The 227,942-nt window shown below is 40.5% G+C and overlaps 5 protein-coding genes across 7 annotated transcripts; all 5 read left to right on the top strand.

The window, feature by feature from the left end:
- Positions 1 to 1,719: 1,719 nt before the first annotated feature.
- LOC148833203 (NFX1-type zinc finger-containing protein 1-like) lies at positions 1,720 to 22,221 on the top strand. Its single transcript, XM_088919467.1, has 21 exons — positions 1,720 to 1,785; positions 3,528 to 3,592; positions 4,061 to 4,141; positions 5,005 to 5,133; positions 5,908 to 6,162; positions 6,361 to 6,504; positions 6,800 to 8,509; positions 8,631 to 8,759; positions 9,192 to 9,346; positions 10,393 to 10,536; positions 10,690 to 10,774; positions 11,881 to 12,018; positions 12,239 to 12,313; positions 12,807 to 12,935; positions 13,141 to 13,391; positions 14,028 to 14,167; positions 14,923 to 15,077; positions 15,705 to 15,850; positions 16,812 to 16,922; positions 17,689 to 17,784; positions 18,793 to 22,221. The coding sequence occupies exons 2-21, from the start codon at positions 3,568 to 3,570 to the stop codon at positions 21,085 to 21,087; spliced, it is 6,393 nt and encodes a 2,130-aa protein (XP_088775593.1). The 5' UTR covers positions 1,720 to 1,785; positions 3,528 to 3,567; the 3' UTR covers positions 21,088 to 22,221.
- Positions 22,222 to 23,049: 828 nt separating this feature from the next.
- LOC148833202 (uncharacterized) lies at positions 23,050 to 48,174 on the top strand. Of its 2 annotated transcripts, none has more exons than XM_088918411.1 (5): positions 23,050 to 23,297; positions 39,273 to 39,329; positions 39,877 to 40,036; positions 41,625 to 41,754; positions 46,536 to 48,174. In XM_088918411.1, the coding sequence occupies exons 2-5, from the start codon at positions 39,310 to 39,312 to the stop codon at positions 46,757 to 46,759; spliced, it is 534 nt and encodes a 177-aa protein (XP_088774537.1). In that variant the 5' UTR covers positions 23,050 to 23,297; positions 39,273 to 39,309; the 3' UTR covers positions 46,760 to 48,174. The 2 variants fall into 2 exon arrangements, with proteins under 2 accessions (XP_088774537.1, XP_088774536.1); XM_088918410.1 differs by having other exon boundaries at positions 23,109 to 23,297; positions 39,270 to 39,329.
- A 130-nt stretch (positions 48,175 to 48,304) lies between these two features.
- Positions 48,305 to 50,220, top strand: LOC148833201 (uncharacterized). Its single transcript, XM_088918409.1, has 2 exons — positions 48,305 to 49,044; positions 49,193 to 50,220. The coding sequence occupies exons 1-2, from the start codon at positions 48,675 to 48,677 to the stop codon at positions 49,375 to 49,377; spliced, it is 555 nt and encodes a 184-aa protein (XP_088774535.1). The 5' UTR covers positions 48,305 to 48,674; the 3' UTR covers positions 49,378 to 50,220.
- A 549-nt stretch (positions 50,221 to 50,769) lies between these two features.
- Positions 50,770 to 59,176, top strand: atpsckmt (fATP synthase c subunit lysine N-methyltransferase). Of its 2 annotated transcripts, XM_088919611.1 has the most exons (4): positions 50,770 to 51,298; positions 52,277 to 52,414; positions 55,632 to 55,682; positions 57,251 to 59,176. In XM_088919611.1, exons 1-4 carry the CDS (start codon positions 51,017 to 51,019, stop codon positions 57,464 to 57,466), a joined length of 687 nt encoding a protein of 228 aa, XP_088775737.1. In that variant the 5' UTR covers positions 50,770 to 51,016; the 3' UTR covers positions 57,467 to 59,176. The 2 variants fall into 2 exon arrangements, with proteins under 2 accessions (XP_088775737.1, XP_088775738.1); XM_088919612.1 differs by lacking the exon at positions 55,632 to 55,682 and having other exon boundaries at positions 50,771 to 51,298.
- An 18,227-nt stretch (positions 59,177 to 77,403) lies between these two features.
- sema5a (sema domain, seven thrombospondin repeats (type 1 and type 1-like), transmembrane domain (TM) and short cytoplasmic domain, (semaphorin) 5A) lies at positions 77,404 to 206,992 on the top strand. The gene is made up of 22 exons (XM_088918723.1): positions 77,404 to 77,666; positions 113,706 to 113,915; positions 125,090 to 125,189; positions 126,968 to 127,013; positions 144,960 to 145,022; positions 146,631 to 146,729; positions 148,771 to 148,984; positions 152,950 to 153,235; positions 154,012 to 154,147; positions 161,028 to 161,232; positions 164,969 to 165,176; positions 167,655 to 167,772; positions 175,557 to 175,738; positions 176,590 to 176,733; positions 182,440 to 182,587; positions 190,195 to 190,420; positions 194,360 to 194,569; positions 198,311 to 198,481; positions 199,401 to 199,556; positions 200,630 to 200,674; positions 201,363 to 201,574; positions 206,154 to 206,992. The coding sequence occupies exons 2-22, from the start codon at positions 113,774 to 113,776 to the stop codon at positions 206,271 to 206,273; spliced, it is 3,231 nt and encodes a 1,076-aa protein (XP_088774849.1). The 5' UTR covers positions 77,404 to 77,666; positions 113,706 to 113,773; the 3' UTR covers positions 206,274 to 206,992.
- The last annotated feature ends 20,950 nt before the right edge of the window (positions 206,993 to 227,942 follow it).

Here is a 227,942-nt window from a genome sequence, read left to right as displayed (position 1 = left end):
GTTTTCACCTGTCCCTGTGGTCTCTGTGCAGCTTGCTCGTCTAGAGTGATTTTAAGAGTTCTTCCTCCAGCAAGCAGAGTATCCAGCATCAGCACCATTTCCACAGTAATGACTTCTTCTGGAGCATTCTGGGTTCTAGTGTGTCTGGCACATGAAAATCACTCTCTGCAACTTTGCTGCAGTTTCTGAAGGGAGTCCAGTAGTCATACACTAAGCTGTGTATGTAACCTGTGCCAGATCAAGACAATTCCTCTGAGAAGGGTTATGAACACACATGTGAAAGAGATGTTCAGTTGATACCTGCCAGTAGTAATGGATACATCACTCTTATGCAAAAGGTAGTTTATTGAGAAAAACATTACATGGTACCTCTTCCTCTGGCAAAAGGATCACAGTCAACAGCAACACACACATGCAAATCACTGTCTGTAAAATGGGTAGAAATTAAAACGGCCATCGACAAATCCCAGATTAAAATATAAGAACAGTTACTCGAGGAGGCCGATCGGCCCACCAGCCTGTTCAATAGTTACTAGATAATTGATCCGTGGATTTTATCCAGCAATGTCTTGAGAGAAGCCAGGGTATCAGCTTCGGCCACTTGACTGGATGGGTTGTTCTACACCCCCACACCCCTTATAACTCCAGATTTAATGCTGTACATAACATCTGCCCAAAATTGAGAAGTTATTGGGAAAATAACATCTTCCCAGATTCTGTGTCCACCTGCTGCCTAGCTTTGCTCTGTTGTTAAGGATGTGACCATACTAAGCCTGCAGACTTCAGGATGTCTTGGGACTGCTGATGGACAATCACTGACAACGCCTGGTGTCCTGACACGGTTTAGGTAGCCCAGATATTGATGGGTGGACATTAAGGCACACAACTAACTGATGCGACAGCTCAACATTCCCTCTGACATGCGCCTGGTTCCGATATACAGTACGTCTGAATGTGACTTGAGCTCCCTGTGTCCAAACCAAGTGGGATTGTACATTCAGGAGAGCATCGTTTGAATTTGAGCGTAACAGTATACTTCTTATCGTATTCGCACAGTTTTAAGGTGTGTTTGTCATTCTGGGGCCGATAGCGTACAGAATCCAGGCTTGAGACAAGACCATCGATGGGCGCAACGTCTCCATGAACATTAAATAAAGTGTAATATATTTGTGTTCCACTAGATGTCAGTGTCTGCCATGAATACTGGAAATTCGAAAGCAACTCAAAACATTTTAATTAAACTATTAAAAATAGATAATAATAATGGAGATATCACTTTTAACTCCCAATTTAAAAACGAAATATGCACTTATCTTAAACGTATCTAAATTTGGTGAAAACTTTTGAACATGGTACCAAGATGACAATGATGGAGTTATGATGTAATCTACCTTGTGTACATCGTGCGCACACGGTAATGGAAATCATCACTCCTGTTTTCCTTTATAGAAATGGTATCGTCGAGGGGAAATGAAAAGAGAAAATAACCTTAGAGTGTAAGCCTGTTCTGGGGACTGCTTGCGGCGTTTTCTGCAATTGTAAAATATAAATTCACGGGAGTCTGTCAAACGTTACCGACAGGAGAGCCTTACCTAGCCCCTGATTATTTATCTGAGTCTCGATTTCCTCCTCAGCCTCAAATACAATAAGTTCAGAGTTTAGTTTCACTTCGCCTGAATCGAAACTCTAGCCTAACTTGTCAGGCGAGCTTGTGGGTGCAGTCATTCAGCCCGCACTGCGCTGGAGAGCAGCAGCTCAAGCGACAGCTGCGCTTCTGCAGAACAGGTAAACAGGCTTTTTAACGTGTGTGTGTAACAGGCACTGGTACGAATCTACAGCCGCTAAATAACTTTATAGGTTGTTTTTTATGTCGACAGTTTCCTTGGGGGATGTCTTGTTTATTTATGCGCTTCTTTATTGTAAATGGTCGTTTAACGTCGGAGTACAATGTACGGAGTACATCCACAACGTTTATTATTGGTTCACTACGAAATATAACACCCAGGAATTTAGCGAATTTTCAGTCAGTATTTTAGTGTTTTAGTCATAGTAAATGTGGGTCAATCAAATGTGGAGGGATGCAAAAAGAGGTATGCGAGGGAGAGAAGGGGATTATGCACAGTATTCTTTTTTTGATTATGCACAGTATTTTATCATGCTTTAGATCAGGAAGTGACGTCAGGAGTGATTATGAGTTACTGACAGCTGAGGCTGATTGAACTTGGCTGTTGTCATCCCTCTGTACTTTAGTTATAAACTCCATTTAATATTAGACAACATAGAGGACTGGGAGCTCTGACTGCAGACACTGGTCAGCTGCCTTCTGTGATAGTGGACACCGGTCACATGGGTGATCTGTGGAGTGTTTCTATACTAACTATGCCTGAATCAAGATAATCAAAATAACACTATACATTAGAAAGAGATGTGAGCTAAAAACAGATTCCTACAGTACCCATTACAACGTCACCCTAGTTTGGGCTGATGCAGGTTATCAGAGCTGTTTTCTTCCTTTTATCTAGGTTTTAATCCACATGCCACATTACTTTAGATGTCTACAGCTTTCAAACTATGAATTAGTCATTTAATTTTATTTTGAATTAATTCTGACCATGTATTAGTACTGCTTTAATAGCTCGCAGTAAACACCATGTGAAAAAATAAACAGCAGATTTTGAAGCATAGGACCATAGTGCTCTAATTTTTTTTGAAGTTGTTAGGAATTTCAGTGGTATAATCATAGCGTTGTATGTATAAGCCTCATGAGATTGTGAAGACTGTAGATTTCACAGGGGATGATTGACTTCTGATATCACCGTGGCAACAGGAGCCTTACAGCCACCTTGGATGGGTACCTCAGACTTTGGCAGGAAAGGAGTCAAGAAAAGAGCTAACCTGCTTCTCTTGCTTCTGTATTTGGAGCTTAACTGAAGAGTAACAGGAAGATACAAAAGCAGCCTGCGAGGCTGCAGGAGTCAGACAGATGTCAGCCTCTGATACTGCACATGTATTAAATAAAGACCATCGCTGAGACGTACAGTATATTCTGAGCCTTGAGAGTTAGTCTGCAAAAACTACAATCTGAAATGAAAAGCAACTTTGATATGAATAACCAAGTGTTTGGCTGTTTCATTTAAATTGGATGTGAGTACAATTATGCCCATAATAACTTATTATAATACGTTATAATTAGCTATGGTAACAACTGACAGTAGTGACACTAGTTAAATCTCAGCAGAAAACTGCAGTCTTTCCTTTCTATCTGAAGATGGGCATCTGAGTGATTTCTTTTCTTGCTTCAAATTCAGGTTGATATGAAATATTTTTTAGTTTTCTCAAAATGTTTTGTAGGAAACTACAGTAAGAACAGTTGACCACTGCTTCCTCCTCTAAAGAGATGCTCATAATATGCATTATTATGATCTGTAACTATTATATTAATTGAATCATTCAAGGTGTAAGTTAAGGTTAGGACTTCATACTTCTGATGGGAGGTTTACACTGTAATTTGTTGTGTTTTGATGCAGTGGAAGTTGCCTGTGATGTAAAGGGGTCCCATCCAAGAACATGTCCAGTAAGGGAGGTCAGCACAGTAAGTCTCCGTCTCTCTAGAAATTTCTGTGTGACACATGACACGCACTAGCGTGTCACTGACTGATGCCGACACAGGACGCCATGCTGCAGCAGTGTGGGAATGCTTGGCGAGAAGGGCTGGCATCCCCTGGAGGGGGGGCTCAGCTGGGTCTGTGTGTTTCTGCTACTGACCGGGTCACATCAAGCCACCTCATTCAAACCAATGAACCAAACTAGCGCTTGAACTGGATGACGTCTCTCCAGCCACAGCCTTTTGGTAATAGAGCTCCCTCGCACCTTGAGAGCAGGGCCTCAGCAGAAAAACACTTCTCATTAACGAGCGGCGCAGCGGCAGTTACGGGATCCGTCGGAGCAGGTGGATGCTGGGATTGGTGGAAATGAATGCGTGGCTCCTCCAGAGGTCAGCCTGGGTTCTTGCGGCTTGGCTGTAGAATTTGTGAGTGAGAAGCACTTTCCTCTCGTCTAGGGCCGCCCCCTCGATCTGACGGGGCCATCCCGAAACAGCGGCACAGCAGCAGAACCCGGGGGAGGCCCCTCCACTCCACAGGTAACAGCGATCCCGTGATCCCAGACTAGACAGCTGTGTCAGTAGTTATTCCAGTAGTCTTCTCAGTATGTATGCTGGAAGCTTTGAACAGCTCCAGGTACAAGGATCAATTTTAAAGCTAGTTCTCAAATTCAAAACGGCTATGCTTAGGGGACCTCTGATTTTAAATTTAAAATTTAAAAATATGATTACAAATTTGAGTTTTTAAATATATTATTGCAAAAGCAGTGGGGTTGGGAATATGATGCTATCTATCATGATACTGTGTTTTTCTTTTATGTTGTCTCAAAATAATTACCAGTAATGACTAAATCTGAGCAGTACAATCAATAACCACCCTTACTGTATAATCTTACTGTGTGGAATTATTCTTAATGTTGTGACGGGTGCTTTCATCCAAAGCGATTTGCATATGAATAGCTGTGCATTGTGCTGCAGCAGGTGCCACATCTGCACCCATCCAGTAACACCCCCAGAGCCCTGACCAATCCCCACACCAGGACCTCAGAGCCTGGCAATGGATCGGCACCAAAGACAGAAAGAAGACTGTCTAGTATCTTTAAAAGAATCTGACTGTGGAAATCTTGGAGGGCAGATATATTATATACAAATTGCAAATGGTACAAAGTGCAAAGGGCACAGTTCTAATCATATACCTATGTTTTTATGATGTGTGATAAAATAACCAACAGTTTGTTTAGGACACATAGTTTGCAATAGTCATGAGGGCGGTTATAAAGGCGCTACCATCATACTGAATGTGTATAAGAGTACGGTTTCAGAGCTTCAGCTGTCTAAGACTCTTTCTTTCTGGCAGCAGAGGAAGATCCTTCCTTTTCTAAAGACCCTGTTCTTCTTTCCAGAGACCCCTCCCTTGTCCAGCGGAGCCCAGCCTGGGCCGCAGCAGCGAAGTGGGTCCTCCAGGAGGGACAGTCACCCTCGCTCACAAGGGGCAGGGGGAGATCGCGAGCCGCACAGCGCAACTCCCAAGGGTGTGTGTCCGGACAGCTGCTTGCCATTGCACACGAGAAGTCTCTTCGCCCCCATTGGAAGGAACAAATTCAAAAATGAAGGAAGAGAAAGCAGTGTTCTGCTTTCTATTTAAGCATATAGTAAAAGGTTACAGTTAAAGGTTTCTACTGAAGCATAGTTCGGTACTGTAATCAACTGTAACTGTCAACCCCCTCTGGATGTCATCATGTAAATTTTTGCAATATTTTTCTTTGCCCCCAATAGAACAGTTTAATTCAATTAAATTGCAATCAAGGCCTTTGCTGTTTCTTTAAAGTGCTTCTCTGAAAAGTGTCCAGAACACACTGGAAGATAACAGCCGTCTGTCGTGAAGCTTGGTGAATACACATGTATTGAGTGCTTGGCCAGCCAGGAGTACATGACTGTGTGAACGTAGTGAGCATAGAAGCACATGGCTAACAGCCCTTTCAAGTATAACATCCTGATTCTCTCTAGATGCCTGTAGTTTACCACAGGGGAATTTTTGTAAAGAAGGACATTTGTGTAGAGATGTTGTGTTGTCTCCATGCTCACACACTGAATGCTCAGCTGAGCTTGTAAATAATGCCAACAAGTGGTTTCAAATTAAACAATGAAAAAGTCTGAATAGGACCAGTCATATGTACTTTTCCATTTCTAAGAAGCAGTTGAATTTAATGAGCTTATTTCTGAATATTGGATGTTGTACGTTTAACTATAGGATTAGCCTCATCTTGTCTTTTGTGTCAAATGTCCAACAATACCATGGTTTGCAGAGAAGCACGATGGAGACAGCAGCCGAGGCAGCCAGTCGGAAGACAGAAGGGGTGGCCGGTCTGCGTCTCGAGGGAGAGCCAGTGAGGGCACTGCTGGGCCTCACTGGAGGCGTGACCACAGTGCCGGCAGGGGTCGTTTTCCACAGATGCAACCGCCCCTCAGCGTGGTGAAGAATCCAATGGCCATAACGTCTTATTGGGCCTCGGGTGGCTCGTGCAAGGCTGCTCAAGACAGGGGAAGGCCACTCAGACCAGGTGAGAGCTCCTTATGTAAAGGAAAAACACTGCAAGGGTGTGAAGAACATTCCTCCTTCCAAATGTCACATTAGCTCAAATACAACACTTTGTTTTTTTCTTCATTTGATGTCGTTCGGTGCATCTGTTGCTTTTTAAACCACCTTGTTTCTTCAATGTATCCTGTGCAGATGTCCCATTAATCTGTTTTGATTCTAGTTAATCAGCACAGCTCACAGAGAGGTCGCCAACATCTCTCCCAAGGAAGAAGAGTCTCCACTGAACCCAGGGAATCTGGACTCAAGCTGTTCACGGACCGCAGGCCTCAGAGTCTTTCCAGAAGTCAGAAAGCAATGTGTAAAGGTGAGGGGGGTTAGAAAAGTTCAGCTCCCCATAATTTGTATTCATTTTATTTTATTTGTAATTCTTTTTGGGGTTCCTCTGCTTGTAAAAACATGTTCTTTACAATAAAGTCTGATAAATCTAAAAATTAATCTAAAATACAAGTTAAATTAAATTTACAAACAATAAAAATTAGAAAGGTTAAACATTATATTTTAAACCTTCTCTTAAAGGGAGCCCAGGACAGTCTGCAGAATGCTCAAACTTGTAGACCTTGAGCTAAATACTCAGATAAGTTTTTTCTAAACCTTTCTAGATTCTGTGCCTGCAAGTGAGAGACATGGAAAACAAATGCAGTCTGAAAAGAGAGTCAAAAGTCAGCCCAACCTGCTGGACATCAGCTGTCATCCACAGGACCACAAGCAAAGATGGAGAAGTGAGGAGAAGTCCAACAGAGCAAAACAGAGTCCCCATGTTATTTGTTTAGACTACGAGTCTCTACAAAAGATTTTAGAGAAGGATTCTTCCGAAATAGTCATGGTGCTGGCAGCTCCAAGAAGTGGTTTGAAGGAACTTTTAGACAAGGAAGACATCACTGATGATCTCATTTCCATTGCTCTTGAGGTCCTCAGTAAGGCATGCACCAATAAGACCAACAGGCAAAATCTGCAGCATCTTCTTATGGATGTCAAAGAATCTCAGTTTCTGAAGAAGATCCTACCTATGTTTGTACTGAGGGTGAGCAGACATACTGACCCAGTTAAAAGAACACAGAGTCTTGTTAAGCTCGACCAAATCCTGGCCCTCCTACTCACATTAATTAGCATATTCCCTGCTAGTGTAGTCATCGATGTGTCATTTATCACCACTCTCGTGGAGAGTGAAATCCATCACCTGCAGTCCACGGGAATCACTGTTCCAGAGCAAACAGAGAACAGTTTAAGGTCCCTTCAGGAAATCATAGACCATCTGCAAGAGAGAAAACGAGAAGGGACACTCAGATCAGACAACTATACCTTCTTAGTGGGAAATGAGGCTGAACCAGATGTTAAGAACTACAGACAGATGTCTATCTTTCCCATGTATGAAGACATACATACAACTGACAAACCATTCATGAGGCCTAACATTATTGGTAAGAAATTTGAAGACGGCAACACCTACCTTGATACTCATTTCCGTCTCCTGAGGGAGGACTTTGTGAGGCCTCTCAGAGATGGGATCACCCAGCTTCTGAAGTTTGATGGGACAGACTTGCGTCGGGGGAGGTTTGATGACATTCGCATCTATTTCAATACCTGTATTCTTTCCCCAGTTTGTACGCCTAAGGGGATTCTCTACAGGGTGCAGTTTGATACTCACAATTTAAAAGGTGTCAACTGGGACAACTCGAAACGGCTCTTGTTCGGAGCACTGCTGTGCCTCTCCAAGGATGACTTTGAAACAATGATTTTTGCCACTGTGGCCAATCGAGATGTGAAAGATCTAGTGAAGGGCATTACGACTCTAAATTTCACAGAAGAAGGAAGATTGAAGCTATCTGACGTTTCTCAGAGTGATACTTTCTTAATGATTGAGACAACTGCATTTTTCGAAGCCTATCGTCACGTGCTTAAAGGCCTACAAGAGATGGCTACTGAGGAACTACCAATGCAAAAGTACATAGTAGACTGTGATGCTGAAATCTCGGCTCCAAAGTATTTGATGGGACAACAGCATAGTTACAGCCTCCAGGCCCTGAAGACTGATCAGCCTCTTGAACTGCAGCATTGTGCTAAGACTCCAAATATTCAGAAGCCTGATAACTCTTTGGGGACATGTAGCAGTGAGAATAAATCAGATGCTGCCATTTTGGGCAAACACAGTTTATGGGGCCTACAGTTTAATGATAAAGAAGAGGCAGACATACTGAATTTCAGTCATTGGCCCAGTAAGGAGGAGCTGCGTCTGGATGACTCTCAGATGAAGGCATTGCAGATGGCCCTGACGAAAGAGCTTGCCATCATCCAAGGCCCCCCAGGAACAGGTAATTATCATAAATCATTAGCAGTACCGCTCCTTTTCTCCTCCATTCTTTCCTTCTCCCTCTCTGTCACCCTGAGTTTCTCCCAGTATTATTTAATTTATATATTGTTTCTGTCCCTCAGGCAAGACGTTTGTGGGTCTCAAGATCGTCAAGGCCCTTCTGGCGAACTCCCACCTCTGGCGCTCTGGAGACAGCTGTCCTATTCTGGTCGTCTGCTACACGAACCACGCGCTCGATCAGTTTCTGGAAGGTGCGTGCCCACTGTTGACACTGTGTGTTTGCATTATATGGAGTGACACACAGATATTTTATAAAGTTTTATTGTATGCAATTGTCAACTACAAAATGTTTTATTCGTAGGTTCATGCAAAAAAAATTTGGACTACAATTTTTGATGGAATTCAATGTGCACATTTTCATTTCGAGATTGATTTTAATTAAACCAAAGCCTACATTTCAGTTTTAACCAACCATTTCAGTTGATTAACTGGAAAGATTGAAAAGCAGGACTCCTATCTTGCTTAGCATTTGCGTGTCTTACAAGCCTTGGAGAATTAATTTACGTACCATAGGCATGTATTTTATTTTTGTTTTAATCCTCAAAATAATTTTCAACATTCTTCACGGTATTTTGACTGCAAATTAACAATTGTAATGTTATTTTGTTTTTGCTTTTTTGAAGGAATTTACAAGATTTTTAGACATCGCAGCGGACTAGTCAGAGTTGGAGGAAGATGCACCAGTGAGATCCTCAATGATTTTTCTTTGAATAATCTGCGGAAAGCTAATAATTTTAAACAGAACCTTCCTGGACATTTGCGAGCAATGTTTGCACAGGTGAGGTACAGACAGACTTCTGACATCCTTAGTTTTTTAATTAGCCAATGTGTATTTAATTGTTTCACAAATAGATTCAGAAGGGCAGACATACAGGGATTTTAATCTTGTGTGTAAAAGGTGAGAGCCATTACTGAATCTCTACTAATTTATAGCTAGAGTTAAAGTTGTTAGAATTATTCAGAGAGAGAGATTAAGAGAGTCAGAATACATTCTGTTGTCGTCCAAAACATGGCTTTTTAATAATTGTTACAACTTTGGGTATATTCTTAGGTGAACAAATTTCCTACATTTTCCTACTGTATGTCTACAGAAATGAAAAGGCCTTTCATTGAAAATGTGGAGAAAAAGATTGCTTACCTTCTTTTCTAACATTTTGGAATGAAAATTGGAGCTATAGTATAGACCCAGACATAATTTTTGAAGTTGATCCAGAGATTGTTGTTCATGATGAGGAATATTGAACCATAAAGGAATCGGGTGAGGATAGAGGATAGTATCACATAATGTGTTTTGATATTTCCAATTTAAAAGAAAGTTGTAAGATTTGAAATCTAGAGTGTTTATGTACACATAGCTTTTAGACATTGCAGTGGGCTTTTACTGTAGGAGTACCTAGTGACTTAACATCACCAGTTAATAGCAGGATAAACTGAGAAAACAAGATCTGACATAAGATATGGTGGAAAGTATTACAAGAAGAGAAACCCAGACAGAATGATAACTGACAGATCGTATGGTTGGCACGGTTGTGGTTGCTGTTCCGAGGTTGGTTCAGTGGTGATAAAATGCTGTTTGTCTTGGTTGGATCAATTTGTTGGGTCAATTGCATAAAACATCATTAGGCAAGTGCATCTTTTCCTGCGGGATATCATACTGTCTGGTGGATAAAGCTGCCTACAGGTTTCCAAAAGGGTCCAGCTGTGGTATTTTTTCTGGGTTTCAAGGATGATAGCCTTTACAGCTACACAATCCAGGAAAGAAAGACAGATGTAGTGTTGGTGTGTCAGCATGCAATGTTTGAATGACAGTGTTATTGTTTGCAGCTCACAGATGAGAGGAAAGACAAGGAGCAGCTCATTGGGATGATGGCAGCTCTGCTTGAAAGCTCCTCCAAGGGAGTGGTGCATGAAAGTGTCCTGGAAGATTATATTGTCACTCTTCATGGGACCACCCTGGGGAAAGCAAAGGTTGGCCAGACACGCACGGCTTGTTGACCTGTTTTATTTGTTATTTTCTGAGCCTTTCTTAGTTATCTAACTCTACAGTGTAGTATTCCTGGCTTGCCAGAAATGAAGAGGTAATGTATTGTAGTTAATTATTTGTCGCTTTTTGGGCAACAGGGTGTCTCAGGCAAGAAACAACATCGGTCACAGATGCTGGAATGGCTTGGAATCTCCATGCTGAGTAATTCTTTGAGGCAAATGGGTGAGATAGATTCTTCTCCTCTTTCATCGTTCTGAGCAGTTCCCAAATACCAGTTCAGAAACACTAGATGTTAAAATAACAGCCAACCTCAACAGCCAAAAAGTTCAAATAATTATATCCTCTTATTTCAAAATAAGTTACAGAATAATGTAATAATGTATATAAAAAATTTTGATGTATGAAAATTAGATAAAAGCATATTTTACATATTTTGCATCTGCACTTTGTTTTGATTTGTAATGTACAGCCCATAAAATATAGCATTGCTCTATGGTCAGTAAATTTCAGTAAGGTACATTGACAACTGTACAGTATGTGTACTTGTACTTTTTTCTTAATTTTCAGTTTCTAAAAATTCATAGTTTTTAACATATTTAATTTGACAATTTTGTTTTCTATTTCATGTGCAGATACTGTTCAAATGTGAGAAAAGAAGGCAGAGCAGGAAGTTAATGTTTTTTAACTCCTGCATCTCTCACATTGTCTGTTTTGCACCTCATTTCTGTGCTCAAAGATGTGAAATCAGATAAAAGATCAGTTCATCAGCCTCAGGAGAGGCTTTGACATCTATAAGAAAAATTATTTCTTTGACAAATGTAGAAATCCAGCAGAAATATCACTATATGATTAACATAGTATTCCAACATTATTTTTACTGGAAGATGGTGAGTGACAAGTGTTAATTTTCAGAGTCGATGATGTCACTGGCTTGTGGGTCTGTGTGACTGTGTTTTTCATATTTGTCAATTATTGGAAAGCAAACTTCAGAATCCAACAGAGCACATCAAAATACAATTTCAGATCATGTGATTTAATGTGATGAGGAAAGTGGAAATCTATAAGAATTTAAAGAACCAGAGGAGACTTAAAAATAAAAAAGAAAAGTTTGTACTGGAGCATATTAGAAGAGGGATTTTCAGATGGAAATTGTTCAAGTAAAATGTTCTGGTTGCAAGTGATACACAAACATATCCCCCCTCCGCCTACATGTAAACATTAAATCATGGGTTTAGCTGGCCTTCCACAGCACAGCCTACAGTCTTCTTCCATGACAGCATGTCTTCATGCAGCTAGTTCAGTTCTCACGTCTCGCTCACTTGTTACAGAAATCCCAGAGGATCCAGAGCTTGCAGACCTTCCCGATCGTGCATCTGTGGAGGAGGACGACAATGAGAGGATGAGTGAAACGCAGAGTGAGCCCGGAGGGTCCGAGGAGGTGGAAGTTTCCTCTCAGGCAGCCACAGGTACCGGCTGTCCAAGATTAGCTGTGGTGGCGCTACTCTTTGACAGAGTTTCAGACCATCTTAAAATAAGACGGACACATCGATGGATCTCACTCAAGGACACGCACTGAACCAGCATGTTTCAGTCTTTCGTCTCATTAAGGAGTTACTTCAGTGAATGTTATTTAAGCTGTAGTTGCATACTTAATGATTTGCATTGTGGTTACTCTTTCCTTTATAGGTTTTGATGATTTGGAAAACACTGATCCAGAAAATCTCTATCAGTCTGAAGGCGAAGAAGGTGAACCTGAAGATGGTAAATTAATCTTAAAGATATGGAATTTCATTAATTAATTGTAATTAATTACACTATTACTGTAGCTCCTTGATTTATACACATCACAAGAACAGTTATACATTTTGAAAAAACCTAATTAATTTATCTGCTGCAGATTTAGTTCTGAGCTCTCCACTGTCAATCTACTCTGCATTACAACAGCATGTAGAAACTGAAAGGGATTAACAGAGCAGCTGTTTATCTAGGAAGAAATATAGTATACAGTATAGCTGGAGCCAATGACAAATTAACTTTCAATACATTTTTTAATTGTTAAACTCTTATATGAGTTGGAAACAATGTAAATCACTTTTAGGTTTCTAAAAAACTTTAAAGATTTATAAAAAAGATGATGGAACCACCAAACCCACATCTATTTACAGTATTGTATAAAGTTGAGTGATACCACACAGTATATCAGCCCCAAACAAAACAAACACCAAACAGAATGACAACTCTGCTTCAATTTAAGAGAATAATACTGAAGACGAGATAGACAAAGATGAAGTTGGTTCATCGCCCGAAGAGATGAGCTCTTCTGACAAAGACGTGGAAAGCGCAGCAGAAGTCATGGAGCTGGCAGATGTCATCAAACAAGAAGGTGTGTTATAGCAAAGCTGTCACATGGCAAAACTGACTTCTTAACGCAGCTGGATGGGGAAGAGCCTCTTTCTGAAGCAGAGTGGAAGTAGCGTCTCATCTGGGCCCCTAATATTCCCGCATGCAGTTCTTCATCGGGAGGAAATGGAGACGCAGATGGTGGGAAAGGGCGGGGAATTAAGGCAGGTCTTTCTGTCTTTGTTCAGACAGCATGAGTGATGTTGTCAGCGTGACTACAGAAGGGGATGAGGCTGCATCTGACCTAATCCAAATCACCGAAGAGGCCGACCTGGTTCAGGCTGAGAGAATGATGGAGGGGGATGACGTGCAGAAGCACATCCAGCACGCCCAGAGGAGAGTGGCCAGGACGCAGCAGGAGCTTCTTGCTTACATCCCTGCAGAGCAGGAGGGTCCTGAGGAAGAGAACAATGAAGAAGCCCACGATGAAGAATGGCAGGTATGTTTATACACCAGACTGTTGTATTCCGAGTCCCAGAACGCCTGCATCGCGGTAATGGGCCAGTCAGTGATAGAATGTCATGTCTCCTCCCCGGCCTGTTTGCAGAGTCTTTTCAGATTACAACACTGGTGACCCCTAGTGGCCCACCCTTGTCATTACACATCCACCTCAATGCAACAGGGACAGTATGCTGTAAGTGAAATAATTGCACGAGGACAATGACATCTGTCCATTCTTCCATCATCAGATTTCAGATATCACTATCATTCCTACTAGGTACTGTGGCACCACACAGCCTACCCCAGAAACACAGGGCTCAAGGTGGAAACACCCCCTGGAATAAAACACCAGTCTGTCTCAGGTTAAACACACGGGGCTGATTCAGATGCTCATTTGAACCTACCCAGTGTTTCATTGGAAGACTGAAGGAACCCAGAGCATCAGGGGAAAAGCTATGTGAACAGTGGGAGAGCATGCAAACTCCACACAGAATGTACTCCATCCTGGAACCAAGCCCTGGACACAACACACTATCACTGACCACCACGACCCATCTTTTTTTAAATTAAAACTAAAACAAAAACCTGCTATTTAATGGGAAAAAAAATTACAAATTTTCTATTCTGTTCTCAGATAACAAAAGAGATGAAGAAAAACCTGAAACAGGTGGTAAAGCAGGAGATTCAGAAAACTGAATATATGCTGGAGGAAGAAGCTGCACAGATCACTGACCTTTGGGCACTGTCATACAGACAGCGCTGGAGCCTATACCGGTAAACAGCGCCCTCTGTGGGCCGCAAGAAAAAATGCAGGCCGCTCAGGACTTATTTAAACATTGGGACAGGGGCATCCATTCTTGGGCCTGAGGATCCACAGATCTGCTGGGTTTCAGTGCAAATGAGCTTAGTTATTTATTATGAAAAAAGATGATGAAATCTTAACTGGCTTGTTTAGAGTCCTATCAAGTTTTTTCTTCTCAAAGGTTGGAGATTTCAAGTTACTTGTGAAACACAGTAATTAAAAGGCAATTTCCTACACGAAAACAATTAGATGGTTGGAATGAAACCTATTATTGGATCTATTAAATGTTCAATTGTTTAATTGAGTGCTGAGATGGGGAAAAAAAGCAGAAGGTGTATGGGTCCCCAGGAAAAAGGAGTTCATCCTGCTTGTGTCAATTTCAATAGCAAGATGTCTCTGAATGCAGAGCAGACTGATGCCCACTGTTGTTGCAGCCATAAGGCTTGAGATATACAGCGACAGTATTTAGACTTTAGATTGCACTTCTGGAGGGGAAAGACAAAACATTAACGCAGTCTGCTGTTTTATTTAAAAATAAAGGTAATATCCAAGGTGTTATTGAATGTTTTGACCTTAGTTAAATAACAGTCCAGATCTTCCGTATTTAGGTGACATGTACTCGGCCACAAGCCATTTCTCCACCGCAGTGACAGCCTGAAAGATTGACCAGCCCATTCTTCTCTGCCTTTGTTGTGTGGCTGTTAAATGGTATGAATGTTTCTCCCAGGCTCTGGCTTCACAAATACCGATGTGACTTACGGCTCAGAGTTCTGGAGGACGAAAATCAATATCAAAGGATAGTGAACCGCATTGATGAGCTGCGAAACCAGGAGGACGAGTCCATCCTGAAGATGGCCAGCGTCATCGGAATGACCACCACCTGTGAGTCTGGACAAGTCATTTCCAAGAATGGCTGTGATCTTGGGCAGGAAGAGAGCAGCAGCTTCACGAAAGCCAAGGGCTATCCCAAACCTATCTCCTACCATTAATGGAAAAGCCCTCTTCAGATTACAGTCAGATAAGGTCACTTTATTGGCCATATACAATTTCTTGCATTAGGAATTTCTTTTTGCATAACCCAGCTTTCTATCCATGAGACACACAGACAGGGAGAGAAGCTTGGGGTCAAATGGGGTCAGCCATTTTTACGGCTCTGGAGTATAAATGGAGTAGCTGTGGTTAAAGGCCTTGATCAGTAGGATTCTTCTGCTCGCTGTAGGATTTGAACCAGCAACCTTCCAGCCACAGGCACAGATCCTTAGCCACACCCACTCTGCCCAATCACAGGTAGTCAGGAATAAAGTCTTTTGACCTGGGAAAGCTGAGAGGAAGTGAGTTACGGTTTGTGAAATTTTCATGCTTGTAACTCCAAGTGCAGTTTTGGTTTACACTGTTTATAATTCTGCCACAGAAAACACATTATGAGGATTGATCCTGTATTCTGAATGGAGTTTTGCGTTAGTGGAGTTAGTGAAGCTGAAATAACGTGCAGCACAATTTCGTCCCCAGGTGCAGCCCGATACAGGAAGGTCTTACAGGACATCAAGCCCAAGATTGTCATTGTCGAGGAGGCAGCAGAGGTGCTGGAAGCTCACATAGTGACAACACTGACCCCCGCATGTGAGCACCTCATTTTAATTGGGGACCACCAACAGGTGAGAGAGATACCCGCAGTCACGGGAGGTGTTGTTTTTTTAATAAAAGCAATGCCTCCCTAAAGCACAACAGAACATGTGCTTTTCACTTGATTGTACATAATGAGGCCTGGATTAAATCCAAAATGCCAGCACGGCAGACAGCTGTAAATTGTGATGATGGCTGTTTGTTTTTCTGTGCTTCTAAGCAAATTAGTCTGCATCTAGTTGGTAATGTGACTGCCATGCACTGTATATTTAAACTTTAATTGTGGCCTAAGACACAATGAGACATGATTCTTCAGTGTGACTTGCTCCAGACCTTGTGAGCACCCCTACTGAAGCACTGACATTGATTCTGCAGTGTTTTCTAGGGGTGTATTACATGTAGAACAAATGCTGAATTCTACAGGTAAGGTACTAGATGGCTAGATAGAGTCAAGCACCTGGAGAGACAATATAAGTGACTGAAAAGTAGACCACGGGACTTATTTTGTGCTGGAGATGTCAAGGCCCCCTCTCATTTGTAACTGTTCTTATGTTGTTAAACTGACACTCTGACCCCACGTCAACATTTGATGCTAAACACTGCTGTATCCTGTCTTCTGAAATCAGGACGTGTCCTGGCCCAAGGCTACTGTCCGTGCAAATTGCAAAACATATCCTGTCTCATTAATAATCCCAAAGATCACTCCAATACTTTACAGCGATGAACTAGGTTCTTGTTTTTCTTGACTACCTTAATGCTCATATTATTGCAATAATATGAAAAACTTAATTTTCCATATTATTGCAAGGAGAATTTATGAGAATCATAATCGTTTTTATTTGAAGGTTAAGTTGGAAAGTCTATCTTTTTTCCCTTAGACCTAGGTTACTGAGAAAAACCTGATTGCAGCTCTGCAGTTTATGATTTATTGCTCTTCAATGGATCAGATTTCAGTGTTTGCAGAAACCAAAATGTGTGTTGGTTTTATTTTAGCTTCGTCCAAGTGCTACAGTGTACGAATTGGCCACAAATTTCAACCTGGAAGTGTCCCTGTTTGAGAGGCTCATCAGAATGGATGTACCGTTTGTTAGGCTTGACTATCAGGTAAATATGATGCCTTTTGTGTACTTTGTACTGTACACACATTTGTTCCTACAAGTGTTGGGATGTAAAGTACCTTTGCCAATGAACATCTGAGCACTTGTGTGTGATGTTCATGGTTTAGCTGCTCATGTGAGTATGCACTCTTGTCTCTGCTCTTATGGAATTTGCATCTTTGTTTTTCTTGAATGTTTTATGAAACATTTCATTTCAGCTCACAGGGAGGTTGGTTTATTAATTATGAGTTATTGGATATTTTAATATTGGCAGCAAGATTATGTTCTTTAGTTAAGCTATTTTCTAAAAAAAACCTCAATAGATGTCTAGGAAAGATCATAACAATCTGTTTTCCTGCAGGTAAGAGCACCTGTGTCCTGTAATGGTGCTTAACTTTGTTATTACCAGTGTACATTATGATATGGAACAAGTAATAGGTTTATTCCATGCTGAAAAAAAGAAGAAGCCATAAGGTGTGAGGAGTGAGGTGTGAGGCTCACAGCTGAAGAAGGCTCCACGGCTGAAACGTTGTGTTTTCTCTCTTCTTTTTTTCAGCATGGAATAAACCTATTACTTGTTCCTTTGCAGCCCACGCATGCTGACGCAGCTACCCACCTGAACTACTACATTATGATATATTTGGTCTGATAAAGCTCCTCATATTGACTCTTATCAAATAAGTTTTAAGTTTGCACTGATGTTAGTTTGGTTATCAGTATTAAAATTATACATTGTACTATTAGAGTTTTTGTTTTAATATCCCCTTCTGTAGCATCGTATGCGTCCCGAAATCGCCCAGCTGTTAACTCCACACATCTATGACAAGCTTGAAAACCACATGTCAGTCAACCTGTACGACAATATCAAGGTAATCTTATAAAAGTCTTGTTTCTGCTACCCAATGCAACAAATGTTGTGCTACCTCAATTTACCATGTGTGACAGTCCTCACCCTTCAATAAGGATACTACAGGGATCTGAGCACATTAAAAACAGACAACTGCAGTGCTATGTAGTGCAGGAGGCTTTGCTTCAAAGAACATGCAGGTCTTTACAGCACAGTCTTTACACCAAAGCAGCCGTCCCCAAGTCTCATCCACCATGCATGTCGTTCATGCCCTTCTTATCCTGAGCAAATCCACTAATTACACCCATGTGAGAAAGTGCATTATAATACCAAATTATCGATCATCATCTAATAATTAAATAACGAACACCCAGTGTGGCTATTTACAACAGATAGACAGCCATAATTGAGGCCAGCCCCATCTTAAGATGCCCAGCCACATCGGGTTATTAGATTTGTGTTTATTAAGTAACAAAGTGAGTACAGTGGCAACAGATTTCTCACTTAACAAGGGTTAAAAGTCTAAAATTGTTATTAATCTATCTTTGCAATTTAACAATATTTTAATGACAAAGATGATGCTTTAAAGGGTCACTTGAGAATTGAAAATAAATCCAATAGTGTTCATCTTTAGCAGTAAATGACAGTGTGATAAGGATCACTTATAACAAGGTAACTTTGCACAGGTCCGATTCTCTGAAACTTCCTCGATTTCTGCTTAAAGTGTTTCCTTCTCTCAAGTGTATTTAAGTATGGAACATATTTTAAATACATCTATAGAAATGTGGTTAATATAAGACATCTAACATGATTATGAAATCTTACAAAACTTCCAACATACTGTATGAAAACACCTTGAGGGGCACAAATGAACTTTGACACATGACAAAAAATTCAAAACTTTGCAATATAAGTCTTGTGCTCTGATTCCTAAGTATTTTTGTGTTGTTTGTATGTCATAACAAACTTTCAGCTTAATAATAAAACTAGCCTTGTGTTTGAAATCATAGTATTTTTTATTTTACTTCAGGGTGTCACCACAAATGTCTTCTTTCTGGAGCACAAACACCTGGAAGAAAACATCCACGAAGGTCGAAGCCATCAGAACCTTCATGAAGCAAAATTTGTGAAGTCACTTTGTTATTACTTTATCTGTCAGGGGTATAAGCCTTCTCAGATAACAGTTCTGACAACATACACAGGGCAGCTGCACTGTTTGAAGAAGCAGATGCCCAAGACAAAATTTGATGGAGTCAAGCTGTGTGTGGTTGACCGTTACCAGGGAGAGGAAAATGATATTATTATACTTTCGTTGGTCAGGAGTAACCTGGAAGGGAAAGTCGGTTTTCTGAAAATACCCAACAGAGTTTGTGTTGCCCTCTCGAGGGCAAAGAAAGGCTTGTTCTGTATTGGCAACATGTCAATGCTTTCCAGGGTTCCTCTGTGGAGCAAAATCATGAATGTTTTGAGCAACAATGGTCAAATCGGTGAAGCCTTAATGCTGCGCTGTGAGAATCACCCTAAAACAATTACTTTTGTGTCTAACGAAGAGGATTTTAGCAGGGTGCCCCTGGGTGGATGCTCGCTGCCCTGTGAGTACCGTCTGAACTGTGGCCATGTCTGTACCAGGCTTTGCCATCCGCGCGATTTGGAGCACAAGGAATTTAGATGCGTGAAGCCTTGTGAAAAAACTCTGTGTGAGGTTGGGCACAGATGCCCCAAAAGATGCTTTGAAACATGCGGTGTGTGTCAGGTGATAGTCACCAAGACGATCCCAAGGTGCGGGCACAAGCAGGAGGTGCCCTGCTCAGTGCCCCCGGACCAGTTTACCTGTCGCATGCCCTGTGATAAGAGTCTGCCATGTGGCCACCCTTGTGTCCGTGAGTGTGGCTCCCCCTGCACTCACAACTGCCCGCAGCTGGTGACAGCTGACCTGGACTGTGGCCACCAGAAGAAAACTCAGTGCTGGAAGAAGAAGGAGGCCGAAGAAAAGAACAAAAGTATCACATGCTGGGTGAAATGCGATGCACAGCTGGACTGCGGCCATGCGTGCTCCGGAAACTGCACGGAGTGCTCCCGTGGAACGTTGCACATTCCCTGCCGCTCGCGTTGTGGAGAACGATTGATCTGCTCCCACAGGTGTCCGGGGAAGTGTCTGACAGAATGCGTGCCTTGTGCCGAGTCCTGTGAAACCAGGTGTTACCATGGGAGTTGTAATAAGATATGCTCGGCGCCATGCTGGCCTTGCAGAAAGAAATGCGGCTGGGGCTGCAAACACTCCCGCTGCACGAGGCTGTGTTTCGAACCCTGCGACAGGCAGCCGTGTCGCAAACACTGCTCCAAGAACCTGAGATGTGGCCACAGATGCATTGGCATGTGCGGAGAGCCATGCCCGGAGAAGTGCCGCGTGTGCAACCCCGAGGAAGTGCAAGAGGTGTTCTTCGGGAACGAGGCCGAGCCCAGTGCCCGCTTTGTACAGCTGATGGACTGTCGCCACATGTTCGAGGTGATGGGCTTTGATGCCTGGATGATGCAGGCTGAAGAGGACGAGGTCATTCAGCTGAAGGCTTGCCCCAAATGCCAAACTCCCATCCGCAGGAGTGTACGGTATGGCCCCATTGTCAAAAGAACGCTGATGGATATAGAGACGGTGAAAAGAAAGATATCAGAGATGTGTACAGAGCAAACCCTGAGTTCACTTAGACAAAGAGAGGGTCTCGGTGTACGTGTACCGCAGATCCAGGACCTGTTGTCCAATTTAAAGAATCCTGAAACAGACCTTCACAGCAAAGTCTTTTACAGCAAACAGATCATTCTTCATACAAAGCTGGCCGAATTAAAACACAATGTTCAGGTGACCTTGCCAAGTAGCATCCTTCAGTTAAAAGTCATAATGCAGATAGACCATTGTAATGAGATTATCTCCAAAGGGGAACGTGACATGACTGAATATGAAAGAGAAATCAAAAGGATTTCTCTCCTGGCGGAGGCCTACACCATATCTCACATGCGTAACAAATTTAAGACTTCATTATGGTTGTTTCCACAACACGGGGAACTGGAGGGAATAATCAACAGACTCAAAGAAAGTGTGATGATGCTTAAAGAAGAAGAAATTAAAAATATGAGAATAAAGCTTGACAGCATTGCAAAGATGAGGCATCTGCATGTGAAAGACAAGATGTTGGATGAGACAGGGTATACTGTGATTGACTGTACTATTTTTAAACAGCATCACTGGCGCAAGTGTGGTAGCGGGCACATTTACTTCACCAAGGAGACTGAAATGCAAATGAGAAGGTGCCCTGAGTGTGAAGCACGATAGGCTGTAACTCACCAGTGTTGCATCTTGTGAAGATCTGGTTGTAAAATGAAATTCAGACACTTGTAGCATTAATATCACAGTGCAAAAGGTACAGCAAAGGTCTTCATTGTTGTTTCGATAAGGTGTTTGATGACACAATACTTAAAATAATTGTCATGTTCGTAGACCCCTCCTCTTAAGGACACTCCAGCCCTTCCTTGTTTTCCACTCATCACCCGCACCTGCTCCCTGTTCCTACCCCCTTTCAGTTCTCCTTAAAAGCCAGGCACTCACTTTATTTGGGGCTCTGGTCTGGTTTCTCCACCAGGCGAGTCCGGGACCTGGAAGTGCCTGGTCCCGTTAAGGTTTTATTTTCTGTTCCTGTTCCTGTTCCTGTTCCCGTTCCCCACTGGTTCCGATCCGGTTCCTGTTTTTAAATCTTGTTTGTCTTGGATGGACCCCCCGGTTTTGGACTTTTGTCTTCATTTGGATTCCCCCTTGGATTTTCTCCTGGATTGTTTGCTTCGGGCACACCTCCCAGAACACCAGCGCACCAAGGACACGCCCCTGTTTTCATCCCCGTTTCCTGCATGACTTTTCCCCATGTTTCTTCACTTTTCCCTGGATCTTGTCATCCACATAGGGTCCGGAAAGAACTGTTACAATAATTAAGTCAACTTTGCCCAACACGTTCTCCCATTTATTTTCACAATGAGAACCAAGGAAAAGCTGTACTACCCCATATAAGAGTGGTTATAATAATGTGCTTCATTTGTGCTTAGCTTCTTTTGTCTGTAGGGAGCACAGGGGAAACTGATTCCTAGTATTATGGTTTGGTACATGACATTTGTCAGGACACTGGCTTGATGAATGTTGTTGTGTAAGTACTAACTGCTCAATTTCTAATGCAAGTGTTAGCCAACAATACATATTATCATGCACAAGGCTTTGGATTAACGATAAAAATGATGTTCAAAGAGAATTTTGAATGCATCTTTTATTTGACTGTTAGTGGTAATTTTCCATTATCCATTAATTCTTTAACAACTTTTGAGTTCTGTTATTTACTATGTGATTTGTATTATGAACATATATCATGATATATTGCTTTGTATTGATAAAATTTAAAGTAAATTAAAATTAATAAAATAAAAAGTTAATTTTTTTATGTATTATAATTGTGTAGACAGAAATCATTATAGCAATGTAATTTGCATTTCCCTTGACTGAGAGTGATTATTTTTGTTTTTTAGACACCCTAAATCTGAAAAGTGTTTGTCTTTTAACTTCTTTCTTCAATCCCAATTGTTTTCAACAACTTCAGCACACAGACCTGTGCACAGTCTCCTCTCTCCTCCTGGCCAGTAGCTAGCTCTTGCTGGTTAACCAACTGATGACGAGCAGACACAGGCAGGCATGTTCCCCAAGTGGGCGCTCAAGGGGTAGCTTGAAGTGTGTGAAGCCCCAGCCTCAGTGGAGACCTTTAATATTGACTCTTTGTCCTGGAGGGCTGCTGTCCTGTCTCTTCAGGTCTTCATTCCACTCTGGACTTTTAACAACTTGTCAATCAGATTGTTCTTTTACGACCACTGATAACGTCTGGCTTACTGAGGTTTACCGACAGATCTATAAAACCTGTCTACTGAAATGGGTTCCAGTGTGTGACAGTTCTCAGAGACGCCAGCAGAAAATTAGGGCTCTGCCGTTGCTGCATGATAACAGGATGATTGTGCAGTTCAAGAGACAAAAACAAAAACAGCAGTCATTCTGTGACACCTGCAGCCAGCACAACACGCTCTGTGTGGTTTGTGCTAAATGAGGGATCACTCTGGACTCAGGTGATGAAGCTGTAAAAAATAGCAAGGGGTATTCAGGTCTCTACCAGTACCAGAGACTGACAGACAAAGCAACTACGTATGGCCAAACTAAGCCGCATTTCGTCCTCTCTCTCCGGAGCCCTTGCACAGTCGCCTCCCGGCCAGCAGGGGGCGGCAGCCCGCAGTCCTGGCCAGCGGCGCCCGCGGTGCGCTCTTGCCGGGCGTGGGGGCGTGGGGGCGGGGCGGAGCGTGGGGAGGGCGGAAGGGCTGGCAGGAGAGCGCCTGGCCGTGTTTATGTTTCTTGGGGTCTGAAACCCGAAGCGGATGGGCGAGCAGGGAGGTGGCATGGCTTGGAGATGACACGGTGATGAAAGGGGGTAAAAAAAAACACACATCTAGGAGACTGGTGACACGGTAAGTTTCATTCGGGAAATAGTCAGGTTGTTTAACTTCGTGGGATCGAGACCTGTGTGTGAGCACATCAGATCTCACCATGGTGATCCGTGAACTGTTTAAAAGTTTTGCCAGTAAGTTGCGTGTGGGTGTTGTAAATTAGCTCAGCGTTTCCGCTCCCCTTTCCTTAAGCATAGCTAGGGAAAATCCGTATTTCTTCGCCTTAGAGATGGTTTCGTGATTACACGGCCGCGGAGGTGCCGACTCTGACTCCGAGCTCAGCTGGGAGGCTGCGCTGGCAGAACATCTCGGAGGTGCGGACGGGTCTTCTCTTACACCCCGAGGACCGGGCAGTGCGTGTGTGCTCACCCCAAACCCAGCTCTCTATCTCGGTGTGTGCTGGCTGGCGGAGTCTGTCTGCAGGTGCGGGTCGCCGAGTCCGGGCGGCTCTGTTCGTGAGAGGCCAGTCAAACGGACTTCAGCTTCGTGTGTGTTTCTCTCCATCTGCGAGGACGAGAACGATCCCCGAGCCCAGTATGTGGGCTTTTCTCCCTGGGCTCCAGCGCCGCCACACCCACTGTCTCTGCTCCGTGAGACGGGCTGCCGTATCTGTGTCGTCCGTTAGCTGTTCAGGATAGTGGGTGGCGTTAGGGAAAAGCGTATGAGACATTGGGGTACGTTGAGGAGAGGAAGAAATAGCCGCTTTAGTCTTTTAATCTAAATTTTAACGTTAGTGATCGCAGTTTGTTAACGCGTTACCCGCTGTCTCGGTTCAAACAGACGGCGTGTAATAACAAGCCCAAGTCATTGGATGCAGCCGGAAAAAATTCTAGGGTTTGGTTCTACTAATGTGTACTGTCTCTCTGAAGGTAAAGACGTGTAATTAATAAGACAACTTCCAGCCAGTATTCGCTTATGTTTGCGGTCCTAACCGGGCTCTCGAGAAACGGTGTGGATCGCCTCCAGACAGAGTTCTGTCTGTTGACTGTTTTATTGTTTTTTATTTTTAAATGAACAGGAGAAAACCCATCGTATGTCGTCATCGACAACCAGACGACACCCCCTTCATGAAATCAGGTTCCACGAGTGAGATTTCTCTGCTGTGCAGCGAAATCCTTCTGCCTAAACTGATTTAATCAAGTGTGAAGTGAGGACCACAAAACCAGAACTGATAATGAGTCTTAATTAACAGGAGGACACGTCCCTTCCAGTCAGACACCTTCTCCCTCTGTGCCAGTTGTGAGCTGTCAGTTGTGAATTCTGATTTTCTCTGCATGAAATGGAAAGTGTCTAAGCAGCGCCTTAGTCAAGCTCGCTGTTTTTTGAGCAGTGCTTGGGAAAGCTCAGATAACAGTACAAGTGTTTCCTGATTTAAATACCTTGATAGGCAGTTGCTGAACATGTCTGTATAAGGGATGTTCTTGGTGAACACCTGTATTTTATTTGAACACATGGGCCTTCAACAGGGCTGAAAAGGTTTGTAATCTGCTGTGGAACAGGTGTGCTAAACAAAAATCTGCTGTTATTTCAACTGGAGATATCTCATTTTCTTAATTGATTGGTTGGCAGATGCAGCTTTTAAGTCAAAGACCTTGAAAGTGCTTCTATGGAAAATTGTGCTTGTCCTTTTTAAATGTTTCATATAGAAGATGGGTGTGATGACTCTTCTGAGGTTTGCCTGCTCTGCAGAAGTCTCTGAAGACATTAAGACACTTTTGGCCTAGCACGTTCAAGGGGATATTTAATACTTCTCAAAAATGGGTGCAGTGAGAGTGTCATGATTTAATCTGTGAAGAATGTAGAGGCTGAAAGCCTGTGCCAGGTTTTCTTCTCTGGGTGTCCTTGCGCTGTTCTAGGCAGGACTGTATCTCTCATTGGCTGTGGGGTTACTGTGACTCACTCCACAGGCCCTCACTCTCGTGAAGAAGGCTTCCGTTTTTAATGCCCACGGTGGCTGCGTTGTCTCAGCTGCAACCCTAGTTCAGAGACAAGGGCAGAATCCTACACTCCTGGGTCTTTGTGATCCGCGCTGCAATGTGTTGCACCCTTGCCAGCCTGCAGGGCTGAGCGGTGGTGAGTCCTGTATGGACTTGCAGCTGTAGAGACGCTACTTGCTTAGAAACTGACAATAAAACACTTTGACAAGTGCTTTGCAAAAGGCCTTCACATCTCACCTGAAGGACCACACCTGCAGTCTCCTGTAATCAGTCCTGTAGACTCTAGAGACTGGGGTGGGGGAGACTTTGCCTTAAACTCAGGCCTCAGGTGCTCTGATGGATGTTGCTCGTCTGGAGTTGGTCAGCAGGTCTGGACGGAGGGAGTGTGTGTGTCTGTTTCTGTTGAAGAGAAGGTCGTTGTTGTGTCCCTGGCGAGGAAGGTGAGGCCTGCAGTGGGAGTGTGATGGCAGGGAGCACTTTCTGTTCGTGCTGGTAATGAAATTTAAGGGTCAGTTTCCATGGAGATAGTTGTTTTGCAGTCAGTTTGTTTTGAAAGCAATAAAAAAAACTACGTAAGCTTCTGGTAAAAGTTCTTTTTCATTTAACGTTCATCAGCTGCTTTGCTTTGAGCAGTTATTCTGATTATTACTACTGCTTTTATGGGGCTGACGCTGTGAACCCAAGAGACTCGGGTGCTCATTTACGCAGCTGGCGCATCTGCGTGAGGCGCCCTTGTCCTCCTCAGCGGTGCAGCGGTAGCATCTCGCCTGAAATCTAAACCCACGGTCCTTCACGCTGCGGCCCCGAGCTATTGTTAACTGTTCAGCGCTCGTACTGGTCATCCGCTGTAAAGCGGTTTAGTTCTGCTTTAAGAACCCTGCTGGCCTACTAAGCTTTTTCAAGGCAGCCAGGTTTCATTGTCTTGAATACAGGTCTGCCTGGTGCTAAGAAGATGGGATAGCTTACAAATGAGAGGAGACCGTACAGCCCATCTGAGCCGAACAGGCCAGGATAATGAGGCGGACAGCCTGGTCACTGTAGAAAGTGCAGTCTAGGCTTGTAACTGGAAAGTCATGGGCTCCAATCTCAGTCACAGATTACTCCAGTAAAACATTCAGCTGTATAAATGGGTGCAAATGTAAGCATCAGCTGAATATACTGGTAAGTAATGAGCAGCATCTGGAATGTCTCGGCTGTTGTCAGGCTCCCCTCCACACATGCTCTGATCAGCAGGTGATGTTCCCACTGTGCTGCAGCATGTCCCACTGTTAGGCCGGGCTTCAAGGTTTCTCGTCTGGGAGCTTTTTTTAAAGTTCACATCGACTTTTCTCAGTCGTTCCATTGCAAAACAAGCGATTTGTTTTCCTCATTTTCCTCAGCGATGGAACATGCTGTTGGCATGCAGCTCTCCTTCCTAAGAAGGGCTATTAAATGCTATCAATCGTTCTGTTATTGTGCATATAAACTGAATCGTAAAGCCTGTTAAAATCCACAGTTCAGTAGTGAATTATGTAATTCAGTCTAGGATTGATGCAGTAAGATTTTATAAAAGCTTGTGCAAATATTTTTCCATTTAAGAAAATTTGGAAAATACTGAACAAAGCAGCTGAGGAGTCTGTTTGTGTTGTATTTATTTAATATTTTTAAATGCATCAGGAGAAACATGAAGAGAGGTGCATTTAAAAAGAAGTGCCTCAGGACCCTTCTTATAGCATTTATTTTGGAAACTGAGGATCATTTTTCAGGAGTCCACTTACATTTGCCCAGTCTTGATAAACTTATCATCGGTTTCGCTTTAGCAATTGTGAAGGGAGGAACTGAAAGACGTCTGTGCCCAATGTCCACCTTTTCCTTCATATCTGAGTTTTTGTGAGTTAAGGGAACATTTTATCTTTGCACCTTAGTGATTAATATTTATCTTGTACAGTTAATGTACAAAAATCGCATTGTAGACTGTTTAATCTTGCAAACTGCAGGGGTTAACTCCTGTTAAATAGTTTATATCCCTAAACAGACAAATGAACGCATTGATTATTCTTTCCAACAAGTAAAGAAATAGTAAGTTGTAGGTAATATACACTTCTGTATTAAAGTGCGACTGATATAATTTGCACTAATCTTGTAAAAAAAATTTTTATAGTTTATAGTGTACATGTAAGCTTCTCAGAGGCTGTTAGCGGCCACTTGTTTTTTTTTCCTTCAGGAGAAGGTGTTTAGTACCCTGATGTGAATATTTGAATACACCTGCTTTGACTGTAGCTGTTTGATGTCCATAGTGTCTGGAGCTCTGCAGGAGGAGATGTACAGTAGCTGCACTCGGGCTCCTGCTTCTCCAGCTTCTCCAGAGCACAGCGATGCTGGCTGGCCAAGCGCTTCTTTCTTTCCCACCCTGAACGCCAGAGCTGGGTCAGCAGGCTAGTGGGCGACCCTTCTCCTTAACATCAGAATGAAGAAAATGAGGTTCTGATGCTGATGTATTAGTATACTGCCCTAGTTTTATTCTAGCATTTATTTATAGCATTTTTTTTTTTTAGACTAAAAAATCAGTACTTGAATGTTGTAAAAAGTGACGTTTGCCACCTCCTTTCCAAAGTGTTGTGCTGGTGGTGTCTCCTGTGTGAGAAAGGACGTGTAATTTTTTTAGCTCTAATCGTATACATCACTGTGGCTGTATGTATAATGCCACGAAGTAGTACATAAGAAGGAAAGAATAAATTAATCTAACAATTAATTGACAACATACGCGTTTTTTATTCACCGGTTATCTGTTTTGGTAGAGAATTAGATCTCAGGGGTGCGGAGCTCAGCTCCCTCAAGACCCCCCCGAAGCCAGTGCCGTTCTGAGAATATAGACTCAGGCCCAGTCCCAGTGTAAGGACTTGTCCTTTCAGCGGCGTGGGGTGGCTTGTCAGAGAATAAGAGCTCTGCCAGAGTCCTGGTGTTTTAGTATCATTGTATGTTAGCCCGACATTGCTACTAACTCATAAGCATGCTGAGGTACTCTTAAATCATTTTCTAGTATCTCCGTTTTGTGAAACTAATTACTCAGTTTTATTCAAAGGCATATCTTTTTTTTCTTTAGGAGTTGCGCATTAACGCTTTGTGTGTGGACTGTAGATCTCTGAAAGGCAGGATGAATTGTTTGACATCTGTGTCAAACGGAAGAAACCTCCTGTTTTCAATAGGTTTTACTTCTAACCTAACACTCAGTAAAAATACCTTGGACTCAGTTCAGATCAATACATTTCACTGATCTTGGATATCAGCAAATGTAAATCATTTAAATCTACCTTCCTGTAAAGAATTCTTGCCGACACATGAGGTAGACATTTTCTGTTTATTAATAGATTAGAGGAAGCCCCATTTATTCCCATATTCCTTTTCTGCTAAAAATACAAATACATTTTAAACCAGGGAATTGAGTAATACAATGAAAGTGCTTTCTGAATAACTGGATTATATGTGCAGTGTGACTCTAGAGGGATTCCTATCCATCACTCAGCGATTTGCTTTGGTTTGCTTTCAGGCTTTGAAGAAATTTCTGCAATATCCTGTCAGCATACAACACAGCAAGAAAATATTACTTGAAACCTAGTTCTCTCTTGATAATGCAGCATCTAAACATTAAGTGCACTATTGAAAGGTAAATTCTTTGAAAACTTCAAGATAAATGGTGGTTTCTGGTGAATGTGGGGAGCCATGTACTGCCGTATATCCGACAGGCAGCAGCTTTTCTGTGTGCCGGGTGGTAAATTCATCAGCCGACTTCGGTTCAGGTTTGTTTAGTTTTGCACTGATGTCACAGCTGATGCTTGTTGTCCAAGTAAACAGTTTTCTGAACACAATGTAGAGTAAGTGCCTTTCCAGATGGTTAAACTTTGCTAATATGAAACCAAAATCACAATAATCCCTGTGTGCCAATTAGGATTAGTGCTGCTGATTATAGTGTTGCTGCAGCAGGACCATTTGTATGTATTATTAATGTGCAGACAGATGTTATCAGGGAAATTGAAAATGTCAAATTGTTCAGCTGCAACCTGTCTGTAAAAATGTTAAATGTTCAACATTCCTCATAAATCTGGTAACTGAGTACCAGCAAAACTGTGTATAAACCCTTTTCTTAAATAACCCTCATCCTGCACTAAAGGAAGAAAGAAGATCTGCTTGCTTGCCCACTCGCAGGATGAGCAGGTCCACCCTCCAGTGTGGAATGTGGTCACTTGAGCTATCAAGGACTTGATAAAGGCTTTGGGAATGTGGGGCTTTGGCCAGCTGTAGAGGACCTCTAAGGGTGCTAATCAGGATGCAACTGCTTAGTGTGCTAGTCATGTTACAAGCTGTTGAAACCAGGAGGCGTTTCAGACAAATCCACCCTGATTCCTTTATCTGTGGAGGACTTGCCCTGCAGCCTTGCCAACAGAAAGTCCCTATTCAAGGAGAGCTCTCCTCTTGTGGACGGCTCATGCTGACATGACCACATACCTGCCTGACCGCACCCGTCCCCATGAGGGCCAGAAGAGAAGGTGACACTTGTGCCATGAATGCCTAATGTGCCAGACTAGGGCCCCATCGAACATTTGTGGGGTGAGCTGGGATGATCTGTGGCATCTAGGGCTGAGAGACCAGTGAACTGGCAAGCTTGTCTGGGAATGGAAAGGAAAGGCTTCCACAACCTGGTGCACTGAATGCATTGCATGTGTACAGTTAGTCTAAAACTGTGCATTGCTATTATCCTGGAACTGTCACAGTAGACCACCTGTTGATTACAGATGACATGCCATGTCTGTTCAATCAAATCTTAGTTCACTTTTTACTGAAACAATTGTCACTCTTGTCCCCATTACTGAGAGTGCATTGCAGTTAAGTGTTAAATGTCATTTGTTGCTGTGTATTTATAGAATTTTCACTGAGCCAAGTTCGGCGGTGCATCGAACCACTTACCTCAAACTCTGACAGATTTTCTAAACTTGCTTCAAAACTTTCTTGACAAAGCATTCATCAATATTCTTGTTGCTGTTGGTAGGTTAACATCAAATCGTGTAGAAAGCATATGTAAATAGTGTTTTTGCAGTGAAGGGTAAAAATGATCCTGTGATTTTTGCTTCATTTGTAACTGAGGAGGTAAAAGTGGAAATGCATGAAAGTTGTTGAATTTTGGAATTTCTCACTGTATGTAATGAGTAAGGACAGAATTTTAGATGTTCTTTTTCCCCTATGAAAAACGGATGGACTTGTGTAGGTATAAATTGACTTTTCAAATGTAAATTTAAAGCCTAATATTTTGTTCACCTAGTAAAAGCTCCAGGTGGTTGGGACCCTCTGTAGGTTGCATCTCACTATGGATGCTTTTGACATGAGGACTTTTTTGCCATCAAGTGGCTTTAGATTTCTAATGTTTCTTGCTTGACTATGAGCTTGGATGATGTGGATGATATGGATGATAACTGACCGATTGGGCTCAGTGTGCAAAGGCTCCTACCATTCGGAGCCATAAGGTGTCTGACTCACCGTCGGTCCCAACGTTGGCTCCCGCATCCGCTGGGAACTCAAACCCAAATGCGATGGAGGTACAGGGAGCAGGTTTGTTAGGTGTGCTCTTATGAGGAGATTTACAAGCTTTACAGTAAAAGTTCAGCATCCAGCAAATCCTGTCCAAAAGAAATGAGAAGAGCTGCTGCTAGCCACATCTGTAATTTGGTGCAGTCTATTCTCTTATTTTCGGTTGTAGGAGAGTTTTCTGACGTTAACGGTGGTTTTCAGTCTTTCGAGTGAATCGAGTGAAGATGAGGATAAAGTGGTTCTGTGCGCGCGGCGGCTGGGCTGTGTGTCCGGGGCCTGGGCAAACGCACTGCTTGGCAGTGGGCAGGCGTAGCGCTGCCCGGCCTTGTGTCTCTGTGTGCTGGGCTGGTCGCTGCCTCGTGGCTGCTGGGGTTGGGCAGGTGCAGAGCAGGCAATCTGTCAGGTGTCAGTGTACTGATGTTGCAAACAAAAATCGAAACATTTACACTGTGGGACACCTTTTCAATTTTTCCCATTACACATAGAATAGTTTTTCACATTCCTGACCACATGCCACCCCAGTATCTTTACTGGAATTTTTCGTAGGCCTCTTGCAGAAGCTTTGGACTTGACCTGACTTGGCAAGTTTGTTTGTGTAAAAGGGAGCTTTAGGGCATTCATAGCTAGAAGCAGGAAGTCGCATGTTCTGTATGCTTACAGTAGCTTCTGGTCAAGGCTATTTCAGTCTTAGTACAATACTGAAGTAATCTCAGGATCCACCTGTATTCACCTCTCAAGATATGTGTTGTTTATTTTTTACATAAAGCGTGTGCATTTTAGTGTTTAGAATTCTTTTAGCCTCCCAGCAGTGATAAAGATTTCTTCCAACTTCCACTGTTTGGCTGTATCTGCAGCAGCTGCCGTTGCTGGCTTGAAAAGCAGCCTTCTGAGATTGAAACAAAATACTCTTACAGTGCCATTGACTTGTGTTTTTTTATATTTCAGTAAATTACAGAAATGCTGTGAAGGTTATGTTTCAGTCTTTATGAGAAAGAATGACAAGCTTGTCTTAGGTTTTGCTATTAAAAGAGATTTTGAAGTTTCAAAAGAAATCCTTTGCTGTTCAACGTCTCATCATTAAAGATATTCCTTGCTAAAACCTTGTGTTCTTGTGGTACTACAGAGCTGGGTGAGTGAAGGTACAGCTGAAGGCATGCAGATGGCATTCTAATTAGCATGAAGACGAACCACATGGTACAGAAACAGATTGGGGCTGATTCACCAGCGTCTGTAACTGTGATGCAGGACGAGTTGGTTACAGAGTGCTTTTTCTTTTAACTAATTTTGTTATTCCTCAAAATAAGTTCTGGTCATCTGGTGAATGACACAGCTTGTTGGTTAGGTTGTCAGCATCCACTTGGAAGATTTCTGGATAGTTAAATGCTGTATATTGTGTTGTGCCTTAAAGGTGTCGGTTGTCCTTGTTGCTTTTTCAAAGCATTCATAAGAAGACCATTCTTTTCTCAGTCCACATTGGCTGTTTTATTGTTTGCTTTAGCTATTTAATTTCCAAAACTATGCCAGGAATAAAATCCCAAAGGGGGCTTGTATGGAGTAGTGTAGTGTAAAACCAGGTAGAATTAACTTTTATTACGATGTGCATTCTGTATGTTTACCTCCTGGGAGTCCTATCAAGGATTTTAATATGTTGGAGTACCATTGCTGTGACTTTTCCACAATGTTCCGTTGATCCTAGAGACGGACACTTCTGAAATATGTGAGGAACGTTAATTAAATCAGGAAACTACAGTTCAAGAGACAGGAAGCATTTCAGAATCAGAATAGCCTTTAATTGTGTGTGCTTTATTTTAAGTACACGAACAAGACAATAGGCATCATTAAGACAGTGCACATATAACTAGAAGTTCTGATTCATCAAACAGACAGCCCTAGCAGTGAAGCTGTTCATATGCTGGTGGTTCTGGCTTTAATAGACCGGTAGTGTCTTCCTGAGGGAAGTTGATGTAACAGCTGGTACCCCGGGTGGGAGGGGTCATCAGCAGTCTTTCCTACCTGCTTCTTTGATCTGAAGTTGTACAAATCGTCAACGAAGAGCAGATGACAGCCAATGATCCTCTCCACAGAGTGAAAACGCACTGCAGTTTGCCCTTCAGAGCGTGCAGACCAAAGTTATAATATAAACGGTTATATTAGAGTTGGTTGAGAGACACCAAAGTGTTTCAGTTGCTGCAAAAGTACATTCTCTGCTGTGATACTGGTAATAGTCATGTCCCATTTAAGGATGGTAGAGATCATTATTCCCAAAAACGTAAAGGACTCCACCACTCTCACAGCCACATCGCTGATTATCAGAGAGAGAGGTTTTGGAAATCAACTACGTTTCCAATGTTTTAACCTGTTGCCTTTCCTCTGTGGTGGAACATTCAACTGCAGCAATTTATTGTAAAGGAGCTCTGGAATTACAGAATTAAACACAGAGCTAAAATCCACACAAAGAATTCTTGCACGCGCGACTGTCTGGCTGTCCTCAGAGCTTACCGCCTGTGCGCCCTCCAGCATTGCGCTGTCTCTCGGCTTACCTTTACTTCCTGGCTAGTTCAGTAGCCGTGTCTGAAGGACGACAGGAGTGTCTGTGGTGAAATACAGCCTTGTCCGTCTTAAATAACTAAATGTATTAGGTTGTAGACTGTTGTTTGAATTTTTAGGACAGTTCTGGCTGTATTTCAGATTGTAGTTTAGATTTGTATGGGGTTTGTGCAGAAACCATTTAGACCATTAGACCATTCAGACCATTTAGACCACCAAGAGGAAGTCCTGTAATGCAAAGCATGACTTTATATAATTTTTAAGTTCCTTTTTCACTGTGTTTTCAGATGTTGTTATTTAAGATAAAGAACAGAACACTGTATAAAGCCACATATGCACTACTTACATTTGCACATCTATGGGGCTAGTTCGCTTGAACTAGATTTCTTTTATTCTTTGATCACAGTCTGTGATAAAATTGTATGTACCGTGTGCAGTCTGACAGATTTGTGTAAGAGGTTGCAAACGGGTGTTAATTAGGTATTTTAATTAGATATGCCACATTTTTACTACATATAAGAAAATTAACTAATCTTACCTTTGGTAGTGTTGGTGTTCTGTAAATTTTTCATTTTATTACACACATCTGAATAATAGAGAGTAAAATGATTAATTACAAGGTGGAGACACCATGAGTGATACGATTCTAAATCCCACACCTGATTCTACTATACTCTATACTCGTGTGACACCTGCTCAATAGCCAATTTGTTGTTTATCTTTTTATTATTTACTGTGGAATTAACCTTTACTTGTTCCTTATTGTACTACTAATTTAACAGCTGTGCCAGACTATGACTTATCTGGGCTGATACAGGTCTGAACCAGTTCATACACATTTTGTTTTCAAAGGTGAAACAAGGCCAACGCCACTTGTTAAACCCGCTCTCTCTGTAAAATGCCAGCATTTTCATTTGCATTTTCATCATTCACACCATCCTTTGTTTGAAATAATACTGTAAAAAGCTCTTAGACTCTTTTTCAAAGCGTCTTCCTCAAGTCAGTTTGGCCAGGTGAGCATACTGTACCTTAGAGAGGTTTGCTGTGTTTCAATTCATTGTGAAAGTGTAACATCTCTGTCATGTCAGTGGGATACATAAAGGCCTGGAGCAAGATGATAATATCGGTGCTGTATATTTATATATAAATATTTACACACGTATGGGAGTTGCTGTTGACCCATACTTCTGAATGACTGTACTTTGTCAGTGAAAGCTCACGGTTTTAGTTTCTGGCTTTTGTTTTCCTTTTCTACTATGTTAAAGAAGACTCCGCAAAATATTGATGTTACGCTTTTTTCAGTTATTATATTTGTAAGTTCTTAAATATGTGAACCGTTATTTTTAAAATTGATCATTTCACTTTGTTAGTGCTCTTTTTTTCCCCTCATTGTGTCTTTTCTGTCACAGCTACGATAGATTAAGCGGTTTGAGGAATCATGCAGAACAGATTGGCTCTGCTCTATCAGTGAGCAGATGTGACGAGATGCTGTGTCTCTGTAATTTCTAGGGCAGTTGGGTTTAATTATATTTTCTGAATACAGCCCCTTAGAGCAAGTGCTGTAGCTGATGGGAAGAAACCTATGAAAAATGAATTCCTGCCATTTGTTTTGTTTTCAGTTAACACTTGTTTTCAATTCCTGCCAATACCAAGGGGAAGGTTCTGTGATGACCATCGGTTCTCTGTTACTTTATGCAGATGATTTTTTGAGGTGGGTGAAGTCTGAATTCAGGATGATTTATGATTTCAAGGATACAGAGGGGCAGGAAAGTGGAACAGTTTTGTCTTCCTTCTCATCTCGTCTTCCTTACCTCTGCCAGTGCTGGAGAAAAAGGCTCTGGCCAAGATCAGTGCCAAGAAGTTCACTTGAGATTTGCCAGTAGTGGTAGTGATTGATAATAAGGGGGAAATGTGGGAGCTTTTTCGCAAATAGAGGTTCTCATTCAGGAATACGGGTAAGAGCTCGCCCTGGGCAACAGCAGCATGCTCACATACCAGCCCAGCAGCAGGGGTAGTCTGCCACTGGAGCAGAGTGGGTGTAGCAGAAACCCACAGCTGTGTCAGCCCCAGTGTGGACATGTAATAATTTGTTGAGCTGTTATTATAGCTCTGCGCTGATCAAGACACGAACTCCAGTCAGGGGAGTAGAGTAGCGTTCAGTGTTTCCACATTTCCTCCCAACAGCTCTGCATAGAGGGCTGTTGAAGGGCTGATGAAGCACAGAGGTATTTTAAATGCTACTTCAAATCTTGCTTTTAGACGTTTTTGTGTGATATTTGATACGTTTTTTTAAAAAGAGGATATTGGTGGAAGGTCCACTTAGAATTTATAAGAGAAAACAAATATTTACCTATATTGGTATTGTTTTGACTAATGTAGCTGAATCTTGTTTTTGTTAATTTAACATGTGTGAATGTTTTTACCAATAACAGTCTTTCATAATTCTGAGCATATGTCTATTGTCATCAATGAAACTCCCTTCAAGGCTCTACTGAAGAGTAAATACCATTCACCAATGTAGGGTAAAAAGTAACAGTTCATTGATCTGTGACCATTTATTCAGTCTGTAAAACTGACATCTCTTATGTCTCCAGTGTGTTTTTTAAGTTCTTTCTTGGAGAAGAAGCTCCATTTTGAAGAACCAGGATTCTGTATGATATACTGCAGTTCAGTGTTTGTTTTTTCTTACTTCCAGAAAATGAAAAATATCTATGTGTATTTCTTTTGGGTTTGTGGTTATAATGATTCAGACCTAACGTCTGAACCTGTGGTTACAGAAATAATTCTCAAAAAAAGCGAAGCTTATCACGCAGTTTAAGAAAGTAAGATGCACATCTGTCATGAGGAAATGACCTGCTCTGTATGACCTGTGCCTAGTTTTGGTTTTCCGCTGCATTTGGAGTTTCTGATGACCGTCGAGGAGAAACACTCTTGGACCTCTGTGGAAGGAGATAGATTTCGACATTCTGTAGCTTGTCCAGTGATGAGAGGCGCACTGCCATCGACAAACGGCAGCGCAGCAGAGGGCCCGGGAAGAGATTGCTCTCGTGTGACGTCACCCCGCTCAATTGCGTTTCGTCCTGGCGAGCGCTGGTCAAAGTCGACGCCCCGTCTGAGAGGGCGGAGGCACCGGTGTGAGATTAGCGAAAACCGAAATAAAACAAAAGGGGGGGGGGAGAAAAACACGCAGCCTGCCCCAGTGGAGATACACGGCGGGACAGGTGAGAAAATAAACCCAAAATGAAAGAAAAACGATGGCCTTATGCTTGGTCCCAATCCCCCTGCGGGACAGTCGCTGGAAGGTTCTCCCCTTGTGGGGGGGATCTGCTCTTCCCTCTGGGGAGTAGCTCAGTGAGTCTTAAAGGGCCCCACAGCTGCAGCTCGTCCTTAAGTGCTTCGAAAAGCCACCTTTAAAGGTGCTATATAAAATAAAGTTTTTTATTATTATTATTTATTATTATTATTAATCAGCCAGGGTAGCTGTGGTTGCTAATCCAGGGCTTCGCCTCCACACTGAACACGCACACCCCCCCCCCCCCCCCCCATGTGATGCCACACTCTGTTTTCTCATCTTCCACCTTTTTGGACAGCATATTGACCTCTGTGATGCTTGGTAGGGTTCCCTAGTTAGAGAGAGATCACTTTATTAGCCACATACAGTTTCTTGCATTAGGAATTCGTCTTTTCGCATACCCCGGCTTGCTCTCCATGAGACACACAGACAGGAAGAGAAGCAACCTTCCAGGCACAGGCACAGATCCTTAGCCACAGAGCCACCACTCAGTCCCTAGTTGATATTTTGTTGGAGCCCCTGGCACAGGCCATTTGACAACATAAAAGCATCTTTCTTTTTGAAATGCTGGGAGACAAACATCATATTTTACTCCAGGCTGGTGATGGTTCTACTTCAGTTTTCCTTGTCTTAAACCTGGATGCTACCCTGGGGTTTTGAGTTCTTTGGATTCCTCAGTCTTGCTTTTCAGACTATTGTGTTCTATGTTCCATATATATTCCTGTATTCCAGCATCCCTTTTCCAGCTTTTTGTGAGCGACAGCATATTTTTGTCTGTATTTTGGTGTCCCATTTTAATAACTTCTAAGCTATCCTGTATATACTCTAATTATTCCATGACCTCGTGTACGTCTTCACTTCAAAATGGAAGTATGATGTCCTGGCAGTAGGAGTTTTAGTGTGCACAGCAATAGTTGTCTGTCTTGGACTTGACTACCTTGGATTGCTCGTTAGCCACATCCAGGCTTGGTGCAATGAGCTGTAACAGGAGAGAGGTGAGGACAGGGTATAAAATGGGAAGGTGCACTTATCAATGATATAGTTTTTTCAAAATATTATCTTGTTTACTTCATCGCAGTTTTTTTTAGTATAACCCCATTATGACCCATATTGCATAATTGTCTAATTATTATTAATATTCTAAGAGAATGAGTACTTTTGACTAAAAATGTTAAAGTTAGTGAAATCTCATGCTTATCTGTGGTTTCCATTCTTAAAAGTATTATCTGATTGTAGATGAAATGGGGGTAGTATGATACTTTGGTCAAACTGAACCTGACAATTTAAATGCCTGAATGAATTCGTTTTATGCAGGGGCTTCTGTTGGCTGTAAGGCTTGTCTACTTTCAGTGTTAGTCTTCCCAAATCATTCCTCAGGTTGTTTATTCCAAAACAGTGTGATACAGCCAACATCATATGACTTCGAAGACATGGATAGGCTGGGTTCTGTTTGCCTGGCTGTTCTATTACAGATTTGTTTTGTCAAGACTGTTGTTTGTGGTGTCTTATCAAGTTCCCTGAAAACCTCACTGAGACGTGTTAAGCAGGGAATAGACAGGCTTGTGTAGAGTCCCTAGCTGCCTAAGGATCCCTCTAAAATAAGGGACACAGACCCTAACACAGTGTGGGAAACAAGGCTGTGCTAGCTCAGGTTTGCTGTTCAGAAAATTACAACACAATTAAGACCACACTCTCTGACCTGACAGGGAAGTTGTGGTCTTTATCGTTTAAGAGGATTTATAAAGAAAGGAATGAGTGACTAACAACGGGCTAGTAGTTGCATTTGTGTTTGAGTGGGTGTTTTGCCTGAAACAGAAAAAATGCAGTGTCGTCTATATACTGTATAGACACCAGAGTGGCTCACGTGTCAGATGATCTGTACTCTTTAAAAAAGAACCTTTCTCATTCATCTAAATGTAAAGCAAAATCCAGTACAATTCTTTTCTTAGAGTAATATGGTCCAGTGTTTTGAGGTTTTCTTACAATTAATAGCCTAAAATGTGCAAGAATGTTATGATGTTCGGTACAGTTGATAAATCATAATTCAATTTTTGCACTGATGGTCTGATGAAGAGCTTAACTACATTTGCAAGTTAATTTGATATTTAAGACTTAAATCTTTAAGAGCACAGTATTTCGGTGTTTAATGATAAACAATGTTGATCTTGCAAACCCTTGTATAATTTGTTTTAATATGTGCTGCTAAAGGAAAGTGACTTTTGTACTACATTAGTTGAGCTTAATGGAAACTGTGAGTTAATGTTGTCAAACAACCTAACCAGCAAACAATAACACTATTTTTTGTCACTTTTTCAATGATGAAAGTGATGAGGAACAGTGAAACCTTCTCATGGATTAACATGACTCATTTTTCATTGACTTTTTATAGAACTGGCTAATTACAAATATTGCTTTTCATAGCATTCTCAGGACAACTTCTTTCCTTCCACAATTCATGACCATTTCAAAGTGCAAAATTGTTTGGATGAAAAACAAATGGGTAATGGCAAGCTATAAATGCAGAGAGGCCGAAGGAGTCTGGGTATGGCTTCTCCGTGTGGTTTTTGGCAGGTCCTAGTAGTGGTTTTTTTTCTGCCTTTAATCTGTCAGTTGTGATGAACAAATCATCGCATATTTTTTCTTTTTTTTATCTTCTAGCAGAAGTACGTAATGAGAACACATCACAACTAAGCCTAGAATGGAGCTGTACTGGTACATGTAAGTATAACAATCCCTTTTGTTTATCTAGCACTGTAGATCCCAAGGGATGGCCAGCTGTTTTGCATACAGGAGTGGACCCACTTGCGTGAGACACAGCAGCCACAGAGCCAGTTTCCCCCACTACCCAGCAGCTCGGGCTTTCTCTTCCTGTGTCCAGTGACCCCAGGCCTCCACAGATACTCTCTCTTCTTGTTGTACAAATCTTGTTTCTCCTTTCGATTGCTGTGTTGAGTTGAGTTTTTTCACGAAATGGGCTCACACTGGAATGTGGATTCAATCGAACAGTCATATGTCATATTGGGAAGCGAGATGTGAAGGTTCCAGTTTTGTTCAATGTGCAGATCTGTAATGGTACGCAGTGCACCCATCAACACAGCGAGTCGCTCTGATGCCGCTGATTCTGCAGCTAGCAGAAGTCGGCGCTCACGGTATGTTGAACAGGGTTATTCCATTGTATCACACTGCAGGACTTTCTTTTTTATAGTTTCGGTAATACGGGAGAGCTTTCATGGCGTTCCCTGAATAACTCTTTTTCTGCACCTAGAATCGTGATCATTTTCATCATCATCAAGATCTTCTTCTACGTGTGCTGGTACCGCTCCCGGCAGCGCCAGCTGCACGCTTACCTCAGCAACCCCCGCAACGCTCAGATCGTCATCGTCGGGGGCCGGGCCTACCTGCACCAGATGTGCGAGCGGCAGAGTGTGAGTGTCTGTCCCCATCTGGCCAGCAGCAGCAAGCGCCCTGTCCCAGCGCTCCCCAGGGGCTGCCCTGGCTCACAGTGGGCAGTGCATGCACTCGCACCCTGGCGGTGATCTCAAACCCATTAAACCCCAGCTCCCCTGGTAGTGTGTTGATCAGCTATACTGGGTCATTTCTGAGTTGTTAATACTGTAGCGTTGGGTCTGTTTATCCAGCATCCTGTCTCCCTCATAGCACTGAGAGGGAATGAGTGATGATCTTAATCTTAATATTTATCTCATGAAGGTTTAGCACAATTTCTGTGAGGTAACAAGATGCTAGAAGATAGAGTTTACTCAGAATAAGTCGGTAAAAGTAAGCTTTCAACTCCTTCATTAATTATAGTTTTTTTTTATTTTAACTTACAGGAATACCCATGTAAAAATAGATTTACATTTTCTTTTGTGGAAGTTTGAGAAATGTGAAGCAAACATCCTGCAGGTGACAAAGTTCAGAATGGTGCTTCTTGATGAAAGTGGCTCTGCTCGCTTACTGCTGTGCAGTGAGATTTACACTCGCCAGTTCCAGGCTCTGACAGTTAGATGTTCAGGAGCAATGAAAGATTAGCAGGGCTCCAAGTCGGCTGTAAAACAATGGCTTGTTAAAACAACTTTAAGTTTAAGGAAGAAACATTGTAAGGTACTGTAATTGTGGTTTCTAGTATTCAGAAGTTTGAAGTTTGATGCTTTTGTTAAAGAAAAAATAGTTTATTTATAGTTTTATAGTATTTAAAAATAAGTTCTAAAGCATTAAGAAAAAATATAGAAGTTAAAACTGTCCAAGTCAAATTAAACTATTGTTCATTGGAGACAGCGTGTGATGTCATACCAAAAATCATGAACAACAAAGTAATCTAGCAAAAGTCCATTCTGCGAAACAAATGTATAAATTACATTTAAAATTACAAAAAAAACAATACCTGGTAAACTCCATTTCTGTTCATTTCCTATTGTGATGATGAGCAGTACAGGCCTGGAATTTCCTGTGGATTGCCAATAATTGTTTATGAACCATCCAGCTGTTTATACACGTTAATGAGCTCGCGACCCAGCTGGTTAGGATGTCAGGCTGACAGTTACCAGGGAATGAGCTGCTGAGACTCCTAAGGATGCTGCCCAGCGTCTTACTGAACAAAGGTGCTACTGGTGACTCTAGTCACGCTAAACAAGACTGACTGAGGGCCTGGCTGTGGCCTCCTCTGACTAAAAATACCTCATGATGTTTCACCAGCCTCGATTCGCATACTTTTTTGAGTTGAGTTTTTAGGATTGGACTGCTGTGTTAACATGAACATAAAGTCAGTGTTCAAGGGTAGGCAGTATTTTTATTGCACTCTTTCTCTACAGGTTTCTTCAGGTCAGGTTGATGCAAAAGGCAAATAAAACGAGAACAATAATCGGTCTTAGACTTGGCCCCAAACATGGGAAAGTTGGAAGTGTCCGAACCAGTCCGGCTCTGGCGCAGCATGCCGGTTCGAGCATGTGTGATGCGACTGTGGGTGTTAAACTCTGACTGATTCTTTCCTCCTTTATTCTTCCTATTGCTGCACAGACGTCCGTCTGGCCCAGCTGGTACGGCGTCCAGGATGACAGCTCTGTTGGCGAGCCTTCTGGATCCCTGCCTCCAGCTCCCTCGTACAGTCATCTGGACGTGCCTCCTCCGTACGAGGCCGTTTCTGGAAGTAAGAGACCTCCTTGTTTTCTGCCTTCCTCGCTCTTGACAGCCTGCCATCTCTTTCTGACTGGTTGATAGGGCGCAGGGCTGCGCTTCCTATTGGAACATGTAGTGCCTTGACCTTTTATGAATGCTGGACTTAAACCAATAAGCGCAGCGTTCATGTTTTCCGAAATGCAGAGAGCACATTGACAGCAGTGCTTCCACCTTTTGGCTTGATGTTATCAGGTCTTAGCTGTTAATCATGTCTGAGCTTGGTCAGTACAGGGATGGGAAACTCTGGTCCAGGGGGAAGAGCGCCACCTACTGGTTCACCAGTATCACTTACAGCGGTGATCTAGTTTTCCATGGAGGCCTCCCATCCCAGTCCTGCCGAGCTTATGAGATCCAGTTTCTCCCATAATGTCTGACAGATGTAAAGAATGAAGTAATCTCTGTATCAGCCTGCCCATGCAGCATTGTTAAATAAATAATTTCTGCTAAAGCAGACGGCCACAATGTGCTGCAGAACCGGCTGATGGCCTGTGAGGCACAAACCGCTTCTCGGCCAGTGTGGGCGAGAGCCACGGTGTAGAGGAAGCTGCTCGGGCTTCGCTGTTTCTCTTATCAGGGGACAGACCTGAAGGCAACAGGAAGCACAGAGAACAGAAGTTCACAAAGTGCAAGACCATTTAACAGAGCAGTTAATGGTCCCTAGTTATTAAAACCAAGTATAGAGCTTACATCACAAAACGGTGGTTTAATGGGACTAGTCATAGGAAGATGTTTCACTGCCGGTAGACGGGCAAAACTCCACAGTTTTTAGAAGTAGCAGTTACGCAATTCCTTCCCAAGGGAATTTAAGAAATTAGCATCTACCATGAGTCCCACGTGCCTGGTTGTTAAAATACCTGCAGTGAACTCGTAACTGGTAAGCTCCACACTGGTGCATTTCACAAAGCGAAGACACAAGAGTGCAAAACGTATGCAGCACAAAAGCAAAGTCCAAGTCTGAGACGCCAGCGACAACAAGGGTAAGAACTGAAGTCAGACTTTCACGTTTGTAGCAGGAAAAATCAAGGCATAAATAAAAAATATCTTTGGTTTTGGTTTGAACATGGAGAGGTTAAATTTCTCTCTACACATCTTCGGATGGATTATAAATAATGCTGTGTGGAACGTATTTAGAAATCTGTCACCTACGATGACTAACACTATCTCCATGTGTTTAATGAGCAAAACTCTATTATCTGTAGTCCTTCATTGCACAAGGACACAGACTTGAGTCTCTGGATTGCTGTTGGGACATGTGCTAGATTAAGTTGTCCTGTGTGTCATACAATGAAACGTTATCACAAAGGGCTTTTGGTTTTTTTTCCCCTCTTTAAACTCCATGTCTAAGCCAGTGGAATTATTCAGTTTGCAGTTGTACTTGTTTGTCTGTGACTTGTAAATGCACAATCATGGTGCTGTCTCTGGAGAAGCCAGCCTCCCCTGGTATTACTGGTGTGGTGTCCTTGGGTGTCTTTATCAGGAAGTGGCTATTTTCAGCCCTGCAGTAGGATCTGTTTGGTGTGTATCTGGTACTGATGGAGGTTTGAGTCATTATTTTAAATGCTTGGGGCATTTTAATTTTTTCATTCCAAATACTTTTGCAATCACACTACCACCCATCATCTCTGCCTGTTCTGTACAGTTGTACAGTATATGTTGTATTATGAGCAGGATTGTAATAAGAATGTTGCAATACTAAAGGACTGTATTGTGTTACAGTAAGATTTAAACAAAAGCCAGCATGTGCTTTATAATCATTGTGTCTTCTCACATGCTATTTTTAACTAAAAATGATAATGTTGCGATTTGATTGCCAGTGTAGTGTGAAGCTCTTAAATTCTCACCATCCGTGTCAGCAACACAGAGAAACTGAGAAATCACATTTTATGGATGTGTGCAAAACCTCAGTCATCACATGACTGGAGAGAAGAAAGGCAGAAAGCAGAATACTGTATTTAATAGGATTATAAGTTATTGTTGAATGTTCAGATAAAAAAAAGTTATTATTTTACAAAATATGATGTATACATTATAGATGATGAGATCTAAAGCATGTCCTACATTTGTTGTTTTATAAAATAAGGCATTTTCCTTTACATAGAGTAACAGCTAAATAGTAATTAAGTCAAAGACAACACCAAGTCAGAAACTTTGACATAGGTTTTTCATCTATGGATACAGATAAGATTGAATACACAAACTGGGATGATGTAATTAATGAACTACCGCAGGGATCTGTACTAAGACCACTGCTCTTCATAATAAATACACGATTTAGATTCCAGAATAGTTACTAAACTAGTTAAGTTTGCAGACACTGAATTAGAAGTACTAGCAAATACTGTAGTAGCTGCAAATCAAATTTAAACAGACTTAAATAAAACTCACGACTTAGCCAACATCTAACAGATGCAGGTCAGTGTAGGTAAGTGTAGGGTATTGCACGTAAGTAGCAAAAGCAAAATTTAAAAGTAAAGAATGAGAAACTGAGCTAGAAGAAACAACATATGAAGAAGAGTTGGGTATTAATGTTTGTCATTTGCATATTGTTCACGTGTGTGTGTGTACATATACAGTGGTGTGAAAAAGTGTTTGCCCCCTTCCTAATTTCTTATTTTTTTGCATGTTTGTCACACTGAAATGTTTCAGATCATCAAACAAATTGAAATATTAGACAAAGATAACACAAGTAAACACAAAATGCAGTTTTTAAATGAAGGTTTTTATTATTAAGGGAAAAAAAAAATCCAAACCTACATGGCCCTGTGTGAAAAAGTGATTTCCCCCCCTGTTAAAATATAAATCAACTGTGGTTTATCACATCTTTGGAAACCTGAGTTCAATTTCTCTAGCCACATCCAGGCCTGATTACTGCCATACCTGTTCTCAATCAAGAAATCACTTAAATAGGACCTGCCTGACAAAGTGAAGTAGACCAAAAGATCCTCAAAAGCTAGACATCATGCTGCGATCCAAAGAAATTCAGGAACGAATGAGAAACAGAGTAATTGAGATTTATCAGTCTGGAAAAGGTTATAAAGCCATTTCTAAAGCTTTGGGACTCCAGCGAACCACAGTGAGAGCCATTATCCACAAATGGCGAAAACATGGAACAGTGGTGAACCTTCCCAGGAGTGGCCGGCCGACCAAAATTACCCCAAGAGCGCAGCGACGACTCATCCAAGAGGTCAGAAAAAACCCCACAACAACATCCAAAGAACTGCAGGCTTCACTTGCCTCAGTTAAGGTCAGTGTTCATGACTCCACCATAAGAAAGAGACTGGGCAAAAATTGCCTGCATGGCAGAGTTCCAAGACGAAAACCACTGCTGAGCGAAAAGAACATAAAGGCTCGTCTCAGTTTTGCCAGAAAACATCTTGATGATCCCCAAGACTTTTGGGAAAATACTCTGTGGACTGACGAGACAAAAGTTGAACTTTTTGGAAGGTGTGTGTCCCATTACTTCTGGCGTAAAAGTAACACAGCATTTCAGAAAAGGAACATCATACCAGCAGTAAAATATGGTGGTGGTAGTGTGATGTTCTGGGGCTGTTTTGCTGCTTCAGGACCTGGAAGACTTGCTGTGGTAAATGGAACCATGAATTCTGCTGTCTACCAAAAAATCCTGAAGGAGAATGTCCGGCCATCTGTTCGTGACCTCAAGCTGAAGCGCACTTGGGTTCTGCAGCAGGACAATGATCCAAAACACACCAGCAAGTCCACCTCTGAATGGCTTAAGAAAAACAAAATGAAGACTTTGGAGTGGCCTAGTCAAAGTCCTGACCTGAATCCGATTGAGATGTTGTGGCATGAACTTAAAAAAGCGGTTAAGGCTCAAAAACCCTCCAATGTGGCTGAATTACAACAATTCTGCAAAGATGAGTGGGCCAAAATTCCTCCACAGTGCTGTAAAAGACTCATTGCCAGTTATTGCAAACACTTGATTGCAGTTGTTGCTGCTAAGGGTGGCCCAACCAGTTATTAGGTTTAGGGGGCAATCACTTTTTCACACAGGGACATGTAGGTTTGGATTTTTTTTTCCCTTAATAATAAAAACCTTCATTTAAAAACTGCATTTTGTGTTTACTTGTGTTATCTTTGTCTAATATTTCAATTTGTTTGATGATCTGAAACATTTCAGTGTGACAAACATGCAAAAAAATAAGAAATCAGGAAGGGGGCAAACACTTTTTCACACCACTGTAGTTAAAAGCGTACAGTTTAAATCAGTGGATGATAAAACTTTAAGGCCTTTGAATATTTTGTGTAATTGTGGTCACCACATTATAGAAAAACTATCGCTGCGCTGGAGTCATTCCAGGCCGTGCATAACATGTAGGGAATGTCCTTTTTTGGCAAGCTGAAGGAATTGAACCTTTTTAGACTTGAATAGAGAAGATATGATAGTGATAAAAGCATTCAAAATCCTGAGACAGTGTAAACCCTGAAGATTTCTTTGGAATAAACAATGAAGCACAACCCAGAGAGCACGAGAGGTGGGAGTGAGCTTTAAACTGAGAATGGGAGGCACTAAGTGACAACTGTGTGGATAAGGTGGAAGTATTAACCTTTTTTGTTTCCAGTTGCATAATGCGGTTACTGCACACTTGTGTAACTCCAGTTTCATCCAGGACTTGAACGTTTCCTGCAGGCCCGGTTTTTGAAAGCTGCCCTCCGTGGTCCGTGGCTCTTGCAGGTGAGCGAACTGAGGGGTTTTGCTGCATCCTCTGACACCGCCTGTGCTTTCTCTCGCAGCAGACGACCTGAAACCTCCACCGTACAGCGAATATGCCCAAGGGGAGGCCATCACGGATGCCCAGGTCATTGCCCTGCCGGAGGGCTGGGACACCGGCAGCCTCAGCGACGCACCTCCCCCGTACACCCCCAGCCTGGCCAGCGGCACCCCGCAGCAGGACGGCCCAGCGCTGGTGGGGCCCCGGGCAGAGGGCAGTGCTCCCGTCCCGGATTCCCAGAACTAGGCCGGGACGCTCACCCTGGGGCCTGAGGTGGCATCGTCTCTACTGCGCAGGCTCAAAACAGCGACGTTGTCCTCTTGCCGAAGATCATGCTGAGGCAGGCTCCGAACGGTGCCATCTTCTTCCTCTCTGCGATGAAGGGAGTGTGCCCAGGTTTGCGGACTTCAGCAAAAGAGCCCCAGTCACTTCTGTGGACTGTGAAGAAGCAGGAGTCCGTGACATTGCATCTCGGTGTTCAATGCAATAGCAGCAGGAAATAAGGACAGAACTATTGACTGTCTTTGCAGCTTTCTGGGCTGTGAGCTGTTTTTCCTTCTTTCCTTCAAAAGAAATATTAACAGCTTGTGACTCACAGTTTCCAAGCCTTTGTCAATGTTTATTTTTGTAAAATATTTTGCTGCATATAACTGACTGTAGACTGATCTGTTGTTGAAGCGACCCATTTTCTTGCTGCTGTTGTTGCTTTTCAACCACTTTATTTTTTGCTTGATTTTTTTTCCCAATGTCTGTGGATGCATTCTATGAAATTAGTGGCCAGGTTTCAGCCTGTCTCCTCCTGACCAGTAGTTTTCAAGCACAAATTTAAGGAACAACCCACAGTCCGCTGTTTCATATGAATAACAGAAGTGGTTGCTGGAAGTAACTAGTGACCTAGTTACCTACCGGTATACACACTTTCGCCGGTGCCATTATTAACCTGTATTAGAAAAACATTGTGCTTTGCTGGTGGTGCTTTCAATATGTGATGAGTTCTGTGGTGGGGAGGCTACTTGACATTCAACTTTAATGTGACTCTACATATGAAATGTTCATATGTTAACATGTTCAAAGGGAAATGACTCCTGCTTTTGCTGTAAAATCACTTTAGCTCGTGGAAAGGTATAAGTTTTTGTAAAGTTATTGGAATTGATTTTGGAATCGGTGGACACAGTTGGTTTGTGACTTTTCTAGCAGTTTTCATGACAAGGTTTCTTTTTTTTCCTGTGCACTGAAATTGTGCCGGGTTGCCCGGACGTCCCGGAGTGACTGTCTGAATAGAGTGCACTGACGTGCTTAGTTGATTAGCTTTCCTTAGTGATGGTTACAGAAGTGTCAAATATCCATTTTACTTTTTAAAGAGAACAGAATGACATTATTTTCAGTTTTATTCTTTGTTTTTAAATGTCTTGATGCTGTTTCACATTTCATGGGTTTAACTGGGGGTTTTAGGAGAATGTCAGAAGACGGGTGCTTTGAAAGGCTTAAAACTATAGAGCAACCAAAAATGTTATATTTCTCTAAATATTGTATCTTGCTAAAGGATGTGTACAGACAATCCCAAACTCACTTGTATGAACTTTAATTTGTAAATTGCATTTATTATTGTCCTATTATGTAAAATAATAGAAAAATAAAGTTTTATAGCTTTTAAAATTTGACCAGTATATCGTCTGTATTACTGTTCACAGTTGCTATAAATAATTGCAAAACTTTATTTTGTCAGCATACATCAGGGAGACAACCTTTCTGGTCGTTATAAATTACAAAAAATCATTCAGTAAATGTATCTGTGACACTCAAGTAAAACAGCAAAAAAAATAATCTGGAAGTAACGCTATTTCACATCAAGCTAATGCCAGCAGTACTGGTCTGTTTATGAGGACAACCGTGGGGTTTGCGAAAATGTCTGATACATGTAAATTTAGGAGGAAATATCCAGGCAGACATAAAAACATCCTGCGTCATTGGCCATTTTTGGCTTGTGAATATTGACTGCCACCTGGTGAGCATTGTGTGACTGCGCACATACACCAACAGCAAACAAGTCATGTCTGTTCGCCAAAACCACAGCGTATTCGCACCTGGGCTATGTACTGTAGTTAGCTGGTAACTACTTGTTTTCTGATTATACTTTGATGTAAATTGAGTGTGTTGGAAAATGGCTTATGAATTTCATTTATCTAAAAAAAAAAACATTTGTCCTGTAAACTACAGTCTTGTGAAACACTTTCTTAGGCGTATTTCATTCCATTCCTGTTTCGTGCGACTGCGGTTGCTTACCGTGGCCGTGAACATGTCACAGGTGCAGCAATGTGATCGGAGACGTTGCAATGACGTCCGATCACAAGGCGCCTGGGAATTCACAACCCGGCCGCAACCGAGGCGTGGAAACCGAAACAGAAAGTGGTTCCCAGCACATCGAGGTTTAAAACAACCGAATGTCACAGGCTGTCCACGGAAGGAACAGGATTTACAAGTCGGAGCCCTGCGTCTGAATCTAGAGGATTTTCTTCAAGGAATGGCAAAAAGTAAGTCTTCTGTTCTTCAGGTGGGATTTGCAGCTGCTGTACGGGGCCCTTGACCGCATAGACCCGCTCTTGTCGTTACCGATGCCGCTGCTTTGAGACCCAGGGCGGTTGTGCGGAGGTGTTGATGTGTTTCCCTTGGCTGCTCCAGGCGAGGGGCCCGTCCAGGAGTGCGCGCAGGAGCTGCGCAGGATGGGCGACCTTCTCCACCGGCAGCACCGACTGGCCAGCGGCCTCGTCCACGGGCCCCGGCCGCTGAGAGGCGGAGACAACGCGGGCGCGGCCTCGCCGGACCGGCCCAGGTCCCGAAGAAGAGCAAAGGCGCCCGAGAAGTGACCCGGACCGGCCTCCCGGTCTGCCCCGGCCCCCACGGCGACAGTGCGCCACAGTGTGACCTCTCCGGCCTCCGCAAGGGTCTCAGGCTCGGGGCGCGGGGCTCCAGGAAACGGACGGGTACAGAGAGATTGTTTGAGCTGGGTACCGCTGCGGTGTGTCCCGGCTCTCTATAGGCTGAGGGAGCGGTGTCTCTAATACTCTTGTTAAGGATGATGCTCGGACTGAGATGTTCAAACATGCGATACTTTGAGTACGTGTAGTCAAACATTTCTGTATGTGGAGGACTCGCGTCCGGAATTCATAAGCCCCCCGCAGTTTAACTATAGACCCATCGTCAACTGAAGACGTGTTATATCACGATAAATATATAAGGGTGTTCATTCTAAATCATGAATCATCCTGTTCTAAGCGGTGTGTAAGAATGGGGTCTTCCCACGCGTGTTGAGACCGTGGGCAGTCTGGGCACCTGAGCTCAGGTGGAGTCCCGGCAAGTTACCTCACCTGAAGAAGCACCACGGCCGACACCTTTTGCCTCTTTTCTTTGCCTCTCAGCAGGGAATAAACCTTTACCGGTACCTGTGGTGGAGTATATTACTGGAGTATTGTTTTTTTTTACTTTGAGATCCTTGGTAAATGAATGTACAGTAGCATGTAGCATACTGTATATTTATAGCTTGTTGTGTATTTAATCAATTGCACATTTTCGAACATCTATTTGTATGATTTGAATTAAAGGAGAATTAACGTCAACAAATACAAAACGCAAAATGTGTATTATGTTTGTTTTGTGTTTCTATTATAAAAATAAAAAAATGTTGTGTTACTTAAATGTTTTGCATAATATATTGATTTGTCCATGTAGTGTCTTATTTTCTTGAATACCGATCTTCCTCATGTTTGCCTTTATCAGTATACTACACGAAAGTCTACTAGGCTAAAGCTGAGATATTAAAATGAACGTAATTTATATAAAAAAGCAGATTTCCAAATTAGGCAATATGGAAAAAAAAATAACGATTCAAAATTAATTTAATTCATTGATTAATTAATCGTTTATTTTTACCATAAAAACAGCAACTTATATTGCATGTTGTTAACTTTTTTTTACATTAGGACACTCTTGTTTAGCATGATTCCAGTATGTCACAAGTTAAAAATGAAATTTGTACATTTTTGGAGTTCTTGCCAAATGTTGAAGTATCTGTCGCACTTGCTGTTTTTAACTCGACTGAGGTACATTTTTAAATAGTACTAGTACTATTTAAATTAGTTTTTTTTAAATAAAGTAATAATAATAGTACTTAGGGCCCGTCTGATGAAATTAACTTCTACCTGATCACTTTTTAAATTCGGAAACATTAAAGACGGGTCTGCGGAAAGTCGGACAGGTTTCGGTGCTGCACAAGGGGGCGGGGGCCGAGGGAGGACAGGACATGCTGTTCTCTGCAGTGACCTATAAAAGTACCGACTTTAATTTTCAAAATCATTGAAATCCGAACGCTGTGCTTTTAATGCTTATCTTTTTGTGCGTGGAGAATTTATTACGGCATATATTAACTGTTGTTTAACGAGTTCAGGGAGTTATTGGTGACACTCGCTAGTTGTGTTGTCTTTGACTGTTGCTGTGCACTATGCCCGCATGTCGGAGCTGAAGCCAGACGCGGGTCCCGGGTCCGAAACCTCTCGGCCCGGTGGTGCCGCTAACTCTAACAGGCCATCCTGGGGGTTGTGGGCGACCGGGCTTCTTGGGGGGTCTCTGGTCGCTCTTTACGCAGTGGCCACCCCGTTTGTCGCCCCGGCCCTCAGAAAGGTTTGTCTGCCCTTCGTACCCGCGACCCCAGCCCAGGTGGAAAACGTGCTAAAGGCGCTGCAGACGCGGACCGGGTCGCTGGTCGACATCGGAAGCGGGGATGGACGGATCGTAAGTAGCGATAACTCCGGTCACCCCCCCCCCCCTCTTGCGACGGCGGTGTCACAGGTGGGAAGTCAACACACGACCTTCCCCCTCACAGATGCTCTTGGTGTGATGTAGTATACTGTAGCTCCACTTTAGGCTTTTCCAGGAGTTCATAAGAACTAGAGACACACTAGGAAAACGCAAAACGAATGACAGTTTCGCCAGCAGCCATATCACCCTGCAACTCACAACTGGCAACCCACTGAAGCTAAGCAGGTGTGAGCCTGGTCAGTACCTGGATGGGAGCCCTCCTGGGAAAAACTAAGGTTGCTGCTGGAAGAGGTTTTAGTGGGGCCAGCAGGGGACACTCACCCTGTGGTCCATGTGGGTCCATATAGTGATGGGGACACTATACCGTAAAACAGGCGCCGTCCTTCGGATGAGATGTAAAACTGAGGTCCTGACTCTCTGTGGTCATTAAAAATCCCAGGGTGTTTCTCGAAAAGAGTAGGGGTGTAACCCCGGCATCCTGGCCAAATTTCCCATCGGCCCTTACCAACTATGGCCTCCTAATAATCCCCCTCTATTAACTGGCTTCATTACTCTGCTCTCCTCCCCACTGATAGCTGATGTGTGGTGAGCGTTCTGGTGCACTATGGCTGGTGGGGCTGCACACTGGTGGTGGTGGAGGGGATCCCCATTACCTGTAAAGCGCTTTGAGTGGAGTGTCCAGAAAAGCGCTATATAAGTGTAAGCAATTATTATTATTATTATTATTATTAGTTTCATGAACTTTGTAGAAAAAGACACCCGCCCCAGACGCCTGCTGTCGGAAACGATGGGGCTCTGTTGCGCGGAGCTACAAAACACAAAAAGTGACATTGCGCAGAAACGCACGACCGGGACCCTGGCGCCTGAGCGCTAGCCGGTGTTTAATAAGCGGCGGCTTAAGCCTGCGGCTGTGTTGTGGAGAATGAGCTGGCGACCGTGTCCTCTCCGCAGGTCATCGCGGCGGCGAAGAGGGGGTTCCGGGCGGTGGGCTTGGAGCTGAACCCCTGGCTGGTGTGGTACTCCAGGTACCGGGCATGGAGGGAGGGCGTCCATCGCCACACCGACTTCTACATCTCCGACCTGTGGAAGGTATCGCCTCGCTGCACAGAAACTGAGGTTTCTCTCCAGATCGGAAACCCCTTCCTCACTAGCTGATCGGATTACTTGTTTTTGTAGTTGCTTTTGGCTGTGCCTGTAGTTGATGTTTGACTGCTGGCCTCTGCTGGTCTGTTATTATTTCGTTGTGGTTTTTGATACTTTCCTGACCCCTCTGGGTACTGGGTTTGCGTTTTTGTGTTGTAAAGCGAGTCGAAATGCTACTTTCCCGTTGTGACCCGCTTTACTGATTTAAAACAACAACAAAAAAAACAACAGCCTCTCCTCCCATGTTTAGCTTATTTCATGAATGCTGCAGATATGATTCTTTTTCTGTATTCTTGTTCATCTGGTCCATCTGGCATTGAGATGTAAGTGTTGGTACCCTACCCTTCGTCTTAAATGCTTTACCAGAACTTCCCCAATACCCCTTGCTTACACGCAGAAGAAGTATCATTAACAAGTGCATATAGTCAGAGAAGGAAGTTTTTTGTAACTTATAAGTGGATATCATTAAGATCTGGGGGTAGTATTTAATATTGTAACAACATCCATGAAACATACGGTATGACCTGCACACTGCTTCGACTGCTTTTATTCAGTCTTCTCATTCTTTATCCAGAAACTATTCTGTGCTGAGCTTTTACTGAGATTCAAGCCATTTGGTTTTAAGCTAATTGTTACTCCTGATCTGTACTTTTCCATGCACATTACAGTCTTTTGGATGAGGAACATTGGACAGGCAGTCAACACATTTCTTATCTTGAGATGAGGTAATGAGGCTTTTAGTGTTTCTGAACGATATGAATTAAAAATGATAAGTGACGACTGGTTTAATGTTGCCCAATTGAGGTATGTTAATATCAACAGTTTTATACTAGTAGAGATTTGGAGTACATTTTTGACCACCATAATTCACATTCACATTGTGTTACATTGTATCTGGTGGTATCTGACATGTCTAAGAGTTTTGTACAGAAATGTAAATATTATTATAGTCTTTACGAAGCTACTTGTCATTTTTTTACATTCTGAATCCGATTAAACAGTCGAACAACGGGTGGCTGCGAGTGTTACTGTAGGCGGATAATATTTCAAGTTGGTTTGGGAGAACGCAATGCGATAACGTACCACCAGGGGGAGCCATTGCACCAGCTTGTGCTTGTTCACTCAGATCTGAGCAGCATTAATCGTTTTGATGTTTCATTACAGTACTGTCATCTGCACCCCATCTAATCTTGTGATATCTTTACATTCAGTATTTTAGTAAAGGGAGGCATATTTCAGATGGTGCAGATTCAATTACATTTTTACAGGTGTGGATACTATTTCATAATCATGCGAGAGAAAGATTCAGTTTAGTTTTGTTTCCCCAATGGTGCACTGTACATGGCAGTCTTGTGACATCAGCTTTTATATCTGTGTCCATTGAAGCACAAAGTGTTTTCTTGCATTAATATAGGTTTTATATTTTACCGTCCATAAAAACCTAATTATCAAGGCACCTTTATAAGTGAGACTCATTATGTGCATTGTGATAAAGTGATGGGAAGATTTGAGAAGAGAATATAGCAGCACAACTCCAAGCTGTCTCAGTTTCTCAAATTGAAGAAGTCAGGTTCTTCAAGAAGCAGCTGAAGAAAAGATAAGCAGCTGAGTCTTTGTCGTTCAACATAAAGGTTGCCGTTTTTAGTAAATGTGTATTTGCCATTCACTAGATCGAAAAGAGGTGTTAACGTACTGTGCAACACTAATTTTCAGGGCATTGCATTTGCGTCTGGAGTTTCATTGATTAAGATGGATCTTCGTCGCCCGGCAGCAGTGTATGGGTAGCCATGGAGACGTGTTTTGGGCCGGCCGATTAGTCGGTAAAGGATGAGTGTTATTTGCAGGCCAATAACGTGACGTTGCCCTGTGCATGAAAAGGCAAACTCTGTGCCAGTGCTTCTGTGATGCTAGAAGAAGAAACGGAGAATAGTGCCTTGTACTCCGTCAGGAGAAGTCTTGCTTTCTTCTTCTCTTATTTTCCATAGAGGTCTTGGGGAAAATATATCAGATATCCATTACGTTTAAAACTGATGGAATACACACTGATAATGGTGCTGTTTCATAGTTCAGAACTTTTTTCAGTTTGGAGTTTAAAAATACACATTTGAACCGACACATTCTTTGTGTTCCAAGAAACATCATTAAAATCAAACCTCTCGGTAAGACTCTTAAAGTGTCTGCTGAATAGATTGCATCATTTTCATGATGTGTTTTCAGGTTTTTTTCCACAGTGTGTTTTCATTTAGGGTAATATATTGTTTGATTAAGAACATTTCTGTTTGTACCTGGGTTTTACTTTCATGCTGTGATTTTCTCCTGAGTCATACAGTGAAGTGGAGATAAGTATCTGTGCTGTACCAGTGCTTCGTCTTCACATCAACAATTACGAGTGTTTTGACTGGGTCTAGATAAGAAATTTAAGACAAGACAGATGTTAGGAGACCATTTCTAAGAAAAAGCTCAACAGAGAATGTTTTGTAACCTCTCTACAGCTTTCTATTAATCTTCAATTAAAAGTGTGTTCATGTACAGTTTAATCTTTTGGTTTGGAAAGATCCATAGTGCACATTGTAAAAGGTTGGGGACAGTGGTGAACATAAGCAGTGAAATCATTGGGGTAAATCAGATTATTCCACCTGACCTCCCCAAACAGAGGCCTGTAAAAAAGGCCAACAGCAATGTGTGTGGCACAGCACCCCTCTTGGATTTTACAGTACGCTCACCTGGGAGACGCCTCTGCACCCCAGGGTGTAACTGTTAAAGGTCTAGGAATTTGCCTATCCTGTCTGCAATTTCACTTTTGAATGGTGTAAGATAATTCTGTGTGTTTTGTTGGAGTTCTAGTGGGATATGTTCCTGAGCTGTTGTTTGTCCCGACCTCTTTCCTTTGTGACGTTGTATTATTGTCTTGCACTCCATGGGGATAATAAGAAGAAGGTCTGAGTGTTCGTCAGGACCGTGCTGTTGAGCCAGTCTGGTTGGAGGACAGTTTAATCTAATAGCCAGCCAGACAGATGGCAATCAGGGCACAGACAGCAAAGGAAATGTGCAGCAGGATAATGAATAAAAAAGAAAATCCTGGTGTTAAGGAAAGGAAGTGGTAGTCTTTAGAGATACTCAGTGGAATCCAGTTATTTCTTGAATTGTTTTTATTTTTCTTTAGGTCAGCTTCTCTCAATACAGCAATGTCGTCATCTTTGGAGTCCCTCAGATGGTAGGTTTTTATTCTTCACCAACTCCTTTCAATTCAGAAGTTTGTCCAAGACTGTTTTCTTTTTTTTAAACAAATTCCAAAGTTCTGTATTTTTTTCATGTTATATTGCTATCATATTTTCTTAAGAAAACTCTGTATGGATTTGTGCGTAGTTTAAATTAGGTTGCTGACATTGTCATTTTCACACTAGTTGTAAAATGTACTTAATCATAAAAAAATGTCTTGACTGGGCAAATACTGTAATCCCTTAAAAATTAAACGAGGAGCAGTTTTCATTTGTATGCTTGTGTCGAGGCGTTCTTTTGTGTGTAAACACATCCACCACAGGGCCTTGAAATGAGAGAGATTAAATTGAATGTCTTGGATACAGGATTATTAGCAGATTTGTGTGCAGGCTCATTCTTAGAAGAAAATGAAAAGATCAAATATATGGTTGATCATTTGAAATCATAAAGTGGAGCAAAACATTGAAGTCTTCGCCTAAATTTAAAAAACAAATCACATTAAAAACTGCCCCTCTGTGCCTCTGTGCTATATCATTTATAATCTTTCTCATTCTGATTCAGACGAAGTAGTGATTTGACACAAAAAAATTAGGTTTATTTTTATTCAGTAATGTACTTGGCCTGCTTTCTTAGCAACAGTACTACAGGAAGAATTCCAGCTATCAGGCCCTCGATGATGGAGAGAGATAAGGGCAGTTTTGGAGTAATCTTTGCTTTCCTTATCTAAATGGAGCTGGCTCTCAATTAATTAATCAATTAACCACAGGCTCTGGCAGCAGTCCCAGATGCGAGAGAGAATTCTGAGGAAATCAAGTTCCACAATATACTTGTGGGCTTCATCTTCATATAGTAATCTGCACAATCTGAAGGAGCTCATGAAGTTGGCTGAACCTTGTGAATCTGTAGTTAATCAGAAAATTGGTCATATTTGTCATGTGACATTTGTAATCAGTGTCAAAAATCCAATGAAATTACCTGGGTCTGTTCTCCTGCCTGTGGAAGTGATTTCATTTCCAAGCAGTCCTTACATGCTGGGTGGCTAGGTGTACTGCCAAAACAACCATCACGACCAGCACATTAACCCATTTTAAATTTCAGTGTGGCTACACCACATGAAGTGACCAGAGCCTACCTTCTTATTGTTTTTAGTAAAGACTAAAATCTCCTCTTGACCCTGACTCCCTGCCTTCTGCTAACATGCATGCTCTGGTGGAGTACATTGGGCAGAGAGTGTTGGGAAACGTTTTTATTTCTTCCACTGACACATCAGGGTGGATTGGGCTACTCCTTCACACCCGTGAACGTTTGTCCTGTGTCACTTCCGGGTTTTATTCGCAGGATTCCTGTTTCCAGCACTTTCTTATGTCTCTGTTAGCTTCCATTATTGAAAAGCTGATAGGTAACCAAGCGTGCAGAGAAACTGGTGTTCAGTTAGGCTATGACCTTTATTACGGTGCGAAAGCATTTTATCCTAAACATCCTCGTTCGGATGGTGTGGCCTTGTGCAAGGGCGGTCATGTTCCCTTTAACAGTAAAGCAAAGACAGTGTGTCTTGTCCCTCAGATGGCACAGCTGGAAGACAAACTGCAACGCGAACTACAGCCCCCCGCCAAAGTCATCGCCTGCCGATTCCCGTTTCCCACATGGGTACCAGCGCGGGTGACGGGGGAGGGAATGGACACTGTGTGGGTGTATGATGCCAGATCCCCTCGACAGCCGGAGATCCGAGACCCTCAAGAGGAGCTGTGCTGCACAGGGAGGCAGCACCGAGAGGAGTGAAATTGCAAATCAGATCTTTATATTTCTAAAATGGACTTTGGGCGAAGGATGCTTTAGACTTTTTTAAGAAAACTAAAAGAGAAACAGCACAATAAGGTGGCTTACTGAGCTGTTGTCACCAGTTTCAAAGACTGAAGCCAGAGAGTGGTGGTTTGCATTCCAAGACTGGGTTGAACGTACAGTACTATATATAGCTGCCATGTAAGGACAGGAAAGGGGCAGTCTGTCTTACTTCACTGTTCCTCTGAATCAGCGTATGTACAGAGCAGTTTCAGGAGAACCCTTCTCCCTTTCAAGGCTGCTTGGTTTTACTTGGCTTTTCAGTGTCAGTTAATAAGTGTTTGTTTTAAAGCATAACGGGCTCTTAAATCATGCTGAAAGAGATCATGAAATACTACATTCTTATACGTAGATATGGCTTTGGAGATAACTGTGAAAACAGAGAAACATGAAACAGAAATGAATGGTATCCTCTCTCCTGTGTAAAAGCAAACCAAGCTGCAGTATGGTCAGGTAATGAAGTAGTACAGTGAGGGTCCCTGCCTTGTGAGTGATCTGAGTGTGCCAGATTGTAGTAACACTCTTGTGTGGTAAATGCTATCAGTTATCCTGGGAATTAAAAATAACGAGGCAAAAATCTACTGTTACTAATATTTCTTCTTTGACAGTATAGTGTATATTAGCACAAGGTGCTGCTGTGGATATGTTACTGCCTGAAAACATGATGGTGAATGGGCAGGAGCAGCACAAGAGAAAATCTTTCCCTGAGACCATTTTGTGCGGGTGTGCTGTCTATTATTAGCATGATCTCTACCCCAGTACACATTTTGCATGTGTTATACTTAAAATATAACCTATTGTGCTGTAATATATGTTTAAGATTTTCAAGGAGAATCTACATTGATGCTTATTTTATTACTCGATTCCGTTTAAATTGCAGTGACCTGGAAAAAAGCACTGTCCTTCTGAACACACTGCAGCCCAGCACTGTAACACTGACCTACTGAACACACTACAGCCCAGCGCTGTAACACTGACCTACTGAACACACTGCAGCCCAGCGCTGTAACACTGACCTACTGAACACTGCAGCCCAGTTCTCACTGTAACACACAGCATAATTGATACAGTGACAAATCAGAAATTGTTACAAAATTCTGTTTTTATCTATGGACCCACTTGAGTCTGTCTTAGTTGTTCCCCAGATCCTTTGAAGTTTCAGCTGCTGCCCGTTCTTCCTATATTGGTTTATCTCGCCAACAGCTGTGGAGTTCTCAAGTGGTAATTGGCATCGGAATAAGATACTTGGCTTAAAAAAGTTATATCTGAGTTTCTCATTAAACACAGAGTCATCCATGATCCATGACAGAAATCCATAGCATATAGTTATTGCTATCCAAAGTTAAAGGAGTTAAACATTTTGTTTCAAATATTAGTTTCAGCTAATTATAAGCATTTGTGGTTTGAGTCTCAGTGTAGAAGTTGCGGTTTGTAGTTTTTGTTATTGTTTCACTTTTTGATCCCTTTGTCAACTTCACATTTAATACTTGCTCATTCACTTGCACCATCAATACATTATTTGTTTGGCTTTTTCTAAAAAATCTTTATATTAAAAAAACATTTTTTATGTGGTGTACTAAAGAAGTTGTCAATGCAACAGCCCTGTCATCCATGCAATTCACAGTCGATGATTAAACATTTCTTAAATGTTTTCTGTGTATAGTACCTGTCCCCTTTTACATTCAGGTGGCTCACCTCTGATCTCTCCAGTTCACAACATCACTTTAAGTGTATTGTAATTCACTCATTTGGCAATAGTCAGCATTCAAAACAATGTAATTTGGTAAAGGAATGTTATCTCATAGATTGCAATGAGCTGCCCAGACCATCAAATCAAGAAATAACCATCTGCTTAAATGAATTGTTAAGCTTTTAAGAAGTGGAGGTCACGTAAAAATATGTGCACCATATGTGTAACAGGATTTACAAGGTTTCATCAAATCACAGAAGGAGAAAATGGTCTACATGATTACAGAATAAACTGCTACTACACAGGCTGCATGTCCCGATTCTCTACAGCAGGGGGAAGTCTGCCTGATTACTTCAATTCCCTTGCAAGTCTTCACTCCAGCAAATATTTTATTATTGAAGGCGTCTTCAGCTTCTGGGGTCTTGAACAAATTAAGGATCAATTCAGTGATTTATTTGAAGATACGCAGTCCTGTAATGGAAGGGAATGACTAAGATTGACTGCCCCGCCTCTAACGCAAAGTGAGAATGACTTGTTCACTACTTGAGGGTGACAGATCAGGACCATTGCATGCATCTAGAGTTAAACTTGGTGGAAAAAGGGTCTTGATTCATAATGAAAGAACAGATCTAAAGTGTACCGAAGCATTTTCAACCAATTATAGAACAGATGCAACCAGTTCCTCAACACCGTCTCGAAGTCTGCAGCAGAAAAGAGCTTGAATCAGCTAATGAGTCTGAGCACAGGCTAAAAATACACTTTCCTCTCAGCTTTTCTAATGCACTGTCTGTCTGAGAAGCCAATTGATTCATTGGCTAGCCGGTCAGCAACTGTTGTTTTAATTCCGTGCTGGTCAGTCGATCCGTTAGTCTGCCGCCGGAGAGAGGCCCATTAGCTCCTGGAGTTTCTCTTCAATGTGCAGCAGGGGCTACTCTGAGGCAAATCAGGTTGGTTTGGCACCTTAATACATCAGGACTGCAATGATGGAATGAGAAAAGCTGGTATCTCTGCAAACCCAGATTTATCAGGGCTAGAAAATGTCCCTGCTGTACGTGAAAATCACCGCCTCTGATCCTGGAGGGCTCCTCCATCTGCAGGTTTTCATTTTAACTCGGATCTTAATTAACAAATTGAACAAATTAATTGATTAATTGGCACATCTTAGGTGTAAGGGAGCTGAGGATTTAAAGAGACTGTCCTTCTGCCCCATGGCTTCCTGAACTTGAGCGTAGCAGACCCAATGGGCAGGGTCCCCTTCTCAGGGAAGAGGTACCTTCTTGTACCTGTCTCAGGTGCAGACTTTTTCATCTGTGCAAATTTTTTAACATTCACTTTGATTAAGGTGGGAGCAATGGAGTACAATGTGTCACATTCTGGCAAATCTGTTCGAACGCATTCACATTTCTGCAGCAATTTCTGCAGAACCAAGGGAGTAATTTAAGGGAGTCAATAGAAAATGTCACTGCTTCTTGAAGTCTGTGCAGGGTGCCCTGTTGTCTAACCCCTTCCTTGATGGCTGAGAGAAGCAGAAATGAGTTGTGTTAAGCGTGGCCTTTGAAGCAAAACAGCTGAGTCAGAATCTCGATAGCCAGACATAATAGAACTAATCACAGATGAAAAGGGCAAGACTCCCTTCCGGTTCTCTTTTAACAGGACAAGATAAGTGATAAGATGTCTATCAAGCTGTGTTCTTTTCAGAATGAGACATGAGCAAAATAAATCCATGAACAATGAAATGCTGTCTGGGGGTAACATTTTCTAGGTTGGAGTACTGATTCTCTTAATGAGGAGTTTCAATTAGCCTAATTTCTATGAGCTGTGTGCCAATCTGCAGGGAAGAACACTTGCCAAGAAATGCAGAGCTGCAAATAAATGGGGTTAAGAAAAATAAAAATAAATGCAACATTTGTGAATGTTCCACACTATGGACTGAATTTACTGAATATGGACTGAAAGGACAATATGTATACAGACCTGAGAGGCTCTTAAAAAACAGAAGCATTTTAAGGCTTGGCTATCTAGTGTTTAAAGAAAATAAGGCTTTAAAAATACATTTTAATATCTAATAACATCTAATATTTTAATTTAAATATAAATGAAATTTAATTTAAATTTTACAAAATTATATTTTTGCAAAATATGCACTTGTCTTTAGTTTCCACTTAAGTCATCAGTTTCCCAATTATGGATTTGTTTACTAATTGCCTCTTCCAAACCACATTATAAACCCATTTATCTTCACTTAAGGGGCCAAATTTATTAAAGTCTAATGACCACATTCACAGTCAGTACCACAGAAACCACATCATCTCTACCTGTTAGGTTGACACTATTGGAAGGTGGTTTCTAACACAACATATTTAGAAAATAAGATAAGTGTTATGAAATGTGTGAGAACTGGATAGATGCTGATTTCACAATAAAAAACAAAGGAGAAAAGGTTACAGAAGGGATCAGTATGGGTCAAAAAATGCTTTTAGAGATAACTTGGAATTCACAAAGCATTTTCAGCATCAGCATGGTCTTCTCTGAGGGCTATAAACATTCACCACTGAAGGCTTGAAATGAATGAAGAATAGCTCAACACCATGTCTGTAAAATAATGTGCTGTAACCTACTGCACTAAACTTTGATTTGTGTTGTATTCTTTTAAGAGAACGTGCCAGCAATGGTAATTTGTAACACGTCCTTTGTGAATATTGCCTAAAACATTTTCATGTTGAAATCTCTGAACTAAAGTCAGGTCTGCTAACCTTGTACGTCTGTTTTCACTGACATCCTGACCTCAAGGTTGACTTGATTTTGCAGGTGACTTCACTGTCTTACTGACGCCTTCTGAAGGGTGGAGGGTCGTCCCTGGGTTAAAACTTCAGGTTTGCTTAAGATGATTCCTGTCACGTCACACCTCCTGACTGCTAAATGACAGAAAAATGACTCGATCAAATTTACGACTCAGCAGACTTCATGAATTGAAATTCAGTCCAGGAGGCCCAGATAGTTTTGCTGTGGTGTTACTTCCAGTATTTATTTGTGATTCCGCGATATCATATACTGTACATCTGTCTAATATATTTTTTACACAGATTTTACACAGAGAGGTTTTGCAACAGAACTGAATTGCCTCAGTGCTGACGGGAGCTACAGGATCTACTAGTACAGGAAGAAGCAGAGATTGCACTACAGAGTATTGGGAGCTGGTAGAGGTATTCATTCCTAGGTAAACGTCTCTGTGAGGAGATTTTGAGACTGCTTTATGGAGCTGGAGCTCCGTGTGGAGGAGCCTCTTGTGAGACATTGTTGGAACTCACTTTCAGCTGAAGAGCTTTCTTCCTTCTTGAGGGCTCACAATGCAGGAGCCAGCACAAACTTCACTGAAAGACCACAGAGAAAAAAACTCTTCCAAATAAAAGTTTCTCTTCATACATAACCACTCTTCAAAGCTGTAACAGAATAGTATAACAAAGTGTACCGTAGGTGGGAAATGCATAAAGGGCTAGTTTTTGTGAACATTTGACTGTCAGAATTGTAGCACGCCATGCTGGGACAAATGCAGATGATGCATTGCCTGCAGGATACTGAGGAAATGGCTTGGCTGCTTTCTGGGATGATGCACTGCATTAGGACAGATGTTCACAGCAAAAAAAAAGGATGTGATTGCTGAACTGATGTTATTGAGCAAAAGCCTCATGTTCTCTTAAATCTGACATTATTTTTCTACACGTGTTGAAAAAATGTCATTGTGTAGTAAAAAATGTTTCTGAAGAAAGAATTTGCAACAGCGCTGAATTGCATTATGCTGATGTGAGATACAGGAAGAACCACACTCCAGACTATGGGGAGCTGTTGGAGGTTTTCATTCCTAGGTAAACCTCTGAGAAGAGACTGTAAATACATGTGTACTGAGACAGTGAGTGAAAGGTAAATTTGTTTTGGCAGATGAACATAGTTAGCCATTCTGCTTCCACATGCAATATCTGATATTAGTTTGACCCAGCATGTATAAATCCTATTTAAATTCCTGGGAAACTGGAGAAAGAAATAATAATCTATTACAAATGTGGCCAGTCTTAAATTTTTATTGCTTGCAATACAAGGACATTAGTGGATCAGCACACACTGGATTGATTTTAGTAAAGCCAAATGCCTGTTGTCTATTCTAGTAATAGGATGAGAATTTACATTTTAATTGAATCATCATGTAGATCTGCATGCATTTTAGGCTGATAGGAAAAAAGCAAAATTCATATTAACTGTCTCCAAGAGATGACTAGCAGTCAACTTCATTTACATTAGCAATGCAGAAACGACCTTGTTACTAAAGTACCAGAGTTTACTCCTAGGAATTCAAACGCCTTATATTTGTGAACAGAACAAAAAACACAAATCAGTAAGCTGCAAGGATTCAATTGTTTTCCTAATCATGCTGCTGCTCCTTAGATACTGGACTAAGGCTTATTGGTTCTTTCCTTTTTGCCTGCAGATCCATTCTTTGTTACACAGTCCCAGGTTTCCATGAATCTGAACAGTCATCTTCACATCAGTCTCAAATAATTTCTTGGTTCTCTTTGTATTAGAAGAAGACAGGGAGAGATAGGTTTGTTGAATTATCCATTTTATGTACACGCTGGACACCTGAAACCTTCATATGCTTTAATTTGAGCTGAGATCACTGTACCCAACAGAAGTCGCAGGAAGAGATCACTGAATTGTTTAAGCAAAGTGTGCACTTAGGTACGAAGAGATGGACATTTAATGCCTCTGTGTTTGACAGGGTCATCCTCTTGTTTAACAGATACATCTTGTAGTCATTCCTCAGTGAGGCTTGCAACTGAAGTTACAAATGAAAGTTAGGTGATTGATGATCTAAGAGGCCAAGAACAAACAGGAGCAATGAACTGAGCCACAGAAATGTGCTCAGCTTTTTTCTTTTTTAAATTGGTCTGGATGGAGGCATCAGATTTCATGACAAATGAACCAGCAGCTGAGAGACAAAAGGGAGTAATCTCTGCAAAGCAGTGCAGGGCGATGTGTTGACCAACTTGTACAAAGACAGAGGATCAGAAAAGTAGAATTAAAAGAGAGATTGTGCTGACCGCATGCCGCATACTTGTTAATTGAAAGGAAAAGACCATTGCAATCACAGGGGGAGTTCTGGACCATGCCACTCCGCTTTTTCTGAGATTAACTTTGCTGTTCTCCCCAGTGATCCTTAAAATCCATCCCTGATTGATGAGCTAGCTCTATGGCAATCAAATTTATCCCTTAATCCTTAAAAATTACAATTCTTTCAAAAGCATATCTGATAAGCCATCACCTCCAAATAAGTAGAATCATGAAGTGAAAAGTAATGTGTCCAGTAAAACCCTGGTTACTTTTCTACTAGATTAGCTGCTCACTCACCATAAGGCTATGGTTAGGGACTGTACCCAGGATGCTTTCAGTTTCACAGAAGAGGACCACAGCTAAAAGTAATATCAATATTATCCTATTTCGAATATACATATGGTTTCCATTTCCTGAATATCCAACTTTCTTGCACTTCTTTGCAGCTTCTAACATCTACAGTAGAAGACAAGTTTACAGAGGTTTGCAGTTTCATGTCAGTTTGAAAGATGTTGCTGTAACTGTGACACCAAATGAGAAATAAGTTAAGAAGAATATAATGTTATTCACGGAAGGCAAAGAGCGAGCAAAAATGAAAGTATGAAAGCGAAATGTGAGGTGAGTAAGCAGCAAAGGTTTATAACTAAAACACTTATAGAGTGTAACAAAGAAAATGGCACGGCCAGAGACCAGCAACAGCAAGCGACTGCTGCAGACGCGAAGGAAGGCTCAGTGTCCTCTAAATATACACACACTCAGTTGTTTGAACAGTTTAGTGTAAGAGTAGCTTAAGAGCAGCATTGGTTAGAAGTACAGCTCCATTTTATTTAAACATGTTCCTACCACAGGGTAATTATTCGACACTGATTCTCTGAACAATTTGTTTCAACCTGTTTTCAAACGTCACAACAGGCTGGCGAGGAAGTCTTTGCTGTTTCTGTCGTTAAAGCCCTGTGAGACAAGGATGAGTCACATGGAGTCCAGCCTCATGCTTGCCGCATCACTCCAGTCCAACCTCAGCACCTCTTTCCAGGGGCTGAGCTTCATTTAAGTCCTTTCATTCGAAGGATTTTCCCTCTTCTTTTGGATGTAAAACCCTCTTTTTTAAAAATCTGGGCGATGAAACTGCATTTAACAGAGATCCTTCCTCTGAACCCTCCTCTATATTCTTTCTGAGTTGGTTACTCTCACTGTAAGAATACAGAAATACATGGATGAGTTGAGGTGGGTTACTGTTGTTTATAATAATGACAAACTTTTAAAATCCATTGGTTCTTCATTTCACATCTTTTCCGTGATAGAGATCTGCTTGTTGCTAAAATGTGATTTATTTCAAGCTTAACTGCTCTCTTGGAAATATGATGGAGAGCAACTGGCTTTAAAAAGGTACAGTAGATTCAGATAACATCGGAATTTGGTAACAAAGGGGAAAATTAGGGTAAAACACAAAACACTTTCATATATGTCTTTGGAACAGCATCCCATCGACGGAAAATCTGCATTCTTCAGACGAGAGTAAATGTGCAGTTTGTTTCATTGCTGACCTCTTGAGTGTCAGATATCAGAGCCTGAAGGAACAGGCCTAGTGGTGTGGCCACAGGCTGGAGGACATTGATTCTTTGTTAAGTCAGAGCTTGGCTTTATTTATAATAAAGTTTCCAACCACTCTCAGGTTAGTAGAATACTGTGGGAATTCAGCTGAATTGGTCATGTATAATACATTTGATAGATTTCCTAAATGTATTTGTAAACTAAACTAATTTAATGTTATATGTTTTCTCTTACTTACACAAATACTGTACATGCACATATCTTTTGTGGTTTAAATCTTACTGTCTGCTGTTCTCCGGTATTCTTGAATTAAATCTTTTGCTGCAAACAGATGAATCCTCTCGACTTCTGTCGTGATCATGTGTATAACTGTGATTAATGTGCTCTCCAGCAGCTGTCCCAGACATCTGCAGGAAAATAGGATCAGGTGGCACAGTGGTGTCAGTGAAAAAGTCTGGGTACATGGCTTCTTGTAGAAGGAATTATCACTTTGAGTTCTGTTGCACATCTGGTGAGAACAGATATGCCACATGGTGACAAAAATAATAATAATAATGCTTAAACATATGGAGTGCAAAGTTCAAAATAAACAATATTAGCTTTTATCATGTGTGCTATGTAATTCATCTCTGGTTTAATTCATAATAATGCATTGCAATTTCATGTTTATGCTACTTTTCACTTGATCTGATTAGAGTGCGCTGCAGGGCGCTTTTGTAAGTCTCTGTGAGTGTGTTGATACAGATGACAGTTTTGATGGAATGAAATTAAGATTGACTTTGCTTGCTCTGCTTTTAAAATGTAATATTCAAGTCCATTGCGGCTGACTGACACTACATCTATATTGCATGTTTTCAATAACTCTACCTAGAGAGAATTCAAATTTCATCAGCTTTCGGCCCTAGATCTGCCTGGAAAGTAGACTGTGCTTATGTTAAAGGTGATTATCCTGTGATAAACCAGGATATTATTGCACTGATCTCAAGAAGACCATTGAATTCCTTCTCCTGAGGCGTTTAACCTTGCAACGTGCTATCTGAAAAATACACCATGGTGCCAATAGGATTGTGAGCACAGGAGAGTGGAGCAGGAAAAGAAACACAGGAAAAGAAAAACACTGCTTTAAAAAAACCTTTGGAACCCAGTGGCTGTGTGGTTTGGATCCAGCTGTCAGCACGTCGTGTTTTAGTCATGTGCATGACATGATGTAGATGGTTTGTGGCCGACTCTGATGTGGTCCAGCTGTCCGTGATGACACTGCTGTCTGCTGAATGTCATGCTGTGTCATTTAGGATTCCTGCTGGGTTTTCCAGCACAGACGCCCATGGAGCTGAACTGAGTAGAGCTGGTAACCAGAGCTGGACGGGAAACAAGTCCGGTGCTACTGCTGGTCCTCACCAGCTGGACGAGCCTTAAACAGCCCAGCTTTTCCTGCAAAACACAGCTCCTCACTGACAACTTGAGCCGGACTTAGCACAGCTTAGTGCCCCCACATAACAATTATTGTGTACTGGCGTTCACAGGTTGCTGAGTTAAGCACTAGGATTTCTGGAAGTAGAGCAGAACTGATGATGCCGGTCAGTGAACAAGCAGTTTAGAGAGCTGATCTTCAGGGATTCTGGACTTACAATGCATACTTATAGGTGGAACAGGCTTGTGACATTTTAACAGTTTCTTGTTAGTTTAAAAACTCCTTAAACTCTGACTTTTATATATATGCGTATTCCATGCAAACAGAAAACAAGTATTGCATGTCAAATGACCTGATTGTGTTTGGCCGGGGTATTGTTGAGTCTAAGTTTATTTTGATGCCTATGTATATTTAGTAAAGCATCATGTCCATGTTGTCACACTTTGAATCTTGAGATTCAGAGGCTTCAAAAACCTCTCTTCTCCACAGAACTTCTTCACCTTTTTATGCCAAGACTCACCAGTGTTGTCTCGGGTAGTTTCAGCATATTCTGTAGCTCTTAGCATTGTATACTCCCCTTTTTATTATTATTATTTCACTAGGCTTAGAAGGATTGCTAATATAGATTAAAAAATAGCAAGCAAGAGAAGATAATTCAATATTTACTGTTTGTAGAATAGGAAGGGATGCATTTTATTAGCTGCATAAAATTCTGTATAAACTAAGTTAGGGAATTAAAATCAAAACATAATTCTATCATTATGTTAGCATCATTTTACTGAAAATTATTAGCTGAGAGAACATTCAGTAGCTGAACTCATAAATATGGTTTAATGATTCACTGTGGTGGTACTACAGTTTATTGCTTTTGAAATATTTTGTAAATAACTGCCATTTCATCAGAATTCTTGAATTAATTAATATATCAAGAAGGTTACTGGAGTCTGAGATCAAATAATGTATATTCTGAAACAATTCAAAGGATTTTTTCCTCTTCCTCTTTCCTCTTCCGCTATATTTAAATGCTTTATTTTCACACAATACAATTCCCTTTTCAAATTTTACTGAAAACAAGCCATGACTGAATACTCATAGTACACATTTTATTGTTATTATATATCTTTCTCATTTACTGTAAATTTCCAATTTTTTTGTTAGACAGTTTTGGCTTTTTACATTTTTTCTTCTTCTTATCTTCACATAATTGAAATGTTCACAACAGCCCAAAAAACTAATTTACGTCAGCGTTTCTTACAGTCCATTGAAGGCACCAAGACCATTGTGTAAATATACTTTATAATTAGACTTCAGAGATAGACAGGTTGACCTATTTTTGTTTTCCCCTTTATAAACAATTTAAAATAGGAGGACAGAGATATGATCAGCCTGAACAGGGATCCTGTGCTGTGAGTTGGATTCATACCAGTTATTTGATTTTACACTGCAAGTGAAAAGAGGCATTACATACGATATCTGCCACGATAGTCAACTACATGTTTAAGTGGAAGGCAAGGAAGTGTGTGGGGTGAGATGGAGCCACATCATGTTCATTGGTCTGTTCTGGCTCTTTTTAGAGATAAAGTGTATCATATATAAGATGAGTATTTGACAAAAACTCCCAGGGCTCTCAGTTATTTGTGTTTTTTTTGTTTTTTTTTCAGAAAAATTAAAAATTTAATTATTACTCTAATAATTCCTTACACTCTCCAAGCCTCCAGAGATAATATACAACACAATGAGCTTCTCTGTGTTGATTTTGCTTTATTATAGCTATCATAATCATAGCTAGAGCTTAGTACTGTGCTATTCTAACCACAGATTAACATTCTTATGTACGTTCTTGCAAGACAAACTAGCATCCGAAAGAAGCACAAGCACACAACACATTGACAGCAGAAAGTATGAAAGGAGATTTTGGGGGGGGAAATTGAGGGTGAATTTTTATGACAGATTTTAATTCTCTTTAAGAATATGAAGATGTCAGTACTACTCTACATGCAAGACATGTTCAGTCTGCAGAGAAGGGCATCGCTTACAGTTCTCATCAGTATAAATCATGTCTTGACCGCGCCTCACTGTCCTCTCTTTATACTCAGAGTGTTCCCAGATTCCAGCTTCAACATCGCCGTGCTGATCTAGAAGAACTTTTCAGTCACTGTGGAGCACGGCTGGTGCTGTTTGGGAAGCTTGAGGAGCTGTGAAGGAGCTCCTCGACACACCCAGCCATCCTCTGACCGGAGGAGTGAATGCAGGCCTGCAGGAGCTCGTCACAGCAGTCCGGCCAGTAATCCCAGCCCTGTTCCAGGAGCATGGCAGCCGGGGGTCTGGGTTTGACCACCAGGATCAAAGATGTTGCTTGTGCCACCTGTGAAGTAACGTAACAGGCACACTTGTTTGTTTCCTCCTCAAGCTGCTGCCAAGCCAAAGACAGGCAGCACTGCATTTCCACCTTTCAAAATAAAGCGTTCTCACCCTTTGAATATAAATTAAACGTAGCCTAAAACGAAATAAATATTCACCGCCAGGAGTCTGATAATCTCCGAGACATTTAATTCTCCCTGGCTGTCCTGTGGCAGGTTCTTCTCCACATCTCTCTTGCCTGACAGATATTCTGGCCTTGTCTTGCATCCTGTGAGTAATTAAAATTAATTAACTCGTCTGCTGTGCAAGTACAGACACTTATCTGAGTACATATTTGCTAGGCAACATAATACCTTTCGTTTGGAGAAATATGGCAGACTTATTACAATTGGACAGGGCTGACCCTCATGTCAGGGTTTGAATGATGGATTATTGCCGCAAAGCAATGGCTGTCACTTCTTACAAACGTTTTACCTTTGCAGGACTCGAGCTCTGTTCTGAAAGACAGGTAGAGAGACCTGCTGGATTTCCCGGAGCTGGTCTTTGCTCTGCCTCCAGTTCGGATGGGAGCTGGAGGGACCCAAAATGAAAAATGTAGGTGCGTTTTCTTCAGGTAGCGGTGCTAATTTTTTAACGCTTGTGGCAAATTAAATTATGTTAAAAGCACACTCCTTGAGCAAAACATTTGAAGCAATTTTTCTCTCATGAATATGCAAATGTTTAGCACTTTGTGAATTTATGAGGTGTTTTGATAACTCTCTTTATTAGAGTTGATTGGCTCATTGGCTTTGAGGTAAGCACAACGGGGACTAATTAAAATTAGACTTGTTTGTTCACACACACAAGAAAATGCTTTTTCCCTGTATAATTACTCTCCATTTAAGTATCCATGAAACCTGTTAAAGTTTCAGATGAGCAGATATGAGTTGGGTTGTCTGTTATAGAATATCAGGACTTTCGCTCTTGTACAAATGTGATTATATAAAACAACACTTCATGCCTTGACTTCATTTTCAGTTCTTGCTTTTTGTATGAGCAGTCCCTCAGCGTCAGTTATATTTACCTTGGCAAGACTACCTGCCGACAGATTTAATAAAGGCTTTAACAGAATTTACACAGAATTTCTCATCACTCTCTCTGCCTGTATGTCTTATTTTTCAAACACGCACTGTTTCCTTCCATGTGTTCACACCCTCCCTGCTTTCCCACATGTACTGTAGGTTTGTTTCCTGTTTTCTCCTACAACATCAAGTAATAAAAATTAATAAAATCCCCTATGATGAATTTGACTTTAATGAACAAAACTTATTACATTTCAATTAAAGGTTGTTATTGTATATTCAGATTAAATTATGTTTTCTGTGGATTAAAAAGAGTCTATATCAGTAATGCCCTATTTGGCAGATGAATAATCATTTCACATTTCTGTGCTGGAAGTCGAAATTAGCTGGTACTGATGTGCAAATGTGGGAAATTTCAGGTCACTACCCCCAGCTCGTTTTCTCAAAATAAAAACATCAATTTAAAAACAATGTAATATTCAGAACTACAAAGCTAATGTGGTTCCTTGTTTGTTACTGTACCAATTAGAATTTCCATTAAATTCTGACTTTGAGTCTGTAGGTTATGTTGGTGAATTGGTGCATTATAACAGACTGCAAAACTCTTCTTGTATTCTAAAGCTAATTTCAGAATCTTGTGATCGTTTGAGAAATTATATTTCTGATCAAGCTGTTAAACAAGGTGGACTGTCAGGTATGTGGTGAAGGTGGTAATGTTTTGACAGAGTAAGTAATAAATACTATTTCACTGTTTTACATCAAATTGACACTTTCCACTAGTATTGCAGTTTTTCCAGATGAATGGAAAAATAAATCTCGGAATACATTTGCAATCTCATTAACCACAAAAACAATCTATCTACGTGTTCCATCTGCTCACTGCAGGTCCATTGCTTCCAACATATGTTTGACAACTAATAATCTATAAAGATGACAGCTAAAATATGTCAAGATCTTCAGGACTGACAGGTCTCCGAGGTACTAAATATTTTGTGTGCCTGTGCTGTACAGCGCTGGAATTAATTATGGGATCGGGAGACCAGTGGGTATAAAACACAAAAAGCAGGTGACAGGATCTGCAGCACAGGTGGGGCTGGCTGGCACGCAGGCTGAGACGTGGGTTTGGTGCGACGCTCACTGTGTGCAGAGTGATAGCAGTCCCGCCCTGCACGGGTGCAGTCGAGGGGGAGCAATTGGGCCTGCTGCTAGGGGCCAGGGGTGGGGGGTGAAGGGGTGTAGGCTGCAGTCAGTGGGGGTCCTGCTGGTCTTGAGTGTGCTGGCAGCGAGGCAGGAGTCCAGCTTGGCCAGGCAATCCCAGGATGCCTTGGTGGAGACCAGGTTTTCAACATTGCCTTTGACGTGAAGGAAAATGAGCTGCATATTGAGCACGCAACGTCTGCTGAATTAATACTGATTCTGCATGACCAAGGCTTATCATAACTGCAGGGGTACTTTTATGATGCACAAAAAATCATTGAAAAAGTGTCATTGATAAAAATGGCGACTTGCTTGAGGGAAATGCATTCGAATCAATTTTGAAAATTGAGTTTCCTTTCAGTTTAGGGGCGGCCTGAAAAAAACGTCAGGTGTTTCTGTCAGATCTCATCTTCGCAGCGGCATCAACCTCTTTTGTACTTCGGATGAACCGACTTGAACCATGCACGGGAATTCCTTCGTTCATATGCATGGTTTGTCTTCTGGCTGGGGTAAAACAAAGGGGTGCTGGGATTATGGCGACTGAAATCAGCGAGAGACAGTGCTCCTCCAGTTGGCATTGGCTCTCCTGTTAGGTGCAGGGGAGCTCGGGGCACGTCAGAAGACAAGAGGATGTGTGCAGTGTGGAGTGTCAGAGTGTGTACACAGGACCCTTTCCTGAGAGGCAATAAACAATTGCTATTTCCTGATAAAGAGGATATGCAACAGAAACCATTCGGTGATTATTATTTAAGAAGTTTGTATACCCATATTACACTGGCCCGCAAACTATAAATTAGATTGAGAGTATTCATCTTATTTTGTTCCAGTATTTCATCAAGCAGAAATTCACTTTTAACAAGGTGCATTAACACAATTTAAACAAATGCCTTCCCACTGTGTTCTCAAGTGCTGTGTGTAAAGCAGCTTGCTGGAACAGGTAGCAATACATCTTAAACCATCTGCTTCTCTCCTTTGTGTAGTTCTTATTCATTCAAGCTGTACCTTCATTATCTTTCTGTGACAACTGTGGAATTGTGCCGTCATTGTCTCTGGAGTGAAAAGGCAAAATCCCTGGAATATGTCCAAGGACAACAGCAAAGATTAAAACAATGCATTTTGACATAAACTCCTATAAAAATATTTCCATGGTATGAATGCTGTAAACTAGTAACAATCATAAAAACTGTTAAAAATACGGTTTTGTTTCTTCACTAAAGACTCTACAGCATTTTAAATACAAACATGCAAAATCATTATTCTTCTCTTTCTTCTCTTCTGAACTGCCGCCGAAAATAAATGCTTGGCCCTCTGGCAAACAATTTCTTACCCCCAGAAAGGCCTGGATTGCTGATCTGCCCTGTAAACATAACATGCCCATGAAGAAGACAAGCACCATGGCTTCATCCCATGACCTCGACCTGTGATCTCTCGTGAGTCCACGTGGGCAAACTGTGATAAAATGTACTGGGAATTGATATCTTCCATCAACAGTAATAATAAATGAGTTTCTCCTTCATACTTGCATATTTTATATGTTGAAGAAACATGTTCAGCCTAGAGGAAAGAGGTTCAGGGTGATTTGACAAAAGTAACAAGATCAACTCAAAAGTGTTCCGAAATTGAAATGAGATCAATGTGCAGATACAAGATTAAGATCTCAGGGGTCACACAAAGAGTTACAGGACTATGTAACACACTTCATCTTTTATAGAAATGATACTTCACATGACTCTCCTTTCACTGAGTGGCTATCAGTCCAATGAAAAGAAGGACTCACCAGCTTTTTCTTGTTTAGGTGTCTTTCCATGTTTTTACACATTACTAAAACTTTCCAGAAACTGCTTTCAAATCAAGAAAAGACATTTTCACAGGCTTGGCTGCAACCCATATACCTTGGCATTGAGCAGAGGCGTTAAATAGAATTAAGCGCACTCTACACATCAAAACAGGGCTGCCATCATAAATCAAACACGCTTTGATTGATTAGCACAAGCTTAAGAACATTGAAAAAGTCATGTTCGCGCAGAGCATTTAATAAATCACAATGAATGTCAATTCTGATGCGTCAGTGTTAACTTTAACGTAAACTTTCCGGGTTGCCGTAAAGTTTGTTGGGATGATAACCTTCTCCTTAATCACTGCAGCAAGCCCTCGTGTCTCACCAACAGTGGTGGAATGTTGTGTGCCTTTGGCTCCATGATTGACACTGATTAATAAAGTAGCATTCAAATAAGATTGTTTCACTCCTTAACATGCAGAATGTGGGAAACGCAGCACACTGCAAACAGGCATTATGCTGGAGCTCTTATAACTTCACAGTCCATGTCCTCTATATACATCTGCCAGTCAACATGAGAGCTTGAGATGACAATACTTCCCTGAATATATTTTCAAGATCTTCAAATTGAAGAAAAAGTGCAACATATGTCAAATGGAAAAGCAGATCTTTGGGGAAGGCTTGCTGGTCTGGGAATAACAGTTGATTTTTTAATTTAAAAAGTCTGCTCATTAAATTGTCACACTACATCTTTTCCTGAAGTGCTACTTGAATCTGACAAGCAGATAAAAACTCTTTGTATAAGCAGAAGTAAAACAGATTATACTCATGGGAGTAGTTTTGCGTTTAAAACAACTTACGGGAGGAATCTAAATAAATATATATTATATCATTTACTATATGTAAATTTTAGCATATTTTTATAATTTATATTACAATAATTGATATACTGTACTATATAAAATTCAGTACCATTTAGTATATATATTTTAATAAAGACAGTAACAGACAGACCAGCTTCTTAGGAAGAGGTAACGGGCTTATTCCATATCGAAAAGAAAAGAAAGGAAACACAGTGTTTCACACCTGAAGAAGGCTCCACAGCCGAAACGCTGTTTTCTTTCTTCTCTTTTCAGCATGGAATAAACCTATTACTTGTTCCTTTGCAGACTACGCACCTCCTTACTTGAACTACTAGACCGGCTTCTATACTTGTTTGAGTGTAGCTCATGGTTTTCAGGTCCACAACCTGGACCACATCTTCATCTTCCTTCTTGTTTCCTTGTGTCTTCCACGGTTCAGCCTGGCCTCTCTACACAGAGGACGACCACAAGTGCCTCCTGCCCCGCCTGCGGGTTGGTTTCACTCAGGTACCTTGAGTTAGTTTCTTTCCAGATTGGTTCATTCCAGAGATGACAGCAATAGGAGGCATAATTACAGGATGACAATTTGAAGAGCCCCTCAGATCCATTCTGATTGTGGATTTCTTCTTTATAAATGTAACAGGATTGAATCATAGCTAGAACCAACAATGCATTAAATGGCTTTGAATGTCTACTCATCTTCTAAATGAAGACAGTGCAGTGTTCAAAAATAAGGTTATTTTTTTCCATCTTTAGTTTTACTGTTGAGCAGCACAGTTTTCAAAAACGGCTTTTGCGTCAGTTCCACCACATCTTTCCACATGCTGATCAGAGCTATTTATGGGAGGTAATATAACTGATGCAGCACAAAATCATTCATGTCAAACCAAATTTGGGGCGATCTCCCTCTTCGGTGGCCGAGTTACAGCTTGGGTGACTTTACAGGTTGCTTTAGAAAAGCAGCAGCTATAAACTCCTGTGTGAATTTCTGTGAAATTCAGCACACAAGAATGAACCTTCTTTCAACCCTAGGCTTCAATTTATAGTTATTTAATGTGTTTTCCTAGAGGCAATAAAGAGAAGGTACAAGGAATTGGCTATTATGCCATTAGAGCATTGCACTACTTACAGTTATTGGTTTATAAAGCCAGTAATGTGCTTGGTGGGGACACTGGTCACTTTATCCCTGCTTTCTCTCCACTCTCTGATTTGTGTGCTGTGGCACAGGGAATACTTTTCTTGCTGTAACGCAATAATGTTCCCCATTTTTTCTCCTTTAGAATATGACAACCGCTCTGCTGTATTTTATTAAATACATGAAATGCAGGCACTCCTAAAAAAAAAAAGTCTGGTAGAAGTGAAGTATTTCAGTTCAGGTCTATCCTTGACTTTCTATTGTACTTTTCCGAATTGAGACCCTACTGTGGGATAAGACTGCTCAAGTGGATTTTGACATTTAAACTGGATGAACTTTCGGATAAGGCCCCAACAGACCTGATCTTTATCTGAAAAAACGGGGTTCCCAATGTCTGTGAATCTTAGATCTTGAGAGACGTGTGGGAAATAATCCACTGGCTGAGATTAGAGATTTTTTATACTAAATGTGCAAACAGGTCAATGCTCTGTGGGTCAGATTTTCAAAGAGTTTTGTTCTACTTTTTCCTAAGCGAAATAAACACACTGCAACTGTTCCAGGGCTTGGAAAAAACAACTCAGGTGCCTGCAGCACGTACAGAAGTGACATTCAGATTTATGTATTTCCAGTTCAGTTTCAAATCAGTTTGAAGTACTAAAAGAAGAAAAATCTAATATGTTCACAATGAATAAAATTTTATTGTGTGGATTTATTTTTCTCTGTTCCATACCTTTGTTTTTTTTTTGTTTGTTCTGTATTAGGAGTGCAACACGTCTTCATTTAAGACAGCTCACACTTTCACTCTCAGCGAGATGGACGGTTGTCCTTGCTGGTAGAGTCTGGTACGAGGAGTTCAGCACAGGGATCGCAATAGCAGCACCACTAATAGTAAGGACAAGTTCAAATTCTAATACAGTACCTAGCTTTTTTTTATAATCACCCTTTTGTCGGAAATCCCTTCGATATGACATTTGTAAATGCCACGTTGATCCAAAGGAAGATGTTGAAGCTTAATATTTTGTGACGACTCAAGTCTGAAAAACTTGACACATGGATTGTATTTGATTTTTAAACGCATACTATAGTCCAAGACAACCTCAGCAAATTAAACACTTTTCCATTTAATTTGTTTTCTGAGATCCGTTTTACCCAAACAATCTTCAAAATCGTTAGGGTGGATTATTTTTTACAAATTGTGTTTTTATTTAATTTCTTTTAGAACGGTTAATTAGTAATAATGTTACTACTTCTCGTCATAAAGGGTATCTGTGGTGTTGAAGCAAATATTTGAAGCAACACAGGGCGATTCGTTGACAAGATCGAGGCGTTACCTGCGGCGTAGGTGCAATGTGTATTTGAGTTGCTTTCCGACAATCAAAGCTTTTCACTTTATTTTGCTTTGTTTGATTACATCGCCTAACCTCTGTGCCACGTCTTTTGCAGAAAAGATGCTGGACTGGTCCATTTATGGAGCGGGCTTTAACTACGCAACCACAGAGGGGTATAGCCGTTTTCTATTTTGTATTTTAAAACTTCTTTGATTGATAAAAAATAAATAAAAAATCGCGATATTTAAGTTTATAATGTGCTACAGTAGTGTTAAGCTACAGAATCATATTAACAGTTTATAACGCCACGTTTGTTGACTTTCACAGACGTCACCCTCCCCCTTAGACTGGCCGCATCCATTGTTGGTAGTAAAGCGGGTGTCTGGTCTCCTATTTCAAAGAGTAAGTGAAGGAGATTCAGAAATAGAGATATTTGAGTGCAGGGGGAGGCACCGAGAGCGATAGAAGAGATCACGGAGGGGGGAAAGAAAAGCGGAGACTGACTCCCTGGACTGCGTTTCTGAGGAAAGCGCAGATACATAAACTGGGATTACTGCAACTTTTCATTGAGCGCGTCTGCGACGACTGAACCGAGCGGTTTAACTTGATGACTCGCTGCATCGTCCCAGCTAGATGAACTGGAGTAGTTGGACACCTCACTTGGTAAGTCAGCTAACAGAGTGATCTGGCTTTCTGACCTTTAAGTGATTTGTGACATATCTTGATCTCATCAGAAGTAACCCCTCTCAACCTCTGTATTGCAAATCAGCACTGATGCAGTGATAAACGCGTTGTCATAAAGAATTCGAGTCTGGGTATGATTCTTGCATATTGCAGGTCTTGAATTTCATGTAGCTGCCGATTCCAATTCTCACATCACATAGATATATGAGCTCCTTTCCTTATTCTCCTCAAAAATTATAATGTGTTTTTGTAATGGCGAAGATGATTTTTTCTGTCATTTTATAAACTTTACTTTTGAAATCCGACTGTAGTATAGAGCGAACGTGTTTAAAGGGAACGAGAATTGTAACGCGTACTGAAACGTAGGGCGCTCGTAGTGCGTATTTACCAAGACAGCAGCATTCGCAGCTAAAGCACACTAGGCATAAAGTTTTTTGATTAATTTTTATTTAGGATTGAATAGCGAAGTCTTTGTACCACTTGGTGGTGCTGCTACCGAGAGTAACTCCTGACTGTCGTCGCTACATTGTAACAGAAACCCTAGGCTTACTGTAGCTTGGATAAGTATTGCCCGTAAGTTACTGTACTTAGCTTCTGTTTAGTTAAACTTCCTAGAATGTGGTTTGATTTTCTACCGAGTTTTAATATCATGTATGAGCAGCTCTTTAGGATATTTTTTTTGATATGGCGTTTTTGTTGTGGTGTTTTCTGGAGTTATTGGTATTTGAAAATATGTTCTATCTTTATAAGAAAAAAAGTGAATCTCTCGATTTGATTTATATATAAACTCTCATTATAAAATTAAATTTCTGTAATTATAATTGCAGAGGTGAGCAAACCAAGTGATGTGCAACAGAGCAGTTAAAATGTAATTTTCCCGTTATCTGCGGCAATAACTGTAAAAGCACAGTCCTGAAATGTTGCGGCTCTTACAACAAATCTTGATGTATTTCTTACGGACTGCCTCTACATTTTAGTTGTGCGTGCTATTTTTCCCTGTCTGAAGCTCAGTCCAGACCACAAGGTGAAGTACAGTAGCTCATATTTCTCTCTGAAGAGCTGCGCTGGGTGACTTAGCCGGAGGTTCCAGATTTTCTGAAGAGAGAGAAGACAAAAGCCGGCGATTAGAAAAGCATTTATAATGTCACTTCAAGGAAGAGTAATGACTGATCTCCGCGGGCGATCGATTGCTTTGTGCTCGAGTCATTTCATAATTGCCGGTTGAAGTATGTTTATTTAAATAAATGCGTAAGATTCACATGGAAGCGTCTCATTGGAGTCTTCGTTGGACTTTAACACATTTAATTTAATTTCCACTGTTAAATCGATCGATCTCATTGGTTTGTTCCAGTATTGTGACAATGCCCACTCTTGAGTCGTGTTCCAAGGTTCAGTACTGAAGGAAGGATGGCAATATTCATGAAAACCTATTGGACTCGCAAAGAGCAAACCTCATGTGCATACTGTAGTGCGACGGGCTGAAATTAGCCTCCAGTGATCTTGTTTGCATTCTAACAAAAAAATAAATAAAAGGACCCTTAAAAAAAACCCAAAACAATTTATAAACAATTTAATATCTCAAGATGCCGCATTTTTTTACAACCCCTGGGGTTTCTTTCACTGCATTTGATTTAATTAATTAAATGTATAATATCAAAGTATCTTGAGCATTTCTTCAGCAGGTTCAAACTGAAGCACAGCAGGTCTGCACATGTCGCAGGGTTGTGCTGTGGATTTTCTTGGAAGCCCTGAGAGCTGTGTGGCTGAGTGGCCAGGGCACTGGGAGTGGAAGGTCAGTCCCAGAGGGACTCTTGAGCAGGAACTTGTCTTGGGCTGCATTACTGAAATACCCTGCTTAACAAAATAGTGCCAATGTCATTCACTTTGGTTAAAAGCACCACCCAGCCAAGTTATTACTTATATTAACAGTGGGAAAGCAAGACACTGGCTCTCAAAGCTCAAAGCTTCAAATGTGTGCATTTTTCCTCCAGTCACCATTTCCTGCAGCACTTTTTTAGTCCTAAAGTGATCGATTTGTGTGTTTGACCATTAAAATGTGAGTGAGATTTTTTGCAGCATTGCCATTAGAGTGCTAATATGGTGCCTGAATGTATTGACTGTTCATTCTTCAGCATGTCTGGTTTGTTCGAATGAGCAGGTTTCTCGGATGGGCAGGCTTTTTCCTCGGTGCCAAGTGGCCTGACCGTGCCTCTCGTGGGCCACTCTGAGGCTACAGAGGAAGAACGGCCCAGGCCCAGACATGGAAATTACTTTCCTGTCTTTTGAGAGTGTTTTCTACTGTTCATCCTGGCAGAGGCAGATAATTATGTGGCTCCCTCAAGATATTGTGATAGGGAGAAAAAAAAAGGTTTTGAAAAATGCTGAATTGGAAATAATATTCTGTGATACCTTGAGGCAAAGCACGGTCTGTTATTATAGCACAGAATAAACAATGAAAGGTTTGAAGGCAGACAGAACTAAGCCAAATTGTCAGGGTTTGTTTATTACTTTGCTGGGAAAAATAAAATAAGGAAGTATTTTGATGGAATATAGGTTATATTTTCATATGACAGAAACAGCTCTGAGACAAAGAATACTCCAAGGATGAATTTAGCTTTGTATAAAAGTTAATAGAAAGTGTGTGAAAAAAGGATGTTAGATATAGAATGTAAATATGTTTCTGGTATTTTATTGATGAACAAATTTGAATACTTTAAATTAAACCCACAATTCAGCCATGTTCAACAAGCGCCAACAGGGTTTAATCAGTACGGAGGTTTAAACCAAGACTTGGAGTACGGAATCCACTGTACTGTGCTCACGACACTGCGCTTGTAGAATTTCTTTCTGTGGAAATTAATTTAGTTCGGTAAAATTCATAAAGGTCACTGCCGCACCAATAGTGATTAATCTGTCCCTGTGATTTTCATTATAGTGTTGGGGGAATATGTAATGGAATTAACAGTGAGAGCTAGCATGGGCAATTCTTATTGTTAAGTATAGGATTGTCAGCATCTTCAATATAATGCTTTTGGGTATGTACATTTGAGTATCAACCTGCTTCCAACTCTAACCCTAACATATCCTTATAATCAGTGTACCCAGGGACACAGTAACGGTTTGTGTGCTGGACACTACACCTCGAGCCTCGTCATAGTACACCAATAACATTTCTACCTACTGTGTGTCATCTGTCAAATGGATTTTTAATTTTGATTTGAATTTTACTTTTAAGTGTTAGCTTTAAGGATGTTATCGCTGACGTTATTCTTGCGATTCTTCATTATATATCACTTTGTTTAAAGACTAAATAAGACCTTAAAATGTACACATGGAACTGGACCTTCAAGACTGAGTGACTCTGAAGAACTTTGTTGCCTATGTAAAGAAGGGTTGTGATGAAATTAGAACACCATTAGAAGGACAAACTCATGAAACATTTGTAAAGGGAGAGAATGCTTACGAATGCTTCATTCCTGACATTTTAATGGCCCATGAATCCATTCCAAGCACTTATTCTAGTTTAGGCTTTGTTAAGATTAATGCATGAAGCCTAAATTTTGCTCCCATGACACCTATAACCTTTCCTGTTATTAATAAAGTGTAGCAAAGGATGTAATTAAGAAATATAGCCTAATCTACTCGTATTACTATAAGGAATCTGGCTCCAATCCACTAGTCTGTTCGACTTGTGTGTTGAACAATACTGTATACATTTTAAATTGGCAGTAAAATGTCTTCAGAACAATACAGTTATAAATAAGAAATTTATTCCTAAACTCCACCCAGATTAAATATCCAGGAAAGCTATTGGGCTTTTTGTCATAAAGCATCTCAATGATCAAATGATCAAAAATCCTGAAATGTATTTTTTAAAGCAGCAACAAAATAAGAAATATAAAAATAGCAAACATTCTGTGAAATTAGAATCCAGTGTGTTGCCTGGCGATCTCTGTTCCACAGTATATGCTGATTCTTTAGATCTCAGAGGCCAAGCAAGGCTTTGATTAAGAGCCATCAAAGGGAAACTGGGCGTAGGCAGCTGTCTGCATTACTTTTGCCCTTAAAACTTCATTGTTCAGGCACTGTGTGAAGGTGTTAGCAGTACACCAAGTGTTGCATGAATAAACACTTACAGTATCTGCATAGTTATGCATCTTACAGAAGTCATGTTTTTGTTTTTTTAAATTACATACTGGGGCATTATAAATCTTTTGTAAGCATACAGATTGGAACCACTTTGATTGCACTATTTTTGTTTGAAGCTATAAAACAATTTTGGTGTTTGTCCCGTTTGCTGATGTTCATGGTTTCTCGGCTTAAATATCTTTGGATATTTAGATGGCTGGGTGGCTCCTGGGTGCTCTTTAAGCAGAGTGGGACTAGGAAGTAGCAGTTGTAATTCTGTGGCAGCTGGTTGAGAGCACTATACAGCTCTAACAAGCAGCTGTCATGAATGAGTACTGGCAAGGAAAATGCAGAAAATACTGCATACTGTGCAATAATAATGCAATACAATCTAACACACAGTTACGGAAGTTGTCAAGCAGGTTTTAAGACATTTTTTTAATGATTTAGTTCATTCACAACAGATGTTGTTGGTTATGGTGGCAGTATTGCCTTTTCTTGCAGTAGTATGTTTATTTTGCGAGGATGGTGGTATATCTCTCTATATAAATGTTAGCTGCTCATGTGTTATAGAGCTTGCTCTCCCTACCGATTTGAAGGGAGTTACTTGATAACCACATTGCATCTTTCACACAGGAACAGTCCCTCGCGCCTTATTATTTTAGCAGATACAGGCAGTCCAGAGGCAGTCCAGAGGCGATGCTAGTGCTATGATACTACTTTTTAAACCCAGTTATGGAAGTGTCTCCTTCTTAAAATTTTGTTGAATTTGAAATTAAGGGTTATTTTTGGAGGTTACGGTTTGAGTACTGTATAAAGTTCTCTCTTGAAAGATCTGCCTTGTTTTTTCTTTCCTGCTCATGTCTTGAGATATGACGGAGTTGCCATGGTTACCTCTTGGCCACTGGGACCGTGCAGAAGTGTCCATGATGCTCCATGGAGATTGCGAGAGAAAGTGTTCACAACACGAAACTTTGTCTTCTGCCTTCTGTATGGGTTCAGGTGATTGCCATGGCAACCACAATGGCTTGTGAAATGTTTCCTTTGTGTATAAAGCCACATCATTTTAACAAAATAATAGGGGCAGTGAATTTAATGGAGCTAATCCAATACATCAGGAATCTAGCTATACAGCGGTTTAATTACAGTGATATGTAGGAAGATCCCTAGCCCAGAGCTTTTACACAAACTTCTCTGGTTTAGCTATAAGAACTCACCAACCAATATTTTATTTTGTGATTAGAAAGTGATTTTGAAGGTTCAGCTTTGAAGTTGGACGGTGCCCACAAAAACATTTTTGGCAGTACAATGTGTTCATTTGAGAAAATGCCATTTTTTAAATGGAATCGCTGTTATTCTTGTTTTTTAAGTTCACCCAGTTTATAATCCATTTAGTTCACTACAACCTTCCCCATGCTGGCATTCATGGAGGAGGACAGTTCAGGCCTTCAACAACTGCTGGAGCCATCCTCCATTTTTCACACCGCCACCCCCACAGCGCCCCCTGCAGGGCCAGACAGGAGGAGAGTCAACATCGCAAGCTCACAGGCACCTGGGGAGTCACAGAAGTGGAGGACATCCCAGCTCAAGTCACCCCCAGCCTTGGCCAGGTGTGCGTCGCTGCCGGGCAAAGTCTGCTCCGTTTGGGCTAATTTAACAGTCCAGACTGAGCCTGGCGATGTCTCATCTTATACTCCAAACAGCCTTACTGGATGGGACCCAGTGGAGATGATGGGAGTGCTGGAATAGCACAGAATGTAGATCATAAACCAGGTTCACAGGGAATGGGAAAAGAAATGTCTGACGATCCCTTCTATCTGTTGGTAGTCTGCTTGTGCTTGTGCAGGGGTTTGCCCTGTACAGGCTGAGCAGGGAAGATCAAGATTTCTGCTGCAACAGCACCCAGCTCCCCCAGGGGGATTCTCCAGTGTTCCCTGGCCAGCTGAGAGGGGCAGTCTTCTCGTCTCCACCTATCGGGGTTTGTCCAGGGCAGCTCAGCAGAAACCTCCTGGGGTGCAACCTTAGGCCCGGGCCTCATCCTCAAGCTCTCCGTTGCTGGGTCTGTCATGGAGAGTAACAGCCACCAGCTGTGTTTCCACCACGTGCACCTGCGATTTTTTCCCATCCAGTCACCTTGAGGTCCTTGCACTTGTCCACTGGGACACCTTCCCCTCACATGGAGAGTTTAAGGGTTTAGAGCTGTAAGGGAGCAGTATTGGTCTTTCTGTGGTCTGTTTTGGAGATAGCTGATGTTGCAGTGCATCAGTTGCCTTATGTTTGTAGAGCAGCCAAGTGACTTGAGAACCAGCCTCTAGAGCTAAGGGCTCTCTCCCTGTGCCCTGTATTGTTTATAAATTTAACATTGTGGGTATGCGCTGATTACAGCAAATGTTTGCCTGAGAACATTTTTTAGAAGAGAAACCTGCTGATATATTGATGTAGATGATTTTGTAGTTAACAAATCTCTCACTTTTCTGGTTGAAGTTAAGATATAAATGTGATGAATTTGATTCCACATCATAAATGTGTTCTTTTACCTGGTGCTCAGCAAAGCCATGATTTAGCCATCACTAGCACATGTGTAAGAATTAATTTGCTCACATAGTGCAAAGCCTTACTCAGGCAGATGATAGTTGTCAGTTCAAGCCCCTTGCACTAATGAGGGTCAAACATGGTGAACTTTCTAATCTACCAGTGACCTCAGTCCTTCACTGATGCAGTGGTGTTCAGAGGGGTGATTAATTTGCAGACAATGCACGGAGTATCAACAATAAACATTCTCTTAATGGATTTAATCCAAGCAGGCAAAGCTCCAAATCTCTGTGTTGACATTTTAACTGTGAACAAAAACCTCAGACCTCATCTGCATAGAATCAGAACTTCTCCAACCACAACGGTTTTTCAAGAATGTATTCATAACCACTGATCTGAAAACATAGTATATTTAGTACTATAATTCCATATCTATAATTCTAAGTTGTATAGTGATTTCATTTTAAAGCATTGATAAGACATGTATTGTTCTTCAACATTGTTTCCAGTTTTTGATATGGTCTGCAAATAGTTGTGAATCCCAAAGCAAAAGTTTATTTACAGAAAGGTCTGTATTCCTCCAGGCAATGAAAGGGTCAGATTAGGATAAGGACTTGAGTGCTACACTATATTGTAGGAAGCCAGAAAACAATCTCATCTTTGGCAGAGCAAGCCGGAGGATGTTGATGGTATACCACAGGCTCAGGGCTCCTGTTTGGAAGTGAGTCATGCCTTGTCATCTGTCTGACAGCACCTTCTTTCCCTTCTTGGTAAGTTTTACTATTACTTTGAAAACCCTTGACTGGGTTGAAGACCTCACTAAATACACAATACTTCTGATATTTATATATTCATTCTAAAAATCATGATGCATTAAAGGCTTAATTTTCTCAAGTGAAATTACAAATATTAATCTTCATTTGCTATCTAATCCAAATGTGCTTGTTTATTTTCTGCATTCACCATCTGAATTATTTTAGACCGCTCTTTTTCCTGGAAATCTGCACTTCTTTGTCCCCCTTTTCAGTCACTTGGTCAGGTTGTGTGTCTGTACTGCAGTGCATTTTTATCATGGAGGACATATTTTTTGCTACTTGCAAAAACCCAAGGCAGTCTCCTAGCCACAGAGACCATGGACTCTGGATGGGCTACAGCATTAAAGCAAATTATGAAAAAAAAATGGCCAAAGTCTGGAGATAGGGCCATCAGAAACAACTGTCAAAAAGTTCAGAGAAATTGAATGATACACGTTCAGATTTAAAGTTTTCTCAGTAATCATTTATATTTAATTAATCAATGTGAAATAAGTGAATATAAACAGTTTGTTGTATCATGCTGGGTCTACATGGATTAATATCAGCAGCAATAAAAAGATGTTAAGAGTGTTTGTAACTGTTCCTTTAATGAGGAATGGTGGTTGGTATTTTGCTTCTGGGTTTTGAAATTACAGTATGTAAGCCTCTCATTTTCAACACCTCAATGTATAAAACATTTCATATTAAACATTTGTATAGCTTCAGCTATAAATGCATTGGAGGGAAAAATAACTGTGGTATTTTTAATTACGTTTAATAAAATTCCCATAAATGACCAAACATCCAGTCAAGACAATGTTGATTTAATCACTTTTCCTGTCTTTCCTCCAACTGCATCTTTGCTTTAGGCTCTTGAGAAGGAGGTGGTTTGGTGTCAAAGATTTTGATACACCTTTTTATTTTTCTTAATAGCTGTGCGCTTGAGGTTGTTATTTTCGCTGTCTGTGAAGAACTGCATTAGAACTTTTTGACATAGCTGCAAGCTCTTGTTTCTATGTGTGCTTATTGACAAGGATACACAGGGAATAATACTGTACTCCTGCTGTCAGGCCTGGCTTCCCCTAACCTCACTGCAGCAGCACAACACAGACAGATATCTTAGGTGAGTGTGGAAAGACAACATCCTGGCACTTTGTATGCCTTTTAGCTCTCACTTACAAACCCTTGAGGACTCAAGAGCTTGGGATCTGAAAAAAATCTCTTCTGGAGGTGCTCCGAAAGACTGCTTACTTTATAGTAGGAGTTCTGAAGATAAACGTGTGTGGCAGCGACAGAGTGCTGCTGTCCTGCAGGTTTCTTTTAAATAGTAGAAGGTTTTATCATTTTTGTCAATAGAAATTAAATCTGCTGATTGGGTAATCGATACGCTAGCATTTATGTTATTATGCTTCTTGTTGCTTTTCTGTAAATTTATGTTGTGGTTGTATGCAGCTGATTGGCCTATTTTGCAAAAAGAATAGGCATGTGTACAAAGGAAATATGGCTGTTAAAGGGATCGATAAAAACATTGTGGTCTGCAATGGTGAAGTTTAATTGGCAGAGTCCTGTTCAATGAAAGGTAACTTGTGGTTTCTATTAGAAATCTTAGCATATTCCAATAACTGTGATGTCCTTTGGAAGTACAAGTGTTATTGTAAACTCAAACTCTGTTTTTGCAATATTGCAATCGTGTTAACAAATGGTTTGTAAAGTGTTGCTTAATAGTTCTTCTAACTTGTCGATGTGACTGGTAATATGTTTGAAAATGTATAAATGGATTTCTTCCTACTGTAATATCTGGGCCATTCCATAATGCGACCCCACTGTCATTTGTAATGTATGAACACTTTAAGTTGTCATTTTTACTTAAACTTTTAATAACAGTTAACCCCTTCCAGCCATAGCATAATCTACTGGCACTGAACCATATGGAGAAAATATGGTCAGCATGAAAGTAACTTTGTTTCTTTATTTTTTAAATTAATTTATAACACTATATATTTAGTGCACAGGAAACTAACCTGATAAACCAAGACTAAGAGAACCTATATACTGCAGATCAGACCAGTTAAAAATAGTCATTAGCCATATATTCCATTTCAAATACAGCTACTGACAACCTTGATGACCAGGTTTTCCTTCAACATTATTATTCATATTGGAAGTATGTGGTCTGTAAAATACAATGCTTAACAGTATGTCTTTTGAATGGTTTTCTTACTCAGCTTGTCAGATCACCTTTTCAAGGGAATGTCAGTATTGATCTGCTGTTTTCAGACAATCAAAATAAAGTGAAGAAAACCAAAGTGAGAGCACCATTAGGGAATTGTGATTTTGTATCATGCTTTGAGCTATATTTTAAAACTGAACAGGTTAAGTTCACAGCAAAGGTGTATAATTTTGGGAAAACAGACTATGAAGGAATAAGGGTTGTCAAGATGTAGAATAGAACAGGATAAACAGGACAGCAACGGTTTGCAGAAATAGATAACATTGATCCAAGTCTAGGAAACAGTGGAAGCTATAAGGAGAAAGACAGTCTTTTATAAAATGTAACAGTATGCAGATAAAGATGACTGTGAATTGCAAACCCAGGGTATTATGAAAGCAATGAGGGAGATGTTTTTTCTCACTGTTAAGAACAGTAAAGGATGAAGGATGAAGTAAGTTCTCATTGATCAAAATGGGAAGGTTTTAGTTCCAGACATGGAACTGATTGGTTAACTTTATACATGATTAAATACATTAAATGTCCCGATGTAGAATATTGTGTGCCGTTCTGGTTACTGTAGTACAAAATATGCTTTACATATTCAGTGTAGAGAGTGGCCAGATCCATTTCTGGACTTCATGCAATGTCCTACACTGACAGGCTGAAAGAACCTTTATCGTCTTGAATGGAGAGAACAGTGAGGGGACCTAATTCAAGTATTCGAAATCCTCACAGACTGAAATGCTCAGAAAAGCAAATTAAAGAGTTTCTTCATAAAAAAAGGCTGAGAGAGATTCTCAAAACAATTGAGCTGTATGGCTGCCTCCTGTTTGTAACTTTCCTATGTTCTTAGTATAATAAGTCAAGACCAGGAGTAACATCTAAAATTTGTAAGAAAAATGTCACAGATTATAATGTTTTGTTCCATTTGTAAGTTGTTTATCTAACAATCAGTAAATGCATATAAGAAGGAATATACAGTGTGCTGTATTAGCAAGACGTTGAAGGAAGGCATGTACATTGCAGATTTTGGGGATATCTGTCATTCCAGACTCTGTACTGTTTCCTACTATTTTTGTCCCTGGGAGCTGACGTTGCCCGTAGGATGGTCTTCTATCTCAGTGGCAGGTTTAACCTACAACGGAAGAAGGAGATCTGGTTACAAGGAAGAGTAGCACTAGGATAGTGTGTCCTGCACTGAAAATGGAAAGAACACACTTTCCCCAGAGAGGGGAGATGATTTTTGGGTCACTGAAAAAGTAACCTAAAGCAGAAAGGCAATCCAGTTTCTTCAGTGTTTGGAGTTCACCTCAGGGAAATTGCAAATGAAGGCTTGGATTAGTTGTGGGATAGTTTAGTTAACTAATTTCCCCTGAAGCATTCTTCGGCAGACTGGAGCGTGTCATGAGTCACCAATCAAGACTTCAAGCTTCCATAGTAAAAATGGTGGTCAACAAAGGACCTGCTTTGCTGTTTCTGAAGGTTAATGAGCCTCGGCAGTCAGTCATGTGTGTGCGGAGTCATGCTGTGTCGAACCAGGAGACAGTAAAAAGTCTGTTGCTAATGTTAAGGAAAAGATGGTAATTGTGCAAGATGACCACGACCAATCACTTTAGGCTTCCAGCCAAGACTTTGGGCTGATCTTCTGTAACCAGTCATAACATTTTGCGTGAAATTCAGTTCTGTGAAATTAAATTAAATGCTTTTGTCATGTTTAACCAAGCTTACATTGTTTTGAAAATGATTCCAGTGCCAGCTGTAATGTTCACCATCTTTTTCTTAAAAAGGTTTGAGCTTCCAAAGGACAGATTTTTGATAGTTTCGTCTGGGTGTGGAAAGCATGGAGTAATAATTTGAGAAAGAAAAGACAGTCAAACATTTCATATTAAGCCATGGCTCTCTAAGGTTTTTAGAGGTATTTTTTCAGTCTGATGTGGTTCTGGGGTTCTGCTGTAGTGATGTTGTTTTGCCACATGGTTACCGTATGATGTATGTGCCATCGGGTGTTAAGTCTTACAGGCAGGTGTCAACTGGGGTCACTTACCCATCATAAGCAGTCCTTGTCACATGGGTCATGATGACATGGGCTTAGACCCGGTCCCCTCCTTCCCCGTGGCAGAGCAGAACACCACAGCCAGCGTCCCTTGCTTGTTACTGCTAGCTCTGCCCTCTCCTCTGGGGACTGCTGCACGCAGTGCGGCTGGGAGCTGGGGCTCCCAGTTTCTCACTCTACAGTCTGCTCAGCCCTCTGGTGAGGTGTGGAAGATGTGCCTTTAACAGAGGCTTGCATAAGGGCAGAACTGTAAAAAGAAAAAAATCTACACAATATATACAACAGTATCTAATGTCCTATAGGGAAGATGTGGTACATTTAGTAATGAAAGTGCTTCGAAGGTATAAAGTATTTCGTTAATGGCAAACGTTTATAAACTCAGTATGTATATTTGTTAGCACAATTAATGTATCAGAAATAATTTTCACACTGTTTGCTTTTATTCCTTTTAATAATGCTATACATTTCTACGGGTTATATGACTTCTCATTTAATATCTTCGCTGCAGCAATCTGTGTTTTAAAAATTACAAGTAAGGCAAGTGAAAGTGCTGAAGCACGTCAGTAATTTGTTTAATTTTAGTTTTCACTAGATGATTGCTCACTGGTTTTTAATCATGGATTTGGATCAGGGACGCAGTCTGGAAAGCCCCATTGTGATGCTGCAGAAAGTTCAGGTTTCACTCATTGTTTCTGAAGAATCTGTTTAGTTTAATATATTTCATTATATTATGTACTTTATGTCTTATTTTTATTTCTACTTTTACCATGGACCTAACCTCTATTTGCTCCTTTGCAGCTCTTGTACTACTGATGCAGGCAAACCTCATGTGATAAAAAAGACATTTTATGATGTGACAGAAAAAATCTGTTATTCTTTATAATCTGATTGCAGTGATGTATTGTACTTTCTTAGTAGGATGTTGTTGAAAACTGCATGATCTTGTTCTGTTTAGAGTGGTTAGGAATCCACACAGCATCACGAAACAAGGTTTTTGCTCATTATTTAATTACCTTATTATTTCCCCATTTTTACTCAAAGGTCACACAGTCTGCTTCCCTGTAGAAGTATACTGTACATACAAGTGTGTAATAATACATAGGTCTTACTCATTTTGCTTTGTTCTTTTTTTCATTCTAAAGTTTTTCCTTTTTATGTAGAAAACACTGATTCTATGGTGATTTTTTCACTGACACTTTAAGCTAACAGCTAATTCTGATATTTATTTTGTAACGCAAACAAAATCTTTGTATACTTGTACAGGGTACAGATGATATTATTGATAAGAAACATCTGACATTGTATCTGAGCTGTGTATATCTGAGTGTTAGTCTGTACAAGTGTTTATCTGAGTGTAAGTTTGTTGCACTGCATATCTGCTGCTAGTCTGTACCACTGTACTGTATATATGCATCTTTTATGACACCAGCAGGCCCACTGAACATGAAACTGCACTCTTAATGTGAGAAAAAGCATGCATTATAATTGGTAAAATTAGTTTATTTATATAAATATCTGTTCTCAACTTTTTTTAAAACCCACACTTTCTTTCCATTTCATTTTCTTATTTACAGTATAATGTAAAATGAAAAAGGGAGGATTTTTTTAAAAATCCTTTAAAAAGTATAGTGTGATATACTGTATCCAGAAAATATTTAACTTGCAAGTTAAGATTTGGATTATGATTAATAATAGAATAAATTGCATACATTTATATAATTGACAGTATTTGTATAATTGCAGCATACAGTAACTGTGTTTTAAGAGATCTTTTATGTTTATAGTAAAATATTTTGATGCAAGTATAACTGGATTGAATTTTACAGGTGTAAAATAATACCATGTGTTGAGACTTTTCAGACGTGCTAATTATATGTCTGTTTTGTGCAAAACCTTTCATTTACAATTCATGAAGAAGGGTATTGCAGAATACAAACATTTAGAATCTTTGGTGTGTATTTACTGGTAAGCTTTACTGCATTTGCTCTTTCAAATCAGCAGGTAGCAGATTGCTTGAATATCAGCATGCAGGGTGTTAATGCAGTGTGTACTTTACTGTACTCTGTTTCTTCTGGCCTCTCGGTGTTTCTGGCCTCTGGTCGTGTTGAGGCACATTATCTGAGTGGCACGTGGTTTATGTGCACAGACGCTCTGGGTGGAAGTGGGCTTGGAAGCCAGTGGCCTGCTAGAGTACCTGCTGGGATTTCACTGCTTCAAGCCTGCACAGGAGCTGCAGAGAGACCTTTAAAGCTCTGGGGACTAGCATGTTCCTTGTTTAGTCATTACAGTTCTTAGTTGTGAGAGTGTTAGTTATTACAGGCATTTTCATTTAAGCTCTTGTCTTACTCTGCGTATTTCAATTCAAGATTGCTTTTTTACATTGCACAGTTGTCTGGCACTGGTCTGTCAATTCTTGGTCTAGTCTGGCAGATTTTAATTCAAAGCTAATGTTATTCTTGAAACTGCACAAAAATAACCATTTTGGCAAACAAGCTCCTCACCAGTCATACCTAGAACTGAATGCTCCTGTGAGAAGTGTGGCAGAAGTCTTTTGTAAAGGACGACATTGTCTCTTTGTTTCAAGGCTGTTATACTTAACATTATTTGGCTGATGCTTATACCCAAAGTGACTTACATTTGCACCCACGTGAACAGCTGGGAGTTTTACTGGAGCAATCCTAGTGAAGTGCCTTGCTCAAGGGTGCAACAGCACTGTCATAATAGCACAGTATTTTTCATAAGAGCCGAGTCTATTGCTCCATAGTCCTCCTAAGCAGCATTTCAAAGTGCTTGCTTGTGTATCATTTTTCATTTCAGTTCAGTTTGTAAAGTACATTCTTAGTCAGGTTAAATACTGATATTTCTCTTTGTGTTCAAAAACACATTGTAATAACATGTCGTTTTTGGGAAAACAAGCTCACGTAATCCTCAAGGATTCTGAGCAGTCCAGGACACAAGAGCTGTGAAGGAGGTGAGTGCTGAAAGTGCAGAAGTCACGTGGCTGAGTCTAAAAGCACACTTTCGCCACGGGTGTAATCCATAGACAGGACTCTGGGGGAATAAGAGCCAGTGTCTACATTTTTACATTTATTTCAGAACTGTGAGAGTTACAGTATGTAAGCAGCCAGTTGTGTATATGCAACGATTTTCATTTGTCCTTGAAATTTTAGAGAAGTGAGAGGAAACTTCTTTAATAAAAAGGACGCAGTATGGGGACTACAGGACCTTGAACAACTCCAGGTCCAAATAGTTTCTGCTCAGGGTTAGACAAGCAGATGATGAATTGTATTTACTATCACCCACTTGAACAGATTCCTTGTAAATCTCCAGGGAACTGTTTTTGCTCTGGTGAGTGGAGATTGGTAAAATATTCCACGGGAAGAGAGTGAAGCCACATTACCAAGGAACATAAGCAGATCTTAGCGACAGAAAGGTGGATGCGTAGTGTGAGACAGGTTGACATGCCATGTTGTGTATGCTGATTCTTCAGGACATTTGGAAAAAAAGAGGTTTCGGAAGATCCTGGGATCAATTAACTAGTTATATCTGGATGAGCCCAATACTGCCTACCTCTCATCAAAGTGATTAAGCACCAAATAAACTGAAAAGCACATTAATAACTGCATGAAAAGTCCCTTATCTTTAAATCAGTACGATAACATAGGAAATTCTCAAAAACAAATACCTATTAACTATTGACCTATTAACTACCTATTGACCTGTTAACGAGTCTCATTGTCAAAGGTTATCTATCACATTATAGGTAAATGTCACTGTCAGAGTTTTAAGATTTTGTCTTGACATGGGAGCTGAAGAAGCTGTTTTACTCTTATTTTCAGCATGTGGCAGTAACTTCTGCTTGGACCTCTGCATGTAAAAACAAAAGAAAATCTGTTTCCACTGCAATCTGTAGGACGGTGGTCTTTGCTAGCGCAGCTATAGTCATCAGAACACCAGCACCCCCTTCCCTTCTGCACCAATGAGTTCTTGTTCTAACCTGACTCAATTACAGCTTTGAAAGATGTTTGGGCATCTGGTTTATGTTATTCCTAGATGTCACAGGTGCTCTTTACAGCTTGATGAACTCCATGCACACCCTCTGTTCCATCCTCTCCTCCTAGGAGTGGACAGGAACTCTGCAAGACAGTGGAAGTTTATGTAGTGCTGTACTATCTGAAGCAGGGCGCTGCTAGTCTAGACTCTTTACCAAGCCTTAACTTGATTCAGTCAGACTAGATTTTGCTTAATGATAATACAATTCTTCTAAACACATAATAACATTTTTGTTTGCTTTTTTCAAAACCATTTGTGCTTCAGTTTTCTGAAAGCAATTTTAAAAGATTGAAGTGTGAAGGTCTATTTTCGTCTATTTTCTGCTCACTCGAGCTGGTGAGATTAGTTGCAAGCTGAAGGTCTGGGGAGAAAAAAATTAAGATAACCAAAAGAGAGGCAACTTAAACACAGTTTTGGGATTTAACAATCCAAAACTATGGGAATTGTGGGGGTCTGGAATAAGATACCCAGCCATGTGGTTGAAGCCAATATCCTGGCTTCTTTCAAGAAACAGCTGTGTGAGATCCCTGGGTCAATTAACTACTAACTACTAAATTAGTTGTCCACTTCAGTGAAGAATTTTGGTTCAGAAAATAAATGGAATACATTATGTACTGGAATCAAATTCATCCTATAATCACTTTATTTATAGTATTGCAGTTTAAAATGCAGTAAAGATCTGAAAGATCTGACATGGCTGTCATGCATACTCAAAGCAACTGTTTTTCCAGTATTTATTTTTACTGTTCATAGCACGACAGTGATCCAAATCCAGCAACCAAAGGAGAAAGCAGGCAGTTTTTGTAAGCGAAATGAGTGATGAGTATGTTTCTATTCATTCTGCAATCAAGGAACAGTAATGTGATTACCCTGCACTGTCCAGTGTGGGTTTGGGTACTGTCTTTGTTGTCTAACAGTTTTATCCTTTTGATAAAGCATTGCAGTGCAAATGAGTTTTCAGGTATACAACAGATGGAAAAGCAGGAGCGTAATCAAATTTTAAGAATAGTTTTGTCAACATTAATGAGAACATCCTTGAGTTTAAGATTCATAAATACTGAAATGAAATAAATTAACTAAATACATACTTAATGATACTAAATACATAAATACTAAGTTGTTGGAAGGTTAGATCTTGTGGAGATCTTTTCTGTGTTTGTTTGAAGTTTTTGTACCATGTGTGCAACCACATTTACACATGTAATTATAGTCAAATGTGATTGAAATACTTTGTTTCCAATATAAGAGGTTATAAAAAATCTATAAACATGTGATTCTAACAGCTTTTTAATTACAAATGAAGAGCTATACATGGAACATGCTGTCATGAGGCTGATCTGACCGATTCCATACCTTTTATTAATAGCATCTGCAAACCCTACTTTAAAGTGTTATCATGGACATCATTACACTCTTCATCTTTCAAATACAAGTATTTAATAAATGTGGCCTTTTCATATTAAAGGTTATGCCCTGTCATTACATGATTAATGGATAGCACTTCTTTCTCAGTTATCATGTCTTTGATTTTTTTTCCCTGAGATTAAAAGAAACACTGCTTCAGTTTATTGCTAATGTTGTTGTTTTATAATGTTTTAGTTTTTCAAACTGTCACTGCACAAAAAAGGAAAACAATCTGCCATGCAACAGATTTGCTGTTCCTCACAGCATGAAACCCCAGATACCGGGATAAAACATCTTGTCAGCGTGCCAAGAGGTTTATCATTACAGAACACAACGCGTCGGTACTGCAGGCACCAGAGCTGAGCCCAGCTGCAGCCAGAGCTCCGAGATTCACTGCAGCTTGTTCTGTGATCGACTGGCGGGGGAAAGTGGCAAAAGGTCAAGATTAACCTTAAACAAATTACCAGCAGGCTGAATGGAACAGGCTGGCATGAAGCCATTCTTAAGTGTTGTGTAAGTGTTAACCGCCCATTGTGGAAGACTGGCTGTTTCTTCAAGATCATCAGGATCTTCCTGCACTTTGGTTTTACTATGGAGTGTGGACTCTAGGATAGAGGCCCTCTTCGCATACACTTACTGAAAACTTTTGTAAGAATCTGCGATCACCTGTGACACAGCTCTTCCTCAGGCCTCATAAGTCAACCATGCCTTAAACAGCATGTCCTGTTATCAGGATGAAATGCACTGCAGCTGGGATTATACTGTATTTGTGGACCACATTATGGTGCTGACTTTCATAGGGCTTCTGTAGTCCACTTTAACTCAGATTTTACAGGAAAAATTAAAGTCTTTGAAAATCTGAGTATCCGATGATTGTTTTTCGCTTCTTTGTCTGAAATCTTCCCGAAGTGGGAGATACTGACCCTATCCCATGTGTTGGAAGTGGTATACCAAACCTTTCAAACAGCTGTGTGCCCCTGCACCCCTGCTGGTACAAATGCACAGTGAAGAAACTGGAGTCTTTTCTTACTTGGACGTTTTTACAGATGGACTGTCCTGTTTGGCCAGTGGAGTAAGTCTCCATCAGAAACTGTCAGTAGCTCTACTGAGAGACTGCTGTTACCACCTTCTCTCTGGAGCAAATTCATTAATTCTGCAGAGGAATGGAGAGCAACAGTTTCTGTACAGGTTTTGTGTTTTTCAGACAGGGTATCTGGCGTAGCGGTGGCTCTGTGGCTAAGGATCTGCGCCTGTGACTGGAAGGTTGCCGGTTCAAATCCTGTGGCCGGCAGAAGAATCCTACTCCGTTGGGCCACTGAGCAAGGCCCTTAACCCTAACTGCTCCAGGGGCGCCGTACAATGGCAGACCCTGCGCTCTGACCCCAAGCTTCTCTCCCTGTCTGTGTCTCCATGGAGAAAAACTGGGGTATGCGAAAAGACGAATTCCTAATGCAAGAAATTGTATAGGGCTAATAAAGAAACATTATTATTATTATTATTGAAAGGATTAATACCCCTGTAGTGCTCTGTGCCCCTGCGGATGACTGTAAAAGACTGGGATTTGTCCTCTGTTTTAATAAAAACGTGCTGTTCCAATGTGACATGAGCTTTCTCTTCCTGATGGCAAACACATTCCCGACTGATTTTCCAAAACTGCAGGGAAGTTGAAGTACAGTACTCACTCGTTCGAGTGTTGTTTCTAGCTAGGTTTGCAACTTTGAGCCTTTTACAGTTGCTCTGAAAAGAATCGAAGAAAAAAAGGTTTGGAAACTGTGTATTGCTGACTTTTCCTTCAACACCACTGCTGTCCTGCAGCCCTCCTGCTGATTAAATGGTCCTATATAAAATGAACAAAGATTAGTAGGTGTCCGCTTAGAATATTACTTGTATTAGGAGCAGCAGTAAAGGAACCTGATAAAACATTTAACCAGAGGCTGTAGCCTATACAGGGGCACATGGAATTTCCCTGTGTCCTAATAACATAGTCTTACCTTCTGTTGTGTGCACCTGGTCTTTATTCAATTCTAATTAAGAGGAGCAAAGCCAGTAGACACAGTTAAAATGGTTATAGATCCAGGAAAGGCCCTCTGGCAAATGAGGGGTATAGAGCGGTTTTCTCCGGCCTGTCTACAGTTAATGAGAACCACCAAGAGAACGAAATCTCCAGTAAACAGTATCTACAACATACAGTAAATGCCAAGGTTAGGTTTTGCAGCAACACATGTTGGTATGAAAAGGTTTGTAAGTTACAATATGAACTCAGAATGTTAAACAATAAAACACCCACCACAGGTCACTTAAATATTATTTTGAGATTTGTAGTTGTGCAGCAGTTTGCTTTACAACAGTTTTTTTAGGCAAAAAAAAATCCAATGAATAAATAGTTCAAATTTCTAATACTCTGTAATTCATCCTCATATTTTGACCCAAGCTGTCACTCAGCATCTTCACGGCCTGCAGTGAGCACATCAGCAGCATTGATACTACAAGTCCCTCAGGCTGCATACCGACTCTTCTGTCCACCTGTCCAACCTCTTCCAAACTCCAGACCGGCAGAATTCAGAAATTGACATCTTTGACTTTTTTACCTTAAATTGCAATGAGAAACCACCTGTTTCCATCTCTGGGGCTTCACACTGGATATCGACAGCACAAAATACAAAGCCCAATTGTAATGGACAGTGGAACAAAGTAAAAAGAAATTCTAAAACTTTTTAAGTATCTAGGACTTATGTATAAGTTGATTCAAGACTGTATGTTTTGTTTTGTATATAATTAGGGATTTGGAAGAAACAACAGTAGGTGTTACTTGTTTAGCTTGCATGCACAGTTTCTGCAGTTTCCAGAGTGTGAAGGTGCAGGTGCAATTTCATTAAACATTTCATGTTGCCTAAAGACTATAAGCAATAAGCAGGACTATAAGCAATATTACCTTTTTAAACTGAAATTGCTTCCTGACCTCAATACAGAGGTCTGGTGAGCAGAAGATTAGGTTTAATCTCAGAAAAGTGTTATATTATGCTCAAAATACAGATGTCATTTTTAATATTTTGTTTTCCCCCATCCTTTCTGATTTGCATGGAACACTTGATGAAATATATACTGATGGAAAAAAGAAACGCAACATTTTCTGGAATGAGAATACTATAGTTATAGCTTGTGTACTTTCGCAAGAAGTTTCAATTTGTTTTAAGCCATCTGACGAGCAATACAGCTTTTGCAGTGAGGCGTTGCAACTTGCCAGTCACACGAAAGCTCGTTACGTGCACTTCTACCCAACGAGATCCAGGTGGAACAATGCCTGATCATGTCACCATTAAAAAGGCCTCAATTCAAAGCTTAGGTCACTGCAGTCAGTCAGTCAGTTTTCTGTGCATTCCATAATGCCTTGAATGTCCTGCGGACTGGCAGGACAGATGACTGTCCAAGATCCGGTTGTCCACGAGTGACTACACCAGTGCAGGACTGACACATCAGACTGGTCCAGCTGAGACATCGTTTCTGATCTGCCACCCATACTGCTGCTGAAACTGCCCACAGACACAATGCCTGCATCAGTGACAGGACAGTGAGGCTCCATGCTGCTGGCCTTAGAGCAAGGCGACCTGTCAGAGGCCCTCTGATCCACACCTCTTAGACATTATACCCAGGTGGCTTGGGCCAAAAAGAGGCTGTGATGGACTCGTCAGCAGTGGCATCAGGTCCTCTTCACGGATGAGTCACTCTTCAGCCTGGTCCATGCAGACGGGAGGGCCAGAGTGTGGAGGAGGAGGTGTTGTGGGGTTTTTTTCCCATCAGTATATAAGCCAGCATATGCGTCTTGGTTTGTAATCCCCTTTGTTTCTTACAAGGGATCACTCTCTACATTACGAGAGTCAATGTGCCTTCTCTCCTAAGAAATGCCCTACAATTGTCTTGGGACTGGACTTCCGTGTCAAGGGTCACTGAGAAGTAGGATAGCCAGCAGATGCTTAATTTTCATTTTTCATTTTGTATAGATGGTATTAGGTAAAGTTCTGGATTCTCTGTACAGAAAATGGAAAATCACTACATTCTCCGCTTTCCAAGCACCATCACTGCTGCTCGTACACTTTCTCTAGGACCAAATACTCGACTGATAAAACATTTCTAACTTGATGTTTTGTTATTGGCTTCATGGAGCTGTGCTCGCAGCCGTAGATGAATAGCAAAGATATGCACCGGCCTAATGGTTTGTGTTCCACATTCCCCTCAGCCCACTGTGCTTTGCCGAGACCAGAGTAATTGCAATAAGGACAGAGGTGAGGTTTCTATTTTCTGCAGGTTATTTACATGGACTGTTAACATTGCTAACCTTTAGATCAGAGATGTCAAACACAGGCCCGTGTATCAGGTCTGGCCCACCAAGCTCATGAGTTTAGCCCCTGTAGAAGGCGTGACAGCTGGGTTCAGTGATTCTGTTCACTCCTTGTCTGAGCCTGTACAGTCCACAGGCTCAGTGCCCTTGGTTATCTTAAAAAAAAAATTGTGGACACACTTCCTCTAAATAGCTCCTGTATGTTTTAGAGCAGTTATTGAACTCACTGAAACTGACCTCAAAATGATAATTTTGAACATTGTAATAAGGGTCTTCTAATTATTTTATTGAAGAAATGAAAATCTCTATGTGGCTTTAGAGAAGTAGATAAATCTGTATTTCTTCATGGTAGTGAATGTTTGATTTGTACAAAAGTTGGCTGTTGCCAAAGAACAACAGCTGTGGAAGTGAACTTATTGCAGTTTTTTAGTCAATATCTAACAAATAGAATACAAAATAGGCAATCTTTTGTCATGTGACCACTCTTTAATATTGCATTCTGACTATTCAGTTTCCCAATCATGGCAAGCTTTTTCCCCCCCCGCTTATCATCATAACAGCCGAGTCTTGATCTTGTCCATCTGTCAAGTAGAGGTTGTCTGATCACTAATCCTGGATCCTGTACACTTTAGGTCTTCCATCTGACGGTCATGTCCTGTATATAATATATGTAGACCCATTCCTCAGTAATAAACCGATTCCCTTAAAAACCATTTGTAATGTTAACACTGCAAATGTTACATTATGTATAAAGAAATTAACTTGCTATTATTACTCTCAAACATAAGAGTTTACAACTCCTTCCTAAGGTTAAAAAACAATCACCCATTATTCTTCAGTTACCTTAAAATTACTGAAATACTGTATATTGTAATAGAATAAAAACCAATATTGCTTCTTTACAGTAGTATTTTAACTTATGTAAGTTATGGCTATGAAAATGTTTTTTCAACTTTTACAACACTTAAAGAACTTGCAACATGCTTTACAAAATGATGTGTGGTGCCATGGGGGTAGTTGACACCACATTGGGCATGGTCAGGCTCTCATTATCCCATCGCACCCCTTTAAAAGCTTTTAGGTTCCTTTTATCTTACATACACACTCTCCTCCAAGAGTGGTGATCACACTGACCCCCTCATCAGGGTAACAGGATACATGACTCCACATTCCATTACTCTTGGGCCCTTTAACTTCAGAGTCTCAAGTTCATCCCGTTGTCCTCACTGCTAGGAACCTCCTGCTCCCAGACCCCAACACGGAGCCTCCTGCTCCTACTCCATTAGGTCACTCTTTCACACTCAACCAGTGCCTCAGACTCCCAGGTCCGCCTCCAGCCCTGCCGTCCTCTCCTGACACCACCAGGTTGGGTTACACAAACACACGCTACCTACATCACCGAGTCTCTTCCGCACTACGCACTGTGCCGAGACCCAACACACTGTCCCTCTCTAACACACACTCACACCCTTAGGTTGTGATCTCACAGCTGCCAGGAGACCTCACTGTGCCCAGCCACCACTGCACTATCTCCCAGTGGGTGCAGCTAGATAGACCCCACTTCACTTCCCCGATACCAATGTATTGCCAGGGGGAAGGTCTCTCTTCAACACACACATCCTGCTCTCACACCAGCAGGATGCTGTCCCTTTAAATCTTTCAATGATCTCATAAAGCTTTCTTTGGTCAGTCTCCTCGCTGACTGATATTTTCACTCTTTTCCTCGCAGGCTACTCCTCTCACAATCCCCTCCAGGACTGTCGTTCTTCTCCAGCCCCTCATGGGGTTACTACAGCGGCTAATCAAGTCTTTGCTCACTCATACTGTTCATGGTGGCACGCCCTTCTAACATCGCCCCCGACTTGTAGCGCTTCAACCCGGTTCTTACAACAGAGCCTCCGCATTTCTCCTCTCACCACTGCAGCGACAGCAAGACCAAGGCCCTGCTGGATCTTTCCCCCTTTAAACCACTTCACACCTGCCGTTTATTCATGTGATCACGTCAGGTGTGGTTTCCATGGCAACGCGTGTCCCTTAACCCAGGGCTCCGCCCCCCACAGCAGACACTCCCAGCATTGTACCACAGATGTTAAAAATAAGTTGGATCTTCAACAGGAAAAAATCATTGAGTGAGATCTCAAACAAACTGCCTTTTTGTAGCAAAGACAGGTCCATACAGCAAAAAATGGGTATTAAAATGCATTCTTTGTTGTAGTGAAAATTCACAAGTGTTTGAATAGTGAGGGGTGGATGTCAACGCATTTACCGCCAGCTGTTGGTCATTTCAAGTGAACAGAGATTTACGTTGCGTACAATAATGACAATTATATTTTAAATAATTCTATACTGTAAATCTTCTCTTACTCAGGGTGTAATCAGTAAGTTTTGCATCTTGTGAAAATGCTGTGACTGTTAATTGCATTGTAAATGGAGGTAAGTCATTGTAAAATAAACTCCAGAAATGCAAAACACCACAAATACACGATAGTCCTTGTGTCTTGTCTTTAAAAAATACGGTACATACAGTACAGACTATTTGAAGTACATTTAAATTAAATCTGGATGCCATGGCAAATGAGTTTGACACCCCTGGGATAAAATTTATTTGAGAATTGCTGTCCCGAATGTTGCTTTCTACATTCCAGCAGCAGCTTGGTACTAAAAGTGTCAAAAATGCTACACTAATAAATTATGCAGGCAAAAACTTCAGAACAGGTGACAAATTACAAATGGCCCCTTCACACAGCATGACAGATTGATCTGAACTTATTAAAACAATGTGTTTTCAAATTCCAGCTTTTGCAGAGCACTGTGCCCTAAAGGGTAAAACATAATTAGGTTTCATGCTAAATACGTCTTTTGTAAAATATGTAAAAGTGTGTTATCACTCTCAGAGACTGAATTAGGCACTTGGACAGCACAATCTATAATTATTTTATACTCACTTATTAAAAACATCCAGCACTAATTTACTCACACTTTGCAGATCTGCAATAAAAACATCCTCTGCATATCAAGTGTTCAGGCTGCAATGGGATTGCAGAACATTCTCTGACATAGTTGTAGCACTAAATGGCTTATGCTCCTTACATTGTAAATGCTGTACAGACATGCATTTATTAGTGCCTTATTGCCTTATTTTCAAAAACAGCAAACAAAATAACAGCAAACTGTTCAATAGAGTGATGTTCCTCCTCCCAACCCACGATTGTACTCCTGCATCCATGTTTTCAACTAAAGAATATGTGGAGCAGCACTCCAATCTTCTGCCTCAATCCCCCCAATGCTCCAGCACCATGGATCCAAACAGTAGAGTGTCAATGTGGAAATTCCCAAGACGGCTCCAGCTCTTCCAGAACCAATAGGACAACACAACCAGATCTGTTTGTATTTCTTCATTGAACGAGTGGTGGGTGAGAGCAAAGAACAGCCTTATTCAGAATATTGGACAAAGAAGAAGAACCCCATTTCCAAAACTTTACTAATTCACTAGGGGTACGTTTCACATAATAGCAACTTTGAAGAGTCAAGTACACACTGTAAAAAACATTTAAATACCTCATTTGATAATTAGGATTTTTGGAATCTGAATTTTGATTTACTCAAACATTGCCTCAGAATATTTTCTTTATCAAGTCACTGTTCTAAATAATAACAGCTGCTATGAAATTCTGGTATGAAGGTCTGTAGACGAGTCTATCGGAATGGGACTCCTTAAGTTTTGCCCCCAAAGTCCAGCAGATTTTGATTTGAGTGTGTAGATAACCTGGACCTCCAGGAGGTCCCATAGGCACACATTGCAGAATAGAGCTGTAAGCAAAAAAAGGAAGAGCCTGGTAGCTCATGTTTTGATAATATATCCTGTAGCAAACGAAAACCATCCCCATTAAAAATATTTGCTAGCGTCAAAATCCCCTTACCACTCCAATTTGAAGAGGAGAAAGGAGAATAACTTATAAGTACTTAATGATTGTGGAAAATAAGAGAGTGGGAGCGCAGTGTGTTCGGGGGACATTGAGTCTTTCTGCCAAATGTCAAGATGTAAATACGTGTACTTATTTATATAATTATGAGACCAAAACATAATCTACAGTGCTGAAGGGGAGCATCAGTATAAATTAGATCTTGATACATTATTGAGAGACCAGGCTTTCTTCAAGTGATCTTCAAGATGCAGGACTGCCAAGATTTAATCACACTGACAGTGACCTTTGAAAACAAAGATGTATAAATAAAGTTTAAAGTTTCACACAGCAAGGTCCCTGCAGATCAGAACACTGGAGAAAGGAGAATTTAATTCGTGGCCATTACCCTTTCCACATGGATTTAAATGTTTGTGGAGGATCTTTTTGTATTTTTTCATTTAAAGACATAATACATCCCTCCAAAATGAATTTATGTTGACAGTCCATCTAAGTGTGGTTGCTATGTATCAGTTAAAAGCAGATTGTTGTGGACATTGTGGACAATAACAGGATTTTTATAACTATTTTATAACTATTTGCTCTTAATTCTCTCAAAGGTCTTGTTCAATGATTTTTTATATTTAAAATGTGTTCTATTTTGAGAGACACAACTTATATACTGTAGGAAAATGTTCTAAAACTGTCCTATAAGGGTGGCTGCATGTCTTTGGTGGATCTTGTGATACTTACAGTAATTAACGGCTGGGGAGAGATTGCAGTATGCTTATGTTACAGCTGCCGAATCTTTTGCTTTCAAATATATGAGCTGAATGTTGTTTTTGTTTCACTTTTAAAAATGCCTACTGAGCTACAGTATGTCTGCAGGACGTTTTTTCATGTACTTTTTAAATCCTTGTTGGATCATGTAAGGAGCAGAAAACAATCCTCAAAAAACTAGACAGCGGGAGGGGTGTGTTAATCTGTCTCCCAGTCTAGTTGGGACGTGATCCCTCCCTTTCCAAGTCTCTGGAACATCTTCCTTGCCTGCCCCCCAGGGCAGATGAGCTCTGTTTAAATCTGTTCACTCCTGTTGGGATGTCTAGCCAGTCACAGCTGTTATAAAGTCCCTCAGTTATTACCTAGCCGTCAGCTCTGCTTTCCTATTGTATCTGGCAGATACCACACTGTTTCTCGGTGCAGGTTGAGGTCTGTACCTGCGTGATTAATTGGTCCCGCAGATGCCAAGATATTATTTATTGTGGCACTATCCGTAATCTTCATGCTACATGCATGTTTAACACATTTCTCTGTGTGTTGGCAGAGGCTTTGGGTGTTGGATTCACACTGCTTGTCATTGCTGTCCTTCTTCCTGGAGGACAGTTGCACCAGATGAAATATTGCTAATTCAATAAGTCTGTTAACAATGTTGAGTTTGTGCTTTGTAATTAAAAAACACATTGTAATAATACAAAAATACACCCCATTAAAACAGTAAAGAAACTGCCATTGAACCAAATCATAGAATGGAAAAGTGGTATGATAGGAGCAATTTCTGTTTATTCGTCAAATTATTTTTTATGGTTATGAACACAATAAAATATTCAGCATTTCCTGCTAAATCAGTCAGTTGAGTCAACAGATATCCAGATCACAGCGTGCTGAGGTTCAGGCACTCTATGGGGAAGTCTTGCTCCTCCGTCTCTGTCTCACTGCCATAGATTTCTAGGTTCCAGCGAGGCTGAAGATGTTTTCCTTGACAGCATCACCAAATGTGCGAATGTTATAAGACATCTTTTTGGGGGGAAATACCAAGGATTTTAATTATTTAGTTCTAATGCTAATTTAGTTCAGAGAAAGCCTAATTTCAAATTAGATTTAGAGTAGTATCATAGATAAATACAATTTCTGATATCCAAGGACATGTTTTAGATTTCACAGTCATTATAAATTCTTCTTTACTAGAGGAATCAGCCTAAAGATCTTATCTTGATCTTATCTTCTCTCTTAATAAAAATAAGAAGAACTTTCCACAAAATTATAGAACTAATTTAATATTTGTTTTGTGCAAAAGTTTATGCACTTCAGTAATAAAAAAACACTAGTAGAAGGAGCAGAACAATTTTTACAGCAAGCTCATATGAGTCATATCACAGCTTATAATATTAAAGAAACTTCTAAACCAAACTCTGTTCTTTGATTTGTTTTATTTCTCGAGAGTAATATGCTTCCTACTGTATTCCAAGGGTTCTCTCTATATCCAGTTTGTCATAAGTGTGCATGCAATCCTTTTGTTCAATGTTTTTATCCTTTCATGTGTTACACAGGAACCTGAATATTAAGAAGAGGCTGATTTACCTGTTATTAACCCATTGAAAGAATGAGCAATACAAGCATGAGTGCTTCAAAGTTAGCTTTAGATGGGACCCTTGTAACATCACATGTATTACTGAAAAATGTTTCTTATCTTGACAGTCATGTCCTCTTTAAAGAAGGTTACCTGGTGCATCTGTGTCTTTTGTCTTTAGAATTTTAGAAAGTGAAAAGTTAGGTAAAATAAAAATAATGGAAATTATCATAGAAATTATGCCAAGCAACATGCTACTGACAACATCACGAAAAAGTGTGAAACAAGTTATTAGCATGAAAAAATATGCTTAACATGAACATAAAATATGTTTTAAACTGAGTATTAAAACCAGTTTACAGCCTTATATGGCAAAAAATACTGAATACATAAAAAATACATAAGACAATGTTGTTCATTTGTAAAGTGTCAAATATTTAACTACCAGACAGGCGAGACTGGCTGAATGGCTTCCTTTCATTTGCAATCTCATTTTTAATACTTTTGCTATGCATTTCTAATTTCAACATTACCTGCTGCAATAGGGAGGGCACTCCTATTTCCTACACGTTTTGATTGCTAAAATAGCTACAGATATTTTTTCAAAACATGAACTAAAAGTAAGATGCTAAAAAAACATCTACCATGCACATTTTTAAATGCTGTCTTTGCTATTGGTGAGATCAGCTTTTTATTTAAAGTTTCTGGAAGTTCAGAAACAGTCTTGTATAATCAGCAGCTGCTAAATGTCATGTGGCAGGTAGGAGCATGGAAACAAACTTGTTTTATGCTGTGTAGCACTGAGCATGTCATGCAAGAACATATTCCTCTACAGTGACACTTACAAGAAAAAGCTCTTTCATCTGTTAAAGTCGTGATTGAATGAACATGCGTGATCAGGACAAATACTGTACATGGGCTCTGCAATTCCAGGCCAGTGCTGTCACAGTGCTGCTCAGAGTCCTGGACGAGATGGGAACCACAGCGATGGAAGTGGAATACATTGTAATACATTGTAAAATAAATACATTCAAATTCAGACATCTTGGCTATTTGTGTGTTTTAGCTGGTGCAGTTGGAAGCACTTAATTGGTAATGAGAAAGAGCCCTAGAGGACTGAGGGAAGTGAAGAGTTCGGCGCTCGGGAGCAGAACGGAGACTTAGCTTCTCCTTGCCAAGTGCTGCTTACTGGCATCCATCATACATTATAAATCAGCTTCCCATGTCTCCAATTGAGGACTTTTTCCTGTGATCGTATTTGTGAGCAAGGGCTCTTCAAATAATAACCACACACAAAAAACTAATAAAAGCGGTAAAAGCTTTATTTCTACCACAAAGACAAACACCGGACCATTTAACAAGAAATCCCTCGTTAATGTTCGGTACCTTTATATCTGCAGATCTATATCCTGATAAGAATCTGGTCTTATCAGGATAGCAAAAGCAAAACAGATCTGTCCCATTGTCGCTTTTACATTGCCTGAGGTCTTCTGAGACACATTGTAACTGTGCCAGCTCTTTAGAAACTGGAAGAGGTTCCTTTAAAGGTTCGGCATTGTAAGCAAGCTGCTATTTTGTTCTAGTTTTATGAGTTTGAGCTCAGTTTGTCCTGGAGCAGGTCCAGCGGCCTCAGGCTGGTGAGCCACTGCTAAGATTTTTAACCTGCATCCAGTAAAAAGCCACTTATCTCCAGTCTGGTCCCTGAACTCGGAGCCTAGAGGGGTGTCTGGGTCCCACAGCTGTATTTATATACCTTTGTGTCACTCGTCAGCCCTGAAGATAATTGTCAGTATACATCTCCTTGCTGTGGGAGGAGAGTAAGAATGTTAAAAATAAAAGGAAGAGAATTTGAAGCCTCAAGGGAGTTAGGGTGGGACCGAAGTAAATTGCTGGGTGCGCTGTCCCAGATTTAAGAAGTTGACGGAGCCTGTGGCTAGGAAGCCTGTATTTATTTTAAAAACAATTAACCCTGAACAATCTGGCAACTGATCCTTTGTTTTCCTTTTCTTAAATATTGTACAAAAGTTTGATCTTTTTGCACATATTATTTTGGACCCAGTTTGAGCTTCTGAGCTCTTCTGTTGGCCTCACAAAAGCAGGTGTTAAAGTGTATACTGTACATTCAGTTTCAGAATAGTGGTCCCAGAAATGTCTTTTTTTTATTTTCTCTTTCTCAAGTTCAAGGGTTTTGTAATAATAATAGTGTGAGGCTGAAGCAGGAATGAACCTCGGCCTTCAGCCACTCTGTCTGTCTATAGTTCTGCTGTGTGGGGAGCGGTCTGGGCTGCTGGGGCAGCTTTCTGAAGTGCTTTCTTCTGAGCACTTTGATCCTCAGCAGGGAGTGATCTGACTGAGTGATGGGATTTGGTTTCGCCAAGGCCAGAGAAAAAAACTTCTACTGGGAACAATCAGCCAGGCTCCTTGGAATTGCTCCATTGCTGAAAAATCATAAATGTTTGTCCCGTTGGATGTCAGATAATGTGTTGGAGGTGCTATTGTAGCAGCTTTGTTTCTGTTTGTGATGAGCTCTTTTAGGTCTGATAATCATCAAACCATACTGAGATTTCATGTTTATTCTTTCGATGGAATGGGAACTGTTGAAATATTTATGAGGGCTAACAAGAAGGAAATTATTTCTACATGCGAGTACCCATATAGGTGCACACAGCTATATGTTAACACATACACTGTGTCCATACTGTAGTTCTCCAGTACAATACAATATTCTCATATTTGATGCTAGCAGTGCAGGAGCCCAGACAGCGCAATAAACAGCCTACTTTAGATAAGCTTTGCTTTGATGCTTTCAAAGGGTTTCAGACAAAGGGTGTATAATTAAATGTTATTTCAAAGACCTCAAATAGCTCTCTTTGTAATTGAAATGTGGCATCTACTACTCAGCGGACAGGAAGTAAAGAAGCATGAAAATAAACCAAAGTTTTGGAGTTGAGAAAAGCAAGAACATGGAGCATGACAACAAAGTGGAAAATTTGGCCATATTACAGTGCATATCTTTTACCGCAGATACATCTTTCAGCTTCCAGAACCACAGTATTTTTTTTCTTCTTTTCTTCTTTGGGTTTTTGAGTGTCATGAATGTTTTGAAATTATTTAGGATACACTGGCAGATGCAAATCTGTTAAAGAATAATTTTTCATTCTGTATCTTGTGTGTGTGATTGAAATGCTTTGCAAGATGTTTCTTGCTTTGCGCGTTTCTAATAATAAATCCTTAATTTTTACCCTGAACAAACATGAAAAAAGACTTTTTCTGTGGCAAGGTCCAGTAGCTACTTTTCCACATTGAGATGTCTTGGCTGAAAGGTTGAGCAAGAAAAGACTGGATTATCTGTCCATCACACATTCACATGTGTGTTTGAACAGATGGGAATTTCTTCTTTATACAGCTGAGAAATATCTCATGAATGTGTAGGGTCTGGGAAGAATGGGATCTGTAAGAAGCATAATATTTACCTTGTAAAATCCATATGCTTTGTAGTGGTGACATTCTTAACAATGCAGGTATTTACTTCAGATTTCACATAATAAATAAAGTAAAACAAAACAACAATCTGTCCACCTTTCAATGTTCCAGAATACTAGCAGTATATTTGACAATGTTTTAAGTGCTAATTGACAACATCTTATTTCCAAACAGTGAATTTGTGCTGTTAAATCACATTGTGCAGTAACCAGTACTGATTTTGCCAAGAGATTGTATGATGTTTTTTGCTCTCCTGAAATTATACAAATCTGTCTCAGATTGATTTATCATGTCTGAGCCAAGACTTTCAAATCAGAGTTGCCTGAAGCTAAAATTGATAGGTGGGAATAAAAAGATTACACTAGAAATTGCAGCTCTTCATTGGGGATACTATTAATCAATCTTACCTCCCTTGTCAGCCTTCTATTATTATACATCATGCACATCCAGCTGTGAATACTACCCAGGGTGAGGTCAGTCCTCAGGCTGGGATCTTCTTTCAAAGACATGCTCTTTTTTTTGCAAGCATTTGTTTTGGTATTACTTGTTAATTTTTTTCATATAAAGGTTTCATGCACATCAGGAAAAAACTGCTTAAAATCAGAGATATGAACATCTGTACATAATTTATTCGTAATCCCTTCAGCTGTCGGATATGTGCAGAATGCTCTTGTAGTAACTGCACCACGTGGGCCAATTCTGTCCCTTTTTTGAAACTTCAATGAAAAGCAGCAAATTATGCTGGATTGCTAGTATGAATTATGCTCTATTGTATATTCTGTTTATTACTGTTTTATGGCTATTACAGGGGCTGTGAAAAATCCCAAGTCTGACCCCTGGTAAGGACATTCTTTGTGCATAGTGAGTTGAAGAAGTCTTAATCATTCAGCAAAGCTTGGACTAAATTGCCCAACACCTGCACAAAGGATGTTTTAGTATATCCAGAAGAAAACCTTCATGACCATAATGGTAGCCTGATGATCAAATGCTACAGAATTTCTCCTTCCTTAGTTTTGAACATTAATATATTTATCTAATCTTGATAAGCACAACACATAAAATTGACCTTAGAATTAAAAGTAATAAATAGCAATGATACATTTGTTGATTCTTAACTTCTAAAAGTGTTATAATTAATACAGATGAAATGGTGAGTCACTTTTCTAATCTTTTAAGTAGAATATTATTTTGCCTCTTGAGTGCTGAAATGCAAGGTCAATATAGCTCTTCTATAAGACAAGGTTTTAATTGTTATCGTACGTAATTTGCACCGTGGTCTGGAATAAAATCAGAACTTAATGTTTAGCAATAAAGAGTGGAAGAAAGTTTGAAAAAAAATTATCCCACTAGGTTTAGAAAGGACACAAGAATATGCAGTCTTGTGCATTATTTTTTGCAAATGATGACTCAATTTTTTTAAACCCTAGCTAAGGTGCTCTGTCATTTCTATTGCTTAGATATACCAATGAATACCAAGTACACAAAATCATTTGAATTGTCATGGTAGACTCCATTCAGGAAATGTCAAAATGCCCTCATTTATTCATTGACCACTTTGATTAAAACCATTCAAGCTGAGCTTCAGACATCAACCTTTATATGCTAGTAATCAGATTTGCAGGAATAAAAGAACTACAGTGGTCTCCAGGAAGGTAATGGCAAAACAAGCGCAGTTGGAAAGCAGTCCCATTTTTCAGTGCAAGGATACAAAGACTCAGTTAAACCTTTTAGGTTTTGCTTGGACATTTGTGTGCTGTGTGAGGAATTTGGCACCATTACAAGTGTTCAGTGTAGTTTGTTATCAGATATTGTCGATGTGCCTACAGGCCACATATGCACTTTAATTTTCCTTAGTCTATTGAGTGACAGTCAGGTAAATTGAATTTTGTGCCATCTAGCAGAGGTATAATAAGAGCTGCAAGATTAGAAAAAAACTGAGTATTTGTAATTTAGTCTTTTTTTCCTTTTGTTCTCAGTATGAATTACCCTGTTCTAAAAACAAAAAAAAATGTTAATGCTTCAAAATCCTTTTAATTAAAAATATATGATTTTATGTCTGGAAACCTTTTAAATAATGAAGTACAGGGGGGGGGGGTTATAATTGTAACATTATGTATAAGGCTTGTTATCACCCTGAAAAGAGGTGCATTTTTTAAATCTGTTTTTTCCCCATTTGTGCAGAGTGCATGAAATAAGATTTAGAGAGACATTTGTAGAGTAGCTGTCAAGCTGACATCTATACTGAAGCAGAGGACACATTCTCTGCACTTCCTTTGTGAAAGGTTTATAAAAAGAAACATAAAAATTATTTGTCAGTAGTCAGTGTTTTATATAGAACTGTGCAAAAGACTTCAACTTCAAGGTTCAACTTCATTAATGTTTTCTACAGTAAGAGTTTTGACTGTTATTAATACAGGTTAATTTGTTTGTCATTTAGCATCTTTAATGCAATTTGATCAGAACCTTCAATACCTTGATCACAACAAACTCAAGGTCAACTACTTATGAGCAGCTAATATGAAGTGTTGTAACAAATTCATAAATGATAATTCATTCATCATTTGCCAAACAAATATCATTAATGTTGGGCATTTCTTGTCTTTAACATCATTTGTTCACACTTCATATACAGAAGTGAAAAAGCTACTTTTTGCACTATAAAATACAGATCACCACAGATCTTTGTTTCTGCACAAAGGATGAACAAGGATGAATAAAAAGACCAGAACAGTGAAAATATGTCAGACTCTTGCTCAGCAGTTTATTACCTCAAGAAATATGTGAGGATAAAAATGCTGATTACAAGATCATAGCCTGGACACCTATACAAACAGGCTAATACTTTTTTATAATTATTTTATAGAAGCGATTTTAAATATTGTGAGAAATGAACGTGTTTGACACATGCAAAGCAGTTACTGGGATGCAGAGGTAGCCTGAGCACAACTGGTCTCGAAAGTTAAAAAAGAACGCTGGAGCTGTGATGAGCCTGATTGAAAGATTCGTTCTGCTTTTGGGTTGTTCTGGCCAGTTACCCTTTACATGTGGGCCTCTGTAGCTCTACTTTAGTCCCGTTTCTTCAAGCAGACCTCACGCTAGCAGACCTCACGCTAGAGGACTGTGCATCCCAGCTGCAGCTGTATGCAGTGACTGCTGATCATGTGAGCAGAATGCCGTCCCGGCTCAGGGGGCAGTATTACTGTCAGGAGTGTCACAGTCACTTGAGTATTGGTCCTCATTGCTTCATTTTCAAAAATTAATGAAATGCTTCCAGCCTGGCATTTTCAATAATAGTTACTGCTCCTGGGTTTTTAAATAAGTGTATCTTTTTCTTTTTCTTATCTGATGGCAGAAAGCAGCTGAAGAACCCAAATGAAAAACAAAATCTCTTCAAGTTCAGGTTCACGTTTATTTGTCATTCCAGCCATATACAAGTATACAGTGGAACGAAATATCGTTCCTCCTGGTCCACAGTGCAAATACATACAGGACAGACAGGACACTGACATAGACATTGTAGACAGGATATACATAGTGCAAATAAAAGGCAATACTGTACATAATACAATATATACAACACACTGGGGGGATTTAAACCCTGGTTCTGGAATTGGAGTGGGCACAAGTAGATTCCAGGGTGTTGAGGAAACTGACAGCCTGGGGGAAGAAGCTGTTCCAGAGTCTGGTGGAGCTAGCCCGTACACTGTGATATCTTTTCCCAGATGGTAGGAGGGTAAAGAGTTTATGGGAGTGGTGGGAGGGGTTATCTACTTTACTGGAGGCCCTGTGTAAGCAGCGTTTGTGATAGGTGACAGAAATGGAAGGGAGGGATGCTCCAATGATCTTTTCAGCTGTTTCCACAAGTTGTTGCAGGGTCTTGCAGTCTGAAGCGTTGCAATTCCCAAACCAGACAGTGACACAGCTGGTCAAGGTGCTCTCAATGATACCTCTGTAGAAAGTGGTAAGAATGGGCAGGGGGAGGTTTGCCTTCCTCAATCGCTGCAGGAAATAGAGACGCTGCTGTACTTCCTTGGCTAGGGAGGTGGTGTTGAGGGACCAAGTGAGGTCATCTGTAATGTGTACACCAAGAAACTTAGTGCTTCTAACTGTCTCCACAGGGGAGCCGTGGATGTGCAGAGCATCTTTCAAGTGAACAGGAAGCTCCACTGCAAATATACAAGGAATATACATTACAAAAAGTGTTTAATTTGTGTAAAAAACACAAAAGGCATGGACAGCACCTTGAGAAAAAAGGAAACTTCTGAGCATATTTTATTCTGCTGTACCATACTGTGTTAAAAGATTAACTTTTGACTCATATTGGTCAAAATTTAAAGAAGTGCAACACTTTGGCAGGCTCATGGAAAATTGTGACTAATATACAGTATCATGTTGACAGGCGGTCACCCTCCATGTGCAGAAACTGACTACACATGAGTTTGGAGAACTAAGGGCCCTGCTCGACACGACATGGAAAACATAATTGTGGGTTCTGAAGGACTAATGCTTGAAACGTTTGGACACGGCAGCCACAATGGAAGACTGAATTAAAGACTGGGGATTGTCGGGTTGAATTAAATAGCACATAACTGGAACAGTCTGCCTGGTCACCTTGTCAGTCCTCTTGGTGTCCCACAGGAATATTTTCTGTCCTATTTCAGGAGTACTCGTGGTCCTAATGAGGGAACAGCGACTCTGGTATTTCCTTGTTTAAACGTGTTCTCTTACACGGGGGACGCGCTCACGTGATGTGTGTCTGTCGTTGCGCCCGCAGGTCTCCTCTGCAGATGCCCAGCGCCCTGTCCGGCCGCCTGAGGAGAAGTGAGCTGCGCCAGCACACCCATGGCTCTGGCCACAGGAGGCGGCCCGGCCAGGCATCTGCTGTCCCTCCAGGGGCTGCTGCTCCTCCTGTGCAGCAGGGCAGCCGGCTGGACCCAGGATCCCCAGTGCCTCAGGGCCGAGCACCCGGTCATCGCATTCGCAGGTGAGCGCAGCAGGGAGCGAGAGCAGCGCTCCTCTTTGGACACTGTGGTGTGTGGTGCTGTTGCCTTGTGGAACTGATTACTAGGACTCCTGTGGGAACACACTGGCTTAAATAGCTGCCCCCCCACCTTCCTTATAATGATTTGTCATTTGTTCTGAACCTAAATAACATGATTAGTTCCTGATCTGAATACAGCACTGCCTTTTGAACAATATATATCTCTCATAGAAAAAGTCATGCAGCTGTTAAAGTAGAAATTGGAAATATTCTGCTAAGCTGTATTTTTTTATTTTTGAGTTTTTGAGATGCAGCTATTGGGTTTATTTTTGTGGTTATGAACTGTATACAGATGTGTCTCTTATACTTTGGATAAAATATAAAACCAAAATTATATTGATCTTGACTCTGCCAGCTACTCTACTGTTGTTCACCTTTAATTACTCATAGGTCTGGACTCGATTGTATTGGATTGTCTTAATTGTATAGCAAGTAGTTATAGCTTTATAACAGTTGATGTCTATAGAAACAGAATTATATGCAGTTTACTTTATTGTATTAAAGGGTTTATTCTATTTGTCCTGAATACCTTCAGGACGCATATAGTATGTATAACATTTGTCAGAGATTACATTTCCTAAGAATATACATTTGTTGATATATAAATAATGAAAACCATTTACTGCATTTACTGTTTTAGATGTTTTACCAACTCTGTAAACACCTTACATTAGTTTGAATTATTTTAATGAAAAGAGAGACATAACTAACACCAGCTTAAAGAAAAACAGCCCTGGTCTCTACTGCATGATGGTCTGTATAAGGTCCGTATTGCTAGTGCTCATGGAGAGAGCAAACCGTTTCATTGGCTGACAGTAACTGAACTGAAGAACGCGGTTAACATTTCCTGCCAGCATCAGGCTTCCAGGCAGAGACATACTTTCCCATCTCTGACCTTGGTGGATGGGTCAGCTCAATGTGCAGAATATTGAGGTTAATGATCCCATTGTGGTGAGTGACAGATCATCTAACACAATTGCCTTTCTTGTTGGATTCTGGGACAGAAATCCGATGGTTCCTTTTCTTTCGATCGTTTGTTTCCACAATGTACATTTCCAGCCTCAATTCCACTCCATTACGCTGGTCTGCTCCACTGGCTCTACAACATGCCTCTGATTAATTAAGTGCATCTTCATAAGAGGTTTTCTCTGAGAACAGTGAAAGGAAGGTAGTGGCTCTGATCTATTTCTTTGGCAAATGCAAACAATATAGATGTGGCTGTGAACCGCAGGGGGTGAAACTCTTACCTGAGCAGCTGTCTTTGTTGTTCTCTGTATTGGCTTTGAGAGTCTGAGGAAGTTCACTGTGCACTTTTAAACTGAAATATGAAATAGTCCTCTGACAGTAGAAGCACTATTCAAGTCTTTTTGTCTGTGGGTATTAAATGGATCCATTTTTTAAAGTATAAACTAAATTTTAATAAAACAGCACATCATTTTGGATTTAAGTACTTTTTCTATTACTTCAAAGAATGAGTTCCTGGATCACAGCATGTTGAAAAATGTACTGTAATATTGCAAATTATTCTTAACATAAAAATATACTCAATGCAAGACAGACTATTGTAGGAACTTTGTACAGAATAAATAGCTTATAAATAGCTTTGAATGTTTTACCTTTGAAAGAAATTGCTTTCTTAGCAGAAACTCTTCTTTACTGTTACTTCTATCTTTTGAGTAAGCAACGTTTTTTTATCTCCACTTTGGAACAGTTTTTTAAAATTGATTGAATGGTACCTGTGAGTGCACTGTGCCAGTAACTTGTGTTACTTTGAAAGACTACAAAGACTTCGTCTAGTTGATTACACTGTCCTAACATATTGCAGCTTTGCATTAAGAGACTCTTCCTGTTCTGTCTTCTGCTCTCCTGACTCCTTTGACCTATAACCCTGAACTTACCCCTCATGTGAAGACCAGCACAACAGACTCCCAAATGGGGAAATATTGTCACCAAGGTTTCTTAAGATTGCTGTGACTTTATCAATGATAGAATAAATAAAGCAGTGTGTGACATCCAGGATCATACATTTCCTTCAATGAAAAGGATGCTTCTTGGTTTTAAAGCTTTAATCACAGGTATGGCTGATTATGCCATAATAATACTTCCATGCTTGTTATATTCCTTTCTGCATGAGGTCATTAATTACATGGAGAAGAACTGACTGCAGCTTCAGTATTGTAATGCCTGGCTGGTTTCCAAAGTTTATTTATATTTTCCTGAAATAGCATCACGGTGATGAAATGAAAGTGCCGTTTCCAGTCTGCTTAGGTATTCACATTTGGGTATCGGAATACATGCATATATTTGTCTCTTGTCTAAGGCGATGGGAGATTTTATTATTTGAACTGAAGCCTAGAGGAATTTTAGAGCAAGTCCCTGAAGCATCATGCTAGTTGCCTCCAAAGTCAACAGCTGGCCAAAAAGAATTTGGAATTAATTTGCTGTAATGAATTAGCCCACTGGCTACTCTAGCGGTAGTCTGCTCATGAGGAGGCAGAAGCAGTGCACAAATTGTCAATGATCTCCCCCATAGGCTATTAAAAGAAAAGCAAGTGCAGAAATTAACAACACTGTGCACAAGACACAGAGCAAAAAGAAAAACTCATAAATTCTACAATAAATCAGAGGTTCAAAAAAGCCATCTATACAAACCTGATATAGAACACTGGAACCACAAGCAGACAGGTTTTATGACCGTCATTCCCAGAAAGAAGAAATAAAGCACTGCTCCATGCAGCATTGATATTGACAGGTCTTTGAAAACCGTGACAAATGCAATATTAGTGGTGCGATTTACATTTACAGTATTCTGTCTCTCAGTTATTTATTTGATTTCTGGTGTGTGTTGAGAATGGGTTGTGAAGATGTTTGGGGTGGATTCTGTTTATTATTGGCTTATGTTGTATATTTGTATTGTATGTCCTTTTAATTGTATGAGCTCAACAAAGCAAATTCCAAGCAACTAATTATTATAGCAATAAAGAATTGCACCCTTGAACCCTTGAACAAAATACCAATGAGGAGGATGTAATGAAAGAAAAAAACGTAATTAGTTTTACTTGTAGGTTGTACATACTAATCTAAAGACATGATATCACCTGCATCTCCCTTTATTAAAGAAATCATTCTTTACTCATTTGTTTCTAAAAGCAGTGCCGTCTTTTTTGATTGCTGCAGGAATTCAAGTCATCTTGCACTTCACTGCGTTGTGTCTGGAGTCTGGGGTCAGTGTACTGAAGAAGTGCCTCTTTTTCTCAGTTTTACGTTAACTTCCATGTTGCTTCCACTTGTCTCCACTGCTTAATATTTTGCGGTTGCTTCTGAATCTTGTTTGTCCACTGGATGGACTTGAAGGATTCTGATTGCTGGGATCAGGCTGAGCTGTGAAGATGACCACAGTGAGACTCGAACCCACACCTCCAGGAGAGACTAAGATGGCATGGCCATCCTGATATACATTTCCTCCTTTTTCCTTTGCTGACAGTACAAAACAGTACATTGCATCTGTGATCTGCTGTGTTTTCAGGAATCATGATACTATTATCCTAATACTTTAGCTTTCAGTTTAGCTTTACCAGTTGACTTTTTCAATCAGTCTCCACATTCCCTCCTATCTAGTGCTTCTCTGTGTGTGACAGATCGTTGTTTGCATTTTCTATCATCCTGAACAGTACAACTTTCTAAGGTGCATAAATAGGTTTATTTATATTTATGAATTTAAGGGAAAGAAGACCACTGAATGCACTGACCACTGAATGCGTAACAGATTTGTAAGTATAAAGGGCCAGAGGATCTACTTCAAACACTGTAAAACTGAGTCAATATCCACATATAGCTTGAAGAGTATATATTATGGGTGTGAATTTCCATTAAAGGAATGACAAGTAAAACTGCTATGTACCATCTGTGAAGCTAAGGCTATACTGTTTCATAAACAAATACTGTAGACCCTACATTTTAATTGAGTAGTGTGTCTCCCATATGCACCACATAAAACACATCTGAATCAGTGTAAAATGCATAGAAAACAGTGCTACAGGACAGTGGAGATACAGACACTAAATATAAACTGCTTGGGATGAAAACTGTTGTTTTTACCACATCATGCTGCCTTGGCACATTTTTCCAGTTTGGATCTTTTGAGGTGACCAGTTGCTCCAGTTGCATGCTGTGGTCCTTTATTGTGGGGTTTAAACTTAGAAAATGCTTACTTCCCAGAAGGGGTGTGACTTGTTTGGACTGACCAGGGTTTGGTCTGAGAGTGCCTCCTGCCCGCTGGGCCCGCTGTCCTGCAGAGCCTTGTCTGTGTGGGAAGCTGCAGCAGAACCACAGCCAGTGCAGGCCTGGCTTCCAGCTCTCCCAGCTGGTAAAACCTTGGAGGTATGCCTTCACCTAGCCTGTTTTTATTAAGAGATTAAACCTCACTCTGCTTTGTTAAGGGGGTAATAAATTAAGGCTTCTAGGCACTAGATTCAGACTGGAGCAGAGCAGTGAGGTTCATTCATTGATCATTTGGAACTGGTTGTTTGCCAATGTTGTGATCCGTTGAGCTGTATAATTAACTTGCATGATTCATATTGGGTTGATTACTCTGTTGACATTTGGTCAGGTTTTTCTTCAAGACACATTACTTAAAAAGAGAAAAGGCTCTTCCGGAGACTGTTGGCAGTTATGTTCAACCTTCGAAATATATTAAGATTAATTTAGTCTAGGGAAATACAAAAGGCATTTTGAACCCTGGGATACATTTCATGCAGCTTGTGTAGGACATGATCTGAGCCAAGTTTCGTTCTTAAATTAGGAAAGGTGACTTTGTAGGCATTACAGTAGCCTGTGTGTTGCTATTTTGTGTGAATCAGAATAATGTTTTTGCCTGATGTTTTTAAATTGATCAAAATTTGGAAGGTGTGTATAAACATTTGTCACTATATTTACATTTGTTTGCTTGCAGACCCACCCTCTTGAGGTATAATTACAGCACTCAGGAACAGCATCAACATTGACTAGGGACGGACCAACACTGTGCTGTCCGTAATGGTGATAATTGGATATTGGAGAGCACCCCACTTTGCACAGCTCTTTAAAAATACACATCTTAAGTTTTATTTAGTTTTTGAGAAAATAATTTACTTTTTCTCCCACATGCTTATATTGTAGGAGAAAATATTATCTTTGGCCCCAAACTGTAATCTTGTAAATGTCAAAAGTGACCTTGCAGTTCAACTGGGACCTGGATGTTTCCCAACACGTGTCTGGTTTTTAGAATATTAAGTTGCATGCTTAATAATTGATGTAACTGTTCTGTGAGAGAAAATAAAAATATCAAGTTGTTTTCATCATCAGAAATTCACTTTCTCATAATCTTCTCTTGTTATAAATTCAGTTCTTAATTAAAGGACTCTTGACTTCAGGAAAGTATTTGACACTTTTTCTTTTTTAACTTTATTATTTAGTGGGTGTCATCATGGTATTGCTGTCGCAGTGCTCATTCATGTTCCATGTAGTTAATGGTGAGATAGTGTGAATGCATCTGGACGGATGATCTCACATCACAGAAGCTGTTACATTACAAGTGTTTTGTCTCAGAGTGAAATATTATGAAATGTATTGTATTAGGGTGTAAAGTTAAATGGTGTGGATTTTTCCCATGGTTTGGGGTAGTATATAGTTTCAATAAACTCCAGCAGGAGAAAAATTCCCAGTGACCGGTACTCCCCTCTCTCCCCATGTGGTGTACAGCATTTACTACCCTGTGAGGCCCCAAACATATAGTCATATCCTACATAAAAGATGGCTGTTCTCTGTTTGCAATTATTTTTTCTTTCTTAACAAAATAATAACTAGGATTTGAACAACTGAAGAGTTGTAGAGAGGCCATGTGCAGCCAAGTGTGGGTTCTTGGGTGTCTGTTTTGGGAGGTCAGTGCATGTAAGCAGGCATCGATCAGAGTTCCCACTGCCCTGTAATGATTATACAAAGGTGGAATACTTTGATTAGACAGCCACATAGAACCCAACTCTTTTCAAAAGGTTTTCTCTAAATATTTCCACCACAAATTATGTTTTAAGCAGCCAGTGGTGTACATCAGACATTAAGCTCTGACTCTGAAATTTTCCTGCCCTGTAATATAATATTTAGTGAGTTGTTACTTTAAAGGTTTTCCTCTCCTTAATATGAGTGTGACTGGGATGAATTTAATTTTGAAAAATGGAGTAAAAACATGAGCTTTCTCGAGATTTGTACACACAAGCTGCGTAGTTTAAATCTTTTTGTAGTTTAATGTTAATTACATACTAATGAAAATTCAATGTTATTTTAAACAGGTCAGTCTTGTGTAACACTGAAAAAACTTCCTTGAGATTAAAGTGAACATGGCATGCAGTTGTCAAAAGGCCAGCTTTTCTCAAAGTGATTGTTTAATCTTTTCACTTAATGTGTGCAACTTTCTGCTGTTCAGATATGTCTTCTCTGGCATGTTTTCAAACAACGAATATTGAAACATTGTATTTTGCTGTGGGGTTGAGAAAGAATTCTGTACTCATCCTGGCCAGGGGCAGACTAAGGAGACGTTTCACCCTAATGAGAAAACACCTAGTATTAGAAGAGACAGTAAGTGAAATGTGGGATTATTAAAGTCTAGACTGAATGGAATTAGTGTCCTGCTTCACAAATAATGTAAAATGATTAATAAACCTTCTCAAGTACTATTAACAACCAGATGTGCAGTCTTTCTAAATATCATTAGTTGTCTGTTACACAATAACAGCATACAGTGATTTATGCTTATTTATGTTTTAATTTCAAAATATTTTGTTTTGCTTAATGAAAGGTAGGTGAATATGTGGGATGTTTGTGAAGATTCATAACACTATCAATCACCTCATTTTCACATTTAAATGGAAGTTTATACCAGATCTGTTTAATGCAAACCCAGATAAGTAAAGAGGTTTAGACATTCATAACATCAGTGGATTCTCTTCATGTTTGTAATAATTTGTGACTGGGATTGGATATGACAGATTGATGATATGTACATGCAATTTTAAATAGCAAAATAATCACTCAAGCACACAGTTAATGATCTGTCTAAAAACAGAAAGAAAACCTTTAGAATTATAAATGTATTCCTTTCCTGGATGATATGCTAAATATTGTTTAACAATTCACAAATTATCCTTTTAAGGAACAGATTTCTTAATTTATTTCTTTTGAAGTGAAAATTAAGCCTCTTTTAGAGAGTCCCTCAAGCAGGGTTTTCAGTCCCAGAGACGTTTATATTAATGCAAAATATGTGGAGAAGTGTGTTTGCAGTCCTACCAACTGATCTTGCCTTATGTACATGAATGACAAGGGCACCTTCTGTTCTGGCTAGTGAAGGAATGACACCATTCTTTGGCTTCCTCCCATGTTTTATACATGAGAGTCACTTGTGAGAAAGGCTGGAAAAGTATTTTGGTTTCCTGAGACACGAAACTCAGAAAAAAAAAGATGGGAAGACTTGACAATTACTTTGGTGTGTTTGAAACGTGAGTGGTTGGTGACGGCCTGGAAACTTGAAGACCGTCAAGTGCCAGTGAGAGAGAGAGGATTCAGAAGCCAGTCCTCGTACTCCTTTAGTTAGACAGGGCAACGGCCGTCACATCAGTACTGCGACACTGGGCTCTGAACTGCACTTAGAAACACACCGTTCAAGTGCCTGTTCAGTTTTTTTATTGGCTGTTTTCAAGAAGCATATTAATCATTTTAATCACATTTCCGTTGAATGGCCTTCAGCACAAATCACCAATGATTGGTTAGTTGGAGTCAGTGAATCACAACCCTCAGTAAAATCCCCCAACGATGGCTCTCTGCTCATTGCAGAAAAAAGTAATTATGACTAGACTGACAATTTTTCATTTTCAAATACAGAAGTGCCATCCAGACACCCACTAATTTATATTTTAAGTAAATGTACCAATAAATGTAAAGCAGCTTTTAAAGTTTTTCTCTCTCTCTCTCTCCGGTGACTGAGAGAGACAATTAGATCACCTAATTTAAGGTCTGTAAAGTCTTTCATACTTGAAACTACACGTTGTATTTAAATCTCCCATAACACTCTTTATTTGTGGGTCTTCAGTGGCTTTTCCAACCAGACTTACCAGCAGCCTCAGGCCATTCTTTTACTGTAATTTGGGTTAGATGTCTTCAAACTGAATACATACTTTACTGCTAAAAGCAGCACTCAGAAAACCCCAAGGACAACAAGCATAGCGTTTAACTTTTGAACTTGGTTTGCTGGGTGGACAACACTTGTTCCCATTGCCAGTAGTGCTGGCCCTGTCGAGGTCAAAGGCTTGTTCATGCAGATGTGTGTCTGGCACTGGTCTGCTGGTCAGAGCGCAAACTGAACCTCCTGACAACTCCAGTACTTCAAACCTGACTGCCCTGTCAGTGTTTATTCTTGTCCCTTCACACCGTAGCTGAGCAGAGGAACCCTGGAAGGACTCAAAGGTGATGTAGTCCCTGAGAAACAAAATATTAGAGACTATTATCTCTATATATGTCTACCTTTTTATTCTCATATCCTTTGGCACTTTTAAGAACATTGTGTAGCGCTGAAGGGAATGTTTAATGATTTATAAACCTAAGAAAGCATTTGTCCTAACTGCCAAAGACAGTGTGCAGTGTAGCACTAATCTGTTAACATTATAACTTGTGAGCTTTAATATAACACATATATATATCTAACACATAAAGTAATAATAATGTCTTTGTTAACCTGTGGAATTCTCTATGTTTTCAGATATGTGCTGCTTCCCTTGTTGAGATGAAATGTGGAAGAAAATTATTTTTTTTCATCGTTGTTAGTGCTAGCTATTTATCTCTCATGTATGCTGAAATGAGAAAGTTGATTGCTTGTGAGACCGTGCTGGAAACCCCCGGTCTGTGATGTCAACTGGTCAGGGCTCCCATGTAGAAGTTTAACGGGTTGAGACGGGTGAGCATTCATGTCTCTGCTGGCAGGAGGCTCCTGTCACCCCTGCAGGGCAAACACTACAGCTGAGAAATTGCCAGATGAGCTGCTGCTGGGATCTTGCCATGTGGAGGAGCGGATGACAGATACAAAGACACACGCACCTCTTCCATACTGTTACAAGTGTTATAGCAGCTGAGCCAAACAGCCTGACAAGTAACAATTAACACAGGGTAGTGCATACGGTATAGCATTGTTCCCATAGTATAAGTAGTATTGTTTCCATAGTATAGTATTGTAATAAAACCTTACAAATATGTCATTATTGAGTACTTTTAGCATATGATTGTATGCTAAATTGGCAACCAACCTGATTAAAAATTTTAGTGTTCTTGCTGACATGTGCGATAGTCCTGTTTCCATTACTTTGTATCAGTTTTCTAGTAAATGGATGAAGCTTCCATTACACAGGAACTGCTTGTTCAACAAATAAATACCTAAAAGTAGCAGGTCACTCTACTATATAGATTGTCTTTGCTTCAGATAATATTTAAGGCAAGGGCTTTAATTCTAAATTCTATCCTTTCTCTTAATGTTTGGTCACACAGTCAACAGTAAAGAAATACAGTGAGAACAAAACGATGGCCTCCTGAGTCAGACTGCAATTAAATCATAAGATGTTAAAAAGTGGAAAAATACGACTGCTTTATGAAAATCAGCTTTGCTCTTATGAACCATTTTGTAGATAAAGCAAAGCCCTAGGATGGCTTTTTCTCTGCTTAAAACTTGCAGTCTCATCTAAAGTGAAGAACTTCCCAGTGGGATGTTGAAGATTTATGGAGGGGAGGATTTGTAACCGAAGCTGTATGTCCTTTGGGGGATTGCTCCTACATTTGTATGCTCTGAACATTTTACATGGAATGAAAAACGACCCTATTGCTTGCATTGGGAAACAAACCCAAAGTAAGTTACTCAGAAGGACAGGGGATAGAAACAGTCATGATTGTGATGCCTTGTAGTAAAGTTTCATGTGGCTCTGTAAGCACAAGTTTCTGTGTGATTTCTGAAACCTTATTAGCTATGTACATTATTTTGTTGAACTGAATTAATGAGACTCCAGGCATCTTGACCTCTAAGAAACGAGGAATAATGCGTTACGGTGAGAGTGTGCTCATTTAATGGGCATTAAGACTTTAAAATCAGGGGTGATTTCCAAAACATTACAGTGAAGTAATAAGAAAGCTTTCTTGATCTCCAAAGAGATCTTGGGGTTTACAACAAGACTATTTAAATACAATTTAAAGAAGACATCAGGGTGACATACTGTAGTGCATATAGTGTGTATAGTGAACAGCGAAGGAGAGAGGCTTGCACCTGAGAGGCTGTGCTGTCACCAATAGTGGAGCCTCAAACCAAGGGCCAGGCATGTGATCCAGGTGTGTAAGCACAGTCTGAAGATGGCTTCCTGCCATCTGCTTGGCTGTCTTGAAAGGTTAAGGACTTAGTTCCTTTTGAACTTGAAGAAACTTCATGCATCATTTTGCTCTTCTCAGACAAAAATATTAACATATGCACAGGAATCATAATATGGTGTGCTTTCTAGAAACTCTTAAACGCCTACTTACTGATCTGTTTTTTACTTGTACAGTGCTGTTTGAAATACAGTATGCACGTGTACAGAACTGTTGCCATATCTTTCCTTTCTGTAAATAATTAGATGTTGCTCATGTTTGAAGCAGAGCTCTGACTGAACTGCTGGATCTTGTGATTTACCCAGTGGGAGAGCAGATGTGATTGTGAAAACAAGTTTGGTGCTGATCAATTAACAGATGAGGTGGAAGACAGTTGGACATCTCCTTTCACTGATCCCAGAAGTCTTTGATGGGATCCCCAGAGGTTAATGAGTGTGGCACCAAGGTGACAGTGTGAGGGTAGCTGTCAGTGCAGCTCAGCTTTGACAAATTGCGAGGCAGGCAGCCTCTCTAGTGTGGACCACAAGGACACGATGCTGACAGCTAAGCCCTGATCCTTGTGCATGCTGTCAGATACAGTTTAATCACTTCCTGTGATCACTATAGTTTCAGACCTGTTCTGCTTGACTAGCATTTTCACATATCTTCCCGCTTGGCCATTGACATGTCTCCTTTCCTTGTTTTTATTCCAGACATACAGCCCTGGATTCACACGTTCAGGGCAGAAGATACAATGGATTACTCACAGTTAACCTTTGACCCTGGCCAGAATGAGCTCATTGTTGGAGCAAGGTAATGGATCATTGTGTATTGAAATGTAGTGTGAACTAGTATTTAAATTACTTGAATCCCCAATTACAGGGCTTGAGTTTTTAAGTTTGTGAGGACAGATCAGGTTCTTCATTGGTGGCCAGAATACTACTTCCAAAAATGCAGAGCTTGCTTTAATTTAAGCTTGATCTGTGGTATCTGGAGATGTTACTAGAAACATAGAGAAGTAGTCTATATCGGTTATAATTTTTTTCCATATAAAAAGATTTTGGTTTGCTTGGTGATTAGAATTGACATGAACAGGGATATTGGGAAGTGCCTGTTTATTGAATGCAAAAGAATGTAGACTGAATATTGAACTCTGAGATTTACAGCTGTAATAACACAAAAGTTAAGTCTGACACAGATTAAAATAAATTAGCAGATATATTTAGAAATTATGTTATTTTTGTTAATTCTAGCACTAATTTAGCATGAGAACATTAGAAAGATCATAAATGACAGGCTTTTTGGTTTAACAATATGAACCCTTTTACTCAAACATTTAATCAACTAAACTGGCCTTGTAAGTGTTCTCTTATGGACTGAAAAAAAGCAAGAGTGGTCACGTCTTTCTGATAATTTTCTGCCCTCTTTTATTACTTTGTAGCAGATGCCAGATTGTTGGCTCAGCTGTGTCGTGTATTTTTGGCCATGGCAAACTGAAAACTCAGTGTGACTGAAGTCCAGTGAGCGCTCAGTCATCCTTTCAGGGGCCCAGCTGATTGTGGGAGCCGTTGACACCTGGCCTTTCGCATTGAGCTGCGTTGCTGGAGACTTGTTCGGGTTGGGAGCAGGGTGTCCAGGCAGCCCAGTTTTTGGATTGCCAAGTACTGTATCTGCTTGAATATCTGGGCAGTTCCAGCTGCTGATTGTAACGCTGAGCAACTAAGTTCACAGGAGACAGCCGAGAGCCAAGAAATTGGTTGATTATCTGCTAGAAACACAGCAAAACAAATGCTGTGGGGAGAGAGCTAATGCATTATAGCCTGTAGTCTGAAACACATGAATACAAACTATTGAGCGAGTCGGGATAAGGAAATACTGTAGAAGATGCTGGATGTGACAAAGATGGTCTGATACTTTTGTCATCTCCTGGCTTGAGTTCACATAGTGGTGGCAGTGGTGGCAGCCCCTGTTTCAATATTATTGTTTTAATTGAAATTATAGTAATGAGACTATTGAAAATATCTGAGAATAATGAGACTATTGAAAATAAATCTAAACATGTCTACGTACCACTGATTTATCAAGAATGATGATGAATATAAGCAAAATCTATTAACATTATAATTAAGTGAGAAAACAAGTCATCGTTTTTCCTGTTGCTTTACACATCATAGGCTTGCTGAGGACATCCTCTACACAAATATATTGCAAAGTATTTTCAATATCACATTTTTATGCCTATTTCTGCTGGGGCTTATTTGTGAGCCTAGGGAAGAAAATTAAATTATTATCTTATGATAAGTGTAATGATCATAGGTATCAGGGAAATTTTGTTTAGTACTGCTTTGTTACTAGGAATAGGGAAGAGTACCAAGATGCTTCCACAGACTTTTCCTGATTTTGTACAACAGGAGATTTGACAGGTCATAAACAGAAAGGCAAATACAATTATCCTCAGGTGTCCACAACCACTACACGGGTTACCAGGAATTTAACACTGAGGGAGAACGTTTGGACTTCAGGCTATACACTGGAGTGTTGTGGTTTGGCACTTATTTACAAAGAAAATAACTTTTATGTCCTTTTTTCAGGAATCACCTCTTCAGGCTGCGGCTGGAGGACCTGTCGTTGATCCAGGTGTGTTTAAATTATGGCTCTCTTTCCTGTTGTCTCTTTCACATCAAGGAGAAACACCATGTGCTGTCTGTGGTTAGCAGTTAGGGTGGTCAGAGTGCACAATAAGTTGTATTCCAACTTCCTGAATTTTCATCAGGAGATGGAATAGACACAGTGTCGTGGCACTGGTGCTTCCCATTCAGATGTTACATAAACTCTTAAGCAATTGTTTGCTTGTCTGTCTCTGAAACTTCTGTGGTTTGCAAGGTGTACTGTACACTCTTACTCTTCTGTTATTGTTTAATCGCTCTTTAGTTTATTTCTAATTTGTGACAGTAACCAGTTGTCAGTGTGGCCAAAGGAATTTAAGTTAGTATCCCCGTCTTTTAACACAAATATGCATTGTTCAGCCAAATGAATCAGTATACCCAGACTCTAATCATGTCTGGAATGGATTCATGCCGAGATATAATTCTGTTGAGTCTGCAGCTGTTGATCACGCAGTTTCATGGAAACGTTTTCAATGGATTGCATCCTCCCAGGAACCTGAAAAGATGTTCAGTGATCTTTACTTTAGTATAGAAATGCTGGTATCATGGTGTATGTGGAAGGAATCAAGGAGAATCACGAAACTGCAGTAGTTTGGAATTTGGAGATAAAGATTTAAAACAAGCGCCACTTTATATTATCATTGTTTGCACTATATAGAGTAGCTCCAAAAATAGAGCTGTAATTTGAAAGATGTACTGTTGAAAGCAAAACATTTTATCATCATTAGCTATTTGTGCGTAGGTAAGTATTTATCTTTATGTACTTTTAAAGAAACCTTGAGAAGCCTGAAGCAACTTGTTGAATATGAAATCTTGTAAAAAATATTATAGACAAAATCAGAGGTTTAAGCTTTTGAAATGTCTCGAACTGTAATTGAGTAGCGTAATTTACCTTGTTAACTTCTCCAAAAAAAGACAAATGCTAGAAAATCTATCTATATATTATTTAATGTTTCTTCTCTTAAAAAAGAACCAGATCAGCCATTAAATCATTATGTTCATTCCTGAAGGAATTTGTTTTTAAGAGTTTTTAAGAGTGTAGGATATTCATTAAAATCTGACAAAGACATTTTGTACGTTGTTTTATCTCCTCTTAAAAATCTGGTCCCTGCATACAGTTTTTTTTTACTGCTTTTAATTTACTTTTTATTCAGTTTTTAACAATTACTATATATGGGAAAATGATATATTTCCTATATGTGCAAGATATTGTCCCATATTAAGACAAATACACAAAATAAGAGAACTTATTGGATTAGCTTTTATGTAGTTGTTTCCCCTCCGTTTCCAGATCATTATGGTTAAAGAACTAGAAAAAGCCAGGTCAGTATTGTAAATGTTGAAAAAGGTAATTTTGTGCTGTTCCTTCTGCAGGCATAATAATATTAATGCTGCTGCAAAATGTGCTTATTTCAGAGTTCTCATCAGGGGACAGAAATCATTGAGACAAACCTATTCATTTCTAGGGGCATCCTAAGGGACTTAACATAAACAAAGCTAAGTCCTGTTCTGTGCTTTAGGATCACGATCTGTTAACACCATTAACTCAGCTCAAGCCATAGTGAGAGTAGCGGTGGAGTTTTAAAGGACGCAAATTAAGTGAATAGCTTCATTTTATCTTTTCATCAGTTCTTAACTAAAATTATTGATAACAGAGAGCGAGCTTGACCCATCATATATTTTTGGTCAGTTTGTCGTAATATTAACGTTTGCCCTTCTGTTCCTGCGTGTCTCCAGTGTGCCATTCTGGGGTCCGTGCTTTTGTCGTGCCATGCAGACACACTGCAGTGAGCCTCTTTCTTGAAATTCACATTATTCATTTCATTTACGGTTGATTGCTGTGAGGAATTTGTTTTCTTTCCTGTGACCTCTGGGGTTAACAAAGAGTTGGAGTGATCAATCTCACTAAAATATTTACCGCCCTGTATTTATGTACAATATTTTTTTAATTGCTTTGGAAGGGCACATGATGTGGCGTTTCTTTGTATAAACAAAGAGGTCCTTGTTTTATTCGTGACTATGCCAAAGGGTGAAAATCAATCATTTAATTTAAGTTCATTAGGAGGCGAAGATTTGCTTTGTTGATTTTGTTTATGAGTTTGTCCAATGAAGTGCAATTTCTGAAATACACCTATATTAACCATTTTAGATCCAGATTTGTGATTTGCAACAGGTGCTTCAAAGTTTTTGAGTTAACCCAGGCCATCATCAGGTTTCAAAGGAACAAGTAATAGGTTTATTCCATGCTGAAAAAAAGAAGAAAGAGAACACAACGTTTCGGCCGTGGACCTGAAGAAGGCTCCACGGCCGAAACGTTGTGTTCTCTTTCTTCTATTTTTCAGCATGGAATAAACCTATTACTTGTTCCTTTGCAGCCTACGCATGCTGACGCAGCTACCCACCTGAACTACCATCATCAGGTTTGTTTGGTTTTGCCAAAAATAAAAATTTATTGGAATCTTTTGACTCCCCAAGAGAAGGGAATAATAACTTTATAATGTAATGGTTTATATATATTTCATGGACCCAAGCAGAACGTTTTAAACTGTCGTTCTGTGTGTGTAACTAAGCTGCTGTGCCAAACAGCAAGGCCAGGAGTCCTGCAGTTTTCAACAATTTCTCATGCTCAATTGTCAGACACTTGTAAACAACTCTTGTCCGATCATTGTGGATGCAGAACTCATGATGTTAGTTTTCACCATATAGAACAAATACTTTGCAATGACACTGTGATGAAAAGGTGCATCAGATTTTGTAGTCTGAGAAATTTTTCTGGTCTTTATTGTAAGATGTAACATTTATGTGCCCACGAAGAGAAAGAGTGTATAAACAAACAAACAAACATGATCTAAATGATGCCTTCTTTTTTTAACAAAATGCATTTGCACACAAAAAATGCAATTTGGACAGAATAAATGTTAAAGATTTATGTTATAGGTCACACATGTCAGAATGGCTGTCAAGATATTGACTTCTGTGACCTATAACACGGACAGCATTACACATTAAACAGTAAATATATTAAACCCATTAATGCATAAAACCACAAAGTAAAAATGAAAGTACGTGTATTCATGAAATCCATCTTCATTGTGGCAGTTTCTATAAGATCTATTGACAGGTTTGGGTAACTTAATGTCAAAAGGTTGCTTTGATCCAGTCAGTTTGATCTTATGTTTTCCATCTTCTACCCACATCCCAAAACGTGGGATTAGTTATTTACTGTAATAAATTGGATAAAGGAAACCAAATCCGGATAAAAGCTTTTCCACATCTACCATGAACCAGTTCTTAATCCCTGGCTGTAAAAGTGTTCCTCAAACCCTCTGACTTGTTGAATACTGTTTGTGTGCGTTTTGTTCATTAGACAGGTCCTTTATGTCCAGCACTGAGTCTTTTTCCAGGCAGGAGCAACATCATGAATTGCAAAAACCACCTTGTCTGTTCTCCAGACTAACATGGCAGAGTCCTGTCAAGGTAAATGGAGTGTGTACAATAGCCTTTCCTGTCTCCTCAGGAAGCCAACTTTGTGTCTTTGAGGATATTTAACTATGGATGCTGTACATATATTTACAGAGCAAAGTCAGGTGCTTGCCCTTGTCTTTATCATGTGAACCAGACTCAGCTGAAAGCCTTTTGATCCCAGCAACATGTTGCAAAAGCAAGTTGCTCAACCTGCTGCTGCTCCTAGCCTGATTCAACATTTGGAGTTGTCAAACCCAGTTAAAAAAACGCTGGTTTGATTCAGTAAGAGTCTGATCCAAATACATGCCACACAGTGAGTCATATTTATGTCAGCTCCCCCTCTTGTTTATTTTTCTTAATGCAAGAGAATGTAAATATTGACGTTTTAGTTGTTGCACCTGACAGTTCTTAATCTAAAATCTATCTCCATTAGAGCTTCGTCAACATGTATTGATATAAAGTAGCCGAGGAGAAGAGCACATGAGCCAAAGCTCTGGTCAGAAAGAGAAGACAGGCTGCTCCTTTTGGGTTAATTCACATGCTTGTTTATTTCACATTCATCAGTGCAGTCAAAAACATGGTAACAGTTACAGTAGAAATTTTGGAAACAAAATCAGATACAGTGTTACTGGCATGGTTGAAAAAATTATTTCTTATTTTAATACATTTGTGCATTTTTACTATAGCTGTTTGCTATTTTTAGCCCTGGATACTTGGTTTTCCATCTTAAACTGAACTCTTGCTCCATTGCACTTTTTGTGTGAAAGTGGTTTAAAGGCTTCTTGTCTTTTTTTTCTTCTACAGCATGTCTTGCTGATTAGTAGTGTCTAGACCTTTGCTTACAAACATTGCACTGACCAGCATCAGCCTGCTGCCTGGGGCCCGATGTGGGGCTGGATCTCGACCCATTTCTCCACAGGGTTTGGGGTCGGGTCAGACGAATGGACAAATCTGGGAGTTGTTGGATATACAGGCCCTGAGTGAACATTTTTTTAAACAGCAAAGAGGTGTATAAACCAAAATGGCAAACAACTTTGCAAAATAAACTTGTTTTTATAATATGTAACTCTTATAAAACATGGGACATATTAAAAGGCTCAAGGCAGGCACAATAATCTCCTCCATTTATAACGACATTCTTGCCCAAGGTGAATAGTAACCAGCTTTTGGGTCTTGATCTTCCCATAATCGAAGAAGTAAACACACCGAGCATCCCTTTTACAGTTATAACTGACCATGAGACAGATCCTTGGTTTGGTCAGTGTTAAAGCATGAAACAGCAAAAGGTAATTGAGTGTGTGAAAGCACTTCACTTTATTGCAAGACAGAGGATTTGAGCAAGCTGTATTATGAAGACATACTGTATAGAGGGTATTTGGAGTCTGCTAAAGAAAATCCCTGTTTTATGACTACGCTGATTGAGATATGGGCATGAGATATGTGTCTTACTTGGTGAGTGACAGGAAAATGCAATTCATCTCCAGATAAAGTTTAATTTAAAGTATGGCATTCGCTGTCTGGGAAAAAAATGGGCAAATAAATGGGTGATATTTTTATAATTCATTCATTTTTGCTCCCTTTTAAATATACAGCGCCATGATTAGAATTGAAATCAGCAAAAGCAACATTTTTCAATTTTCATTGTCTTTTTCTCAACAACAACTCCTCTCCATTGAAATCCAGCCTCTTTTTGGTGCTTGTCTCCCTGCTGGTCCTGCCAATGTGCATTCGCTGTCTGGGAAAAAAATGGGCAAATAAATGGGTGATATTTTTATAATTCATTCATTTTTGCTCCCTTTTAAATATACAGCGCCATGATTAGAATTGAAATCAGCAAAAGCAACATTTTTCAATTTTCATTGTCTTTTTCTCAACAACAACTCCTCTCCATTGAAATCCAGCCTCTTTTTGGTGCTTGTCTCCCTGCTGGTCCTGCCAATGTACAGGAGTAGGAGAACTGGGTTACGCTGTCTTCTCCGAGCCTTAGCCTGGTGCACAGCCTGTTCTATAAGGGATGCAGAGGGGTGGAAGTGTGTGCACAGGCAGCTCCTGGGAATCCAGGCTGCGTTCTGCCTGTCTTTCTCCGCCATGTATATACAGCTCAGCTCTTAGCCAAGCTGAAAGTGCTCTTGCCTTGGAAACAGCCAGTCCCAGCTCTCCCCCCAGTTGCTGCTACATAATGTACATAAGGGCTTCGGAACTGTGCAGGATGTGTTTCAGTACACAATGGCCATTGCTATTTTTTTTCCAAATGTACAGAATTAATTAAATAATAAATTAGTATTTGTATTGTACATGTCTGTATCGGCAAAAATCCTAAAGTGATTGTCGTCATTGCCTTGGGGTCATTGGTGCCAAGAAGCCACAGCCTCTGGAGGGGAATCAATGAAAAACTGTGCACCACAATTTGTAAAGCACTAATGGCTATTTTAATAAAAGTAGAGTAGAAGAGTTTATTGCCATGCACATTGTATATGCACATTGGAAAGCAGTTTAATCAACTCCTAACACTTTATTTTAAATACAACACTTTTCTTAACATCCTTAATTTACCCTTAATATCCTTACCCTTGAATGATGGGGCACTGCACTGCAGCAGCCGACAGTAGTCACTTCTCTGTTGCGTTGTTGTTGGCTTGTGTGTTTGTGTTATTGTTCAGTTTATAGTTGGTGAGTGAATTTAAAATTTTAAAATGGCATCACCAAGGGGATGTTATTTTGAGTAGGGAAGCTCAGAAGAATGTTAAAAGAGATCTTAAGATGGCTAAATTAAAGTACAAAGACAAGGTTGAGGGTGAAATCAGGAAAGGTAATTCACACACTTCATGGGAGGGTATCAAATCAATGGTGAAAATGCACAAGAATGCAGGCAAGAGTATTGGACAGGTGGAATTGGTGACATTGCTGATGAATTGAATCAGTTTTATCTTCGGTTTGATGTACACAATTGTACTAGTGAACGCAATATTTTTAGAGGCAGGACCAGTGGTTATGCTATTGACATTTGACAGTTTATGTTATTATGTTTATATTATCATGTACATTGTTCAGTCAGGAGAGGAAGAGTCCAGGTTTCTCTTGGGGGTAGAGTATTGAAAAGGTGTGCCAGACAGCCCTGTGGCATTTTTCCCTTTATTTTCCAAATGTCATTAAATCAGCAAAAGTTTCCTAGGATCTGGAAAGAATCAGTTGTGATCCCAGTGGCAGAAGTCACATCTCCAACCCAGAGAACCTGCATGAGGGGAGAATCAGTGGAGATGGTGAATAAATATAAGTATTTAGAAACTGCAAGTTAAATTGGAGGCAAACATCAATTCTATGTTCAAAAAGTGCAACAGCGGCTATTCTTCTTAAGGAAGCTTAAACATTTGATATTTTATTGTTGATCATATTTTATTAGTCTTTTGCTGAATCTGGTTTAACTGCTACCCTGGCCTGCTGTTTCAGGGATCTGAATCTTAGTAATGTCAAACTGCCTCAGAAAGTCACTGGTGCTGGTCTTTCATCCCTATCCACGTCTATCAGTTATGAGTCTTGCATAAAGTATATTCCATCCATATTCCATCCTTAAGTTTTCATTTACTGTATACTTGTGGACATAACCTTGCTTAACAGATGATTATTTTTTAGATGTGCATTGTGCATTGGGTGTTTTCGTTATATAGTCTGCTGCAGTAAAACAAATTTCCCCTCTCTCTCTTATAATAATAAAGACTCTCTCTTAATAACTCCTTGCCATTTCAGTCTCAGTATATATAAATGAACAGCATAATGGCGTGTTGCGGAAAATGCAGATATCCTGAGGGTCCCATGTAAACAGGTCCTATTCTGCTGTAGAGCCAGGTCTGTTGTGTCGCTGATCTGAGCATCCAGACTGAGGCCAGTGGCCTGAGGCGATGGAGACAAATTGAGATGACAGCTCGCCAGTGACAATAACAGGAGTCCTCTTCCAGACTCCGACTGTTATAGGGAGCTCTTCAGCAGCCCGCTGTCGGGCTGTCATGGGGCTCTGTGCTTCAGGGCAGGAGTCCTAAGCCCACTCACAGCCTCCTTGAACTCCTCTACGCGCATGTCTCTCAAGTTTGCTGCCTGTGGATCTGTCTCTGACATTGAAACCAGGTATTACTGTTATAAATGTGGTAAAGAACTTGCTTGGAGACTCTAAAACAATACCTCAAACATATTGACAACTACATTTGTCTTTATTTGTAGTACATTAAGGAAACCGTTTATCCAGATAACAATTGTAAGCCTGAGAGGTGATGTCTTTGACCATCTTGGTTGCCCACTTTCCTCTGACTGAGCTCTTCCGTGAGGGGTGCCTGAATCATTGTGGTGTGGTCTGATGAGTGTGAAACATGTGCCACATTACTCTGAGCACCTGGAAATCAGAAACACTTGTGGTAGAGAAAGTGAAGTGTTACAGTTTGCCAGCATGAATTCCATTGCAACACAGAAGTTACAGTATGTGAGCAAACTAATGCACAGATAAATAAATATCGGGAATAAGAATGGACATTTGCTTTTGTAGTTAGCATTACATGCTGGGCACAGTTCTTTACTCAATCAGGAATACTTGAATAATTGTGAGGGGATTCAGTTATGAGACAAGGAGCAATATTAATCGTAGAGAAACAAACCCAGGGAGCTTTTAAAATATCCTCAGGGCACTGTTGATCATAGCATACTGAAAGTATTTTAGCTTTCAATATGTCTTAGGAAAATGCTTCAGAATTCCTTATTGTGTAATTTTATATACTGTACATGTAAGACAAGACAAACTGCAAAATGCCTGTATCTCAACCTGTATCTCATTAGTTCCTTTCTTGCAATTACGCAGCAGCAGTGAAACAATTAACTTCAGCTAATCAGCTGCCAGCACAACATTTCCTATAATTTCAGAAGCTTACTAATTGAAACGTGTTGAGTAACTCGGCCATTTAAATGCATGGAATAATGAATATTAGTCAACAAAGCTTTCAGAATGACATACTTAATAATATTTTAGACAACGCAATTAAGATGACTAGTTTGGTCGCAGCAAAGCTTCCATTTTTTGCGGTAATTTGTTAATCCCAAATTACAAACTGCTCAAATCCTGAACGCATGTGAACAACACAAAGATGTGTTGATTAGATCTGCACGTTTTTAATGATACAGTGCAGAACACTTAGACCGATGAAGATTTCAGTCAAGACTTTGCATTTGGCTGATGATTAATGGATTAATTTGCTTTTTTCCAACTTTAGCAGCTGGATGTACTTTAATAAAGATGGTTAAGGCAGATGTGTTTATCTTAAAAACACACATGGTGTGAAAAGGATGGGAACATTCTCTTACACAAGGCATAGTATTTGCATTTCAATAGACAGTTCTTACTGATTTCTCCGAGAGGAGCATGCACAGTGCCAAAAGACAGAGTGATGACATGACTCACTTACCACTATGTCTTGCAAAATGATAGCCCATGCTTTGCACTGGGCTTCTAACCACAATACTGCTGCTATCAGAGTCAGCAAAGGTAAAGAGTGTTGGCTTTTGTTTCTTTACAAAAGTGCAGTACAGTCTGCCCACTTGCCAGTTCAGCAAGCTTTAGTTTACTCTGTAGGTGTCAAATTAATACAGTAAGAAATGTGCACTGCATTATTTTATCAGTGTTATGAAAACAATATATAGTTTCCTCTAAGTAAAATAACCATTGCCTTGTAGGCATGTCCTCTCCTGATGAAGTTCACAGCCATAGCTTTAGTCACTAGTGGTTGTGATTGGACTGGAAATTAAAGCCAACATTTAAAGAACTTGATTTTAAACCTTGGCTGCTGAATGTCGACCCAGCCCTCTCCGTGGACAGAGAGGTTAATGGGTTTATCTCCAAATAATTTAGTCCTGTGCTTTCCTCCTCTATGGAAGCTAGTAGTGTACAATCATTGACTGCCACCTCATCTGAAGAGGCTGGATGGGTATATGTAGCTTGAGATTCATCCAAACCACATGGCTGGGGTGAGAAACACTCATGCCTCTCTGTGGGCTTCAACAGCGCCTGCCTGTTTACAACAAAGGCTGTATTCTCAGCCACTAAGGAATGTCCTTTCAGTGAACAGTGGAGTCAGCTGGCATTTTTTTCCTTCCATCAGCAGGATTCCAGGCATTTTCAGAAATCTTGGACACAATCTCCGATATTTAATGCATTCCGGGCCCCGGGGTGTGGACGGGAGCTGAAAGTCCTCGGACTGAACGTTTGGGAACAGTGGTAAATCAGATCAGTTAAGTCACTTGGTTCAATACTGGTCAAGGGCTGGAATGAATAGGCCAAAGATCGTGTTGGCTGCCCCGGGCAGGGACTCGGGTTCTAGTTAACTTGGTTCGTATCACTTAGGGGCGGAGCAGTGGCTCTGTGGCTCAGGATCTGCGCCTGTGGCTGGATGGTTGCCGGTTTGTATCCTGCAGCTGGCAGAGGAATCCTAATCCGTTGGGCCCCTGATCAAGGCCCTTCACCCCAACTGCTCCAGGGGCGCTGTACAATGGCTGACCCTGCGCTCTGACCCCCAGCATCTCTCCCCGTCAGTATCTCATGGAGAGCAAGCTGGGGTATGAGAAAAGACAAATTCCTCATAGATAGATAGATAGATGCAAGATATGCAAGGAGGAGGTCCTTAACGTGCTCTTCATTTCTACAAGCCTGTCATAGAGGGGATGGGAGATGTTGTCCATGATGGCCTCTAGTTTGGACACCATTCTCCTCTCAGCCACTACCTCCAAGGGGTCCAGGTCAGACCCAATGACAGAGCTTGCTCTCCTGATGAGCTTGTTCAGCCTTTTTGAATCCAGTGCTCTAATCCCAGGGCCCCAGCATACCACTGCGTAGAAAATGGCGCTCGCTACCACCGACTGATAGAACATATGTAGCTTGCTATGCAAGAAATTGTATGTGGCCAATAAAGTGATCTGATCTGATCTTATCTTATCTTACTTTAGGTGAACTTAATCACGTTTCCGAGGATTCTGAGGTGCTAACATAAAAAATAAGAGCATCCCACTGTATGCGGGCCACGTGAGTTCATTCGCTATGTAGTTTCCACGTGTAGATCTAAACTGAGGTGTGCTAAATAAAAAATACATTTACTAGGAAATTAATTTCAATAGCTTATAAAACATCCACCAAAATGTAATTTCTAACACAGGTTTGTTATCTCCTTTGTTGAGAACTGAAGGAAAGATTCTGCCTGACAGTGTAGATGGACCTTCTTGTTTTCAGCATGTAAATATGGTGAACGGACTCGTCTGCCCCTTACTTTTTAAAAAAACCTGCTGACAGACTCTTTGAGAGGGTAAAGACTATATCTCTTTAAAGTCATAACTTTCTGTCATCTAGCAATTTGCGTCTCTGCAATGAATAGTTATAATTCTGAAAAAAGTACTTTGAATTGCTTTATCTAAATGCATCTTTACAGTGCTGTTACTGTACATTGGTTAACTATAAAAAGGTGAGGACTGTTAACTCACAAAACACTGTGGCTGAACTAGTAGTTTTAAAAGGTGAATGGTGTATTTATAAAAGGTTTTGAACATTCAACTGATTTATCTAATAAATATAACATTTGGTAAAAAGACAGGTGTTTTCCAAAAGAACATTTAATGGAAATGGAAGGAAATATGACATTCAAAAGATTAACCTTGATAAATCTTACCATTTAAAATGACAGAAAATATTAACTAGAACAATGAACGTGATTTGCCTGTAAGTTTCATCAGTATTTGTTCACGGGTGATGAGAATAGTAAATATTCAAACATTCTGCAAGCATCTGTTAGTTATTAACAGTCAATTGACAGAGAGCTGTCCAATTAACATCACTTACCTTTTGAAAACATCACACTGCTTAAATAATGCATCTTTGTTCATAATTTACAACATTCATTACGTTTACATAAACATTGCAGTAACTAGAAATCACTTCTGTAATGTTATAATACCTTCCAACTCAAACACATCCATCCATTTTCTAACTGCTTCTTCCTATTTAGGGACAGAGGGGAGCCAGAGCCTATCCCAGCAAGCAAGGGGCTCCAGGCAGGGTCCACCCTGGACAGCACATGACCCATCACAGAAGACATGCACACACTCGCAGCAGGGCCAGTTTACAGCACCTGCCAGCAAACTGCAGCACGTAGAGGAATCCCACAAAAACACAGGAAGAACATGCAAACTCCACACAGATAACACCTCAGGGCTGGAATTGAACCCAGGACCCCAGCACTGTGATGCAGTAATGCTAACCACTATGTCACTCAAAACCACATCCGCACCGCTAATTATAAAGTGAGTAGGTACATTCCAGGTCCTATAGGACTCTAACACAGTAACAGGCTCAAAGACGTTAAACTATTTACCGCTGAACAGAGGCTACATCACAGGGGTCATGATTCAAAATCCACAAAGACATTGACAAAGTAAAAAAAACAAACTTTCAACAATGAGACACAAACCGGAGGACACAAGTGAAAACTATGGGATAGTGCATTTAAAACTGAGAACAAGAAGCACTTTTTCATGTAAGGGGTTGTGGGAGTATAGAACAAGTTGCCCGTGCATGTTGTTGAAGCCATTATAAGCCTGGCTTGTTTCAAGACCAGGGTGATTGAGAGACTGGCATCCAATGGCTGCTCTCTGTCCAACAGCTTAGAGTGGCCTGCTCTCACATGTGACATCCTGACTGCTCTTGAACTCTAGTTACAGGACAGCACTTTAGGACAGTCGTCCATTTCAGGAATGCAAGAAAGTGACAAATGTTGTACTTGGAAACTGTGGTTGTTAGGAGGTGGTGAAATTTGTGACTTAGTACCGTAATAATTAATAGTCACAATTTAACTGTTTGCATTCAAAACCTGGAGAGGATTTGCTTGTTTTTATAAAAAGCCATCATGATGAGAGTTTAGTGTAAGCAAGCCGAAGCATCTCCCTGATCCGTAATTTAAGAAGTTTATTGAGTACCCCAGGAAGCAGAGCTGTATATACTGTATGTGCAGTACCTGCTAAAGATGCCACTTTGACCACTTTAGTAAAGAGTGGTAAGAAAAAGAAACAATGTTCTTTAATTCCTATTATGTTTTTTCCCTTTTTAGTACATGACAATTTCATTTATTTCCATCCAGGAACATAAAAAAAGACCAGGCTCCCTCTTTGCTTGTAAATCGCAGTGAGTTTGGCACTTCTGTGCTCAGAGTTACACTCATTCTTCTGAGCCAGATGCCTTTTGGTGAGAAGGTATTTCTTTTCAGCAGCTAACACAATATGATGCAGCGTTATCACTTAAAACTCATCATCTTTCCACTGAGAATTTAATTTATTCTCAGTGACAATCAATAAGACACATAAATAAGATATATACCTCTCCCTTTCTTCCTGTTCAGGGTTGATGACAGCTGTGCACAGAAAAACTTATCAGCCAGCCTGGTATGGAAAATCAGAACTGCAAATATGTTTTTTTTCCAATTAATTTCACCTCATTTGACTCGGTTAAAGTTATTAAGCTGCTAAACAACTCACACTGAAACTTTCACATTCTAAGATAAGCACAGAATTACATTACATCCTACATTCTGATTTTATAATATTCACAGTGCATAGTGAATATTCACTATTTTTAATGAACTGGTATTTTTTTGTGGTTATGAAATATCTTTGTTCTGCAGTTAAAGTGATGTTAAAGTGATAAATCTATAATTTAACATCATGACACCAACAGTAAAATATATGCACGCAATAAATGCAGGGGGATAATATTTATTATATAATAATTAATAATAGCAATTCTTCATATTTATTTAGTATTTTTCATCCACAAGAATCCAAAAGCACATTAGGCTCAAGAAGGAATCCAGTCCTGAGGTGCAGTCCCACCTGGGTGATGTACAGCAGCAGGTTCAGAAGATTACTTCACCAGCCCCCATGTGGAATTTAACAGGAAATCAGGGTTAACACTCTTCCTCTCACAGAGACATCCACGGGACTTTCTCGTGACCCAGAAGTGAGGACCTCAGTTTCATATCTTTTCTGAAGGTCTGAAGGGCAGAACCTCCTACAGCACAGAGTCTCCAGCTACCATACTGAGGCAATGGTCTGGAAAATGGCCCCCAGGAAAGAGCGCCACCTACCGGTTCACCAACACCACTTGCAGCAGCACCCGGGTTTCCTTATTAAAGCATTGTTCAGCTTGTGAGATCTGATGAGATCAGGCTTTAAGGGAGTAAGACAGTGGTCTGAATTCTTGGGCATGTTCTTGTGAAAGAATGAACAGCAATATTTTTCTTGGAAAACTACTAAAAAATTACACCACTCTTCTTGATCCGACAATTAGGCATATTAAATTTTTCAGTTTTCTTGAAAAGTCGATAAGTCAAAAGATCTTTCTGACTGTAGGATGTATTTCAGTTTCATTTACTGTATATGAATATGTGCATTTAGACCTGAAACCACAATGCTCGTTTTTAAAAACAATGGGTTGTGGACCTATGGAACAACCTGCCAAACCGTGATGTCAAAACTGACACCTGGCTTCTGTAAAGTTCTGGAATCAATTAATTTCTAGAGACGAAATACGCTGCATGGGCTGAACTGGTCTCATCTGTTTTGTACTCTTTTTAGATTCTTTTGTGATGTTGAAGGGTTTCTGTTGAACTGCGTCTGTAAGGGTCTCCAATGTTATGAGTATGTAAGGCTCACATCAGTAATTACATTTCCTTTTCTACTCTTCATTGTTCTCAGGCAGTAAAAGTGCTTTTCTCTGGGAGAAAACATTTACTGTAAATGCCTTGTACTGAGGCTGTAGTCCAGTGGTAGCCTGTGGGCAATGCCTGGCTCTGCACTCCTTTTCTCATTTCTCACTTTAGCAGTCCAATCTTCAGTTTCTTGGTGCTAAAAGTACTCTGACACATTAAAAAACTCTGTCATGGTCGTCTGACCTCATTTCTCTGTAATACTCATATTTCATTATCCCGAACATCTGTATGATTTAAAAATACTACTATATCCACTGGTTACAATGCCATTGAAGCATTTTTTCTTTAACTTGCTGCTCATTTAATATCTGCACCACTGACCCACTTATTCAATCTGTCTTTTAAACAGCTGAATTCCCAGCAGACTGGAAGTCCGCTCTTGTTCTCCCTCTTTTCAGAGGGGTGATAAGTCAGACTCCGACTGCAAAAATAACAAGCAGTTCAGCTTTTTTAGACAGCAATTCTATTTCATCTGATACGCAGTCTGGTTTTCATTTTGAGTGCAGATGTATTACAGCATCCTTAAAAGCTCTCAGTTATATTACAATGGCTAACAACAAAAAGCACACTTAAGGAGCTATCTTTTCAGATTATCTAACAACTTTAAAGCTTTGGATTACTCGGGTCTTCTAAAAAAGTAGTTTTGGTCTTGTTATAAATTCCCTTGAATCGTTCCAGAATTACTTAGTTAATCTATATGTAAGATCTCAAAGATTTGTGTTAGAATTTCTTCCAGTTACAAAGGGAGTGACACAAGGTTCTGTCCTGGGTCCTGATGTTTTCTCAGGCAACAGGGATGTGCTGATGACACCATCTTGTAGTCAGTTGGACACACGTTATCATGAGCAATGACTGATTTCTATTTTATTTTCAACAAAGTTCAGCAAAACTGCTCCCTTACTGATGATTACTAAAGATTTTATTCAACCTGAAGCATGTCACTCTTTATAAATGTCCAACCGTGGTACTTTAAAATTCAAAATCTATGTTAATAGATTACAACCTGAAGTGACATATAGACCTGGATTCCTTTACCAGAACAAGCCATGTTTTACATGTTCCTATAGATGTAGACTAGTGTCCTGCTCTCCATCGTGGGCTATAGTGATGTATAGTGATGTTGTGTACAGAATGACCTCTATAAAACTTGATGTCTTCTACCATTCTGTCATAAGATTCATTACTGGTCCCCTTTAATATACTCATACAGTAATCTCCACTCTCTTATTGATTGGTCCTCTTTGTATTCTAGAATACAATACAATCTCAATGGTTTCCATTGATATGCAGATCTTTAATTATGAAAACACTCCCCTTTCATCATAACCCCTTCCAGTTCTCTCTGCCATTTAAGGTGTATCACTTTGAACAAATTGAACATTCCAAGAGGAACTAGGATAGACTAAAAGACTGTAAACCTTCAGCACAAATCTTTTCTATTTGTTGCTGTTAATGACTTGAACATTCTGCAGAGAGATCTGAAACTATCCACCCTTGTATCTGAGCATTTTCAGTTACATGATTAGACCTTAACTGCCTGACACTTGCAGTTGTTTACACTGCCCTGTCCTGTAATGTTCTGTTATTATATTTACATTTTATTGATCGTCCTTTTCTTTCTTTCACTGTTTTGTCAACTGTGTGTGAGGCTCTTGTCTAGGTCATTATTGCAAATAAGAATTTGTTCTGAACTGACTTACCCTGTTATAAATGAAAGATTACTGTGCTCCAGATGTGAAAGCATGAATGAGGCTCATATTTTTGCTGTAATTTGGTTGAATTTTCCATTAGGTATTTCAACCCTTGTAATTGTACTGTGCTGTAATTTTAATTTTGAATACATATTTAGACCCATGCAGCAGCAGAGTTTATGTAAATAAGGCTGGGTATGGATTGCAGATTGCAAGTGCTTACAGATTAATTCAATCACCAAGGTACAGAACAAGGGCAGCGGAGAAATTACTGTAGGTCTTCTGTCTATTCTAATATGAGGAACAAGTAAAGGTTCATTAGATGCTGAAAAGAGAAGAAAAGAAACACAAAGTATCGGTTGTGTGGCCTTCTTCAGGTGTCAAATGATGGTTTCGTGATTAAGGAACCTGCAAACAAAACCACTTTTATTAACACAGTATTCTTTACCTGATCTTGTATAAAATGCTTTGTGTGAACGTTGTATTTCTTTTCTTCTCTTTTTAGCAGAAATAAACCTGTACTTGTTCCTTTGCAGCCTAGGCATGCTGATGCAGCTACCTACTTGAACTACTCTAATATGAGTACCTCCATAAAGCTAGATGCAGTAATTGCTGCTTCCCAAACACACTTTTTTATCTTGGTCTCATCATATACTTTCTTTAAAGTAGAGTTTAGTTCTTCCTGTATTGGTTTCCAGTTTAGACGTTTCTAATGTCTGGAGGTCAGTGACTCCAGACCCAGCACACTGCTGCATGCAGTACAGTTCTGCATGTCCCTGTTTCCCTGCTGGTGAGCTCAGACAGTGTGGATGCTGCTTCGCTGACACTGCTCAGTCAAGTTCCTGTGCCAGCAGTCTTCTTGAAACCAGACTGTCCTTCATCAGTGATTTCTTTTATATCATCTTATATCTTGACTTCTTTAACATTCAGACAAGACACATAAAAGGATATTAGTAAGCTAACCAATTAAAATATGAAAAGCATCCTTTTAAGGGTAAAAAGGTGGAAGGCACATACACTGTAATGTTTCAGTTTACCTGTACTAAAAGTTGTGTACCTTTTATATACTGTAGCACAATTTCTGTTTTAAAACCCAAAGTTGTCAATTGCTGAACAATTGAATTAGTCCAATGACATTTTTTGCTTCCTTTATGGAATTGAATTAAATAATAATTAGACAATAAGGAGATGGCTGAGCCAAAAAAAAACTGAAAAAACTGAAAGTGAAATGGAGTGAATAAATCACAGGAACTGATATTATGTCTATATCAGATGAAGAAAATCTAGTAAAACAATCGTGTACATTATCTAACAGGGAAAAGCAGGATAAAAGTGAAATGTAACCAGCCATCATTTAAACTTGGTAGCGCACTACCATAAGACAGTACAATGGGAAGAGAAAAAGGAACTAACAGGACAGAAACAAGTATTCTGAACTACAATGAAATGAGTTGTGTTTTAGCAGAAAGAGCTGTTGACCTCTGGAAGGCACTATCCAGTCAATAACAGTCCTTCATTAGTTTCCTCAAATTTCCCAACAGATAAAAGGCAATTTGATCCTTTGCTTTAAAATTGAATACATATCATGACTCAGTGGCAGGGAAATGACTTCTGCAATTCACTTCCTTATCTTTCAGCTCCAGACATTCATCTCAGTAATTAAGCAAGTTGATTTTGATGTTGTTGATCCTGTTAGCCGCTTTGAAAAATTAATATTTTAGTCACAGTATATTATACAGTATATAAGTGTAAAATTTAATTGTCTTTCTATATTTCACCATAAAAGTATAACACTATTAATATTCTTAATTTAATATCGTCTCAAGAAATTATTTTTGTTTTAGACTTTTTATTTATCGATCTCATGTTAATATTGATGGCAATGCATACAATACATGAGTCTTGCAGTAATGTTACAAATGCTATGTTCTCAACTGGATCACAGATATGTGATTTTTAAATTCTTTGACCTTTCTCCATCAGGGGGCTGAGTGGCAGTGCGATGAGTTTACAAAGAGGGCGTGCTTCAGTAAAGGGAAGTCTGAGGTACGTGTTCAGTTCTCTTTCTTCTCAACAGGCTCCAGGGGTGCCTGGTACTCTTCATGACTAGTGAAACACACTTTTACCCAGTCCTCAAGAGAAACTCTGACACGTGTCCAGTCCTGGTCCTTGAGGGCCAGCATGTTGGAACGCATTCATTCCAACTCAACTCTTAATGACCTAAGCCTAATTAATGGCTTATTATGGTCCACTTTAACAGTTTTCAATATAATACAATCTTGATTCTAACTCACCATTTACTGTATCTTCCCATATTTTATGAGATGATGAGGAATATGCCCCTTACAGAAAAATGGTTATGGAGTCTTCACTTCCAATAAGTCATTTTGAATGTGAAAATATAAGACATCCAGTAGCTTGTATTTCATGACTGTAGACAATACAGAAGAACCTGTGCACTGCACCGAGGATCTGTAGAGTCTATTTTTGGCTTTTCCTGAGCATGTCAAGCTCCTGTTCAAAGCACACTGTAAGGCAGCGTACTGTATGTACAGTATACTGGGGGCTGATGTTTTTTTAGAGCCTTTCAGACTTTTTCAGCTGCTTAGTATGTGGCAGACAATTGTTGTATCTCTTATCAGTATGAATCAGAATCAAATTTAATGACAATATAAAGCACAAACTCTGTGCTGCAGCCCCGTAACTGTACTAAATCCACACTACATAGGCTGCAGGGAGGCAGAATCAGTTCTCAAAGCTGTTCTCTTGTGCTTATGCACTTGGTAGGGCAGCCAGGTTTACTGCTGCTGACAGACCTGAAAAGCAAACTCGGGAGGTAATAATAGTGAGTCTGAGAACAGCACCATATGATTAAGTCTCTGTAGAGTGTCTGACTGAATAGCTCAGAAGGGCGAAGGTAAAGTATTGCTATAATTCAACAATGTAACTAATTGAGGAATGTCTTAGAAGAATCTAGGAAAAGGTATAGTATGTGCAAAGGAAATTGGTTTAAAAAAATGGACGTGACCACACTGTGTGTATTTACCTGTATGTGTTGGAATTACAGAACCCATTCAATTCTTGGGTCACGGTATAAAACCTTAAAGAATACAGTGCTTTGAAGAATTATTCAAGCAGCAGACATTGAGGTGAGTATCGGAGCCCTGTGAGGCACATCGAGGAGAACAGTTTGGGAAGAGTCCTGAATGTCCACATGGTGTCCAGGTCTGCTACCACTGCTGTCCTTTCCCTCCCCATGAATGTGAACATCTGTGCCTGGTGGTCAGCCTGACAGGCTGCAGCGTTTCTCTTCTCTACATGTTACAGACTCAAGCTGTCTGTCTGTATACATTGTCGGTCTACTCACACCCTCTCACTCACGCGACAAAGTAGGCAACTCACAAACCCTTTGTAAAAATAAATGTTATGCATCTCTTCAAAGTAATGATTTTTTTGTTATTATCTATAGGTCAAAATGTTGCAGGTCTTTATGAAGCCACACATAAAAAATAATTGCACTTTACTTTTAAAGCTAGTGATAAAATAGCCTTTGGCTCAGCTTGCTCGCAGACGCTCGTCTCTCTGTGATTGGTATCGACTGTGAAGTCTCTGCTCCCTGCTGTGCCTGACGTGGAGGCTGCTGCTGTGTTGCAGGACGAGTGCCAGAATTACGTCCGTGTGCTTCTGGTTAATGGAGGCTGGCTCTTCACCTGTGGAACGAACGCATTCACTCCCATTTGCACCAATCGCACGGTAATGAAAACCAGTTTGCTTCCCTCTCGCCTCTCCCTGGCAAGGAGGGATAAGGCCCATTAGCAGCACAATGTGTTTGTGCTTTCCTCCACAAAACAAAGTGCAGAGGCCTTTTGTTGAGATCTGTGGGGCAGCTGGGGAGTGCAGGTGTAATAACACAGTGTCTTTCTTTCAGAACAGATGTGACACACATGAGTGATTGATAGTTTCAAGAGTTACTACCCAGCGCTTTGATATTTACATCTGAATGGTTTTGGCAGCAGCTTAAGATAAACGACAGCATCCAGCACTTGTTAGAGTGATTTAAGTAAACTTTTTTGCACATAAATATGAACATCACTCAGTTGTGCTTCTTCCATTGAAAAATGCATACAAAACAATGAAAAGAAAGTGTGATTTATCTTCATGTAGCATGATATGCATGTTTTTTTTCCACGCAAATAAATTGTTATATAGTCGACAGGTTTCCATGTCATAATCCTTGAGTTATTTTCAGTTTTTGTTAGAAAGTTATGGAAGACAAAGGTTTACTTTTGAGATGTAAATCAGCAATGATGTAAGGAAGGCCTACTATGTTCTATAGTAATAAATAATTAGGAGGTCAGGCACAGACAGCAAAACTTTTTCTTACTTGAAATTCTCCCTGTGTGGCTTCTCTGAAGAACATAACCTGTCAAAGACTGACGTGAATTATTGATTTCAATAAAAACTCCCAAAGAGCTGACAGTCATGTTTTCAGGGGTTCCATGTAGTCACACAGCATTAATAACAGTGAGGAAGAATACAGATAGCCTTAATAAACGTGCAGTAAATAATGTAGCCTTGTGTATCTTGATGTAGTGAGTAATAAAGCAAGGTCCTTAAATAAAAGGGCATGAATGCAGGAATGTCATTCAAAGTGCCACACAGGTACAGCTGTTTGATGCCTGAAGGGATGTCTTTTAAGTTTTATCTATGTTTAATATTCATGGAAGGTGTTGGGCTGCAACCCCAGGAGAAATTAAGCATTTATCTAAAGAGACAGTTCAATGAATCTAGGCTTTGTTCACAGTTCCCTCGAATGGAAGTGCACATTATACTCAGCTTGATCTAGACGGTGAGGGTCGTTACCTTTAAAAGTTACTTGATTCAGTGTAAAATGCTAATTAGCTGTATGCTTAGTTGGTGTTTAATGGGGATGGATCGAAGCACCCCAGAAGTACTGTAGGAATGAAAATATCGTAATTAATTTACAATACCTTCACAAACATAACACTGACATTTTTCCATCAATACTAGTCTGCTTTAGGACTTAACCGGCTGCCGACGTCATGTGTTTGTTTTTAACCCACATTTTCTGCAGAATAAGCAATAAGTGAAACAGTGCTGGAGAAGGCTGACTGCTCTCTGTAACACTTGCTGGAATATAAATCGATTGTTGGGTAGATTGTAAACTTTTGATGGAGTAAAGAAATAATATAAATCCTAGTGTACAATACATATTGTAGACATTTTTATTAAATACATTTTAAATCAACGGGTATTTTCACTACTCTAAACTCCAACTCTCCATCCCACTCACATGTGAAAGACGTCAGATGCATGCTGGGCATTTTGCTCTGCATCAGCACTGGGCAGCTGTTGTGCTGCTGAGCAGTGAGACAAACAAGCTCTCAGTCAAGGTGTGCAGACTGTTTGTCACATCTTGCTCAGCCAGGCAGCTTGTTTATATGGAACTGTGAAGTCAGTATAACATAATACATACAGTATTTGTCTTTATATCCATTCCTTATTTGTACATACAGTACAATACATTAGCTTTTTAACATGTAAAACTACAGTATATACTTAGAAAAGGTTTTCTATATTAATATATCTTTCACTTAAAACGTAATTAGATCTTCATGAAAAAACTTAATAAGTAATGGTGATAACCTGATTAGATCTGTTAATAAAGACTTTGGAAACACATTTCATCAAATACTGTTTATTGCTAGTAAGTGATAAAAACTTGAATGCTTCCAAAAAGGAACAGTTGGATGTTTTTGTACGTGTGCTGCAGCTGACCAACCTGACGGAAGTCCACGATCAGATCAGTGGCATGGCGCGCTGCCCCCACAACCCCCTGCACAACTCCACTGCTCTGATCACCTCCAGCGGCGAGCTGTACGCCGCCACAGCCATGGACTTCCCTGGGAGAGACCCTGCCATCTACCGCAGTCTGGGAACGCTGCCTCCTCTCCGCACCGCGCAGTACAACTCCAAGTGGCTCAATGGTGAGGACAGGGTGAATTAATGGGTGGGGCACAGGGCGAGCTGAGGGAATGGGTGGGACGAGGGGCAGGGGTGAGGGAATGGGTGGGGCATGGGGCGAGCTGAGGGAATGGGTGGGGCACAGGGAGGGGTAATGGGTGGGGTGAGGACAAGACAAAGAGCCGGGCTGGAGGTGGGACAAGGGGCAGGATGAGGGTGGGGAGAAGGCAGTCTAGGCAAAGTCTGGGGCAGGGCTATGAGCACATGCTCTCTCCTGGGACCTGTGGCTCGGAGAAATAGAGATGTTGCTCACTGTGAGAATTGTCAACGCTGAATTACATTGAATTAGTCAGTAGCATGATGGAAAGAGAAAGTGGGAAAAGTATAGTGTGCCAGCTGTGGAGCCTCTTTGAGTATGACATGGGGAGAGGGAGGGGAAAGAGTTTTCCAAGCCGTTAGGTGCGTGTGGTTTAGTGTCCGATGGTCTCCCACACTCCTCTTTCTCTTCTTGAAGCTGTTTCAGTGGCTGTTGGATAAGATTCTGAACGTGAAAAAATAAACAATGCAATTAATGTGCACCCAAGCTCAAGTAAAACTAATTTGCATCCTCTTTAACAAATCCTTTGTAAGACCTGCGATATTACTTACTGCAATGTTTTTCTTGAGAATTTATATTTGTTTTCTTGTGGTTGATTAAAGAGGGCCTCCAGTGCTGGCTGAATAAATTAACTCATTTGTAACCTTTTTTATGTTCTAACAATGTAAAGAAAACCTAATTGGTTTACAGGCACAGCAGAGCAAGTGCAAAGTCAATACATACAGTAGCAGCATACAGCCTCTTATATACAGTACAGTGTATGTAATATCTTGAGCCTGTTAATTTTTTCTGTCATGTTTTGTATTGATCCAGGGAGAAAGTTTGCCACTTTAAATGCTTTTATGAATGCAGTGTACTGGATTGATCATCTAAAATGTTTCTGTAATAGGTCTTGCGAGGCGGCAGTGTTTTCAGGCACTGAGGTTCCTTGTTGATCTTAATTGGAAAGACCTGAGGGGAACTTCGATGTCCCCTATCTAGCCCACAAGACTTCAGCTCGCAGTTTTGCCAGTAGACCTTGAGTGAAACATCACATTAGGTCAGATGGGTTGGTACAGGGCTTGTGTGAAATGTAAGGAAAATGCTCAGCATTTTGATGTACTTTAAAATCTGAATTGATTTTTGGTGGATTTGCATTAAAATCCTCACCTTTCTTTATCTGCATGGAGAAAGGGGCAGTTAGGAACAGACAATTTTAAAGTTTTACTGACAGACTGAGCTTGGGAGAGCAAGGGCAGCTGTCAGGTCCAATGAGTGTAAACACCATGGGTGCACAGTGGTATAAGGAGCACACCTTCACTGAGAGGAAATGATTTCAGCACTAAACGTCGAGGAGCAATGTAATAAATATGGTAATGCCAGCACTGCTAGGATGGCTGCCTGCTCTTCCTTTTGTTTCAGCATCATTTGAGTCCAGGCTATAACCTCAGACTTTCATTATCACGTGAATGCTTCCCGTTTTACTTGAGGAAAGAAAAGGAGCCCCAGAGAGAACATTGCAGAACATAGTTATAATTCCACCAGTGTCCACAGAATAAAAGGGCTGTGCCATAGCTTACCTGAATTGAGTCCTTAGGAGGTTTCTTCGTTATAACAGTAACGTGTTCAAGAGATGAATTTCATTTCTCTGATGAGGCAGATCAGCCTGAAGCTGGAATTGTACTTGTACTGGAATTCAAGATGAATACGGTGCACTTTTCAGCAGTTTGCCACATCGCCTTGTAGGTGAAATTCAGAGACCAAACATTTAATAAATTTTAAATTATAGTGCCTACTGCAACCATAAAAACAACTCATGGTATGTAAAAAAACCCTCACAAAATCAATTTCAGTAAAGCCATGCACATGTTTTACAACCAGGAAATAACATGCAATCCTACTTTTTCAATATCCTTTTCAGTCTGAATTGCATTTGTCTCTGATTATTGAGAAGTAATTGGTGTTTGCACCTCTATAATTCTGCTTGGCTTCCATTTGCAGTTAGTTGACTTGTGTAGGGTTGTGTTTCAGTGTGTGTGGTATCACAGCTGGTACTGATGAACACCCCTGCCCGCTTGTGAAGGCTGTGTACAAATGGCAAAACCCTCTGTGGTCTCCTCTTATCGCCAACTTTGTGTTTAGCAGGGTTAGTGTCTAAATTCAAACACCTGTTTGTACCCGTAAAAGAGATGTTCAGAGGATGGAAATGTTGTTGGAATGTCCCTTCTAAACAGGTGATTAATGATCCTCATACCTCTCAGGCTGTCAGGCTGGCTGGCCCAGAAAGGGCCAATCGTGTGACTGAGGACTGGCATGTGGCTGTGATTTGTCAATAAGTCAGTGTGTATATTTGGAAGTCAGGGTGAATATTTGTACCATATGCTGCCACTGTCAAGAAAAACACCAGCGGGGCTCTGGCACTGCCCTGCAAGGAACGTGTTCTTTCACCCTTTACAGCTCTCTGTAGACATATCCCACTCTAGAGCGACTGCAATGAAATGGTCTTTGTAGCATAATGCCAGAGGATTAGTGGTTAACTACAAAGAAGACCTTTTAAAACATCTGAGAAGTAAAATGAGTATTTGTGTGTATGTGGAGAGGTGTTTTTTTTCTCAGTGCTAATGCTCTTCAGAGGGGCTAAGTCTGACTTCACTGAATAATCTCTGTAGATCTCATATCGTTGCTATCACACTGGTCTGCTGGAGTTTGTTCCGACCTAGGTACTCAATTTAGTCAATTAAACCATATCTAACATATTTAAATATGATAATTTATAGTTAATTAAGTACAAGATCATACAAGGGACAGTTACATATAAAACACAGAAGAACATCATAATGTCACGTACCTGTTCTTTCCAGACGCTATGCGGACGACACAATCCGAAATAGTGAGGAAACACAGGGGGAAAAGTCATGCAGGAATACGGGGATGAACACAGGGGGGGCGTGTCCATGCAGTGCTGGTGATCAGGGGAGGTGTGGCCGAGGCTGACAATCCAGAGAATAAGTCCAAGGGAGAATCCAAAAACAAGCAGAAGTTCATGGCCGGGTAATCCATCAAAAACAAGGGACTAAAAACAGGTGCCGGGTTGGGACCAGCGGGGGGGAGGGAGCAGGAGCAGGAAGCTAAAAACATGACAGAGCCAGGCGCAACCAGGTCCCGGACTTGCACGATGTGGAAATCAGATGCAGAGCCTCGAGTGAAGTGAGCGCCTGGCTTTTAAAGGTGAACTGAAACGGGGTAGGAACAAGGAACAAGTGCAGGGAATGAGACAAACAAGGAAGGGCTGGAGCGCCCTTAAGAGGAGGGGTTTGCGATCGTGATACATAAGAAGTATTAGAGTAATGCAATTAATTAAAAATAGACCATCTACAGTATGTAACTGGGAGCTCAGGTGGAACCAACAGCAGTAGACACTAAGACCCAGAAACATCTAGGTCTGAGACCTTTGTCTTACTGTATATCCACAGTGTAGCTGGATTATCTCACATCCTGCTCAGCATCTATAGTTTAAAATTCCTTTATTTGTGCTGTAAAAAGGGAAAGTCAGATAATTTTTAGTGAAAAATTGAATCTGCCAAACATTAAAAGAAAATTGAATTAAATTTAAACTGAAAAAGCATGTGCTACTGTCTTTTGGAAAAGGTTCAGTATTCTTTCTGTACTTATTGATTTTTCTTCATGTTGTTCAAAGGACTGTGTGAAAATAACACTTAAAACTTTAACTTAGAATGATCTTAGAAAGTTCTAGAATGACTAAAACAATAAACTATTGAGTTTAAATAGTTGAAATATACAATTAAATTCCAGTCAGAACAGTATTTATTTATAGGCTTTTACTTTTTTGTGTTGAGGATAGCAGACAGGTCTTGTGTAACCGTTTGTTTTGATACATTGTCTTCCTTGCAGAACCCAACTTCGTGTCCTCTTACGATATTGGGAATTTCACCTACTTCTTCTTCCGGGAGAACGCGGTGGAGCACGACTGTGGGAAGACCATTTTCTCGCGGGCAGCTCGGGTGTGCAAGAACGACGTGGGGGGCCGCTTCCTGCTGGAGGACACCTGGACCACCTTCATGAAGGCGCGGCTGAACTGCTCACGGCCGGGAGAGATCCCCTTCTACTACAACGAGCTGCAGGGCACCTTCCTCCTGCCCGAACTGGACCTCATCTACGGCATCTTCACCACTAATGTGTATGTGGGCTTACCTGCTTCTAGAAATTTATTTATGGAACAAGTAATAGGTTAATTCCATGCTGAAAAGAGAAGAATGAAAACACAATGTTGTGTTTTCTTTCTTCTCTTTTCAGCATGGAATAAACCTACTGTATTGCTTGTTCCTTTGCAACCTATGCATGCCGATGCAGCTCCCCACCTGAAATGTATTTATGTATACTAAGCATTGCTGCACAATAAATTTATTTTCTTTGTGTTTATTTTTTGGGTGACTAAATCAACAGTGACGTGTCCATTGTCACCCTGCTATTTCGCTGTTCTTAATGGTATATAATATGACGTGTTGTTTATTGATGATTGTCATTTTCTCATTAATCATCTCCCTGGACATTCCCCTAGACGAAGTGGCAGACAAGTTATGAGTTGAAGAATGGCTTTCCTAATCAAACCTCCTTGGAATCCTCTTTTTAAATTTTAAAAGAAAGATTACAGACAAAGTTGATCTCTAAAGAAAAGAAGGACTTCCAATGAAATTACATTCAATTGTAGATTTTTAAGATTCTTCACGTAGTGATGTGTGCTCCTATACAGTAAATGTAACTTTCTATGCACCTATCTAAAATGAACCTTATGAAACATGTGTTGAGGACATACAGGCAGGGCAAGAAAACTCCACTGGGGCTTGTGGGCGCATTCATGCAGCTGGTGGGGCCAGCAGGCTGTGCTGTACAGACTCTGCTGGGGAGAGGGCGTCTGTCTCTGCCGCCTGGGCCTGACCACGTTCTGTCTTCCAGGAACAGCATCGCCGCCTCAGCGGTCTGCGTCTTCAACCTCAGCGCCGTGACCCAGGCGTTCAGTGGCCCGTTCAAATACCAGGAGAACTCCAGGTCCGCTTGGCTGCCCTACCCCAACCCCAACCCCGACTTCCAGGTACGTCTCCCCAGCTGCACGTTTTCAATGATGAGGTGCTGCCTATTGAAGGAGCTGCTGAGAATGTTTTGCGAATTCCTGACTGGGTGGAAAATTAGCTTTGCTTTCTTGTAGGGGATGATATTTTGGAAACTGCATGCAAAAGTAACAAGAAAGTGGTGGTTGTCTGATGGATGATATTTCTTTTCTAAACTTAAGTGATTCTATTTAGGAATGTGTGTTTTTTTACCTGATTGTGACCCTTACAGAAAGTCTGCAATATTTTCAATATTTTATCAGACTTCTTAAACCATTTTCTGGTGACCTTTGGATCTGGAAAACAAAATTGTTCATCTGACTCTTAGTGCTAAATCAGTTGACCATATTTAATAATATAGTAAGACAGCTGAAATATCTCACTCCCCCTGTCGTTCTGGGATGCATGCATTTTTTTCAGTTAGTTCGATAGTTTTGCTTCTTATTATTCATTAGTTTATTCGTTCTGTTTTTTACACTCTTGCAAAGAAAGGTGTAAGAATGATGTACAGTATAGTGAATAGAGCAGGTCTCCTAATAAAAAACCGAAAGGTCAAGACCAAACATCTGAAGAGTATTGAGCAATTTAAATGACATAAAGAAGGAGAAGCTTCAATAATTACATCCATGCAGTACAATCAATGAATTTTCTGATTACCGTTTTCCTGTTATTTGTACTGTGATAACTTGAAATTAAACAGCTGGACTACTAACCTATCACCTGCAGCATTTGTCAAATTTAATTTTACTGTCAGCTGACTATAGATTTTTCTACATATTTGTGTTATAGAAATTGACTGTATCTGAAATCCTCTACTGTATGTACAGTAGTTATAAAATCTTAGTGGGTGCCCTTTGTGTATAGGTTGTCATGTAACTTTAACATTAGTAGCAGCAGTAGTAGTACTTGCAGTCTTTGAACTCTTTGAACTTGCTAATTTAAGAGTACAGTAAAGGTTAAAAAAAACATTACATTGTATTTTAAATCTCTGTAGGACTGAGTGTTACTTGCAAAAACTGATAATCACAGTTTGTGATCTGTGTGATTAATCTAATTATTGTGCTATTATTTCACTAAAACATCAGTTGCTGGGAGTTTTCTATTGCTGTTTTTTTAGTGAAACATCTTAATTATGGAATTATACACTTTATTGATCTGAGATAAGAAAGCCACGGTTGAGGAAGTCTGATTTGTCTGTGCCACTGCTTTGTGTATCAATGAGAGGAACGACCCACTATAAACTGCTGCCAGTGTCAGGAGTGACCCTGTGCAGGTTAGTCCCCTCTGGATTCAGGAGATTTAATCCTCACCATGACCCATTGGAAACAGAAGAAGCTGGTTCTGCTTCCCTTCAGTTCCTATCTGTACTCCTCTGCCTGTATCAGCAGCGATGGGGAGACAGTTTTGACAGCAGTCATGAAAATCTTAAATTAATCAACCAAGGAGTGAAACTGGGCACTCCAAAGTGTTTCCGAGCATGAAAAGAAAATAAAATTAAAACAAAAATTAAAATTAAACTGAACCATACTTCATCTAGGCGGTGCCAACATTTGTCAGTGTTCGGTCTGTCTGTGTTTCTGATTTATCCTATAACCACCATTCCAGCATTTGACAACGTCTAAACAAAATCGACTACCCTGCTATTCTCAAGGAGTTAAGTACCCCTCTGATTTTATCAAATTCTGTTTTAATTCATCTGATGCATCCTTGATTACAGATGAAAAAAAAACACTTCTACAACCTGATATAAGCTCTTGTTGGGAAAAATATCAAATTAATTTCCCCTTTTCTTCACTCAAACTCAAATTAATATTTTTACTTTAATTTTAAAATGTGACATTACATTTACCACGTGCACAGGGAAAAATAGAAACATTGTTTTAAGAAAATATATGCTGCTAGTTATTATTGATCTGAAGTGAAGACCATTTTTTTATTGCTAATTTCCAGAACAGCTAGTGAACATAAAGCTTTTGACAGTTGGTTAAGACTGTTATAAGAGAACAAACGGCCTTGTCATGTTAATGGAAAGTATCCAATAACACATCCCAGCTACACAACTATTAAATAATTAAGATTGCAAATCATCACACGATGAAACAATAAGTGAGGAGCAAGATCTTACACTCTGCAGTTATTCAAATATTGATGAGAGAATGAATAGCATACAGTTAGTAAATTGGAAACAGACTGAAAATAATAAAAAAACAGAATGATTTCATCCACTGAAAATTGTTGATATGCGGAGGATGTAGCTTCAATATAATATGGATTTTGGAGTTAACTTTAACACTCACTTCAAAAGCTACCCAAGGAAATTACAGTTGACCTGAAAGACAAAAACTGTTGTACGTGCTGCGCCCCCCTTACATTTTAATGATAAACTGATATACGGATAACCATTATTGTAATCTACTTGAGATTTGTGTGTCTTTTCTGAAATAATAATCAATGGAATTCGTCTTTAACACTACCGTATATTGGGTTTTTTTCTGGCATTCCTTATTCAATGAAAAAAAATGACTTTGATTTAATGCTTTTAACTCTTTCGATCATAATAATAATAAACTTTATTTTATATAGCACCTTTAAAGGTGGCTTCTCAAAGCGCTTTACAGAATGATAACACCATTAAAAAAATACACAAGATATGCACAATGCGAATACACAGTTAGAGTAGACAGTTGATGGGGGTACTGAATACAGCAGGAGCAGAGGGGTAAAGAATGGAACTAGTTAAGTAAAGGCTCTTCTGAGGAAGAAGGTTTTGAGTCTGGATTTGAAGGAATTTAGAGAAGGAGACTCTCTGATATCCTTGGGGAGAGAGTTCCAGAGCTTTGGGGCGCAACAGGAGAAGCCCCCATCACCATAAAGTGCAGACTTTATTGACACATCAATTTCCCTACGGGATCAATAAAGTCTTATCTATCTATCAGATGGCTTGGGGGACAGATAGGAGACCAGCATTAGAAGAGTGAGGGCTGCGACGTTGGAGAGTAGGGCGATGGTACTACTCATCAATTTTGGTTCTTCTGATCTGACAATCAGCTCTGAGTATAAGGAGAATCTGGGAGGTGATCCCATGCTTGAAGCTTCCCTTTCCAAGTAAGCGTGTTTTCTGCTCCTCGCGGAGCCACCGGCGGGCCAGGTGATGCAAGGACTAGCGTGGTACAAAGGCACCTCCTCCGAGCGCTCTTGCTGGGTTAACACATCAGGGTGAACACTGCAGACTGCTTCTGAGGACAGGGTCACCATTCAAAACATGCAAGACGGAGCTAGAGAACCCCACAACACTTTGAATTCACTTATAGCGGCCTACAGTGACTTAGAACACATCAGTTCTGAGGACACGATACCTGTGGTGTTGAAACTGCCATTCTCCTCACCCAGGTCATGCCAAGAAGGAAAACGCAAAACAATTTTGTGTGTGTGTTGAACATTTATAGTACATAAAGTGACACCAATCATATCCAAAGTGATTTCGGTTACCAAAAAATACTCATTTTAAAATGTTAAGGCTGTTTACCTCACCCAGTTGTCTGAAGGATGGCGTTAGAGTCAGTCTTAGATATTCAAGGGAAAATGCAGGAATACCACTTTGCAGTTCAAACAGTGCTCTTACACTGGCTAGGTGCCATTGTGGTTTAATTCTGCAAGCCCTCAAGCTTTCCCATCCTTTCTACTTCAGGGATAATGTAAAAAGGTTTCTGTTGTCTCCACTCCAGTGGAGGGAGGTCATCAAATCTATGCACAATTCAAGGCAGCTTTCCTTCGTTTACAAGACTGGCTTCAGAAAGCCTGGGAGTGAGGGAGTGAATGTAAGGAGGTGCCATTGTCCAGTCCTGTTTCAACAGCAGAGATCAAAGAAGGAGTTTGTATGGCCACTAAGTCAGGAGAAAATCCACTCTGGACTAACGGCTGTCACTCTCCACTCAACAGCCGATGATGGAACTTGACGGAGAGTTAAAAGGGCTTTAGAGCAGTGTATGGTATGGGAAAGGACTGTGTCAAAGTGCCTGAGAGAGAGGCTGTGGAGCGCCCAGTAAAATGTAAAATGAAGGTGCACTCCCATTCTGTGACACCCCCACCCCCAAAATATACACCCACTAGCACATACTTTACAAGAAATATGAAAATATAATACTGTTGATACTCTATATGTACAAATTACTGACATAAAGAAGGAAATAATTCTGCCCGCATCTACTGTATTTGTTAAAGGAGCCAGAGACTTCCAGGCAACATAATTTGACCAATATAGTGTTGAGCTTAGTTTTCCCTCTGTTTTGTTTTTTTCAGGCGGTGTAAGGCATAGCATACAGTAGAAATATTAAAGGTCTATGCTTACTAAAAAGAATTGAATAGAGAATTCAACCTAGAGTTCCATGAAAAAGTATTCACCCCCTTTCACTTTTTGTGAATTTTAGCATATTTTCCCCACTGAATGTTGTCAGAGCTTCATGCGGGTCCTTATAATAATAATAATAATAATAATAATAATAATAATAATAATAATAATAAACTATACAGTAAATATATGAGCCTGGGTGAAGAAATAACACCAAATAACACCAAAAACAGTCTTCCAACACCCATTGTCCCTGTGGGAAAACATTAACAACCCCTTAGATTCAGTAACAGGTTGCACCATCTTTGGCTGCAATAACTACAACCAAACACTTCCTGTAATTGGTGATCAGTCACTCTCATCGCTGTGTAGGAATTTTGTTTTGTTGATGAACTGTTCTCAGTAACATTTGAGGTCCTTCCTTACCCAGCACTCTTCCATTACACACCATTTACTAAAGATCAATACTTCCTGAGTGTCATAGACTAAGAACTTCACCCATTGTACAGAAAGGCATGCCGTGGAATGGCCAGGAGAGCAATTAAGACCCTATGCATAGCGGCAAAAGGGGGCAACACGGAGGTTAGCCCTGGCTCAGGAGGTCAGACGATGTCAGTAAAGAAACTGATGCCCTCAGGCCGCAGAAGAGACGACCTGGTGCTAGGCGGGTCTCAAGACACCTGAACCCTCAATGCTGAACCAGGAGCAAAGGGTGACCCGGAAATATATAGCCCCACACAAAGACACACCGGAAGGACAAGCAAAGCACAGTGAGACTAGGAACAGGACAGCATAGGAGCGCCCTCTAGACATAGAAGGCATGACACTGATATGACGAAGTGCGGTTGTTCTGAATCAGACACTACGACACAGCTATTCAGCTGGTTCAATCAGTTGTTCAATTAGGCATCCCCTGCACTTCCCATCACAAAAATTAAAAAGATTCATTGAATAAAATCAATAAAACATAAAATGAGAAATAAAACAATTTTAGTTACAGTTTAGGAACTCATGACAGAGGTGTATGTGTATGAGGGTTTAGTGCTGAACAAAAATCTGTTTTCCTCTGCTCTGGAAATACAAAACTGTCACTCTTCTCTGTGCACAGCTTGTATGGCAAAACTCTTCAAATAAATTCTTTGCTCTCATTCGGCTTTGCACCCTTAGGCTGTAATAGATAATAAAAAGTGGTTTTCACTGTTGTCTATTGGCACAACACAGAATTACTCTAACATCTTAAATATAATATGTAGACCTTTAATAATGATTTATTTAAAACAAAAACATATTGGAAAAATCTCTTATTCACACATACTTGTCACAGTTAATTCAGATGACATTTTCCTGTAGGCCCAGATAAATGCCACAGTATTGTGGCCCCTGACTCCTGTGCATATTCTTTTTCGGTAATAATCATGTAATATCTGTAAATTCAAGAGTAATGAAATATTATGTGGCATTACATCAGAGTTTATTTTTCTCTAGAATATCAGACAGTTACATGATGCAATTAAAATCAATAGATGCCTGACACTGTTACCTAGGAAATAAACTCCTGGCTGTCTGCAGTTTGAGGTTAGAATGAGAGACCGTGCTGTGATAAGAAACCTGCCATCAGACTTGCCTCTGAAAGATGAGACTTCCAGGAAGGAAGGGCACGATTTGCAATGGTCACTCCTGAGCTGCTGCCTCTGATGTTAATTGAGATTTATCTGTAATTGCAGGATTAAATGTTTTCAAAGATCTGTGCTTGGCTATCTTTAGTGAAAAGCCTGACAGTGAGAAGCGAGCACTGATTTACAGCATCAAGATGCAGCTCGTTACAGTTTGGGTAAAAAAAAAACAAATCTGAGTAAAGCAGAGTAAGGCATCAAGATTAAAGGAGCAAAGCACTGAAAACATGGAAGGTATAATGCTGCAAGGGTACTGCACTTTATAATGGCTTAACAGGTTAATGCAAACTGCTTATAAGATGGAAAAGAGTAGAAGCTGATCCAGACTGGAGACTCCAGGGAATTCCAGAAGGGCAAAGACTGGGGTTTCTGTCGGTCACGGCTACAGCTCAGTGACACAAATTAGATGCTGTATATTATTGAAATATTCTGCTTTTGAACACGTGTGTTAGGAAATAATGACTGGTTAATTAAAATAATGAGATGAGAGGACTTCTCTTAATCATGTACTTTTCATGGCAATAGACAGCCTTCCGCAGAGTAGGAGTCCCCTGTGTGTCAAGATGCAGAGATTCTCTCTGGGAGCTGCAGAAGACTGGTGCCTCATCATTCTTCCTAAGATCTCCTGGTTCATTTTTCTGTAGAATATTGTTTTATTTTTTTTAAACAAACCAACCGTAACATCAGCTTGATTAAGAACCTGACAACTGCAGCTACAGAGCCGGGCTCGGGATGGGCAGGGAGTCCGTGTCTGAGCCCTGCTTCACAAGTGCATGAAATACCCTCGAAGACCCCACCCAAACCTCTTCATCTCATGACAGGGAGGTTTATTTTTCGCTCCAGTGTGGCACTATAGACTTTGGGTCGAACGGGAACCTGACAGAGAGGAACCTGCAGGATGCGCAGAAGTTCATTCTGATGCACGAGGTGGTGCAGCCAGCGGCTCCCGTCCCCTACTTCATGGAGGACAACGTCCGCTTCTCGCACATCGTGGTGGACGTGGTGCAGGGCAAGGACATGCTGTTCCACATCGTCTACCTCGCTACAGGTGACCGGTCCTTTCTTAATCAGTTAACCTTGATGTGGGTGTCCTTCTCAGTGAATTTACTTTGATGCAAGTGCCTGTTTTTTGTCATTCAGAAACAACTTAACAATAAATACAGGCTTAGTAAAAATGAAATTATATGTGGCTGCAGACATTTCATTAATAAATTGTAAATATGACTTCCTGATTAATTTTGATTCCACTGAAACACAAAATATTTTAAGCCAAATATTTCATCATAGGTTTTATAGGGTTTGTTTCTGGATGCAGTTTTCCAAAGACTGATCTGCTTTGTGATACTGCATTAGCGGTAATGGAGACAGGACTTGAATTTCAAGCTGATTGAACATTTGATCGCTATCGGTAATGACAGTTTTTCTGCTTGTTCCAAAATAATGTTCATGTTTGTTCCAAAAGAAATGGGATTCTTTGTAAAACAGACTGTGATGAAAGAGTGTTTCTAAATTTAAGAACTACAGTAGCAAATTAACAGATCTGAAGTGGAACCTGACCAATGAAGATCTCTCCAAAGGTAACCATTCAGTATATTTGTAATTTTTACAATACATCTAGCTGCTGAACATCTGTGTGTATATAAATGGGTGAGTCAGTAACATTAGTTCAAACCCCTGTTTACATCATTTGTTTATTAAAGCAAACTGAGTTCATTGTGGTCCCTTAAATCTAACCTGTGTTGGCAGGCCTTTTGTGTTTACCATTTGATTAAATTACATACATATGCAAAGGACAAATTTTTAAAGAGCAGAGAAGGAACATCCCACACAAGCCTTTGACAGATTTGTTTTCTTACCTATCACAACATTTCTGCAGACATAACAGAATAATTTAATGTGTATCAACTCCAAAGCTTGAGAGCTTTCTTCTCTGACAGAAACGTAATCTATACAAAAGGCCATGTGCCTTCCATATGTATGGCAATCCATTTTCAAACTCTTCTTGCTCCCTGTTGCTGTAACCTGCCCGGTTTGTAAACAGCATGGGATTGCAGTCAGTCACCTGTCAGTAGCAGACAGGAAAGTAATGAAAAGCAGACTCTGTTTTCCACACCAGAACGGCAGGAAGCAAGTAGGGTCTTGGGTAGCTAATGCCAGCGGCGAACACGAACTTGCTATATCTGTCCGTGGTTGTTATTCTGGGTTTCAGCGCCTGTTTTAGATTTCTTCTTTACATTATCATCATCATGGAAGTTGTGTTTCATTGTTTAGACTATAAAATCAATGCACCATAAACTACAACCATTTGTGTCAATTTCAGAAAGCTAACCAGACTCTAATAAAAAAGTGCAGTTGTGAAAATTAAAAATCACTTGCTGACCAAGCTCAGTGGAAGCAATTAATGTTTATACTGGCTTATTGCATTAAAAGGAAAATTTGACCCAAACCTTTAACATTCCAGCATTTTCAAAGGCCTGAAGCATGATAATTAGCACATTTATTTATGCATCAAGCTATATGGAACTGTTGGAGGCCAGTAAATTCTGTTTAAAAAATCATTATACCTGAAAATGTAATTATGAAAAATAATTACTTTCCTTTTTGCTGCATTTTAGATTAATACTCTTCATTATGTATGTGTATGTGCAATGTACGTATTACGTTATACTACATACATAGTGTTATAGCTGCATGCTATACTGCTGCTGTAGGCTTGTTGCTGCTAACAAAATCACCTGTGCCATTACAGAATCACAAGTTCCTGCAGACTTGAGACAATGTTTGTACAGGAATGCTAGTAGTAAGAGAGAAGCCGTTATTAAAAATCTTTACAGCTAAAAATGTGCTTAAAGTTTGCTAGTAAGCAATCAGACAAATCTGAAGCATTCTAGAAGTTTTTGGTACCATTTTATTTGAGGCAAAACCAACCCAGCATTTTAAGATCAAGATCCCATGTCCACAGTGGCACAGAGGGCAGGGGCATCATGATCAGGAAGGTTTCTCTGTGCTTGTCCGCTGAGTGTTGGAGCAGAACATCTCATTCTCTGGGCAACGTCCCAGTCAAGGTGCCTTCAAACATACAGTACCAACAGCAACCAGGTGATCTTCATTACTCAAGCGGGACTTTGTATCTTCTGCTATTCGTGCATTAATTGAAATCATGTCTTTCAGTATGGGTGTTTAAACAGGCTCAGTTTGGAAATTTTAACTCAATTCAAATTTCAGATGTGAAACACCAGATATTATTGCTAAATCGCATGGCCTAAGCTCAATATTTGGAACAATACTATTCAGTTTATCAAGTTTAGTATTTAAATGACATCATGTACTGTTTGTTTTAAATGAGATACTGATGCAAAACTCAGTCTGTTGTGTGTTTGTAGTGTGTCAGTGTGTATTCTTATGCTGTAAGCATATTTTATATACACACAAACACAATGGCTTCCTGCTTGTCTGACCAATGACAGCATGAAGGCAGACAGAAAAAAAGTGGATAATCGTCTGCTGATGTAAATTCCCTAGTAGTAGGCTTCCTTTAATGTTTTATCTGCAAATGAAAGCATAAATTACCTCCACACACACAATTTTCAAAGCAGTTTTGTGCAAACTGAATTTGACACTGGATAAGCTGCAGAAATAGGTCTTTGCACGCAGCGTCTTGAATGAAATTTTGTAAAAGTACTAATTCTATAAGTGGCTGTTTACCAGCCAGAAACACCTCCAAGTGTTCTGCAGGTAACTCGGCTGCCAGCATGACTGCAGGTTTCTGTGCACAGGGCTCTTGATTGATGGTGACTGTGTGGTGACTAAGTGTCCCACTCGGCCTCCCTATTCCTTTATATTAGCAATAAGCGTCCTTGTGAAGCCTGGAGCCTGCCTATCACTGTTTATCTTATTGAGGCCTACCAACGTGAAATTAGATGTCCTTTGATACTAATGGGATCTGGGGAAGGAGGTCTGGAATTATGTAGCAGATATTGGCCCCAAAGGGCATTACTAAGAGTTTCTACCGGTGTGAAGGTACATTTATTCTTTCATTGATATGTTACCGAGTTTCAGCATTTTTTATGTACATGTACTGATAATGACTCACTTTTTCAATGGCAGTGGCACTCTAATAATAGGAAATTGTATTTGAATTGGCCTCAGGTACGCTTTCACTCTAGCCATGGTAAGACTACTTGGGGCCTGGAACTTAGTACATTAAAACCTAATGATTATGACGGTTATAGATATTGAGGTACTTTACCTATTTTAAGTAGATTATCTCCCAAAAAGTGAACAGACACAGAATACAAGGACTCTTTATTTTCAGAACTCTTTCAATTCTGAATTACAATCACCAGGGTTCAATTTAAAAAAGATATAATAGAATGCTTAATTTAAGTAAAGACGCAAAAATAGACCGTTTACATCAACATACCCTTATGGGTTCATAAAAGCTATAGAAGAATGTAAACACACTCTAAATAATTTTTCCTGTGGGTAATACTTTTAAGTTCAATATTTTATCGTTGTTGTTTTTCTCTGACCTTTCAGTTAAGCATGGACTGCAGTGTTTCTAGGAATGGTTAATTGTACAGCCTCTGTTTATTTTTGAAAGCTCAGTAGCAAATCGATGTTTCAGTCTGCCTACTAGTAAATGGCAAAGTGTGTCATGGTCCGTCAGGGGAGGCTGTGCTTCTCAGATGAGCCTTTTTATCAGAGCCTCACATCAGAGCTCGTTTTTCTCTGTCTGCCTGAGAAACGTTTTCAATGCCCTTGCTTTTTGTTTATCTTGCCAGACTACGGAACAATCAAGAAAGTGCTCTCTCCCCTGAACCAGTCAAGCAGCAGCTGTTTGCTGGACGAAATCGAACTTTTCCCTCCCAGCAAGAGGCAGCCGATCCGAAGCCTCCTGATTCTGCACAGTCAGAGTGTTCTGTTTGTGGGCCTCAGGGACCGGGTGGTGAAGATCCCACTGATGCGCTGCAGCTTCCACAGGACACGGGAGTAAGTGGACCTGACCTGCTCGCGCATGCCTTCCGACAACTGATTCACGACCAGGAGCCTCACATTCGCATCACAGAGCCTCCGATACCGAACCAGCACCTCAAATCAGTGAAAGGAGATTCCTGCTGTTTAGGAGAAGATACTCGCTGATACAATTCAGATTTAGATATAGATCTAATTAATATGTATTTTTAAAATATTAATGATCAAATCCATAATAGCAATGGTAATCAAAATACTTTCCAAGTCTGTATTTTGTATCTGTGATATGCAGGCAGCCACTGGCACTTTCCAGAAACGTGCTCATCAGGTGAGGAGATTAAAAGATGAGCTCCACAGTCTGTAGTTTTCCATCTAACTTGTGATCCCCTGATCAAGGCGATGAAAGATAATGAAATCTGTGTCTTTCAAAGCTTTTCAGTTGTCACAGCGATCGGGCACAAGGATCCACTGTATTCAACCCTGAAACATAAAAGTTTATGAACCCACTGTGGCAAATGTAAATATGGCAGAAAAAAAATTAAATAGCGTATTCAGAAGACAGCAGTTCCTCCAACACAGTGGAGAGGCTGGTAAAGACCCTTGCATGTGAGATCAGAGATTGTATTTTCTGTGACAGTACGATAGATGAAAATACGAGATATGACTGAATAAAACGATGCTTTTGTGCATTTTGTTGTGCAGGAGAGTCAAGCAATTTCACATTGTAGCCTGTAGCAAATGCAATATATTTGCATTGCAGAAACAGTGACATTTGTCATATTTACTGCAGGGCCCTGAAGCTTCATCATAAAGAGCACCAGTGTCGCCTCTTTCCTCTACTGAGTGGGCACAGGATATGTGTCTCAGCTTGCAGTCAGATATAAAGTGTGTAAAAGCTCGTAAAAGGTTAGCCAAATTGAGCTTTATGAGACGATTCTTGTTTCCTAGGTGTTTAAATAATGAAATGACCTTTCCATTAGTGAACTTGAGGGGGTGGCCTGGGTACCAGTCTGATTCAGTACGTGAAGAGGAATGTGTTGCTCAGGACACTCTCGTCCTCTTTAACCTTCTCTCACCATGGAAGATAAAGGGCAAAAGTGTTCATTGGAGCAGGATCAAGAGCACTGGAGCCCACGTAATTTGCTTATTGTCAGAATAGTGCTGCATTTCTGCCAGTTTATATTAACACAGACAGGCCCTAATCCTCTGTCACAGAACATCAGATGTCTGAGGCGGGAGGGTCAGGGGCGTTTGCAACAAAAACAGAACGTGAAACAAAATGCGTGCCTTGTGCATTTCTGAAGTAGGGTGTTGGTTTTAACATGCTCGAGTTCACACTTAAAAATTATCACCGTTTTAACTTCTGCGTAAATATAACAGCTGTAAATTTGTCATTTTAAACTGTCGACTGAATTACTAGTATTATTACAAGCCAACAGTGCTCACTTCATTGGCATGGTGATTTTGTATTGTCTGTGATGAGAAAAAGTAGTGAGATTTCAAAAAACAGGTAGAGTGGTGCATGTGGACTCTCTATTAGTTCAAACCTTATTGAACTGTTGTTGTGAAGAGACAGCTCAGTCATGATCTGCCTTGTCCCCAGACCTAACCAACCTCTTCCTGTCGTATGGCAGCTTGATTGACCTTAGGTATAATTGAGAAAGGTTCAGCACCTTTAACCTCAGAAATATAGCATGTAGTTAATGTTATACTCCTTAAAGAGTATAACTCCTTATAGACAAAGCAGTGTACCTCATAGACAGGTTCTGCAGCAGTGCTCTGAATTTTGCAGACTGCAGAGGTATTCACTCATCTTTGTCAGAAAATGTCCAGCTCTCTTGATTAATAACCTTTATTAAGGATGGATGGTGGGGCCGCCGCACATGGCTAAAGTTGAAATGTAAGTGGCTAAGCAACACCTTCAGGGTGAATTTTTATGTTTGAAAGAGGCTGCTGAGCAGAGGCCTGTAAGGTGAAAGTGTAGAATTGTCTTTTTTTTTGGCCCTTGTCTGTTTTGAATCAGAATAAAAGTCAAGCCACAATGATTGGTTATACTAGTTCTCAGAGACTCTGCATTATTAAAAATGAGAAATAATGGCAGGTAATTAAATAACACAGCTCAGAATTCTGGATTTTAGCAGCAGTAGAAGGGCAATTTGTGAATTATTTAAGAGGAGGTCTAGCCAACTAGACATTTGATGGCTTTATGAAAATGTATTTGTAAGGCAGGTACGTTTTAAGCCTATCAATGAACTTTTGAGGGTCGTCTACCTTTGCCAATCTTTTAACTCAGTTAACATGTGGCCTGCCCATCACATACAGTAAGCTACTGTAAATTCAATGCATCTCTTGTGCAGAAAGCCAGTTCATGCTGCTGGGTGTCATACATGCCATTCAGCTGAGCAGTTATCATCTACTGTAAGAGCTTGATCGGAAATGCCACTGCAAATCTGGGCTGTGGTGCTTTTCCATGAGGGCCTCTCTGTGTGCCTGCAGGGCCTGTGTGGGGGCCAGAGACCCGTACTGCGGCTGGGACCTGGTGCTGAAGAGGTGCACAGCCCTGGAGGAGAGCCTCAGCATGAGCCAGTGGGAGCAGAGCATCACCGAGTGTCCTGTAAGTGCCTGTGGAAGAACATGGAAAGATAGGAAAAAGATTCTTCTCCGTCCTTCCTGCTGAGCAGAAATTATTCAAGGCGTAGAAATAAGAAACTTTTTCCATTTAAGTATAATTTTTTCCTAAACATTTCCAGGTGCCCTCAGACACTAAAGTCACTTTATTTTGTAAAAAAAGCATCTTTTTTATTTACATACAAAACTAAAGGAACGAAAGGAAAAGGAATCTAATTAAAGAGCTGAAAGTGCGCCTGAGTGTTCTGTGGATCTAATCTAATCTTTCTGTACCTCTTTCCGCAAGAGCAGTTTCTGTAACAGAAACAGCCGAATGAAATCTAAGGATGCCTTGGTTTCCAGTTCAGCATGACGGCTGTTTGTGTCCATAAGGTTCTGCCTGAGAGGACAAAGTAAACAGCTGCATGGAGCTCTTCCAGATCTTTATGAAGTTAGATGACTGACAGGTCTCTGTAAAGACTAGGGACATCATTTATAGGTTATTTCATAAGGGGATTCCTTTTATCTCTTTGATTTTAAACTTCAAGTTACTAGATAAGCACGTGAGAATTTCCTATCAGTATGATAGTTCACTGTCCACCTCTTCCTTGCTGTAATTCCATCATATTCCATAATGAAACAGCTCTATTCATGTCATTCTGTCAATAAGTAGATAATGGTCTTTGGGCAGATTAAAAAACCTCATTCATTGCTTATTATTGATAGCTATCTTGGCTAAAAACCGTCACTTAACAATAGTTATAGATGAAAAAGATACTTCAAATGGGGAGTGTGTGTTGGTTGCAAAGGAACAAGTAAAGGTTGATTCCGCTCTGAAAAGTAGGGTTAGACATGTTACATGATTAGACAATTAAGTTCTTTAGGTGAGAGGGAGAGAGAGGACAATAGCAGGGATATAAAGCACAGGAGAACACAGGAGTGTAGTAGCGAGATTGGAGTTCATCCTGGGTGAGGTGAGGTCAAACTTGTGATTGGTGAAGGTAGAAAACAGTTTGGAAGTAAAGATTGGTGAGGCAGCTGGAGTCCAACAGCTCAGTTTCATGTGAATTTTGTTATTAGTGTCAATTACTGGGTTGTTGACAGCTGTTCATGAGAGGGTCTCATTAGAGAAATGTGCTCTAAAGGCGAATTATGCAGTAAAAACTCACTCTGGGTCTGTGAGGTATCTGTGAGGTATCCAGTGTCTTGGGAACTGGTACAAAACGCGGTCCTTTGCTGAGCAGGGTTATAGTGAAAGAGAGGTTAGAGGGTCTGACAGAATGGGAGTGAGTGCTTTCTGGGCTTTACTTTGTGGTAGAAAGTTAAGTTTCTGGCACACTGGAACTTGTACGTCACCAATAGAGCTTGGAATTTAGAGTCCTGATGGTAATAAAATAAAGATTACCGCAGATAATTTTTTGTTTCTCTGACTGTACAGTCAGAAAGTGTAAGCTGTTGTAGAAAGAATTGGTTTTCTGGACAACTGTTGAAAAAGAGTGAATATGTAATTATCAAGTGCTGAAAATATAGTAGAAATCTGTGCCGATGAAGCAGTGAAAATGGCAAAGGAGAAACCCAGACAAAACAGCAGCATAGTTCAGTTTACCGGAAAGTCTTGTGTGGGCTTTTATTGACAAACAAGGAACTGCTGCAGCTGCTTCCAGGGGTGGAAACTAAGCACGTTTCAAGCAATCATTCCTTGGAGTAAGTACTGCAGAAAGTACTGCAAGAGATGTGACAAAAGAATCGAGAGAAGACAGATGGTCAATGATTTTGGGAGTGAACACTTTGATGATAGTATAACATAACATAACATCACTTTATTAGCCCTATACAATTTCTTGCATTAGGAATTCATCTTTTCGCATACCCCAGCTTTTCTCCATGAAACACAGACACACAGACAGGGAGAGAAGCTTAGGGTCAGAGAGCAGGGTCAGCCATTGTACAGCACCCCTGGAGCAGTTGGGGTTAAGGGCCTTGCTCAGGGGCCCAACGGAGTAGGATTCCTCTGCCTGCTGCAGGATTTGAACCGGCAACCTTCCGCCCACAGGCCCAGATCCTTAGCCACAGATCCACTGCAAAAAGACCGGAAGTCTGACCAGCACAATGATCCCGGCAGTATGTTAATAGGCTGAATGGTAATATGAATCTGTGTTAGTAGGTGGATGGTAATAGGACTTTTCTTCATCATTCTTCTATTAAGAATCAACAATCTTAATAGAACAGGAATAGAGGAGTTTACAGAAACCTTACTCATGCCCAGGATTAAACACAGCGAGGGGCAAAGGATTGCAAGCAAAGTCAATGAAAACAGCAAAATTTCAAATCACTTTGCTTTGTGTGTTAATTGGCACCGGGAGACTTGAAGGTTCTATCCCAACAGGATAAGACGGTAAGCATTTTATAAAGACTACAAAGGAGTTTCTGCAAAGGGGAAGATCCCAGTCATAAACTGGCCATCTCAGTCCTTAGACCTGTATCCCATTGAGATACTATAAATCTGGGCATGCAGACACTACTATACGAGTACCCACTTTTATTAAAGCATTTTTTTAATCTTCCTTAATGTGTGTAATATACAGTATTATTATCGTCTGTAATCTACAGCATGTACTGAAGAACAGTGAAAATGAAAAGTGGTTACATGCATACTCTATATTTTAAAAAAGAGTAGTGATTTTCACTGATGAAATTCTAGAAAAACGTTATTTTGCTTTTGTGTTAATTACATCCAACTGTAAGATTTGTATAACAATGGCTTCAAGGTGTAAAAAACAGATCTTGGCAGACCTTTTATATTCCTTGATTTTTCTGTGGCTAAACTTTCTATAGGCCACTTGGCATCATCAAGCCCTGCACATCTGTAGCTTCAACACTGACAGCAGTCTGGCCAGTTCTAATACACATGTGATTGATTTCTGTTCTCCTCAGTGCTTATTGGAAAGTCAGACAGTAGCTGTTTCAGGTCTGCTGATCAGAGTACAGAGCTGTTAGGCAACATTATAATTTGTTGATGATAATGTGGGAATCAACCTAAGACCCATACCTCCTTCTCAAACAAGACAAGCCCCCCCTTTGTGAGTTGAGAATGTTAACGACTTCAGAGAATAAGTAAGAGCAAATAAAATCTGACTTCTTGCGCTTTCTGCAGAGGCCTTTGCTGTGTGTTGCTCACCAGGGGATGCTGTAGTTTTACAAGCATGTTTTCAAAGTGTGACCTGTCTCCCCCCGAGACGGCATTCATGCTGTAGCTTGTCTGCCAGGGAGAGTGAGGCAGCTATGAATCAGAGTGATGCAGTGATTCAGAATTCAAGAGCCCGACTATGTTCTGAAAAACAAACATAAAATGAGCCTGGATGCTCAGGTGAAGAGCAAACAACCAGAAGAAAAGTGAAAATTATAATCTTGAGTGTCTTGTGCTATTCTCCTTTTGTCAGCAAAGTATCATGGAATTTCTTTTCTAGGTCAGTTAGCACATACAGTACAGTGTACCAGTCCTGCTAATGATGTGCTGTGGAGTCTGGATTCTAGGTGGATTAGCTATGCAGCAGCTCACACACAGCTGATAAAGACATTACAACACACACCACACAGTCAGAGGTCTGAAGGAGTAATTCTGAAACTTTTCTTCTGTTTCTACCCTGTGTAGGTTTTCAAAGTTAAAAGACACTAACGAATTAAGTTGCCCGACAAGAACTTCCCTTGAGGAGAAAACCTTTTGTAAAGACTTTGAATTAAACCTCTTACTCTATCACTGCATTTCTGCAACCAATTTAAAAAAAAGGTTTGAAATGCAATTTCTTTGCTTGTCTTTGAACTCCAAAGGTATATTTTAAGTCCAAAAACGTTCTCCATCTTTAAAGTGTAATGTGTAATTCTACAGTGGTTAGCATGCATGGTGGTAGAAAATAAGCAGGACTTTTCCTTCTGTAGTGAAAATCATTTGACATGAAAGGAGGCACTGCGGCTCCACGAAGCATGAAGCCTGATGGGAATGAGCACTGCATTTAAATGGCCAAGTTCAACTGCCCAGGAAGTTTTGCCAATACCTGGCACTGCTCCGTGGCACAGGACAGGGGAGCCGAGTAACAGGACAGGGGAGCCGAGTAACAGGACAGGGGAATCGAGTAACAGGACAGGGGAGCTGAGTAACAGGACAGGGGAATCGAGTAAGAGGACAGTGGAGCCGAGTAACAGGACAGGGGAATTGAGTAACAGGACAGGGAAGCTGAGTGCTGGCCTGTGACACAGGACAGGGGAGCTACTGTGGGCTAAAAGGACCATCAAGACCTGCTGGGTGATTTGGGAGATCAGGATGGCCAAAAGTGCAATTTATTTTACCGAACATGCTGAGAAAGCATTGCATAGCCTAACACTGGGGGTCTGAAGAATATCATGGTGCCAGGAGTCGAGGTCGGGTCTGGAAAGATGCACTGACTAGCACTGAAGTGGCAAATATGAGGTAGTGCTGATCAGGCACTACTTCAGGTGAAATAATTGGAATATTTCTTAGATTGGTCACATCAAGATCAATATATGTATCATGATCAATACATCAATTGATAAATTGACTCACTTGCCTACTCATAAAAGCCAAAATCCATGCATTGCACCAGGCAAGATGGGACTTTCTTTTAATACGCTACAAGTCATTTCCTGACTTATCAATAGATTTGATATTGTCTTCTAATTCTGTTAAATTTTCTGTTTTTACCCTAAAATATATCAAATAAAAGAAATTTCAGCTCAGAACTGCAAACCTGTAAGTACTACTGTAAATCTCGAATAGTAGCAATAAGGATAAAAAAGGGTTTTGCGTGTTTTAAATATGCTTTTTTAACAATGTACTGTGAGTGCCAATGTTCTCTATCTTCTTAGGGATTTCAATTTTCCTTTTTTCATCATGCCTAAGTAACTCTGTATTTGCCGTGCATACTGTACCTGCCATCCCATTATCTAAGCACAAAGCCAATTATAGCATATCAAAATGATCACTGATGACAGGAAAAAAAGTGTGGAAAAGCTGCCTATTTTATTAATAGTTACAATTTGTTGCACGTTCCCTCTTTCCAGATAACACTTTTCCTTAATGAAGTGTCCCTGCTTCTGCGTCTTAATTGAGGGTGATGACAGGGTTCAATTACTGATGTGAAGGGACATCATATGAGTGCAGTTTCATCTCATTGCAGACCAGAGAGGAATTATCAGGGGTTGTTTTCACAGACTCTCATTGTTTCTAATTATGCCTGTTGATGGACAAACACGTTGGAGGGAAGCTGGTTCATTGGTTTCTTGTAGAGATGTTATACAGGGCCAGTATGCTGTTGTATTTCTGATGCATGTTATTGTATAGAAAGACAGAAATAACTTTGAGTTGCTTTTGAAAATGTGGATCACCACATTATTAGTGCGCAGTAGTTTCAATTCATAGTCAATAGTGTTCTCTTGGCTTATTTACATTTAAAATAAAATCTACTTCACTTTTTTAAAAGCATTGTAGCAGTAATTATCATTTATCACATGATAAATTAACTGAACATAAAACATTTTTTTGTCAAACCCACTTTCCTTTACACAACATTAATGAGATACATAAATTCAAACTACACCTGCAACACACTGTATTCAGCATATAAAAAATAAAACACAAATTACAAGTAAAGGTTCATTCCACACTGAAAAGTCGGAATAATAAACAATATTTCTGCTGTTGAGGCTGCTTCGGGTGTGAGGGAGAGAGAGGAAGGTAGCAGAAATATAAAACACAGGAGACAAAAACAAAGCAGGTGAGATAGAGTGTCCAAAAGAGAGATTTGGGGGAGAGGTGTGAAAAGTTGAAATCTGTAAATAAATGGAGAGGATTTAAACAGAAATTAGTCTGCTGTCAAGGGAAGGAGGAGGTGTGATTTATATTTAAAGATAATCTTAAACTGTTTTTTGGGGAGTAGCAGTCCTGAAAATCCTGTAAAACAATGCAAGGTCAGTGAAGGGCTGTCCAGGAGAGGTGAAATGGAGAACTATCATCTTTGACCCTCATGGCTCTGACATATTCCATGAAGCAGACATACAGTCTTCTTCCTTTCTCACTGATGTACAGTAAATGTGATAACCTCATGCACAAGATGTTTTCTGGGTAATTGTGAAATGGCCTAAGAGGCTTGATTTGGGTTGTCCTGCAGTATAACACATGTTTACATGTCATGCAGTGGCTTCGGTTACTAGAAAAGGTGATAAGTGTAGTTGGAAGCTGTGGGCAGTTAGGGGAACGATGGAACAACTGGGAAAAACATTCCTGTAGCAGTGTCATCCTGTGGAATGTTACGTTTTCTTTGATGATCCAAGGGAGTTGAGACAGAAGGGAAGCAGCAGTGGAATATGGTTCTCGGTGTGGGAATTCCTCACCGGGTCAATGCTATGAGAGCTGTGTCTGATTCAGGTGAGGGCTTTGTCAACGCAGCATGGAGGGTGTCCTGTCAATGAAGAAAGAGCACATTTTAAGGTCTTGATTTTGGAAATCTGTGCCCTCACCTCACAGTGTTTGAAGGCTGAAGAACTGTAAGAAAGGAGTTTTAATGTTGAGTGTTTGGGGTGTTAAGATCTGTAAAGGAGATAGCTGTGTGAATCACTGGGTTTGTCAACACAGATGTTGAAAGTCCCTGATACACCAACAGTGAATTTTACAAACAGGTGAAAGTTGGTAAACATGATGCAGGAATTGCTGTTGGTCATTGCTAGTGGCCACGTCAATGTCATTTTTCATAGGAGCATCACTTCTCATAGGAGGTCAGGGATAAAGCCAGCATAGGAGATGGAGAAGGATTCTTCTGATGAGCTGACCAAGATTTTGGCATAAGTAAGTCCCAGCATGGTACTGTACCTGTGGCACCTCCACTGAGCCGCTGGTTATCGAAATAAAATACAGTCAATGTGAGGGCCAGTTCAGCTAATTATACAAGGGGACGGGTAGGGGCATCAAGCACTGCGTGTGTTCGGACTTTGTGCCTGAGGTGTCAGACCATCATCATGGGAAATGATGGTGTAAAGAGATGTGATGTCCCTTTGAAAATGAAATATTCGGGACCCTGAAATAGGACTCTGAAAAAGCTGGAGAGGATGGCTGGTGTCCTTCATATATGAAGGAAGCACTTCAACTAGTGGTCTATAAAAGCACAGATTTCATGCATGCTAGAATAGAATTAACTATATTGCTACCAGTTGTGGTTTTTTTTTTGTATACTAATAGTTACTCATGCAGTTTATACCATCACATTCAGTATATTTTTTAAAGAACTACAGTACATGAGGGGGCACTGTCCTTCAAATGAAATATTATGTTCCTGACCACCTGGTCATTAAAGATGCCATGCCGTTGTTTGCAAGAGTAGGTGTGTAACTCCTGGTGACCTGGCTGAAATCAACTCTGGTCTGTGCAGCCTGGCCTTTCTCAAGATCCCCAATCACTGACCTGGTGAAGCAGCTTCCCTCTCCTCTCCCTGGTCTGCTGTGTGTCTCCCAGGTGACGCTGTGCTCCAGTGGGAGATGTGGGTCTCCTGCTACAGTATGTGTGAAGAATGTAGGGATCATCACGAGGAGACTTGTGTTGTTTTGCTGTATATGCAATTATTATTATTATGATGCACTAACTTATTACCATCAATGTAATGTATTCCCCTGCACACTCCTACCATACGTTTCACCATAGACATATTGTGCATCTGTAAGTAAACCCCAAACCGTCACTTTTTCTGCAGATGTAATTCCTGTACTTTTGCCTTTCAAACACTGCAGACGAAGAATGTGACCGTGGATGGAGGCTTTGGGCCCTGGTCGCCGTGGAAGCCGTGCAGCCACAGCGATGGGGGCAGCGTGGGCCCCTGTCTGTGCAGAGCCAGGTCCTGCGACAGCCCCAGCCCGCAGTGCGGGGGCCGGGCCTGCGAGGGCTTGAGTGTGGAAGTCACCAACTGCTCCAGGTGAGCTCATGGGCCACGACAAGGGGGCACATCTGTGCTCATCTCCAGTTTGAGACAGCAGATACATACACCCGGGGTTTGCCCCCCAAGAAACAAGAGAGGGCTTCATCAGGTCCGCTGGATGGGCAGCACCGGAAATTAGTCTGTATTTCAATCACACAGTTGTGGCACCAAAGGGCCATTGGCACCGTGTTTTCTGTATCATCACGTGAGGCAAGTGAAGACTTGCTTAAGTGACTGGGCTTGGTCCCTGCACCTGATCGGATTAAGTCTTTTTTGAGGATTCCAAACCAAATGAACTTTCGGGTGCAGTTTTAATTGTGGGGGGGTGGGGGGGAGCCGGTCTGTAACCTGGAATACGAGAGAATGGTTTGATCCATGGTGGGTGCTCACTGTGTGCCAGGTAACTGCAATTGCAAAGCACGTGGAGTGTCCATGAGGGCTGTGAAATAGGAAGAGATCAGAGTGCTGCACTGGGAAAGAAGGTTGATGTAAGTTTTCCTGATTGCCAGTACATTCAAAGTAAATCAGAACTGGCTAATGTGTCAATAATGACAGACTCCAGGGTTTATAGACAGTGGCTTGTGAACACAAAAGCACCAGCTGAGGACACAAGAAGCTAGTGGACAGCTACCCTGATCTCAGCATTTCACCAGCTGGTGATGGCTGAGTGGTCCTCTATCTCCCAGGAGATTGGTCAGCACCACTGTCATGGAGTTGGACCGAATCGCTATTAAGGGATATTCTGTTAGGGGCATTCCCTTATGCTCTGATAGTGAAGCAGATGTGTGTGAGATGGCACTGATGCAGGGGGCACTGCGTGTCCCAGCTAACCTCTCTTCCGACACCAGGAATGGGGGCTGGACTCCGTGGTCGGCGTGGTCCCACTGCAGCACCAGCTGTGGGATTGGCTTCCAGGTCCGGCAGCGCTCCTGCAGTAACCCGGCCCCCCGCCATGGAGGGAGAGTGTGCGTGGGACAGAACCGAGAGGAGAGGTACCGTCCCAAACAGCCCGTCTCTCACACTGAACTGCGGCTACAGACCGGCTCAACAAGGAGAGCCTCTGTACCAATACTGTATTCCAGTATTCCCAGTTAGTGGTTAACATGTTTATTTAATCTTTATGCGGAAAACCACACGCACACAGAAACATACACTGACCTTGCAGTTTGCAAGAGTAATTATAGAATAATTGTCTCAGAATTTAAGGGAGCTCTGAAGACGTTTGAGGTATCTTAGCAACCTGCGATGTCGTTGAGAATTTAAAAGGAAAACATTTTTCAGAAACAAAAAGCATCCCCAGATTCGCCTTGAGAGCTGCTGGTTCGCCAGTACAGGAGCCGTCTGCAGGTCCCACAGGAAGATCTCTGTCTGCGCCTCTTTAATTCTTATTAATGGATTCCATTATGATAATAGTCATTATTTCCAGGTTGTATACATGCAATTGCAGGATTAAAGGTATCACTTTCTCACTGCAAAATACAACATTCTAAATCAGAGTGTGAGTTTAACAGCCTAAATTTAATGGAGTTTATAACAAAAGTTCGTAGGGGATGACTACAGCCAAGTTCAATCACCGTCAGCTGTCTAATTTGTAATCAATCATGACATCATTTCCTCAGTTAAATATCATAAATACTGTACATAATCCCCTTCTCTCCCTCGCATCCCTCCTCCAGCCCATCTCCACCTCTGCAGCTGCCCGTTGGTCACTCCTCTTTCCGCAGGGGGGTCTCAGTCCTCTCGTCCTGTGGCCTAGAGGGTTAATACAAATTATTGTAACTTTAAATGCTCAATAAACCTTTTAATACACTTAATGCTTAGCTGTTGTCATTCCTAGTGAGATAGTTTTAATAAGCCGTCCATTTTCATTTTCCGCTTAGTGCACTACAAGATCTCGGTGAGCAGAGACTACCCTGGGAGTCCATGGGTGTCAGACAGGAAACACCCTGAACAGGACGCCAGTGCATCCCAGGGCACACACACTCACACACTCATGCATGCCAACGCGGACCATTAAGGGGTACTAGTTCATCTCTGCAGCCTGCCTCGTACTATGGGAGGAGACCGGAGCACTCAGGGAAACCCCACAAGGACAACGTGCACCCCGGTAGGGTGCTGAAGCCAGCAGCACTTTCCTGTTCCTGCTTGACATGGGAGGCTGAAGAAACTCACGGTCTCTCTCTGCAGCAAGAAGGCAGAGTGGGAAGCACATGCACAAAACCATTCAAGCAATCAAATTAATGCACTTTTGAGGCCTAAAATAGAGCCCAGATTTTATATGAGTTTAGGTATAAATATATATATAGTTTGCTATTTTTGGCTCTGAAACATTTTTTTTTGTTTTTGTGGATATTGTGCACATACAGTATCTGCCCTAAATTGTACACTACAACCAAGAAGTATTGCACTGAGAAATGAAAGAAGAGAATCTTTTTCCAAGTTCTAATTGACAATGCAGGGAGGTCAGGGAGAGTGTTCTGGGTATGGTATATAAATGTATAATGTAATGCTGAAAGCAGACCAAAACCTCAGTTAAAATAATTGATTATTATTGCAGTGAGCTTAGATACCTGACTCTTCAATCTGTTTGAAGACAAAAATAAAATCAATTAATATTTCACTCATACAAGCCTTCATTTTGGAGTCAAAAGCATTCATTATGTGTCTATGACAAGTTCATTTAGTTTTTATTTTAGTCAATAAGTAATTTCTCCATTAATGCAAATTGCATAATCTAAAATTGAATAACTATTTATGTTCCAAATTGATTGCTGAGTACTCTGTATTAAATATATCTGAGCTTTGAAAAACATGTGAATCTGCTCAGACCACTGACGGCTCCAGCACCCAGCGGAACTGTCCCAATCCCCAAGAGCAGATTTCCTCCCAGTGCCCCCCAGTCTTCTGAGGATGTGTTTGCATGGGGGAGAAACTGGACTGGCCCTCCTTGTGACCCCGTAATATAGTGGGTTTCCAGCAAGACCTGTTCCCAGCACTGGTGTGTTCCTGGCTCTCCAGCCCGCGCCTGAGGCGGCGCTGTCCCAGGCAGCAGGGTGGCAGAAGGCAGTGGAGTGTCTGGCAGCGGTGGCTCTGTGGCTAAGGATGTGTGCCTATCAATGGAAGGTTGTCGGTTCAAATCCCACAGCTGGCAGAGGAATCCTACTCTGTTGGGCCCCTGAGCAAGACCCTTAACCCCAACTGCTCCAAGGTGCTGTACAATGGCTGACCCTGTGCTCTGACCCCAAGCTTCTTTCCCTGTCTGTGTCTCATGGAGAGCAAGCTGGGGTATGCGAAAAGACGAATTCCTAATGCAAGAAATTGTATAGGGCTAATAAAGCAAGATTATTATTAGCAGCACAGAGCAGCAAAGCTCGGACACCTGGCAGGACGCTCTTGGCCGGGTATTTCTGTTAACCAGGCAGTTTTACTGTAGCTGTGAAAACATCCCTGACTTTTTCAAGGCTTTCTGGGTTCAGGGAATATGAAGGCAGGGATTGTTCGAGTGCTGATATAGGTTTAGTGTGTTTTTGGAAGGGGGACGAGGGTTGTAAAGTGAAGAGGGTTCATGTTTTCGTTTTGATTTAGTGGGAAGCGTTGGTCTTCCTGAGCTCAGATGTCTCCAGTCTCGCAGCTGGGGTCTGTGTTAGTTTGTTATAGGTGGAGAGCTCCTTTCCAAAGAATTCAGCTTGTATGCACAAAGTCACACTTTTGTGCTTTCTTTTGAATAAAGGCATTCAGTGCCCCTTTCTCTCATGCCAGATGGCTGTGATTAGAGTAGGAGAGGCTGTGCCTGCAGCTCACTGGCAGTTTGACAAAGGTGGATTCTTGGCAAGAGCAGCACGTGTGCAAGACCTTGAAGCTGAAACCCTGGCCTCAGCAGGGGTCTTCCAGAGTGCAGCACCAACTGTGTCCCACACCTTGTACCGAACTGGGTACCAGACGTCCCCGAAACCCCAGAATTCCCAAACACTTGCCTGTCACACCACTTATTGTCAAACAGGTATTAGAGAAAGTCCTCCCAAGACACTCTAGGGTAAACTGTCTTCAAACAAAGAGATAGATTGTAAATGTAAATAGGTACACAAGTTTTATACAACATATTTTCGGGCTATTTGATCTATTGAATTTGCTTTTTAAGGAAAATTCACAGCAATTTAAAAAAACTTTCACTAATTGTGAAATAATCCTTTCATACCATAACTCTTTATACTACGGTAGTGTCTTTTACGTGTTCTGGGGCAGGTGTGTCAAACCTGTGGCCTACAGGCCAGACCCAGCTCAGGCATCTTCATTAATTAGCATCTAATGAAGTCGCAATTAACGCTTATTCCATTTTAAAGGTATTTTTGTGTAAAATAAACACCAAAAACGCAAAATGCTGCACATACATAATAATATTTAATGGTTTTATCAGTTATTTTGACGATTTGTGGTATGTGTGGCCCGCTTGAAGTACAGTTAAACCAAATCTGGCCACCAAAGCAAATGAGATGACACCCATTATACAGGGCTTGAAATGTGGGGCAAAACTTGACCAATTGTTTCTCTACAGAGATGTTCACTGTTGAGATGTCTCAAAATGTCTTTCTTTCTTTTCCATTGTGCATTTAAGTAAAGGAAAGATATAAGCTCACAGTATCAGTGTCTGAGGTTTTCCTGCAAGATATTGCTAAGTTATCCAAACCTAATAGGAACAAAGTAAAAGCAATGCACCCAGCTTAGAATTGGTTGCCTTACAGAGCAGCGCTGCAGGTCATTTTGTCACAGCGACAGTACGTTAATGCAGTTATGGTTGCCATTAAAACAGGGCAATATTCCATAAAGGGAAAAGGTTATTTCTCTTCATCTTTTAGCACAGATGTCACTCTTTGTGCTTTAATGACTCCACACAGCACCTAAAGAAATTGCTTCACTGTAATACTTTTTTTTCAATTTCTTTGTTTTTTGTTCATTTTATGAGGGGAACTGGGTTCAGAAAACGTAAAAAATCAGCTTAAATGAAAAAACAATGGTGGCACTCAGGTGAGAAGCTATAGAAGATCAACAGTGTGCCTCAGCCAAGCAAAAAAGCAATAAATTATTAACCAGGAGGCATATAATCTTCCTCTTTTGTCAGACATCTTTGTTATAGGTTATTCTTCCAGAATAAAACGTGTCTGAAGACAGCAAACTTCATTTTTGCTGTGATATTATGTCTCATAAATGTCTCTAATCAATCTCACTTCAATGGCTTTACTGCATCCTCTGTAACGATATATGTGCATAAATGTATTCAATTCAATTCAATATATTTAGGTTTTTTGGCTCTTAATTTGCTCTTTATTTTTTCCTGCAATACTAATAAACAAAACTCCTGTGTGTGTATATTTAGCAACATTTATATTTCATTTAAAAGTGCTGTTATTAAATCCATGTCATACTCTTAATGCCGTTGACATTAACACTAAGTGTTGAGAATTTTGCAGAAAACAGTTGTTTTATAATTAATAATTTATAATTGTGGGATTAAAACATTATAAAATAGATTATTTGAATTTTCACAAAATTCTTCAACTTTTAGCATATTGTATGTAGCTTATTATAAAACTGTTTTAAGCATGTATTATTCTGTAATGAACCTCCTTCTTGTGTTATGGTAAATGGAACTGTAAATTGTCTTGTGGCTATTTTGGTATGAAGCATAAAAGCTAGAGGATAAACAGTGATAATCTCTTGGACACTTCATTATATTCAGTTTCTAATTTGATTTTAGAGGTTCCAGTCTGTTTTCATCCCCCAAGAAGCACAAATGGTCAATTAGCTGTAAACTGCATGATCCAAGTCGGTGGTGTGTGAATTTCCCCAGGACTCGAGCAATGTCGGCTCTGTCTGACTGTGAGTGTGACTGTGAGGGAGCCACTGTTTGTTGGTAATGTTATTCTTGAATAGATTCATAAAACCTTAACTCTAGTATACATAAAATACTGTATATAAACCATCTTTTAGAAAAGTTTGTGTACTTTTAGAAATTTGCATGATTTCTTGATTCTTTTCTGTCTCATATTAATTATTGTAAAACCTTCCTTGTTGATTTGTTGAGACTTGCAGGCTACAGACTTCAGCAGCTTCAAAATACTGGATCAATCCCTACATCCATTTTCTTAACCGCTTTCTCCAATACAGGGTCACAGAGGACACTGAAGCCTGTCCTGGCCAGCAACAGGCACAGTGCAGGATAGACACCAGCCTATCGCAGGGCACACACAGACACAAACACACACACGTTCACACGAGAGACAGTTTTCCCAGAAGCCCATTTCTGTAATTTATTGTCATGTCATGCCAGTCTGGAATCAGCGATTTACTTATTTGTGTGTCTGTACGTTGACTCCTGGACTGCACAGGTAGACTGAGGAGGGACAAATAAGCTCCTCCGATCTGCCAAACCCTCGAACCCTCATCTTTTGTCACACGGACAGCTCCATTCGCCTCACAGGAGACTTGGTGCTGGTTGGAGCAGGGGCACATCCCTGCAAGCCTGCAGGTTCCCCAGAAGTTCAGGAAGCCCCTTAAAGAATGAAGCCATCTCTTGATATCCAATATTCCCGTCAGCATTAAGGTCAAAAACATCTATGGAAAAACACCCATGTTTGTCACCGAACCTGGAAACGGCCAATAGCTGCTGCGGTCTCTGACTCTGTCTATCCTCTCCCTGCCAGATACTGTAACGAGCACCTGCCCTGCCCGCCGCATGTGTACTGGTCCAGCTGGGGGCCCTGGGAGCGCTGCACTGCGCCGTGCGGAGGGGGGGTGCAGGTGCGGCGGCGCACCTGCGAGAAAGGGAAGGACTGTCCTGGCTGCAGCTCGGTAGGTGTCTCCTCGCACCTCAGCTCGAACCTCCACTCAGCTGCACTCGGCTCTGTAGCCTCACACGCTGTCCGCACTCGGCTCGAACCCGCACTCGGCTCGGCCGCTTCTCGCGCTCCTCACACTCGGCTCGAACCCGCGCTCGGCTCTCAGAGGCTGATGACGAATACTCTCTCGAGCTTCACTCAACTAGTTGGCATAAGGAAATGCCACCATTGAAGATTCCGCTCTTTATATACTGTATGAAAAGCAGTCTACCTTAAAGCGGAATTTTTATTTTTATATGTTTATTAGTGAATACACTTAAGCAGGTTGTAATCTACAACTCCGTTGTGCAAAATAGAATAGTGATGTAAATCTGCCATTAGAAGACTACAGAACTTCAAATCACATGATATCAACGTTTCTTTGAGATGTTCCTCTGTCAGAATAGTGCTTCATATTCTGAAAACACGTAACCAATACTTTCTGACATTGAAGACTGAGTTGCTGGATTTTTGATGGACTGTGTCTCCGCTTGTCTTCAGGGTTTAGTACCTGACTGTGGATGGTGTGCAGCTGAGCAAGACAGCTGTCATCAGAGCTCTTCATTGTACAGTAAAGCAGTGACACATCCACTTAACAGCTACTACTGTAAATGATTCTTCTTTGCTGGTATTCCACATGTGAATTCTCACTTTAATTTTTTAATTTTTCACACTAACTCAGTACATAATATAGTGCTGTTCAAAGGTAAATCATCAGAGCCTTAGAGATTGATCTGCTCTCTGGACAAAATGTCAGTCTGGTTTGTTTCTTATGCAATAGGAACATACGTCCCACAGTATAAAAATATATTATAAAAATTATTAAGTATAATAATTGAGTATAAAAATTCTCAAATAAAGTAACAAATAACTAATTCCTTGCCGATCCAGAATTGATATTTGTGAAAGAGTGAACAGAACACAGGTATAATAACTTATACAAGTATACTGTACAGGTATAATACGCTTGTAGCATTTCTACTGATCTGTCATCTGGATGACACTGTAGAAATAAATGTACAAGCTGCTACTTTTGTCAGTTAATTCGTGTATACATTTCAAAGACATGATCTGTGATTCATCCAGCAATGTTCCAGCATGCTTTGTGTCTGTTAAAATTAATCTTACTGTATCCACATATTCCTTCGTAAGGGGCTAATTGGCAGTGCTTTTCTAACACCAAGCCCATAAGAGAGTTTGCAGGGAAGCAAAAATATGTTAATAAATAAATACCAGAAGCATGAAACACATTCTTCCTTGAATTTAGATTTTCACCTACTGTAACTGTTTACTCTAACTTTTGTTCATATGTGTTGCAGATGATAGATTTGCAATACTGTTCATCAGACATTAAGTTCAGTCTGCCTTTCACCATATGGAATTAGAGCCTGTGAGGTTATCAGAACATACAAAAGTGATTTTCAGCTAATTAAATATGCTACATCCATGTTAATTGGCAAACTTAAATCCCTAAAAAAATATTATTACAGTAGGAGAATGTGTCCCTAATTAACTACTGATAACCTTTAGCAAGAAGTATTTCTGTTTTAATAGTCTTTCAAATGATACCATGTTCATTGCTGATTATCAGTGCAATTACAGTATATCATATCAGCAGGAAAGGATGATAACTTACCATGTAATTAATGCAGGATTTTTAAAGATGATTAATAAGCTTTTGAGCCCCACAGTTCAATGTATAAAAATGGCTACTTTTAATAAAATTGGAACACTTTAATATAACTTTAATATCTGACTTTGAAGTTTGATCTAGTCTTTGCCAATGAAACCTGGAAATGCTGTAATATTGTATAAGGTCAAACTCATTTACACACCTTTACCAATTTGTTTGGCTGAGTCTTTTATCCAGTGTGACCTGCAGTACATTAACACCCATTTGCACAGCTGGTTGTTTTACTGGAGCTGTCTGGGTGAAGTACTCTGTTTAAGCAGCCAATGGAAATGTCTCACACGAGGTTTGAAATCACAGCCTTCCAGTTACGAAGCCTGAACCGTAAAACTATACAACCCACATCATCCAGGACCTACAGCGGGGGAGACTCTTTAAGAGCAAAGTGAACAGCAAAGCATGAGAAATCGTTGCATTGCTCAGCAGTGGTAATGGACAAACCATGGTTAGTTGGATTTCATGTAACCAATCTCTAACTTCATCAAAATCTGATTTATTACTTGTCAGTAGCGGTCAGAGAACATCTGGACATAAACTTAAATACAAGAGCAGTTCTGGTGATCATGGTTACACACCTGTTCTGAATGCATTGTTTCAAGCTCAGTGTTTAAAGTGATCCTGTAAAATGTATTGCGTCTACATTCAATCCATGTGCTTTGCCATCATACTTTATTTAGCACATAAAAGGTTCATGGTGCTGGAAGAGTTTTTTTTCTGTGGCTGTTCTCTCTGTGGTCACAAGTTCTGAGGTTCAGGGTGACCTCTTGAGCCGCCCCCTGTTTAAAGCTTCAGTGATTAAAAGTTTTAAGGTTTCAGGGTGTCAGGCGAAGTGCACCCTCTCTCAGATAAGCTATTAAGTGTCCTAGCTATCAAATTTTGGGTGTGTAGTTCAGTTGTTGCAGCTGTGTGGCGAGACAGATATCCCTTCTGGGATTCAGATTGAAAGGCACAGACTAGCATTATTATTTTCTTAATAAAGTATCTGTTATCCGCTGGTAGATGATACAAGAACATTTTAACAATTTTGCAATATTAATATGGCACATTCTTTCCAGAATCTGCTGGACCAAGCAACAGTGTTCATGTAGGAGCGCATGCGATCAGGTCTCTGGACTCCTCACTGGAAGGCTGTGGGTCCAAACCCAGATAAAGGTTCTTCCATTTTGAAAAGAAAAAAAAAGGCACAAGGTTTCAGCTGTGCAGGCTTCTTCAGGTGTGAGGCTTTTGAGTTCCTTTGAAAGTGAAACCTGGAGTAAATATAATGATATTGAAAAGTCTTTTTATTACTTTTTCTTCAAGAAACCAAAGCCAGCTTTTAGATACCTGGTGCAAATTCAAGGATAATCGGAGAACAGTCAGTCACTGTGCCTGTGCAGACCTCAGAAATAAAAAAAGAAATAGGAATAACATTTTCACAAGCTGGAAATAGGGCTTCGGGGCCCATAGGGCATCCCAACAAAGAACCACAGAAGAGTAAGCGAAGGTGCTGGCATGTGCGGTGAAGAATAAACAGCATCTGCACGTGGTCAGCTGGCCAGAGACGGCCAGAGCCTGCAGCTGGAACAGCTGGAGGGCAGGTGCCCTGAAGGATGCTTGGGTGTCACATTGAGGTTTTTAAACACAGCAGGATGCCATCAATTGCTAAGTCTCAGTCAGTCCTTGCTTTCTTTTCCTGTCTAGCCACCATAAATATCTTACAAAGGTGTAGAAGGATTGAGGTGGTTTGGGATGAATGACCCTTTAAGGCCAGTGATTTGGAATCCCTGTTTGGAATAGCAACACGTGACAACTTAACTGAATTGTATTGGATTTTAAAACAGGCCTTAATACATATTGTGGACTTTCAGAATATGGACCTTGTGTCTTCAGTGTTATCACTTATCTGTTACAAAACATAGGAAAGTTAAAGAACATTAGAGGCTGTGAACAAGGCCAATTGGTCCATTTGGACCTTTTGCCAGTGAGAAGTTAATTCAAAGACTCCAGGGTGTTGCTTCAGCTGCAGGGAGGGTACCTTCTTCCTGACTCCCACTGCGCTCGAAGTGCCTCCTCTTCGCTGCTATAAATCTAGTTTTCACTGGTTTCTTCTGGTCCTCAGGGCTGATCTCGATGCCTCTGACGTTTTTCAACAGTTCGTTTCTCAAAATTGTTTCAATTTAATAGTCTTAAATCTAAAATTACTGAAGTGTAAAATTCCTTAGGATTGTATTTTGTTTTATTAATATGGCTTCATGAGCTTGTGTAGTACTGAAACTGTTACATTCACAGATTTAGATTGGAGAGCCTCTGGTGAATACTTATAGCAGTGATAGGATTAGATTGATGATGTTTTCTGTAATGAGCATGAACCTGCTTCAAGTCTCTTCGTTTCAGTAGTCATGTATGCACGTGTGGCAAAAATACAAAATTTCTGTGTGGCCCACACTTCCATTGAAGACATGTCTCAGTCCTGTGAATGTTTTAAGATCTATTCCAGACTATAGCCACTACCAGTACATTCAGGTTGTGCCTTAGATAAGTTTGGTGCAATACCAAATTGTGTTCTACTGATGACATCAGTTTTCAGAAATGCTGATGTATTTATTATTCAGCTTTGTGAAAAGGTAAAAATAACATTACTTTAATATATGTTATGACATAACACTGCTGGCATATGACTAAAATTAACCAGTATGCGTGTATGTCAACTCAAAGTTAGCCTAATAATGTGCTCAATTTAAATGGGCTGTCTGTTGCACTGGGCGGGGGGGGGGGAGGGGGGAATTGTAAGAAGTGATTAGTAGAGTGATTAACAACATGCAGGAGTGTAGCTGAAGGATTTTTTCAAAAACACACTGTCAGAAAAAATATTTTTACCATCTCAATACCGTTCACAAATAGAAAACAAAACGGATTTGCCATCAGGAATGCAGTCAGGGCTGTTAGGAACAGAAGAACAGAGGAGAGGTTACAGCCGAGAGGACGGGTTTCCACCTGTCTGGTCGTGGAGAAGTGCCTCCTGTTCTGGCCTTTAAATTTCCACGCAGTTCCACTTGTGTCTCCTGGTTTCCGTTTCACTGTTCGCTCGGTTTACTTTGGCGGGGCCTTTGAGGATTTCAAACACTAGAGTCAGGTCCCCTCGTTGTCTTCCCTGTTCAAGACTGAAGGGCTCTGTTCCTTCAGTCTGCAAGTGTGGGACTTGCTCTAAAGCCCCAGGGTGTATCTGGTTGCTCTGCCTGATGTTAGTCTTCATGGGAGTTTTGGTTGTTTTTGCCTTTCGATAGTAATAACTGTTATGATATGATACCGTTAAGGATACCTAGTTCTGCTAAAAATGTTACAGTAGGTGCAGTTAGTCTAATCACAGTGGTTTGTTTTGCATATTTTAAACATTTAAACTCCAGATTTCTTTCCTTCAGAAATAATAAAATCTAATTTGCCGCTTTGTCTTGGTCTGTGTGGTGTTTGAACCATTACTGTAGAGCAGCAGGGTTTTTTTAACACCTGTCGTGAAATTTCCAGTCGTAAAATATGACTAAAATTAGATAATTACAAAGTAACAACAGGTGTTTCTCAGTGAAATAAATTGTTCATCCTAAAAACACAATATAAATCCTTCATGGTGCATCCTTCAGCATCTTGTATCCTTGGTCTTTCTAACCGGTTACTTTAGCTTTAGGGAGCAGAGCCTGAACGTTTTAATCCTTTTCCCGTGGCAAGCTGAACAATGAACAAAGAGCTTTTTTATTCTACTTCTTCAAGGTCTGGCAGTCACTCAAACGCTGCACAAAATAAATAAGTGGGGGGAAACAGCTTCTCTGTTTTGACAGTGTACCTTCCACGCTGTCTCCCATGTCCAAGCATGCGTTCCACAGCTTGTGAAGGCAGGCCGTAGTGGGTTATGGCTCACTATTTTTCCCCATCCTCTAATTTTCTATTCCTATCTAAGGTTTCAGGACATGTTGAATATCAATTCCAGGCTCACATGATCGGCATGATCTGTTTGAACCCCTCCAGTTCAGATCTCGCTCCAATAATATCACTGAACCTGCTCTTGTCAGGGTTGTGAATGATTTACCTATTGCGTCTGACTCGGGGACTGTAAGTATCCTTATGCTCCTTGATCTTAGTGCGGCTTTTTACACAGTAAATCATTCAGTGTTGCTCAATCACCTGCAAACATTCTTGTCTATCAGTGGTAGGGTATTTAACTGGTTTTGCTCTTATCTGGCTTATCTTGGTCCTCGTCAACCCCCCATTGGCCCCAGTCAATCACGGTGTGCTGCAGGGTTCACTCTTGGGCCCTTTACTTTTTATTACTGATATGCTTCCTCTCAGTCACATTATATGCAAACATGGTTCAGGTTGACTTTTATACCGATGATACTCAGATTTACAGTAAAACTTCTTCCCCCTCTGATCTCCCGCCTCTGTCACTTAATGTATCTCTTTTTTCTGTGGCCTCAAGCTCTGTCTGACATCAAACTCCCTGATGTTCAACAGCAACAAAACAGAAATTTTACTGGTGGGAAGCAAGTGTCAGCTGGACAAGCTGGAGAGCTTCACACTAATGGTGGATGGCTTAACCATTCGTGCGTCACTTGTAGTCAAGAATCTGGGAGTCACACTTGACCTTTTTTCATCTGGGAAATATTGCCTGCATTTGGCAATTTCTATCAGTGTCCGATGCTGAGTGTCTGATTAATTCATTTATAACATCAAGGTTTGATTTCTGCAAGTGTGTACTCTGTGGACTCCCTACTCTCTTCTCTACAAGTTGCAATATGTCCAAAACTCTGCAGCTAAACTTCTAACTCATACCAGACCTTGGCAGTACATCACTCCTACACTTAAGCGTCTACATTGGTTGTCACATATTCAGTACAAAGTCTTGTTACTGACTTTTAAGGCTTTAAACAATCTGGCTCCATCATGCTGTGCATCTTTGAACTCCTCCTTACTGACTCTCCCGTAGGTTCTGGTTAGCTGAGGCAGGTCCTTTGCTCATTGCACACAGGGCTAAATTCGAGACTTTGGGGGATCGTGACTTTCCTGTCGCTGCTGTCTTTAAATCTAACTCAAAACTTACCTTTTTACAAGGGCCCGTGTCTGATTATCCTACATTCTATCCTGTCTGTTTTGTTTCATTTTTACTTTTACCTTTTTTTGTCTACATTTATCAGAATGTACAGCGTCCTTGGTATGGATATAAATAAAGTATTAATACTATTATTATTATTATTATACAAATAAAAGATTAGATGGGGAAGTAGATGCAGTAAGTATGTATTCCACACTTGAAGAGTTAGAGCCTAAAAGAAGATACTGTATCAGAGACAAGACCAGGAACACTGGAGAAATAGTGTAAAAAGACAATAGAGTATTTTAATAGGAAAGTGAAAGTGAAGCTGTTTATTTCTAAATCACAGAAATTATGACTCTTAATTCATGCTGTTAAGAATACAGAATGTATTGTATAAAGATAACTGTGGGCTACAAAAGAAGTGCGTAAACAGTTTTAGTCCCAAATGCCTTGAAATGTAATGATCCAGCTAAATCAAGCCATTAAGAAACCAGTTTGTTGGTTGTTAGGAGTGTTGATTAGAATCCATTTGAAATGCCATTTTCAGCTGTGCACAGCTGCAGCATTTTTATTTTGTGAGTTTGCCCACTCCATGTTATGAATTCAGCCTGATCAATGACCTTTTCTGCTTGAGTTGTTTGCTTCTTGCCATGTTCAGCACAGAGTGTAATGGGGACGTTTCACATGAGCCAGCAGAACGGCGGTAGGAAACTCGGGGACGGTGCTGAGCTTGACACTAAATCACTGCAGTTATTCGAGTCGAAACATGTTGGATTTCATGTGGGGATAATAATACAGTTATGATGCGTGTTTTTCAACCTGTCCCTAGGAGTACCAGTCCTGCAACACCCTCTCCTGCCCCGAGATGAAGAAAACAACGCCCTGGACACCTTGGGCGCCCGTCAACATTTCGGACAATGGGGGCCACTATGAGCAGCGCTTCAGGTACACCTGCAAGGCACGAGTGCCCGAGCTCAGCCTGCTGGAAGTGGGGCGCCAGCGGATCGAGATGCGCTACTGCTCCAGCGATGGCTCGACGGGCTGCTCCACCGACGGTGAGCTTCCCCTCGCGCCTGGCCCCAGCGCGGGCCTTCGTCACACAAGCCCGCTTCGGCACAACTGTCCCTCCCATCCGTGCCTGGCAGTCTCTGTCAATCTGTGAAGGCTGGAGGTTAGAGACATCTTGCTGTGTTGAAGGGCTTGAATTCGGGTTGATGCTGATGTGGTCAGTGAGTCTTGTTTCTGCATCTTCTCCCTCGAAACTGGGTCATTTCCAAAAGGGTTTGACCCTGTGGTCTGATTATGGTTCATTTACACCACAGATATTTTGAGTTGTGTAGATTGGGTTTGCAATTATTAGAACCATTGTAATATTGTTGGCTGAATCCTGCAGAAATATCGGAGCGCAGTTTAATTTTAAAATATCTTTTTTATTATTTTAGAGCAGAGTAAAGTTCCAAAAATGTTATCACAGAGGACTTCACTGTTAAATTCAACTAGGCCCTTGTGATATTATGAAGGATCCAAGATGATCTCTACAGTATTTCTCTTATCTTTAATTTTATATAGAGATTTACTGTATATATACATTTTATGGAACTAAAGTTTACTGTATATCCGTGCTTCTTTTTCATTTTACAAAAATGGGGGTTTTGTTCCCCCCAATTTCTATGGAGCATTCTCCATATAGACGGAAACTATCAAGCATTTCAGCAAGCCGCCACAAAATTATTACTGTCAGGCTCAGCAATAAGTGGCAGCCATTACAGCTCTGAGCTTTTACACTGCACGGGGGATCACAGATGACAAGACCGTGGGAAAAGGTTACAAACGAGAGGAGGCCATGCAGCCCATCCTGCCTATTTGGTAGTTAGTAGCTTATTGATCCATGGGCCTCATACAGCTGTTTCTCAAGGGAAGCCAGTGTACAGGCTTCAACTATATAGCTGAGAGAAAGTGAGCTGTAAGACTCGTTAATGCTGAACACACTGCACTTTAAACCACTGCGCAATCATTTCTTTCATGACCCCAACAGCACCTTCTGCATTGGGGACACACACACTTACACGGTTTCACTGGGAGTAATGGGTCTGGACACACTTAATCCCAACCAAAGGTGGGTGTGAATGTGCCTATTAATGATGTAATATTTCATGTAAAAGACATTCTCTTGAGCCCTGTAGTTAGTGGTCATGAAAGCTTTTGTACGCTGGTAACAAATAGATGAACAAACAGAGGAAATGTATTCAGCAGAGTCATCAAAGTGCTTAAAGAGAAGCCAAAGATATTGTACTCTAAAATCTAAGATGAACCTGCTTGTGTCACCCCTCCACGTTCAGGCTGGTCCAGACTTAATTTGTAAACACAGTTTGTAAACATTTTGTCAATTGAATTTTGCTAATTTGTACCCTGTTTTAAAAAGTTTTCCCTTTTTAAGCCATGAGAACTTTTTATACTGGCTACTGAGTAAATTAAACTCTGTTTAATCTAGAGGATGGGTTCCAATGTCATGGAGTGGCCACAGGCCGTTCTGATATATGGAAAAGAACAAACAGTTGAAAAAGATGGTGGACCCCTCATTATTGATATAAATCTGCTACATGCAGGTCATTGAGAGAGGCAATGAAAAGGGGCCTCCAGACTGCTCAAGAACCAGTATTGTGAGGCAATTGAACTCTGGCATGGCCACACGAAGGGAGTGGTGTCAGATACGGTGTCAGTCTCTGCAGCAGGTGAAAACTGCACAGGGTCTTGCAGTAAGAACCAAGAACTGTTGCATTTAGTTTTGTAAGACTTCTGCTGCCCTACTGATGTTCCAACATGATAGTCTCGCAATAGCCTCGTTAAGCTTTAAAACATTTTTAATTTAAATAAGAACAGATTTAGGCCTTTTTGTAGATGCGGAATAATAGGTCTGAAACACTGAGATTATTGTTTGGACAGAAGTCATGGCTTTAAATGCAGTTTCAGTATGCCACGCACAGATAAGTGGTTTTATTAATTTTGTAGCTCTTGCCACTGTATTAGTATGACTCGTTTTATTCCCTTCAACAACAGTCTTGAATTCATGTGTGATTAGGTTAGCAGAGGGTATCTGCCTCTTAATGTGATTAATCCCAGCTGCTGTTGATGCATGTTTTGAATCTGGCCTCATGTCATTAAAAGTGCTTTCAGTTTCACCAGAGCATTGCTGACACTCTGTTACAGTTTCTTATTCTTAATGATGATCGTAAATGAATTATTCCCCAACCTTCATTAAAGAAAGATTAACACATTTTTACTAGTTTTATGCTTGACATCCCTTGTGATTTTATAGTTTGTTTTCCATCTGCCATTGACCTCCTGTATCCGACCCCTGGAGTCTAACTGGGGTTTCCACTGATTCTTATCTGAGGAACCCCAATATTCTGTAGGGATGCCTGGAATGCCATTCAGGCTAATTGAAGCTATAGACCCATTCTTGATATTAAAAGGATACAGTAGATTGAAGAATGTGGTGCCGATTTCTTCTTTAGAGAACAGGGAACCCCCTGGAGTACTGCGAACCCTTATTCATTGTCTTGCTTACATGTGATTATATAAGGCACTGTCCAGCAGAATAGAGCAGTGCATTATAAACAGCATTACCAATGAAGGTAAGATCGTATTACTGATTTCCCCGGGGGCACCAGGTTCATATTGAACTGTTATATACAGTGAAATCTCAGACTGCCTCTTGAATTTCTCCTTTTTCAGGAGAGGTATTGATCTTTAAACCCCATCAACGGCATTCAGAGTGGGTCCCGGAGCTGCTCCCAGCGCACTCCTGCTTTAGTTACTTTCAAAATAAATCTGTTAAAGTGAAAAGGAATGTAGCTTCACTCAATAGCCATCTTTCCAGTTAAACGTTTTTAGACATGGCATACTTTTGATTCTTTATTTGTTATTATATCTATTATACAGTATATGTTAATGGGATTAATAACTGCTCTCAAGATTGCTGTGATGTATTCAAGACCTATTGAGAGTTTTCTGCCATCCATCCAGGGTTGCGTTAGAGGAATGCTGTATGGACCCCAGATGCTTTTAATTTTCTGGACGATGCACACCATAGCACTGCCTCCATCCTATTAAATTCCTGCTTTCACTGAGTGACAAAGGTTGTAACGAACAATTACAGACTGGAAACAAACAACAGATGTTTAGCGAATCTTTGGTAGTTTAATCTTTATCTTTATTGTGCTGATTTGTTCTTTGTACAAGTGAATGTATAAATTTCAGGTAATGGAAATGGGTATCTGAACAGCTCAGTTAAACAGTATATGCAGCAATATTAAGATTGAAGAGTTTCATAAAGAAGTGAAAGGCTGTGGTGGGCAGCTACAGTCATGAGATGGAGACCATAGTCTCAGGCCGCTGCAGAGCTGTGTGCAGATAGTGAAATACCTGTCATGGGCCCAGGGTAGCGACAGAGGATGAGCCACAGTGGTGAAGTCTGCACTGCCCCTACCTGCCTTTCTTCCTTACACCTACCTGAAATTCTTCCTTACACTTACAAAGCGCTTTTCTGGACACTCCACTCAAAGCGCTTTACAGGTAATGGGGATCCCCTCCACCACCCCCAGTGTGCAGCACCCACCTGGATGATGCTCCAGTACTCTCCCCACACACCAGCTCTCAGTGGGGAGGAGAGCAGAGTGATGAAACCAGATCAGAGATGGGGATTATTCGGAGGCCATGACTGGTACAAGCCAGGGGGAAATTTGGCCAGGACACCGGGGTCACTGCCCAGCAGGGATTCGGATTGTCAATTGTCAACCTCCACATTCATACACAAATGAATGACACTGAGTGACAAAAGCCTTAAATGAGTGGCCAAAAACCATGTTGAGGGCAAATGTACTGTAAGTGCTCAGACAGTGTGACTTTAGGCTGGTGTCGCTTTTTCTTGCTTTCTAGAGAGAGTTGCTGTTGGAAAACGAATTTCACATTTGCTCCGTGCTATGCCTCTCCAGGAGACCTGCTGCGCTCCGGGCGGTTCACAGCCCACACTGTCAACGGAGGCTGGTCCTCGTGGACTCCATGGTCCCAGTGCAGCCGCGACTGCAGCCGCGGGATTCGCAGTCGGAAACGCGTGTGCAACAGCCCCGAGCCCAGATATGGCGGCATGCCCTGCCTGGGGCCTTCTCTGGAGTACCAGGAGTGCAACATCACTCCCTGCCCAGGTGAGAGAATCTCAGCGCCTTACTTTGTAGTAGAACTTGCAGAAAAGCTAGGGAGCTACATGTTGTTGTTAGCATTGTTATGAAATGGAAAAGCTTCCTAAATATAGTCCCAGATTATGTCCACAAATTAGCTCTTAATTGCTACATACCATTGTTCTGACAAAGGTGACACGATAAACAAGAAAGGCTTTTGTAAATTATGATTTTACCTCTTATAAAAGGAACGATTTGGAAAAGCCACCTTTTATATTTTAAACTCTCAGTTTTTAAAAAAAAAGGGTTTTCTGATTCTGACATAGTCAGGATGGGTAATAGATTCCCTAAATTTTGATGAGATTCGAAAAACAATACAAAAAAAAGAACATCTAACTTTAGTTTTCTTAAATTAAGACCTGAAGTTGATGTTGAACAGTAAACCAGTGGGTTTTATTTCCTAGCTGACATATTTTCTGTGGAAAATTGTCTGTTTTTCACCTTTACATTTTTAAGAATATGCATATTTCTTGAGGGAAATGTTTTCCTTAACAAATTTTATTTCACATGTTCAGCCGAACCCCAATTTCAAAAATCCAAATTTAGGGTTTGACCTGCATCTGAACTTTTGTTTACAACTTTTTCAATTTCTGAACGTTGTCTTTACACTGTTTTTTTATGATATAGATACTTTGGGTCTTATTGAAATTACTGAAGACAAATAAAAAGCAAATAGTTGCTGTTGGCCTCTCCAGTGAGTTAGGGTTAGGGTCCTCCTAGAAAAATCAGTGTAAGAAAAACAGTTTATTTTAAGCTACTTTCTGTTTTCTTTTGTGAGGTGAGAGGATACCATCGTATTATCTTGATGAGGCTATAAAAAATCATGCTTTGTCTTATGCCAGACAGCAACCATTCTGCATTTCACATTCATTGACAGTACGCATTTAATCTGCAATAATCCCACTCTGATGCCTGTGTGTGTTGCTTAAGGGTTGAGTGCAAGGGTTTCAGGATCTGAGGGAGGAGTGCTCACTCCCTGGGATTTCCTGTCTGCTGTATCTCAGGCTCCACTCCACTCTCCACTCCAACAGGGCATCACAGGAGACGGCTTTGCCCTTCCACCGACCGTCTGTTCTCGTTGTTTTACCAGTCATTACCAGGGCTAGGATGACTTTCTTCTCTTGTCTCAAATCACTTCAGTTTATAGGGAATTGAAGACTGCTGTAAATTGAGGGCATTCCTGTTCAGGATGTGCTCGGAAACAATTGTTTCTCTTCCTTTTAAAACTTAACAGATCAGCTGATCGGTTTAGCACTGAAGCATGAGTGAAAGCAGGTGGAGGCTCCCACGCCTGCTGGCGATGTGCTCCAGCTGCTGTGTTCTGGGAGCTCTGTGTTGGGGTTAACCCTAACCCTAACCCTAACCTCTGTGTTAGAGCCCTTAGAGATGAACCTCTGAGCCCTTGTCCGTTCCTTTCAGTTCCCATGCTACAGACTCAGCGTCTGCAGTTTATGGGTCTAACTGTAGCCAGGAAGGCGGTTTCACAAGGTTTGGTGAAACTTGGATACCCCTGATACCCCGCTGACATAAAAACCATGAGCGCGTGGTCAGCTGGTTTCTCCTGTCCCTTGTGAACGTTTCTTTTGAGCCCCTGTTTTTCTTTATAAATGTTCGAACTGTTGTTTTCTCGAAATTGAATAAAAAAAATCTTTATGAAAGGTCAGGAACAGAAACAGTCAAATAGAAATCGGATAATATGATTTTAACTTCTAGCTCTTGTTAAGTTTTAGGCTGCGCAGGCTTTGTTTGCTCGTCAGTGGCATCGATTCCCTTTCCCTCTTGATTCGTCCAGTGTGGACTGGACTCCTTACAAGTCTGTATCCACTGCCTGCCTTCGCTCTAGTATTGTATTTAATGCAGCAAACGGATTTCAATAATTCAAAGCCGTGTCATTGTACGGCAACTTTTGGAGAAATTGTTAACTTTGCTTGAAGACTGTGCCACATTTACGTCTCCAAGCAGGATTAAGAGTGGCCTTAATGTTGTAATGCTGCACTGCTTGGGCAGCAGTGTGGAGCAGTGGTTAAGGTTCTGTACTTTTAACTTGACAGTTGTGGGTTCAAATCAATAATCGGCTGAAATGTAAAAGGATGCACAAGCAAGATAGAAGCACCTTGAAATGTTGTTGGTGAGGAGAAATAGACTTGGCTATTATTAGGAAGACTGTGTAATTATGACAGTGCTGTTGTACACTTGAGCAAAGCACTTTACCAGGATTGCTCCAGTAAAACTCCCAGCTGTGTAAGTCACTTTGGATAAAAGCATCAGCCAAATAAATGAGTAATTAGCAATCCAGATTCAGGTGTTACAAGTACATGTGGGTGGTACTAGCTACAGTACATGGTCCAAAAAGGTGTTGCAAAAAAACATACAGTCACATACAGTACAGCATTTACATTACCCATAAAAATGCAAACAGTAAATAAATTAACGGCAACCACTGCTCCCTGTTCTTCAATTCTTTTGCCAATTGAATTCTGTTGCCAATTCTTATTCACCCCGTTCCTTCCGGGTCAGCAGTGGCTGTCTGCACAGCCCTCTGGGCCGCCCACCGCTGAGCCGCGCACCCCTCGATGTGGTGGCCTACAGGACAGCCAGCATCAGCCAGAGGAGCGGTGCGCCTGTCTCTGGCTCATTCCCAGCTCTCACGTGCTCTGCAGCTCCCCCCGGCGGCCAGTGGTGCTCCTGCACTGGGGTAATCCCAGTCACAGTACGCTAGTGTCTTCCTAGGCTCTGAGGACTGCAAGAGCAAAAACTGTGGACGACGCACTTGAGAGCCCCTCTCTGCGCTTTAGTGCCAGAGGGTCCCTCCTGATGTTCCTCGCTCACTGAAAGTGTTTGGCCCATGTGCTCACCAGGTGGCATTAAAAGCATCAGTGTCCCATGTCTCTTGCATGCTGCACCATCTATGTTACTTAAAACAACAATCCTGATGATTTGTTTACCTTTAATAATCCACAACAAAATATTGTGGGCCAGTGTGTGTCGGCAAGAAACGGACCTGAAAGCAGTCAGATGTAAAAACCAGAACCCCCCTTCTTCTCTCAGCAATTACTGCAACCCCCTGTTGCTTAGTAACTTTACAGCAATGATGAAAGAGCCAAGGGAAGTAAACAAGTATCAAGGGAAAAAATAAACCCTGATCGTAGATGAACGCTAATGCTCCTCATATCCCTGTAGTTTTAAAGGCCCCCCTTATATGATCTGTGTGTGGGGCCATATTTTCTTTGCTTCCTGCTACTGGGTGATATACGTCAGCAGTGCTCCTGTACTCACCCACTCAAACCTGCAACTCCCCCGCCAGGTTGCCAACTGCACTCCCAGTGCTTGAAGGCAGGTGCTTATCAACTACAGGCCTCTGTCCTTCTGTCCTTCAGTCCTTCAGTCCTACCAGTAAATTCCCACCATAAAGTCCTGAACAAGTAGCCCATGGACTGGGGTTTCGATTCAGTCCTGATCACAGCTCAATCTGCTCCTCGTCCCCTCTCACCCTGTAGAGAGTTATTCTTAGTCAGGATTTCTGTGCTGGAATAGGCTGAACAACATGTGGCTACATGCCAACCCAGGAGGTTCTGCTCAGTGGTGGTCAGTGCAGTCCTCTGTGCTGTATAGGCCCACGACTTTTGTTCTCACTATTAGTAGCTGTAGCAGCAGCAGCAGCAGCAGCACCTTGTCAGGAGCCACTGACCTCTCGGTCTTCCTTTGCAGTGGATGGGAGCTGGTCCTGCTGGTCGCCCTGGTCCAAGTGCTCAGTCACCTGCGGGGGGGGGCACTACATGCGCACTCGCACCTGCACCAGCCCCCCCCCAGCTTTCGGGGGGGACATCTGCCTGGGGCTGCACACGGAGGAGGCCCTCTGCAACACCCAGCCCTGCCCAGGTACGCAAACCCAGACTGTGCTGGACTGCAGCTCAGCCCCTCCACACACACACACCACCCTTTCTGTATCTTCATTTTCACTCTTGCGTCTCAACTACAGGAAGCCCATTCAGGAGGAATGAGGAATCCCAAGAATTAGGTGCACTGGGGAGGAGTATGGAGTATGTACAGTAGGCATAGTGAGATTAGGTCTACCTGCCTGGCCGAGGGCAGCACCCTGGTCACAGGACGGGGAGGCTCGAACTCACTGCAGAGTCAGAAGTCAACCAAGGGTTGATATGGAGTGGAGGAGAGATATGTAAAACAAACAAGAAAAGAGGGAGGTTTCCTTCTGATGCACCTGTATACCAGAATGATGGGAAATAATATCAGGAATTATGATTTAGAACAGCTGGAGTGAAAGTGACTTGGTTGTCATCATCCCTCCTGAACTCCCCTTTGTTGAACGTTTTAAAGCAAACATTTGTATTGCAAGTACACCGTTCTGCTACCATTCATTGAAACAGATAACACTGCAGGCTTAACCAGATAAGAAAAGAAATATGCAGTATTGCTTTAAAGCACCTTAAATTAGGTTTGCAATGGTTACAGAGGTCTTAGTTAAAGCGGCTTCGAAATAAATCACAACCGAAGATCGGATTCTGATTAAAATACGGAGAAGTGGAAAAAAACAATAGGTTTTCGCACTACAGAATCAGACCCGTTGTAGTGAGGGTGTTAGGGTTTGTTTTTAATAAGAAAGCGCACCTGAGTAGATAACCACTGATTGTGGAAGGATTTGAACAAACGTGAGAGCAGGTGTCTTTTACAAACAGGGGGTACGTCATACTCCCCTCCCCTCCTTGCGCTCGGGTGGAACAGACTTTCTGAGAGCTGTCTGACCGTCTGTCTGCACACCCCCACGCCCCCCTCCCCTCAGAGAGCTGGTCCGAGTGGTCCCGGTGGTCCGACTGCGACTCTTCCGGAACGCAGCTCCGCGTCCGTCGTTGCGATGTGCTCTTCCCGACCGGAAAGCAGTGTTGGGGTAACAACACCGAGGCCAGGGCTTGCCTCTCGGACTCCAACCTCATACCAGGTGTGTATAGGGACTTTCTCCAGCCGTGAGACAGGCTGCATGCACTGCCCCCGGCCTGCAGAGGAACAAGAGACGCGCCGCGACACTTTGACTCCATGATTCTCGGACGAGATCTGATTCCCCCCCCCGTCTTATTCGTTATTGGCAGAGCTTCACAGTCGCATTTCTCAGTCACCCACCGAAAAAGCTCAGCCCGCGGTTTGCTAGAAATTGCTTTTCTCTAGGAATTGTGGTTTGGATCACGAACAGTCTGTGTACTACACGACTGAATAATGCCAATATTTGCTTATTCCACGATACAAGGCAATAATAATAATGTAATTTTCTTTAGCGCAAAAGAACCATGCGTTTGCTCTGTTATACTTTAAAATAATTGTACTTATTTATTTATATTATTATGAATCTTATGAATAATTATGTATGTATAGTTTTTCACAATCTTACCCCCCCCCCCTTGGAACTTAACAATTGTCTGATTCTTAAGTTCTGCGAAGCTGCTGGTGCAGTTAAACCGATTTATGTCTAGTGAAATTTTATCTCCCTGTGCGGTGGTTTTGTTACAGTTTATGTGCTTAGGAAAACTTAGGGGCCCCCAGGTTTTTGTGGGAAATTGAACTTTAAAAGAGAAATGATTGTATTACAGTCATGGGCAGAAGGCGGAATAGTTTTCATTCTTCAGCTATGAAAGTTAAAATAATGCTCTACTTATGAGCTCTTAAGACATTGAAAAAATATCACACATTACAAATTTAGTTATTGACTACACTTTATTAAAAAAACAGATCATCCTGATAATACCTCACAGACCTGATAATACAGTACAGCAAGTATCACTATTCAATCTATAATTTTATATAAAAACTTATAGCACCTAGGAAAATCTACTACCTTATCCATTTTAATGAGACTTTATAGTTATGATAAAGCACTACAGGTACTGATTTAATCATTAACCATTTGAATTTTATGATAATATGTTTCATTTTAGGTTACATTTGGCTGTAAAACTCAATGCTGTTAAAGATCTCATTAATCAGTATAATGAGGACAATTAATTTTATTATTTTTCCCAGAAATCTCCATAGCGCGATCAAGCCGAGAAGAGAGACACTGTGGAGGTAAGATTTTATACAGGGACACTTGTTTCCTTTACTGGGGTGTGAAGTAATTAAGGATCTAGTTTCTGGGTGATAAAGGTCTTCATCACCTACTTTTAAGTGGCTGATCCATGCTGTTACCTCTTCTGGTACAGAAAATTCCAGGTACTCAGCTCTGAGAAACTGATTCAGCTCAAAGAGCACATATCATTAATTCAAAAAGCATTACACAAATCACTTAACTGCAGTATTGTATACGGAAGCCAAAATAATGCAGGTATTATTTTTAAGGAACAGGAAAAACACAAACTAAGCAAAATACACTATTCAAAACACACTGAGATGTACTGTATGGTCTGAATGACAGGTTTCTATCTATTGAAAATAAAATGATACAAACACTTAACCATAGCATTATCAATAATCATTGTTACAATAGCAATTGTCTAAAATACCATTTTTGCTGATATGATTAAAGATATGTTATCCTAAGTACAATGTGTAGTTTTGTACTTCAAATGGTAGGAAACCTATAGCAAAATTGTATTTTATATGTCACAATGTGTATTTAGTTTAAATGGATATTTACTCAGAATTGAATTTACTCAGACGTTCAGTTCTTCATTAATTTAAAGTTCAGCAATATTTCCAGTGAACTTCCACGCAGCTGTGTAACTGCTCAATATCCCATTTGTGTCACGCTCCGCAGATTTTAACCTGTTCCACATGATTGCCGTGGGTCTGAGTAGCTCGATACTGGGCTGTCTGATCACTTTGCTGGTGTACACGTACTGCCAGAGGTACCAGCAGCAGTCTCACGACGCTACTGTCATCCACCCCATCTCAGCAGCGCCTCTCAACACCAGCATTACAAACCACATCAACAAGCTGGATAAATATGATTCTGTGGAAGCCATTAAGGTGAGTGAGAAATGTGATCTGGGGGACTTTCAAACAGCCAAAAGCCATGTGGGGGTGAGAAACAATCCACCAAAGACACGTGCACTGCTGTCTCCTCTGCAGACGAGGAAGAGAATACAAGGGGGATTTGTGTTGTAGGCAGGCTTTGCTGTGCAGAAATGCAGATGAGGACATCCATCCTTGGCTGATTTAAAACCTTTTGCATCAGGTGTAGTTGAGTTTACTCCATTGCCCCATGCAGTTCCGGATGGGCATCTTGGAACTGGCCATTGAAGAAAGGCGGTGTGTTCATAGAGAATTCTGGGAATCCGTCAGCCATCTTTATGGTGCATGCAAATGTTAAAACAAGTGACGTGGGCGAACACAGAACAAAAATACTGATCAATGAATTTGACAATTAAAGGCAAAGCTGTTGATTCAAAATCATACTGAAACTAACACAGATAATAATTTTCCTCAGTTCCCTCTAAGTCATTATCTAAAATACAAATGAAAAACAAACTGACTTGGCGTCCGTTTACATGCTATTTGCCTGTCAATGTGCCTTGCCTTAACAGTAAGTTATTCCAGAGGAGTCTGCACTCCTAAGTTCTTGTTTCATTGTGCCTTCTCCTTTGTGTCACAAGTCAAGTCCTGCAAGAAAACCTAACATGTGGCAGCCTCATCTGTGGAAGCAGCATCCATTCTGGACTGCTGTCATAAATAGGCAGAAGACCTGCTCCAGAAAGCCTGATTGAAAGCAGAGTGGACCAAACAGAATTCACAGATCTTCACAGACCACCTGTTGTGAGTGACCCTATGCCTGACCTCAACCCCACACCGTTATGAAGCATTCTTGATATTTCCTAGGGACTTGCAGATATTGCAGTGAACACTCCTGGACTGGATGGAAGTCATGCTCATGCTGTTGACAGAACACACTGTACAAGGGGGCAGGAGGCATGTTTTGCATCTCCTTAACCCATAAAAATCCTTGCCTAATGTCACGTGGGGTTGAGGAGTGCATTGTCCTGATGCTGTTCCACACTGCCTTGGAGAGTTCTGACAAAGAACCACACACTTCCTGCTAATCTCCAGGACACATTGCTGAAGATCATTCTCCCCATTCCTCTTCACAGCCTGATGTGTCCATACTGTTCCCATTGGATGACCACAGCATGCAACAACCTTTGTCTTCTAACATTGGGATATCAAGGGGCCTGGAGAGTTCCTACTAGCTTTGACCAACATTTCCTCATCTGATTATCCAACCTCTGCCGATTTCCGTCACTTCCTGCAAACCCCTTGTCTGTGGCAGGTCTGCGTCCTGAGTTCTCTTTCCAGACAGCACCATCATCCATGCCATCTAGTAGTTCTAAAACTTGTGGGAAGGCAGTGTAATCATGAATCAGAACTGTACAAATCCATTGTGGTTGCCTCATACAGCTTCATTAAGTTTTTTTATTAGATCAATTGATGCACAAATGAATCTCTATTACCAAGGCAACATTAAGCAATTAAGTAATTTTGCCTCGTCTGTGTCGATGTTCTCTTGTACACTGAAAGTAACAACCTGGTAGTAAAACAGTTTCAATTGTCAATGAAGACATCCAAAGTCAAATTACAGTGTAGACAATTATATCATGTTGGAGGCTACGGGTGATGTAATGTAGAAGATGTGCTGTTTTAATCAACAGATATCCAAGTACAATAGTCACCAAAATTTGAATTCTCTTTTGTATCTTGTGCTAAATAGGGATATTATTTAGATTTATAGCTATACATATCTTTAGTGGATTGGAAGATTACAAAACTGAGACTTGGTGAAAGTGGTGCAGCATATACTTTGTATTTTAATCATTTAAATTCAGTTCAACAACAGTCTGCAGCCTGTTTATCAGGAGAAGAGGAACAATATGATGTACAGGGATGCAATCCAGTTCCATATTCGTTTTACTTTTGTACTTCTTCTTTCAGATGAGAAAAGTAGACAAAATAAGAAATTTCAGATATTAGCTGAAATGTTTAACTTCTTTTTATATCAGCTTTTCATTTTTGACTCAGTTTGACTCATCTGCTCAGAAGCCGTTTATGTTCTTCAGAATTTTTTCACAGATTCTAATTTCAGCATTTTTACATACTTGAGCATTTCTTGTCACTCTGTGATACTTGGTCAAGTAAAACAGTACAAGTTGCTGCTCATTAATATATTTCCATTTATGACAAACCTTATTACACAGCAGATTCATGGTTTAGACAGTGATGGTTACATTGCATTTCCACTAAAGTTGGGAGATAAATGGACTTGTCTGAACCTCTGGCCCCTTTAGTGATGTTACTATATCGGACTTGCAAACATTTTGCTCCTTGTGGTTCTCCACCTCCAGTCAAATCTCAGTGGCTCTGTTTGAAGATGTAGCAGGTCTAGTTTGGCAGGGGGGTGTTTTTGCATGAATGCAGTGGTGGGGGGGGGGGAATGATGTCATGATAACACCTGTTAACACACCTCTTCCAAACTCCTCCAAATTGTGGAGCAACCTCAGCAACTGTGCCATCTCGTTAAACTATCCCAAAGGAGATCTTTGAACGTGGTAATAAGGATCTTGTTATTATGTTATGTGGATTAAAAGATGTGGAGCAAATTATTAAAAGATGTGGAGCAAATTATATTTCTTTGTATGAGTGAATTGAAAACCAGTTTGATTTGTACAAAGCAATAGCAGTAGTTGTAGAAGTGAATTCTTTGCCACTTCAGTATCTTTGATATTAAGGCCATAGTGTTCTGTATTGTCGACAGTATAATTCAATGTTTTGTTTGCCAAAATCACTGACACTAAAACTCAGTTTATGATGAATCAAGGCAAGCTGCTTCTCACTTTCCATCACCCTGTTATCAATCCTTCCAGCAGACTTTACAGGTGATGCTGAAGGCTAATCCCAAAGCACATATAACTCAGTTTTCTCTTCATAGCTACAGCCTGCCAAGTGATGTTGTGTATACATTCGTCACTCAGTTTGCGAAGGCAAATCATTCAAAAACATTTGATGTGCAAAATTTCAGATTACAAAATTACATTCCCATTACTATGTATGTAACTGAAGTCTAGGAAATCACGCAACATTATTCACTGCTACTATTATTGTTAGTCAATTTAAATTAGTACAGTAGCTAAAACTACTAGTAGTAGTTAAGACAAAATATGTAAAAATTGTAAACAGCTGAACACGCACAAGTTCAAGGCAATGCATATGTCTTTTGATTGATCACCTTTTTCAGTTTGCAGTTTTACGAACAGGAATTTTTTTCCTTGCTTTCTTTGCTTTGTTAAAGTTTTTTGTACAGAAAATGTTAAAATATGGAGAATGTTCAACACTAAAACTTGTTAAGTAATAACTATAATAATAAATAATAATAAACTTTATTTATAGAGCAATTTTCATACAAATAGAAGCTCAGTGCTTTACAAACCAAGCATAAAAATAAAATCTTAAAATTTAAAGATATACTGTACATTCAGTTGTAAAAAAATAAAGCAATATAAATGCCCATTTATGCTTTAAAAATAAAAAAATAGGAAAGTTGTAACAAAATAAAAACAATAAGGTATAAATAAAATAGAAAGATACATACAAAAAAATGAAAAACAATTTAAAACAGTGTACCGAGCTTGACTGCCTAATAAAGAGTGATAATGAGTTCCATAATTTAGAAGCATAAAAACAAAAAGTGGCCTCTCCACTCTTTCTGTATTTCACATGTGGTATTTGCAGATCTCAGGTCACATAAGGAAGACCACAAGTGAAATAGCTATAAAGCTATAAATAGCCTTGAATCACCTTTACTTTGTTCTAGTGAAAATGGCTTTGAACAGTGACAAAACAGCTACTGTATTAAAACACATGCTTCATTGTAGCAAAAATGCATATAAATTGAGTGTTCCTAAATTGAAGTGTCAGTGCGGAAAGTTATTCATTTATTTTCACCAGTCAAAGAACAACATTCTTTTCAAAAGAACAGACATTTATGTAGCGCCTATGACACTTTACGCTAAAAAACACCCTATACTCAGAGGGTAGTGAGGACATTTTGCTAAACTGGCATCTCATGAAAACACATTGACAAAAATTACATTTTAAAAACATGAAAATAAATGCCACAAATTAATACTATGGTTGTGCCTAGAACTGTAATAATGTATAATATGTATGGCCACTTGAACTGCATTTAAATCAATTTGTCTGCCACAGTAAGCGAGTTTGACACCTCTGGACTAGAGGACCCAGTGCAACCCAGGTGCTCCACCTGACCCCCACAATTAAGAATGAATTGAATTGAAGGCACTAATGTACAGAATAAAAATACCAAAGTAATACATATTGGTGTAATTATGATGAACAGCAATAATCTGGACACCTGTTTGGAAGAGAATGCTGTGCTTTGGAATTAGAGGAAATCACCTCATATCTCCAAGTGATTTGGGAGACAAGTCATAATCACAGTGTTGACATACACTCTATGTGGTTGATGAAATCAATGTTGTATTCACCTGATGCATCTGTCACATATTTCTGACACTAATATGTCTCTTTTTATTTTCAGGCTTTCAATAAAAATAACCTTATCTTGGAGGAAAGAAACAAATATTTCCAGCCTCACCTTGCTGGGAAGACTTACACTAATGCCTATTTCACAGATCTCAACACCTATGATGACTATTAAAGGGAGTTGTGTTGTGGGATAGAACACTTTTCTTCTCTCAGATCCCCTGTGTTGAGTGAATCTGTCTTTTTGCTTTGTTGTTGCTAATGAAACTTTTAACACCCCCTTGGAACCTCCTAGTCTTTGGTCATTCTTCACTGCCAAACTAGTAACAGGAAGCCATATACTGCAAAGCAACACAATGAGGACACAACGCGGTCTAAGTGCTTGCAACTAGTTTTACAAAACTCAAAAGAAAGGACATGATGCTCTGTAGCCCAAACAGGAAGCAGGACTACAGAGGACATCTGGAAGAGTAGCTTGTTACACCTCTGGACTCTTCTTAAATCTACTCAAAGAACAAACTTTGGAAGATACCACAAGACTGCTTTGCATGACTTCTCTGACCTCGTTATCTGTTGCTTCTTTATTTGCATGGTTGATTGCATTCCAAAGCACTGCGTTTGCAGTACATGGACTGCTTTGTCTGAGCTGCTGGGCACGGACAATTCCCTGCCATGTCCCGAGGATTGTGCACAGCGACCCCTGCAGGCCAAACCTGGAAGTGAGTCATGTCTTCAGACAAAGCTAGACAATCAAGATGTAGATATTTAAGTCTCTGGCAAGATGTGTTCATGTTTTTCTGTATTGTATGGGGCCTTTGTTAGTCAGATAACTTACCCATGGTTACAAAGCCAGTGTAAAACAGGTCAGATGTACAGTAAACTCATTTTGAACCATGTTTGTGTATTTTTGGTTGTTCAAAGATTCGGGGAGCAGTACAGCTTTGCTTCTCTGCTGTACACGTGTAACACAGAAAGGGAAACAAACATTTGCATATATTTCTGTGTGAATTGTGTGTTATCAATTTTGGGGGAAAAGGGAACAGAAAATGTAGCTGAAAATAACAAAAAAACAGGAAAAATCTAAACCAAAGGCTTCACCATCAAGTCTCTTGAAGAAAGCGTTGCAGGTTTCCAGTTATCAAGAATTTATAACCTGAAATCTGAATGACCAGGCCTGTTCTTATAAATGTAAGGATAAAGGAAATTAAATCTACACTAGGACTCTTTAGAGTTGTTTAGTCCTCTTGTAACATTTCACTAAAGCTCCTGAGGATGTGGTGTCCATTTCAACAGTATTTAGATCCTAAAAAAGTAAAATACTGCGCTAACGGAAGAGTCACACTATTCTCACCCCTTAACAAAGGGCTGTCCTTTGTCCTGTTTTGTACTTTTTTTATGGAAATTGTTACTCAAAACCACATTACAGTGATCCCAGGCCACGTGCTCAACTTGTTAGCTTCAGTGCAGAGTGGAGAGCTACAGTAATGGGGGAGTTGAATGTGTTTCTTATACAGTACATACCATCGCAATGTTGCGTAGCACCCATATAATATAATCACATCAAGTAATAAATATGAAATATTACAGTCTTAAATTTGTTTTTTCTTCTTGTAGAAGAGACAGACACTAACTCCATCTTAAAAATGCCTCCATCACTATAATCATTAGCATCTGAAAATGGGATATTTGAATTGCTGCAATTGTTTTTCTTCATGCACACAGGCCTTTCCCTAAATAAGTTGTTTTAGTAATGATCTCATGGCAAATTATTCATCATATGGTAATTTATTGTAGTGCTTTAAAATCACTATACAGTTTGTCCTATGCCCAGTAGGCAGGTGTGCCTTGCAATGTTAAAACCTCATCTAAAAAACTTAACAGTATTTCATTCTTTATTTAAATATTAAAATAGACACCCAATGTAGTGGACTAACAGGGGAAAATGGGTGCCTTTTTTTGGCAGCCTATTATATCACAAATGTTTTCACTCCAAAAATACCCTATTATAAAAATATATATTATGTATACAGTCTATGCTTTCTGGATCTTAACAAAACTGTTTCTATACCTTTTTATTATAAATAAACAAGCTCACATTTCATGTGTCATGAAAACTGTATAGTTTAACACCCATAAGACACTGACCTACCCCTATAGGGCACCACTAATATTCCTGAATTTTAAAACTAGTGAAACTTGATTTTAACCTTTTTTTATTCATTCATTCAAAATCCAGTATTTCTGTTTTAGGGATACAATTTCTGCTTATCCGGTTTTGTTGGTCATATCCGAAGTCCTTTAACAGGGTTACCTGCTCTTTTTACACGCTAGCAAAAAGGCTGCAGATTAAACTCCAACACGTATTTTTGTATACCCAGTCCCTTGAAAACTGCAGTCAGATGAAATGTAATAAGTCTTTTTTAAACCTTTTAAGCTTGCTTGCTGAAACCTCAACTAATGTAAGAAAAGCTGGACCAATCTTACCTCCATAAGTACATACATATGTATGTGAGCTAATTATCTTCTGGACAAAGCACACATGGGTCTTTGCTGCAGCCAACAAACATGTTTTTACATTGGAAAATTAACAGAATTGAAAAATGTGCCATTTGTTCAGTAGGAAAGGTCTCCAGTGAGCTAATGAGGGACCTGCATCTAGTGCTGAGTAAAGAGCAAGTAGAGAAATCTCAACGTGCCCTCTTCAAGAGAGGTCATACTGATGTGAATATTTCCTCTGTGCTTCATCTGATCATTCTTTTCAGGCCTGTCATCATGCTTCTGTCTGCTTTATTATTTGTAAATGGAACAGAAATGTCTATCTTGATTGTCACTGTCTAGACTGTATCATCACGCACTGGAATTAAACCTTTCCTTGACACAGCCCTGACGTGTGTAACGCAGAGAAACAACCAGCTGATATCTGTTTCCAAGTGCTGGAATCGAGCTTTTCGGTGACCAGTCATTTTGCTTCTGTGAGAAGGATACGTGAAGGGCACAAGGATACTGAAATCCTTTGTGTTCTGGTGTTTCCAACACGAATAAGCACAGCTCTGTAGTTTTCTATCAGTCTTCAGTCTAATGCCACCATCTGCGTTAAAGGGTAATTGAGTCTCTGCAATTAATCAGCTCCACTCCATGTGGGCCAGGATTGCTGATTTTGCTGAATTGTGTGATGAGTCTGGGATGAGAAGCAATTTGATGAGACTACCTTGACTTGTGTTTCATAATTAGATTTTTGTCTCAGCTTATTTGAAGGCTAGGAGCTCTTAGATAAGGAAATAATAGACTTCAGTTATATTTACAGTTACTGTATAAACTGTTCAAAACTATTAAATAATTCTGTACTTTTTCCCCCCCATCTGTGAACAAACTGGTGTTAGCGTGCAAAACATAAACAACTTAAAAATGTTTAAACTCCTGACTTTAATAGTTATCCAATAGCTCACAATATTACTGAACATGAATTTAATTTCAGTATAACAGTTTTATTCATTTCCCAAGAGATCAAGAGATACAGTATTTATGAAATGTTTGACCAAAAGGTCCATAATCACTAACTTCTTTAGTTTTAATATCATTAACTTTGTTTCAGACAAGAATTAAAGACTGATTGCTTCAACATTTTATTGTAAATGTCATGAAATAATAAAATAATAAATAAAATATCTTGAGTGTAAAGTTTTACATTTTCTGCATGATGAGTAGTTTATCACATGCATGTTTTCTCGTAATTTCTGAATTCACTGTGTACAGTATATGCAGTAGGTAGTGTTAAATTCTTTTGGTTTTGAATGTTAAAGTGCTAATACAGGTGCACTCACTGGGTACTCTAGCAGGGACAGGATGGCCGTCTGTGATGTCCATCGTGTACAACAGAGACTCCTTCACATTCAGAGTGTGAGAAACCAGCTGGCACGTTGCAGCCGCATCGCGTCTCTGCTCCTGCTGGTACCAGACTTTCAGGGCCTGAACTGACCGCTGAGCCCCTGAGGTTCAGTGTTGGTAGTGGACCGCAGACACCCTTCCCCAGGTTCTTTCGCAAATTTCCCTCACATCACCTTTCTCTGTACCACACTAAATCATAAAGCTGGACCTGTCGGCTCAGATTAATTCAAAGTTTCAAAGCTTTAACTTTTATTCCAACTGCATGAGGGAGCTCTGCCACTGAATCCCTTCCTTCTCCTCCCACAGTTTGGACTGATGGCGTGTGTTCTGCATTTCTACTTTGCTTACTGTGCCAAACAATCACAAAACAATACTTCAAGTGAACATGGAAGACATGTCCCTTAGCAGTTTGGTACAGTAAACTGTGTTTTATCTACAGAGGATCATTGCAGATGGTATAAATTGGCTCTCTGACTGCAGGGCACTGACAGAGCCTTGTGTGTGAAAGACAGTGTGGAAGATCCACAGATGTGACCCATTCTGCTACAGACCATTATAAGCAGGAAAATCATTTTCACTCAAGGGAGGGGGAAGAACCTTAACCATCATTATTTATTACACTATTCAGGCTCTTAAACAGAAGAACACATGGTGAGATTCTAAAATTTACAAGAGTTTTAAATGAAGCTGACAATGATGATCTATAAAAAAAATATTTAAAAACTGCATAATATACTGTTATATATGTGATATCTACATCACCACAATCAAAATCTTTAAAAATCCAAATAAAATGAGTGTTTATGCACATTGCATAGTCCTGAGCCAGCAGCCATATCACCCTGCAACTCACAACTGGCAACCCACTGAAGCTAAGCAGGTCAGTACCTGGATGGGAGACCTCCTGGGAAAAACTAAGGTTGCTGCTTAGTGGGGCCATCAGGGGGCGCTCACCCTGCGGTCCATGTGGGTCCTAATGCCCCAGTATAGTGACAGGGACACTCTACTGTAAATAAGTGCCGTCCTTCGGATGAGATGTAAAACCGAGGTCCTGACTCTCTGTGGTCATTAAAAATCCCAGGGTGTTTCTCGAAAAGAGTAGGGGTGTAACCCTGGTGTCCTGGCCAAAATTTCCCATGCCTCCTAATAATCACCCTCTATGAATTGACAACATTACTTTGTTCTCCTCCCCCCCCCCCTCCCACTCCGACGGCAGGCGGAGCGACGTACCGGTTGGAGTATTCTCGGTTGCAGTTAATGGCAACGTCAGCTCAAAGATTTGGTTCAAACCACCAAATGGAGACTGGTGTGCCGACAAGCGGACCCTGCTGATGCGGGATTAATGCTAGGAAAGAGAGATGCACGTTGCATAGTCCTGATTTAAAAAAAACAGATGTGAGTTTACTTGACTATTCTGTGGTTTTATTGTTTTAGACCACACTGTTAATAGGCTGATTAGGGTTTACTACGTTCATAAGCCATAACGTTTTTCATTCAGTCCATCTCATTTACATAACCAGTCATGCAATCACCACATCACTATATGGCAGAATATGTATTTTGCTGAGAATTTACTGATATGCAGTCTTCTATAATAATTATTCCTTACACTTACTGTATATAGCGCTTTTCTGGACACTCCACTCAAAGCTCTTTACAGGTAATGCAGATCCCCTCCACCATCACCAGTGTGCAGCCCCACCTAGATGATGCTCCAGTACTCTCCCCACACACCAGCTCTCAGTGGGGAGGAGAGCAGAGTGATGAAGCCAGTTCATAGATGGAGATTGGTAAAGGCCAATGGGAAATTTGGCCAGGATGCTGGGGTAACACCCTACTCTTTACGAGAAACACCCTGGGATTTTCATTAAACACAGAGAGTCAAGACCTTGGTTTTAAGTCTCAGCCAATGGACAGTGCCTTTTGAAAAGTTTTCTACTCCCTCTTTACAAAATGTTAAAAAGATGTTCTACTTCTTATCAGCCCCACCACAATCCACTTACAGACTAACGTGGCCAGCTGCAATTCATGCAAGCGAATTGTGTGAGCAGGTGTGCCACACCCACCAGAATGTGTGTGCATACAGTATGTGTGCACATGGGACACAGGAGGCAAACAATGCTCTCAAGAGAGCAAAGCAGCAGGGATTCTGGAGCCACAGGCCAGCAGCACCGATGGCCTTTCAGACATCAGAAGGCTGGAGCCAGGATTGTGAAACCTGCAAAAGCTCTGGACCACTTCACCAGCACCAGGCTGTCTCTCCTCATGCCAGCACTTTTCTACACTGTGATCCCTGGCAAAATTCAAATATTCAAATTCAAACTTCTCTGTCTTTTGTTCTCCTGTGCCTTATTTATGTTCTACTTTCTCTCTCTCCCCCTCGCACCTTAAGAAGGCTTCTTTTTATCCCTCTCAGCCTGGTCCTTTGGAGCCTGTGCAAGCTAACGCAGCTCCCTACTCGAAAATATAAAAATGATTCCAGAGTTCTTTCATTCTCAGCTTAGTTTTAATCTAACGTTTCTCCTGCTGTTGCTTGCCTGTTCAGCCACGTGTTCTTTGAGCAACAGGTTTTCTTTTCAGCACAGAGAAAAATCACAGAAAGGCCTCTTCAGAGACACTGTGTTGACCAACTTAAAGGCATCAGATGTCCTGGTTAGCAGTTATGTCCCTCCTATTTGTGTCTAAATCATCAGAGCTTCCAAAATAATTTTGGCACAAAGTTTGCAAACCTTGCACACATACAGTTTGCTTCAATCCCACGCATGCAGACTGAACTATATGACATCCTGCAGAGTGATTGATTTTACCTTACTGTCATTATCACATGGCATGAGTCGTGCTTTTCATGTTTGGAAGTTGTTCAATCACAGACTGCAATTTCAGACAAATATAAACTAACATTAAGCAAAGCAAATGAATAGGCTATGCTCTGCATGATAGGCATATGTAAACTTTGCTTCAACACTATCTTTGCTGCACTAAAGCATGTTCTTAGTGTAAAGTTTCGCAATAATGAAAATGTACACAGTTGGTATTTCAGTGACACAAACATTCAAGTTTCCAACTCAATACTTTTTTCTTTTTCATCTTCTTTTCTGCTGTATCAGATTTTTTTCCAGTTGACATGTGACAACTGCCAGGTGTGAAGGCTAACAGTTACCACAAGGAAACAGAGCCTGGTACAATCCATCGCAAAGTGCTTCATTTCCTTTAGGTTTCTGAACTGTAAGTAACCCAGGATGGCTGTGTATAATGCCATCAGCAGTCGGGCTACACACAGAAACATCCGTTAAGCAAAAGGGAGAGCTCAGTAATGGAAGTCCTACCATCTTGCTTGCAGCCAGCATGCTTGTTTGTGTTTGCAGTTTCCTTTGTTATTCTAAGCAAACAAGAAACAGCTGTACCTGTGGCTGGAAGATTGTCATTATTTATCAGCCATTTGTTTAAAATCCTGCATGTAAAGAACACAAATTCGATTCATTGAAGCATGTGTATGGTTTAACTGATTGATCTGCAATTTCCCCCACAGGATCAAGAAAGTATCTGTCTATTTACTATGTAATATATGAGTAGCAACACAAAAAAGCATTGAAACTTTTACAAGGTACCTTTCTTCTCCTCTTTGGGGTGAGAGTGTTCAGCCATCATGGCTGGGCCTGGAAAGCACACTTTATTAATGTACAGTATACCTGTCACGATCGTTACTCCTCCTCTTAAGGGCGCTCCAGCCCTTCCTCGTTCTGTCCCATTACCCGCACCTGTTCTTTATTCCAGCCCCTCTTCTGTTCCACCTTATAAGCCAGATGCAGACGTCATCCAGTGCTTCTCATTGATTTCCTGCTGCGTCCTGCTGCGTCCTGCTGCGTCCTGCTGCGTCCTGCTGCGTCCTGCTGCGTCCTGCTGCGAACCTTCAGTTCCTGATTCCCCTTCCTTCGCCGGTCCCGACCCGGTTCATGGTTTTAACCCCCGGATGGATCGCCTTGCTTTTGTGTTGGATTCCCCGTTTGAACTTTACATGGATTGTTTGCCTTGGCCATACCTCCCCGGATCACCAGCACTCCCCGGACACGCCCCCCGTCTCCAGACCCTTCTCCTGCATGACTATTTTTCCCCTTGTGTCCTCACAATTCTGGATCGTGTCGTCCGCATAGGGCCCGGAAAGAACCGGATCGTGACAGTACCCTGATTGAATTCAGAGCATTTCTTTCGGAACTGAGAGATTATACATCACAATTTTGAAATTTGCATGTTTAAAGTTTGATCTACCCACAACTAACCAAAATCCATAAAAGCAAATAAAGTATCTTAGTGTTTGAAGATGGTCATTTAAAGTAAGAGAGAAAAAAAAAAACAAGTCAGCTCTAGGTGGCAAAATGCTGTTTCACAGGACAGAAGAGTGTAAAAGTGTAGAGGAGATTTAATCAATCAGGAGGTTATTTTGCAGATCCTGTTGAAGAGGAATAATGACACATTAAGCTTGTGAACCTTTGGAAGCCTGTTATGTGGCAGTTCCGAATACTGCTCAAACCATGATTGAGTTTTTTAAAGTCTCTTATACCTGGAGATGTTTTATAAGGATGAGAGTTGAGGAATTTCATCCCAATTCAACCACCGTCCTTGTGGTAAGATTTGCTGCTGTGGCTGCATTATAGTCTTAGGCTGACAAAGTGTTTGTGTGTGGGTGTGTAATGAATTCTATACAAACATGTTGGACGTATAGTACAGTACAAATCAGTTTTTTCAATAAGGTATTCTATTATTTTCTAAGAAAATAATGTTTCATGAGTCTTCCATTCTTCATGTGCAAACAGAATGTTCTCAAGGATTTGGATTATTGACCCTTTCATTTGGCTTCTCTCTCCTCCCGCTATGTATTGTATACCGGCAGTTTGAAGAAAGCATTCAGGACCAAGAGTTCACAGACAGAATTGCAAATGCAATGACTTGAGGGATGAAACAGGGCTAGAAGTGTCACCACAAGCTTGTTAAAATTAATTGAGGCAGCTGGAAGCCCTAACAAGTATTGTTTTCATCCACTTCCAAAATGTTAACCAGCATACAGCATACAATAACACTTTTTTAATGGATTTTTTTCCAATACTTAAAGTTGGATAAATATCCCAAATGTATTCAGTTTTAAATGTATGCCAATCTTAAAAACAAATATGTAAAAGTCAGCAGAAACTCTTCACATAGTACGTTCTGAAACCTGAACAGCAGAAGAGTGAAGTAACCTCTTGCACAGAAGAAGAGAGCAGCAGGACATCAGACATCTGTTCTTCATGCTGTAAAGTTTTAGAGCAGATCCCATCTGGATCGGCCTTCAGTCTGCCAATCCTGAGGACCGTCTGAGAATTAATTCTCCTGTTCTTTTTCTCTGTGAAAAACATTAAAGATTGAACACTGGTTTTATCACGTTATTAAGGAATGCAGTGGATTTAGTGTTTAAATTATACAGTCTGTTGGAACTTGGTCATTTACCTGACATGAAAAAGAAAAAGCTTAGGAGTTCCTGTTAAGAACAGAAGAAAGGTTATAGGTGACAGGAGGGCTTTTGTCCCATCTGGCTCGTTTGGTAGTTATTTGATCCAAGGATCTCATCCAGCTGTTTCCTGACAGATACCAGGACACAGGCTACAACAACATGGCTGGGTAAAGCATAAGGGGTGGAAACTATGTGAAAGTGCATTTTAAACTGAGATCATGAGGCACTTCTTTGCCCGAAGGGTTTTGGGAATATGGAACAATCCACCCAGCCATGTTGTTGAAGCGGATATCCTGAATATCTTTAAAGGTCTGGCTGAATGTGATGTCGATAAGCTACTATCAAACAGACTGGATAGGCCAAATGACCTCCACTCACTTATAACCCCTCTTACGATATATTTAATGCTCTTGTGTCAACATGGTGTTTCGCCCAGGCGAGCCAGAGCCCACAACCCTCAATGGCAATTGTTCGTGGACGCGAGAATCGAAATCGTCCTACGTTGTCCAGGATATTTAAACACTGATCTGCCTGTGGTCTGTTGCTCTGTTACTGTTACTCTGTTACCTGTTTAAACCTCAGCTTGTGGATTTGTCTGGGGGGCTCCAACCAGGAACGTCTGTCACCCTTCCCCACTTCAGCTCTGCCTCGCACTGGACCGATGGCATTGTGCCGACCCCCCGCACGCCAGCCTGGCCTCCCCACCTTGCTCTATGCTGTTAGCGGCGCTTCACCTTCAGGCTCAGATCAGCATGTCCACTATCGCCTATCCGGTCTGGTAATTCTGCTCCTCCGCCTGTCCCAGGCAGAGCAATCCTGCTCAACAATCTCTGCCTGCCTTCGCAGCTCCAGTCCCATTCGGGTTAGCTCCTCCAGATCTCTAATTCCCTGGGATCAGGCACTGGGATTACCCCCCTGTCCAGCAGACACTGCTTTGCCTCCACCTGCTGCATCATACAGTAGCTCATGGAGCACATGGAATACATACGCATAAAGCTAGATATACTGTAATAAAGTAACAAGCACATTGAATGGATGAGTAGAATCACAACATGTCTTTGTACAGATATGTACCTTATATGGTAAAATTATTCTGTTTAAATAATTACATCTCTAATAACATTTTTTCCATGTGCTTTAGGATTTTTAAGCTAATAGTTTAGATTAATTCTTCAAGCTCACCCCTGAGGAATACCAAATGGAAACATATCAGTGTTATAATTTGTATGGTTCCCAATGTAAAGATCAGGATAAGAACATAATAAAAGGTTACAATGGGGAGAAAGCCATTAGGCTCTCCAGGACAGATTTGACTCGGATGTGATGGAATAGCGAGCGTTTATACAGTTTAAACTGGAACATATTGTAACAACCGCGGGCTTCGGTACGGAATGGAGCAGGCATGGGACTCAGGGAATGGGGTTGAACAACACATTTATTAACTCGAAGCAGGGAAAGGTACACACACAGTGACAGGGGTTACAGCGCTGCACCTTCACTAATACACAGACACGAAGGGAAGAGACTGTCTCCCAGCCTCCGCCCTATATACAGTCCCGTAGTCCCGCCCCCAGGCGCTGTTCTCAGCCCGCCTTGCGTGAGCATGGCTAAAGCTCCCTGCGTGGCGCTACAGTATACTTTTGAGGTTAATGGAGTACAGAACAGCACAGTGCACATATACATTAGGATGTATACTGTAAGTAAAGAATTAAAATAGGATTGTATAACATTCTGCTTGAAACTGACAGGCTTGTCATTCTGAGGGTCGTCAGCTGGAGATGTAGAGTAAAACTGCACGTTTCACAAAAGTCATACTTCACAGTAGCTTGTATTGGAAGCAACAATTACTGAATAAATGCGAGTATTTTCTTCTTTGTATCTTCTTTGTAAGTCTTCGGACAAAGACATTGTTACGGTCAGTTTTTTTTCTCCCCTCCCGTGCGGGGGTCCATTTTTGGAGGTGGGTGTGTCCCTAAATTGGCTCCCTCTGTGGGTTGGTTGAAGAGAGCGGTCCGGTTTTAAAATGCCGTTACGGGCCGTCTGGAGAGAGAGAGAGAAAGGTGGAAGAGAGGTGTGGGGAAACTACGGCGAATTTTGGTGAGACTTGGTTTGTAGTTTTTGGTAAACGCGAGATTTGTCGTGTTTGTTTATTTGGTGGGGATCGGATTGTTGTGGCTTTTGTGTGGTATTTTTTGTTTTGTTTATCGTTACAGCTTAGTTTAGTGTAATAAAGTTAGCTTGCGGAAGACTTTTCTTTGGCTTTGCCACCCCCTTTTTCTCGGGAGAGAGGTTTAGAGGGTATCGGGTTGTAGGAAAGTGTAGTGTTCGTTTTTTTTGTTCGTGTATTTCCGTCCGTTTAATCCCTGTCTCGTATGTTAGTCCCCCCTTTCGCACCTAGACTGAGCCATATTGGGGACGTAACAGACGTACCATAAATTGTTCTGGAGGGACAGCGGACATGAGCATAGATTTAAAGGAATGCAGACTTATCAGTTGTAGCTTGCATACAATCTTCCATTTTATCTTTCTATGTTAAAGTCAAAATAACTCGTATCTTAAATTATAGTTTACTTTATCGGCAAGCAATTAGTCCCTGTTGTATAGACAGGCGCTAGAGAAGGGTAGCTACAGGAGTGTTGCTCTGTCTGCACATTTCAATGTGTAGTGCTGGAAGAAACTTTCAAAGTTCTGATGTGTCAGACAAACCCAGCTTCTAAAGTTGTCCCCTCTTTAATAATTGAAAATCCAAAACATCCCAGATGGCGTTGTCAGCCTCAGTGAGCTGTTGAGCTGACACCTTCTGAGCCGTGAGTCGCCTGCTGACGTGCCTGGCCAGTCACCTCCCAGGCCCTGCACTGCAGAGGAGCCCTGACCAGACAAGGACAGGAGGAGTCTGTCTGCTGGGGCACAGGCACGAATCCCACATCTCTGTGATCCCACCACGACGATGCACTTTTGGCAATTCACCCTAGCAGTCTGGATGCAGGTCGTACTCTTTCTCTCGGACACAGGAGAAACCAGATGAAAGAAAAACATCACCTTCTTCAACGTATTTGGCAGTACTCCAGTTTACCTTTTCTGAAAAATGTGGCTAAACCATTGTTCATTTAAGCATGGGCTATTAATTTATGAATACCAAGAAAGTAACAGGACATTTTTGTGATTGTCTCAATAGCATGATGTTTTCATTTATAATTTTCACAGACATTGTATATCTAACATTGGCAGTGTATTGTACAGAAACTGTTTTGAGTGTTCTTTCTATTGAAACTACAAATTTATCCCCACTATTGTGCAATATTTCACTGAATAATTTGTGCTACCCAGCATTAGTCTGGGAATAAACACTGCATCAAACAAAGATGGTTATTCTACACAGCCAGCCACCAACGTTCTTCTGAAACTGACAGATCTTGTGCATCAAAAGCTTATTTAGAGCTCCAGTGGCCCCAGCTGCTAAGTTAAAAAAGCACAGTGCAAAATGCAGTTCTTTTCTCTTTTCTTTAAAAAAAATTCACTAAAAATAATTTATACATTCAACACCTCTTATCCATCTTTACAGCTACAGTACTTCAAGACTCAAGGAAGGACATCCAGACTTTGGACAAAACACTCATATTTCACCTCTATAAATCACATCTAAATGCTTATGCATGACTTTTAACCCACGGTAGCTGGAACAAAGACAAATGACATGACCTTTTCCAAAGTCTCCTTCATTTTGAATGGTAGAGAAGATGTAATGTTCCAAACCGTTACCAGAAGTTCTCTGAACTGTGGGATCCATTAATCAAAGGTGCAGCCTGTGAACTAAAGTGCAGTATCTTCATTTTTAAACACCTATGCCCCCCAGGACTCGCTCTTCGTCAACAAAGGTTTAAGATGGATATACTATATGTCCAAAGGTTTACAGAAGACACAAATAAATGGTTTCTTGGTCATGGAAAGGATGGCAAATTAAAGTTGATCAAGAACTTTATAAGGTCCCCCACTGTCTATGGGTTTCATGTTTTTCAATCCCTCAATTTACGTCTGTTGACATTCAGATGAATTATAGCCCACAACAACCCAAATGTAAAACACACAAATTAAGCAAATGAGCACAAAAGACAGAACACAAAATGAAATGGATGACCCACCATCAACATACAAAAACCACAGGTGCCTGACATAAAACCAATTAAATATTTCATAAAGTGTACAACTTGTTCCATAAGGTAAAGGCAGCTTTTAATCCCTTGCTTCACGTGCTATAATTTTTTTTACAGATCTGGGTAGACGCTGTGTAATAAATGTGGATTTGCTAATTGTTGATTATTTATATTAAATGCTAAAGAAAAGAAAGGGGGGGAGAGAGAAAAGCAAAAAGTGGAGGAGGGGAGGAGGAAGAGGGGGGAGGGCTGACTTCAAGAGGAGATGATGATGATGCTCTGTTTGATAGGTCGTTCAGGCTGTGGAAGTCCAATCCCCTCTTCAGCAGCAGCAGCTCATTTACGAGACTTGTGCTCTTTGAAAGGGTTCAAGGGTGCAATGCTCTTAACTGAGAAAGAATCGCATATCCTGAATTAAAATCCAACAGGAAACTGCAACTGCTGTGTGGCCTGTGACCAGGCAGATGGAAACAAAGGGATGGAGAAGGGAAATTCACATTTTACATACACTACCACCATGAAACAGCCTCTTCTGTGGAGAGCATACACTTAAAGGCACAGAGCCACTGGGGACCCTTTTCTAACCGCAGAGACGCAGTGGCAAATATTCCTTGAACGTTTCCTTTTTTTCATTTCATTTTTAATGAAATTACCAGATACATTAATTAAGAACATGTCCTCCCATGACCATGATGCCCTGGGGGAGTGCCCATATGTACTGCATGGTACATGAGTGAAAACAGTCTGACTGACGCACTTTGCTCAAAGGCACAACAGCAGATCCCAGCCAGGATTCAAACCCACAGCCCTTTGCTCTTGAGTCCAGAGTGTGAATCAATGCTCCATGCTGCTGCCCCAGGCTCTTGCCCCAGGCTCTTGCCCCAGGCTCGCCGTGGGCATGTTCAGCATTAGAGCCACAGAGAGACAAGCCCCCTTGAAGGAGTTAGTTTCCTCTTTACTGCACAAGAAAAATCCAATCCACTTGCTCAGGGCTAAACGAACATCACTACACTATGAGCTTCAAGTCAAAGCAGACTAACAACCACCAGCTGCAGACAGACAGGTCAGTCCATGTTTGCAATAAAATACTGGCGAGTTCCCCGACTTCAAATGTCTTTACCTCTGCTGAGGAAGCGAGTGGATTCTAGATTCTGAACAGTTCTCACCAGTGTCCTTGGACACTTTCAGTCTGTGCTGTCCTAATCCACTCATATGCAAATCACATTTTTGAGTCATTTTTTATATAAAATATTATTTTTATTTACTTTGAAGTAATGCAAATATAGTGAATATTGTGACATCAATCCATATTGTTGCAAAGCAAGTAATAATCAGAATCACCACCACAATATGGATGTGAATGAGATATATGGAGACATATACTGTATATATAAGGGAAGAGAGTCTCAAATATATTAGAATTGTAAAAGACTTCACTTGTCCTTTGCAGTCAAATTGAATAATTACTAAAAACTTAACAAGAAACTTAACTTACCCACTTATTTAGGAGATGTAGGACAGCTTTCTCTTTTTTTGTGTGAAATCTGAAAAGAGAAAAAAAATGTTGTACGGTCTGTTGGTTCAGCCTTACCATCACGACATAGTGGTGCACTTTATATTGTTTGATGGTCCATTGGCTATAGTTGGAGAAAATGAGCATTGAATTAAAAGTAAAGTGGACAAACATATTTATCTGAATCAGAAATAAAGGTGCAGTGATCTTACTGTGGGCAGGATGTGCTACCAGCCATTTTAACTCAGCTCTGTGACCTTATGAGAAGGTACAACTGTAGGCTGAATGGGGGGACAGGGCTGCACAATAAGCATGGTAATTAAAAAATAATTAAATTAAATGCATACTGTGATGATATTTAAGAGAGAATATGTTATAACTGATGTGGTAATGCGATTTTGCAAAGTTCAGCTTTAAAAGTGATCCTGCGCAGCTGGGAGGAGCAGTAGATTGGGCTCACCTGGAGACTGGGGTATAAAATGGAGGCAAGGCAGTGCTGGGGTTTCTTTGTGTCAGCAAATTTAGGATTGGGGTTGGCCTGAGCCTGAGTGTTATAAGAATCTGTGACACATCTCTGGGTAATGTCAGAACATGCCATTATCTGTTTTTAATTTTTGTTAATACCTGGAAATTGTCCTGATCTGGTTAAAAACCTGTATTATCCCACCTTTGTCTAGGTTTGGCAAATGGTAATATTATTCTTCAGAGATGTAATGAAATCCTATAACTGTGTGTTTCATGAGAGAGACGTGATTTTGTACTGTTCTCCTAGAAATAAGGGGAGGTTGTTGTTGTTTTCTAGAAAATCTGTGTAACCTCTTCAGTAAAGGAAGTTATAACTGCTTGCTCTCCTTGCCAACCGTGCAACACTAGGGATGAGCTAGACGATGAAGCCTACAATCATGCTATGTGTGAATTTGCCCAGGGCCTGGGGAACATTGTCAAGTCTTCAGCAGAGGGTGGTTCCTGACAGATGTGCTGTTTGGAGGATTGTGCTGGTGGAAGCGGGACACCTGCCCACAAGCCCATGGCAGCTGGGATACAGGTAATTCCCTGATCCTGGTGACTCCAGGAAACAGGAGTGTGCTGTGTTGTCATTGGCTGTTTTTCCATTGCTACTCTTGAGAATGGTTATACTGTAATTCATTCATTCACACGGTGTAATTTAGTACTTAGGGTCTCTTCACAAGGCTGGAAATAATTCACTTGATGTTTTAAACTGCCGCGTTTGTCAAAATAAAACAGTTTTCCCTGTGAATGTTCACAGTATTTACTGGGAGGAATTAAAACGCAACAGAATGCTATTGGTTGTAATAAACACGTTGTGATTTAAAGGCGTCTCGGTATAGAGTAGCACATGGTGGCTGCCCAGTGAGTGTTTTGTTGGTCTTGTCATGGTGTGTCAGTTCGTTAACGGCTGTGGTGTCCCTGATGAGATGCTGTAGGCTTGTGATGTAAAGAGCCACATGCTGCTCTCTTTTATCGATTGTTGGACAAAAATCTATTATTCACAGATGTTTAAAGTCCTATTTGTGCTTTTACAAATTGCATTTCCAGTTATGTTTAAAATCATGACTGTACCTGTTTGCTTGGAATTCTTAGAGGAATATCATACATCTGTGATGTTTAGTTACTCATTTTCATTTTTAAGCTTTTAAAATGACTTTTGTGTAAGTTCCACTTTTGTGGAAATTACAGTTTATAGTTTTCCAAGCTTAGAAAATAACTTGTACATACTGTATTAGCTGCAGTAACAGTGATAAATAATAGTTTCTCAAGTGATTGTTTGTCAATATATATTTAGTTCTGTAAATAGTTTTGAAATTGCATAACACATATATGTAATATATAATTTGTTACAAATATCTGTTTTAAATGAATACATATCTAGTTACAAATAAGATACAAACATTTATAGCAAATTATTTTGACTGGTATTTTCGTGTATTTAATATGCAATGAGACTAGTTTTATTCTCTCATTGCAAGTGTACTATGAAAAGCTATGAACTGGAATGTTTTGCATAGTTTAGGAAGAGGACACTTATAGTTATATGATGGTAATTCAAAAGATGATCAGATTTTAAAGTACAGTATATTGTAAAGCATGTATAACCTACTGTAGATCTGGGACTGTACTATACTGTATACATATTACTGAGGTGGTCTAATGAATGCCTCCAGGAAGAGCTCGCTGTGTGTCAGGGAGCTGAATGGCTCAGCTGGCAGTTCAGTGTCTGACTGCCTGTTTTAATACCTTTGCTGTGAGTGAGTTCTGTGCTGGAAGGCCTTATTCCTCTGATGAGCACTGGCTGTAAGAGACACCGAAGATCTGGTCTGTGGAGAGAACACCTATTCTAGTTATCATTCCACTAGCGTCCGTCCACTGTATTGTAAATTGTGCTGCAGAGCACTCTTTGGAGTTGAGCAATTTCATATATGATTTTTAACATATGAGAAATGATTTAAAATCAAGTATTAAATCATGCTTTTCAGGAATAATGATGGTTGTTGTCTTCACACTCCCATACAGCATAGGTGAATGCAACTTGTGTATGAAACATTTTGTGCAGCAAACATTTTCTTGCCTGTAAACTGGCATCTTATTGTTCAGTTTCAAGACCTTTACTGCATGGCATTCTTTACTTTTTAGTTTTTTAGCTTTTTAGTGTTCTGAGCTTGTTTTCTGCACCTGCAACTACAACAAGCAACTGTATGTTGAATAGAATATATCCAGAACGTTAAGTCATAAAGCTTCAAATCCAAAACTCCGAGCTACACAAGTCCTCCCAGCCTGTGGCTGCAAATGTCTGCACCCAGTTTTGGAGGCCCATGGTGTTGCTTGGCTGGCCTTACCATCTGTTTTCATTTGTGTGGCATTTCATTCCATGCAAGATATATTTCCTCACACAGGAAATATAGGTTCCAGACGCCTTTAGTGGCATCTCAGGTATCAAATGACAGCATCAGGAAAATGAGAACAAATAGTTTGGGGAAAAAAAACAGTAAAGATGAAACCTTTGTGAGCATAAATCATGAAACATATTGGTGCAGAAACAGAGTGCTACAACAGAACCATTTTTCATTAGGGGTTTCTATGATTTCATTTAGAAGCACTCTGGGAGAGTCATAAAACTGGAAATAACCAAAGGGTTCACACATTGCCACACCGTAGAGTGTCAGAGTGTCAGTACAGTTTAGCCAGGATTTTCAGAATATCAGGTTTTAATAAATATTACAAATTTTAAAACTTGTTTTAACTCCCATACCTGAAGATTTTGTAAAATACAGTATATTGATGTTTGTTTGATTTTTTTGTTTCATTAAATTTTAGTGTGCTGTGCATTGAGATTTTGTTTATGAAAGGTTCTTCATAAAATAAGGTGTAATATTGTTATTTACACTGCAGGCCTGGGAATCACAGCGCCTTGTGATCAGGAAGAGACTAACCTGCAAAGCGACTAGACGAATTCTCAGTAGCAGCAGGAGTTATTATAAATGATAGGAACATTCTTTTATTAATTCTTTACACGCTAAGCTTTGACAACTGGGAATTCTGCAATATCTTGTTACACAGCATATTTTTCTTGATGACTACCGTCCTGGAATTTAGCAGCTGATTGTTTTAAAAATTGTCACCTTCCTGCTCCCCAGAGATCTTTCTACACATACTACTTTCTCAGCATAACAGATATTTAAAAAGCACAAGCTCTGCACAGTGACTCCAGACTAATTTAAATTGCCATTAGCATTTAGTTTTTAGAAAACTAAACACCATGTGTGGTCAACTACATAAATGAAAGGAAAGAAAACAAACTGACACCTTGAAATCCACATCTGTAATTTCACACTCAGTCTTTATCACATTGATAGGCAGAATCTATCAAAGGGAGAGGGAAGGAGAATTGCTATGGAAGAAAATCAGGCGTAAGGATTCAAAGGAAGACTTGTTCTTGTTTTATATGATGGAGTGCAGGCCACAACCCACAAATACACTAGAGAACATTGCCATGCACATAGTGGTGGTTACCAGACAAGAGAAACACGTACAGTAAATGAAAGCAGGCTATTGGAAAATTCAAATCTAAAATTGTACATCCGATTAATTCAACTACACATAACATCTTTCAATGCAATATGTTGAACTTTGTATCGGAGATAGGCATCCACAATAATAAATTAACTGAGGAGAAATTACAGCACAGATTTGCTTTGGACCTGTGCAACCTGAACAAATAGCCACAGGAAGCAGCTCATGTCAATGCATGAGCATGTTATGGGACTTTACTCTGGCATGGGTTTTTGAAAAGGAGAAAACCGTAGAATCAATTTAATATGCTACACATCAATGCATTCCTTAATGCTAGTATTATTAAAACTTTCTTATAAACAGTCATCTGTTTATATCTTCTATCATTTGCCCAATAAAAACCAGCCATAAAAAAAGCAGTTTGTGTGCAAATAGCAAGTATGCTGCAGTTTTGATTAAATCCTTGCTTGGCTTAGACTTCTATGTAATTGCATAGTGATTACACAGTAACTATATACAATTTAAACACCCAAAACTAAGCAAATGAAATGCTTGTATGAACCTGTACCTGTATTTCCAAATATTTTAAAAGATTCCCTTACAGTACAGTATTAAATCTTAAGTTGATATTCTTGCCTGACAGAGAAATACTAAAGTCGGGCTGGTTTAACCATTTTTTCATAGCACTGACTGACGACTTTCATCTGAAGCCAGTTATTTCCAGGCACATCTTGTTAGATTGTCTCCGGTCACAAGCAGTGGTCAGTCAATCTCACTGTGGGCCTTCAGAGTTCTTCTTCTCATGTGGCATACAAGACGCAGCAAGGAGATTGGGTTTCAGCCCAAACCCCATATCATCCTGTCCATCTTCCAGAATAGCAAAGTCAACATCTGACCTGAAAACTGCGCCTAAGACACCTGCCGTCCTCCCATATGGACAATCTTTGTATATTAAAGGAAAAGCAGAGGTACATCTCACCTTTTTAACTATGTTTTCTACAAAATGAAGAGAACTCATCTTTATTTTTTGTCAACAGCAGCAATAGTTAACTTAAAGAGAGCAAAATAATTTGGTGTGATACATATGCTGACAGAAACTGTAATATGTTTTTAAAAAAAGCTCATTGTTAACATTTTTTTTCTAGACTGTTAAATTGGCATATGTTATATACAGCTTGGAATATACAAAAGAGTATCAAATTTTCCTAACGTGCGGATATCAAGCCTCTGGGACTGGCTTAAAAAAGATTAGTGTAAACTGTGTGAGGTATGGAGAGCTGAAGCAAAAATTTACTGTACATTGCATTAGTAGACAGACTGAGGAGACTGTGTGGAAGACAGTTTAAAGGAAATCGTTGTTATTGTCAGCCATGCAGTGTTTGGGTTTATTATTAGCAGAAACACAGTGGGCAGTCAGGCTGTTGAAACTGGGACAATGAATGATATTCTTGTAACAGGTACAGTAGGTAGGAAAATATACCATATTTGTTATGTCTACTTGCATTTCAGTGCCACTGAGAAACCAGAAAAACTTTTTTTTTTTCATTGAGCCTGAATGTTTTTTATTCATGAAAACAGAAACTGAGTGATCTTTTAGTAGAATTATTCCTTTATTTTCTCAGTTACAGACAGTTTCATCTTGTGAAATTAATCATGTGTTGTCTAGGAACTGGGATTTAGGTACACTCAGAGATTTGTATTTTTATATACAAATTAACTTTCAGTAAAATTAAATGTTTCATGTGAAATATAAAATCACAAAATATCCTCATATTGAAAATAGAATTAAAACAATTAAAGCTGTACTTTAAAGAAGTGTATGATGTATTTGCAGAGTCCACCCGCTGCCATAGACACAGCCAGGGAGAGAATAAGAACATTTAAAAATGAGGAGCCTGTGTAGCACATCTCGCTCAAAGGAAGCACAGACCCGCGGTACAAGCTGTTCGCTCTGTAGTGAGAAAAAACGTGGTTTTGAAATGTCTGAATTGAACAAGGTGGGATTTCACTGAGCACAATGGGCTCTTCTGCTGCTGTGAAGGCTTGGAGTGGGATGGTGATGCCAGTTTGAGTTTCTTTCTCCGATAGAAGAATGTTGGCATTGTCTTGTTTATAGATGGTACAGGCTGCATTTTCTGTCCACATTTTTCTGGTGCACATTTGCTGACCACCAGTAGGAGTCTAGCTAACTGAGTGTTATGAATTCCTTTTCTGTGCCTACTTATTTTGCTAAAATATCAGTCTTGGAACCCATTGATCACTTCCAGTGCATGACTGGGATAAAGTATTGTCTGGTCAGACGAGTCTGTGTGGGATTTTCAGCACTAATAGAGGACAATGTGTCCTAAGAGGAAAAGGAGAGAGAGCAATGTGTCTTTACGCTCGGCAGTGAAACATGGTGAAGGTTTATAAGTGCTTGGGGGTCTTTTATCTTCCAATGGTGTTGGCAAGTTATTGTAATAAAAATGGAGAGCATCCTCACCAGGGAAAACAGAAGCCATCTGGAAGGAGATTAATAGGTCAAGGCTTCACTTTTTAGCACAGTGCCATAACAGTAAAAAAAATATTTAGCTAACTAAGACCAAGCTGGAGCTTTTACATTGAAGTTGTGGCCTCCACAGACTCTGGATGTCAATCTAATCAACTCTATCTGGGCTTACATGGTCTCAGAGAAGGGAGAGAGAATGCTAAACAGGTATGGACTTTGCAATGTTCTTCAGGACCTTTGGAGAAATACTGCCAAGGGTATCGAGTATTGCAGACTACCATAAAAAAAATCAA

Source organism: Atractosteus spatula, chromosome 6, assembly GCF_055471065.1.
Source record: "Atractosteus spatula isolate fAtrSpa1 chromosome 6, fAtrSpa1.hap1, whole genome shotgun sequence".
NCBI lineage: Eukaryota > Metazoa > Chordata > Actinopteri > Semionotiformes > Lepisosteidae > Atractosteus > Atractosteus spatula.
Note: the sequence above shows the minus strand (reverse complement) of the source record. Positions and strands in the feature narration are given on the sequence as shown.

What these genes read in the sequence shown, in the direction of transcription:
- LOC148833203 (XM_088919467.1), top strand. Translation starts at nt 3,568, where the DNA reads ATGTCCAGTAAGGGAGGTCAGCACA. An exon ending in TGCGAGCAATGTTTGCACAG is followed by an intron (nt 9,347 to 10,392) that starts GTGAGGTACAGA and finishes TATTGTTTGCAG; the next exon opens with CTCACAGATGAGAGGAAAGA. An exon ending in ACCTGTACGACAATATCAAG is followed by an intron (nt 17,785 to 18,792) that starts GTAATCTTATAA and finishes ATTTTACTTCAG; the next exon opens with GGTGTCACCACAAATGTCTT.
- LOC148833202 (XM_088918411.1), top strand. Translation starts at nt 39,310, where the DNA reads ATGGAGCTGTACTGGTACAT. An exon ending in AGATGTGCGAGCGGCAGAGT is followed by an intron (nt 40,037 to 41,624) that starts GTGAGTGTCTGT and finishes ATTGCTGCACAG; the next exon opens with ACGTCCGTCTGGCCCAGCTG. An exon ending in GTACGAGGCCGTTTCTGGAA is followed by an intron (nt 41,755 to 46,535) that starts GTAAGAGACCTC and finishes TTTCTCTCGCAG; the next exon opens with CAGACGACCTGAAACCTCCA.
- LOC148833201 (XM_088918409.1), top strand. Translation starts at nt 48,675, where the DNA reads ATGGCTTATGAATTTCATTTATCTAAAAAAAAAAACATTTGTCCTGTA. An exon ending in TCTTCAAGGAATGGCAAAAA is followed by an intron (nt 49,045 to 49,192) that starts GTAAGTCTTCTG and finishes TGGCTGCTCCAG; the next exon opens with GCGAGGGGCCCGTCCAGGAG.
- atpsckmt (XM_088919611.1), top strand. Translation starts at nt 51,017, where the DNA reads ATGTCGGAGCTGAAGCCAGACGCGGGTCCCGGGTCCGAAACCTCTCGG. An exon ending in GAAGCGGGGATGGACGGATC is followed by an intron (nt 51,299 to 52,276) that starts GTAAGTAGCGAT and finishes TCCTCTCCGCAG; the next exon opens with GTCATCGCGGCGGCGAAGAG. An exon ending in ACATCTCCGACCTGTGGAAG is followed by an intron (nt 52,415 to 55,631) that starts GTATCGCCTCGC and finishes ATTTTTCTTTAG; the next exon opens with GTCAGCTTCTCTCAATACAG.
- sema5a (XM_088918723.1), top strand. Translation starts at nt 113,774, where the DNA reads ATGGCTCTGGCCACAGGAGGCGGCCCGGCCAGGCATCTGCTGTCCCTC. An exon ending in CAACTCCAAGTGGCTCAATG is followed by an intron (nt 148,985 to 152,949) that starts GTGAGGACAGGG and finishes TCTTCCTTGCAG; the next exon opens with AACCCAACTTCGTGTCCTCT. An exon ending in CAACATCACTCCCTGCCCAG is followed by an intron (nt 194,570 to 198,310) that starts GTGAGAGAATCT and finishes CTTCCTTTGCAG; the next exon opens with TGGATGGGAGCTGGTCCTGC.